The sequence below is a fragment of the Stenella coeruleoalba genome (assembly GCF_951394435.1).
Source record: "Stenella coeruleoalba genome assembly, chromosome: 10".
Taxonomy (NCBI): Eukaryota; Metazoa; Chordata; class Mammalia; order Artiodactyla; family Delphinidae; genus Stenella; species Stenella coeruleoalba.
Genome location: NC_137156.1, coordinates 28,372,485 through 28,660,842, shown reverse-complemented (window position 1 = coordinate 28,660,842; position 288,358 = coordinate 28,372,485). Strand labels below are relative to the sequence as shown.

At 38.6% G+C, this 288,358-nt stretch overlaps 1 protein-coding gene across 4 annotated transcripts; it reads right to left on the bottom strand.

Moving 5' to 3' along the window:
* Positions 1 to 45,276: 45,276 nt before the first annotated feature.
* LOC307192303 (uncharacterized protein) lies at positions 45,277 to 283,891 on the bottom strand. Of its 4 annotated transcripts, none has more exons than XR_013830029.1 (4): positions 283,448 to 283,758; positions 281,833 to 281,924; positions 48,258 to 48,459; positions 45,277 to 47,294 (listed from the first exon to the last, which is right to left on the bottom strand). XR_013830029.1 is itself a non-coding variant. In XM_079933085.1 (2 exons), exons 1-2 carry the CDS (start codon positions 283,800 to 283,802, stop codon positions 281,890 to 281,892), a joined length of 390 nt encoding a protein of 129 aa, XP_079789211.1. In that variant the 5' UTR covers positions 283,803 to 283,891; the 3' UTR covers positions 280,481 to 281,889. The 4 variants fall into 4 exon arrangements, 1 of the variants encoding a protein (XP_079789211.1); XR_013830030.1 differs by lacking the exons at positions 45,277 to 47,294; positions 48,258 to 48,459 and adding exons at positions 109,764 to 110,060; positions 278,634 to 278,699; XR_013830028.1 differs by lacking the exons at positions 45,277 to 47,294; positions 48,258 to 48,459 and adding an exon at positions 277,993 to 278,699 and having other exon boundaries at positions 283,448 to 283,891.
* Positions 283,892 to 288,358: the final 4,467 nt, after the last annotated feature.

Here is a 288,358-nt window from a genome sequence, read left to right as displayed (position 1 = left end):
AAAAGTACCTATTGAAGTCACTGATTTTAGAGGTTTTTCATACCCAATGGTATTCAATTCTCACAAAAGCCCTGGAAGGGAAACACTGTCGTGCACATTTTTTTAGGTGAGAAAACAAGCTCAAGGATATTATGCTCCTGCTACAAATCAGTAGCAAAGTAAACTGTCTGGCCTCAGTTTCCTTATCTGGGCAAATACGATGTCTGACTAGAGGATCTTGCAACCTCCAAAGCCTGGGATTCTATGAGGCCAAGTAAGCAAACATGAGAGTCTCCCTTGTTATCTCATTCCCATGTCATATAACTTGGGAAATCCATCTCGATTTCCTTGTGCCTCATCTAAATTTAGTAATAATTAAAATCCATCTCCTCTCAATCTGTCCTTTGCAGAGGTGTAAAACAGCTAGTTTGTCACAATCTTGCACAATAGTTTTATGTTATGATGACAGAAGCAAAAGCAAGTAGGGAGGAATGAAGGAAGCTCTTGAAGGAACACCTAGTAAGAAATTCTGCAGCTTCATCTCCTCCGAAATAACCTCAGCAAGTGATAGAAGAAAAATAATAATGTTTTATTTTTCTCACCTCTCAGGTATAGTAAGTGTGAATATCTCATCTCTCAGGTATAATAAGTGTGAATATCTAAAGCTAGAGAGATTTAAGTAATATATAAGTAATAAGCTTCTTGACGAATACTTTTAAAAGGCATGTGGAAAGAGACTGTGGATTTCCTTCCTTGGCTCTCTGTGTAAAATCAGAAGATGTTTTTGCCAACGTGGCAATAAGAATCTGGACCAGGGAGCCGCTGGGGGCTGGGAGTGGAGAGAGGCTTCCACCATAGGGAGCTCTGACTCTGTGATGTCTTGGTGGGTTCTGGTGGGCTTGCGGACTGCAGCTTCACCTCTGCTGTTGTCATCATTGCATCCATTTCTGATTCTGTCTCTTCTGCCTGGCAGTGGGTTCTGCAACTGCTCTGGCTGCAGTTTCTTTGTCAGAGATTTGCCCTCTTGACACATCCAAATGAAAAAGTTACAGCACTAAAAGGAGATTGGTGACAGACCCCACAATTTCATTCTCTGTAGTAGGTCCCGAAATCTTATCTACATGTCATCTGGCTAATCAGAGGTCCATGGTGAGATCTGTCAGAGATTTGTTTTAAAAAATAAATTCAGACACAGTAGACAAGAGAATTGGAATGCTTTCGCCTGTCTTGTGGCGGCTACCAGCACTGTCTATTATCATGTGAGTGCAATCTTGAGGCTGTGGAGAAAGAGGAAGCTCCGGGTGGCCTCCTAAGGACATGGTTCAGGTGAGAGGACTCCCCCTCCCCTCCCTCAACAACAGAAAACAAAAAGTTACCCACCACCAATAGCAAAAAGCAGATACCAGGTAAAAACATGACAGGTGAACATCAGTCTAAACTGGTTCTTCAGAGAATATAATGAAATTCAGGAATGACACACAATTAGTGATGCAGATGGTACCAAATGGGGTAACTACATCTTTAAAAAAGGTTGGAGAGTCATACATGTAACCAAGCCAATAAAATCTCCAAGCAGAACATCCATTTATTTTTTACTTATGGAATTTATAAAACTATGGAAATTAAAAGATTTACATCTATAATTCTTGGGTCTGAAAAAACAACTCAGTTCCTTGGAAGCTCTTGACTCTTTTCCTCTTAATAAAGTACAAAGTGCATTGGCCTTGTAGTCAAACCTTACCAGAGATGGGAACATAGACATTTATCAAACTCTTTACCAAATCAGTCCATGATACTAAGGAAATCATCTTTGGAAGTTGCACAAGAGGAAGTAAACTCAGTGGTTAAGGGCACAGTTGCAGACCTCAAGTGTCTGAATTCCAATCCTGGCTCTGCCACTCATAAGTTTTTTTCACCCTGGACAAGCTACTTAGCTTCTCTCTGTACCTACTGACTCATCTGTAACAATGGAATGATGGTAATAATCTGCAGACATCATGGTATTGTAGAGGATTAGAAGCATCGATACAAAGTGTCTGACATAAGAAACATTCCATAAATATTATTATTGTTGTTATTTTAATCTTATCACTTGGGATAGGCTCTATTAATCTATGTAATAACCATCCCCAATATCTGAAGCCTTAAAACAAGAAAAGTTTATTTCTCACTCATACTATACTTCCATTGGCAGAGAAGAGTTCCTCATCAGTTATTCACGGACCCTAACTAATGGAACAGCTACCATCCTGGATATCGATGGTTGATGTAGCAGAGGGAAGAGAACTTTGAAGGGTCTGGAGTCAACATTCAAATATCCCAACCCAGAAGAAACACACGTCACCTTTCTCAAAACTAATTGGCCACAAACAAGACACTTGGTCCCATTAAATAACAAGGGTAGTAGGAGATGCAAACTTTTTATGTGCCTAGAAGGAGAAACTCTGTAACTGGGGAAAAATATTAATACCTACCATTATTTTATTATAGTAGCAGTAGTAGTGGTGGTGGGGGTAGCATCATGCTAAATTAATTCTTCAAGATACTTATTATGATCTACTTACTAGAATGAGATATTCCTATGTGAAGGAAAGACTTGGACCAAAAAAGGCTACATTTATGTGCTTCATTCTCATCAATGCAACATTTAGTTGCAGACTAAATAACATCACTCGAACATTTGTTAGGTATCAGAAAATACCCTAGTTGGTTTCATATGACTTTACACATAAATCTAACAACCCTAAAAGGCAAGTACTTTTAACCCATTTTCACAGGTGAAGAAGCAACACTGGAGAAATTACATAATTTACCCAGTGACACAGCAAGTAAGTACGGAGCCAGATTTGGATTCAAATCTACCTGACTCAATGTGATAATATTTATTTATTTACATCTTTATTGGAGTGTAATTGCTTTACAATGGTGTGTTAGTTTCTGCTTTATAACAAAGTGAATCACCTATATGTATACATATATCCCCATATCCCCTCCCTCTTGCGTCTCCCTCCCACTCTCCCTATCCCACCCCTCTAGGTGATCACAAAGCACTGAGCTGATCTCCCTGTGCTATGGAGCTGCTTCTCAGTAGCTATCTATTTTACACTTGGTAGTGTATAAATGTCCATGCCAACCTCTCACTTTGTCCCAGCTTACCTTTCCTACTCCCTGTGTCCTCAAGTTCATTCTTTATGTCTGCATCTTTATTCCTGTCCTGCCCCTAGATTCATCAGAACCATTTTTTTTGGATTCCATATGTATGTGTTAGCATATGGTATTTGTTTTTCTTTTTCTGACTTACTTCACTCTGTATGACAGACTCTAGGTCCATCCACTTCATTACAAATAACTCAATTTCGTTTCTTTTCATGGCTGAGTAATATTCCATTGCATATATGTGCCACATCTTCTTTATCCATTCATCTGTCGATGGACACTTAGGTTGCTTCCATGTCTTGGCTATTGTAAATAGTACTATGATGAACATTGTGGTACATGGCTCGTTTTGAATTATGGTTTTCTCAGGGCATATGCCCAGTAGTGGGATTGCTGGGTCATAAGGTAGTTCTATTTTTAGTTTTTTAAGGAACCTCCACACTGTTCTCCACAGTGGCTGTATCAATTTACATTCCCACCAACAGTGCAAGAGGGCTCCCTTTACTCCGTACCCTCTCCAGCATTTATTGTTTGTAGATTTTTTGATGATGGCCACTCTGACTGGTGTGAAGTGATACCTCATTGTAGTTTTTTTGTTCGTTTTTTTTTTTGCGGTACGCGGGCCTCTCACTGTTGTGGCCTCTCCCATTGCGGAGCACAGGCTCCGGACGCGCAGGCTCAGTGGCCATGGCTCACCGGCCCAGCCTCTCCGGGGCATGTGGGATCTTTCCAGACCGGGCATGAACCCGTGTCCCCTGCATCAGCAGGTGGACTCTCAACCACTGCGCCACCAGGGAAGCCCCCTCATTGTAGTTTTGGTTTGCATTTCTCTAATGATTAGTGATGTTGAGCATCCTTTCATGTGTTTGTTGGCAATCTGTGTATCTTCTTTGGAGAAATGTCTATTTAGGTCTTCTGCCTGTTTTTGGATTGGGATTTTTTTTTTTTTTGATATTAAGCTGCATGAGCTCCTTGTATATTTTGGAGATTAATCCTTTGTCAGTTGCCTTGTTTGCAAATATTTTCTCCCATTCTGAGGGTTGTCTTTTCATCTTGTTTATGTTTTCCTTTGCTGTGCAAAAGCTTTTAAGTTTAATTAGGTCCCATTTGTTTATTGTTTTTATTTCCCTTTCTCTAGGAGGTGGGTCATAAAGGATCTTGCTGTGATTGATGTCATAGAGTGTTCTGCCTATGTTTTCCTCTAAGAGTTTTATAGTGTCTGGTCTTCCATTTAGGTCTTTAATCCATTTTGAGTTTATTTTTGTGTATGGTGTTAGGGAGTGTTCTAATTTCATTCTTTTATATGTAGCTGTCCAGTTTTCCCAGCACCACTTATTGAAGAAGGTGCCTTTTCTGCATTGTTTATTCTTTCCTCCTTTATCAAAGATAAGGTGACCATATGTTCATGGGTTTATCTCTGGGCTTTGTATCCTGTTCCATTGATCTATATTTCTGTTTTTGTGCCAGTACCATACTGTCTTGATTACTGTAGCTTTGTGGTATTGTCTGAAGTCAGGGAGCCTGATTCTTCCAGCTCCATTTTCTTTTCTCAAGATTGCTTTGGCTATTCAGGGTCTTTTGTGTTTCCATACAAATTGTGAAATTTTTTGCTCTACTTCTTTGAAAAATGGCATTGGTTGTTTGATACAGACTGCACTGAATCTGTAGATTGCTTTGGCTAGTACAGTCATTTTCACAATGTTGATTCGTCCAATCCAAGAACATGGTATATCTCTCCAATTGTTTATATCATCTTTAATTTCTTTCATCAGTGTCATAATTTTCTGCATACAGGTCTTTTTTCCCCTTAGGTAGGTTTATTCCTAGATATTTTATTCTTTTTGTTGCAATGGTAAATGGGAGTGTGTCCTTAATTTCTCTTTCAGATTTTTCATCATTAGTGTATAGGAATGCAAGAGATTTCTGTGCTTTAATTTTGTATCCTGCTACTTTACCAAATTCATTGATTAGCTCTAGTAGTTTTCTGGTGGCACCTTTAGGATTCTCTATGTATAGTATCATGTCATCTGCAAACAGTGACAGTTTTACTTCTTCTTTTCTGATTTGGATTCTTTTATTTCTTTTACTTCTCTGATTGCTGTGGCTAAAACTTCCAAAACTATGTTGAATAATAGTGGTGAGAGTGGGCAACCTTGTCTTGCTCCTGATTTTAGTGGAAATGGTTTCAGTTTTCACTATTGAGAATGATGTTGGCTGTGGGTTTGTCATATATGGCCTTTATTATGTTGAAGTAGCTTCCCTCTATGCCTACATTCTAGAGGGTTTTTATCATAAATGGGTTTTGAATTTTGTCGAAAGGTTTTTCTGTATCTATTGAGATGATCGTATGGTTTTTCTCCTTCAATTTGTTAATATGGTTTATCATATTGATTGATTTGTGTATGCTGAAGAATTCTTGCATTCCTCGGATAAACCCCACTTGATCATGGTGTCTGATCCTTTTAATGTGCTGTTGAATTCTGTTTGCTAGTATTCTGTTGAGGATTTTTGCATCTATGTTCACCAGTGATACTGGCCTGTAGTTTTCTTTCTTTGTGACATCTTTGTCTGGTTTTGGTATCAGGGTGATGGTGGCCTTGTAGAATGAGTTTGGGAGTGTTCTGCCCTCGGCCCTATTTTGGAAGAGTTTGAGAAGGATAGGTGTTAGCTCTTCTCTAAATGTTTGATAGAATTCGCCTGTGAAGCCATCTCGTCCTGGGCTTTTGTTTGTTGGAAGATGTTTAATCACAGTTTCAATTTCAGTGCTTGTGATTGGGTCTGTTTATATTTCCTATTTCTTCCTGGTTCAGTCTCGGAAGGTTGGGTTTTTCTAAGAATTTGTCCATATCTACCAGGTTGTCTATGTTATTGGCATATAGTTGCTTGTAGTAATCTCTCATGGTCCTTTGTATTTCTGCAGTGTCATTTGTTAGTTCTTTTTCATTTCTAATTCTGTTGATTTGAGTCTTCTCCCTTTTTCTCTTGATGAATCTGGCTAATGGTTTATCCGTTTTGTTTATCTTCTCAAAGAATCAGCTTTCAGTTTTACTGATCTTTCTTATTGTTTCCTTCATTTCTTTTTCATTTATTTCTGATCAGGTCTTTATGATTTCTTTCCTTCTGCTAACTTTCGGGTTTTCTTCTTCTTCTTTCTGGAATTGCTTTAGGTATAAGTTTAGGTTGTTTATTTGAGATTTTTTTTTGTTTCTTTAGGTAGGATTGTATTGTTATAAACTTCCCTCTTAGAACTGCTTTTGCTGCATCCCATAGGTTTTGGGTCATAGTGTTTTCATTGTCATTTATTTCTAGGTATTTTTTGATTTCCTATTTGATTTCTTCAGTGATCTCCTGCTTATTTAGTAGTGTATTGTTTAGCCTCCATGTGTTTGTATTTTTTACAGATTTTTTTCCTGTAACTCATATCTAGTCTTATAGCACTGTGGTTGGAAAAGATACTTGATGTAATTTCAATTGTCTTAAATTTACCAAGGCTTGATTTGTGACCCAAGATATGATCTATCCTAGAGAATGTTCCATGAACATTTGAGAAGAAAATGTATTCTGTTGTTTTTGGATGGAATGTCCTATACATATCAATTAAGTCCATCTTGTTTAATGTGTCATTTAAAGCTTGTGTTTCCTTATTTATTTTTATTTTGGATGATCTGTTGGTGAAAGTGGGGTGTTCAAGTCCCCTACTATTATTGTGTTACTGTCGATTTCCCCTTTTATGGCTGTTAGCATTTGCCTTATGTATTGAGGTGCTCCTCTGTTGGGTGCATAAATATTTACAATCGTTATATCTTCTTCTTGGATTGATTCCTTGATCACTATGTAGTGTCCTTCTTTGTCCCATGTAATAGTCTTTTTTTTAAAGTCTATTTTTTCTGATATAAGAATTGCTACTCCAGCTTTCTTTTGATTTCCATTTGCAGGGAATATCTTTTTCGATCCTGTCACTTTCAGTCTGTATGTCTCCCTAGGTCTGAAGTGGGTCTCTTGTAGACAGCATATGTATGGGTCTTGTTTTTGTTTCCATTCTGCCAGTCTATGTCTTTTAGTGGGAGCGTTTAATCCATTTACATTTTAGATAGTTATCGTTGTGTATCTTCCTATTACCATTTTCTTAATTGTTTTGGGTTTGTCTTTGTCGGTCTTTTGCTTCTCTTGTCTTTCCTGCCTAGAGAAGTTCCTTTAGCATTTGCTGTAAAGCTAGTTTGGTGGTGCTGAATTCTCTTAGCTTTTGTTTGTCTGTAAGGTTTCAATTTCTCTGTCAAACCTGAATGAGATCCTTGCTGGGAAGTGTAATCTTGGTTGTAGGTTTTTCCCTTTCATCACTTTGAAAATGTCCTGCCACTCCCTTCTGCCTTGCACAGTTTCTGCTGAATAATCAGCTGTTAACCTATGGGGAGTCCCTTGTATATTATTTGTTGCTTTTCCCTTGCTGCTTTTAATATTTTTTCTTTGTATTTAGTTTTTGATAGTTTGATTATTATGTGTCTTGATGTGTTTCTTCTTGGATTTATCCTGTATGGGACTCTGTGCTTCCTGGACTTAATTATTTCCTTTCCCATATTAGGTAAGTTTTCAACTATAATCTCTTCAAATATTTTCTCAATCCCTTTTTTTTCTCTTCTTCCAGGACCCCGATAATTCGAATGTTGGTGCGTTTAATGTTGTCCCAGAGGTCTCTGAGATGTCCTTGATCCTTTTCATTCATTTTTCTTTATTCTGCTGTGAGGTAGTTATTTCAAATATTTTATCTTCCAGGTCACTTATCTGTTCTTCTGCCTCAGTTATTCTGCTGCTGATTCCTTCCAGAGGATTTTTAATTTCATTTACTGTGTTGTTCATCATTGTTTGTTTGCTCTTTAGTTCTTCTACGTCCTTGTTAAATATTTATTTTATTTTCTCCATTCTATTTACGAGATTTTGGATCATCTTTACTATCATTACTCTGAATTGTTTTTCAGGTAGACTGCCTATTTCCACTTCATTTGTTTGGTCTGGTATATTTTTACCTTGTTCCTTCATCTGCTGTGTATTTCTCTGTCTTCCCATTTTGCTTAACTACAGTGTTTGGGGTCTCCTTTTTGCAGGCTGCAGGTTCGCAGTTCCCATTGTTTTTGGTATCTGCCCCCAGTGGCTAATGTTGGTAAAGTGGGTAGTGTAGGCTTCCTGGTGGAGGGGACTGGTGCCTGTGTTCTGGTGGATGAGGCTGGATCTTGTCTTTCTGATGGGCAGGACCACTTCCGGTGGTGTGTTTTGGGGTGTCTGTGAATTTATTATGATTTTAGGCAGCCTCTCTGGTAATGGGTGGGGTTGTGTTCCTGTCTTGCTAGTTGTTTGGCATAGGGTGTCCAGCACTGTAGCTTGCTGGTCGTTGATTGGAGCTGGGTCTTAGTGGTGAGATGGAGATCTCTGGGAGAGCTTTTGCTGTCTGATATTATATGGGGCTGGGAGGTCTCTGGTGGACCAATATCCTGAACTCAGCTCTCCCACCTCAGCAGCTCAGGCCTGACACCCAGCCAGAGCACCATGTCAGCCACACAGCTCAGAAGAAAAGGGAGGAAAAAAATTAAAAAATAAATAAAATAGAATAAAGTTATTAAAATAAAAAATAAATATTATGAAAAATAAAAAAATGAAAAAGTAATTAAAAAAGAAAGAAAGAAGATAGCAACCAAAGCAAAGAACAAATCTACCAATGATAACAAGCGCTAAAAGCTATACTAAAAAACATACAAAAATAACAGACGACACTCTAAGACAAATGGTAAAAGTAAAGCTATACAGAAAATCAGACAAAGAAGCATACGCATACACACTCACAAAAAGAGAAAAAATAAAATAATATATATATAGATTAAAAAAAAAGGAAGACAGCAACCAAATCAATAAACAAATCTACCAATGATAATAAGCTCTAAATACTAAACTAATATAAACATAAAACCAGAAACAAATTAGATGCAGAAAGCAAACCCCAAGTCTACAGTTGCTCCCAAAATCCACCTCCTCAATTTTGGGATGTTTTCTTGTCTATTCAGGTATTCCACAGATGCAGGGTACATCCAGTTGATTGTGGAGATTTAATCTGCTGCTCCTGAGGCTGCTGGGAGAAATTTCCCTTTCTCTTCTTTGTTCGCACAGCTCCTGGGGTTCAGCTTTGGCCCTGCCTTTGTGTGTAGGTCACCTGAGGGCAACTATTCTTTGCTCAGACAGGACGGGGTTAAAGTAGCAGCTGATTAGGGGGATCTGGCTCACTCAGGCGTTGGGGAGGGCGGGGTATGGAATGTGGGGCAAGCCTGCAGTGGCAGAGGCCAGCATGACGTTGCAACAGCCTGAGGCGCACTGTGTGTTCTCCCGGGGAAGTTGTCCCTGGATCACAGGACCCTGGCGGTGGCGGGCTGCACAGGCTCCCGGGAGGGGAGGTGTGGATAGTGACCTGTGCTCACACACAGGCTTCTTGGTGGCTGCAGCAGCAGCCTTAGCATTTCATGTTCGTCTCTGGTGTCCGTGCTGATAGCCAGGGCTCACGCCCATCTCTGGAGCTCATTTAGGTGGTTCTCTGAATCCCCTCTCCTTGCGTACCCTGAAACAATGGTCTCTTGACTTTTAGGTAGTTCCAGAGTTTTTCCCAGAATCCCTCCCATTTAGCTGTGGCGCACTAGCCCCCTTCACGCTGTGTTCACGCAGCCAACCCCAGTCTTCTCCCTGGGATCTGACCTCTGAAGGCTGAGTCTCAGCAGCGCCCACCCGCCCCAGTGGGTAAGTAGACGAGCCTCTCAGGCTGGTGCGTGCTGGTTGGCACTGATCCTCTGTGAGGGAATCTCTCCACTTTGCCCTCCGCACCCCTGTTGCTCTCCTCTCTGGCTCTGAAGCTTCCCCCTGCCCACCCGCCATCTCCACCAGTGAAGGGGCTTCCTAGAGTGTGGAAACTTTTCCTCCTTCACAGCTCCCTCCCAGAGGTGCAAGTCCCATCCCTATTCTTTTGTCTCTGTTTTTTCTTTTATCTTTTTCCCTACCAAGGTATGTGGGGGAGTTTCTTGCCTTTTGGGAAGTCTGAGGTCTTCTGCCAGTATTCAGTAGGTGTTCTGTAGGGGTTGTTTCACATGTAGATGTATTTCTGGGGAGGAAGGTGATTGCCATGTCTTACTCCTCCATCATCTTAAAGGTCCCTTGCACTGTAATCATCTTTATATTATGCCACAACATGGCTTCAAAAAGATAATCTATATAAACCATATATTAGACTCTTATGTCTCTGTAGGAAGTACACATAGACATGAAGTAGCCTGAGAGAAAAGTAAGCCTTTACCTAGAGATTTAAGAAAATCTTAAATTTCCTTCTTGATTTTATATGGTAAGAAGGTAAATGTTTTTTCTACTTTCATTATAGGAGTTTATGTTGTCTATTTTGGGTTGTGTTCAATTTTAAGTTCAATAAATTGCTTCATACATTATCCTGGTTTTCATTCCCAACGTGAAATTTGAACTTGGGTCCTCAACCATAAAAGGGGAGTGAGGCATATTGAAAATGTTAGCTTATTGTTGCTAGTTCTATTGGGTACCAGAATCCTCATCTGCCCCTCCAGAGGGACGCTCTGCTCTAGAAAAGCACATGGGCTGGAAGGAATCACGGATGGACTGTCAGGGCAGTGAATGCAGCAGTGCCATTTGAGAACAGTTTGATAAAGTTGTTCTAATGTTAGAGGGTTGGAGAGAATGCCTGTCATTTCGGATTGGGTTAAAAAGGAATAGGAAGAAACAGTGATACTTCCTCAAATGCAATGCTTCCCATGAATTACCCAGGATCTCAGCTCACTTTGGGAAGCCACGCTTGAGGCAAGAATTATTATGCCTTATGGAAACAGCAAAAGCATGGCCTGGACTCTGCATTCCTGGGTAGAAACCATTTTTAACTAGAAAGGCATTGCTTTGCACCCCAAATGATGTGTGTGGCCCTAGGAATGTAGAATAACAACAGAGATGTCAGTGAACCACAGCTGGCTCTAAATAGCAGTGTCTTTGTAGGAAATAAAGTCATGCAGCTCGCTAGGGGGGATAATTGCATGCTCTAGTCTGCAATATTATTTCATATGATCAATTTTATGAAGACTTTTTAAAAGAAAAAAAAGACAACACTAAATGAATAAACAAATGCAAACCTCTGGTTTTTCATTTATCTTTCTAGATTAGACTGACTCCTGCTTACCCTTTCAGCCTCATAGTACTCACTTCTCCACACCATACACAACTTTTTGCAGTAACCTGAATGCACCTAATTGATCACACACATCTACATAATACAAGCATGTGATTATATGGTGCTTAGGACTTTCTAGCATCGCTCTCTGTGCTTGACATAGAGCATTTTATGCTCACAATCATACTTTGCATTAGGTATTATTATTACCCCTCTTTGATGCATGAGAAAAATGGGGTCACAGAATGGTATGTAACTTGGGCAAAGTCACACAGTTGGTAAGTAACAGACCAAAATTCAAATACAGGTAATATAGTTTCAGAGACCATCCTTTTAACCTTAAGTTATGCTTTTTAATTTGATATTATCTTTATTTGGAAGGTCCTTTCAACCTTTAAAGCCTGTCTACCTCCTTCATCATTTAAAACTTAGATTGACCTCATCTACTTAGCAAAGTTGTCCTTTGATCCCTCTCTTACCCTCATCACCCTGCCATTCTTCACCAGATTAGGTGTCAATCCTCAGGCAGCCTGAGATTGCCCTGTTATTTGTTGGTCTCCTCTACTAGATGTGAAATCCTGTACATTGGGGTAGTATTTATTCCTTTTTACATCTATGTACGTATGTATGCATGCCGTCTATGTATGGCACATAGTAGGTGTTAAGTAAATATTTATTGAATGAAATACTATAATAAATAGGAGGATATGTCTGTGTAGAGATTAGAGTTGTCATTCATTCACTAGTTGGTAATGATCTTCGGAATTTAGTTAAAACTATTTTAGGTAGTTTTGAATGGGTGTAGCTCAGAACTTCAGCTACCACACACAAAAGCTGAAAGAAGAATTCTGTTGACATATAGGTGCTTCTCAGAGAAAAATGAACTCTCTTTTTAAACTATTTTACAGAGTTTCCAACCTTAATCCACAAAGTGTCAAATTTTCTGTCTCTTTCTCTAAAAGGGCAGCTACTCCTGAGATCTAAAGAATGCTTTCTTCAGGGGCTTCCCTGGTGATGCAGTGGTTGAGAGTCCGCCTGCCGATGCAGGGGACACGGGTTCGTGCCCCGGTCTGGGAAGATCCCACATGCCGCGGAGCGGCTGGGCCCGTGAGCCATGGCCGCTGAGCCTGCGCGTGCAGAGCCTGTGCTCCGCAACAGGAGAGGCCACAACAGTGAGAGGGCCACGTACTGCAAAAATAGCAACCAAACAAAAACAGATGTTTGCGACTATATTATAATTTGAGGAAAGGCTTGGGAGACCAGTTTCTTTTCCCAGATACTAAGTGATTCAAATCTCAAGAACCTTAAAGGAATCATAATTCAAAGCTTGAACTAAGAAATATCCTTTGTGTGGACTCTGTTGACAGAAGTCAATCTGACGGTTTTAGACAACATGACATTAAGTCAATAGCTTGTTTTGAAAACTGTGCTGATGTTAATGACTTTTTTAATAGTAAGCAGGGCATCCAGTGTGAGTTGCTATAAAACAGCCTTCTCTCAACGTGGCTGATACTTCAATGTCCTTTTCAGAAATGTCTTCCCTTTAGACCCCTACTGAAAGCAGGAAAGTCATAGCATCCAGTAATCCTAGGCTGTTGTAATTAGCATTCCCTGTGCATTATCTCAGGTGAGAAAGGGAGGGTAGCCAGTAGATTAAGGTATGCTGGTTCTATTCCATATTGGATGAATGTGGACTGCAATCCTATTCCCATAGAAAACAGCAAAATGGACCTGAGAGAAAACCAACATGTAAATGCACCAAGCAGGCTGTGAGGCTTTACCCCAAAGCTTCACACATCCGTAAGAAAAGATGAGGGAAAACCAAACTTACCCACAGTGACATTAAAAGAACATCTTTTCCTACCCTAGGTTAGTCTCAAGTGTTTTATGTTCATTGCAAGGGAGCACTTTTTCTTCTTTACTGGATTTAAAATATTTATACCCTGCCTAGGCATGGCTTCAACAACTAGAAAAACAGAATTGCCATTTGTTGAGGAGAAAACTGCCAGAGAAATGGTTGGGGATGGAGAGGAGAACCGTCATTCATTTCAAACCTGTTAAGCTGGAGCTGCTACTTAGACCCCGAGGAAGAGCTGTCGAGGAGACAGTTAAACCTATGAGACTCTTCTTCAGGGATGAGGTCTGGGTTGAAGTTATACATTTGCGAGTCACCAATATATAGGCAGTATTTAAAGCCATAAAGCTGGATGAAATAACCAACGGATTAGAACAGACAGAATTAAGAAGAGGGCCGGTGAGTAAGCCAAATGTAATTTGATACTTGAAAGGTGGGATGATGAAGAGGAACCAAGATGAGAAGAATGTTCCATGAAGATGGAGAAAAATCAGGAGGCTGAGGTGCTCTGGAAGCCCACTGAAAAGAGTATTTCAGGGATGAGGGGTGATCCCTTTTGTCAAATAACACTGAGGGGTCCAGTAAGATAAGCCTTAAGACTGGCCATTAGATTTAACTACACAGAGGTCTCTGGTGACTTTGATAAGAGCAATGCTAGTGGAATTTTGGGGAACAAAGTCTAGTGGGAGGGAGTTGAAGAGAAAAATTAGAGATAAATTTTGGCAGATGTTTTGTTGTAAAGGGGAGAAGAAAAATGGGGTGGTAGCCAGGTGAAGATATGAGATCAAAAGAGTCATGTGTTTGTTTAAGAAAGGAGAAATTACTGATGGGACTTATGAAGTAAAGAGAAAATTCACAATTTTCAGGAAAAAGAGAGGAAATGACTTGATCTGTATGATTGAGTAGGCAACAACAAGCTAGGTTGAGCCAGACCCCTAAATACGTGGGGATCAGGCCAGACCAGCCATATTTTTTTGGAGACCTGAGCAAACTTCAGAGATAGCAGAAGAACCTAGATCTCTCTTCCCTCCATTAGGAGTGCATAAACACACTCTCTACCCTGGAGCTTTGAAAGAAGTAGAGAAAGAGAGACCACGGAGAGCTGGAGAAAGAACTCTGAAATACTTACCCTAATGGTGCTGGGGTAAACTAAAATAATCATTCTATGTTTAAGTGTAATAGCTCTTAACTATTCAAAACCAGTTCATGCCCACCTGACTTAAGTCAGTTGCAGCTCCACTGGGGAGACTTCCTGTGAATCTGTCAGGTCCTGATGTCGCACCTGCCAGTTCTGTCTTAGGTGGGATTAATGCCATGGAAAGGGAACCGAACAGCCCTCCAAGAACTTCAGGGCTTAACTGTTTGTGTGGAGTAGAGGAGGGGATCCATTTCAAGTGAAGAAATTGTGAGTTTATGAAGCAGCATCATAGCTTAAAGGTGAGGCACTCTGGCTGCAGAAGTAGCCCATGGGCCTGAATCCTGGCTCTAACACTTCCTAGCTCTCTGGGTCTCAGTTCCCTCGTCTCTAAGATAAGGATAATATTTATGTGTAGTACATAAAATTGTGTGAGGGTTAAATATATGCAATGTGTTTAAAATGGTACCTGGTACATACGTAGGGCATTATTATTATTGTTATTATTTTCACTCTCTTGGTTGCCAGATTTTGCTGGGCACTACCATCCACTTCCCAGGAATTCTGACAGATCTCAGAACGGTTAACGGTCTTCTTCTTTACTCCTGTTGGGGCCAGAGTGTGTTTTCTGGTCAGGAGCGTCCTCAACTGAATCCAACTCTACATGTTGTGCCATGTCTCGGGAAAGACAACATCATAACAGCATTTTCATTTAGAAGAAGAAGAAATTGCTTTTCTAATTGTCTCACTTGTCCCACTTTCAATAACAATTGTTCTTCAGCTTTTACAGCAATTACATGCATACAGTGCTGGTGCTTTGTCAGATTTTCACATGCAGGCTTAATTGCTTGACTACTCCGGGATCCTTGTTCATCAGTCTCTTAATCATGGCATCGCATTTCTTCTGACTGCTGCCCAATTTGTCTACATTGTTTTTGAAATGAGATGTCTCTATGCAAACGGCATTCTGAAAGTGTAATTTCTCCATCATTAGAGGGGGAGCCAGCATCTTCCTGCTCCCCAGCCCGATGGCTCTATATCTGCATCTCCAAATAACATTGGCCTTTTCAGACTCAATATCACATGTCTAGCTGATTGCAGTGTCATCTCATAGACTGTCCACCTTCCTGTTACAAAGTTCTTTGACAATATCACTTTCTGCATTTTCTTCTTCTTGACTGTCTACACGCCAAATGTGCAAGTTAGCTCTTTCTCCAGATGGAATCTCATTGTGTCATGTTCAGCTCTTACTTAAAATGACATCTGATGGAGAAAGTAATAAGTTGCTCTCAACACTTTAGTAGGTTACCTGCTTGCATCAGGGTGAGCTTTCCAGAGCTTAGAAGAAATAGTTTTCAAGTATATATACTTTTTTATTTTTTTTCCTATGTGTGGGAAAAAATGGTGCCATGTTTTATAAAATGACCTGACTTTTTAAAATGCATGTAGCAAATCTGGTCAATTATAGAAGTAGGAGCCATTTACTCACCAGTTTGTTTTACCAGGTACACAGTTTGATAAGTATCCACAGAGTGACTGATTTATATTTTGTACGAGAGAAAGAACTTGCCTAGGATAACTCTGGACATCTTGTTATATCCCATTCCCAAATCTGTCAAACATTTAATGACAGCCAGAGCACAAAACAATATTTTGCTTGTTCATAAGCAACAAGGCTCATGAGTAGAAATAGCTATTTTTCTGAATGTTTATATGGTGAGGGACAAACTGTGGTATATAGCTCATGTTCTTGGGAAATCATAAAATGGTATGCTGTGTTAATTTTCAATATACCTAATCAGTAAGATTCCATATGCATGGTTGTTATACTGCTAGAATACGAAAAAAAAGAAAACTCACTGAAAGCCAAATCCTAATGGATTTGCCTCTCTTAAAATAATTAAATGTTTCAAGAGAATCTTTTCAATATGCGTCAAATTTAATTCCCTGTTCTGAAAGCCAATATCCTGTCAATTGAAGATTTTAAGGATTTCAGGACACCACAATTTAAAATTAGTGTTTTTTTGGGGAAAAAAAAATCTATAACTGAATCACTTTGCTGTACACCTGAAACTAACACAATATTGTCAATCAACTATTATATTTCAATAAATAAATGAATGAATGAATGACTAAATAAATAAATAAAATTAGTGTTTTGGCCAAGTTGCAACAAATGTTCTATTATTTCTTTCACTTGACTGGACAAAAAAAAAAAAAAAAAAAAATTATCAGACTGGAAACTTACCATGGGACAGAATTTTACTTATTGTCCTAAAATGTGATTCATCAAATGAGCACCATGGTTGTCCCACTCCAGGCAGACTGGTGGTATGGAATGGGCTCAGCCCATTCTGGCAGACATGTATGACTTTTCTTCCTCATCTCCCTGACCTCTTAACTATGGGCTTGGTTCTTGGCCCTTTTCTCTATCCTCACTTACTGCCTTGGTGATTTCTTGCAGCCTAAGGAACTTTAAATACTTCCTTTATATTCCACAATTTATATAAATACCTCTGAACTTTCCCTGCACTGTGACTCCTATTTATATCTGGTACTCACCGTCTTCACTTAGACTGATAACTTAATATGCCCAGACTTAGACTTAAGATGCTCTAAATGAGCTCCAGATTCCTTTCCTTAGCATTCTTTGCAAAGTCTCCCCCAGCTCTGTTAACGGCGTTGCCGACTCCATTCTCCCAGTTGCTCAGAACAAATACTTAGAATCATTTCTTTCACACCTACATCATCCAATCCATCAGTACATCCTCCTGGCTCTGTACTCTCAGCGTATCTAGAACCCTACCACACATCACCACCTCCACTCCTGTGACCCTGCTCCATGACCCCATCATCTCTCACTAGCAATAGTGCGGGAACCTCCTTATTGGTTCCCTGCTTCTTCCCTTGCCTCACTTCAGTCTATTCTCAAATCAGCAGCCAGCGTATCAGTTTTATCAAGTTTCTCCTTTGCCCCATGCTCTCCAATGCCCTACAAGATTCTGACATCAAATTTTGTATCTTCTTGGGTGTCTGTTTCCCCTAAAATCCAGAGGGCTCAAACCCTCATCTTCTCCAGGTATTTACTCAAATTCTCCTTAAAATTGCAATCCCCTACACACTCCCTACCCTCCTCATGATTTCTTTTTCTTCTTAGTGTTTATCACTATACAAAATACCACCTATTTAGTTATTTATTTCATTTATCATCTCTCTTACTCCAAAAAGATTAGGTCCTTTAGGGCAGTGTTTCTGTTTGTTATGTTTGTTTTTATGTGCAGTAGTTCTAACAATGACTGGTTCACAGAAGGCACTCAAAAATATCTATTGAAAGAATCATATGATCCTGCAATCCCACTCCTGGGCATATATCCTAAGAAAACCATTATGCGAAAAGATACATGCACCCCCATGTTCACTGCAGCACTATTTACAATAGCCAAGATATGGAAGCAACCTAAATGTCCATCAACAGATGAATGGATAAATATGTGGTATATTTATACAATGGAATATTACTCAGCCATAAAATGAATGAAATAATGCCATCTGCAGCAGCATGGGTGGACCTAGAGATTATCATGCTAAGTGAAGTAAGTCAGACAGAGAAAGACCAGTATGATATCGCTTATATGTGGAATCTAAAATAAATGACACAAATGAACTTATATACAAAACAGAAATATACCTTTGGACAAAGAAGATGAACTTATGATTACCAAATGGGAAAGGGGGAGAGGGATAAATTAGGAGTTAGGAATTAACATATACACACTACTATATATAAAATAGATAACCAACAAGGACCTACTCTATAGTACAGGGAACTATACTCAATATTTTGTAATACCTATAAGGGAAAAGAATATGAAAAAATAGATATATGTGTATGTATAACTGAATCACTTTGCTTTACATATGAAACTAACACATTGTAAATAAACTATACTTCAAAAACAAAGAATTGGGCTTCCCTGGTGGCGCAGTGGTTGAGAGTCCGCCTGCCGATGCAGGGGACATGGGTTCGTGCCCCGGTCCAGGAGGATCCCACGTGCCGCGGAGCGGCTGGGCCCGTGAGCCATGGCCGCTGAGCCTGCGCGTCCGGAGCCTGTGCTCCGCAACGGGAGAGGCCACAGCAGTGAGAGGCACACGTACCACAAAAAAAAAAAAAAAAAAAAAAAAACAAAGAATTAAAAAAACACATGCTGCAACCTCCTCTTGTTTTATAATCATTTAAAAGGCACGCTATAAAATGATGGCTATGGGAATCATCGTTGTATCACATTCATACTGTAAACATACTTATTTAAAAGAGAAGGCAGGAAAAGTAAACCCAATTAAAAAATGCTCCCTAATCTAATTATTTTCCATACTTCTAACTTTTGACATCACCTCTTCTCTTCAATATATGCTCTTAAAGATTTAAACCATCAAAGATTTATGTAAATGAGGGCATATTTATGGAAAAGGAAGGGAAAAGGATTATAAATGCTCCAACAACTTCAGCCCACTCTTCAGTCCCACCGCATATGATGCACTAACATTTATTTTTATATTCTCACTGTGGATGGTTGGATAGAGCGAGGGGTGTGGAGGCCTCCTATGGGGACTGAGAACTCACCTTGAAATGTCTTCACTATTTATTTCAACCAGAAAAGTATTTCATTAAGAAACTAAATGAGGCTGCTCATTATGGTCCAGTGTTTCTGTGCAGAAATCAAGCACAAAATGAATGAAATGGGAAGATAATTTGGCGTATGTACAACAAGAGGAGTTTCTTTCCTCTACATCTCCACACAAGGACCATTATTCTGCTGTCCAAGAAGAGGAAGTCAAGCTGACACAAATACGGAAAAATTCAGGCTCACTGATACCTGGTTTATGTTTAAGCTACTGTTAAAGAACTTAAGTGCACTTCTAGACCTCTAGAGCCAACTCCACATTCTCTTGTTTCCTCATATGTCTTCCTTGATCTCCTAAATCTAATTTTCTCTTTTCCAAAATCCTTTTCTCTCTCTTTTGTAACTATTGTTTATATCTTATGTATCCGGTATCCTACTCTGTTCCGTCAGTCCTCCTGGACAGAAAATAACCAGGCCTATCCCAGCACACACATGAACATACACATACGTTTTTAGGATGCAAGAAATTATAACATTTTTTTAAACAGACCTAGAGGAAAGTATAATTTAAAATACGAATCAGACTAAGACTGGATAAAAGAAAGATGTTGAAGTACACATGCAATGAAACTGGGAAAAGAAAATGAAAAGATAAGCAAAGGCTATTTGAGGGTTACATAAGTGAAATATTTTAAGATAAAATTGCATGTGGATAAGATACCTAAACTTTTATTTATAATCCAGTCCTTCTGTGTAAGTGGGTGATCAGATGGTAAAGATAAAGAGGAGTATAAACTCCTGGTACCTGCATGGTCTCTACAGTTCCTGGTACAGAATAATCACTTGATAAATATTTGTTGAAAGAATAAGAGAATGAATAAATACAGAAATTCAAATATGTAGCAGTTCAGACAAAAATCTCCAAATATCAAGATGTATTCCCGATGCTGCCAAGCCTGAATTGTATGTTCATCATTTAAGTGAAAGGCCAATCAAGCACTCACAGATGGACCTGGACACCACTGAGCCCCTCTGTAATCCATCATTTGCCACCACTTGATGCTTTGAGTCACCCATGTCCTAATGACCCGTGTTTGGTCATAGGCAGGAAGTGAGTTACAGCTTATGGAATCAGTCACGTGATTTTCTATATGCTTTCAAACTAGTATTGATTATATTTTCTGAAGGCTTTTTTATTAGGTGTAATTGACATATGACATTATGTTAGTTCCAGTTGTACAACACAATGATCAAATATTTGTGTATATTGCAAAATGATCACCACAGTAAGTCTAGTTAACATCCATCACCATACAGATTTACAATCGTTTCTGTTTGTGATGAGGACTTTTATCAGCAGTCCCCAACCTTTTTGGCACCAGGGATCGGTTTCATGGAAGACAATTTTTCCTCGGATGGGGGCGGGGATGGTTTCAGGATGATTCAAGCGCATTGCATTTATTGTGCACTTTATTTCTATTATTGTTACATTGTAATATATAATGAAATAATTATACAACTCACCATAATGCAGAATCAGTGGGAGCCCTGAGCTTGTTTTCCTGCAACTAGATGGTCCCATCTGGGGTGATGGGAGACAGTGACACCTGAAGTGTGTTGCTTATGTCGTGTCTACTTTGTAAGATGCAGCTTCATTGTCACTTGCCACTCACTGATAGGGTTTTGCTATGAGTCTGCAAGCAATTGATTTACTGTGGTCTCTGTGCAGTCAAACCTCTCTGCTAATGATAATCTGTATTTGCAGCCACTCCCCAGTGCTAGCATCTCCACCTCAGCTCCACGTCAGATCATCGGGCATTAGAGTCTCATAAGGAGCGCGCAACCTAGATCCCTCACACGCGCAGTTCACAGTAGGGTTCGCCCTCCTATGAGAATCTAGTGCCGCCGCTTATCTGACAGGAGGTCGAGCTCAGGCGGTAACGTGAGCGATGGGGAGCGGCTGGACATACAGATGAAGCTTCGCTCGCTCACTCGCCGCTTACCTCCCGCTGTACAGCCTGGTTCCTAATAGGCCATGGACCGGTACCTGTCTGTGGCCCGGAGGTTGGGGACCCTTGACTTTTAATACAGCATCAACTCTCTTAGCCACTTTCAGATATGCACTACAGTATTATTAACTATAGTCTCCATGCTGTACATTGCATCCCCATGATTTATTTTATAACTGGAAGTTTTTACCTTTTGACCCTCTTCACCCATTTTGCTCATCCCCCGCCCCTCCACCTTTGGCAACTGCAAATCTCTTCCCTTTATCCAAGAGTTTGGTTTTATTTTCTGAAGTCTCTAGTCCTGAAGAATTTCTTGTGTTTTGCCCCATGAGTTTACTTGTCTCTGCTCAATTTACCACCGGCAACTTTTTCTCTAACTACTCACTTCTTTCTATTGCTCATCACATCCCTAGATAAAAGGAGTCCAACCACCTGCCCACAGAACCAAGTAAGCACAAAATTGAGACAGAGTCTACGGCTTTTATGTGAACCTAGATCCTTAATGACCCCTTGACAACTGGTACAAACCATACCTTGTACGGTCAGCTTCTGCACTCTCTCTCATACCGTTCCTCTACCTGGAATGCCTCTTCTCTTTCTCTCTCTCCAGTTTCTACACAGTGACCAAAGTCTATAAGCATGGCTTCAATTTAAGTAACTCTTGTCTGTCCATCTATTTGACACATCACTGATGTTTTGCCACATTAGCCAATTCTTTTTTCGAATGATTTTTAGGTCTTTTGTGCAACGGCTATATCTTAGATCGTCACTCAAGTGTTTGTTGTTTAAAACTGACTAATTTTGGGTGATCTTGTGTCTTCCACGACACCAGTTCATTACAACATGGACGGTCACTGATTTCATTCCTGGCACTTATGCAGGGCACGGTGCCTAAAGGCTCAATTACTATAATCTGCATTTCTACTTCTAGACCATTTGGGATGGTTTTCAGCTCCAAATATTGGAAAACCCAGTGAATAATGATCTAAATAGTTTTTTTTTTCTTTCACCTAATAAGAAGTGTGGAATAAGTGGCTGCTGGATTTGATTCACTAACTCAGTGATACCAGGGCCAGTATTTTGAAAAGTGCCTTGGTCTTTCTGCAACAGATATAAGATGGTTGCTGAAACTACGGCATCACATTCCTGTTCAAGGGAAGAAGATAAAGAAAAAGGAAGGGTGAAGCCAGTAATTCAGTCCCTTTTTAAAGGAAGCCAGAGCTTTCCAGGAAGCACTCCTACACCTGGCACGTTTTTGCACACTTCTCATCAGCCCCTGGAGGAGTGGGGAAGAGAGGTCGCTGATACACTGGAGGGGTTAATTAATTAACAGAATCTGCCAGCATGAATATGCTCTGTGTACCTCAGTTTCTCTGGTCATAAACTAGGCATAAAACTAACAATAAATTATGTCAGAGGAGGCTGAGGTTGGGAAGTGTTTGAGCTCAAGATAAAATTACATCCTTTTTATCATGGGGAATGAAATCTCTGATAAATGAAATGGAAGGTTACACGCAGTGAAGCAGGGAATGGGGATGTAAGCAAACATTTGCTGAGCGGGACTGTGGGAAAAGAAAAGGAAAAGGAGCCTTGAGTGCATTACGACCCTCTTTGCTTCCCCTCTCAGGGAACTTTACCCTCAAGGAAGGAGGAAACCGCCAAAGAAGAGTAGACTAATAATCCCCTGCTCTTACTCATGGGCAGGTATAGCGCTGGCTCCATATATAATAGGAAAGGAGAACTGAGTTACTTTCGCAAATCATTAGAGGTGTTTAGGAACCAAAATGCTAAATCGTTTGAATGCGAACTTCAGATTCCTTCCAAGGTGAAGTAGAAGTAGCTACACTTTGGTCATATATAACAACTGTATTCACAGACTTTAAATGTTTGCTAGCTAAATATGTTTTATAAAAGTTTCTTTTAAAATTATTTTAGAAATCTCAGAAAAGCATAGGATAAATTCATGGGTTTACTGAAATCAAATAACAGAATCTATTTTGATTCTATTACTCTAGACTTTTGACGATTTGGATAAAGGCTAGACTAAGGTTTATACCTCTACTACTTTGACATATTAATAATAAGAAGAACATTGGTGAGTTTAAGCCACTTAAGGAAACAATGCTTAGTCACCTTAAATGCCTGGACCTACATCCAGAAGAGTTACTGTGAATAATTACCTGTCATTTTTGGATACTTATTAAGGTCTCTTCTGTGAAAATGGATCTCGATAACCATACATAAGAGTCTATATTTTTAAAATAAAATACAAAATTACAACTCATGTTTTACTAATTCACAGAGGTAGCATCCCCTTAAATTTCAATTAATAATGATATAATTTTACTATAATAAGTTAATTTGACCAGAATCTTATCTTTAATAGATAATAATCACAGGAGTGCAGTTTTGTGCTTCTATTTGGAATAAATAATCCAAATAGTTCTTTATTAGGCTAAGTGGAGAATTAATATTTTTCTATACTGAAATTATTAGAAGAATTAGAATTACATACTTCTGACTTTTTAAAAAAATGTAAATTATTCAGTTTAACTCACATTTAAACTGTCAAATTTTATCCTAAGTACAAATAGAGGTTTAGGATTCAGAGCCAAAGTTTACATTTGGTTTTTAGTTTATTTCAGAGTCCTCGATCAAACATTAGGTGGCACTGTTGTCACAATGAAAAACTGGCATTCACCCACTTTTCTTCACCATCTAGAATTTTCTTTTAAAATTCTTAAAATTAAATTTAAGGCCTCACTCTGGATTATTTTCACTTTTCTAGTGTGATTAAAATATATCTGTAATAAACATAAAAAAGATTAAAATTCATTGTCAACATCTGCTATTCACTAAGAGGTGTGAACCATGATAACTTTTTAAGGGAGTGTTCTTTGAATTCTAGAATTTAAAGGATATTTGCATAAAGATGAAATAGCTATTATAATTAAATGTTATATTTACTTTGTTCAAAAGTCCCTATTGCATTAATGTAGAAATACTGTATCAAAATGGTTTTAAAAAATTCCTTTCTGGAAAATATTGCCCAAAGTTCTATGGAATGCCTGAAAAAAATCACAGATCAACTTTTTAGGAATAGAAGAAAATATTCTAGGAAATATTGTTTAATATGCAATGAAAATAAAAAAAGAGTAACGAGTTGGATCTCAAAAACACCAGTTCATACTTTTGTGTTGTTTTGAGTGTACATGGGGAAATGGAGATAGATGGAAAAGGGGAAAAACAAACTATCAATGTAAGGAAAAATACTTGATTCTAAAAGGAATTCAAAAATTTCAGGTAAAGTTATAAGAAAGAGAATTGGAAATAGAACACAGTTCTTCTAGGACCAGAAGGACACTGCAGCAGGTTTACCAAATATCACAGTGAAGATGAGCTTCTCTTGGCTTACCCTGAGTTTAGATTACTTGGGTGAGTTTACTGACCTCTGGGGCCACTCATGGCTGTAGGAGACCATAGTTTTTAACACTTTGTGGAAGGAAGGCAGCAGTTTAGTTCCAGAGGTAAGAACACAGCAAATGTGCCTGTATTTGAATCCTGGCACACAGGCAGGATTTATTAAACCTCTAAACCTACTTTTTCTCATCTATAAATTGAGGGCAATGATATTCTTTGGAGTGGAATTGAGAATCAGATTGGAAAATCCATGCAATGCATAAAGCCAGCCACACTGTGAGGCCGTTAGCTGGAGGAGTGGTGCTGGGGTGGGAGTGTTATCTTGCTGTTATTCACACAGTCACGGAGCTGCCGAGGTGGTCCCCTTTCCCTGCAGACAGCAGCAGGCTGATGCACACTGGGGATGGAGGGGGCTGCACTGTGCCCCGCTCCCCTCCACCCAGAGGCCCTGGGGCTCGTTACTATGAGGCAGAGCCAGGGGTTCAAGAACTTTAGGTCTACAGTCTGATAGCCCCGGCCACCAACGGCAGGGCTGTGGGAAAATGACATAATCTCTCTAAACCTCAGTTACTCCACCTGCAAAGCAGAAATAAAATTAGGAAGCCTCACTTCACAGGGGTAATGCGAGGACACCCGTGTATATACTGATTGCTGTAATTAACGTAATAAGAGCTCAGTAAATGTTAGTTACAACAATGGTCACTACCACCACCACAGACGATCCCGCTTGTGATTTCTCAATCTGTGAAAGCTTTTCTACCTTTTCATTTCCTTCTACTTGGGAAAGCATTTAAAGATTCCAAACAATTTACTTCTATACTGACCTCTCCACTCATCCGGGGAGAAAACAATTTACCAATATCAAAGGAATTTAGAAAAAATTATAGCCATCTCAGCACGACCATAAAAACCAGAGATTTTCAATGTAGGCACATTGTGCATTGCAAATCCAAGACATAATATGTCACTGTAATTTGCTGACCTCACTTTACCAGCAGCAAAGGCTATATTTTGACCAAACTGAAGTCTCCTCTTTTACAAAACATGAATGCCAAAGAGAACCTAACCTGCATTTATTAAACAAATGCATCCATACTACCTTAAACATTCCTGATTATAAATCTCCCCTCCCCTCATTATATTATAAACTGCATAATGGGAAAATTAGTTTCTTGTTCCAGCACTGATTTCAACATCTTCATGTATTAGGCACTGAGTAATCTTTGTTAAGGATGAACAAATGCGTGAGTGAAAAACACACAAAAGCAACTATCTGTCAATCAAATCATAGGGACCAATTTTTAAAAATTTCTTTCCGGCTTTTGTGGTAGAAACTATTTCTCTTCAAGTCTTACCTGGCATCACTATGACTTGGGGACCTTCAACTGCTGACATCCAGAGAGTGTAAACGGGCCAAGGAGAAGCTGGCCAGATTCATATCTACTTGTGCTGCTTCCCCATTCCCCAGAAGTCCCCAAATTTCTTACTCTATGGAACTTCAGGACTTACTAAATAATACCAAATTGTCCCAAAAGAATTAAGAGAGGTAGCAGGGAGATGGAAACATTCTATTTTATATTTCAACCAGCTGTTAACTTCTGCTGTTCTGATTTGTATATTTAAACTGAATGTTGTAGACTGTATTTCAGTCTAGCAGGGATTTATTTTCGTACATTTTCAGTTTAAATAAATAGTAGTTATTATAAAATTTTATACTTTCCCCTCGAGAGGCAGGTTTGTAGTATTGTGTGCAATGTGAAATTTAGAGACAGTAATAGTTGCCTATGAGTAAGGCCTCCCATGCTTCAGGCACTATGCTGGACCTCCTGATACTTATGCAATGCTTAATAAATTCTGACAGCCAGTTATTACTACAAATGAGGAATCAGGTTCAGAGAAGTTAGTCAGATGGCTAAGTAATCTGGGAGCTGGAATTTAAATCAAGGTATTTCTGATGTCGAAATCTGCACTTTGCTCAACATTTCATTTACCACTACAAGTACCTGCTGAAAGTCACGATTTCTCCTTAGGAGATCCATTACTTAAGGTAACTAAGGTTATATATATTTGGCATACCAACTTTGGATGGTCTGGCTAATTTAGTAAATAAAGGACAACTTCTGGGAGAAATAAGATATTTAGCTGACCTGCTTAAGTGAGACAGTAACTCATGTTCACAAAGCTTGTAAATGAGGGGTTACTTAATGAGCAGCATTGGTTCGCTTAACGTATATTTATTAAACACTACCATGCACCAGGCATCATATGAGGGACTTGCAGGAAATAAAGCAAGTGAGACAGGCTCCGGAGAGGTGGAGATTGCAGATGGGCGAGAAACCACAGACTTGTGACCTTGTGAAAACGATGCTTACACGTGGTCTTTTCTCTGTAAGAATGAATATTTGGGTCTTGGTACTTCACATCAACAAGAATGGAAAACAACTAAACCTAGTGAAATAAAGTCTTGAACAATGCGATGAGAATAAAACAATGCCATCAGAGGAAAAAATTAATCAAAGTGAATGAGGTAGGTTAGATTATTTTGACTCCAACTCCCACAGCATGGGTCTAAGCTGCCTGGATGTTTCCCCCTCATATATTCTCTGTTCTACTTTTTTATCAGCTTCATCGGTCAGGAAAGTAAGTGGTTGTTGTAGCAATATATTTCGTATATTAAGGTCATCTGCCAGCTCAGCTAACTTGAATGCGTTCTCATAGTATGGGGTTTCTCGGAGGAGTAATTCTATTGTAACGCTGCAGAAATTATGTAAATGTCCTATGTGACTAAGAGGAAAGAAATGTTCGGAATGACAATCGCTTATAACGTAGAGAGATCCAAAGTGCACTGTTGTTTGATTGTTGTGGTTTTTTCCCAGACTTTTGAAACTGATTTTGATTTTGACATCTTATAACTAAATATGAAGTTTTTGTTTAATTTAATTTTGATGAGATAATAAAGTCACATTATTAAAATTTTAAAAGTACAACAATGCATGGAGCATTTAAAGGCAGTACTACTTAATGAGATTAATAGGGGTAGAACTCAGGAATAAATCTTCTGTTTCTGTCTCCATGGTCAATGTCACGTGTGACTTTTCCCTCCATAAACCTGTGTTTCCTCATCTTCAACAGGACAAGGATGAATCAGGGTATTAGTAGTTGGGGTGAAGGTATCAGGGGAAGCTTTATTCTGAATTATGGACCTATCTGATACTCTTCTGCTACACACACAAAAATTTTTTAAATTTTAAGTAGATTGTTAAAAACTGCAAATGTAATTGACAATAATTCTGTGACTTGACAGAAAATAAAGTGTAAGAAATTATAATTTTATAGCATAAAAGGGGATACTTTGTGGAAATTCACATGGAAAAGAATGACATAGAAAAGGATTACTCCTTTTGAAGGAAAGAAAATGTGTTCAAAATGCATAAGGGCTATTTAATTTAAATACACAGAATTATTGTGTGCATGAAGCCCTAGTAAATATTACTGTTGGAGGCTATGAAATTCTTTTATCTCAAAGACTATAATTCTTCTCGAAACAAATAAATACTGGATCAACTCAGGCATCTTTCAGAAAGCATATTCCTATTTTGTTCATATTCAAGAAAATAAAATCTCCACATTTAAATGTATTCAAGTGGTCTTATCTTTTTTTTTAAGTTTGGGTTTTAACAAAAGAAAAAAAATGAGTTTAATACGAATCTGGGTTCAGCAATTCTGTACTGTTCATTCTACATTTTGGCTTAGAATTCAGCATCTACCCTGGCTTTTAGGAAGAGGTTTCAGTGCAGTCCTGCAGGGAAGCAGGGATAAAGACAGGTGACCTCATGCTCTCTCCCATAGCTAAGAATCTATTAGTTCAAATTCATTAAGCTGTTGGTATGTTCAAAGCACTTGGTCTGATTAATCCCTTTTTCTCCTAGGACGATGTTCTCTCTGGGCAGAGGTGAAAATAATTCAATCGGAGTCGAGACCATATTATTCTTCTCCTGAATTCTCTTCCTGTTCTAGTTTACACCAGGCAGCAGAGAACATCTTGTACAAAGTCCAACTGAGCAAATTTTCTTTATTCCACGGATGAGAAACTTGTTGAAGAGAAAGGTCACAGTTCTGCTCTTTCTTACCCAAAGTGAATTTATTCAGTTAATATTTATTTGTCAAGGGCCACATCTGTGACAGCATAGGTTGACCAGCTGTTGGCTTTGCACTGGGAAAAGCTCAAAACATCACCGGTATAATCTGACAGCTGTGGAAGCAGGGTATCCTTTTAAGCCATTCTTAGAAGCTGCCTTCCCTGCCTTTGCTTTAAATGCAGGTCTGTGTTTTATTAGAGAATATAGTGCGCGACCAGGTTTTGGAGATGATTCCTGGAAGTACTTAAATGAGTTAAGGGACATGGATATTTCTTTATAAACTGGATAAAAATCTATAAATATAAGGAACTGCTATTGTTTTAATAGGTAGAAGTCTAAACCCACATGTCACTTGTGGGTATGGTTTTAAGTGCAGGAGATCCACTCTGTGCATGAGTACCTCGAAGTGGAAAGAATATTCCATGACACCTTAGAGGAGATTCCTTCTACCCAGAGCTAGTCTTGAATGCTTTTGATTTCAAGAGTCCCAGATTTCTTCACCAAGCCCCATGCTTTTGAAATCATTATTAGGGTGACTAATGGGTTAGTCCAAGAAAAGCTTGCCAACTTTCCTTAAGGAATAGCACGTAGAGAAAATAATACTGTTTGTAAAGCACCGTGGGCTTTATGAACAGAAGAGCTCAGAGCGCAACTGCTCTGGGAACTTTGGCCACTCCAGGTCCCCACAACTCCTCCAAAGATTCAGGCATGTATTTGCCCAACTTGAAACCCACTAGGAGGACAGGAGTGTTAGCTAACAAAGTAAATAATTGGAGAATATGGAAAACTAATTCTTTCTTTCCGTCATCAGAATTCTGTTGCCCCCCTTAGGCCCTGAGATTAAGAAGAATGATAGATGGATTTCATCTTAGTTGGCACTGGTACAGGATATATATGATGGTACTTGGATATATATGATGGCTAAAAAAGTCTGTATATAGTCTGTGTATGTGAGTTATCCTTTGGTGTGTATGGATGTATACATCTGCTACAATTTCCTGTGTGTGTGTGTGTGTGTGTGTGTGTGTGTGTGTGTTCATGTGCATTGGAGTTATGAAATGGGGGAGAAACATCTCAGTAAGTATAACCTTTGTCCCCTTGTGTCTTTAGTCATTTCTGTTTTTGTGTGTGTGTGTGTGTGTGTGTGTGTGGTACGCGGGCCTCTCACTGTTGTGGCCTCTCCCATTGCGGAGCACAGGCTCCGGACGCGCAGGCTCAGCGGCCATGGCTCACGGGCCCAGCTGCTCCGCGACATGTGGGATCTTCCCGGACCGGGGCACGAACCGTGTCCCCTGCATCGGCAGGTGGACTCTCAACCACTGCGCCACCAGGGAAGCCCCAGTCAGTCCTGTTTTTTGAACCTGCCTCTAGCATGACTACATCGAAGGTTCTCCAGCACTACAAGAAGACATGATAGTCATTCCTGAAGATGAACGTGAGCAAGTTTTGAAGAGGAGTGAAGCATAGACCATTTTATAGAAAGTTAAATAAAATGGAAGAAGCATGAAGTGGCAGAACTGGCTAGAGGTAGAAACTTATAAAGAAAGGCATTGAGAAAGCTGGGAGAAGGAAGGTGACAGCAGAGGGTAGGGAGCTTTCTCCCTTTGGTGCTGCTACCATTAACTGGACTTCCAGTAAGCAGCCTTGACACTGACCCACGGCAGATTCAGCCCAAGTATTAATTAGTGAGGGCACTGGGGTTACTGAAGACACCTTCATAAACCTACGCTACTATTGGGGTTCCCCCAGGAGATTAAATACTTATTTGAAAATCCTAAAGTAACCATAGGCCAAATGCAGGACTCTGAAGAAAATATACAGCATCTTCACATTTCAGGAGGCCTTTTGCAACAGTCGTTTTCAAGATCTTGGTGGAAGACAGATTTTTCTTTTCCCTAGGCCGGCTGTGCTGCAAATTTTCTCAGTCTATTGGAATTTACTGCTCTTTTCACCTAAAATCACTGTAAATGTTGTGACATGTCTAAAAATGTGTCTGCCTCTCCCGTTTCATCTCACCCCAAACTCTTTTTCTTTGTAATTTGACCATGTACTTTCGAAGAATGCATTATTTTCTTCCTTGCTAGGGCCTGTTCTTTATTTCTCATATGGAAAATAGCTTTTTATTTGATTTGAGTGAGATGCCATAGAGGGAGGTTAATTGATCTGTAGATCAATTCTTTTGTATACGGACTGAGCACAGGAAAATCATAACTAGCTAAGTAAGTAAATTGGCTTGCATCAAACAAATTGGGGTTAAAAAATTATGGGCAAAGAATTTGAAAAAGAATAGATACATGTATATGTATAACTGAATCACTTTGTTGTACACCTGACACTAACACAACATTATTAATCAACTATACCCCAATATAAAATAAAAAGTTTAAAAATAAATAAATAAACTTTTTGAGGGGAAAAAATTATGGGCACAGGAGAATTTGCTATTTAAATTGTAATGCTAGGGACTTCCCTGGTGGCGCAGTGGTTGAGAGTCCGCCTGCCGATGCAGGGGACACGGGTTCATGCCCCGGTCCGGGAGGATCCCACATGCTGCAGAGCGGCTGGGCCCGTGAGCCATGGCCGCTGAGCCTGCGCGTCCGGAGCCTGTGCTCCGCAACGGGAGAGGCCACAACAGTGAGAGGCCTGCATACCGCAAAAAAAAAAAAAAAAAAAAAAAAAAAAAAAAAAAAAAGTTTGAAAGTTCTTACCTCCCCAAAATGGAGTTACGCAACAGGGACATTAGAAGAGAGAAAATATAAATGACTTTTATTCTTAGGCCCAAGTTTTCCAATTAAGAGGGTTGCATGCATTTCCTGAGTTCTCTCCACTTTCATTAATGTGACAGGAAGTCTTAGTCTTGTTTGTATCTATCAGAAAAATAAGTTCTTCTTGGATTACATGCAGACCCAGCTTAAAGCAGTCATTCAGTCAAAAGGAAATGTTGCCTTTACGTTTTAGTGCTTTATAATGCTCTTTAAGAGGCCATAATGTACTTCTCTAGATGAAAGGGAGCAAAGGGAGACAGTGCGCGCGCGCGTGCGTGCGTGCGTGCGTGTGTGTGTGTGTGTGTGTGTGTGTGAACTAATGTGGGTGTGTCCCAAAGTAGCTTCCTTCTGCTTCCAGGTCAGCAGGAATGAAGGAGTTGATACAGGCTGCTTATGCAAAAGTTTCCCAATCATGCAAACCCGTTGAGTTTGATGAGGCCAGTTTACAGTCTAAAAAAGGGATGTCGTTTTCAAACAACCCATGTGAGAAAGTTATACAGAAAAATGAGGAAATAAAAGTACCAAAGATGATTCGATAAGGAAAAATCATCTTCTAATACTCTTTTTGTCTCCCAAACAGCTACCTGTAGATAGACCTAGTTTAAAGGACTGATTCTTTTATTTAAAGTCCAGATTTCTGACACAAAATTCAGTGGCCAATGTATAATATTATTACATCTTGGAGAGAAAACCCAGTTGGGCTTTGCAGAGGGTTGGCTAAATGAATCATTCTCCAACAGTAGTAAGTTCTTGCCCTAATAAATTATCTAAAGAGTTACCCAACAAGCCATTTTAAAATATAGCAATAGAAATATTTAATTATAAGACAGTGAAACAATCAATTTCTGATTATATATCAATGCAAAGGCAATATAAAATATAAACAATAATAACTCAAAATTTCTGTGAAATTGAATCATGTATACTTATTTAAGTATTCTCAATAAAAAAATATTAAAATAAATTGATAGAATGTGGAACTCTCTCATATTCTCAAGTCAGGTCCACAATGTATGACTGTCTTGTGAGGTATAAATATTATATGATTTTTGTATAAGTCAATGACGCTTTCTTTCAAATGTAAGAGGAAAAACACAAGTCTGGGTCACAAATGGGTTAAATAGGCTGCCAATGGGATCAAACACCTGGTTTGAATCCTGGTTCTGCTACTTTCTGACGGCATAACCTTGGAAAAGCTTTATACCTTCTTGGAGCCTTAGCTTTTCTCTATATAAGTTGTTTTCAACTTCTTCTAAAGATTAAATGGTAGTTATTAACAGAATTATTGACCTAGAAAAACATTTTGAGATCATCTAGTCCAACTCTTCCTTTTACTCGTGATAGGTCTAAGGTCCAGAGATTTAACTGATTTTACCAAGGTCATACATAGCATTATCAGCAGAGCTTGGGGTACAGCCTATGCTTCCCTAGTCACCATACATCCTGCTTTCTACTCCAGCATTCTGCCTTCTAATAATTTAGCAATTAGAACTCTCAGTACAATTTCTGAAACATTTATGTTAAAACCTACCCGATACTTAATTTTTCTATATGTTTTCCTCCAAAACATTTCCATAACATGGGCTGTTAGTCATCCTAAATTGAGGACCTCAAATATCAGTAAGACTTTAGCTAAACTTAGTTGTACCCCTTGAGAAAAGGGGTACCCCCTGAAAAAACTCTCTCAGAAATAATACCAGTGGTTTCAGTTTTCCTAAACTATAACTAGTACTTCTCTGAACTGGAGATTTTAGTAAGTACAATTACATAGTGTCTTCACACAAAAATTTATATAAATACAAATAAATTTAAAGTTATTATAATATAATATTCCATGAGTTATGTTTCTAATTTTTAAGATATTGGGCTTTTGTCAAAGATAGGATAAATTTCATTGAAATAAAAGACATGTGGTTGTTTTGGATTATCTACTCTTATTTTCTTTTTCATTGAAGTATAGTTGATTTACAATGTTGTGTTAATTCCTGCTGTACAGCTATCCACTCTTTTAAATGATGTTTTTCAAATTAGCTACTACCAAAGCTGTTATGAGGAAAAGATAATATAAACAAATTCATATAAAACTATAAATTACTGTCAGCTTAATCTATTATCCTTTCCAAAGATAGCTAAATTCTACTAGGCAAAAGCAAGCCTTTAACAAACAGAAGAGAACTATAATGATTGAGTTCTAGGAAGGAAGGTAATCAAGGCCAACAGATAAATCTTTCAACCCATGCTATGGGCCTCCTCAATTCGTAATCCAAGCCAACAGCTCTCCAGCGTCAGTGGGTATCAAGAATCACCTGGAGGGCTTATTAAAATACAGACGGCTATGTCCCACTCCAGGTTTCATATTCAATATTCTCATGTGATGCTAAAGCTGCTGGTCAGTCAGTGGGTCACACGGAGAAACTCGGGCTTAGACTGGCCACTATTCAAATGATTACGTGACCGTTTAGATGATATTAGCATTACTCATGGGCAACTGTGCACCACCGATAAAATATAAGAAAGTATGACCTTTCTGAGATTAGACCTTTAAGACTACAATAGTGGGAAGGTGGCTGGTGGACGTGGTACCTATAAAATTTCCCAATTCAAATGGATTGTAGGAGCAAAGCATCAAGTCAGAGAACAACAGGGATCAGAAGTAAAGATGTACGTAAGGTGTGGAAAATAGAACAGTTGTTCCAACACTGGGTAAAGCAAAAAAAATTGAGTAAACAGAAACACAAACGGTACACGACGCTATGACCTGAGCTATTAAACAACAGAACATGAAGAGGCAACATGCCCACACCCCAGTACCACAGAGTAAGTACAAGAGAAGCAACCTTACTCTACAGCCCCATATCTGGAGTTGCTACCTCCTTTCTTGTTTTTTTTTTTTTGACCTCCACCTTAGTATCAGGCTCCAAGTTTGCACTTCCCAGAACTCTACTACTTTATCTTATCATCACCCCCAATACCTTGATTATTAACCCTTTCAAACCTCACCACATTAAACTCTAAATCAGGCGCCGAAGGGAGGACACATTCTTGACTAGGCCACGTCCCCTGCTCTCTGCTTGAAAGGGAAGCTAAGAAGTGATTCTTGTCACAATCTCCAAGGTTGCAAGCAGGGAGTGATATTGAGGATGCTCACTCAGGAGACTGAATTATATGTGAGGACTGACCATCTCCTACACACATACACATACACACACACACACCCCTTCTCTCTATATCCAGGGCTCTAGAGATAGCCATTATGAACCTGTTGGGAAAGCAAAAAAAGACTGCAAAATAAAGTGTTGGTAATGGATTTGGGAGATGGAATTAAGAAAATTCCAGAGATACCCAAGACTAGCTAGCCTATGTGCTGTGAGGGACATGTTAAGTACTCTGAGCTTATTAGAATATTAGATGTTTTCTATCTTTACTTTCATGGTATTCTTTAAAGGTAATTTCTTTTATCACCATTTTACAGATGAAGAAACTAAGAATCAGAGGGGACTTGCTCTTGGTCAGCAAGTAATGGCAAAGCTGGAATTAAACCATATCAAATCTGGTTTCCTTAGAGAATTATTAGGAATATTTAAAATTGAAATCAAGAATGTAATTGAAATGTATAATTATTATTATTGTTCTTATGTTTCCAAGGTAGAAGAATGAGAATGCCCCAGAAACCTTATCTTCTCTTACTTTTCTCGATAGTATTAGGTTCTTCACAAGCATTAAATATTTGTACATGCCCTCACAAAAATCTTATGAAAGGTTGTGTTTTATGATTTTGAGAATGAGGAAACAGGCATCAAGCACTTAGGAAAGACATCCATCTAAGTAGTAGGTAAAGTATTCAAATCCAGATCTATATCATGACTTCAGGGACCAAGATTTTATCCACTCCACTCTTCAACTTCTCATATAGGATTTTTATCTATTGATATCCCTAGAGGTCAGGATCCAGCAAAAATAACTTACTCTTTGAGGACCAAAGAATGTATTTTATGCCAAGACTTACTCACTGTAGTGAGTATTCCCAAAACATAATTGTGATATGTTGACATACTAAAGGGTTCAATGTCTTTTTTCTACCAAGGAATTAAAATGAAGATATTTTTCATAGCTTATAAGGCCCTTCATAGTTTTTCACATGCCGGTCAGCCCAGGCCCCATTCTGAATCTGCCCACCCACAGGCCTCACTCCTTGCTAAGCCAATTGAATTAAGGGTGTTTTATCTGACCCAAGGGCAACCAATCCATAGGCTTTCTAGGGTCTCCTAGACATGCTGGGCCAATCACATTCATTTTTTTTTTTTTTTTTAATTTAAACTGAGGGACAGAGGGAAGATGCAAAATAGCAATGGGACAGAGACAGAATAACTTATGAAGTGGTAGCAAGGGCAGCACCTTAGAGACAAACTCTAGGGTAAAACCCTTGACAGGAAAGACATAAAAACTGGAGGTATGAAATATTGCACATTTTATGTTCTTCACTGCATTCTTTCACTCAGTGATATTCTCCCCAGATTGATTGATTGATTGATTGATTGATTTTGCGGTACGCGGGCCTCTCACTGTTGTGGCCTCTCCCGTTGCAGACCACAGGCTCCGGACTCGCAGGCTCAGCGGCCATGGTTCACGGGCCCAGCCGCTCTGTGGCATGTGGGATCTTCCCGGACCGGGGCACGAACCCGTGTCCCCTGCATCGGCAGGCGGACTCTCAACCACTGCGCCACCAGGGAAGCCCCGGATTTATTTTTAAAATGAGTTTTAAAGACCACATCAGAGTGGTTAAACAGCTTTGGCATGTTTTCTCAGCCAGAATCCTTTAAACGGAATCTGTGTTAAATTTTTAAAAAATTTAATGGTAACAAATCCAAGGAGTTAACAATATTTACACTTAAGTGATGGAAAATTCCTAAAAGGAAGAAAAGTAAGAGAAAGAAAAAGGATTCAAGGGCAAAACCCATTATACTCATTTCCTCTCCAATGTGGTACAGAGGGAAAACCCAAGGATTCTGGAGTCAGTCCTGGGTTCAAATCATCTGTTGATACTCATTAGGTATATGACTGCAGGTGAGAAACATTTACTCTGGGTAATATTTTGCTTCTCTGTAGAAGATAAGCTATATGAATTCATACTCAACCTCATTATCCTTGTGAGTTAAAGGAGTACTATGGCCAGTATAGTGTTCTTTTTTCCGTAGGCTCATGTTTTATCATACAAAATATTGCTCCAATATACATCACCTAAAGCTTAAAAGTCATTTTTACTCTACAGAGTGTGGCTTTAATAGTTTATGGAAAAGTAGGTCTGAGGTACACTTAGGTCATCAGTTATACCTCTTCCTCCCATATTCAGTGATCTATAAATCCAATGCATACTTAGAGTGGACATCATTTAATAAACTCTTAGTATTTTCCTAGGGTGACACAGCAAGGGCGTTCAGAAATCAGGTTTGTAAATTCAGTATGTCTCCAAAATCTGGCCCAAAACTAGCAAAGTTAAAATTTTCCACTTGGCATGCTGGTTCAGATCTCATAAAATCTGCTGTTTTCTGGCTTCCCCCAAACCCCTGATCTGACTTCCAGACCTGCATATACTTTCATAGCTTTCTCATGACTTCCTCCTTCTTATAAAAAGAACATGAGGTAAATGATACTTACACTCCACTTGAAAACTTCAAGCATGAGCGTCCAGTCTCATGTTCCCCAAATGCAGCCAGGGAAAGCTGCTTTCACAACACTGTTAATGCTTCATTACCAAACGAGATGTGGGTGACAGCAGCATTCTCTCTGACAGTTCAAATGGCACATTTCTGAGACAGTGTTTAATTCAGGACTACAAGTGGACAGAGCTATTCAGACCTCTTCACCACCCTTATTATGGGTTTCAAATTTGTTGCTGGTATTTTTCCCCCTTTTTAATAGGTGAGGCAGCTGACAACTGAATTAGTACACTCTCCTTAGTATGCCAGTGGCTCATGACAATAGCCTAAGGGGGAAGATATAGATAACTGAGAAGTTTTCTCACTGTTGTGATATATTTTTTCATATGGTTAATAAGGCAATTGAAATGACATTCTGTCACAGTGGTATAATACAGTGAGCTTGTGATTTCCCTTGTGCTACCACTAGGAGGAGATGCATTTTGTTTAATACTTTTTTTTTGAAAAGAAGAGGAAGAAGAAGAAAAGAATATGTTTAAAAATGTGACGGTCTGCAAACTTGAACATCCTTAGTGTAACGAGGTAAAAGCAGCACCTAATGCTAATGGGAGGGGGGCTGGGCTTTTTCTGGTGATTAAAAGGTTAAGCAGAATTAATAAAGAAGACTTGAAAACCTAAAGAAAATAGTTCTTTATCAAACAGCATTGTAAGGCAGAAAAGCTTTCCAAGGCATCAAGTTTTACACCGCCAGAAGGCGGGCCGAGGGTTAGGACCACTTTCTCATACTGGGATGTCTGTAGTTCCATTAGGGAGAGGACTAGAGATATCAGATATTGGTAACTTTAAGACAGGCTAAAGGAAGTAGAATGTGGGAACTGAACAAAGAGAAGAATGGAAGTGAAGGAGTATCCACTTATATGAGAACTGCTACAACCTCCAACAGAGTTCACTGTGCATTATTGAGAGGTTGGGAAATACCTCAGAGAGTCCCCACACCTGATTACCAGGCTGAGGAGATATTGACAATCCCACTGTGAACCACTCAGTTAAGAGGAACATAGACAGACAACTCCTCAAGCACAAGGTTCTTAAAGACAGTTTTCCATAAGTTTTCTCCCTCTTAGGACAGTGATGGACACCAGCTTGAGAACAATATATAGGGTCCTTTACTATACTTGAGTGTATTTATTTGTAGATTCTTCTGCCTGGGCAAAGCAGACATCAGGGCAGTCTTTTTGCCTGTCTCTCGCAAGTAATTTAGCTTTCGCCAAAGTAATGTGGACCTGAAATAGTAACTTGTCCCATGTCTGGGTGAACACATGTGTGGAGCTGAGAAACGAGAAGGCAGAACATGGTTTCCAAACATCTATTACTCAAGTGAAACAACCTTTTCAAGAGGAAGATTAGATTCGACATGCAAGTGTGATTGGAGCATTTTGGTTCACCACCACATTGCTTCAACTTATTTCTGTGACACAGTAATGCTCAGGAAGAGCTGGTGCTCTAGTAGTTAACACATGGTCTCTATTTTATATAAAGTGATTTAATAACGATCATTGCAATTACAACCAAGGGTGAAATAAATGCCAACTGGGGAAATTGATGTTTGAACAATAACAACAAAAAATGGTGTTTTTGTGCCTATCAAACACCATTAAAAGATCTACTAGGACATCTTTTTAACAAAATATTTTAATATATACTTAAAAATATACAAACATTTAACTAAAACACAGACCCTGAGCAGAAGAAGAATACCTAGGGAAATGCATAGGAGGATGTTATAAAAATATTAATGAACTGCTTAAACAAGCTCCAGAGACGGGTGTGAGCCACGGCTATCAGCGCAGACACCAGAGATGGGCATGAAACTCCAATGCTGCTGCTGCAGTGACCAAGAATCCTGTGTGAAAGCACAGGTCACTATCCACACCTCCCCTCCCGAGAGCCTGTGCAGCCCGCCACTGCCAGGGTCCCGTGATCCAGGGACAACTTCCCCAGAAACACATGGTGCGCCTCAGGCTGTTGCATCACGCTGGCCTCTGCCGCTGCAGGCTCGCCTCCCATTCCATTATAATTACCATACCCCTCCCTCCTCCTGGCCTGAGTGAGCCAGAGCTCCTGAATCAGCTGCTCCTTTAACTCCCTCCTGTCTGTCTGGGTGAAGAAAAGATGCCAGAGGGCAACCTACATGAAGAGGCAGGGCCAAATCCAAAGCTGAACCCCAGGAGCTGTTCAAACAAAGAAGAGAAAGGGAAATCTCTCCTGCAGACCCAGGAGCAGAGCACTGAATCTCCACATTCAACCTGACGTACCCTGCATCTGTGGAAGACCTGAACAGACAACGAATCATCCCAAAACTGAGGCGGTGGACTTTGGGAGCAACTGTAGACTTGGGGTTTGCTTTCGGCATCTAATTTGTTTCTACTTTCATGTTTATCTTAGCTTAGTATTTAGAGCTTATTATCATTGGTTTGTTTATTGATTTGGTTGCTCTCTTCCTTCGTGTGTATATATATATATTTTTTTCCTTTTTCTCTTTTTGTGAGTGTGTATGTGTATGCTTCTTTGTGTGATATTGTCTGGATAGGTTTCCTTTTACCATTTATCCTAGTATAGGTTTTAGCACTTGCAATCATTCGTGGATTTGTTTATTGGTTTGGCTGCTCTCTTCGAGAGCTCTTCCAGAGATCTCCAACTCAACACTATACCCATCTCCACTCAAAGACCAGCAAGCTAAACTGTGGGACACCCCATGCCAAACAACAGGAACACAACCCCACCCATTAGCAGAGAGGCTACCTAAAATCATAATAAGTTCACAGACACCCCAAAACACACCACCAGACGCTGTCCTGCCCACCAGAAAGACAAGATCTAGCCTCATCCACCAGAACAAAGGCACCAGTCCCTTCCACAAGGAAGCCTACACAACCCAATGAACTAACCTTACCCACCGGGGGAAGACAACAAAAACAACGGGAACTATGAACCTGCAGCCTGTGAAAAGGAGACCCCAAACACAGTAAGTTAAGAAAAATGAGAAGACAGAGAAATATACAGCAGATGAAGGAGCAAGGCAAAAACCCACCAGACCTAACAAATGAAGAGGAAATAGGCAGTCTACCTAAAAAAGAATTCAGAGTAATGATAGTAACGATGATCCAAAATCTTGGAAATAGAATGGAGAAAATATAAGAAACATTTAACAAGGACCTAGAAGAACTAATGAGCAAACAAACAATGATGAACAACACAATAAATGAAATTAAAAATTCTCTAGAAGGAATCAACAGCAGAATAACTGAGGTAGAAGAACGGATAAGTAACCTGGAAGATAAAATAGTGGAAATAACTACTGCAGAGCAGAATAAAGACAAAAGAATGAAAAGAATTGAGGACAGTCTCAGAGACCTCTGGGACAATATAAAACTCACCAACATTTGAATTATAGGGGTCCCAGAAGAAGAAGAGAAAAAAAAAGGGACTGAGAAAATATATGTAGAGATTATAGCTGAAAACTTCCCTTATATGGGAAAGGAAATAGTCAATCAAGTCCAGGAAGAACAGAGAGTCCCATACTTGATAAATCCAAGGAGAGACATGCCAAGACACACATTAATCAAACTATCACATATTAAATACAAGAAAACATATTAAAAGCAGCAGTGGGAAAGCAACAGATAACATACAAGGGAATCCCCAAAACGTTAACAGCTGAGCCTTCAGCAGAAACTCTGCAAGCCAGAAGGGTGTGGCAGGACATATTTAAAGTGATGAAATGGAAAAACATACAACCAAGATTACTATTCCCAGCAAGTATCTCATTCAGATTCAATGGAGAAGTTAAAACCAGAAGGGTGTGGCAGGACATATTTAAAGTGATGAAATGGAAAAACGTACAACCAAGATTACTATTCCCAGCAAGGATCTCATTCAGATTCAATGGAGAAATTAAAACATTTACAAACAAGCAAAAGCTAAGAGAATTCAGCACCACCAAACCAGCTTTACAACAAATGCTAAAAGAACTTCTCTAGGCAGGAAACACAAGGGAAGAAAAAGACCTACAAACACAAACACAAAACAACTAAGAAAATGGTAATAGGAACATACACATCGTAAACTACCTTAAATGTAAATGAATTAAATGCTCCAACCAAAAGACACAGACTGGCAAAATGGAAACAAAAACAAGACCCATATATATGCTGTCTACAAGAGACCCACTTCAGACCTAGGGACACATACAGACTGAAAGTGAGTGAATGGAAAAACGTATTCCATGCGAATAGAAACCAAAAGAAAGCTGGAGTAGCAATGCTCATATCAGACAAAATAGATTTTAAAATAAAGACTATTACAAGAGACAAAGAAGGACACTACATAATGATCAAAGGATCAATCCAAGAAGAAGATATAACAATTGTAAATATTTATGCACCCAACATAGGACCACCTCAATACATAAGGCAAATACTAACAGCCATAAAAGGGGAAATCGACAGTAACACAATCATAGTAGGGGACGTTAACACTCCACTTTCACCAATGGAAAGATCATCCAAAATGAAAATAAATAACAAAACACAAGCTTTAAAATACACATTAAACAAGATGGACTTAATTGATAGTTATGGGACATTCCATCCAAAAACAACAGAATACAGTTTCTTCTCAGGTGCTCATGGAGCATTCTCCAGGATAGAACATATCATGGGTCACAAATCAAGCCTTGGTAAATTTAAGAAAATTGAAATCATACCAAGTAACTTTTCTGACCACAACGCTATGAGACTGGATATCAATTACAGGAAAAAATCTGTAAAAAATACAAACACATGGAGGCTAAACAATACACTACTAAATAACCAAAAGATCACTGAAGAAATCAAAGAGGAAAGCAAAAAATATCTAGAAACAAATGACAAGGAAAACACAATGACCCAAAACCTATGGGATGCAGCAAAAGCAGTTCTAAGAGGGACGTTTATAGCAACACAATTCTACCTCAAGAAACAAGAAACATCTCAAATAAACAATCTAACCTTACACCTAAAGCAATTAGAGAAAGAAGAACAAAAAAACCCAAAGTTAGCAAAAGAAAGAAATCATAAATGTCAGATCAGAAATAAATGAAAAAGAAATGAAGGAAACAATAGGAAAGATCAACAAAACTAAAAGCTGATTCTTTGAGAAGATAAACAAAACTGATAAACCATTAGGCAGACTGATCAACAGAAAAAGGGAGAAGACTCAAATCAACAGAATTAGAAATGAAGAAGGACAAGTAACAACTGACAATGAAGAAATACAAAGGATCATGAGAGATTACTACGAGCAACCATATGCCAATAAAATAGACAACCTGGAAGAAATGGACAAATTCTTGGAAAAACCCAACCTTCTGATACTGAACCAGGAAGAAATAGAAAATATAAACAAACCAATCACAAGCACTAAAATCGAAACTGTGATTAAAAATCTTCTGAAAAACAACAGCCCAGGACCAGATGGTTTCATAAACGAATTCTAACAAACATTTAGAGAAGAGCTAATACCTATCCTTCTCAAACTCTTCCAAAATATAGCAGAGGGGGGAACACTCTCAAACTCATTCTACGAGGCCACCATCACCCTGATACCAAAACCAGACAAGGATGTCACAAAGAAAGAAAACTACAGGCCAATATCACTGATGAACATAGATGTAAAAATCCTCAACAAAATACTAGCAAACAGAATCCAATGGCACATTAAAAGGATCATACACCATGATCAAGTGGGGTTTATCCCAGGAATGCAAGGATTCTTCAATATACGCAAGTCAATCAATGTGATACACTGTATTAACAAATTGAAGGAGAAAAACCATATGATCATCTCAATAGATGCAGAGAAAGCTTTCGACAAAATTCAACATGCATTTATGACAAAAACCCTGCAGAAAGTAGGCATAGATGGAACTTTCCTCAACATAATAAAGGCCATATAGGACAAACCCACAGCCAACATCATCCTCAATGGTGAAAAACTGAAAGCATTTCCACTAAGATCAGGAACAAGACAAGGTTGCCCACTCTCACCAATATTATTCAACATAGTTTTGGAAGTTTTAGCCACAGCAATCAGAGAAGAAAAAGAAATAAAAGGAATCCAAATCGGAAAAGAAGAAGTAAAGCTGTCACTGTTTGCAGATGACATGATACTATACATAGAGAATCCTAAAGATTCTACCAGAAAACTACTAGAGCTAATCAATGAATTTGGTAAAGTAGCAGGATACAAAATTAATGCACAGAAATCTCTTGCATTCCTAGACACTAATGATGAAAAATCTGAAAGTGAAATCTAGAAAACACTCCCATTTACCACTGCAACAAAAAGAATAAAATATCTAGGAATAAACCTACCTAAGGAGACAAAAGACCTGTATGCAGAAAACTATAAGACACTGATGAAAGAAATTAAAGATGATACAAATAGATGGAGAGATATACCATGTTCTTGGATTGGAAGAATAACATTCTGAAAATGACTCTACTACCCAAAGCAATCTACAGATTCAATGCAATCCCTATCAAACTACCACTGGCTTTTTTCACAGAACTAGAACAAAAAATTTCACGATTTGTATGGAAACTCAAAAGACCTCGAATAGCCAAAGCAATCTTGAGAATGAAAAACGGAGCTGGAGGAATCAGGCTCCCTGACTTCAGACTATACTACAAGGCTACAGTAATCAAGACAGTATGGTACTGGCACAGAAACAGAAATATTGATCAATGGAACAGGATAGAAAGCCCAGAGAAAAATCCATGCACATATGGTCAACTTATCTTTGATAAAGGAGGAAAGAATATACAGTGGAGAAAAGGCAGCCTCTTCAATAAGTGGTGCTGGGAAAACTGGACAGCTACATGTAAAAGAATGAAATTAGAACACTCCCTAACACCATACACAAAAATAAATTCAAAATGGATTAAAGACCTAAATGTAAGTCCAGACACCATCAAACTCTTAGAAGAAAACATAGGCAGAACACCCTATGACATAAATCACAGCAAGATACTTTTTGACCCACCTCCTGGAGAAATGGAAATAAAAACAAAAATAAACAAATGGGACCTAATGAAATTTAAAAGCTTTTGCACAGCAAAGGAAACCATAAACAAGACAAAAAGACAACCCTCAGAATGGGAGAAAATATTTGTAAATGAAGCAACTGACAAAGGATTAATCTGCAAAACATACAAGCAACTCATGGAGCTCAATATCAAAAAAACAGACAACCCAATCCAAAAATGGGCAGAAGACCTAAATAGACTTTTCTCCAAAGAAGATATACACATTGCAAACAAACACATGAAAGGATGCTCAACATCACTAATCATTAGAGAAATGCAAATCAAAACTACAATGAGATATCATCTCACACCAGTCAGAATGGCCATCATCAAAAAATCTACAAACAGTAAATGCTGGAGGGGGTGTGGAGAAAAGGGAACCCTCTTGCACTGCTGGTGGGAATGTAAATTGATACAGCCACTATGGAGAACAGTATGGAGGTTCCTTAAAAAACTACAAATAGAACTACCATACGACCCAGCAATCCCACTACTGGGCATATACCCTGAGAAAACCATAATTCAAAGAGTCATGTACCAATATGTTCATTGCAGCTCTATTCCAGGACATGGAAGCAACCTAAGTGTCCATCGACAGATGAATGGATAAAGAAGATGGGGCACATGTATACAATGGAATATTACTCAGCCATAAAAAGGAACGAAACTGAGTTTTTTGTAGTGAGGTGGATGGACCTAGAGACTGTCATTCAGAGTGAAGTAAGTCAGAAAAAAAACCAAATACCGTATGCTAACACATATAAATGGAATCTGAAAAAAAAATGGTTCTGAAGAACCTAGGGGCAGGACAGGAATAAAGTCGCAGACGTAGAGAATGGACTTGAGGATACGGGGAGGGGGAATGGTAAGCTGGGATGAAGTGAGAGAGTGGCATGGACATTTATACACCACCAAATGTAAAACAGATAGCTGGGGGGAAGCAGCCGCATAGCACAGAGAGATCAGCTTGGTGCTCTTTGACCACCTAGAGGGGTGGGATAGGGAGAGTGGGAGGGAGACACAAGAGGGAGGGGATATGAGGATATATGTATACATATAGCTGATTCACTTTGTTATACAGCAGAAACTAACACACCATGTAAAGCAATTATACTCCAATAAAGATGTTAAAAAATATTAACGAAGTTTGTATGAATATTTAACTTTTCTATAATAAATATTATGAAATTGGTTTTGGTTTCTTCTTAGAGTCAGAGTGAATCTTCTTTCTCTCATCTTGTTATAAGTTGAGTAGAGATAAGGGAACCCTTATTTATTGCTTTTTAGGACATTCATAATGCTCACCCATTCTTCTCGAACATTTTTCCTAACCTCCAAACTCCCACCCTACTTTGGCTCTTATTTGCAAGACACCAATACTTAGTACTTGAGTAGAATAGCTGCTGTCAACACAGATTTGATTATACCCACCACTCCCCATTTCAAACACTCTACTGTTATTCTTCTGACCAGTTTGTGAGATCCAGAGTAGTGTCTTTACTCTATCTGTGCTACAGCTAAGCATGGTACAAGTCTGATACTGAAGCCGTGGATCGTTACCTAAAGGAAGGCAATACGGAAGGAGAAGGGAAGCTCTCTGGAAATCAGAAGCTAGAGGAAAGTTTGCTCTGGACCAGAGTACTTAGCAAGGGCCTTATCTCCCCTCCTCTCCAGAGCACATGTACAACAAAGAATTCTCTGAGTGTTGGCCATTTTCTGTTTTCTTGAGAAACTCTAAACTGAATGTCACAGGACTCTTAAGGTAACGGTCTTAAGGTCCCGCAGACCTGATTTCTGAAAATTGCCAATCCATTTTCTCCTTCTGAGAAGGATGCCTCAGGAAGTTATTTAAACTCTTAAATTTTTCTTGGGACAAAAAGAATTAACTTGCTGTTAAGAACAAAATCATTCAGTGTTCCACTCTCCTCTTTGCAGTACATAACCTAAGGACAGAACAAATTCTTGCCCTCAAGGATCTTACAGTCTCTCTCAAAACACAGTGTATTAGCATTTTAATAGTGCGATAATTCTGTGATGCTGTTGGAAATGTTTTATTTAAATGGGCACAACAGTTACATTTATTCTCATGAAGACTCACTGACAATACGGATTAACATTTGCCAGTGGGAAGTAGCTATTAACCTTGATATATGTGAATACATCCACATATGGTGGCCAAGTCTCTGTACAGAGTACATTTTCTAAGGTATAACAAGGGGGTGGAGGGAGGGAGGGAGTGAGGAGAGACCATGCTCTATTTACCATAGTCAGAATGTTTGAAAGCAGAGGAGAGTAGAGAGGTGGGTCCAGACCCCAGGCACAGGTGAAAGAACAAACATGTCTGATCAGCAACAACTCTTCTAAAACCTCTGCCTTTCAATACCAGAAAAAAAGAAAATAGTCCTGTTCTTTAACTTTCGACTTACTGAGACTTAGTTACTATCTGGTATTTTTACAAAATCATCCAGGTGTATAGCATAAAAGCATTACCCCCATGTTGTTTTTGGATAATGATAATAATGCTAGTACTACTAATAATGGTCAGGACCTACAGGGCTGTTAAAAATGCATTTGGCATCTTCTATAGGAGAGTCCATTTAATTCTCGCAACAGCTCTAAAGTTTAGAGTATTAATATTGCCCAGGATTTCACAATGTTTACCAGCGTGTCCAAAATTCTTGCTTAGCTTGTCAAACGCAACATTTCTCCTCCCTTCACGTTCCTCTGAGATTAACACCAGTCCTAACATCACTAGAATAGACAGTCTCTCATATACAGGAACAGAGCCACAAGTATATACATACCTATAAGAACCTCACAAATAAAAATGACAATAAAGTCTATGAAGCTCTCACTGCTACAACCTACCTAAAAAGCGTTTTATTACACAAACGCATTTACAAATCAAGATTACCAATACTGTACAGATATAGCAAGTCAGAAGTAACAGAAGATGCCCTTTTCAGAGATGCTGACTTTGAGGCGTCATACCTCTATGGTTTATCCCAGATTTAGAAACCCTGGCAGAGCTGTAGCAAAGCTCTTCCTTTTTGGAATTCTATATTGCTGGCTGAAACTTCCAATCCCCTTGACACTACCATTGGTTTCAATGATGGAGTTCTTTTTGTTTGTTGTTTCTTTGCTCGTCTTTCTTATTTTTACTTGCTTTGATGTCTCTAATCCTACTGATCCATGCAGGTGACCAAACTCTCATCCATAATCTGTAGCATTAAAATTAAAGGAATGGTTTATAGATTCTAGGATTTTCTGAGTACCTCAAATAAATCCTTCCTAGGCCCCTCATGAACACATAAAACCAGGAGCAGAGGATGAAGTTAAATTGATCCCAATCAATGTACCACAAAGCATCAAATTGCATTCATTGCCAGTCAACAAACAAATAAAGATCTGTTCCTCCCCATTTTTAAAATAAATCTTGCTTTCATTATGTTTCACTTTTTTTCCTAGTGCTGCTTGATCACAAGTTGTTTTTTTTCTAGTAAGTTTAGATTCATGGGCTAATCCATCCTTCATTATATGATAAACAGCTTTTAGATTTCCACAGAATTCAATTTCTTGTGGCTTCCTTGAACTAAACACTTCTGAAATGCTTACACTATATGCTACATTAAGAAAAAATATTACCTCTTTTTCATAGCAAAATTCTATATCTCTTTAAAGAAAACAGATAGGATGGAAATAAGTGCACTTTCTCCCAGTCACATTAAACAGAAAGGTTAAGCTCCTACTGACAGGCAAGATGTATTTGCAAGTGATTAGTTATATTTCTATCATAGTGCTTGTCTGTGTTCTTCCTTTGATGTTTAAACAAAGCTTTTTAACATGCTGGGTTGTATGCTCTGATGTTGATTTATAGGTAGAACTGAATTCCAAACACTAAGCCAGTAGGTAGGCTTTAATAAAAGGCACAGACTTTCCCCCTGCTGGTTAGTATGTGACTAAGTGATATTGTTCTAGGGCACCAATCTGTCAACACAGGTGTACAATGGGGGAGTCCTTCAGGCACAAAGACCTGGGCTACCCACAGAGGGCCACATTTTGCTCTACTGGATTGCTGGGTTGTAAACCCTTAGAAGAAAAATAAACTGTGTTTAAAAACAAAACAAAACTGGTTTTTGTTCAACAGTGATCTTGACACACCTTCATAAGGAAGTGAACTGTACCTGGGATGGAGAAGCTGAAGGCAATGAGGCAGTCAGATGGCAGATGAGATGCAGGCCAGGCAGTGCCAGTCCTAAAGTAAGCACATCAGAAGGAATGATAGAGCATCTTCCACAGGCTTATCCACGCCTAACTGGCTGACATCTCTCAGTGTGCTGGAGGGTGAGGATCGAGGCAGCATCATGGGCAGCTCAATGAAGCTATCTGGTGGAGCCACAAAAAGAGGAAAAGTTAATGTAATAGAGAGATTTGGTTAAATTAATAGAGGCATCCCCATCTGGCCAAGCCCAGGGAGGTGTGAGTTACTGTAGTCATAAAATGAGGGCACGTGAAACACCTCAGTCTGCAGACTTCATGATCTCAACACATATGAAACGCACAGGACCACACCATCATCTGAAGAAAGAGCAGCTCACTGTTCAGTGTTGCCAGAGATGCTTCATTTTCACCTGAATATTTTGCAATGCATTTCCCAAATAATGGACTGCAATTTCCACTTTATATCCAGTCTATTTGGGGACTCTCTAGGTGCAAGCAATGCAATGAAAGTAATCTCTTTAAGGACAGGAAACAGAGCCTAACAACAAGCAGACAATCTAATAACACTAACAGGTATTGCTCTTGTTAAAGAAATAAATACATATATCGTATAAAATATGTAAATAATAAAAAAATTTACAAACAACAAAGATACCACCAGCTAAAGTTAACCACTTTGCATTTCCTTCCACATATTTTATGTCGTTTACACAGGAATATTTCAACATATAGATACATAAATATATATATGCATACATACACTATGTATAAACATATATATTTACGAACACGGGGTATATGCTCTGTTTTGTAATTTTCTTTTCTCACTTACCTTCTATTGTGAATATATTTCATGTAAAAAAAATTAATTTACACCTTTATTTTAAGGCAAAAGATTCTCAATAATTGAAAGTTTACATTTTTCTCCAAACTTTATTATTGTAAAAATGTGCAAGAGATCTTAAATATAGTAGATATAATTACTTGCTTTCTGAACTAGTGAATGCATGTGTCTGGGTTGGGCCACCCCAAAATACACCTCAATTGAACCCTGATTGTTTTGAATTAAAGTTACTTAAGAAAATCCCGATGCAAGGGAGACACTTTGATGCTTCGCTCTGTCTCCCTGAAAGTAGGAAATAAGTCTCCCATGTGAACGTTGCCCTCCTTGCTTCTGGAGGTAGCAGGGCACCCTTATTACCAGAGACAGAAAATTTGGGGATGAGAAGCCAGTAGAAACAAAACTTGTTACTCCTTTAACTGACTACCTCAAGCCCAAACTCCATTTAGATTCTTCACTAACTAGGCATACAAAACCTAGGTTTCTTTGTTCTGTCAATTCCTCACAAATTTGTTGTTTCTTGTCTACACAGTAGAAAAACTTCCTGCTTTGGTCACTTCTTAGGTTCCATGACTATGAGACTTCTCCACGCATGAATTAAATTTGTTTTTTGGGACTTCCCTGATGGCACAGTGGTTAAGAATCTGCCTGCCAATACAAGGGACACGGGCTCGAGCCCTGGTCCAGGAAGATCCCACATGCTGTGGAGCAACTAAGCCCATGCACCCCAACTACTGAGCTTGCGCTCTAGAGCCCATGAGCCACGACTACTGAGCCCGCGTGCCACAACTACTGAAGCCCGCGCACCTAGAGCCCGTGCTCCGCAACAGGAGAAGCCACTGCAATAAGAAGCCCGCACACCGCAACGAAGAGTAGCCCCCGCTCGCTGCAACTAGAGAAAGCCTGTGGGCAGCAACGAAGACCCAGCACAGCCAAAAATAAATAAATAAATAAGTAAATAAATTTTTTAAAATTGTTTTTTGTTTTGCTCTTGCTAATCTTTCTTGTGTCAATTTTATTATTAGTCCAGGAACAAGTACTCAAGAGGAGTGGAGAGGAAAATTTTCCCCTCCTCACACATGAAAATGAGCATCCTTTACTACATATTTCTTTCCTCAGAGCCAATTTTCCCTTTAAACATAGTTAAAATATTTGTTTTCCTAGGTGATGTTCGACTAACAACTGGGAATTTTTAACTTCGACTTAAAGAGAAAATTTTTCCTTGTTCCAAATTTGCTCTAAGGAGTTTATACCAAATTGTACACTAACTCATATGTTTCTTGTAGATGAACCTTAATAGTGGGAAGAACTTGTGAATAGCCTTTTCTTCACTCAAAGAGGTTAAGGAAATACTACAAAATCTAAGGACGGTAGGACACCCTAATAAACTCTTCCTAAAAGTTGATGTTTGATATTCAGATATTTCTAACCAACGTATCTTTTCAGAATTTTTAGTTCAGTGTATATCTAAACCTCGTCCCTAATTACATAATTATAGAATAAAAACACTTGTTGCTTATGCCTATTGTTTCACATGTCAATATTTATGACCATTTGGCCAAAATTCCACACCCACTCACGTGTGCTTTGATTCTTTATTAATCTACTTTTCTCTTCTTAGTTATCTTTTTTTCCTTAAATTGTATCCTCTAATTCAAAACTCAATAAACTATGGCTAACAGGCCAAATTCAACCTATGTCCTGTTTTCCTTATGACCCTCAAGCTAAAAAAACTGTTTTTTACATGTTCAAAGAATTATAAAAGAAATAAAGAATATGCAACACAGACCATTTGTGGGCTACAAATCCAAAAATATTTACTATTTGGTCCTTTACAGAAAAAGTGTGCTGACCCCTGCTCTTCTCCCACAACAGTCTAGGCTAATGCTAGATTTTCCAAACAGATTCTTGGAGATATCATTTTACTGATAATTAATTGTGATGATGATGATAGTGTTGGAAAGAGAAGGAAATGGGTGTATCATTCTGTAGTCCAATGAGTTTAGAAAACCCTAAATTAAACAAAGTTATCCTATTTTCTTATTGTTGAGTGTCTTAGCATATTAATGTGCTAATATGCATTTTGAATCTCCAAAAGTGGCAAGACTAGGCAGCAAAGTGCATTATTTCTCAATCTTACTAATATGGATGTTTTGTAATATAGAGATGGTGTTCTATGAAAATTTGTGGAGACAGAGTCTTTGAAATGAGGAGAAAATAATACCAAAAGTAAAAGGAGGGTATGATAAATTTGTTTTTAGCACACTGATGCATTCTAAGTATATCCATCCTATTGTTTTTCAGGATTAACCTATTCTCAAGATACCAGCTATATCTACACATAAAAAATGAAATGTCTAATTCAGAATTTACTTAGATTTTCCAGGGTCATTTTCCTTTGAAACTCAACTCTCTACTATAGAGGACAGTAGGGATGGAAGAGCAGAAACGTATTTATGTTGAATTATGAAAGTAAGTACTTGCTCTTTTTATTGTGAGTCAGTGTTTATAGACTGTTAGATGCAACATTTACTCTGCCTAGTTCTATCTGCCACTAGTAGCTCCATAAGAGGAAGGACTACATTCAACAACATAGAAAATTTAACTACATATAGAAGACGTTGGCTGATGAAGTGTTACCTTTTCTAGTTCTCAGCTATGTCTGCTCTGCAGCTGCATTTTGAATGAATGTTGTCTATTTACCAGCTTTGTTTACAAATTATTGACCTTCAAAGACTAAACCTACAATTGCACTCTTGAGTAGAGGGATGCTCTGATCACCACATCTTAGTCTGGGTAGACATAAATATTGATGTGTGCATGTTCACATTTTTCCCCACCCTTGACATACACAACATCAGAACATTTTAGGTAAACTGTAAAAACTTGTGGATAAAGCGCATACAAAAACAACATGGTAGAATTTTCAATAATTTCCCTTACAGATTTTTAAAAACAGACTCTGTGCCCATTAACTATTGAATTGTTAATATTTAATATTCTTCAAGTCAGAGAGTTGGACCACATGATTTCTAGACTTTATCTTGGAATTATGATTATAGGATGCTCTTGGTACCTGATCTATATGTTACTGAACTCAGGTTCAGCTGCCTGTCGCTCAAGAAGCCAATACTGAGAGACAGGTGTTGGGTAAAAGGAAAGATAGCATCATTGAGGAAGCCGGCAATCCTGGGGAGAAGGTGGACTCATGTCCCAAAGAACCAACTCTCAACTCCCCAGGTTTTGCTCAGAGATTTTATAGGGAAAAGAGGAACAGGCTACATGCTGAGGAGGGGGTAATCTTCTATTTTCAGAGATGACTGTCACCATAATGTGGCTCCATGTAGCCATTAGCTTGTGGTTGGAACATTATATGAGCCATAAATCTCTGGTTAGCTATTCTTGGAGAATAAGGATCAAGGGTGAAGCCTATAGAAAAACTAATCGTCAGTCTTGAAATGCATCAACAGCTTTCTCCATCTGCAGCAAGCTAAGCTAACTTAATGGTGAACTAGGGTAGAAGTCAGGCATAGAAAGCACAACATCACAGCCATATCATAACTAAGAAATAGAGTTAGAATAATGCTGAGGAGCTGAGAGTCCCTAGTTACAGTCTCACTGCCTAGTTACACATAGAATCAAATACTTTTACATTCAACCTAGCCTTCCGTATATTTCTCTACTTTCACAAACCTTCACACACTCTTAAAAGCTCTCCAAATCCAAGTTTTTCTTTTTTTAAAAAAAAAAAACCAATTCCTATTTTATAGGGTAAGGAGATGGTACTTAACAACTTTTTTATTGCCCAACTATTTTAACTAGCACTTTCAATCTCACTATTTTGATGTGGACTCAGATATTTTCAATCACAGAGCACAAAAATTATTTTGTACAACAAAATAAGGGGACAAAATTTGCCACCTCAAAATAGCTCTTTGGTATGTGGAGCAATTTGAAAACAATCAAGGACCAAAAGATTCAGGAAGAAACTTTGACCTTCCTGCTATCTGCCTAAAACAATGTAGATAGAGAATTTGTTCCAGGAAGGGAGCTAGCACCACAGATAACTACAGTATGAACAAGGTGTGTAGATAGGGCTGAACCTAGCGAAGTCTGCTAATCGGTTTCCCATTGTCTCTGCCTGGCCCAGCAAACATTTATTTATTGAACATTGCTTTTCCATCCCCATGTGAAAGTCTTCCTCACTCCTGAAGTCCCAAACCACTGCCCCAAGCACCTTCTTTTGTCTTTAGCTTAAAGATGACATTAAAGGTGAGGGCTTCAGCCATTTTGGCAAGTTAATCAACTTTCCTGAGTGTCTCCCATTTACATTTATATTTATGTTTGTATTTATAGGTTATTAAACTTTTGTTTGATTTCCTCCTGTTCATCTGTCTCAAGCCAATTTAATTCTTAGACCAACCAGAAGAACCTAGAAGGGTAGAGGAAAATTTTTCCTCCTCAACATTTGGAAGAGAAAAATGAAAAGTGGAAAAGAAAATTGAATAATCAAAGTTATCCTTGAGTACATCCACCAATTTATCAATTGTGTCATTGAAAAATAAAGCTAAATTGTTTTAACATCCTCTGTAACACTCCACCTGATGCTACAAAATACCACTGGGTCAAAACTCTTACAATATTGTGATTTATAATAGATGTATATTTAGTCTTTTCCCCATTTCTGGTGCAGAGCTCCTAAAACCCTTGGAATTTCCTGGGCAATGAAAGCAATAAACGTGTCTTTTTTTATGTCAACGAGGTGACCTTTGGACCCTACCTAAGTATGGGGGTTGGTTGCCAGTGGAGCCAAGCATGTGATTAGAAGATTGAGGCTTTCAGTCCCACCTCCTGAACTCTGGGGAGGGAACAGGGGTTAGAGATTGAGTTCAATCGCCAGTGGCCAATGATTTAATCTATCGTGCTTATGTAATTAAGCCTCCATAAAACTCCCCCTAAAAATGGGGTTTGGAGAGCTTTTCTGTTGATGAACACGTGGAGGTGCTGGGAAATCGGAGAGACTGGTGAGGGCATACAAGCTTTGCAGCCCTTCCCACATGCATTGCCCTAAGCCTCTCTTCCATCTGGCTGTTCCTGAGTTATATCCTTTTATAACAAACCAGTAATCTAGTGATTAAGTGGGTTTTCTGAGCTCTGTGAGCCACTCTAGCAAATTAATTGAACCCAAGGAAAGTGTCCCTGGAACCTCTGATTTTTACTTGGTCAGAAGCACAGATAACAATGGGGGATTGCAATTGGCCTCTGAAGTGGAAAGTGGTCTTGTGGGACTGAGCCCTTTACCTGTGGAATTTGATGCCATCTCTGGTGTCAAAACTGAATTGAATAGTAGGATATCCAGTTGGTGTCCTGAGCATCGCTTGGTAGTGTAGAGAGAACCCTCCCTCCACCCCACCATGACACTGGGTGCTCAGAACCCAAATAGCTCTGGAAATGATTCATATATAGCATTATGTAAACTTCAGATTTAATGTTTTCCTTAAATAATAACAACATTGTGTTTTGGGGCTTTCATCAAAGACCTAGATAAATGATTTCTGGATTTCACATTTTCAACTTTTAAAAGTATTCGCAAATTAAAAGTGACTTTGTCACGGCAATAATTCAAATTCTTAATTCTTAACTAGAATAGCTTCAATGGCAAGAGGCTATAATTATGTCCCCACTGGAGAACTTTTCTTCTAAACTCGTATGTACAACTCAGTCACCTCAAATTTACCATCCCAACTCCCTGCTTACCAGCTGTTTGAACTCTATAAAGTATGACACTCTATATATAATATATATGTAAAAGATACTCTACAAAGTATCTCTTGAAATCTCAGTTTCCACATCTGTAAAGTAGAAGAAACAATTTTTCTTCTCCCATAGATTACTTGGAAGTATTAAATGTGAAAGTTCATGTAAAGCATCTAGAAGGCTGTGCCTGACATATTCTTACATTTAATACAGCTTTTTGTTGCTGTTGTTATTTTCACGAGTTTCTCCTTAAAACCTGTTCCTTCTTTTAAGGTCCTTATACTGGTTAATAACTACATGATATACCCAACCACTTGATCCAGAAACTTAGGAAACTATTGTTTTCTCTTTATCTTCTAAATCCAATCTGTCAGGAAGCCTGGCTCATCCTACAACCTACATATAACTAGACTGCTTTCTCTCCTTTCCATTTCTATTGCTACTGCAGCCCCTCATGATTTTTCCCCTGGATTTCACAATGGTACCCAGATTATTTCCCCAATCTTCTGTTTTAGCTCCTTCCAGGACAACCTGTTGCTTCAGGGATATGTTTAAAACTCTTAGCTGATTCCCAGCTCCAAACTTTTGCGGCTCCTTATTAAGTACAAAGTAAAAACACAAACTGCAGCCCATCAAATCAGGCTTTTTATGATCCAACTCTAGCTACAAGATTTCTTTGCTACCATGTTGCAACAATGCCACTTATAATCTCTGCAACATGCTATACTGTTCATTCATTTAAACATTGTAATTATTATTATTATTTTTTTGTCAAAGAATACCTCAACTTCCCCTGATCATTCTTTTTTTGTGTGTGTGGTACGCGGGCCTCTCACTGTTGTGGCCTCTCCCGTTGCGGAGCACAGGCTCCGGACGCGCAGGCTCAGCGGCCATGGCTCACGGGCCCCGCCGCTCCGCGGCATGTGGGATCTTCCCGGACCGGGGCACGAACCCGCGTCCCCTGCATCGGCAGGCGGACTCTCAACCACTGCGCCACCAGGGAAGCCCCCCGATCATTCTTTATATTTCATGTCCCAGCTTAATTTTCCCCTTCTTTACCAAGCCATCAATCACATCTTCAATTTCATTCTGTCTCTTATAATGCAGAGAAAGTTAAATAATCTGCCCCTTGTGAGAATACTGAACTTCATAAATACATTTATTATAGTGATTATCACATCATTTAAAAATGATATGTTTTATGTTTGCTTTTTCTTGGATCCTCTGTTAAAAGATATGTCCACAGAGTCTAGTTTAATACCCGACACATAGAAAGGAAACACAGTGCCATGTAGATGAAGTATGAAAAGAAAACTTGTTTGGTTTAAAACGTTTGGGTCTTAATAGTTCCCTCTATATGTACAGGGGATTTTTTCCCTCTAATTTCTTCTAACAAAAATGCATCCTGGTATTAGACTCCCTTAAAAGTCATTTTTATATGATAGTCATTCGGAATTTTACCCAGTTTTACTGAGATTTGAGGTAACCTTATACCTTTTCTTTCTAACCTCAAATCACATTCATTCTTTCCCTAAGCTGCCTAATCAATCAAAATGAAAGAATAAATTGGATTAGATAAGACCCATCAGGTCTATTTTTATAGGTGTATCAGCCAGGGTTCCAGCAGACAAACAGAACCAGTAATGTATATCTCTATATAGGGAATTTTTTGCAAGGAATTGGCCTATCCAATCGTGGAACAAATTAGGCAAATTCAAAATTCATAGGGCAGGCTGTCAGAAAGTGTGGGCTGGAAACTCTTGGGCCTAAGCTGACTCTATAGTTCACACACAGAATTTCTTCTTCCTCATTCTACTCCCAAAGCTTTTCAACTGATTGGATCAGGCCCACTTCAGATTGTCAAGAATAATCTTCTTTACATAAAGTCAACTGATTATAAATGTTAATCACATCTACAAAACACTTTTATTGCAACACCTAGATTAGTGTTTGACTGAATAATTGGATACTATAGCCTACTCAAGTTCATACCTAAAAATGCCAGAATTTCATTCTTTTTAACAAAAAGACAAATATAAATATAATAACTCATTATACATTAGTAATACTTACTTTAAAATCACATGATAATACTACTTATATACACTTTATAATTCCAGAGTTGATCACTAAATTTGCATTTTCATCAGAAGTACTTTTTTTTAGCTTTCTTAGAACAACCTTTATTAACTTTATTTATCATCAGATGATCTGTATAAGCTAGTGTGTGACTCCCTCCCTCTTCTGGTCCGAGGCATTGTAAGGCAAGCTTCTTGCACCATTAACACCCCAAAATGAACATGGGTAGAGAGGAAGAAGGAGGATAAGTGGCAAATTTTGCGTTTCTTAATTAAAGATACTATCTAATTAAATGATGAATGCTTGTATGCTCTCAACAATTCAGAGCAGTGAAAATATAGAAAGAGAACAAGACTGCCTGCCCAAAACAATAACATATATTTGGGGACAAAGAAGATGCTACAGTCTCTCTTTTTTTAAAAATTATATAGTTATGCTATTTTTATCAAGTAATTCAGCCTAGTATTATTGGCATTTGTACAACAAAACCTTCTTTTAATACAGAGAGAAAACTGTGTTTTAGGATTCTATGACGATTTCGTTTCTACTTTTCCTAAGTACCACCCTGGAGATGGCTCCACCCTAGCAATATTATTATCCAAAATTTTTCAGCTTCATAAAATGACACTGGCTTTTAAATTTTTATTAATTTACAGTGTAATTTTCACAACCTTCACTTGAACTCATAATAAAGCATACCCATCGGTCTATCATTATACCAAAAGCTTTCCATTTATTCCTAAATCCAAAATCAATCTTATTTCATGTTAATTTTAAAATCCAAACTTCTGAACTAGTATTTTCTGACTTCACTCTGACTACCAGGGCAGTATTCTCCCTTGTCAATTCTGAAATATGAAATGAGAAATCTGCTTTTATCAATCTAGCTAGAGGAATGAAATTCAGACTTCTAAAATGCAGCAAAGAAATTGAGTCAGGCAGGAAAAAAAATAATGAGAAAGTTAGGATGCCTTAGTGAGCAGACAGAGTCATTTTATGTAGAAGTTTCCCTCAAGCAACTAAATTGAGCCCAAACAAGCCTATTTTTCTGAAACTTGCTTTACCCGCCATTCCGTCACAAAATACACTGTAATAATATCATAAAACAGCTTGAGACGAAGAAGGATTCTGATTGACTGTTCAACATTCCAAAAGGGTAGATTAATATCTGCGAGTCTCACAGCTGAAGCATTTTAATGCAAACTTGCAGTTTGTGGGAATTGAATCTGTCCACAAAAATCATTTATTTATATATAGAAAATGGGGGGGGAATAGACATTTCATAATAGCAATGAGTCCAGGGGATGCTGTTATCATAAGCTAATCACATCCCATGGGCATGATAGCACTCAGCTGTGTCCCCTGTCTTGTATTGCTCCAGAGGAATGATTATCTCATGATAATAACACTTATCGTGGCTTAGTGGGTAATAAGAAAAAAAAATAACTTTCTTCTCAAGTTCTTGGGTATTTATTTATCAGCTAACTTTTTCCCTCTTGAGCTCTGGTCATATGTTACTTCCTGCTTAGGAAGCAAAAAGAAATTCTGTGTTCTGATATTTTCTGTTGGCAAAGTGCAAAAAAACACAAAATCGTGTGACTGTAGTGATCTGACCGTGAAAGAGCAGCATTGCAGACAAGCTCTGATCTCCTGAGACCAGTGTACAGAAGATTCATACTTGCACTGACATTTTATAGGGTGTCTAGACTGGCTAATCCACTTTGGAGAAATGAATGTATTTTGTGGCATGGAAACAATAAGAGAAACAGATGCTTATACAGTACTAGTTTTTGTGCTGTAACACACAACTGTCCAATATGTACACTTAATTGGAGCACATATATCATGCAACTTAAAACATGGTTGTCTCACTTAGACACAAACATCCTACCAGTGACCCTCACACTGCCAAACTGCCAGGTATGTCGACAGAGATTCAAGGTTATGTCAGTCACAACAGCAGGGATGCCAGTGCATTCTGTCAGTCTTTACAGCTTAGAATACAAAGGCAATGGGAATGCTAAGGCAAAGTCATGGAGAAACAGAAAATCAAAAAGGAATTAGTGCAAAAAACAACAGAAAAGAAGTAAAGTGGAAGAAAGAGATTTTACAGCATGTTCTAGTTCATTTGTTGCTTATCTGATAATCCCCAAATTCCCTAATCTGCCATATTTTCTAATAAGATACTCATCTATGCATTTTTTAATTTCAAAAAATGTATCCTTAACACAATGCTTTCTGTGAAAAGTACACTATCTATAAGATGCACTTCTTTTTATATACTAAGATGGATACACAGCAATATGTCATATGTAATGTTTATAAAACTTAAAGGTAGATCCAATGAAATATCTGCCCTGTTAAACACAGTACAAAAAATCCAAATAATTCAACTGAAAAAAAAGTGTGGTATATGCGTGTAGTAATATAAAACTATGTGAGAACAGTGTTAATAAGTGTTGGTGCATGGAATTTTCATCTGAAGAGACAAAACTTCACAGACCACATTACGCACCTCACATAGGGAAACAGAGATTGTGGTCTATAGTAGGGCTAAAATAAAGAGTGAGACTGCTCTTACTCTCTACCTGACTATCAATAGGGCAGGTGGACCTGAACTAGTCATTTTATTTTCCCATTCATCAGCTTCAGTTTTGTTTCTTTTTTAAATAACGGTTTAGATAATTTCTTGTGCTCTGTCCAACTCTGACTTTCTAAGAATTTATAATTATATATGGATTACACTTCAGTTTACCTCACAGTGCACTATAAACAACAGTGGAAACCAAAAGCACCAACATAAATCTAAGGTCAAGAGCAGAAAGAAGAAAGGAAAGGAACACAGAGACTATCTTTGGTTATGTTGCAATATAAGCAGGTTGCAGATCTGCCAATTTGGTCAGTTCAGTTAAATAACGAGTCTTCTGTGAAAAACTGTAAAATGCTATGTTCAAACTGTTCACTACACTTTAAAAAAAACTTCCAAATTGTTAGTGAAGTAAAATACCAGTATATTATTATTCATATTTTACTAAATGGCTGCAAATATTTTTACACAATACAAAAAACAAATTAGCTGCTTTCAACATAAGATGGCAAGATGGTGATTTGGGCTGTCACGTTCATTCTCTCTACCTTCTAAAAACACCCCATAAAATAGATTAGAAGGAAAAGAATATTAAATGAAAGAAACAAATAATTATGTTTATTTGGCTAGTCTAAAATGTGTTAGGTCAGTGAAGTCAGAAAAGGCATTGGGTGAAACCTACAAGATTAGAGAGTGTTTACATTGTGACTAAAAGAAAGAGGTGACTAGCTTAGTTGGAGTTCTAACAAACATAGGAAATCTACCTGAATCTCAACTGCACCAATACCTTCCTGATCATTCCTTTATTCAAATATTCCTTATGTTGATGATTTATAAAAAGGTAAGTAATGCACAAAAGCGTATTGAATAGTTAGGGATGAATGACACACAGTCCAACTAGCTCCACCCCAGAATATATCAGAGGAAGATTTTTAGGGGGTTGAAGTGGAAAGCGAGGGCTCTCTTCTAGAACAGAGCCCCACAATGAGGAGGAACTTCTGGAATTGGAATCAAAATTGTGCAAGAGAGAAGGAAAGGGAAAGTCAAAATCAAAATGGTGGAGGGGACCAAAGTCAGGAAGATGGAGTTCTGTGAAGTTGGAAGTTTTCCTAAACTATGCCTCATTTAAAAACAAACAAACAAACAAATTCCATAGAAAAATGAGAGACAGAAAATGATTAAGAGCAAATTCCATGTGAATTTTTTAAAAAATAAAATAAGAGGAAGAAGCAAAACAACACTCCCATAGACAATAAAAGTATACAAGGAAGATTTGCTTGCAAAAGAGAACTAAGACCATTTTAAAACAAAAGAGCTTAAGAAAATGATAATGAACATTAAAGAGTAACATAAATTGAAATTAGAAAAATTTTAAAATGAGAAGACAGAACTAAAGTAAGAAAAAAGAAACATAAAGTCATTTCAAAAATGTAAAACAAACTATAAAGAGCATTTGAACTAATAAATATAACAGATAACACATTAAAGGAAATAGAAGGTGGAAAAAATTAAGTTCAAAAACAAATGAAAAAACATAGATGACAAACAGAATTTAAGAGAAAGTGACAATATAGAGTATAGGCAAAAAAAAAGAACATATATGAAGAAGAAAAACAAAACAAAAAGTACAAAAACTATTATTCAAGGTATCTTCTCTGAAATAATAAAATATTTAAAACTACATATTGAAAGATTACAGTGCATACCTGATAATATTGACCCCTTGAAAAAAAAATACCTAGATATATTCTAGCAAACTAAAAAAAATTTTTTGCTCATTTTGATAAAAAGGCACGTGAAAACTAAATTATCCTCAGACTTTTCAAAAACAATGTTTTACCTCAGAAGAAAGTAGATTAACATATTAACATATACGTGTGGAAAAGGATTTTATATTCAGCAAAACAGATTTTTTTTTAAGTAAAATGGGGGCCTGATGAATATACTACAGGATGAAGTCACACATCCAAAATGATTAGAGAGACATCAGCATAGGACTGCTCATGAGGATTAAGTATGTAGTTACCTGCAGAAGGAGGAATACATAAGGGCTAAGAGAGTAAGAGTACAGTGTGCAGTGACTACATACTTGGAGAGTTCACATATAGAACAACTGAAAAATATGGGGCAGAATGAGGAGAACATACACTAAAAAAATAATGTTTTCAGTAACCATATTATGATAGTATATTTGTTATTCTGAGATATTTGCTTGTATAACATGAGGTAGAACAAGTGAGTAATTATGGAATATTCAAATCCTATCATCTCCTTACCTTTGAAAACCAAGATTTTTTAGTGTAGAAGACAGAAGATAAAAATTAGAAAAGGAGACAGAGAGAAAGATGTAGTAGGAAAGAGGTTGAGAATAAAGATCCATGGTCCTGAATTTGAATTGAAAGTATCAACATAAAATGAAAGGACTTAGAGAAAAATTTGATCTCTGGGAAAGAAATGTACAAGTTGAGCCTGAACCATTTTATTCTACCAGATAGTAAGGATATTTTCTAACTCTTAGAGAACTCAGGGGTTAACCTGAAAAGTCTCCCACTAACCAAATATGGGAAATTTTGAGCTTCAATAATAAAATTTTCAATGGATTGGACTCCATTAAAATGTTTAAATACATGCTCTAATTTTAAAAATTGGTCACTGTTGGAGAATCATAGGGAACCAGCTTATTCACTTGAAATCTAGAAAATAAAGAGAAATAATCATGTTTCAAATTTTGCCTTTCCTTTCTAAACAATAATATGGGATGACCAAATAGTAACTGAGAAGTCTTTGTAAAAGTATTCCCACTGATAAGGGAAAAATAAATGATATAACTAGAACATCACCATTTTAAATCCCTAATGAATACATATAGGTATTAGGCATCAGTAGTTCCTGACATCATAAAATGATAAAAAAACAGACCCTAGGTCACCCCTATATATTTGCCAAATGCCATTGATAGTTGTGCAAAAACAATAAACCTGAGGGTGATCCAGTTCCAGGATCCAACAGCCAATTTCGTAATAACGCAGAGACAAAGAAACCCATTAAACCGCACTATGAGTATATAATCAGCAAAATCCAGATTATGGGAAATGCTACAGGACAAACAGCATGCGTGTTTCAACAAGTAAAAGAAAGGGCTGGAGAGGAAACCTAAGATTAAACTAGAATTAAAAGACACTGAATTTAAAAAGAAATGCACAAGATTACAATGCCCAAGGAGGCACAGCTGGATGACAGGCTTCCTTTAAAAATGCAAAGTAGGGCTTCCCTGGTGGCACAGTGGTTGAGAGTCCGCCTGCCGATGCAGGGGACACGGGTCCGTGCCCCGGTCCGGGAAGATCCCACATGCCACGGAGCGGCTGGGCCCATGAGCCACGGCCGCTGAGCCTGCGCGTGCGGAGCCTGTGCTCCGCATCGGGAGAGGCCACAACAGTGAAAGGCCCGCATACCACAAACAAAACAAAACAAAACAAAACAATGCAAAGTAAACACTATAAAAGTAGGATAATGGTTACCTACAAGGGAAGATGGGGGCTGTGATTGGAATGGTGCAGAGGAATTGGTCTTCTGGGGTGGATTACAAAGTTCTATTACTTTATCTGGTGATGTTTACAGAATGTTTATCTTAGAACAATTTATTAGATTATATTTTTATTTGATGTGTTTTTCTAAATGGTTTATTTTGCAATTGAAAATATAGTAAACAAATAAGTAACTATAAACCTGTATTCACCAACTTAAACAAAATGAGACTATTTCTTAAAAGACACTAATAATAAAGATCAACGCAAGAGGAAGCCACATGGCATGCACTGGGCTGCATGAGAGCCCCTCCCACCCCTGCACCACAGCAGGCAGGTTCATGCAGCCCACAAGGGGGACACCTCTTGAGTGCCTGGCTCTGGTGGTTGGGGGACTGCACCTCTTGACCCCACATTACATGTCCTACACAAGGCCACTCCTTCAAGGTTGTGAGAGGTAGCTGATTTGCCTAACACAAACACCCAGAGTCAGGCAAAATGAGGAAACAGAGGAATATGTTCCAAACAAAAGAATAAGACAAAACTTCAGAAAAAGATCTTAAAGATATGGAGATAAGCAATCTACTTCATAAAGATTCAAAGTTATGGTCAATAAAAATGCTTATCAAACTCAGGAGAAGAATGAATGTACACAGTGAGAACATCAACAAAGACATAGAAAGTATTAAAAAGTACCAAACAGAGGTTATAGAGCTGAAGAATACAGTACCTAAACTGAAAAATAAACTAAAGGGGCTCATCAGCATATTAGATGAAGCAGAAGAACAAATCAGCAAGCTGGAAGATAAAGCAATGGAATTCACCCAAACAGGGCAGCAGGAAGGAAAAAAAAAGAATTTAAAAAAGTGAAGATTCCTTAAGGGACCTTTGAGGCAACATCATATAGAAAAGCATTCACATTATAGGGGTCCCAGAAGGAGAGGAGAGAGAAAGATCCAGACAACATACTTGAAGAAATACTGGCTGAAAACTTCCCTAATCTGGAGAAGGAAACAGACATCCAGGTCTAGGAAGTCCAGAGAGTTCCAAATAAGATAAACCAAAAGAGATCCATTAAGACACATTATAATTAAAATGGTAAAAGTTAAAGATGAAGAGAAAATCTTATAAGCAGCAAGAGAAAAACAACTTGTTACATATAAGGGAAGCCCCGGAAGGCTATCAGCAGATTTTTCAGTAGAAACTTTGCAGGCCACAAGGAAGTGGCATGACATATTTAAAGTGCTGAAAGGAAGAAACTTCCGACCAAGAATTCTCGGCCCAGGAAGGTTGTCCTTCAGTACTGAAGGGGAGATTAAGAGTCTTCCAGACCAAAAAAGCTAAAGGAGTTCATCACGACTAAATCAGCCTTACAAGAACTATTAAAGGGACTTCTTTAAACTGAAAAGAAATGATACTAGTTAATGGCAAAAAAATCAAAGTAAAAATCTCACTGGAAAAGGTAAATATATAGTAAAGGTAATGGATCAACCACTCATAAAACATGTATGAAGGTTAAAAGACAAAAACAGTAAGATTAACTGAAACTAAAGTAATTAGTTAAGAGATACATAAAATAAAAAGATATAAAAGGTGATATCAAAAATATAAAATGTGAGGGGGGAGAAAAAATGTAAAGTTCTGAAATTTAAGTTGCTATCAACTTAAAACAGACCATTATATACATAGGATGACATATGTGAACCTCATAGTACCCACAAAGCAAAAACTTATAGTAAATACATAAAAGAAAATGAGAAAGGAACCTAAACACAACATGAAAGAAAACCACCAAACCATAAGGGAAGAGAGAAAGAGAAGAAAAGAGCAGTGAGGAGCTATAAAAACAGCCAGAAAACACTTAACAAAATGGCAATACACACATACATATCAACAATAACTTTAAATGTAAATGGACTAAATTCTCCAATCAAAAAACACACTAGCTGAATGGGTTTAAAAAACAGGAAAAATGAATTAGTGGTGACAGAAAGCAGAACTCTGGTTATCTGGGGCCAGAAACTGGGGGACTAATGGTAATAAAAGTATGAGGAAACTTTGATGGTGATGGAAATATCCTATCATTGGTCTAAACTGATAAACATATACATTTTAAATGGTACATTTCATTTTTATATATGCCTACCTCAATAAATTTTAATTAAAAAGTCAGGAGGGCAATCAAGTAGCAAGAACAACAGCAACCATCACAATGCACTTGCACATCTGATCAACTCCTTTGATATACAGCTCTCAATGTGATCAAAGTCAGCACAAGTACATTAAGTGAAACTCTGCTGCCTCACCTCTTCTACCTGAAACTCATCTTCTCCCTGTCCTGTAGCTTCCTGAAACTACAGGACAGGGAGAAGGTCAACCCTATTCTTGTGGTGGCTTTTAGAATTATTTTGAGTTCCTAAATGTGTGGAAATATTCTGGCTTTATTTCTTGCCTTGGTCTGTTCTGCCATTCCAAGAACGTTCTACCCAAATTAACAGGGATCCAGAATAGAGAAAAAAACAGGTAAGCAATGGAGCAAACGGTCAAGAATCATCAGACATTCAGAAAAAATGTCACATGTCAAATAAAAACCAGGAATAAAAAACAGAAAAATTGAGTCTAAGCAAACAAAAATAATCCGAATTGCAATGTTAAAACAAACTCCAATTATTATCCCAGAAGATGATTAGGAACACATTTCATTAATAAATGTACAACAGTGTACCCTGTAAAATGCTGTTTCAGAACACAAGGAAAAGCCAATGGAAACTTAAGGAAGTCAGATTAAATATTCTAATTAACGGTTGGGATGTAGTTAAAGAAGTCTCCCAAATCTCATTCATTTATACATTTAACTATTCAATATTTACTGGGCACCTACTCTGTGCTGGTGTCGACTTAGTACTATAGATAATATAGTGAATCACACATACACATACACATTGGAGAGAACCAAGAGTTCGACAATCTGCCTACAATCCTGGGCACTCTCATGATACTACACAGTCATGTGACAAATGATGTTCACTTGGATGAAGTTCATTTGTAGGAAATAGAAGGTGGCCATATATGAAAAAAGGCTCCAGGTCATATACAGTTTCTAGTTTAGTGATTATAATTTTGCCATTTTCCATTAACAAAGACATATTCAGATGCACGGTAATGAAAGCAATGCGTTATAAGAACGACCTTAAATCCTCTTTAAGTGGGGGAATCATTCCCAAACTTTCTTATTTTTGACAATTTTTAGTAACAAACTTGTTATACGCTTATGTAGGAAAAAGAACTGTTGTGGCTTTATAGTGTCTGTGGCTCTTCACCTACATGGAAAGCCCAGAAGTTTATATTTCATCCCTTAGGATCAGTTATCTGTGTTTAGGTCTTTGGTTACACCTCTAGCAGCCATGTGTGGATTCACATGGTAAACCAGAGCCTACCTGTGTAAGCATCTTCTTGCAGTAGAGCAGGGTGATTATGAGTATACAGGGTCAAGAGTCACACTACCAGCCCTGCCACAAAACTTACAGATTTGTGATCTGGAGCAAAGAGCTTACATTCTCTGTACCTCTACTATTTCCTCATCTCCAAATTAGAAATAATAATAGCACCTATATATTATGAATTGTTTCCCAAGGAAACAGAGAAGGAGTGTACCATGAAGGAGATTTATTAAGCAGTGCCGTTGGAATCAACACCTGTAAAAGTGGGGAGGGAACAGAAATAGACAGAGAAAGAAGTCAGGTGATGCAGACCCAAAGGCAGATTTGGACAACCTCATGAGGAGCTCTGGAGCCAGTATGGTCTTTCAGAAGTGTCCAGAGTTGGGCTAAGATGACCAGTACTTTTTATGCAGGCATGAATCAGTCATTAGATGTGAGTGACCTTGGAAGGGGCATGACCATGGATGAGGCAGCTGTCTGCAACTGAGGCAACTCCTGTTAGAAGCTGATAGCTGAAGACTCTGCCTACTGCACGCCTTAAGCCTGGGCAACTAGTCCTTACTTGAAAGGGGATCTGGGTGGCACATTAGAGCATCTACCATGCTATCTCATAAGATTGTTGTGGGTTAGTTGAAAGAGAGAGAGAGATTATAAAGATTCTTGGCATTTAGGACGATGTAAAGTGTTGGCTATTATAACTGAGCAAATAGGCAACCTCATATTAAATGTAATGTTCATATGAAAGGAAAAAATGAGGCTAGAAAAAATTTGGTAGGAAGAAAGCGGTTACAGGGAAAATTTATTATTGTGACAACCTTCAGTAGCATGCCACTTCTTTTTAGGAACTGATACTCTCTTATTCCAACAGTGTGGTTTCCAGAGGGGCTGTGAACCATTATAAGTGACTTCCCTGAGGCCAGTAATGGAACTGCCTTTAACCACCAAGCCTGGTCTGGAGTGGGCATGTGCTACCAGCTGAACCATTCAAGGTTGCCACGGAATTTCCGCTGTGGAAATATAGGGAAGATTCCTTTCTCTCTAGCAGTTAAAAAGCTGATATTATGAACTCTGTAATCTCACAGTAGTTAAACTCATACTCTGGGTCCTTGAAAGACATAACTATAATCATTCAATCTGGCTGAGAAATTGTTTAAGAGGAGAATGTAGCTCGGGATGGTGAAGACCTACCGATTCCAGCCACTACCATTCAAGAGCCCGGGAAGCTCTGGGGGTTTTGAGCTGAATCTGACTTGATTTATTCTTTATGAAGACCAGGGTCAATATCTTCCACAAAAGATATTTCTCACAGGACCAAAAACCAGACTGGAAAGTCACCTGAGACGTAAGCCTTCCTAGAGTCAAGATATGAATCCATAAAGCCCCCAGTACTATCTTCCTGTACCTGCCCCCCTCCGCCCAAACCAGGGGTCCTGCTCGGCTGGTTTGCAGGTACACTTGCAGTTCAAGGTATTAACACTAGAGGTCTCTCCCTACTCATGAGCCTTTGTCCCTGCAGACAGGGCTTGGCCTCACACCCAGCCTGCTGTGCTTTTTACCCTAGTCTGCAGTATCTATACCAAATGTTAATTGTGCTAAGATTAGAAAATGTCCAAGATATAGAATCTTGAAACCTCAAATCCTTGATCTGCTTCCTAGAGCCATGCCACATTCCATGATAGAGATGCAAAAAGTACAACTGACAAAAAAAAACCCAAAAACAAAAAACTGAATTGATATAGTGCTTCTCTCTCCTAACACCACCCCCAACTGAAAAAGAGCTAGTGAGCCTGGCTGGATCCAGTGGGTAACAAAAGCCACTTTTACCTCGGGTCCATGTATCTAGAGTAACAACAGCACACTGAGTGAACACCTTAATGCCTTATGTCTTAGGTATTATAGCACCCCCTTGAGGAATGCCGTGAGCAGCCCACAGAGATGTGCATTCACTGGGCCCACCCAGATCACTGCCTTGTAGGCTTTATATTCTGACAGGGTGGAAGACAAACCCAAGGAAATTTTTACTTAAGGCCAGACTAGAGCATCAGGCCTAATCCATCTACTACAAGCCTATTTGACAGGGGTCTTCGTTGGGCACTAGAAAGAGAGACATGCATCAAGCCTAAAGAAATGCCAAGGTGTGTTAAAAAAGAGAGAGAGAGAGAGAAAGAATTCCTGAGTTAGAGAAGCCAAATAAGTAGCTCCCACGCAGAGTTAACATTAACTCCTTGCCCTTTAAATCCTCTTGGACTTGATGCATCCTTTCCGAGTTGAAGGCATGTTGGAAGGGCGGGATGGAAGAGAGGCCTCAAGCAGGGCTGGGCTGGAAAGCAGCCTACAATTTCACCCAGAAACCAACAGTCTCACCTAGAAACCAACAATCTCAACTAAACATCTGAACCTTTATTTTATGTCTGTTTATGGTTTGCCCAAAGATGGAATACAGAGCTTGACTAATAAGAAAATACTTAAATTTAACTTAAATTTTGCCTTCTCTCTTAAAACTTCTACCGCTATGACCACTTTTCCTAGCAAGTGATTTGAGACTTGTGTGTGGCTCCCCAATGTGAAAGGCCAGATTTGTGAAACTGAAGTATGAAAATGTTTAACTTAGCAAAGCATCAGAAAACCTGGTAAGCAAAATCTGCATGAAAATAACCAAAAAAGCACCACAGATTATTGACTGTGCGAAGGCTTCATCTCACTGTATGTGCTATTTAAATGTCAAGACTCGACATGCTTCAAATGTGATTCAATTTATAGCAACTTTAAATTCACACAACTTTTCATCCTCACGTCACTTGCACTTGGTGAAAAAAACCTACCCTTAATTAAAAAGCAGAAGAACTAGAAATGTTGTGAAGTTGATGCTTTCATCTCTGTGCATATTGCACAAATGGTCATTACTTAGGAGGAACATTGCTTTTATCAACTAAACGGTGTCCAATTGCATGACATTAAAGTCTTCTGTTCACTGTTCATTTTTAGTGCTCATCAACAAAATGCACTCACTCTTACTGGAAATGATCTGTAGTAAGAGGAATATTTGCTAGATGTGACAATGAACTTCCTGACAAAAGGGGTCTTGAAACCCAGGAGTGGTCTCTGGGACACTGCACTCTCTTTCCCGGAAGCTTCAAAAAGTTGAATAGACTCCCATCCACAAATACGCTCTAAGTGTGGCTCATTCTGACACCTTTTTTGCACGCACCATATGTGTGAAGCAGACAGGACACGTACGTGCACACGTACGGTTTTCCCTTTCACTGCAGGGTCAGTGGCATGCCTCGCCATGCTTTTCAACACACAGTCATGATGCTATTCATCAATGTTCTGTTGTGAGGAGGGCATCCTAGTCACAAAACAGTACTACTTGCAAGGGATGCGCCATCACCACTTTGGCCTAGGAGCCAGCCAGACAATGCACCTCTTAGATGCCCCATCCTCATTGTGATTCTGCCGGAGCTCTGCCTGTTCCCTTGCCTCTCTCCAAAGGTCAGCCGGGGGTCTGCACTCCACCGCTAATGGGTGCACGCAGCCTGCTCACTGCTCCTGCTGTGGGGAGGAACTCGGTCCCTTTACATCTCTCTCTTTCCCCAACTCTCTCCTTCCTCCCTCCTTTCCTCTCTCCCGTGCTACCTCTTTCTTTCTCTGCCTTGCAAATGACTCTGACGAGCTAGGCTGGTGGATGATTTATATTAAGAAAAAAAAAACACTCAATTTTTTTTTTTTTTTGAACTGGGCTCCCTGAGAGCACTCAGGGCTGCCTCGCCCTGCTCGACGCCTACCTGCTCAACTGCAGGGAAACAAGCTTCTGAAGGCTTTAATGGGATTTTGCCTGAGGCTGTTTTATTAAGATGTGGGCTTTTTCTGCTGCCTCTGCAGCTGACACCATTCACTGTCAGCTGTCCCCTCCCCTTCCCAGCCCCACTGCCACCACCACCCCCACCAACAATGCACCAAATTATTCGTTTCATTTAGTGCTCATGGCTCAGTGTGGGCAAATTGGGAGAAGGAGTCATACTGGGCCAGATGAAGCAGGCAGAGAGGTGAAAAGCCACTGTGCTACTTAACTGGGGGTTTAAAGGGAGCGGGGGAGGCAAAAAAGGAGGACTAAGCCAATGCCACTGGGGCATGCTTCCATTCTATTAGGAAGAGTCACATTCAGTATCAGCATACCCATTCTGGAAATGCATTTACATTACTCATTTACGTGAGAGCGTCATTTGGGAAAGTCTGTATACAAAGCTTTGTATAATCACCTACAATACACAATGTTCATTGTATACACATTGCAAGACAGTTTGGAAATTATGCTATTCGATTAACTACATATTTGTAACAAGAGAAAATCAGCACTTACTTATATAATTTAACGAATGCTCTGAATTGTATATGTATATATTTTTTCTACCTTCTGAAGAGGGAGAGTTGACCACAGAACGGAAATTAACAAGGTAGCCGCGGTGGTGATAAAGATGGCGGGTTTATGCATCTCTGTGTATGTGCACGTGTGCATGTAGGGAAGTGTGCATGTTTTAGGTATATTTGCAGGATGGGGAGAGTGTTTATAACAAAACAGCCCATTCTTAATTACCTGCTATTTTCACAGCAAGGATAAATTAAATGCAGCTCAGCAGTAGTAGTAGTAGGCTGTGGTGTCAATGGTGACATCTAATTAGTAGTGAAAAATTAATGTTTCTGTAGAACAGACCTACTAAGTGCTCAGGATATGTAAGGAATAATTTATGAGGGATAAGACAGGGAAAACTTGCCATGCCCCCATTTTGTGGGTGGGAAACCTAACAGCATAATAAGAAGAGGCAATTAACTCAAGATAACATAACAGTTTAGTATCAGATGCTGAGGAAACCATTGCATTCCATTTCCTTTGACTGACTTGCCCAATAACCTGGTGTAGCAGGAATGCTTCACTTAGAAGTCGTTCACTCACTCAAGAAATATTTTTTGAGTCCCCTATTTTGCACCTTCTATGTACTATCCCATGTGTTGGGCTCAAGGTAAAAAATGGAAAGCAAAAATTGCCATTATATCCGTTCTCATGGAACTCCCAGTTCAGCGGAGGAGACAGGCACTGGTGAAGCAATCAAAACTCTATCTGCTGAAAGGAAGTGGTACAATTTAATGAGACCCTATATCAGGAGGATATGAGGCATTTGGGAGAACTAAACTGGGCTTCCCTGAGGAAGTGGTGGCAGATCTGAGATCTAAAGGATTAGTAGAAGTTAACTAGGTGAAGCCATGTGTGTATGGATGGGGTGGGGATGTTAGAATATACATGCATGGAGGCCCTCTGGCAGGAGCTCAGTCATGCTTTTAAGGAAACAATGTGTGACAAAAGCACAAATATCAAGTAGGCAGGTATTTCAAAGTGCTCCTGCAGAGGTCAGGTTCAGAGCTCAAAGAGCCTAAGAGGTCTTTATCCCCAAAGCACTGAAAAGTGTTATGCCATTGAAAACTTTAAAACTGTGGGCTTTGGGGAGGGAGGGTGGTGTGGTATCACCCAATTTTCATTAGTAACGGGCCACTTTCTCAGTAGGGAGACTAAATTGAAAGGATGCAAGAGGAAAGACACAAAGCTATCCAAGGGACTTTTGCAGAAGTCCAGAGAGAGACAATGGTAGGCTGAACTTGGGTGATGACGAGGAATTTGGATGGAGAGATGTGGATAATGCTGAGGATGTGTGATAGATAAGCTGGCAGACGTTACCAATAGTGAGAGAGGGGGAGTGCAATGTCAAAGGTATTTCTAGGTTTCAGACTTGCAAAATGAATGAACGGTGGCCCCACAGACTAAGACAGAGAAGTGGAAGAAAGCCAATTCTGGAAGAAGCAGTTCTTGAATTTGGTTCTGGACATGCCTTTATGAGATGCCATTGAAATGTTAACTTGCCAGGTATCAAGTATGGAGGTGTTGAGTAACTGTTGATACAGTCCAGGGAGAAGGGATCTAGCCTGGAGATATGTGTGGATTTCTGTGCATTGGTGTAGTGGATGCCAAGCAAAATTGGTAACATTGATGTCAAGGAATAGAGGAAGAGCTAGGAATACCAGCATTTGTTAGGTGGCTAAAAGAAACCGAACCACAAAGGAAACTGAGGAGTAGCCAGAGAGGAAGAGAAACCCTCAGGAACGAGCAATGTCAAGAAAGAAAGTTTTTTCAAAACAGACAAAGTGCTCAGCAGTTTCGTAGAGATGTCAAGTGCAAAGACATCTTTGACAAAGACAAAGTGTTAGGTCAACAAACATCCATGGACTCAGGCAGCACAGAGCCCACTGCTTTGTGATCATGGCTGGATCAGTGGGAGCCTTAGATGGCAAACTGGAGTGGACCCAAAAGTCTAGCCTGGGAACAGTGACCACTCTGTCAGTTTGCTCAGAATTGGCCCAACTTATGCCTGTTATCCTAACACAGATATTAATATTACCTCTGTCACTCTCAAAAGTGTCCCTGTTTAGACAACAAAATTTTTGAGCACAGAAATTTTGAGCCTGAGGAATTTCACACATTTTTTACACTTTTCCCTCCTTGAATTGCCCTCTTCTGACCCAAAACCAATCTCTTATCAATTCAGCCTTATGGATCTAAAATGTGGTGACTCTCCTTCTTCTCTGTTGCCAATACCCAAGTCCAAATCATAATCATCTTCTGACTCTACTTTAATTGCCTTTCCTGGTTCCATTCCAATCTATTCCTCATGGGGCAGCCACAGTTAACATATTTAATCATAAGTCAGGTCATGTCACTCCCCTCCAAAAAAAAAAAAAATGAGTGAAAGAATGAATGATACCTTCAGAAACTTTCCACTGACCTTACAATAAAAACCAAACTCCTTAATCTTGCCTGCAAAGTTTGCCACGATACTGACTCTGTATATCAATCAAACTTCATATTGTCTCATTTACCTAGTCTCTCTCTCCCTAGACTATAGCAACATTAAACTCATATAAGACATTCAAAGTGATGGGAGGCTTCCTGATGCAGGTGTGGCACATGTAGTTTCCTTGCCTAGAAATATTTAGTTCGCTCTATACTTAATGAACTCTTATTCATTGTTTGGGTCTAAGTCTGAAGGCCAAGTCCTAAGCTTTGTCCTATCCTTCCGCAATTTAAATTAATTCTTCTTCTTATTCTCTCATACAGAAAGACATCCTATTCTTTTCTTTCATAGCAATTTTCACAATTGTGATTGGAATTTCGTGTGTTTACTTATTTTACATCGATCTTGTCAGTAGATTCTAATCTCGATGAAGACACAAATAATGCCTGCATGTTCAATATGGTATTTTCTGATCATAGCACAGTACTTATCACATTTCTGATAAGAAGAAATATGTTTCAACAAATACTGTGTGCCAAGTATTTGCTAAGCACTATGTTATGGTCCAGGTAAAGGTTTCCTGGGTTAATGACTAGTCTAGAGTTAAAGCCTATAAGGAAACACTGTTTTGCTATAAGTCATTCTTTGGTTAACAAAGAGTTAAAGCCTATGGATCTCAGATACAAAGGCAACTTGTGCAATTCTATTCATGATGCTGTAATTTGAATTTAGACATCAAGGTTTTGTTTGTAAGGGAATTGCAGCAAGAGGTTTGGAGTTTCTAGGTGAAAATTTGACATAATGTTATGTATGTCTCAGACAAAAGAAAACAATTTTAAAAATATAATTATTCTTAGAGATTCAGAGACACAATAATTCTAACCAGAATCTATAAACTTTTATTCTCAAGCTTGATGACCATCGCTGTGCTCTCCTGAGGGCTTACTATTCTTTTCTTCTTTCTCATCAAGCTCTTTCTACGCTACTTAAAATAACAACGTAGAAAACTTGATAACTATATCCATGCTAAATTTGGCTGTATTCAGAAATTTAGAGATTAGATATCTTTATGATTCATGGCCACCATACTTCTTCATGACTTCCTGATAATAATAATGATAAATATTATTAAAACAACAACAATGTTGCTAATTTTATTGGGCATGCCAGAATTAAAATACACTCTCAGTTATCTGATATTTAGGCAAAAATTTTTATTCTCATTTGACATTTTCTTCATGTACAGTATGATGATAAATACTGTCATTAGAAAGACCATAAATGATGCTATAGTGTATTTTCTATTAAAGTAAAATTAAATAATATTCAGTTGTAGGACAATTTTCTCCTTCATGGTGGATAGAAACCAACTGTTTGTAAAGAAAAAATACATGTTCTGGAGTCAGATACTCTTGGTTTGAAACTTAGTTTTATGAATTAAAGACTTTGTGACCCTGATCACTTATTTAAACTCTCTTACCCTTAGTTTTCAACAGCCGTAACTTGGGTTGTCCAGAAAACAGAGATCAGCGCAAAGCTGACTTGCTAAAGCTTTACTAGGTGGGGAAGGGAAGTGAGAGTGAAAGTGAGAGTGAAAAGAAAAGAAAAGAAAAGTGATTCAGTGAAAGAACAAAGGCAAGGACTAGACGGTACAGTATCGATTTGCCCACATCTTCAGAAAAAGAAAAAATATGTATATATAACAGGCAGTTGTTTGGTCATATGGGAGATCTTTCAGACAAGCTTTGTGGAAACATCATGTCTCAGAATAATCCATCAGAGAAAGGAAAAGAGAGGGATTTATCTTGTTGACCTTTCCCATCTCCTCCAGACCCATTGGTTGGAATTAAACCAGTGGGGCATTAATTCCTCCACTTATAGGTTGGCTTTCCTCCAGGTAGCCCCACAGCACCCTGATATGTATGAGCTCAGAAGAGGTAGGAAGGAACCATACCCTCTGTGGGTGGTCCACTCTGGATACACCTGGAGTCTGTGCAGCAAGAGATGCCTGAGTCCTGGCACATGGATAAGAGAGGAGAGGAAATAATGCTGACGCTCATAAATGATTGGCATGATAGCAGTGGCTATGGGCATTTTATCCATTCTTTCTTTCTTTCACTGTAACAAGAATTTATTATGCTAAAGTCAGGATTATACTAGTTGGGGGCTAAAATGATAAAGATTCAAAACCAGCTCTCCAAGAGCCTATAGGTATGTGTGGGTGCTTTTGTACGTATCTGTTGGTGTGCATGCATTCAGGTCATTAATACACATAGGAAAATTATTTGGAGTGAATGTGAACCTGAATTGTTTTATTTGTAGAAGTCAGAACTGCCTATGTTATTACATCATAGTTTCCAGTATTTCCCATTTCTTTGTGAAATGGGAAGTTTTCCTGGATTTACTTCTTTCAGAAAAGAATCATTAGGAGTAACTGCAGAGAACATTGTGTTTTCCATGTCTTTAGTGGGAGTATTTCCTTGGTGATTTCAGTTTCCTCTGCAGTGATGAGTTGCCACCAAGTTCAGGGTCAGGTGACTCAGAGCCTAAATAATTTTTTTTAAGGATTCTGGGAGTCATATCATTTGTGAGGTAGAGTTTCTTGATTCTGTTATAACCCCTAGTCTTGTAATCCTGAAAGTCTAGTGTTAGTCAGAGAAGTACTCACAGAGTCAAAGAAAGACTATCTCACCCTACGCACTAATTCTAGTCCACCTTTATCTTTCTCCATCATCCTTTGGGATGTGGACATCCTTGGACTTGAAGGAGAATTCAATAAGGATAGCTTCTATCTTTAGAGTTAAGGCCACCCTCTAGAATAGCTACCTCATATTCATATATTTCCAGGAATAGTTTGGGAACCTTAGTTAAACCATGTACCACCAAGAAAAATAATGCCTATGAGTCAACTCTTCTCTGAGAAAGTTTGAGTGAGTAGAGGGAGGGCAGTCAGCCTATCCCAGTGCAAGTCAAAATCTGCACCAATTTACTACCATATTCATAGAAAAACTCTATAGTCATAAGACAGCAATGATGGTGTCTCACTATTTGCTTTACTTATTTACTTTCTTGCCACTTTCTCTCATCTCCCTAACTGCTTGTCAAAGAAAAGGTAGCAAGTGTTTAAATAAGGACAAACCTACAATAGAATAACTTCTTGATTTTTAAATAATTTATGTGTTATATTTTAAAAAAAACATTACTGGGCTGAGACTTGAAGACAGACAGAATTGTATCATTCACAAACACTTCTAGTAACTTACAAATAAGAAGTAATGTAGGGCTTCCCTGGTGGCGCAGTGGTCGAGAGTCCACCTGCCAATGCAGGGGACACAGGTTCGTGCCCCGGTCCGGGAAGATCCCACATGCCGCGGAGCGGCTGGGACCGTGAGCCATGGCCGCTGAGCCTGTGCGTCCGGAGCCTGTGCTCCGCAAAGGGAGAGGCCACAACAGTGAGAAGCCCGCGTACGGAAAAAAAAAAGAAGAAGTAATGTAGATTCTGATAGAATTGTTAATTTTGTGCTCCAATTTTGAGAATTTTTAAATTGCAGTCTGTTATATCACGGAGTAACTACGTGTTCCCCTCCAAACACCGTCAAGGTAATTTTAGATGTGAAATTGGGGTACAGTAACGGAAGCTGGCACAATGGGCAGCGTTTTTCTGAGGCAGGGAGAAAGTTCGATAAACCCATGTGATGAAGAAAAAAAAGATTAAAAAGGAAAGCACATGATTCAATTTAGGCACATAAGCTCCAGTATATTTCTTTTTATGTGGAATAAGACTGTAAGTAAACAAGTTAGAATCCCCTGAGTGCCTGTCATTCCTTGGTTAGGAGATAATTGTTCATGTAGACATAGTCATCTGTTGGCCACGAAGGTACCGCAGAATGCCCTGTAACAGTTCTGCCTTAGGCTTTGAGATAAAAACTTCTTATAGTAGTAACTCATTAAAATGTTCTTCAGTTAACTGAAAGAGTTAAGATCCTTCCTCAGCCCCTGACACTCAGAGAGTGTGGGTCTAGGAATAATTGGGCCCTCTGAAAATTAGCAGTTCAATTCTACAGTGAATGTATTTTAAGCTATTTCAAGAAAAGGAGAACAAATTCGCCTACACAGAGGTTCATATGAAATTTAAAATATCCATAGATGCATCTTGCTCCTCATACATAACTTTATGACTGCAGATAAGTTAATAAGGTTAAGCAATATTACCATTAGCTTTAACAGCTTAAATCTGTATCGATGTGGGCACTGCTGGAATAATCCTATGGTAGGACTATTATTTTACCATTTTTTTTCTTTCCCCATGTCCCTGTCACTGATCATGGTTGCTATGCAAGGACGAATCCAACTGCAAATGTACTACCTCTATATATCTTTCATACCAGCTGTAGTAAAAAGAGAGAGAGAATACAACCTCGTATCTCAGGTAACGGTGCAATTTATAATATGAACTTACTTATAAAAAGTCATATTAAAATTATAATATGGCAGTTGTAAAACATATTACTAAATGCTAGTGATATATGGAGTTTAGACCCAACTTTTTGTCTGTATATGTTAATCCACTAAATCCATCAAACCATCACCATCACATATACTGTCAACTCACATGTGCAAAGCCCTGTTCTATAACGGTGTTTCTCAACCCTGGAGATGCAGGCAATGACTAGAGACATTTTGCCCATCACGGGGCAGGGGGTGCTACTGACTTCTATTGGGCGGAGGCCAGAGATGCTGCTAAATAAACATCCTACAATGCACAGGCAGCTCCCCACCAGAGCAAAGAATAATCCAGTTCAAAATGTCAATAGTTCCTCTGTTGGGAAACCCTATCCTATACTTAGGTGATACAAAGTAATATAGATTTTTCTTTTCCTCTCAAAGAGCTAAAACATTCTAGGTGGAAGCACAGTAACAAAGTAAACACAGGATTATGAAAGGTAACATCTAGAGAGAGTATCAGTTTAGTGAACTAAATGACTATGTTATAGAGGACAGAGCTGTGAAGGAGGAATGGGGACCCGGAGAAGCTTGCCCTGGTGGGGTCTTAATGAAAATGTAAGATTTTGACAAGGGAAAAGCAAGGTTTGGGGCCAACAAGACTGACATGCAGACATATCCTCAGGTATGATGGGGAACAAGCCACCAGGTGACTAGAATGGAAGGCTAAATGGGTGAAAGGTGAAATTAGAAACAAAAATTGGGGCCAAACACAGAGGAAATTCTGCGTCATCACAAGAAGTTTAGATTTCAGAGTATAAAATAATGGAAAATCATTTAAGGTTTTTAAACAGCAAGATGATATGATACCAACCACCTTTATATTGCACAATTTCCTTATTTCTGTATTTATATCATACTATTATCCTGAATTTGCATTTAGTTTACCTTCCTTTAAAACCATTTCTGATATTTTTTATTTTCTTGAAATGATCTACAGTTGTGTAACTACCAAGCCTTCTCAAGGCTTGGCCACTTCATTTCTTTCCTTCTACATTCAAGCAATGTATGTATGCTAATTGCACTCCCATGAAATCTTATTCATACCTACTTGCTAATTTTTTTTGGTCATATTCTACTTTATATCATAGGTAAAATTTTGATTTATTTTTTGCATTTACACTAAATCCTGAAGGCAGGGAGTGGGACTTATACATCCTGGTCATTTCATCCCTTCTCTTCTCTTTTTTTTTTTGCCACATGGCTTGTGGGATCTTAGTTCCCCAACCAGGGATGGAACCCAGGCCCCTGCAGTGGAAGCGCAGAGTCCTAACCACTGGGCCACCAGTGGAATTCCCCATCCTGGTCATTTCAGTGTTTTAAAAGCTCAGGGAAAATTTATTGACTGAATACCTGTGGAAATCCAGGAGAAAGTACACTCTGGCATTTGGGGAGATATGCAGCAGGAATTATTCAGTTATCATGTGAATATATATATATACATATATATAATTTTTGTTTTTTGAACTCCAGTACTTGTGATACTTAATCATCAATAGTCAAGTAGTATTAACTTGACTTTGAAGTTGATAGTAAGGAAAAAAAGAAAAGGAAGAGGGTAAAACTAGACCACAGTTCTACCAACAAAGACGCCAACAAAGGGCTGGAGCAGCTGTGTGTGAAAATGCAAAAATGATTTTCCATTAAAAAATATTAAGTCTTACATGGAAGCCTAAGTAATAGAATGGATAGAAATAGAGTTGGTCTAAGTGAGTCTTTCTTTCCTGCTTCCCCCCACTCTCCACCAAAACTCTCAGACTCTCCCCTTACCTGTCTATGGTTCAACTATGTAGAGTTAAAGATTAGCTGCAGAGTCTCCAACAGGAGAAGAACATTTCATTTTGGTCCCATGCCTGTCCCTAAAAAGATGTATGTTATGATATTTTGTTCCATATTGTTTCCCTACTTTGGCCATAGATGGAATCTGAGGTAAATTTTACATAAGAGTTTATTTTTTCCTCTTAGGTAAAGTGACAATGATGTTCATTCTTTCTTGGAAAAGTGAAAAGACCAAGTAGCTCTATTTCTCACTAAGAAGGTCAAATTAGTTATATCGAAATGACCAATTTATGTTGCCTAAGGAAATACCCAGCTTTCATGTGTATTACATGAGTATAAATGAGGGCTTCTTGTTTGTTTGTTTGTTTTTGGTAGGATTACAGAATTGTTGACTTCACTATTTCTAGTAAAGGAAATGTTCCTGCACCTTTGGGAAGTCTGAATCAGATCCTAGTAGTCGTGTGTTTCCTCAGATGCGTGCTGACTGCCCTCCTTGTGACAACAGGACCTTTTCCTACCCACAAGACAACGGGGCTGTAGGGTCTTCTAAGTGGTTTGTCTTCTATTTCTAACTCCATAAGCGCAGCATAGATAAAAATGACCTGGGATAAAACACACTACTTGGGTACGCAGATGAACTCCTCAGAAGCTAGCACTCATTGGTTTTATGCACTTTACATTTATAGTACTATGAAAAAATAGCGAATTTTATTTGGGACTGAGTAATGGGAATCTTAACTGATGTTTTGCAATGGGCATGGCTTGCTGTGTGCTTCTGGCATCTCTGGCAGTTACTATTGTTTGTGCTCTTGGGAAATTAAGGCTGGTGGTGGGATGAGAAGCAGCATGCCCCGCCCCATTCTTCTTGAACCCACCGGGAGCTACTTTCATGCAGCACTTAACAGAAGTGTTCGGGATGGAAATGAACTTCAGCTGTCTCTAGTATTCCCTCCCTCTGTCACTATTTAAAGGAGCTACTGGTTCTCTGCTTATATGTGAGACTGTGTGATTTCCTACCCCCAACCCCAAGAGACAGTGCAATGAAAATTGGGAAATAGAGGGATTAGGGCAAGTATCAGTGGGTTTAACTTGATGACTTTTAGGTACTCATTTTACATTTTCTAAAAAAGTTGATCACCCTATCTGTGATTCAGGCCATACAGCTTTTAGTTATTAAAGGTAAGATGGTGAGTGATCTTGTCCTTTCAGAAACACACACACACAAAATGCGTCTTCTTTGATTTCTTTAAAAATTGCATATGATTTTTCATCTGGTTCTACCTTTCTTTCTTTTCCTTTAGATTTCTTAGTAGTTTTATTTGTAATTTTGTGTGGAGGCCTAGAAGAAAAGGACCTGATATCAACCAAGGTTTAGCATCATGTAAAGCCCTAGTTTACTAACATCTTGTAGCAGTGTATATACATATTAAAATGCATTTTGTCTCTAATCTCTTTCAATTAAAAAGACAAGGTTGCCTTCAGCTTTATGAAATTTATGATATGCAACACCTTAGATATGCAATAACTGTTAAACTGAATTTTATTTAGTATTTTGATTATAAATTAGAGAAATGGTACATTAACTCCTTTCTGAGGCTAAGATTAAAAAGACTCCATTTACTTGCTGTTGTTGTAGTGTTTTACAACATATGTTATACTTATAATTGCCTTATTAAATCTTATACATTGTAAGTGATAATCATATTACCCAGAGCTATAAAATCATCAAAATATATAATGGCATTTTAAGTTGTTGTATCTACAAATGCGAATTTTTACTTTTAGCTTTTTAATAATGTTTTCCACTGAGTGTTGGAAACGCTCATCAGCTATTCAGAAGAGAAATATTATTTCCATTAAGTATTTGGTAAGTAATATTAAGAGGAAATCATAGTCAAGTCTCACACAGATAAGCATGGACTTTATACAACTATTTCACTGTAGAAAAGAACCAGGTGTAGACCATGGTTTGATGAAGATTGCACAGACAGATAAAATCAGGTTCAAAGGACTAGTTCAAGCAATATTCCCTCTGCTGGCAGCGTCTCTCCCGTTTTTCCTCCTAGTTATGGCCATGAACCAGAACTGTGATACCCTAATTGATGTCTCTTCTCCTTTCCCTCTTCCTCTTTCTCTGCTCCCTCCCCTTCTATTTTCTGAAGAAGATGTTCTCAAGCCTTGAAAGTCATCTCTCTTGGCAGTTTTCCCATCAATATAATTTTGTCCATAGTGTTATCTAAACGCAGAGATGAGTCCTAAATTAGTAATTGACTTCTAGCTCAGACAGCATTCCCAAGTTCCAGAGAAGTATCACCTTAGGAACTGAAAATTAGCACTGTAAAATTTAGGCTTCCTATGGCCTGTTTTCAGTAGAAGGTTTCCTCCTTTAAAAACATGAGATTGGGAATCCTCACTAGAAAGAGCCCCATTACTCCTTCTGAATGCTCTGTTTTGCTAGAACGTTCAGCCACGGAACGCAGAGGAAAGGTGTGGACACATCTGGGTAAACTGGACCCTGGGCAAGTAGGGCTTGGGAAACAGTAGATGAGGATAGGAAAAGAAGGCCTGACCTGGAAAGGTACTGCTCTTGCTTTTTATAAGCAGAAGATAAACAAAGTCTTCTGAATACTTAAGGAACTCAGCTGGGGGAAATGAGGTAGGTGGTAGGAGGAAAACGACACAACAAAACAACAAAACATAACACCTGGGCATAGTAGAGAAGCCTTGGGCTAGAAGTTGGCCATCCTGAGTTTTATTACTGGTTCTATTAGTAAGAAAATATGTCCCTGGGAGTAACATTTTTCTTGCTTGGGACTTCTGTGTCCTCATCTATGAAAAAAAAAATTAAAAATTCTGTGGAATTTGACCTCCAAGGACCTTCTAAAACCAGCCTCCTAAAATTCAATAATCTGATGGTTTTCTAAGCCAGGAATGCTTGGCATTCTGTCTTATCCACATCGGGCTCTTTTCTTCTAGCATGATTGTGCTGATTTTTTAGCAGATGTTAGGCCCTGGGAGTGGGGACATTGACTGAAGGAAGAAACATACATTCACAGAGCAGGCATCATACTCACTGTGAGGTTCAAGGATTAGAAAGAAAAGTCCTAGACTGGTTAAATAAACCACGGTGTATCCACATAATGAAGTTAAAAAAAAATATCGAAGAAGATCGCTATATATGGCTACAGCACACTGTCCAAGATATATTATGAAATCAAAAAAGCACGGTGCAAGAGAATGTGTAGTATGCTATCATTTTGTAAGGAGGAGGGTATCCATATACGTATTTGCTTATATTTTCAAAAGGTAATGACAGAAGTAACCAAAGGCTAACAAAAATTGAAGAGTTTTTTCGAATGAATCTTGATTTATAGTTTTCATTTTCAAATTATGCAAATATTTTACATACTTTTAAATACACTGAGTCAAGCTGAAAAAAGTGTCCAAGAATTAAAAACACGCTGAAACAACTGAACCTAATTATATTTCAAGTTGGAGGTAAATCTATACATAAAAATTATTTCAATCGATTTTAAAAGACAGTTTGTCTATCCTAAAGACAATACACGTGCATACCCACACATATATAGTAATCCTGAAATTCAGTCACTGAGTTATTGTATTGATCTTAGTTTTACGTTAATAAGACTGAGAGCTAGCTGGGAAGATGGCAGAAGAGTAAGATGCGGAGATCACCTTCCTCCCCACACATACACCAGAAATACATCTACACGTGGAACAACTCCTACAGAACACCTGCTGAACGCTGGCAGAAGACCTCAGACCTCCCAAAAGGCAAGAATACCCCCCCCCACCCCCGGCCCACGTACCTGGGTAGGGCAAAAGAAACAAGAATAAACAGAGACAAAAGGATAGGGACGGGACCTGCACCAGTGGGAGGGAGCTGTGAAGGAGAGAACGTTTCCACACACTAGGAAGCCCCTTTGCGGGCGGAGACTGTGGGTGGCGGAGGGGGAAAGCTTCGGAGCCGCGGAGGAGAGCACAGCAACAGGGGTGCGGAGAGAAAAGCAGAGAGATTCCCGCACAGAGGATCGGTGCCGACCAGCACTCACCAGCCCGAGAGGCTTGTCTGCTCCCCCACCGGGGCGGGCGGGGCTGGGAGCTGAGGCTCGGGCTTCGGTCGGAGCGCAGGGAGAGGGCTGGGGTTGGCGGCGTGAACACAGCCTGCAGGGGGTTAGTGCGCCACGGCTAGCCGGGAGGGAATCCGGGGAAAAGTCTGGACCTGCCGAAGAGGCAAGAGACTTTTTCTTACCTCCTTGTTTCCTGGTGCGCGAGGAGAGGGGATTAAGAGCGCTGCTTAAAGGAGCTCCAGAGACGGGCGCGAGCTGCGGCTAAAAGCGCGAACCCCAGAGACAGGCATGAGACGCTAAGGCTGCTGCTGCTGCCACCAAGAAGCCTGTGTGCGAGCACAGGTCACTATCCACACCCCCGTTCCGGGTAGCCTGTGCAGCCCGCCACTGCCAGGGTCCCGGGATCCAGGTACAACTTCCCCGGGAGGACGCACGACGCGCCTCAGGCTCGTGCAACGTTACATTGGCCTCTGCTGCCGCAGGCCCGCCCAGCACTCCGTGCCCCTCCCTCCCCCCCGCCCAGCACTCCGTGCCCCTCCCTCCCCCCCCCCCCCCCGCCCAGCACTCCGTGCCCCTCCCTCCCCCCCCCCCCCCCCCCCCGCCCAGCACTCCGTGCCCCTCCCTCCCCCCCGCCCCCCGGCCTGAGCCGGCGACCTACACGCAGAGGCGGGGCCAAATCCAAAGCTGAGCCCCGGGAGCTGTGAGAACAAAGAAGAGAAAGGGAAATCTCTCCCAGCTGCCTTAGAAGCAGCGGATTAAAGCTCCACAATCAACTTGATATACCCTGCATCTGTGGAATACCTGAACAGACAATGAACCATCCCAAATTAAGGAGGTGGACTTTGAGAGCAAGATTTATGATTTTTTCCCCTTTTCCTCTTTTTGTGACTGTGTATGTGTATGCTTCTGTGTGAGATTTTGTCTGTATAGCTTTGCTTCCACCATTTGTCCTAGGGTTCTATCCGTCCGTTTTTTTTAAAAATTTTTTTTCTTTTCCTCTTAATAATTATTTTTTATTTTAATAACTTTATTATATTTTATCTTATTTTATTTTACTTTATCTTCTTTCTTTTTTCCTTCCTACCCTCCTTCATTCCATCCTCCCTCCCTCCCTCCCTCCTTCCTTTCTTTCTTTCTTCTTCTACTAATTCTCTCTTTCTACTTTTTCTCCCTTTTATTCTGAGCCATGTGGATGAAAGGCTCTTGGTGCTGCAGCCAGGAGTCAGTGCTGTGCCTCTGAGGTGGGAGAGCCAACTTCAGGGCACTGGTCCACAAGAGACCTCCCATCTCCACATAATATCAAATGGTGAAAATCCCCCAGAGACCTCCATCTCAACACCAGCACCCAGCTTCACTCAACGACCAGCAAGCTACAGTGCTGGACAACCTATGCCAAACAACTAGCAAGACAGGAACACAACCCCACCCATTACCAGAGAGGCTGCCTAAAATCATAATAAGTCCACAGACACCCCAAAACACACCACCACACGTGAACCTTCCCACCAAAAAGACAAGATCCAGCCTCGTCCACCAGAACACAGGCACTAGTCCCCTCCATCAGGAAGCCTACACAACCCAATGAACCAACCTCAGCCACTGGGGACAGACATCAAAAACAACGGGAATTATGAACCTGCAGCCTGCAGAAAGGAGACCCCAAACACAGTAAAATAAGCAAAATGAGAAGACAGAAAAACACACAGCAGATGAAGGAGCAAGATAAAAACCCACCAGACCTAACAAATGAAGAGGAAATAGGCAGTCTACCGAAAAAGAATTCAGAATAATGATAGTAAAGATGATCCAAAATCTTGGAAATAGAATAGACAAAATGCAAGAAACATTTAACAAGGACCTAGAAGAACTAAAGATGAAACAAACAATGATGAACAACACAATAGATGAAATTAAAAATACCCTAGATGGGATCAATAGCAGAATAACTGAGGCAGAAGAACGGATAAGTGACCTGGAAGATAAAATAGTGGAAATAACTACTGCAGAGCAGAATAAAGAAAAAAGAATGAAAAGAACTGAGGACAGTCTCAGAGACATCTGGGACAACATTAAATGCACCAACATTCGAATTGTAGGGGTTGCAGAAGAAGAAGAGAAAAAGAAAGGGACTGAGAAAATATTTGAAGAGATTATAGTTGAAAACTTCCCTAATATGGGAAAGGAAATAGTTAATCAAGTCCAGGAAGCACAGAGAGTCCCATACAGGATAAATCCAAGGAGAAATATGCCAAGACACATATTAATCAAACTGTCAAAAATTAAATACAAAGAAAACATATTAAAAGCAGCAAGGGAAAAACAACAAATAACACACAAGGGAATCCCCATAAGGTTAACAGCTGATCTTTCAGCAGAAACTCTGCAAGCCAGAAGGGGCTGGCAGGACATATTGAAAGTGATGAAGGAGAAAAACCAGCAACCAAGATTACTCTACCCAGCAAGGATCTCTCTCATTCAGATTTGATGGAGAAATTAAAACCTTTACAGACAAGCAAAAGCTGAGAGAGTTCAGCACCACCAAACCAGCTTTACAACAACTGTTAAAGGAACTTCTCTAGGCAAGAAACACAAGAGAAGGAAAAGACCTACAAAAACGAACCCAAAACAATTAAGAAAATGGGAATAGGAACATAAACTATTTCCTGATCTTAGTGGAAATGCTTTCAGTTTTTCACCATTGAGGACGATGTTGGCTGTGGGTTTGTCATATATGGCCTTTATTATGTTGAGGAAAGTTCCCTCTATGCCTACTTTCTGCAGGGTTTTTATCATAAATGGGTGTTGAATTTTGTCAAAAGCTTTCTCTGCATCTATTGAGATGATCATATGGTTTTTCTCCTTCAATTTGTTAATATGGTATATCACGTTGATTGATTTGTGTATATTGAAGAATCCTTGCATTCCTGGAATAAACCCCACTTGATCATCGTGTATGATCCATTTAATGTGCTGTTGGATTCTGTTTGCTAGTATTTTGTTGAGGATTTTTGCATCTAGGTTCATTAGTGATATTGGCCTGTAGTTTTCTTTCTTTGTGACATCCTTGTCTGGTTTTGGTATCAGCGTGACGGTGGCCTCGTAGAATGAGTTGGGGAGTGTTCCTCCCTCTGCTATATTTTGGAAGAGTTTGAGAAGGATAGGTGTTAGCTCTTCTCTAAATGTTTGAAAGAATTCACCTGTGAAGCCATCTGGTCCTGGGCTTTCGCTTGTTGGAAGATTTTTAATCACAGTTTTAATTTCAGTGCTTGTGATTGGTCTGTTCATATTTTCTATTTCTTCCTGATTCAGTCTTGGCAGGTTGTGCCTTTATAAGAATTTGTCCATTTCTTCCCGGTTGTCCATTTTATTGGCATAGAGTTGCTCGTAGTAATCTCTCATGATCTTTTTTATTTCTGCAGTGTCAGTTGTTACTTCTCCTTTTTCATTTCTAATTCTATTGGTTTGAGTCTTCTCCCTTTTTTTCTTGATGAGTCTGGCTAATGGTTTATCAATTTTGTTTATCCTTTCAAAGAACCAGCTTTTAGTTTTATTGATCTTTGCTATCGTTTCCTTCATTTCTTTTTCATTTATTTCTGATCTGATTTTTATGATTTCTTTCCTTCTGCTAACTTTGGGGGTTTTTTGTTCTTCTTTCTCTAATTGCTTTAGGTGCAAGGTTAGGTTGTTTATTCGAGATGTTTCCTGTTCCTTAAGGTAGGATTGTGTTGCTATAAACTTCCCCCTTAGAACTGCTTTTGCTGCATCCCATAGATTTTGAGTCGTCGTGTCTCCATTGTCATTTGTTTCTAGGTATTTTTTGATTTCCTCTTTGATTTCTTCAGTGATCACTTCGTTATTAAGTAGTGTATTGTTTAGCCTCCATGTGTTTGTATTTTTTACAGATCTTTTCCTGTAATTGATATCTAGTCTCATAGCGTTGTGGTCGTAAAAGATACTTGATACAATTTCAATTTTCTTAAATTTACCAAGGCTTGATTTGTGACCCAAGATATGATCTATCCTGGAGAATGTTCCATGAGCACTTGAGAAAAATGTGTATCCTGTTGTTTTTGGATGGAATGTCCTATACATATCAATTAAGTCCATCTTGTTTAATGTATCATTTAAAGCTTGTGTTTCCTTATTTATTTTCATTTTGGATGATCTTTCCATTGGTGAAAGTGGGGTGTTAAAGTGCCCTACTATGAATGTGTTACTGTCGATTTCCCCTTTTATGGCTGTTAGTATTTGCCGTATGTATTGAGGTGCTCCTGTGTTGGGTGTATAATTATTTACAATTGTTATATCTTCTTCTTGGATCGATCCCTTGATCATTAGGTAGTGTCCTTCTTATCTCTTCTAACAGTCTTTATTTTAAAGTCTGTTTTGTCTGATATGAAAATTGCTACTCCAGCTTTCTTTTGGTTTCCATTTGCATGAAATATCTTTTTCCATCCCCTTACTTTCAGTCTGTATGTGTCTCTAGGTCTGAAATGGGTCTCTTGTAGACAGCAAATATATGGGTCTTTTTTTTGTATGCATTCAGCCAATCTGTGTCTTTTGGTGGGAGCATTTAATCCATTTACATTTAAGGTAATTATCGATATTTTCCTATTCCCATTTTCTTAATTGTTTTGGGTTCGTTTTTGTAGGTCTTTTCCTTCTCTTGTGTTTCTTGCCTAGAGAAGTTCCTTTAACAGTTGTTGTAAAGCTGGTTTGGTGGTGCTGAACTCTCTCAGCTTTTGCTTGTCTGTAAAGGTTTTAATTTCTCCATCAAATCTGAATGAGATCCTTGCTGGGTAGAGTAATCTTGGTTGCTGGTTTTTCTCCTTCAACACTTTCAATATGTCCTGCCAGTCCCTTCTGGCTTGCAGAGTTTCTGCTGAAAGATCAGCTGTTAACCTTATGGGGATTCCCTTGTGTGTTATTTGTTGTTTTTCCCTTGCTGCTTTTAATATGCTTTCTTTGTATTTAATTTTTGACAGTTTGATTAATATGTGTCTTGGTGTATTTATCCTGTATGGGATTTATCCTGTATGGGACTCTCTGTGCTTCCTGGACTTGATTAACTATTTCCTTTCCCATATTAGGGAAGTTTTCAACTATAATCTCTTCAAATATTTTCTCAGTCCCTTTCTTTTTCTCTTCTTCTTCTGGAACCCCTATAATTCGAATGTTGGTGCGTTTAATGTTGTCCCAGATGTCTCTGAGACTGTCCTCAGTTCTTTTCATTCTTTTTTCTTTATTCTGCTCTGCAGTAGTTATTTCCACTATTTTATCTTCCAGGTCACTTATCCGTTTTTCTGCCTCAGTTAGGAGAATGGGTATTTTAATATCTACACAGAGTTAACCTGGGATTCTGGATGGACTGACTTATTTGCTTTCTTTTGGACTAGGTAATATAGTGTTGTTTAGGAAAAGGCATTACAAGAATAACCTCAAGCATAACTTGTATCTATTTAATAGTTTCCTTCCACGAAGACCCAAAAGAAAAGTTTCTGTAGTGGATTTAGACATCTTTGTACTAGGACATGACCAAAGTATTAGGGAGATCTGGGTCCCAGTAAAATATATGCGTCTTAGTATGTCCAAATGGGGGGAAAAATAGCTAAAATATATAAAGAAAATTCACCTCCTTTGTTCAAAGAAATTTGGCCTTTACCAAAAGTGCACTCATTTCACACATCCATATCATCCACTTCTTGCAAACCCTGGGTCCTCTTGGAGGCAGAGTCCATTTTGGAGGAAGTTGCCTGTATTTGATCAACACTGAGATGCCTTATAGGCTAGTGACTTTCCTCTTCTCCTCACTCTCCCTCTCCTCTACCAACTCACTTCAGTGTATGTTTGGATACAGACATATCTAGGTCCTATTCTTCCTTCAAGGCTTGTTTTGATCCCCACCTCCTTTATGAGGTTACAACTGCTCCAGAATTGTGAATATTATTTATACTTACCTGTCATTTACTATATATGCTATCATGCACTAACTTTTTTTGAAATGCATGCTCTCTAAACCTATTTATCTATGTATCTATCTATCTATCATCTATCATCTCTCTATCCATCAATTATAGATAGGTTTCTTTGTACAAAAGTTGTATTCTTAGCTTCTTATTTTTTGTTCCATGTGAATAGGTATTTGATGTAGAACCTTTTTAGAGGAAAAAAGGAACCTTCCCTGATTGCACTGCAGTGTCATATATGTCATAAACTAAGTGAATTTGAATGGTTCTCTTACGGAACTGCTGAATTTCTTCCATTGTTAATTTGTCTCTTCTTATGTAAAATGATTTTGATTCATTGAGTAAGCAGGCATAAACGTGCATCAAAGGTGAGACTGGGAAGAAAATACCACTTGTCTTGGATTTGGTTCAGAGGAAATTTCTACTACCGATAGTGAGATAACACAGTCCAGTTCTCTCATTTATGAGCATAGAGTAAAGGAGAAACCCTTTAATTTCTTTCCCAATGTAAATGTCTCCTTCATACCTTATGTGACTATTTTGTGATTGAGCAATTTGGAGAAAAAAAAAGGTTTCCCTAGTTGTTTCTCAAACTGAGACGCCACAGTTCTCTGCCATGAATTGAAACTTCAGAATAAACTTAGTGGAAAATAACCGCAGACTGTAGTTTTTTTTTAGCAGGAAGAAAGGGGTATGGTTTTGGCCTCACCTCATTATTCCAAAAACTCTGAAAATATTAGAGGAATTTCCCTACACATCTTTATAACATGATTAAAGGAAAAGAAGGAAACGGAAAAGAAAACTAACATTTGTTGAGTCTCTCAACCTGCTAGTCATTACACTAAATATTTCACACATGTCAAGTTTTACAACAACCTTGACTAGTTGGTAATATTATATCTACTTTATATGTGAGAAAATAGAAGCACAAAGAAATTAAGAAGACTTCCAGTTCCAAGAAAAGATGGTCTAGAACCAGTTTTCTCTGCTACTTTCCTCTAAATACCCTGGAAATAATTCAACAAAAATCATAAAAAGACTCAAAGAGATGAAAAGGAGAAATAGACTGGATAGAGAACGCAAAATTTAAGGACTGACACCACAGCGAGGTTCCTGGGTTTTCTTCTTATCTTCCATATATCTACCAAAAAGCCAGTAGCCCAGAACTACACTGTCTAACCCAACAGGCATAGACATAACCAAAAAAAAAAAAAAGAAAGAAAGAAGAAAGAAGTTTAAGAAAAGCCTGCTTTCTTTAGCCAAAGCACAGGGAAAGGGACAAACAAGCAGGGACCTTGTGAGAAGCCTCCAACTCCAGCCCATCACCCAGTAGCATCTGCAAGCTTGTTATGCTAGCACCTGGTATCTGACAGCCTTTTGTCAGTGGCAGAAAGTTACTCAGACCCAGTCTTCCCTGAACTTCCCATCCACGGGCACCAGGCAGCTCAGGTGGTACCTGAAAAAGCTTAGTGGCAATCTCAGAGGCAACAGAAGAACAAAACAGATCAGTATGGCATTTCAAGGGATCTGAAAACTCAATTGTTATTGGAATTACAGCTTTAAAAAGTAGTCCAGTACCTACACACTACTCATAAGTAACATGACTGCCTTCTAAAACAGAATATTTAAATAGAATCAAGAGTCCATAACAGAATGAAAAATGACTAATCACAATCAGAACCAGTATATACACAACTTGAAGAAGAATAAACAATCAACTGACAATTATCGAAATGAAGATGTTGGAATTATCTGACAAGAATTTTAAAGCAAAAAAATTATTACTCAAATTAAAATACAGACTGGAAGAGTTGATTAAAAAAACTTACGATCCAACTATATGCTATCTAAAAGAAGTTCACAAATATAATGACACTTGTAAGTTGAATTTAAAAGGATGGGGAAAAGATAGATCACACAAACATTAATTTAATAAAAAGCAAGTGTGACTATATTTTTTTAAAAAGTGAATGAAGCCGGTTTTAAAAAAGTGGCTATATTAATATCATATGAAGTAGACTACAGAGCAAAGAAAACTACTTTGTGATATTACATAATAATGAAAATATTAAGTCATGAAGAAGATATAGCCATCCTGAATGTATATGCACCAAACAACAGGGTTTCAAAATGCATGGAGCAAAATCTGACAAGCTGAAACAAGTAGGCAAATCTGTTGTAGTAACGGGTTTTAATACCCCACTCTTAGCAAATGATAGAAGTAACAGAGAGTAAATAAACAATGATATAGAACTGAACAACAGTATCAACCAATAGAATCTAACTGAGTATGAGAAAGACTTGAAGTGATGATATATCTCTGTAACTTGACTGTGGTGATAGTCATGCAAATTACACATGCAGTAAAATTAATGCGATTTGCAGCAACATGGAGGGACCTAGAGATTATGATACTGAGTGAAGTAAGTCAGAGAAGGACAAATATCATATGATATCACTTATATGTGGATTCTAAAAAAATGATACAAGTGAACTTTACAAAACAGAAATATGTATAACTGAATCACTTTGCTGTACACCTGAAACTAACACATTGTAAATCAACTATGCTTCAATTAAAAAAAAAACTTTGAAAAATGCATAAAGCTACTCTCCCATATGCACAAACACAACAGTGAATGAATAACTGGCTATAAAAATCTAAAGAAGCCTTATGAATTGTACCAATGCCAATTTCTAGGCATTGATACTGAAAATTATACAAGATACTGATAATTGTGCAAGATATTAGCAGCAGTGGAATCTAGTGAAGCGTTCATGGAACTTACCTATACATTTCTTTGAAACTTCCTATAAACCTATAATTATTTTGAGATTAAAACAAAAATTTTAAAGACAGAAAGAAACGTTAGTTAAGGAATATGTGCAGAATGGTACCAGGATCCAAATTCAATTTGTTGTCTCTCCAGGTTACATTCACAATAATTTATTCACGGAAAGAAAATTGAGGGATGTGGAATTCTCCTTAGTCTTTGCCTCCCAAATCTCCCATTGTTGGAAAACTGAAGAATTATTCAAATATTCACATAACACAGAGATCAAAAAGCTCTAACAGTAAATTTTTATCGTTTATCCAAATATCTTTTAGAAAGATAGTTTCCACTTCTTTCTTCCAGTGAAGACATTCATGAAATACTGTTCTGTTGACAATTAAAAATGTCTAATGTAAATAATAATAATTAAAAATTATTATTAAGTCAAATAAGGTCACCTTACAGATACTATGTCATGGAAATCATCAAATCCAGCTGAGGTTCTGTATTTAGATAGAGTTGGCATCAGAGTACAACTTTCGGATCCCATGAAAGAAACAGAGCTTGTTTTAATTCTTGCAGGGTCACGTTTCGCTTCAGCCACAAGCTGAAAACATGTTCACAACGCTTATTTAAAAAAATAAAAAATAAATAAGATAGTATCATGACTTTCCATAGTCCTCATATCTCTCTAGTCATCTTTCATATATAAAATATGATATTTTTAAAGATTTTGCTGATAAATTTTATTCAGAATCTTTTTTTAAAACAGGGATTGGGTGACAACATATTCACCCTTTCTTATTTAGTATTTTTAATTTTATAAAATAAGTCACTTAGAAGGCAAGTCAGCTCAAAAAAAAAAAATTAGACAAAAGTAACTTGAGCCTCAAACACTCTGCAAGAATAAAAGCTGAACTAAAATCTTTGTAAATCCCTCTCTCCAATAATCCAGAAATCTACACAGCAAGGTGAATGTTGCTGTATGATCTATAGAACGTTTTTGATTTGCAGTTACAAAGTTTTCCTTTCTCTACAATCTGTATTCATTATTAAAAGTCGGGCTTAACAGAATTCCACAATTTCATAAATTATCAAGCCATTTAGGATGCATAATTAATTGGATTGTACTGTGCCATATTTATGAGGGTTATTCATGCACAGTATGAGATAATCATAAATTATTTTGTTAACAAAATCTCTTGAGAGACTTTTTAAAGAGCTTTCCCTTGAGTAACTTCCTTTGGTGTGACTGCTGTCTGATTTTTTTTTTCTATTGGTTAAATCAAGAATGAGTTATTTATTACTTTATAAATCTAATCTGAAAAATACTGAAGCAACCTGCAGAGGAGGTGCAAAGCAATATTGGAATTCAGAGTTTTCAAAAGCTTGAAACAATCTGATGAAGAAAATGAAATGGTAATTGTAGATTTGATGTCTATATTTACATTTAAGTTTATCCATGAGTTGCAGCTCTATCTTGGTCTGTATTTCTTGGCACAAAATTTGTAAAAGCCCTGAGGTTTTATAACTTTCTGGAGCAACTTTTAAAAAGCATTAAGTGTAAGCAGAGTTCATGACCATAAATATGAGAAGGGAAAGGAAAGATTTTGCCTAAAAAAATAGAAGGCCAAAACACATCAAATGATATTTAATTGGGACTGGAAATATTCCAAGTTTGACATTCAAAAACAAAAGCTTTGATTTACAATAGTTCATGTTGGTCTCTTGTTGAGCCTGCCAAAACTCCAAGCTAGATCAGAGCCTTTTTTGAAATAAACGCAAGCTTAATCTGATGTAGGTATTTCCAAACTCCCACTGCTTTAGTTATAACATCATCTGTTAACTGAATGATTTATAAATCACCCTCTATAGACAAATTTCTACAGGATGGAGGGTGAGATATTTTAACCTGAGGACATAAGGACACATCTAATTCATACATTAAAACCACATTTAGAACAACCCTTCTTGGAAACAAAGATATTTCCCATCCATGCTTTTTTTAGGACTGTGATTGTATCTGAAAATTTAACAGTACCTAAAATGTTCCTCCTTTGTTCCTCGGTTACCAGTCAATAAATGGTCATTGCTATTATTACCCACTGCCAATAGAGGACTTACTACTTACAGCCTGACACATGCCAGACACTCAACCATGTATTTTCACAGAGCAGTTAAGATTCTGGGTTCTTGAGTCAGACGCAGGGGCTTGAATCCCAGCTTCCCCATTTATCTGCTGTGGACTTTGGGCAAGTTACTTAACCTGTATGTACCTTACCGTCTTCTCTGTTAAAATGCCAGCCTCTTAGGACTGTTGTGAAGAAGAAATTAGTTAATACATATAAATCCCCTAGAGCAGTACCTGGCATAAAAGCATTTATTATTAAGTGTTAATCATTATTGTTATTTTTACTAATATTTTATCTACTTTGCAGAGGATGAACCTAAAGTTAATTAACTTTCTCAAGGTTATGTGATATTTGAATACTGGCTTATCGAACACCATGTATCTTGTGTTTAATCACAATTTTGCATAGCCTCTTAGCAATATCACTTGTTATTTCACACAAGGACAAACAATAACTTTAAAAATTACAACTTTTCACTGTAATAGTCTCTGGTATTCATCCTTTAGTTAGTTTTAAACTTCAACAGATCTAAAAAAGTTGTACTTATGAACACTAGCGGAAGATATAACCTACCCAATAGTTTGCAAATATTTTCAGGGAATTATTGAAAATAGACAATGGTTTACAAACTTCAATTTACAGGAGCAGATGCCTCCTGCTCTTGTGAAAATTCCTGTGTAATATTAGTACATCCAGATAAATGTGGTTGAATGGGTATTTAAAAGATAATGGCAACTCAAAGTAAAAAGTCCTCATAAGTATCTAATCTTTAATCTATGGCTTTTATCTTCACAAAGGAAAAGGTACGGATTTCATTTGTAGAAAGACCACTTTCACAACACAATAATACAGGTCTGAAACAGAGTCTCAGGCTTCAAAGTTCATTCCACCTGTATGATCCTGGATAAGTAACTAAGACTTTTATTGTACCTACTGGGTAGATTTTTGTAAATATTAACTAGGTGATGATTTATGAAGCACTTATCACAGAACCTGGGATATTTGTAAGTGCTCAATAAATATCAGTTGTTACTATCAGTGGTCGGGATGGTACTGTTATTATTTATAGCATGCCAACTAGGTTTTTTTTTTGTTTTTTTTTGCGGTACGCGGGCCTCTCACTGTTGTGGCCTCTCCCGTTGTGGAGCACAGGCTCCGGACGCGCAGGCTCAGCGGCCATGGCTCACGGGCCCAGCCGGTCCGCAGCATGTGGGATCTTCCCGGACCGGGAAACGAACCCGTGTCCCCTGCATTGGCAGGCGGACTCCCAACCACTGCGCCACCAGGGAAGCCCATGCCAACTAGTTTTAACTCAAATTGCTCCTCTTCCTAAGCCCATTGTGAACAGATCCATAAAAAATAGGGACCTCTATGCTTATTCAGAAGGAAAATTGAAAAATTATGTATACCAGTACATGGGTAAATTTACAAGTGAGATTCTTCACTGAAAACCAACCATCTAACTGGAACAACAGGAAATGACTATGCCGTAAAGCAAAGCTATTTTTTTTCCACTTCACAGCTCAGCCTAGAGAACTTAGGCAGCTGGGTCTATTGTGGTTTCAGATTCAGCCTGTAGAAACTGCTGAGAAACTGCTATAGAGAGAAAGGGTATCATCAGCAGTTTTGTAACCCTCCAGGGAGTTCGTGGTACCAGTGCAATTAGAGCCCCATAGAAACAGTCAAGGTAAATGTCCCAAGACAAAGTATAAAAAGTCCTTAAGAAAGGAATGCAGAACAATTAAGTTATTTGCTGTCTTGGTGGCAATTGCTCTGTGCAATAATGGACTCAAGTCTAATAATTATTTTAAGCAATTATATAGCACTTTATTTTTGCAAAGTGCTTTACAATAATATCTTATTAGATATTCATCACAATAAGCCTGTGAAGGAGGTCAGAATATCTCCAAGAAAGAAAAGCAGATGCTGCTTTTTTAAACATCTTACGATAAAATGCTCTCATTTTCCGAATGCTAAATATAAAAGTTTTATGTGGTGACTTGTTTTGTGCTCTAACACACGACCTGGTATATTAATGTGCAATTTGGAATCGCCCTGCCTCTGAACTGCCTGATGCAACAGCTGAGAAAGTCCTGATGCTTGAGGACAATATAAATAATCATAAAATTAAACATGTGAGGAAGAGATTGTAAGGACAGAGATTCCAAAAGAAATGGTTAATGGAATCTTGCAAATTGCTTAATCAGAAGCAATAAAAGCAAGGAATATTTGTATTGTTTTACAATTCTCCAAACAATTTTAGTCAATGTATTTATTAAACAATTTCTTACTTAATTATCACAATTACTCTCAAGAAGTAAGACTTTAAAAAAAATCATTTTATAGATATAAAAAATGGAGTTCAAAGAGGTGAATAACCAGCTCTAGGTAACATAACTAGTAGTTAGTAAAGTTGGTAATTAACAGTCTTCTTAATCTAGAGCAAGTTAGACCTATTTAACCTACTGGTTTATTTATTGTAAGTGATACAACCAATTTACCTACTAATGCTAACAGGCTATAGAGAAGAGCTGAATAGCCTCTTTTGCAAAATTGACAGTGTAAGCTAGCTTACACTGTATAAATCATCTTCCCCAAAAGTGTGTGTCACTCCAGTCTGTAGGAATTTGACTCATGCTGTCCTTGGTTATAGCTCCAAGGAGAATGAGAAATGATGGCCTTCTGGAGTCCTGACATTGCCACTGGTGGTCCAGGTGGCTGTCTTTGTGCCACGATTGCCTCTGCTTATTTACCTGGACAGTGGTCAAAATGATACAGAAATCCCTGGCGAAGAAGAGAATTGTCTTTTGGTGCCACCTAGCACGATCCTAAGGATGCTGAAATTATAATAAATTTAAGCGCAATCATCTGTTACCCTCTAACTAATCAGAGTCCACTGCTCTCCAGAACACATTTCCACATTTGGACTCTCCAGAACAGAGTCCACATTTTCTCCAGAGAAAACTGGGGTGCAAGCAAGTAGGGCAGCCTCGTGAAGAAAAGCTTTTTGTTCCAGTATCTTAGAGCAAACATGGAGGCTCCCCTCTGAGAATATGGAGTCCTGGCTGCATCAGGTAAGAATTCTTGGCCTTCTTTAATTGCCTTGTTTCACTTATGAAGCTCTGCACATCCATAAGATACACACATGGGAGACTTTTCTAGATAGTGCTGTGGACAGATGGACTCCAGACAGGGGGGAGCAGGTGTGAAGCCAACAGAGGCAAGAAGTGGGGAATCCTGTCAGTACCCACAGGGACTTCCCCTAGCAGGAGGGAGAAATTCTGTACCCAGCAGCCCAGTGCCGAATCGGCCCAAGGGGAGCGATGAAATGGAAGAAGTTAAAGATCTCGGGCTTAGAGGCAGCTCAGGGTGAAATGCTGGATCCCTGCTCTTCCTGTTTGCATGGTGTGCAGGGCTACTTGTTCACGTGCTTTTCACTCTCCTGCTGCCTTTCAATCCAATTGCACTTAACTGTCGTCCCAGCAAGTGCAGGGGATGATGAAAACATCCAGTGGAAGGAGTGTCTTAGATTCTAAGGAAATCTTCTGAAAGTGTAAAAATTAAAATGATGTAACTCTAGTAGACGCAGAAATCTCTAACACAACGTTTCCAACATGAGCTTCTTTGATGTCAAAAAACATGATTCAAACTTTCCCACAAAAGGTAGGTGGCAGGTGCTTGACCTTGACTTTCCTGTGGCCCGACCATGGATTTCAGAAAGCAGCAGTGCTAGTAAATATTTTGCCAGAGGTACTGCCCTTGCAACATCTTCTAGACTAATTTTTGAACAGGAATGTATTAAAAGGAGCAATCCAATAGTAGTTATTGTTGAATAAAGCAAGCTTGAATTCCTTCATGTCATACAGAAGTATTTATCTTTTTATGACTTTAATTCTATGAGCAACCCAGAAAACTGACACATTAGAATGTGCAGCCAGGTAATAAATGGGGAAATAAAGGTTTGTTCGCTTGTTTTCCTTTAAGAGATAAAGCAAACTACACATAATAAAAATTAAATTAGGGAACTTTAGTTATAAACTTTACATTTCCTATTGTTTTTTGAATGGTTATTAAAAGTACTTTATAGTTGTTTTGAAAAAAAAAGTTTTTCTATGTGACAATGTGCTAATACTAATGATAATTAAAGAGAAATAATCATATAAAATAATCACCATGACTATGTAAAGTAGCTTTGCCCAAGGGCAGATTCACGTTCCAAGAGGCCCTCTTTTCCCCAAAGACTGTCAGATTTTCCAGTTTCTTTATAAAAGAGCTTTATCCATCTTTGTGGGAGAGACTTGGCCCAGCCTGGGAAGCAAAGGGTGTACGGGATGATTCCCTTGTTTTTTATTTTCTTGGTCGGGGTGGGGGGGGCACCTTTGCTTGTGCATTCTCTTTGTGGGGATTGGCGATTAGACTCCTTTACTCCTTGGGGTCTTGGGCAGCTGTCAGAAGCACAGCCCACCACAGGCCTCAGAGCTGCATTTTGATTTTGCAGATGAAGGAAGTGGCCTCAGAGCCTCACAGGAGTAGGGGATAGTGGGGCAGGGCTGCATAATATGCAGATTTTGTCCCATAGACTTTATAATTTGGCACATCTAATCTCGACTTTGTGTACTTCAGGTCTGATATCCAAAATGAGGAAACTTCAACTGAATAGGGAAAATTCATCTGCCAGAATGTAGAATATGCAATCAATTATGTGAGGAGTTTAGTCAAATGAGTTACTTGATATTTTATAGATAATGCATTCAGATATATCAACTCTATATCTACATATGCATATGCAACTAAAAATAGATAGAGATAGACAATTTTTCTGTATATACATTCATACATACACACACATGCATAGTTTTTAGACCATGTTGTCTCTTTTCTGATTTATCCTGTAAGTACTTAAAATATGTCTGAAATGCCAGGAGAATTTATTTAGGCACATAGATGCATGCCTATGTTTGCTAAAAATAAATTCTTTTATCTATTATAATAATCAGAATGATTTCTGGCATTCTCAAACCATGTAAAAATTTGCCACACAATTTAGGACTCAGTATTAATACTGAGTATTGTCAGCTAGCCTTTTAACCCCTTGAAAACCTGGATTCTATATTAATTTCTTTGTAATTCCAGTCAAAGTATATTCACAAATATGCACATAAAATGCTTATTAAATTGGTTTTCTATAGAGATGAGCCTATGTGTATACAGGCAAAGATTGAATGAATGACGGTTCAATGAAACGCGATGCCTTGTTGCCAATCTTATGGATGAACCATTTTCTTAAAAACAGCGTGTCTCTAGACCGACAGAACAACCTGCCAAGTTCACAGCAGAACGGAACCAGCCTATTTCTTCTGTTTCTTATTTTTCTTACTTCTCTTAGCCATGTCTTTCACTGGGAGAAGCTGATAAAATAACTAGGTAGTGTTTTGACAAATTGAGGTTTATAAAACACATAGTTAGCTAAGGACTCTTAGAATACCACAGAAGCTGAAGTTCTGCCAAAGGACTTAATTCCATCAAATTACTCTTCTGGGGTACTTTTATAATGAGTATGTTTGGTTGAAGAAATAAACATTTAATTGAATCAGAACGCAAAAAGTGCTTAAACACACTTATTAAACAATTTCAGTGATTTTAGTTTGGGGAATTAAACATCAAGAAAAAATATATAGCACGTTCTAATTTGCATTCTTGCTCAGATATCTAAACCAGTGCCTGAGGATTCCTTTAACTGCCCCCAAGCTTTTAAAACACGGAGAACAAGAAGGAAAGAACCAGAGGACGAACTCAGAGGAGGGCGTTGCTGCAGCTGCCTCTCTTCTCACACCTTTCATTTTTAAATATTGTCAGAGAGAGGGGATCTCCTGACTTTCCTTACAGCCTCTGTCTTTACATTAATCTATTACCCAAAGCCTCAGAAGTTGTGTTGTCTAACCCAACTTTGTGTGCCCATTGCACAGTGAGGCCGCACAAACCAAAGCGTGGGAGTTTGGACCAGCAATATGTTCATTGATGGAGAGGTGCCAGCCTGGAAGATGGGAGACTTAGGTTTGTCTCAGATCCATCCTACTGGCTGGCCAGGGGTGCAAGGTTTTTTAAAGGCAAAAAGAGTAAATGGGAGGAGGTCTTTGTGATTTCAGCTGCCCAGAAAGATCTCAGTTGTAGACTTCCCGGCACTGTCTTATGACTCAAAGTGTTATTGGTGACTGTGACTGATTGAAATGTTCCTGCAAAGCAAACTAGTAAATCATGGTCTTGTGATCCCTTAAGTTTTTTCTAGGAGACAGCCAAAGCAATGGTTGAGCCATTTCATTATTTATTTAGAGCCTAGGTGGCCAGTTAAGAATTTCAATTCCCGGTTGGCCCTGGCTCTGTGTGTGTGTGTGTGTGTGTGTGTGTGTGTGTGTGTGTGTGTGTTTTGTTGTTGTTTTAAATTCCTCAAAGTAATTTACTTGGAAGTAACATAAGCCCATAATAAAATCACTTTGCTGTACACCTGAAACTAACACAATATTGTAAATCAACTATAGTTCAATTAAAAAAAAAAGAGAGAGAGAGAGGAAAAAGGTCATGGTTTAAAGAAAAAAATAAAGTAAAATAGACAAAAATGTTCATAGTCACTATGTTTTGTTTTGTTTTTGTAAAGACCATTTGGCCCTGCTGTTTCCTGTTTCTGCATTTCCTTACTTCCCTAATTAGTAACTGCTTAGGTCTGCTCTTTGGAACTCAGGGAAAGCCTAGGAGACCAAAGCTTTTCTCTTCAAACAAGAAACAGGGGACACAGAGGGGTTTTTGTACCCAGGAGGGCCCTGCAGGGTCCTGCTTAGTTTCAATTGGTCAACAAGTTAAATATAATTCTTCTTTAAACACTCCTTTTCATGAAAGAGACATTGTTAACTCATTTACCACTGTCCATTGTTTCAATAAGCTGCACTGTACTCTGTAGGAGAAATATACTAATTATAGTAATATTTGTTTATAACACACTTTGTTTCCAAAAAATTAAGGTGGCTGTAGAAATTTAAACTGACAATTAAGCAGTTACATTTTCACGTTAATTTTGTGCCCAAATATTTGCAGCTGCATCAAAGCTCTTGTTGACTGAAAAAAAAATGTGCAACCTAAAAGTTGAAAATTACGTTTTATTCAGCATACATACTGAGGACTTAAGCCCAGGACACAGCCTCTCAGATGGCTCTGAGGGACTGCTCCAAAGAGGTAAGGGAGGAGCCAGGATATAGAGGAGTTTTCTTTCTGGTTTTGTTTTTTTTTTTTTTTGCAAAAATACCCCCAGGTAGTTGGAACATCAAAAGACTACTGTCAATTAAAGAAAAAACAGACACCTCAAGTTAATGATTTTAGTGCTTTTCTATGATTTTTGTATGGGAAGATGCAAGAGTCTGGGCTCAGTGAAATCATTCCTTTGATAGGCACCTTAACTATCGAGGGCCAGGATCCTGTTTTCTCCATCCTGAATCCTCTGAGGGCACCCCGTGGGGTGGGGATGGGGGGGGCTGCAGTGGCTGATGGCTTGATGGCCCCAAGATCCTTTGTTTATTGATATGGCAGGTGACATTTTCTGTCCACACTCTCATTTGAGGTCTTTTGTCAAAAATATGCAGCACCCTCCCCTCCTGCTTACAACACTGATGGTAGCTGGGACAGACCTGACTCTGGCACTGAGGTTTTTCCCCTCCACAAGATCTGTCCAGTGCCACCTCAATCCTTTTAAGCGGGGATCTCCAGTGCCTTGAAATCCTTTATCCCAATTTAGACCATGTAGTTGAAACTCGAGGTTCTACCCAGAGATAAGTCTGAAGAAAATTGTAAAGAAGGCTGTGTGTCCCCAGAGCAATGTTCCTCTTATTCCATTTCCCTCTCTTCACCTTTGGTGATCAAATGATCCCAGGGAGCCTGCCACTCCATACACTGCCATACGCATTCTGGGACCTGGTCTGCCTTCCTGTCCCCAAGGCACTCTCACAATAAAAACTAGTTAATAATGGCAGCTGTGTGTCAATCCCTGTGCTAGGTGCATCTCATGGTATAGATTATTTCATCTCCACAACAAACTGAGGAGGCCAGTGTTACCGACCAGGCATCTCAAATGACGTGATAGAAATTTACAGAAGTTCAGTGGCTTCCCCACACCACAGATTTCAAAAGAGAATTTAAACTAATTTAAGTCAATGATTCCAGTGGTGATGGAGTGCTGAGGCACCATCCTAGAGACCTTGCAAAGGAGAACTAAAACCACTAAATGTGGGCGGTGTCGTGGCAAAGCAAGGGGCTCTTTTGCCATAGTTTATAAGGTCACCCATTAAAATTCTTCCTTGAACTATCTTAAATGTATAAAAGGTCCATAACAGAATCTGTACTTTTATTTTTCTTTGTTATTTTATGCCTGGAGAAGTGAGAGCACAAGTTTGTCTTGAATGCCAAGAAATTCTGCACAGCTGATGGGACAGTTGGAGGCTGGTTTGGGCAGTACAGAGTGGCTGAGCTTTGGAATTAGACTAACTTGGATCTGAACAACTTATTCACTCACTAGCTATGTGCCTCTCAGAAATTTATATAACCTCCTCTTCCCTCATCTGCAAAATTAGGATAACTCTCTGTTGAGTTCACTTGGTACCGATGGTCTATTTTGTAATCCTTGGTCGGGAACCCCAAGACTCCAATTAGTATTTTTTTTTTATTCTGGATTAAGCTATTTTGTAATCCTCTCTCATATCTGGCGTTTCCTTATCTGAAGAAGGGAATCATTTGTCGATGTTCTGAGTCCACTTGTTTTAGACTGTTTTGCTGTCAAGTTTCCCTGGTTGAGCTATGCAATTCCAGTATTCATCTAATCTTTCTAAAGCTGTTGATGTGGGGCATGGACCAAAGAGAAAGATGTTGAACTGAATGTTAAAGATGCCCATAGTTCACAAAATGAATAAATAAGAACATGTCCCTGTTCGAATGTATTCAAGTTAAACGTGAGGCTTCTGATGACAAGCTGGGAAAAAACGTTTTCCTCTTTCATATCTAAGGCTTATTTAAAATGTCTATTCAGAAACAAGGCTGGAGACAAGTATATCCTGTTTACGATTTGCCCACCTTAGAACCACAGACTCAGTAATATCTCCTAAAGTTCCGTAATTTAGTGGTACCATCGTCCTTCTATAATTGAGTCCCGGTTCCTACATCACTTCTTCCATGAGCAAAAAGACTCATTCTCCAAGGTTTGTGTAATGCTTTAAATGGAATAATACATATGAGGACAATTAGTACAGTTACTCACTATATGTTGCTGTTTTGCTTTCTTTCCTTCTCTTCCCCTTTTATCCTTCCCACTTGCTTCATTAAGGTGGATGAACCTGGGAGCATCCAGGTCAGAGATCTCTGAGGACACCCCATGTCTCGCATGGCACACCCCCATCATTTGTACTCTAACTACCATGCAGTCCTGAATTCCTAGGCAGTCGGAAACACTTACTCCGGGCTTGCTCCAGTTCTAAGTAAAGTCATGAACAGGTGAACTTAGAGGGCAGAGCCTGCTCGGTGGAAAATGATTGAAGTGGTTTTCAAGCCATGACTAATTTATTTAGGATTCAAAGATCAGCAAAGATTCTTCAGTCACATCATTCTTCTCCCAAATAAAAGGGAATCCAAATAAAGTAGAAACCTGTTTGATGCCTCAGGCGCGTTCAGTGTGTTGTTCAGGTCAGTTCATTTCAATACTTAATTTGTGGCACTTCATTTCATGGAATCATTTAACACCCGAAAAGTAATTATAAAAAGGAACAAATCTGTTTTCCTGGGGTGGGTATTTGACATCACAGTACACTGAAATCCCTACTGCTCTCTTAAGCTGTGTTTCTCATTCAGTAAGCAATTAAACGACATTAATTTGAATATGGGTTATGGATGAGCTCTTGCATACTTCAACCTTAAACATATTTATATTGTAATTGGACTTAGTAATGGATAAAGAAATGATTCCTACAACATCATCACTCACAATTAAATAAGGTGCCAGAATATTACTTTGAAGACTGCCAGCGCTCAAAGTAAAGTTACCAGATATTAAAGCTAGTCATCTCATCTAGTCCATTTTCACATGTAAAGAAATTGAGGCTCAGAGAAGCTAAAAGACTTGCATGTAGTCACACAGCTACTTAGCAGCAAAGCTCATGGTTCAAATCTCTTCTCTTCCAAATGAGTACTTTTTCTATTAACTCATATAATTACTGGTTGATATATCACATGAGGATGTATACTCATTTTTGAAATGAGTTAATAGGGAATTTTTTGACCAGTTATTCTGGGTCTTATCATATATTAAGTACAAAATATTTGCCCAAATCATACACTCTCAGCTCCTATATACAGGGCCATGAAGGTCGAAGTCAGGAAGAAAATGAATGGCTATGTGAACCTACATTTCTCTGTATCCTGTAGCTGTGGTTACAATCTTGGTTTAAATGTATAAACTTTTCTGGATGATAAACTCAGAGAGAAAGACTTGCAGAGGATGAATGGAGAATTAAAGAAAGATGAAAAATACTTGGAAAGGTAGCAAAACCTGTTAAGAGCAGTTTTGCAACCTAGAAAACTTTGCATACCATTGCAGTTTTGTCCTCATTTATACCCCAAAATCATCGATCAATAAATATAGATGGAAAGCCCATTCTACACAAGCGGTTATGGTATGAGCTTGAGAAATAAAAAGAACAAGTCGTGATTTCTGCCCAATGCATAATAAATCATGTTGGAGAGAACAGCATATGCAAATAATGAGACAAATAATAATTAGGACTGCATAGAAAAATTTCTAAATGTTTGAGCAGTTTGAAAAAATGTTTGAACCGTCTTGAGAAAATATATTACAAGAAGAGAAAACAATTAGATGTAGTAACCACCTAGGAAAACCACCTACAAAGAAGTAGCAGGAAATTCACATTGATTGTACACACAGCAGGTGCTTTATATAGACCTATTTTAGTCTAAAAATGCTAAAGACCTTATTACATAAGAAAGATGTAAAACATGACATAATACTTAAATACAGAGAGTTATAGAGAACTTAGCATTGTGCTTGGGATTCAGGAGAAACTTAATCAGTGTTGGTTTGGTGACTAAATAAATTAGATGAATATATAACAGGTAGAGAGAATGAGAACTCACTTAACCACTCATTTTCTCTCTACCACAGACTCTCTTTTCTTCTTTCTTTTTTCTGCATGTGCGCTTTACTTTTTTCTACCTAAAGATCAGCTTCCTCATTTCTGGAGTACATCTGATGTAAGATGAAAGTTCCTCAGCCCAAGTACGAATTAGCTCAAGCAAAGAGCTCATAATAATCCATCATCTCGGCCTCAAATCCACATTCCCAGGAGGAAGAATACAATCAACCCAGTTTGAGTCATGTGCATAGGTCTGGTTTAATCGATTGTGACCAGGGCTGAAGTAGACCCATTTAGTACAAATATGGCTGCCCAGAACCACCTCTTGACAGAGAACACCAATTGTCTGATAATAAGAATCCCCTAGGAGTCAGCTTTTCTCTGACAATTGCTCTTTGAACAGAGCATAAAACTCACAAATTATCTACTACACCACAGTGCTAGAGAGATTAAATGGCAGTGCAAGGACTCAAATCTGTCTCAATTCCAAAGACCCTACTGTTAACCACTATACATACTACCTCCCCCAGTAACAATCTGGTTAAATGTTTTCCTGTCATATTTTGTTTTTAAGAATTAAATTTTCTCCAATATCTATTGCCTATAGCTATAAATACCAATATAGTCCCCCTAAAAGAGGCTACAAGTTATCAAAGATGGGTAATTCATTCTTTGGGTTTACCTTGGGAACAGTTTAAGATTTGCTGTTGCAGAATCTTGGCTAATATATGAATGCTTAAATGAATATCTCCGAAGTCTTCATACTATGGGAATAGCTTAGCCATAGTAAGTAGCACCTCATAAACTTGAATCACACACAGAACACTTGTAATTTGAAAAGTAAGTTTTCAGAACTACCAGTGTTATTTAAACTACTTCTGTTTTACTATTTACTAAATCATAAAAAAAGTATGTAAAAGTAGGCATAAACTTTTCCCTACCACACATAACACAACCTTTCTTTTGAGTGTACCATTTCAATAACTCTGAAAGTCAGACAGCTTTCTTAGTATCCCAGCCCCACAACCCAGGTCCACCTGGATTCCTAGTAATAAATTCCCAATGGTTTCTCAGTCACCAACTATCTCACTCCCCACACAACCCATCCTCCACATCACAACCAGAAAAATATTCCTAAATTCACCCTGTCCCTGCTCCTGGACCTTTAATGAACCCATTGCTCATAGGGTAAAAAGCTAATACACCAGGCATAGAATTCTGCAGACTGGCATCTGTATACCTCTTTAGTCTCTTTTCTTGCTGTTTCCATCTCTTACTCTAATGCATCTTTCAGTTACATCACCTCACGTCTAAAACTTCACACCTGGCCCTCTGACTAGGACACTCTTCCCAGCCCCTGGTTCTCCATTTCTCCATCACTTGCATTTCCAAATTTTAACTCACACTAGAGTGACCTGGTACAGCATCAGGCTTTGGAGTGAATCAAGTCTTACTGGTCTCTAACTCCATGTCTTGGAGCATGTGTTCATCCTCTGTATACCTTCATTGATACAAATAATAATAGTATCTGCTCCGAGAGTTGTTTTATGGATTAACTGGGCTTGGTATGGAGCCAGATTCATACTGAGAAAGCAGTAATCTTTAGCTAAATGCCAATCAAGGCAACAAAAATTCAGGTATTTTCTACTCATCCGTTAGGTGTCACTTATTTTGTAAAGCCTTTCCTGGGGCATTCCCTTGATTCCAAGTGATTTTAAAAAATTAGTTACATTTTTAAAATCTGAGGTTTCCCCTCCTCCAGTAAGATTTCACATAAAAATCCAGATTTCTACTTTTCCTTGAAAAATGGAAAGATCTGGCAACATTTCCGCAGGTCACCACTTGGCCAGGCTGGGCTCCTGTCTAGGATGGGGTAATTACCTTCTAGTTTGCCACAGACCCCACCACTCCCTTTTATACTTGCCCTACTTTACTTGTTTAGGTCTCCTATCTGGCCCATTAGGCACTTGGGCTCGCCCTAGACTAGGTGTCAGCAAACATTTTTTGTAAAGGGCAAGATGGTAAATATTTTAGACTTTGAAGACCGGATGGTCTCTGTTGCAACTACTCTAGTCTGCAGTTGAAGGGTAAAAGCAACTAATGCATAAATGAACAGGTGTGGCTATGTTCCAATTAAACTTTATTTAAAAACAAGCAATGGCCAGATTCAGCCACAGGCTGTAGTTTGCTGACCTCCATCCTAGATCCTCATCTGTCCACGAGAACTTTATGGCCATTTGTGGTTTTGTTATCTATCCTATAAACTCTTTTAATGCCCTATAGTTTGCCTCTAATAACACTTATTATACTATAGTTTAATGACTAGTTTAATTGTATGTCTCTCCCAACAAATAGCACATTGTTCTGGTTCACTGGCTAAGAAGTGCATGGGATAGTCTTCCTTTAAAAAGTACTTTTTATGTGAATTAAGGTCAAGTGGCATTCACTCCAAATTTCATCTATGGCCTGAATATAACCTATTTAGCTTTGACTTGTTCCATTTCATAGAGCCTCAGACTCTTATAGTTGAGATTTCATTAAAAAAGTCAGTAACAGAAGGTTTAATAAACCCAGTTCTACTATTTAAAAAAATAACCCAAATACAAAGTACAGGTGATTTGGATTGTGTATCAACCTTATCATCTTCACTTGGAATAGCAATATTTTATTGAAAGTAAAAAAATTTTTTAACAGTTTATTTGCTTGTTTGTTTCTCTGGGAAAACTATTTATTTGCAGAGCATTTTCTATCCATATCACTCCTGGACTTCGGTAACTATGCTAACTATTGTGTTTTACATATATATATTAAAAAAACAGAGTCTAAATATCTCTCTTATGCACATTTCATGACACCTTTTGGAAACACTGGACAAAAATTGAAAGCAACACCCTTCTCACATTCGTTTTCTATTATTAATGTCAAAAGTCATCCATCCATTCCATCTGTATCCATCCATCTCGCCACCTATCATTATATATATATGTGTGTGTATATATATATATATATATATATATTTATATATATATGGCAATTCCTGGAGAGCAGGGACAGCATATCTTATTTTTCTTTGATTCTCCACAAACTTAGAACAATATGTGATTCATTATAGTAGATAACCAATAAGTAAGGAATAACTGGGTGCCTCTTTTCATTTTCCACAGTCTTCTTATATTTTCATTTTTATAAGATATGCTATTAATGAGATATCATCTCACACTGGTCAGACTGGCCATCATCAAAAAAATCTAGAAACAATAAATGCTGGAGAGGGTGTGGAGAAAATGGAACACTCTTGCATTGTTGGTGGGAATATAAATTGATACAGCCACTATGGAGAACAGTATGGAGATTCCTTAAAAAACTACAAATAGAACTACCATATGACCCCGCAATCCCACTACTGGGCATATACCCTGAGCAAACCATAATTCAAGAAGAGTCATGTACCAATATGTTCATTGCAGCTCTATTTACAATAGCCAGGACATGGAAGCAACCTAAGTGTCCATCAACAGATGAATGGATAAAGAAGATGGAGCACATATATACAATGGAATATTACTCAGCCATAAAAAGAAACGAAATTGAGTTATTTGTAGTGAGGTGGATGGACCTAGAGTCTGTCATACAGAGTGAAGTAAGTCCGAAAGAGAAAAACAAATACCGTATGCTAACACATATATATAGAATCTAAGGAAAAAAAAAAAAAGGTCATGAAGAACGTAGGGGTAAGACGGGAATAAAGACACAGACCTACTAGAGAATGGACTTGAGGACATGGGGAGGGGGAAGGGTAAGCTGAGACGAAGTGAGAGAGTGGCATGGACATATATACACTACCAAACGTAAAATAGATAGCTAGTGGGAAGCAGCCGCATAGCACAGGGAGATCAGCTCGGTGCTTTGTGACCGCTTGGAGGGGTGGGATAGGGAGGGTGGGAGGGAGGGAGACGCAAGAGGGAAGAGATATGGGAACATATGTATATGTATAACTGATTCACTTTGTTATACAGCAGAAACTAATGCACCATTGCAAAGCAATTATACTCCAATAAAGATGTTAAAAAAAAAAGATACGCTATTATTCCAACCTTGTGTCAGTTGAAACTGGTGTAGTCATGCTCCCTTTCCATTGGGTGGGCAAGAGTAATGGAGTCTGTGGATAAGAAAGGACCTGTTTCTGGGGTCCTTATGTCCTCTTCAGGGTTGGTGAATCCCCTATCTAAGCACACATTGGCATTTTAAGTCAGGGTTTCCCACAGGAAGCATTATGCCTTCAAGAGAGGAAAGAAAAAATCACTGTGGCATGCCAAGCAGGATGTCACTTACACTCCTTTGGCCACATCGTCAAGGTTCATTTCCATTAAGCCTTGTGTCAGTTCAGAAACTTTACACATGAGACTGTGTGTAGCAGTCTACCACTGCTGACTGCCCCGGGGCTAGCCCAGAGTCCCAATCTTGTCATTGGTTTTCTAGAATGCCTCTGTGAGAATTAGTTGCATATGCTGGCCAGCCTCACCATTTGAGACAGGACTGTGGTTTGGTTGTATTTTTATAAATCACTCTCTTATGAAACACTTACCATCTTTGACATATTTAGATAAGGAAGAGATAAGAACAAGAGGAGAGGGAAAATAGTCATAGATAATGATAGATAGGTGGTGAGAGGGATGGATATAGATGGAATGGATGGATGACTTTTGACATTAATAATAGAAAACAAATGTGAGAAGGGTATTGCTTTCAATTTCTGTCCAGTGCTTCCAAAATATGTCAAGAAATGTGCATAAGAGAGATATTCAGACTCTGCTTTTTAGTAGTGACTATATTCAACTACCTGCATCAACTTAAAACAATAGAGGAAAACAAAAAACTTAACCCAGATTAACACTAGACGAAGACAGGTAAATGAGGTTGTAGAGGAAGGATGAGGCAGTAGGGCGATGTCCTTTTATTTTTGGTTGGTGAAATCCAAGAGAGCTGTATTAATTAAGAGCATAAGAAAGCTAGTTGTTATTTATTATACTATTTTTATTTAAAAAGTTCAATGATCTCTTCCAAACTACTTTAATCTACTGCCGGGTGAAGTCTTCCAAGTCATTAAATAATATCGTATAAAACAGGATATTTTCACTTTACTATTTTATCTTCCACTCTTACTTTCTCATCTACATGTATCCATCCACTTTGCTATTTAAAGACCAGTTTTAAAGTAGTATGCCATTTACATGATGTTATATGGGAGTATTAGAAAGTTCCCCTCACAAAAACTATCTCATCCATACCAGCTTGCACAGTGACTAACTTTACACTATTCATGACTGGTTTGTTATCATGAAGACTGCCACCAAGTGTTTCACATTATTATGGATCATAAATTTTATAAAGGGCAATGCATTAACTCAATATGGATCAATAGCACCCTGTTGTCAATTTGTGACAGTTAAGAGGAGAAATAAGGCCATAACACATACAAGTTTTGATAGAGACTGAGAGAGGAAGAAGGTTATGCATATATATGCATATCTTAACTAGTTTCCATTTTATTTCTTCTTCTACCTTTTGCAGTTTTCTATCTTCTGCAACTTTACATAGGCTGTGCTGGTAGAGTTAACTGCAATTTTGTCCATAGTTTGCACAATACCAAGATATATTTACAACACCAAAGAAATAAATGAGATCCAAAGCTAAACGCAATAACTGTTGAGATTTTGTACACCTCATTTGGGGGAGATGATAAGTGCATTTATTGTGTGTATAAAAGATTACAGATTTGCATTATGATATGTAGGAGCACTTCTCTGTTATTATGTAAATTGGATGAAAAACCAAAGGAGTAGAATGAACTGGATGATAATCACCTGAGGTTGCTCAGGACACAAACAGCCTTCATCATGAAAAAGCCAATATAAGTGAGGTCCATGCCACACTTCCCATCACAAAAGCTCAAGGCGGGGCAGATATGCCTTCTCCAACTCCCAGACAACAAACATAGAGGTTGACTAGACCCAGCCAGTTGAAAGTTCCCATCAATTCTTTGAATCTTGGGGTGGTAATGGAAAGGTTTGTCAGAAAGTATTCATAGAGACTTTGGCAGAGCCAATAGTCCAGTAGGGTGGCAGAGTACAGGTGGCATAATCTCGCTTTTTCCTTCCTTTCCCTTAGATCCTGTCATCCTTTCCCTTTGACATGTCCTCCAGCTGCTGCATCAGTTCTGAGATCTATCTGATGTTGATTCAATAAATTACGTTTCTGTTTAAGTTAGTTAAACATGGTACTTTTCATTTGCAACTAGGTACTTAGATACATCGTTTTTAAAAATTTCTTCTCTTTTTTTTCCCTATTGTTCTGTTAACCGTTAAATTCAGGAAGAATATAATAAGTAGTGTTTATTTTCCAAGACATTTTTCAGGAAAATATCAGTGACTTCTCCTGCGTTGCACTTTTGATTATTCTTTTTTTCTTTTATTTTCCTATTGCTCATTCAGAACAAGGAGTGAGTTTTTCTGTAACTCCAGTAGGATGTCCTATCATAATTTACAAGAGCTAAAGGTCAGTTCTTAGGGTAGCAATTTATGTTGATTGCCTACTGGCATGATTTTAGTAGTGTCCCAGCTTGACATAAATGCCAGCATCTCACATCCGTTTCTTTGAATCAAGTTACCATGTTTTTAAAAGAACCTTCACAAATGTAAATCTTATAGGAAGAGCTACATCTGAGTGAGTACTAAAAGTTCATGTTATCCTAATTTAGTTAACTAGAAAAAAAAAGGAATCCTCTAAGAAATCAGTGGAAAAGAACTTAAGAAATAAAAACTAAAGTGAGATTTGGATCATGAGACTATTCAACAATGCAGTGGTATTTCACGAGTCAATGCATTTTCAAAGAAGGATAGAAGAGAGAGATTTATCTAAATTTTGCTGGATGATGAGAGAAGTCACTAGAGGAGTATTGGGCACCTAGTAGTAGTATGTGAAAGCACTTAAAAATGGTTAGGATAAAGGGTGATGCAAGGCACTGAGTACAATACCTTGTAAAGAATGCTTTGTTCTAGGCATGATAGAATAAGGTCCATATTACCAGACTTCCACACGCTGGCCAATTTTTTGAGGGAATCTTTTGTAAAAATATGTAATTCTTCCTGTAAGGGCTTTTTCTTTTTACTCCTTTCTTAAGCTGCAGGGCTTGGTAGTTAACATAACTTACATATTGTTGAGGTCATGGTTAGGAACTATTATGACATCCTGATGGTGTCTCATCTATTAAATAGATGTAGATGGAAGAAAAACCTTGCATTCCTTCTCATCGAAACATATCATCTTTTTCCTTCTTTAACATCATAGGCTGGTATATCTCAAACAATTGCATTCAATTATGTTATTGGTTGTGTATGTGTGCATGTATATGTATTTTAACACCTTACTGCACACAGGACCCATACTAAGTACTAATAATTTTGTAAAAGGAATCATATGCCTTGGAAAATCGACACCCAGTATATCACTTGCATCATCTTGCATTTATGATTTTTAAAATTTTTCCTTGATGGTAAATGATAGGCATGAAGATGATATGATTCCATTTACGAAATTATTAGTCTTTAGTATGGGTCCTGTGTGCAGTAAGATGCTGAAAATACACACGTGCATGTGTGTATGTGTGTGCGCGCGCGCACACACACACACACACACACACACACACACACACACACACTAACATAATCAGATGAGACTGTTTGAGATATACCAGCCTCTCTATTCTCTACACTTGCCCCAGGAAACTGAGAGGCTACTGCTGCTCTAGGTAGGAAGGGTAGTTTCCCACAGACATCATAAACTTGATGAAAATTTCAAGCCACAAGCTATTGTTTCAATTACGTGGACTAGTTAGTCCAAAACACAGTGTTTATGTTAGGATTTTGAAGTGTGATCATTTGAGTTTTGCTTAAAAAATGAAACTCAGAACACAAGGTATTATCATTATTTTCTTGTTTTCAATGAAAACAAATCACTCTAGCATAGGCTTCCCTGGGGGAGAAAAACCTATGTGTGATTATGTATAATTGAAAAAGCAAAAAAACAAAACAAATAAAACATGAGTTCAGTTCCAGCATATGTTGACATTAACAAAACTATTTTTGTTGTATTATTGAAATATTTAATAGTCTGATTTAAAAACTCTTTGTATTTTAATTGCAGGAACGTTTTTATGAAATATTTTCTCTGCCAAATTCTCTAACATCTTATTGCCTGGCTGAAATAGAGCTTACACAGTATTCTAGTTCCCTGAGCATATTACATGTTTGTGCTCCTCTGAATCTGAGGTTGAGGACAGTGTCCTCCATGAGTGGAAAACTTACTTTATCTCACCCATTTTCTATTGTCACCTTTGCAAACTACTTAGGTTGCCCTAACATTCTTTAAACTGTTTCTCATCACCTGGTCTATTACCTTCAAGGAACCTATCACAATCTATAATTCCGATGCCCGTTTTTTTCCTTACTTATTGTTTGTCATCCTCACAGGAACGTAAACTTCCTGAGAAAGAGTCTTCTCTGTTCTGTTTAGTGCCATAATATCAGTATTTGGCACATAGTAAGCACTCAGTAAATATGTGCAGGAATTAATACTGTCAGCACTGTCTTCCCCAGCCCTACGCAGGGTGAGGGACTGAGCTACTTTTTCCACAGGCTCAGACCCAACCAGTTTCTGAGTCAATCCAGGGTTTACACTGCTAATGCTTTTCCCAACACTGATTAGGCTGAAATTAATCTTCTTGCCATAATTTTTGATGCAAGAAATGGTGGTTAGTGAGTTTCCAGCGATCCACAGCTCCCCCAGTCTCCATAACCCTACCCCTCTCTGGTGCTCCGTATGCTTCCTGCTTTACAGCATTTCAAATGCCCTGTTGGAATTGAAGTCTAGCTCTGTGGCACAGCTCACTTTCTGGGGGTCTGAAAATATGGCTAGCCTTTGAAATCCCCTCTCTCTGGAGTCTGGTTCTTGTCCTCATTCAGCAAAAGATTTGAAAATCAAATGTCTCTGTCTTCCTAGAGTTCTGTCCACAAAAATAAATAAATAAATAAATAAATAAAGTTAGAGACTTTAGAACTTCACATAAGACATACTTTCTGGGCTGTAAGATGAATTAAATAGTGAAACAGATTATTAGTCAAAGGAAAAGAAACCATCCTTGGTGACTATTAAGTGTCAAATCTACTTTTTATTTTGGACAACTTTAGGGGTGCACTTCTCAGCTTATTAGGGAAAAATAAAATCAAGTTTTCCTATTAGCCTATCCATGGGTCTGCATATTGAGTCGCTAAGTGATCTAGATTCCAGAATAATGGTGAAAAATACTCATTCAGTTAATATTTTGGACGCTCGTGCTAGGCTCACAAGAGAAAATGTGGGTTTTCATTTTTTAAATTATAAAAGTTTTTCTAATCTTGGTGAGAAGGCTTTTCCTGTCACTTACACTTTCCAATGAAAAGTCCTATCTAACATGATTTTCTTTATAAGACATTTATTTATATTTCTTGGTAACAGAAAACAGAAGCCTTTTTTGTCCACTATCCTCTTTCTTATATCCCAAGATATATTTCTACCTATACTCAGAAGCCCTGCTCCTTGCTATGCAATTACATACTGGGTAGTTCTGAATGTTAATATCAGCACTGTGGATTCATACCATTCTCATCTACCTCTCCCTCTTGGCTAGGTGGCAAGAGTTAAGTGTCCAGGAAAGACAAAGGGTGGTTTACTAGTAGCCACTCCTCACTTCCACAATAAGGCTGGTCTCAATCATCACAGCCCTTTTCCCACTGAGCCTCAGAAATTTCCCAAGTTTAAATATCAAGGTAGGTGTTCCCAATCAACTGGAACTCTTCTGTGGGAGGAACACTACACATTCATTCCTGAAATATTCTAGATTTTGACTCACTGTGGGCTCTTTGCCATCTAGAACTCCTTACCAGAAAGAAGCTAATAGGAAAGAAAGGCATCATTTAATATATTTCTGTGCTTTACCTATATTATATCAAAGGACAAAAGAAAGGATTGGTTTAGTTGAAATTCTAATGTCTGTTTATCTACTAAACCCAATTTCTACATAAATCCCTCCCATGCCGTTTTCATTACAAGACAACTGCTGAGTCTATGAAGTGTTGCTTAGGTATCGTTTATTTTCCAGCAAGAATGGGCATAAACACATTAAGGAGCTAAAGGGGGCATTGAATCCACTGAAACAAGGATTATAAAGACTGACATGTATCTTTTAAAACTGATTCTTCCATGTAAATTGAAGTTCAGTTGCAAGAGTCAATTTACCAGAGTTGAGTGAACATAGAACAAAATGATACCAGTAAACACTCATTAAGAAACAGAATGATGTGATTATGTAAAATATATGTGACTATTGTATTCACCTAATATACATCTACTAACTCCTTACTATGTTGTAGATATCATGCTAGAAACCAGTAATAGTAACAAGTGACTAGGCATAGTATATTTTTTTAAAAAGCATATAAGACAATGGGAATCCAAATTTATGTGCGTATATATAGACACACTCAGATACACAAACAAAAGGCCCAGGATTTTATAGATAAAAGGGACTTACAGAGTCCTGTCTTCCTTACAAAACTAAAAATCTTGGAATGATCTGGTTTGTGGTCATACATCTCACTTCTGGCAGATCAGGGCAATCTCCCACACTGCCAGCTTTTTGTTCCTAAACTTCTGCAACAGAATTTCCTTAATTCATATTTATTTTCAAGAGTAGTTTTCAGGATCCACTATTTGCTTGGCACTACACTGACTGCTTTCAAATATTTACAACCTGGATATGTGTGTGTGTGTGTATATCTAATATATACAAACATATATGTATATATTATTTATATATAATAATATATATCGTTATTTCTAATTTACAGATGAAAAAATGCGAAATCTATTATTTGTTGAACTAAACGCAACAGTTCTCTGAATGCCTAAATATGTCAGACTCTGGTTTTAGGAAGACAAAGAAGAATAGAATCTTTTGCCTGCCAACAGAGAGCAAAGATGTCATAGGAGATACATAAAGATAAAACTAAAATTTGTGGTAAGTGCCATGGCACTGATACATACAAGACACAGAAATGGCAACTCAATTTAACCCGGAGGCTCAGGGAAGTCTTCAGGAAGACAACAATTCCTGAATTGAGTCTTATAAGATAATCTCAGAGTGGTTGAGATGGATGAATATCAAGAATGACTTGATGACTAGATGGTGGTAACATTAACTAATACATAAAACATGGGAGGAGGAGTAGGGATTAGGTAAGTAGGTGAAGTGAGGCTGGTGGGATGGTTTAAGATAATTATTGGGTTAGTTTGTGGATATGTTGGATTTAAGGTGCTTGTGAAACATCAAATTGGGTATATGCAGCAGATAGTTGGATAAACTAAGACTGATTTTAAAGAATGGATCTGAGTTGGAGATAGAATATGGGAAATCAGATCATGTGAAGGAATCTTCCCATAGCAGATATCTAGAAAGAGACAAAATTAAATTTAAATCCAAAGTATCTGGTTTGAAAGTTCAAGATCTTTCAAAAGAGGAGCTATATAATATTACCTGCTCTTCCATTCTAAGTAAGAATTTGAAATAACCAGAAATCCTATTTTAAAGTAGGCATGTGTGTATGGGTACGTGGAGTGTATGTGTGTGTATGTGTGTAAGTGTATTTCTAATTGTCTTTTTTCAAAGAAATTCCTTGCTCAATACTGTAGAAGATAGCATTGCATGAAAGCTTACCTGAGGGTGCTTAGAAGGAAGTATTGTTCCATTTTAGAGAGAAGAATGTATTGAGACATGAAGAAGTCCATATAAGAGAATTTCTGAATCAACAGGTTGAATCTTAACACAATCCTCATTTGTCAAATTTTCCCCATGACAAATTTTCAACAAGATTATTCCTGAATACCTTCCAGTAATAGGGGAAACATTCTTTCCATTTTATTTTTGGAGAGTTCTTACTAATATCTATTTGTTCTTTCATTGATTTACTTTTTTATTTATTTGACATACTTTTATTGAATATCTATTAAATATCAGGTTCTATGCTATGTGCTAGAAATAAAGTACTGCTTGGGTCAGATGTGGTTCCTGCCTTTATGACTTTCAGCTTTTTGAAGGTTACACTAAATAAATAAATAAACAAAGCAAACTTATAAAAGTAATTGTATTATTTATCAATGTATGCTAAATTATCCCCAAATACAGTGACTTAAAACAACATTAATATGTATTATCTCATTTTTATTTATGTATTAGTTTTATTTTTATCGTAGAATGAATAATTTTGAGTACCTGCATGTTGTTCCTGACTTATCATGGTTCAACTTACAATTTTTCAATACTACAATGGTGTGAAGCAATATGCATTCAGTAGAAACCACACTTTACACTTTGAATTTGTCTTTTCTCTGGCTAGCAATATGTGGTACGATATTCTCTTGTGATTCTGGGCAGTGTCAGGGACCCACAGCTCCCAGTCAGCCATGTGATTATAAGGGTAAACAACCGATACAATTACAGCCATTCTTACCCATACAAGCATCTCTTTTTCACTTTCAGTGCAGTATTTAGGTTAGGTTAAGCTATGCTGTTGGGTAGGTTAGGTGTATTAGATCCATTTTCTACTTAAGATATTTTCTGCTTATGATGGGTTTATCGTGACTAAGCCCATTGTAAGTCTAGGAAGATCTGTAAGTACTTAAATAAATACAATTAAGCCAATGATAAGCTGGCAGGTTCCCACTCCCTATAAGTGACTGTTAAAGTAATTCTGTTTCCCAGAAAAGGCAGAGCAGTATTCACGTGTAGAAAATACACTTTATTCCTGTATAGATTTGCTGGCAGCAAATGAAGAAACAGAAAAAAATATCTACTGGAATGGAAAACATTCTCAATAACACAGAGAGTACTGATTCTGTAAAACAAATCAAGCTAAAATAAGGAGCTAACAGGCTAAGATTAGGGAAGATTGTCAGGAATTTTTAAAAAATTTTCAACTTAAAAAATGACATTGATTTGGCTATTGGATTCGTCTGGAATTTGTGTTCTTGTGAAATGTATGGTATGAAGAGAGAGTGTAACTTGACTTTTGTGTTGCACATGGAGTTGCATTGTTCCCACTTCAAGAAAGGATGTGTTGCCACAGCTACTGGGGCAGGCACACTCCAGGTGTCAACTCTTTCAGGGTTTCCTCAGCGGCAGAGTGATGCTTTGTCCAAGGACACAGACTTCTTTTAATTGTGAAGGGGGTGGGGGGGGTGTAGAGTGTTGTATAGAGTCTGGTCATTTTGGACAACCAGAAGCCAGCTCTATCAGACCTCCATAGGGATGCTCCAAACCTTCCCATGGGGTTGGCCCAGGCTTTGTTGGGCTTGCATGACAATTTGACTTCTCCTTTTGCCCAATCTCATTTCCTACCCCACCTTTTGTTCCCACATTTGCTATTTTCTCCCACAGATACTATTATCTAATAATTATCCTGTACAAGAACTCCATCTAAGTATCTGTTTCCAGGGAACTACACTATAATATTTGGTACCAGGAATGTTCAGAAAAAGAAAGTGATATGATGTGGTTTCTGCAGCTAAATAACTCACCACCCATCTGTCAGTGAAGACACCATTACTGGTGACAGGTAAAACATAGAAAGCCCCTGGCTCAAGGTGGTGGTCCAGTTGTTAAAATGCTCACTGGTGGTAAGTTCGGATGATCTGCCAGTGGAAAGGAAAGCTCTGGCTGCTGCAACATCCCACATGTTTAAAAAGGATGCGGGATGGGGACACAATTGCTAAGTACCATGGATGCCCCAGAAAAAGACAGTGAAAACTTGTAGACAATCCACAGGTAATTGAAAAACAAATATTGAAGCCAATGGGCCTCTCTGGCAGCTTACAAAGGACTTTTATCTCTTGTAGCAGGAGGACAGAAAACAAAATTGAGGGCCAGGATCAGGACTTAATAGCCTGGCTTAGCTCTCTGAGGTTAAATTCCCACCAAGGCAGTTCCGTTATGCCAAATTCTTGGCCCTGGATGAAACATAAATGGTACTTTGACACTTAGGATAGTCACACATCTGGGTGTGTGCCCCTGAAACTTCTGTGTATTTGGAATCCTTTGAGCCCTGTCAACCTACAGAAACGATCCACACCCTCGATCTTAAGGGTTAACATCCCCTTCTTGATTAAAGAAAATGCAGCAGCCTCTCTGCTACAAAATAACATGCATGTGTCCCCCTTTCACGGTCTACTCCATCTCCCCACCTAATCCTTAGGCCTATGACATGACCTAGCCAAGCCATTCTGGGACTAGTAAGACAGGAAAGAATTAAAAGAGCAGCAAGACATGGTCAGCGCTGGCCAACAGGAACCAGAGGAGTAAGAAAGGACTAGATTTCAAGAGTGCTTGATCAGAAAGTCTAGTAGATAAAATTGAATAGATATGAGTGAAGGGTTTTGGAAACACATTCCAAAGATAAAAGATTTGGCACCTGTCAAAGACTCCAATACATGTTGCTAGTTCACTATTGGATGGCTCCTACAAGCATGGCAGAAACAACAGCTCATCCTATGCAAGGCTGAAAGGCCAAGGTATCAAAAACTCTACCAAGCAGTAGCCTCAATTGCAGCCTCTGTGCCCGATGTGGATTTTTTTTTTTTTTAACAGAGTAGACTAATATAGCCCTAGGTTCTTTGTATGCTATCAGGCTGTGGATTTGGTAAATGAGTACTTTTCTATTCCATTCAGGAGAATTCGAAATGTGTGTATTCACCTGGAAGGGGCAATAAGATACATTTACCATTTTCCCCAAGAGCTACGTTAACTATAGTCCTCTGACAAAATTAGTCTAAAGAGAGCTGGTCTGTCTTTGTACTTTTCATAAACAACATATTGACCCATCACTTTGATTATATGTTCATTAAGCTGGGTAAACAAGAAGTTGCTAGCATTGAGAGAGACACATGTGCTTCAGAGAATAAACTCTATGAAGTCTTAGGAGCTTGCCGTATCAGTAAAAGTTTTAGAGGTCCAGCAGTCACAGCCCTTCTAAAGTAAAAGACAAATGATTGAAAAAAACAAAACAAAACAAAACGAAAACAAATGATTGAATTTTTCACCTCCTACTATGATGAAGAAAGCACAGCACACATTAGACTGCCGGCTGACTGAGTGGGACCTAGAACAAAAATGGGTACTCTATCAGTTTCAGGTTTTAGGGCTAGTACTGCTACCACTTAGGCTATATGACCCAGTAGATCCTATATATTAAGATCCAGAAGATCCTATGGTATCAGTTATGTGAACATGTTCATAGAATCACAATGCAGCACCCTGGGATTCCAAAGAAAGGCTTTGTCATCTGCAGTGGGGATTAAGACGTATTTGAAAAACAGCATCTACCACGTTATTGGCCCTGGTTGAAATGGAGCATCTGATCATGAGACACCAATTGAACACCCATTTGAAATGTCCCTTCCTGAGCTGAGTTCTCTCAGCCCGGACCTGTCATAAAACTAGGCAGAGCTACCAGTGCTTAAATGAAGTGGTAACCCAGATCAAGGCTTTGCATGTGTTATATATGAATTCATATGCTGAAGTTGTAATCCCTAGTACCTCATGCGACTATGGAGATAAGGTCTTTAAAGAGGTAATTAAGGTAAAATGAAGTCTTATGCGTGGGTCCTAATCCAATATGACTGCTGTCCTTATAAGAAGAGGAAATTAAGACCCAGACATACACAGAGGGAAGACAATGTGAAGATACGCAGAAAAGGATGGCCATCTACGTGTCAAGCCAACGAGAGAGGCCCTCAGAAGAAACCAATCCTGCTGACACCTTGATTTTGGACTTCTAGCCTCTGTAACTATGGGGGAATAAAATTCTGTTGTTTAAGCCTCACAGTCTATGTTATTTTCTTATCTCAGCTCTAGCAAAGTAATACCGCATGAACAGAGGGTGTAGGTAAAGCTGAGAGCAGAGAGTCCAGAACCACGTGTTGTCCACTACTATTTAACAATGGCTTTCCTTTAACTCACACCCGTGTCCGTACAGAGGACCCTGTACAGCAGCTTATAGAGGGGAAAAAAGCTGGAGATTTTGTTTGTCAGAAAGAAGATTTTCACTCAGTCTTATTAGATATTCACTGTCACTCATGTATTTTGTGTTTCTTTGGCAGTCATGTGAAATGTCTGACTCACTTAGCTATAGGGAAGCTACAGGAATATGGGTAAGAAGCTACAAGAATATGGGTAAGAGTATGGTCTCTGCACTCAGACAGACCCAGGACCACGTTCATGTCTAGATCCTGTCACTTACCGCTCTGAAGTTCAGTTCCTTCATTTGTAGAATTGAGTTAATAAGAGTAATTACACTCTCAAGTGACTATACGGATGAAATGAAATGAGAGAGTACATATAAGTTGCTTCACAGAGCACTTGACACTTAATGATCATATTATCATTTTATAAATATATGTCATTTATATAAATTATAAAATGATCATATCACTATATATATGCACACACACATATAAACATATAAACAGACACACACACACACACACACACACACACACACACACACACACACCACGTTTCCCCTACTATAAATCCCAATAAAGAATTTTGCACTTTGTGACATAAATTTTATCTGGTGAAATGATGTTATTAGGCCTGTTACTTCAGCCTGTCAAGATCTTTTTGACTCCACATTCTGCCACCTAACAAGCTCACAATTTCTCCCAACTTCATGTCAAACCTAAATTTGATAAATTTGTCCTCTTGATTCCTGAGGGAATGAATGATTATTTAGTAAGCAGGTCTGTAGTCATTTCTTTTCCCATATACTGCATTTTCCAAATATAAATTGTTCAATTTTATTAGCAAAAAGATATTGTTAATAGGAATTAGAGTTTTTGATTCCATAAATACATTTTTGGATTCATGTTACTTCTTTTATTGTTTTTTACTTTTCCTGTTCTCAAAAATTGAGAGATTTCTCTATTCCTATAGACCAAGTTCCAATTTTTAGATGGAGGAACATTTCAGTGAACTGTAAACATTGTTTTGCCATGACATAGACCACTGTCTGTCATTTTCCTATCCAACCTTAGCTTTTAGTCTACCTTTTAAATGCCAGGTGGCAGAAAGAGTCTGTGAAAAGACAAGGTAGTAAAATCAACATTTTTTAATGCTTAAACTACCCAGGGGAATTTCCTAGTAACACATAGTTCTATGACCAAATCATTATAGAAAATAAATAGTGACATGGGTCAAAAGACTGTCAAGCAGCCTGAAAGCTACCTAAACAGCTTACATCTCAAGGATTTCTGTGCACTTGGTCCCAGGCCTGTCAATTTGCTGTGTTACTGATGCTTTAGTCTATGATGTCAGAGTTATGATTTTTCATACAGTAATGCCAAATAGCCCAGAAAAGTCTGTAGCATTTGCATCACAAAACGCGTCCAAAAACAGCTGATGATTCATGAATAGGGAATAAATGGAACCTGCGATGATTAATACTGAGATATTTTGAACCGCTGTCTGTAATATAGCAAAGCTTACTTTCAAGTCTGAAAAGTCTTAGGGGTCCAAGCAGGTGAACAATAGTCATATTAATAGTATCTGAAGCCTTAATGAACCTAAATCTCACATTGTTTCTGTCTTTTGTGAAGCATTTAGGTCACAGTTATATTTGTTAGAAACAGCAAAGGATTTTGTTAACTATAGCACAGGAACCAACAGAGAAGTTTTCTCTGTTTTGTGTGGATTTTATAGTACCATTATCAGATTTTCCTCCAGAGCTCATGTAAGTTCAAGGAGGTTATAATTTTGCTTTCTGATGCCTTGCATCAGGATTTTAACCAAATGTGGCCTACCGCTAAAAAACTTTCAGTAAAGATTTTAAACAATTACTCATTAATCAGGTTAAATGGAATCTGTCTATGTCAATATGGCTTATAAATTCATGTGTGTTACTTGATTATTGCCTGTTATTAGTCATATTTTTTAGACATAAGTTGGAGAAACCCAAATTAAATCAGCTTAGAAAAAAGGAAATGTCTTGGCAGGAAACTAGAATGGTTCAGAGAATCAAGGAATGATATCAGTAACTGACTGGTGAGGAAGGACATCCAGTTCCAGCCAAGATGATGTAATCCCATCTCAGTTGCTGAGAGATGGGAAACAAATGAGGTAAGCCCCATGGTTGTCCCAGATATCTACCTTGACAGGGTTTCTAGGCTGCAGTGCAGGCAGAGGGAGCTGAGGCAGGGACAGAAATCTCCCTAATGTAAGGAACTGAGAGCCTGGGAAGAATCAAGCTGTTAGGGTGTGCAGGACAGACCACTGGAGAGGAAGAAACTGCAAAGGGAGAGGAAACTGGAGGCTCGTGGATCATGTCTTCCATATTCAGCAGAGTACTGATGGGTACATGTCTGTAAGAAAACCATGCAAAGTTGGGCAAACATCATCCGAGATGATTAGACCAAACAGTTCCTGTCACTCACACGTGGCCAGGAACAGTGCCTGTTCCCATCAGCCAAAATGAATGAATCATGGGGCATTGAGAATACTCAGAAGAGTCTTGCCTCAATAACAAGGAATGTTTAGACCTACATTTAAATGCTGGTTTGGTGCACCTAACAAATCTTAAATGCAAGACCCCAAAGGATCAACCTATTTCCAAGTAACTTAATAAAGAACCAAAGTTCAAGAACACATAGAGAGATACAAAAATATCCAACCCCAATAAAGCAAAATTCACAACTTCTGGGATCTGATTAAAGATCATCAGGCTTGCAAAGAAGCAGGAAAATATGACCCATAATGAGGGCAAAAAATAATCAATCAAAAAAAAACTGACACAGTTTGTTTTGACACAGATATTAGAACTGACACAGATATTAGAATTAGCAGGCAAGACTATTAAAGTATTTACTATAATTGTATTCTATTTGTTCAAAAGTTAAATAGAAACATATAAGTCATATAAAAGACGCAAATCACTACAATGTCTGCGATGAAAAATACACTGTTAGGATTCATGGCAAATTAGACACTGGAAGAGAAGAGACTAGAGAAATTGAAGACACAGAAATATCCATTATACAAAATGAAACACAGAGAAAAAAGGAGTCTAAAAAAATGAAAAGAAATATCAGTAAGTTGTAGGGTAACATCAAACAACAAAGTAAATATGAAACTGGATCGCTTGAAGGAGCGGAAGAGGAAGAGAAAAAGCAGCTTTCAAAATTTTCTGATTTGATGAAAATTACAAACACAGAAATCCAAGATGTTCAATAAATTCCATACACAAGAAAATATGAAGAAGTTATTTCTACCTTTTGGCTATTGAAGAAATTGCTTCTATGAATATACATGTACATGTACTTGAGTACCAATTTTCATGTACACACATGTTCACAGCAACACTGTTACCAATACCTAGGTGGAAATAGCCCAAATGTCCATCAATGGATGAACAGATAAACAAATTTGGTATGTACATGCAAAGGAATATTAATCACATATACAAAGGAATGAAATACTGATACACAGATAAACTTCCAAAACATTATTCTAAGTGGAAGAAGCCAGACACAAAAGGACAAATACTGTATGATTCTACTCAAATAAAATATCTAGGATGGGCAAGTCCATAGAGACAGAAAGTACACTAGTGGTTGCCAGAACATAGGAAGAGTAGGGAATGGAGCATTACTACTTAATGCATAAGGAATTTTGCTTTGGAGTGATGGAAGTATTTTGGAACTACATAAAGGTGGTGGTTGCACACTGTGAATATATAAAATGCACTGAATTCTTTCTTTTAAAATAAAATAATAATTTTTTTAATTAATTCTACCTCAATACTTTTAAAAATAAAGGTAAAAATATATTTTAAAAAATGAAGATACATGAAAGCTGAAAGTATGTATCACTAGAAAAACGTCACTACAAAAAGTATTAAAGGAAGTCAATCAGGAAGAAAGAAAATGATACCAAATGAAAATATGGATCAACAAGAAGGAAGAAAAAGCCCCAGATATGGTAAGTATGACATGGGAAAATAAATAGAATATTTTTCTTATTATAAATGGTAGGAAGTACAGACCTAGGGCTGGGTCTCAGGGAGAATCCCAACCAGGCCCTCACATGTCTCTGTGCCTCCACTCTAATGCTCTCAGTAAAGTTAGCTTTACTTTTCATCATTGATATCACAATTATTCTCACGAACTAGCATCTATCATATTCTATGTTATGAGTGACACATAAAAATTAGCTAATAATATCTCATTTAATAGCATTAGGAAATTAGGTATTCTACATAAATGCATTTTCTAGATAACTGAAACTTAAGCATTCTTTATTTAAAATTTTTAATTGTTATACATGGAAATCTCTTAAAGATTTACTTTAATTTTTTTCTAAATTAGTATTCTGATATCAAAACAATATATACGATGAGTAGCCCAGGATGAGCATTATGAATACATTATTGAAGAACCTAAGAGCTATTAATGTTTAAAGAACAATTTGTCCCCACACTAAATGGCCCCAGACTGAGTTGTTTTAGTTCTTGGATCTGTCTTTATTTTATCTTTAGTTCTGAACCGTGATATAAGGCTCCCATAGTTTCCTACTTGCTCATCTCTACTGTGCACATTTAAGTCATATGCTCCTCTCATCCAGTTACATATTGGTTGTGGAGAAGACACTGCTGCAAAAGATTGCTTCTGATTTGCTTTGGACTATGAAATCATAGTAAAGCTTCAACCCTAGGTAAAAGAAAAGGCAGACACAGGGAACCTACATTAAAAACTACATGGGATTGACATATGTATAAAATGGATAACTAATAAGAACCTGCTGTATAAAAAAATAAATAAAATTCGAAAAAAAAAACTACATGAAAAACCTACCTTAAAAATTTCTTCCTGGGCTTCCCTGGTGGCGCAGTGGTTGAGAGTCCGCCTGACGATACAGGGGACACGGGTTCGTGTCCCGGTCTGGGAAGATCCCACATGCCGCGGAGCAGCTAGGCCCATGAGCCACGGCCGCTGAGCCTGCACGTCCAGAGCCTGTGCTCCACGCGGGAGAGGCCACAACAGTGAGAGGCCCACGTACTGCAAAAAAAAAAAAAAAAAAAAAAAAATTCTTCCTAACAGAAGAACATCAATCTATTTTGATTGATTTTTATGTCTAATAATTGGCTTATTATGGCATAATACGGTTGGCATTTGACTTTGACACAGTCATAGTCTATCATCAGAGTCACCTAAGTCTTCCCTGATTTTATTTCTTTTTTAATTGAGGTATAATTTACATATAACATTATATTAGTTTCAGGTGTACAACATAATGACTCAATATTTGTATATATTACAAAACTATGTATCTCTATGGTGACAGATATTAAGTCTAGTTAATATCCATCACCATACATAGTTACAATTTTTTTCTTGTGATGAGAAGTTCCAAGATCTACTCACTTAGCAACTTTCAAATATGCAATACAGTATCATTAACTATAGTCACTATGCTGTACATCCCATCCCCATGACTTATTTATATTATAACTGGAACTTTGTACTATTTGACCCCCTTTACCTGTTTTATCCACTTCCTACTCCCTGCCCCTGGGAACCACCAATCTCTCCTCTGTATGATGTTGCTTTTTGTTTTTTGTGGGTTTTTTTGTTTAATTTCACATATAAGTGAGATCATACGGTACTTGTCTTTGTCTGACGTACTTCACTTAGCATAATACCCTCAAGATCCATCTATATTGTCACAAATCACAAGGTTTTACTCTTTTCTTTTTTTTTTAAAATTTATTTATTTATTTTTGCTGTGTTGGGTCTTCTTTTATGCGCGTGGGCTTTCTCTAATTGCGGCAAGTGGGGGCCACTCCTCATCACGGTGCGCAGGCCTCTCACTATCGCGGCCTCTCTCGTTGCGGAGCACAGGCTCCAGACGCGCAGGCTCAGTAATTGTGGCTCACGGGGCCAGTTGCTCCGCAGCATGTGGGATCCTCCCAGACGAGGGCTCGAACCCGTGTCCCCCGCATTGGCAGGCAGACTCTCAACCACTGCGCCACCAGGGAAGCCCTACTCTTTTCTTAATGGCTGAATAAAATCCCATTGTATATGTTTTATATATGTGTGTATATTAATATATTTTATATATACACATATATACATATATATATACATATATATATATATATATATATATATATATCACATTTTCTTTATCCATTCATCCACTGTTGAACACTTAGGCTGTTTCCATATCTTGGCTATTATAAACAAGGCTGCAATGAACATGAGGATGCATATATCTTTTTTTGAGGTACTGCTTTCATTTTCTTTGAATATATACTCAGAAGTGGGATTGCTGGGTCATATGGTAGTTCTACTTCTAAATTTTTTAGGAACCTCCATACTGTTTTCCATAGTAGCTGCACCAATTTACATTCCCACCAATAGTGCACAAGGGTTCCCTTTCTCCAGATCTTCATCAACACTTGTTATTTCTTGTCTCTTTGATATATTTCTTTTTTTTTTCTCATCTTCTAACATATCTTTTCCCCTTCTTACATATAATGCTATTCAGAGGACTATAATCACCTAGTGTAAATATGAGTCTGAAGTAACCACTCTGGCGTATTTACTCATTCCTTTGCTGGGGAGGGGGGTAAAAACATATTCATCTGAAAAGCACAAATCATATTACCTACTATTTATGTAGGAAATGATAAAAGCCATATGTCTCTAAAATGTCCTGGAGGTGAAATATTAACATGTCTAGGAAGTGAAATTATATATATTATATATCTTCTTTGAAATATGTATGTTGGTAAAATATTTAAAGATCACAATCTACATGAAAGAGTCTCATGAGAGAAATGCCATATATCAGACAGGTTTAGTAAGGAGAGCAGGTTAACTATGAGTTTATGGAATAACTTATTGCTAATGGGAATTAGGCCTTACATAACTGTGGAAGGAGGTGGGAACTAAGGTCTGTAGGACCAGAGAAGGAGTAACTATAAAGGCAGAGCACATGGAGAAGTGCAAGGGTTTTTCCTCTGTGTATCTACCTCTTCTATGGTAGCAGCTAGTAGTAGACTTAGGGCCACAGGTGGTAGGCATAATCCAGAGTGGAGAGAAGACATAGATGTAGAGTGGAGGAGGGTGAGAACAAACTGGAACCCACAGGCCTCTTTTGCATATACCTATCATTGCACCTGACCTTGCAAAGACCTCCAAAGAATAAAAGGCACTACTCAGTTTAGAAGGCATGTTCCTCTTTTGGCCAGTGCTAACACAGGACCATACAGGAAAAGAGATTCTGAGAAACACAGTTCCCAGCTTAACCAAGTTGGCACAGCACAAACCAACACACATGGCTTATCTACAGTGCTGATACTTGCTTCCAGATGGTATTGTTGCATGAGGAAATGTTTTTACTGGTTCCATAAGCCAAGATGATCATTTGCAAACACTCTAGTGTTACAGCAAACAAGTCTCAATACTTCATTTGGTAGAGAATTTGGATTTTCGCTAGAACACCAAAAACAAAAACAAAACACCAACATGGAAATACTAGGTTCTACTCTTCTTTAATGTCCCAGAGAGCTGATCTGAATTGTTTATGACTTAAGAGACCAGAACAATCCCAAATCACTCTTCTATTTTTTGAGCAGATGTGTTCAAAGTGCTATATGAGCTGACAGAAAATATCAGACTCTAATTTCTATTATTAAAATGACACAAGCTCCCAGAAATGGAGATGAGAAAGGCCTCCCCTCATCTTTTAATCTAGTTGATGGAAGACCTAGTCATGCTCAAAGCTACACATCCCACAAGACACCAATCAACATCTATCAAGAGCCTCCTTTAAGCAACTTATATTTCTAATATATAGCACACTTGTACATTCCTTACGCTCCTTATGATAAGGGTAAAGCGGTCAGGATCTGCTTCCAAAGCAAGCCATAGTAAACAATAATGAAAACACTTTAAGAACCTGTAGTTCCAAAGCCTGGACTATTTGGACAACACAGAGACAGGGTTAGATAAAAGGAACTGAACATTTGAAGATGATGTTCATCATTGATTATGGTTCCTGTTGAGTTCTTACTTGGAATTAAATCCAATGTTAGGTGATTTAGAAAAAGTTGATCTACTCATGACATGGAATTTTGGTGAGGTTGGAGCTCAGATTCGGGTATGTATTGTTAAGCAAACCATCTCTTACACCTCTACCTTCCTACCTTCCAAAGAGTTGCCCTCTGAGCTCTGGGCTCTAAGTCTCTTTACTTAGGATTTTTGAAACTCCATATTCTTTCTTTCTTTCTTTTTCTTTTTTCTTTTTATTTTTTTTTACATCTTTATTGGAGTATAATTGCTTTACAATGGTGTGTTAGTTTCTGCTTTATAACAAAGTGAATCAGTTATATGTATACATATGTTCCCATATCTCTTCCCTCTTGTGTCTCCCTCTCTCCCTCCCACCCTCCCTATCCCACTCCTCTAGGTGGTCACAAAGAAACTCCATATTCTTAATCTACATGATGTGTAGGAGTTCTGTGGTAAATAACTGATGCCAACCTATTGTATTGCTATTGAGACAGATGTAGACAAGGCTGACACACTGGGTGAGTGGGGAGTGGGGAAATTGGAGGCTTAGAATCAAATATTAAGGAGATACAACACCCACTCCTAAATGAGTAAGGAGTCTTCTTGGCAGGGGTGGGCTGACGCAGGAAAAGGTCCTAAATGTCAGAGAGAGCCACGTTCCAGGTACACTATGAAGCTGTATTTGACAATCTCTTGCCTTAACATTATCCTTCCTGAGCCTCTGTACACCCAGGAAAGGAGAGGTTCGGTGGGAATGTCAAAACTATACTATGTAGGGCCTAAGCAACAGTGTTATAGAGAACTTTTGAAAATATTTTGGCAAGGAAAAAGAAAGATTACTTAGTACTGACCAGAAAGAGAGAGAAGTGAGCAGGGGCAAGGATGTCCAGGCAGTGGAGAGAGGAGATAACCCTTCGGAGGTCAGAGGTCAAGCACAGGTGAGCACCACTCATAGGAAATATGAATAAAGCATTAGCAGCCCCAGAACTGTAAGACATGATCAGTAATGGTGCAAAGTCTGTGTCATGGGCCATGCAAAGACCAGCCCTGAAAGGAGAACAGCTAATGATGCAGGGGCCCAGGATGAGCAGAGAACCTGGTGCCAACAGAATCGCCCATTAGTAAAAGCAGCAGGACTTACAGGGAAATGTTAAAGTAACAGACAAAGTACGCTACATATTTGTATTGCTAATTGTTTAGTTACTCTAGAGCTTGAGCAAGTTGACCTTGGAACAATAGCTGAGACACGGTAAAAAAAAAAAAGCTTTGCAGTGGATAAATACACGAAAAGATGCTCAACATCACCAATCATCAGGGAAGTGCAAATAAAAACCACAATGAGAGGTCACTTCCCACCTGTTAGAATGGTTGTCATCAAAAAGACAACAAATGGGGCTTCCCTGGTGGCGCAGTGGTTGAGAGTCCGCCTGCGGATGCAGGGGACACGGGTTCGTGCCCCGGTCCGGGAAGATCCCACATGCCGCGGAGCGGCTGGGCCCGTGAGCCATGGCCGCTGAGCCTGCGCGTCCGGAGCCTGTGCTCCGCAACAGGAGAGGCCACAGCAGTGAGAGGCCCGCGTACCGCAAAAAAAAAAAAAAAAAAAAGACAACAAATAACCAGTGTAGGCGAGGATGTGGAGAAAAGGGAAAGCTGGTGCACTGTTGGTGGGAATGTAAATTGCTGCAGCCACGTGGAAAATGGGATAGAGATTCTTGAAAAATTAAAAACAGTACTATTACATGATCCAGCAATCCTACTTCTCCTACTTCTGGGTATATTTTTGAAAAAGATAGAATCACTGTCTCAAAGAGATATCTGCTCTCTCATATTCATTGCAACAGTATTCGCAATAGTCAAGATATGGGAACAACTTAAGTATTCGTTAACCAGTGAATGGGTAAAGAAAATGTGATTCTATCCATCTCTCTCTCTCTCTCTCTATATATATATGATAGATAGATATTATTCAGCCATAAAAAGAAAGAAATTTTTCCATTTGCAACGATATGGGTGGACCTTGAGGACATTTTGCAAATACTGTACAGACAAATACTGACAAACACTGTATGATCTCACTTATACGTGGATTCTGAAAAAGCTGAAGTCACAGAAACAGAGGGTATGTTGCCAGAGACTGATGACTGGGGGAAATGAGATGTTGGTAAATGGGTAAAAATGTTCAGTTATAACATGAATAAGTCCTGGTGATCTAATGCAGAGCCTGGGGACTATAGTTAACAATACTCTATTGTATACTTGAAAACTGCTCTATTCTAAGCTCTAATGCTCTCACCATAACAACAACAAAATGGTAATTAAGTGAGGTAAAAGATGTGCTACGTATTCTTACTGTGGCAAACATTTCACGATATATTCACGTAACAAATCTTCACATTGTACACATTAAGCTTATACAATGTTATATGTCAATTATAAATATTTCAATAAAGCTTGAAGAAAAAAGAAACACAACCACCTTTGTACCACCAACAGATGTGAGTTCAGAGAAAGCACTGTTAGTGCTAGACTCAAGCGGTGAACTCAAGTGATACTGAAATTAATGTCCTCTGATAGGCTTTTTTAAAGTCCAATGGAGATAAAACCAGAAAATAAATGCAAACCTAGCTGAATGTGGTAATCAGTATCTCTTCATCAACATTATTATGTGAAAAGAGCCTCCTCTAGAAAAAGATACTTAATTCTTCTACCATGAACACAGGATTTCTAAAGCATTCACAAAAAGAAAGAGGTAGACTATGTCAGATTATGTCAGATGTAACAAAAGATTTAATACGAAAGTATCTCTCCAGCCCTAAGTATGAGGATGCTGTTGGGTTCTCTAGGAGCCCGTATGCTGGGCCAGGTAGTTCACATATGATCTGTTCGGGGAAGACTATACAACCCCAAATGACAACCATGTGGCCCTAAAAATAGAGAAATAATTTGTAGAAAGCTGTGTCAGCCCCACAGCTGGAGGAGACCTTGCACTCTAGCTAAATCATGCCAATGAGATGCTGAAAAGGTTAAATATATATGAAAGCGTTAATGGAAAGCCTGTGTGACTGTTCTAGAAGTCAGCCGTGAGCCCTGGGAAAACAGGGTCTCCTTCACTGTGGCAGATTTATGAGAATATTAAAACAGGAGTTAAAAAAAAAAACAACAATGATGAATTCAGAACCACAGAGGTTAAATTTCCTAAGACCTGTCATAAAAAAAAAAAAAAAATCCTGCCCAGAAAGCCCTAGAGAAAAGTGTCACAGCCAAAAAGGAGTCAGGCTAGGCTCACCCTCATTAAATACTTTCATTTATTTTTAGAAAGCAAAAAAAAAAAGGGTGGTTGACATTATTCCAGTGAGAGAACCTAATTCGAGAGGAGGCAGGGGAAAAGCTACTTTTGAAAATAAAAAAGAGAAACAAAACAGCAGTGAAAGGACTCCAGACATTGATGCAACAACTTCCTCTCAACCTCAGAGTTTACAGGGAACTGCAAGGAATATTAAGACTAGAGAGAGCACCTCCCGATTTGCGGGGAGCACATGTCTGCTGCAATCCTTCAAAAATCAGTGAATCCTACCACCTTGTTATGGTTGAACACATTTTTAGGTTTGAAAGTTTAAAAGCTTTGAAAGCTAAAAGTAGCCTGAAAACTTGCTTGGAAAACACATCAGATGATTAATCCCTACCTTCAGTAAACTCTTGTTTTCAGAACAGGTAGGACTCCGGAATTACTATATATGCTGATACAGCTGGTGGATGTGAGGGCAGAACCTAAGATGCGAGGATAGAGCAGTGGAAAGGGCAGTCTACCTCAATATGGAAAATTTCTACTTAGCCATCAGAAAATAGTGTAATAATTAAATGTCCCTGACCTCAGGTCCCAGTAAAGACCAAGGTAAAAGTTTCCCTAAAGCGGAGGTGTGGACCAGCTCTTCTAATCCTGATTTGGGACCCGAACCTGAGGACACAGATCCTAGCCCACTCATACGAACGAATTGTAACCATCTCAGGACTGCTTTTAAGTGAAAGGCATCTGCCTGCCCATGGGTCACATGAATCCCCGAAAAACTTGTTCCAGAACCGGGAGGAACTCTAACTGTGATAATAGCATTGAACAGATGAGTTGGTAAGATAGAAGCCACTTTGGAAGCTGAATTGGCACCATGAAAATAAAAGCATGCAAATATATGCTCTTTATACTGTTTCTGGCATGCTTTGATACTATTTAACCTGTGAAAATAAAATCTCCAGCCCTGCAAAATTACCAGGTATTCCAAATGAAAGGATGTATTTTCCTTTCCTTAGAACTACTTAAATGGCATAGAACTTTGGAAGGGACTGTAAAGTTTCCACATGAGAGGAACAGAAGAAAGTGTATTGGCTGGGCTGGAGCTAGGATTTAGAGATGCTAGCATATGGAGCAGGCAACACTCTCCACCCACAGAGTCGTGTGTGTATGTATATGTGTAAGTTCATATGCAAAATGAGCCAAGCATGCTTAAATGTTAGAGAAAGCTCTTAGAAAAATTGAAACACGCAAAGATACTTAAATGTTACAGAAAGTTCTAAGAGCGCCTAACTGTCCAGAATGCTTGCATATATTATACAGGTGTCCAACCATATTCTCTGATTTACATATGAGCCAAGAGGTCCAAGGGAAGAATTATTCCATTAATTCATTCCACAATTCAGTAAAGTCCCTGCTTTACTGCACTTACCGCGGGAGACGTGGGTCACTCTGTTTACTGAGTTTGGAAAATTCCCATGCTACTGCTTATGTTTTGGACTGAACTGAACTTGGACATGGTCTGAGTTAGAACCACTTTTTGGGGGGGACGTGTATATGGGAAACCTCTTTGAGGTATCTTGGCCTAGTTTTCCTTTTTAGTTGTGCACAGCCTGATTCTAAGGTTTTGGTATTTTGCAGAAAGGTTTCTAGAGCGAAAGTGTGATCCTCACTTTGTGACCTTTCCTGGACAGCTTTGATTTTTAAAGTGGAACCGAATCCCATTTGGCCAATGCAGCAGCCGAGCGCATCTCTGTAATTCAGCTGCTGGCCTGGCACCCACTGCCGCAGGCAGGGCCTAGGAGCCAGGCGTGGCCAGCATGGGGGCGTGGGGGGGCCTAGGGCATGGAAAGTGGGGTGTCCCACGGATCATGTTGTAGAAGCAAACCAGACGACCCTGACATCCCGAGCGGCGACGTCAAGGTAGCAGGCTGGCGGGGTCGGGGGTGCTGGAGTTGTAGGACAGGGCCCTGAACGGGAGCTGGGAGCTGTCACTTGGAGTGTGGCTTCCATAGGAATCGGGGTTGGGGGTGAATGCCCAGGACAAGCTCCTCTGCGGCGTCCCTCTCCCTCCTGCCCTGTCCCTGCCAGTCCCTGACCCAGGCCAGTCAGCGTTGGACTCTGGCCGAACACTGTTCGGTGTCTCATCCACTTGGAAATGAGGCAGTCTTTTTTTTTTTTTTTTTTTGCAAGGTCGGTTGACCGAGAGCATATTTCCTCTCAATTGTAAATAGTTCTGCGTTTTTGTTTTACTGGTGGGTGGAGGGAGGGTGGGGAATATAAATTTGTTGCATGAGCAAAGGGATCAGACCTTCAGTAGAAGCATGCGTCCCTCTGACAGGGCATCGTGGTGAGCATAAGCACCTTGGTAACTAAATCCCTTTAAGTAGGCGGAACGGTTTTAGTTCTGTATCGATTAAGTTACTGTAAGAGCTTAGGTTTATTTTTGTAGGAATTAATGGCTAAGAATTAGAACATACCAACGCGGCTGCTCTGTTGGAGCAAAGTAAACTTGTAATTATAAACAAACATGCAAACCTTAAAAAAAAAAAGATCATTCTCCCCAACCACCAAATTCATACGTTGAAGTTCTAACCCACGATAAGACTGTAGTTGGAGATAGGGCTTTTAGGAGGTAATTAAAGTTAAATGAAGTCATAAGAGTGGGGTCCTAATCTGATTGGATTGGTGGCCTTATAAGAAGAGAAAGAGAAAAGTTCTCCTCCCTCTTTCTCTCTCTCCTGCTCTCTCTCTATCCAACATGCACTGGAAAGACCATGTGAGTACACAGCAAGGGGTGGTTGTCTGAAAAACAGGAAGAGAGTCCTCACCAAAACCTGACCATGCTGGCCCCCTAATCTTGGTCTTCCAGCCTCTGGAACAGTATAACAATAAATTTCTGTTGTTTAAGTTACCTACTTTATTTTTTTTAGTAGCCTAAGGCTAAGACAGTCCTTCCTTTTCAACAAGCTCACATTCCAGAAACAAAGAGCAAGAAATAGTTCAGCAAATCACTAAATTCATGTATAATATGCCATAATGGCCATAAGTGCTCAAAGAAAATTGAAGCAGAAAAAAGGGTGAAAAACAATGAGGAATGGTATTTCCTAAAATATCAATGAATTCCTATTTTATAAGGTGAAAACTAAGTGGAGAGTGAAAGAAAGTGAGTGGAAGGGAGCATGAAACAAATCATGTCAATATCTGGGGAAGAACATTCCAGGAGGAAACCACATGAGCACGAAATATCTTTCCATTTATTTGTGTAATCTTCCATTTCTTTCATCAGTGTCTTGTAGTTTTTAGTGTACAGTTCTTTAATCTCCTTGGTTAAATTTATTCCTAGGTATTTTATTCTTTTTGATGCAATTGTAAACAGACACACAGAACAATGCACTGGAATACAGAGACCAGAAATAACCATATTGGCCAGCATATATGGTCAATTAATTTATGACAAAGAAGCCAAGAATACACAATGGGGAAAAGATAGTCTCTTCAATAGATGGTGATCGAAAAACTGGACAGTTATGCAAAAGAATGAAACTGGACCCCTATATTACATCATACATACAAATCAACTCAAAATGGATTAAAGACTTGAATATAAAGCCTGAAGCCATAAACAATGATTTTTTGGATTTGACACCAAAATTAAAGGCAACAAAATCAAAAATAAATAAGTAGGACTATATTAAACTAAAAGGCTTCTGTACAGCAAAAGAAACCATCAACAAAATGAAAAGGTAACCTATAGAACAGGAGAAAGTATTTGCAAATCATACAGCTAATAAAGAGTTAATATCCAAAGTATATACAGAATGCATACAACTCAACAGCTAGAAAACAAACAATTGAACCAGAAGTTGGGCAGAAAAGCTGAATAGACATTTTTCTAAAGAAAACATACAGATGGCCAGCAGGCACATGAGAAGCTATTCAACATCCGTAGTTATCAAGAAATGGCAAATCAAAACCATAATGAGATGTCACTATATACCTGTTAGAATGGCTATTATCAAAAAGACAAGAAATAACAAGTGCTGGGGAGGATGTGGAGAAATGGGAACCCTTGTGCACTGTTGGTGGGAATGTAAATTGTAGCAGAAACTATGGAAAACAGTATGGAGGTTCCTCAAAAAATTAAATATAGAACTACCATATGACCCAGCAATTCTACCTCTGGGTATATATCCAAAGGAAACAAAATCGCTATCTTGGAAAGATATTTGTACCCTCATGTTCATTACAGCATTATTTATAATAGCCAAGCTATGGAAACAATCTAAGTGTCCATAGACAGATGAATGGATACCCAAAAAGTGGTGTATATGTGTGTGTGTGTATATCTATCTATCTATATATATACAATTGAATATTATTGAATTGAATATTATTCAGCCATAAAAAAGAAGGAAATCCATCCATTTGCAACAATATGGATGGAACTTGAAGTACTAAGTACAATGTCAGGAAGAGAAAGACAAATATTGTATGAGCTCACTTATATGTGGAATCCAAAAAAAATAAACAAACAAACATAGACACAGAGAACAGCTGGTTGTTGCCTAAGGTGGGAGGAGGAGGGCAAAAATGGGTGAAGGTGTCAAAAGTTACAAAATTGCAGTTATGAAATAAATAAGTACTGGGGTTGTAATGTGCAGCATGGTGACTACAGTATGGTTAACAATACTGTATCGAACATTTGAAAGCTGCTAAGAGAGTAGATCTTAAAATTTTTTTCATCATAAGAAAAAAATTAGAACTATATGAGGTGATAGAGGTTAACTAAACTTATTGTGCTACTCATTTCACAATATATATGAGTATCAAATCCCTGTGTTGTAGACCTAAAATAAATACAATGTTATATGTCAATTACATCTCAATAAAACAGGATAAAAATTTAAAGCATGTCACATTTCTTTGCTATTTGAGGTTCTAACCTTAAAGACTTGCTCTTTTATCTGAGTTGCTAAATTCTAGATTTGACAGTATAGGAAAGGATTTTTCTCACTAAGTTTTTAAGATAAGGAGGGAAAAACATGTCTGCTTTCACTGGCATTTATATAAATCTTTTTCCCTGCCACTATCCTTAGATGCACCATATCTAAAACAAAGAATCTGAATAAATTAACTACTGTCATTCTCATTACACCTACTGTTAACTCGCTTTTATTTAGCAATTCTTTCAGTTTAGAATCTTAAGGTAGTAAACTCCTAAAAAATATTCTCTCTTTAAAATTTGGGTAGGGACTTCCCTGACTTAACTAACCCCAGTGGTTAAGACTTCGCCTTCCTATGTAGGGGGTGTGGGTTCGATCCCTGGTCGGGGACCTAAGATCCCACATGCCTCGCAGCCATAAAACCAAAACATAAAAACAGAAGCAATATTGTAACAAATTTAATAAAGCCTTTAAAAATGGTCCACATCAAAAAAAAAATCTTAAAAAAAAAATAAAATTTAGGTAGGATTAAACTTGGGGGGAAAAAGGAATAAAAGAGTGAAAATGACTTGCAAATATATTTTTCTCAGGAAGGGCATTTAAAAATGGAATCCACAGGTTAGTCATTAAAATAATTACTCTCAGCCTTCAGAGGGCATCTGCCATGGCTCTGACGGCAAGACAGCAAGAATCCAGACATCCGAGGCCGGCTCTCATTCAAGACTATGGCCTCATTAGCCCAGATTCCCTGAATGGGTCTTTGAGAACCCTTCTCAAAAAAATGAGATACTGTCTTCAAGTTGAGGCTAATGAGGAACAATGTACATTTACAGAATCTTGACTTTCTAACATAGCTCCTGTCAATGGTGGAGAATAAGAGCAAGAAGATATTCTCTTCCCCAGGTCTTAACAAACAGAAGTGGAGAATTAGAAACCTCTCCTGGATACTGGATGTATAATGCATTCGAGTGCTGACACCGTGTTGATAAGCAGAAGGCAAAAGACGTGGATATTCATTTTATGTGGGGGAAAAAAAGCCATAAATCATGTTTATATTTGCTGAGGCTTCGTTTCATGGGCTTCTTGGTGAGTTATACATGCTTTCACATGACAGTGGGCAGTAGGGATGCAAAAGCTAGTAATAATTTCATATTTTGAAACTGCATTATGAGTTCATTTTGGGTTCATTTCATGAGGTATTTAGTATTTTGAAATTTGTGAAACATTAACTTGTCTAAGGCCTCAGCCAACCGAAGGATTTAACACTAAAATAGTAATGGTTTTATCTTCTACTCAATGCTAGATTTCCAACTGGCAAATGGAAGTTTTGACCCCATGATGTCAGACATGTATTGTTTTGGTTTTTTATTCTAAAAATTTTCCTCAAAGTTATGTGACCAGGTACACTCAGTCTTAACATTAACTAGCTTCGTTGGCTTCTACTTATTAAATAATTGAAGATTCCAAGAGCACTTTTAAACTATTGAAGAAAAAATATCTACAGTTGCTATTATTTCATTTTGGGCCATGTAAGTAAATATCATGGATAATTCAGAAGACAATTTTTTTGCTAAGAATTACTGAAGTTATTCTGTGTGATGGTTAATTTTATATGTCACCTTGACTGGGCTAAGGGCTGCCCAGATAGCTGGTAAAATATTATTTCTGGATGTGTCTGTGAGGGTGTCTCCAGGAAAGATTAGCACTGAATCAGTGGACTGAGTAAAGTAGTCCCTCATTAATGCAGGGGAGCATCCTCTAATCCAATGAGGGCCTGAAGAGAACAAAAAGTAGAGAAAGGGTGAATCCACTCTCTGCTTGAGCTAAAGGATCTATCTTTTCCTGTCCTTGGGAAGCTGCTTCTGGTTCTAGGGCTTTCGGACTCAGAACAAGACTTACACCACTACACCCCTCGCCCCCAGCCCATCCCTTACTCCCAGTTCACAGGGCTTTGAACTTGGACTAAATTACATCCCAGCTTTTCTGGTTCTCCAACTTGCAGACGGAAGATTGTGTGACTTCTTGGCCTCCATAACCACGGGAGCCAATTCTTACATTAAATCTCCTTTTGTATGGAATCTGTCTATCCTATTGATTCTGTTTCTCTGGAGAACCCTGTGAAATACACTGTGCATTGTAGAACTAAAATAGAGTCAGATCTGGATGGAAGCTTGGACACATTCAGGAGATTCACTTCCCTGTCTTTAAAGAGGTACATGTCTAAAAACTCACTACAAAGAGTAGAAGAGAAGCATAAGCAGATAAGATAAACATACTTGGATCACATCAATGATCTATCCAATTAAGTGACATAATTGTCAGAATGTAATCATAAATAATAACTCTGATTCCTCTACTAGTGACTTAAGAAGAGAGAAGAAGAGAGGGATGTTTAATAATGTAACATAGGAATTTTCAAGGTGCAGTTCCAAGAGAAGTATTTTCAAGCCATATGCCAAACAGGATGTGACTTTAAAGGTAGTTTAAAATGCCTCTTCCTTTTATCAAAGCAGATATTTTGAATATCTGTTGGTTTTGGAGAGGAATAGAGAGCTAGTAATAAGAACATGAAAACAAGTCTGGTTAAAGTTAAAGTTAAAGAGAGACAAACAGCGACAATGTTAAACACCAAATATGATTATCAAGTGAAACATGCAACCACAACTCAGCAGAACACATTTTTAAAAAATTTAAGAGGGCTTCCCTGGTGGCGCAGGGATTGAGAGTCCGCCTGCCGATGCAGGGGACACGGGTTCATGCCCCAGTCCGGGAAGATCCCACATGCTGTGGAGCGGCTGGGCCCGTGAGCCATGGCCGCTGAGCCTGCGCGTCCGGAGCCTGTGCTCTGCAATGGGAGAGGCCACAACAGTGAGAGGCCCACGTACCGCAAAAAAAGAAAAAAATTATAGAGTGGAATGGATACTGGTTAAGTGACTTTTCACATGCAAAGTAAGTTCATGTGCAAAGATTGATAGCCGCAAATGCTACAAAATGATTACGTGACAACCAATACAAAGTCACGTGGGTCAAATTACATAAGAAGATTGGCAGAATCTCTGGGAAGAAGAACTCAGACGAAGGGATGTGTGCTCTTAGCCATAGTGGTCAGTGGTTATCACCAGCTTCTCACCTGGGAGTTAAGGCACTAGAGACAGTGGATAAGAATGGGGACCTTCGCCCCACCCCACCCCTAGCTCTCCACAGCACCTGGGCTTCTGTATCATCCTTCTTTAGCAGGAGGTCCTATCACTGACCTGCTAGTCAGAGGCTGCACAACCTGGGAATAGGCGTTGATGACATGGTTGCAATCCCTGTTGTGCACCAAAGTGTCTTCACTTCCTGAAGCTGATTGTTCAGAACTGCTCAATAAGATTTCACCTCAATACTCGCTTGCTCTGTGTCAATATAATATATGACACTGATATTTTAGAAACATGTGGAATAATTAAACTTTGTCAAGGAACTCTTTTTAAAACCACTTCCTCAAGCAGCTTAACCACCTTCAGGGGTCTGCTTAAACTCACACAAGATCCCTCTGAATGTAATTCTGTTATCTAAATTCACCACTTGGTGCTCCACAGCAGTTACTATAACTCAGTGGCTCATGCCAAGAATAATCTGATGCACCTGAACAGGCAAACATATAAAGACATTCATGTCATAAATATGACTCTGAGAGCCAATGAGCCACTTCAGAATACTTGGAATTTGGGGCCTGGTGAAATGGTCATGATTACATCGTTCGGAATACAACAATTTGTTCACATTCTGGTTTTTCTTCTGTTTCCTTTCTTATATTCTTTAAGGATGTGCAGGCCTTCAAGACTCAGGTAAAAATCCATTAGAGTCTGTTAACACAAACCCTAACGTGACCTCCAACACAAGTGTTCACATAAAATACACCATAAACGCTGCCAGACTTATGATCCATTTGATACGTCTTCCCCTTTTCATAGCTCTTGTCCTATTCATCAAGGGAGAACAAATTACACTTAGTTTGAAATTTCTTTTATGCTCCCCTTGTGTTCTTTATGTTCTGGAGAAAAGCTGAAGTTAATGCTAAGTGAAGATTAGTTTCCAGGGCCTTCCTGCAAAGATGAGTCATAATATTCCAGCTTGTTTCTAATGGGGCAAACACTGAAAAAGCAAGTATAGGAAACATCGTTAAAAACAGTACTGCTCTGTAGCCTGCAGGTATCAATAATCAATAGCAGCTTAACACATGTAAGATGTTGGAGTGGGTCACAAAGAGCATACCTATCCTAAACACACCTGGCTTCTGCCTCTTGTGATGGTTTCATGATCGATACTCTGCTGTCTGCACTGAAGCTGCAGAGACCTAACCTTTGTTAGACTACCCAGGGAATGACAGGAATTCACTGTCCATCCTGACCTGATTTGGGTCTTTCTACCAATGCTTATCCTTCTGTCTGTAGACCACTCATGTGGAGAAACATGTCTAGGGCATGAGACAGCAGGACCACTTGCCAACCCAGAATCTACCGAAACCTAAAGTGTTTATCTTGTATCTGATCCCTCTCTTTCTCTCTTTGTTCTCATCCTGCAAATCCTTCAACCCGTTTTTTTGTGTGCTTTGTTTTATTTTGTTTCTTGCCCTAAGTCCTGCTTTCTCTTTTGCCTAACTTCCAACACGAGTCATCACTCATCCTCTGTCCATTAGTTATGTCTCCTGGTTCTCTAGGGTGGGCAAAAGGAGGGAGGAAGGGCTCTTTTTGATCTAATCTCAGGGTGTAGTATAAAGAAACTAATCCACATGTTCATATTGTATTAGAAAGCTATCCTCTCTCCAGTGTCCCTTCTGTATGCTATTATACTAAGAGAGTGTCTATCTACTTTCTCATGTTAAAAACATGTATGGATGGAAGTCCATATTTAAATATATACCCACTGGATTGCAAAGCTGGCTTTGGCTTGTGGCAAATTCACAAAGTTAACGACCCAGTGAAGGAAGTTTCTTCACAGCCCAGGGACTTTTCCTGGTGACATTCTCAATTTGACATGTGTTGGGTGCTTTTATTATTATTTTTTTATTTATACGTATAGAAAATGGTAATGCACATATTAGGGTGGGTTACTGAACAGGACTGCTACATTATCAACTAATTGAGAGAAGTTGGGTAACAAGATGCTTAGTTGCATAAGGGATGAAGCAGAGAATGCTTGGGAGGCACGAGGTTCTGATAAAACACCCAGGTGAGAAGGAGTGTACTTGTGAGGGGACTTATAATTCTTATTGAAGAAACCAGTTGTCCTGGATAAGGGGTACAAAACATGAAATTAAAATGTAGAAAATGAGGTGGGACAGTTTCAAAAACAATTTCAGCTACTTCAAAATGGTGCCCAGAAGTAACCCTTACACTAACAAATAAATATTGAGCTATTTTTCCATATTTTCCATTCGCTCTTTCTCCTCTTTTATTTCCTTTTCCCTTTACCACACCTTCCCAATAGTAAATATTCTGTATTTTGCTTTTAATACTTGACTTTTAAGGCACATATGAGATTTCCAGCACTGTCTTACAAAATAAAGCCTCTCTTTGGGATTCCAGAAACACCTCAACTCAATTCTCTATGTCTAAAATAGAACAAATTCTCTTCTGGGATCATCCACCTCTACCAACGAACTTTTGGCTTTCCCTTTAGGATTTCTGTCAGTGGATTACTTTCCATCCAATAGTCCCAGGTAGAAAACTGGGGTTCATCCTTTTCTCTTCTCTCTCCTTCAAGCTGCCCATCAATATTTCTCAAGATCTGTTGATACTCCTTCCTAATTAACCCTGTATCTCCCTCTCTTTTGCAGTCCCACTATTCCTACCCTGGGACAAGCTTTCATCATGCCTTGTCTGGAGTATTTAAATCAGAAGTCAATTGAGTACATCAGCTGAAAGAGATTCACTTTAATGCAAGATGCAAAGAATACCCAGGATGCAAAGAATGAATATACATCAATATATAATTGACCTGTGGTTTCATTTATTCATTCATTTAACAAATGCATTTGAGTGCCTACTTTGTATAGACATGGTGCTGAGCAGTGGGAATTCACCAGTGACCAAAAGACAATTTCTTGCCCTCAGGAAGTCGTAATCCTATTTGAGAGAGATCCATGGTAAATGAATAAAATTATTACACATTGTGATAAGGGCTCATTAGGAAACAATCCAATGTAACAACTGAAAGTGGGGTGCAAAGTAAAGGTAAAGAGTAGTCTTCACAAGCAATTTTGGCAAGCAATTTGAATTAAGCATTCTCCTCTTCATTGTAGGTGTCTCTGGACCCCGCAGTTCTTATACATTATTTTCCCATCACATTTTGAGGGAGTTCAATGAGTTCATTCTGTCTTTCACATATCCAACTGCATGTACATCCTGGCAGCATCACACCACTGAAGTAGATACCCTTCCTCCACCACAGTCTACCTACCATGTGCTTTAGTTTCATTTTGTTTTGTTTAAAAATAAACCTAGATTAATTTAGCATGTAAGGGACTTTCACGCAAGCATCCCAATACTCAAACTTAGCTTCATAGTTATATTTTAAATTTCATGGTCAAAGGAACCCTTAGGTACATGTGAGAATAAAAATTAATTACTTCAAGGTACAGTGTTTATATCTGTCCTCAAATAATTATCTACTGACCAACCTCTGATCCAGTGTCACAGAATTGCATGTTTGGGCACTAGCTTTTTTGATTAATAAGCGATATCTTAAATGCTAAACTCATGGGTTTAGAATAAGTCCTTTAAAGATTTATTATTTTAGGAAGCAGAGATAAATTTTAATCATCTGTTGTCCACAGAAGTAAGGGGAAAAAAAAGACTAACATTATGAACTAAAGAGGTTAATAGTCTATTGTAACCTTTTAACTATCATCCACTGCTCAAGTTCAGGGAAGATTTGAATTAAAGGGAAGGGTTTTGGAGATTCAATCATATCAAAGATCAAAATGTTTTGCCAAAATATAATATACAAGAGGTTAAAAAAAAACACTCTAAGTACTTTTATTGTAACCCCTCCTTAATGTTAAAGGAAAAGGTAATATTTGACCAAGGAAGTTAAAGGGGCAAACTCATGTTAGAATGCCTGACTGATAGAAGTTAACACCACTCCCTATAATGTCTAAGTGGCCCTTCAACACTCAGAGATTTAAGTGCTAGATTTAGAAAAAGAAAGGAAAGAACTTTAAAAGGTGTTAACTTCATCTTGTGCCATGAGAGAGGAGATGTTTAATTAAGCCACTGGTAGTTCTTGGGTGGTTTTCAGCTTAGTTTTATACTTTTGAGATGAAAGGGTACATGCAAAATTATGTACAAAGTACCTTTTAGAAACTTTGGAAAGGTCAAGGAGAAAATAGCTGGATTTCAAAAGCTGAACTTTTCAAGGTTTTTCTCTGATTTTTCTAAAACAAGATAGCCTCCTCCTCCTCTTAATAGTTCTTCAAGGCCCTTTTGGTAGCCAAAATCTTTGTTCTTTTTTTTTTAAGCTGCTTTGTAACAGAAGAACTAAAAATTAATTATGGCTATGGAACTTTTTACACAGAAGAATTTAAAAAGCACAGACGTAAAGAAGGAAAAAGATGAGGGACCATTTATCTTATATTGACAGGACTAGCTTCAAACGATGACCTTGAATCATAATCATCCTAATGAGCTCAAAATATTTCACTTTAACAAGTGAAACCATAATCAAATCAGTTTCTGAAAGCTCTACTAATGAGCATTTCCTTTGATGAAAACATGGTTAACTGTCTTAGTCTGCAGGAGGTGCACTACAGTGAGAGGCCAGCTTCTGACAACTCATTAGCTGACCTGGGGAGAGAGTAATTTGAATGCTTTTGATAAAAATTTCAAGGCTTTTTTTTAACTTAAATTACAATTTATGCACTTTTATAAATAGTATAATTTTTCTAAGTTGGGGGAAACTAGCAAGAAGACTTCAAAGCTATGAAACAAAGTTTGTTTACCACATTTAGTCTGGCGTAGCCCCTGAACCAGGAAGGGGAAATATGTTTAATCAGTGACTGGTAACCTGGGGCCAATCCCTATACTGTATTTTTACAGGTTGTATTATCACAGGTCGGTATGATGTTAAATGCACCTGATGGAGCTCCATTTTATAAGACTTAGGATTGAAAATTGGAAGTCATTATTATTTACTATGAGGTTGATGAATAGCTTCTGAAACTACTTTCTCTACCAAAACAAATTACTTAATTTACCTCAAGCAGCAAAATAAACTGAAATGAGAACAGAATGCAGAAATGTGTTTACTTTTATTTTCACTACTTGTCAAGGATGCCCCCCATTAGAATTATTCATCATTTTAAGGGCTGCTCTGCTCTATTCAGCATCTAGAAATGATCTCTCTCTCTCCCCAACCCCCAACCCATCTCTCTCACTCTCTCTCTGCAGAGCAGACTTGCTGTCAAAGCAGAATATAAAACAGAACAGTTCAGCTGCTTTAAGTATCGCTGGAAGACAGATCTTCGTTGCTTCAATGAGCCAACTAACTCCTGGCCCCCTCCCTCCCTCCAAGCTTCCCTTTGCTGTTGAAGGGTGTTCTACTTTCTTTCTATTTGTCACATTTTCTCCCTGTGTTCTGCAAGGCAAACCACTGAGATGGTTTGTGTCACAGGCACATGAGACATTGTTCTCAACTGTCAAGCATCTAATCTCCCGTTCTTGTTCTCTTTCTTTTTTGCTCTCACTCCCTCTCCTCCTTGACCTGGGTTGAGAAACAAAAATATTCCCAATATTTTGGAAGAAAAGTTACCAGACAGAGGAGTAGGACATCAAAAAAGAGAAGAAACTATTTTACTTCTCAAAATTATCACTTGCTTTCTGCAAATAATTTTTTTTTTTGCGGTACGCGGGCCTCTCACTGTTGTGGCCTCTCCCGTTGTGGAGCACAGGCTCCGGAGGCGCAGGCTCAGCGGCCATGGCTCACGGGCCCCCGGACCGGGGCACGAACCCGTGTCCCCTGCATCGGCAGGCGGACTCTCAACCACTGCACCACCAGGGAAGCCCTCTCCAAATAATTTTTTTAAGATGTGCAGCCATAAAAAAGGAAAATATTTATTTTGATCTCATTGTGCATATGTGTGTATATAAAATATATACAGTCAATTCTTATTTTCCAGAGGAGTTAATATTCTATAAAGTCACTGTGAATACTGAATTGGAAACCACTGAGCCATTGCTCCTAGAAACAATACAGGATTCGGTTCCTATGGAACCTCTGGTCACAACATTTTCATCACCTAACCAATGTATAACCTTGTTTTATGTGTGTTTCTATTTGAAGACACCTTATTTAATAAATGTTATCAATTTATTAAGGTTGAACTCCTGGCCGTGTTAAAGAAAAAAATGATTCTGGTACTTACTAAAATGACATGGAAGACTTTATTCAAAACTATTGCAGTAGGGATACTATAATAGGGAAGAGATAGGGCTCAACACTGAATACAACATGAACAAATGGGGATTTATAGCCAACAAACAGAGTGAGGGGTCAGAGGATAGAAAGTTATTAAAAGGAGACTTCAAGAGTAGGGAGATTCTTACTGACCTAACAGGATTCTTCTTACTGGCAGGCCAAGGATTTACACATCAAGAGTGGAGGATGAGGAACTTGATTAGACCTCAAAGGTGATCAGATATCAGGGTGGAAGGATTTTTCCCTAAACTGACTTAAGAGAATACTTTGCTAAAACTTCACTGGGCAGGCCAAAGACAGGACAACAAAGGGCCAACGTCAAAGCCTAGTCGAAAAGAGGGCTCAAAGGAGCCTGACTAGAGTTTAGTCAAGGAGAGAGTCTTTGTCAGCCAACACACTATATAACTTATGCCTGAATAAAGCTTACATAGCACAGCAGTCCCCAACCTTTTTGGTACCAGGGACCGGTTTCGTGGAAAACAATTTTTCAACAGACTGGGGGTAAGGGGGTGGGGTGGGGATGGTTTCGGGATGATTCAAGCGCATTACATTTATTGTGCACTTTATTTCTATTATTATTACATTGTAATATATAATGAAATAATTATACAACTCACCATGATGCAGAATCAATGGGAGCCCAAGCTTGTTTTCCTGCAAAGAGATGCTCCTATCTAGGGGTGATGGGAGACAGAGACACCCCAAATCTGTGGCTTATGTCCAGTCTACTCCGTGATCTCGTTTTGGTTGCTGTCACTGCAGAAAACCCTGCTTCACAAAGATAGGATGCTGGAAATGGAAGCAGGCTTTCCATGCTTTGTGGCAATCTCAGGATATTCAGCCTTGACTTCGATCCAGACGTATGGCGATTTGAGGTTGTCTCAAACATATTTTAAGGTCACATGTCATTTGCGATCTCAAGCAGTTGATCCTGTTCTAGCACGGACAAAGCCGATTCAGCTGGCTTATTCACAAATGGGTCGCGGATCCATTCCTTCCCAGTCTGGGGGTCTTTTGTGGTTGGGAAGTAACGCTCAAACTCTTCTGAAAGCTGAGATAGGTGATCATGCACCAGCTGGGAGAAAGAAGGCCTTGGCTCAGTCTCTTTGAAAATCTCTGCTAATGTTTGAAAGATGTCAAAAATCCCAGTGTTCACTCGTCCCCATAAGGCCTGTTTGGCTTTAAAGGCAGCCAGTTTATCTGCCGACGTGAGCACAGTTGTTGTTCTCCCCTGAAGTGACAGATGGGTCGCAAGTTTTGTGACCCATTCTGTGTCACTGAAATAGGTTGCCAATGGTGACTGTTCTTCTAAAAGAAATCTCTGGAGTGGCTCTCATAACTCAAAAACTCTAGCCAGTGATCTACCTCTAGAAAGCCATCTCACTTCTGTGTACAGGAGAAGATGTATGCTCTGCGCCCATCTCCTCACAGAGCTGTGTGAGCAGACGTGAGTTGAGGGCATGTACTTTAATGTGGTTGATCATTTTAATCACATCCTGCAAAACGGTGTTAAGTTCAGGTGACATTTTTCGGCTAGCCAGCATTTCTCTATGGATGACACGGTGCATAGACTCACATTCAGAAGCGACCTCTTTGACCTGAGTAGTGAAACCAGAAAGCTGTCCAGTCATGGCAGCCGCTCCGTCCATGCACACACCAACACAAAATGACCAATCCAGTTTTCCTGGTATGTAATCATTCAAAGACTTGAATAGTTCTACAGCTGTGGTGTTGGTTGGCAAGGAAAGTGCACATAACGTATCCTCATGCACATCCTCCTGAAAAGCACATCACACATAAACAAGCACTGTGGCCTTGTTGTCAACATCAGTAAACTCGTCAACCTGGATTGCATACCACAGTGACTCATTAATCCTCTCTAACAATTGTGCCTCAGTACCTTCTGCCATGTCATCAATTTGTCTAGTTATGGTGCTAGCCAAAAGAGGAACATGTGCCACCTTTTGAACTGCAGCCTCGCCTAAAAATTCACAACAGATGTCCTTAGCAGCAGGCAGGATCAACTCTTCACCAATGGTAAAGGGCTTCTTAGCTTTAGCAATGTGGTTAGCCACTAAGAATGATGCTCTCAGTGCACACACATTTGATGAAGTGGTGGCCTTCAAATAATTGCTTCTGTCCTTCCTGTTCACATTTTTTTCTTTTGAAAAACTCCAAAGGCTTGTCTTTAATGCAGGGTGCTTGGTCTCCGTGTGGCAAAGCAGTTTTGAAGGTTTCATGGCTTCCTTGGATAGCCAGTCGCCACATATCATACAAAGCGGGCTTGGAGAACGTGAATCACCTGTTGCAATGAACCCACAATTTAAGTAGGACTCTTGGTATTTCCTTTTAAATGCAGCTTTCTTTTTGTTGGCAGTCTTAGAGTCTTCTGCTGTCTCATCATTGGGTCTTTCCCCCTTTTCAAACAAGCTCTCCGGCGACGTTTGTCTTTTACTCGTTTTGGCGAGGGTTAGCTGGTGGGCTTACCAAAACTGTGACTGAGACAAGTGCACAGTGCGGGGAAAGAGGCGCAGCTGGAAGTGGTAAATAAAATAATGGGCGGGCCATGTGCAGACTAAAATAAGTGTCGGATTCTGACTTAAAGTCTGCCAGCAGCTGCAGCTGTACAACTGAAGTACATCAGCTCACTTGCCACTATAAAGCCTGCCACCAGATGCAGCTTAATTGTCACTTGCTACTCACCAATAGGGTTTTGATATGAATCTGCAAGCAGTTGATTTATTATGGTCTCTGTGCAGTCAAACCTCTCTGCTAATGATAATCTCTATTTGCAGCCACTCCCCAGCACTAGTATCACCGCCTCAGCTCCACGTCAGATCATCAGGCATTAGATTCTCATAAGGAGTACGCAACCTAGATCCCTCACATGTGCAGTTCCCAGTAGGGTTCACCCTCCTATGAGAATCTAATGCCCCTGCTCGTCTGACAGGAGGCAGAGCTCAGGTGGTAATGCGAGTGATGGGGAGCGGCTGAACATACAGATGAAGCTTCATTCACTTGCCTGCTGCTCACCTCCTGCCATGCAGTCCGGTTCCTAACAGGCCGTGGACCACTACTGTCCATGGCCCAGGGGTTGGGGACCCCTGATTTATACAACCAAGAAATCCCCCAGATTAATTTGGAGAGTGATAAGTCTTCAAGGAAACATATACACAATAAAATTAAGGGAAGGAACCTCTGCAATGCAAGTGATTATTGAAGAGTGTGTAAAATTCAGACTTGAAAAATAAATGAATGCTGGTAAATATATGCTAAAAATATCTAAGTCCAAAAATATCTCAATAAAATGACTATTTACATGCGTCTAGAAAGCTTGTCATACAAATGAATTTTTCTAAAGTATGTTATTTTTCCTTCACAGTGACTTTCATTATAAAATTTAAATTGGCTGTAAAATTTAATTTAGTATACTAATTTAAACACCTTATGACACATGAGCTTTTAGTCATATAGGAGAAGCCATATTTATCTATAGTAAGATTAGTACTGTATCAATGATTTATTTAAATCCCCCTTGAAAAAATTATTCTATTAACAAGAGGATTTCCTGTTATAACTTTTTTCAAAAGATGAGAAAAAATTCATTAAAATTGTCTAGGGTAAGCACAAATTCTTTCTGTTAAATTTCTACAGAATACTAGCAGAATAGCCGTGTACTCCAGAAGAGGAACCACAGCTCACGATCTTCAAACCCTGGGTTTCCTCAGGGCTTTACAAATCACATGGACCACAAAAAGGAGTATGTTCACAGCCTCCCTAAACCCCTCTTGCCCCACACCCATGGAACTGAATCTCCTGCTCTGTCTGTGTTCGAGGACAGGTGGATCTGGACAAGCACAGAGGAGGTGACCATAGGCTGCACAAGAACACTGCCCCATCTTCCTCTTCCTTGTAGACAGAAATTATTTCCACTTACCTTTACTTAGTGAGTTTAGATAATATTTCCCTTGGGAGGGAAAATGTAAATTGCTCACACCAGGGCACATCCCTCCAGGAAAGAGATAGATGAGGAATTCGGTAGCTTTTCTATAGTTTCATAAAGTTGCTTAGCAGCCCAATAGGGGAGGAAACCTTTCTAACATGCTTGAGTGGATAAAGCTGAGCACTGAGTAACTTGGAAAATGCATGGGATGACAAAACTGCTCTGATTATGTGAATGAACCAGAAGCTTAAGATATAGGCTTTATCGGGCCAGCTGGGAACAGCTTCTATAACCAAGAGCCTCATTGTAATAACTTATTTATAGAAGAAAAAGAGACATATCTAGGGTGTAGACATATGGGCGCTGACTCTACCACTCCAGAAGGTGCCATCATGGATCTACTGAAAGGAGATAACTTCTGCCTGATTTGGATATCTTATTTTCCAAAAAAGGCCAGTTCTACTTCCTCCCTTCAGGAGAAAAGGCTCAGAGTAACACCCTCCACCCCATGACTAATAGGGAGAGGCTAAGCAAAGAAGCCCGACCCCTGAGACTAAAGAAAGAATGAGACAGTCCTGCTCAGCGATGACCCAGGAATGCAGGTGGGTAGAGATGTTCTTCCAAAATCTGGAGCATTAACTAATCTCAGCATCTCAGATGATCACAGTTAGCAACAGAAGCCACATTAGATAAAATCTTTAAACATAGAGTCTCACCTTTAAGGCATTTACAAATTTTTACTTTACTAAGTCTGTAGTATTGATTATAATTATGGAAACATTTGGAAAAATAATAATAGATTTTTCTGATTTAGAAAGTTAGATTTTTGTCAAATTAGTATATTCTTAAGTCAATTACGGAACTATTAGGCTAACATATTCCATTTTCCCTTCTTCACAATAGAACCTTTATTACTTAGTTAATTTATGTTGGGTTGAATTTTCTAGTATTTTCCAAAGTGGTGCTTCCTGCTCTTCTCCAATAAAAAAGAGTGATGCAGAATTCAAACCTTACTTTCTTTTTTAAAAAATTTGATATTATTTAATTAAAATGACTAATACACTTCATATATATATATATCATCTCTCTCTCTCTGTATATATGTGTGTGTGTGTGTGTATGTGCCTGTATGTGTGTGTATATAGTCAATCCTCATTACTTGCAGATTCTGTATTTCTGAATTATCCAACTAACTAAAATTTATCTGTTACCCCAAAATCCATACTTATGTGCTTTAATGGTCCTTTGTGCATATTTTGTGTAGGCAGAAAAATATTTGGGCTGCTGGAAGCACTCATTCCCAGCTGAGGTAGAGCAGGGCTATGGTCTGCCTTCTTGTTCCAGCTCTCCTACTGTAAACAAGTACCCTCTTGAAGGTCCACTTAGTGCCACATTTTTGTGCTTTTTGTTACTGATTTAGCTGTTTAAAATGGCACCCAAGTGTAGCGCTGAAGAGCTCTCTAACATTCTAAGTGCAAGAAGGCTGTGATGTGCTTTACTAAGAATATACAGTCACCCCCTCTTATCCTTGGAGGATATACTCCAAGATCCCCAGTGGGTGCCTGAAACCACAGATAGTAATGAACCCCATACATACCGTGTTTTTTCCTATATATATACACACCTATGATAAAGTTTAATTTTTAAGTTAGACGCAGTAAATGATTAATAATAAATCTATAATAATAAATGAATAGAACAATTTTAACCATATATTGTACTAAAAGTTATGTGAATGTGGTCTCTCTTTCTAAATATCTTATTGGACAAATTTACTGCCTTTTCCATCTTAACTAAGCACTTACGCACTGTGGCTATAGCTTTTGCAGTTTGAGGTGTGACAGCAAAACTAGTGTGAAATTCTTTTTCCTTCTTTTAAAATTTCACAGAAGATTTATTCTTAGAGTAGATCTTAGCAACCTCAGCATATGATTTTTTTCTTTCCTTATTAAGTCGAGAACTTTCACCTTTTCACTTAAAGGAAGCATTTTACAGTTTCTCTGGCATATCCGAATTGCCAGCATCACTACTCTTGAACTTTTGGGTCAAAAGTTTTGACCCTTTTATTTTATGAAATAAAATAAGGGTTACTTAAATACAAGCACTGGGATACCTCGACAGTCGACCTGATAATCAAGAAGGCTACTAAGTGACCCACAGTGGGATACATAGGGTGGAGGGATGATTCACATCCCTGGTGGGATGGAACAGGGTGGCATGAGATTTCATCAAGCTATTTAGAATGAGACACAATTTAAAATTTTAAATTGTTGATTTCTGGAATTTTCAATGTAATATTTTCAGACCATGGTTGACTGCAGGTAACAAACCTTGAAAAGCAAAAACATGGATGGGGGAACTACTGTATGTATGCTAGGTCAGGGGTCTCCACCTGCGACATAGACCAGTACCAGTCCGTGGCCTGTTAGGAACCGGACTGCATGGCAGGAGGTGAGCAGCAGGCAAGTGAATGAAGCTTCATCTGTATGTTCAGCCGCTCCCCATCACTCGCATTACCACCTGAGCTCTGCCTCCTGTCAGACGAGCAGGGGCATTAGATTCTCATAGGAGGGTGAACCCTACTGGGAACTGCACATGTGAGGGATCTAGGTTGCGCACTCCTTATGAGAATCTAATGCCTGATGATCTGACGTGGAGCTGAGGTGGTGATACTAGTGCTGGGGAGCGGCTGCAAACAGAGATTATCATTAGCAGAGAGGTTTGACTGCACAGAGACCATAATAAATCAACTGCTTGCAGATTCATATCAAAACCCTATTGGTGAGTAGCAAGTGACAATTAAGCTGCATCTGGTGGCAGGCTTTACAGTGGCAAGTGAGCTGATGTACTTCAGTTGTACAGCTGCAGCTGCTGGCAGACTTTAAGTCAGAATCCGACACTTATTTTAGTCTGCACATGGCCCGCCCATTATTTTATTTACCACTTCCATCCGCGCCTCTTTCCCCGCACTGTGCACTTGTCTCAGTCACAGTTTTGGTAAGCCCACCAGCTAACCCTCGCCAAAACGAGTAAAAGACAAACGTCGCCGGAGAGCTTGTTTGAAAAGGGGGAAAGACCCAATGACGAGACAGCAGAAGCCTCTAAGACTGCCAACAAAAAGAAAGCTGCATTTAAAAGGAAATACCAAGAGTCCTACTTAAATTGTGGGTTCATTGCAACAGGTGATTCACGTTCTCCAAGCCCGCTTTGTATGATATGTGGCGACTGGCTATCCAAGGAAGCCATGAAACCTTCAAAACTGCTTTGCCACACGGAGACCAAGCACCCTGCATTAAAGACAAGCCTTTGGAGTTTTTCAAAAGAAAAAAATGTGAACAGGAAGGACAGAAGCAATTATTTGAAGGCCACCACTTCATCAAATGTGTGTGCACTGAGAGCATCATTCTTAGTGGCTAACCACATTGCTAAAGCTAAGAAGCCCTTTACCATTGGTGAAGAGTTGATCCTGCCTGCTGCTAAGGACATCTGTTGTGAATTTTTAGGCGAGGCTGCAGTTCAAAAGGTGGCACATGTTCCTCTTTTGGCTAGCACCATAACTAGACAAATTGATGACATGGCAGAAGGTACTGAGGCACAATTGTTAGAGAGGATTAATGAGTCACTGTGGTATGCAATCCAGGTTGACGAGTTTACTGATGTTGACAACAAGGCCACAGTGCTTGTTTATGTGTGATGTGCTTTTCAGGAGGATGTGCATGAGGATACGTTATGTGCACTTTCCTTGCCAACCAACACCACAGCTGTAGAACTATTCAAGTCTTTGAATGATTACATACCAGGAAAACTGGATTGGTCATTTTGTGTTGGTGTGTGCATGGACGGAGCGGCTGCCATGACTGGACAGCTTTCTGGTTTCACTACTCAGGTCAAAGAGGTCGCTTCTGAATGTGAGTCTATGCACCGTGTCATCCATAGAGAAATGCTGGCTAGCCGAAAAATGTCACCTGAACTTAACACCGTTTTGCAGGATGTGATTAAAATGATCAACCACATTAAAGTACATGCCCTCAACTCACGTCTGCTCACACAGCTCTGTGAGGAGATGGGCGCAGAGCATACATCTTCTCCTGTACACAGAAGTGAGATGGCTTTCTAGAGGTAGATCACTGGCTAGAGTTTTTGAGTTATGAGAGCCACTCCAGAGATTTCTTTTAGAAGAACAGTCACCATTGGCAACCTATTTCAGTGACAATGGGTCACAAAACTTGCGACCCATCTGTCACTTCAGGGGAGAACAACAACTGTGCTCACGTCGGCAGATAAACTGGCTGCCTTTAAAGCCAAACAGGACTTATGGGGACGAGTGAACACTGGGATTTTTGACATCTTTCAAACATTAGCAGAGATTTTCAAAGAGACTGAGCCAAGGCCTTCTTTCTCCCAGCTGGTGCATGATCACCTATCTCAGCTTTCAGAAGAGTTTGAGCGTTACTTCCCAACCACAAAAGACCCCCAGACTGGGAAGGAATGGATCCGCGACCCATTTGTGAATAAGCCAGCTGAATCGGCTTTGTCCGTGCTAGAACAGGATCAACTGCTTGAGATCGCAAATGACATGTGACCTTAAAATATGTTTGAGACAACCTCAAATCTCCAAATCTGGATCAAAGTCAAGGCCGAATATCCTGAGATTGCCACAGAAGCACTGAAAAGCCTGCTTCCATTTCCAGCATCCTATCTTTGTGAAGCAGGGTTTTCTGCAGTGACAGCAACCAAAAGAAGATCACAGAGTAGACTGGACATAAGCCACACATTTGGGGTGTCTCTGTCTCCCATCACCCCCAGATGGAACCATCTAGTTGCAGGAAAACAAGCTCAGGGCTCCCATTGATTCTGCATCATGGTGAGTTGTATAATTATTTCATTATAAGTGCACAATAAATACAATGTGCTTGAATCATCCTGAAACCATCCCCCCTCGTCCGACCCGTGGAAAAATTGTTTTCCACGAAACTGGTCCCTGGTGTCAAAAAGGTTGGGGACCACTGGTATAAATTACGGCACAACATATAGAGACATTACTTACATCACATTTCCTACTTAGTGGTATACTGTTTTCATTTCAAGTGGTGGCAGTCCAAGAATCTCACGTACCCTAAAACTGTAACTCAATTTTACAAAATAACATTAGTCAATCAGGCGTCAAGTTTCCAGGTCTTTAGCTTTGAAGTGATTCAATTCCTGTATACAAAAAACACTTAAATTCCCAGCTTATGGTTTTTTGTATTATATTATTGTTTTGATTTTTAATTTTTAAATTGAATAACATGGACTCTATATCATTCTTGGTTTTAAAATTTTTAAATGAAATATCATGATAATGATTCCAGGTTAAAGTTTACATATACCACTATTATAACACTTTCAGACAATACAGAATATATAAAGAGGAAACCGAAAATCATCCATACAATAGTAACTATTATTAATTCTCTTAGTAACCATTATTTGAGATAACTAATCACTAGTAAGGAACACCGCAATCAATATTCTTACATATCTATCATCACACAATTATATAACTTATTTCTGTGAAATAAATTATTATTATCATTATTAATGATATTATTATTATATTATTATTATAATTAATAATAATATCATTATTAATGATATTATTATATCATTATTATTACTGCTGGTCCAAGAATATGCATATTTTAAATTTTGATAATTTTGACAGATGCCTTTCCAAAGCATTGTATCAACTTACAGTTCTACTAAAATTGTACAAGGTGTAGGTTCCCTATACCCTGGTCAGCATTGGGTGTCATCAGATATTTTAATAGTTGCTGAGCTGATAATGAAAGAACGTTGTTTTCTAGCTCTTTTAATTTTCACTTAATTATTGCAAGTGAAGGTAGAAAATAGTTGTTCACTGTCAGAAAAGTTAGGCAAGATAGCTTTGTGACTGGACCCGTAATAGGAGTCCAGTAAAAGTTTTTGAGAAAATGAGTGTTTGGTCATGTTTAGGTCATTTTAACTTCTATATAAATGCTTCAAAAGAAAAAAAAAGTTTGGTTTTATCTATATCTCTCCATAGAAAGAGATTTAACGTCCTCTTAATTACCAATCCCCAATCCAGGATCCAGTTTGGGCATTTGTCAGCCTTGTCTATGTAGTGTTTATAGTTTGGTAACTTGAGAGACATTTTGTTGTTGTTGTCCAAACTTTTTTTTACATTTATGTCCTTTTTAATGATAGGTACATGATTTTCATACTAACAATTCAATTACTAAAATATAAGCTGATAATGACATAGCCAATTAGAGAAAATTCAACTTCAATGAAATCTTGCTTATAAAAAGTCACAAGGAAATATTATACAGTGAGATGCTTGATTTCTTTCTTTATTACAGCATTAGTATGGAGAATGGAGAACAGATGCTCCCGTTGCCACTGTCTTTCCTTAGCAGTTTAATGAGATTCTTTTAGTTTATACATCATTCTTTGGCCACACTCCACCAGAAACTTCAGGTACAAAAATTAGCCATCACACACCAACTAGGCAGCACACAAAAGCTGACAGTTATACTTGGGCCTTGATGTTCTAACCAAAAACATATCAGTGGAGAGGCACATGATAAAACAGCCAAAATGAATTAAAATTCATACACTTAAAACACATACATATACATGCACATGCACACACACCATTAATGTAAAATTACTGGCATAACTTTTAAATTAAAAAATATCAACTCACACTTTTTGTTTATATGGTTAAAGCTATGATTTTAAAATAAATCTCAAGTTGACTTTTGATGAATGTGGAATGATAATTATTTTTAATTTTTAAAAACAACTTACAGAATTTCTTTTTGTAAAGTTCTCCTCAATATCTAGAACAGTTTCCAATGATTTTTTAAAATTTCCTTTTATTAAATTTATTTAAAAATTGGAATCACTAGTTTTTGTGAGATCTTAGATGTTATTATATTCATATATTCTGATATCCAGGGAAGAGTAGGTATTACTGAAAATCCAAGGAGGACTATGGCTTTCTTAATGGAGTATTATTTTTGGCTTTTCTTCCTTTTTTGTTGGTAATCAAAACTATCATATAATAGAGAATGGAGGTCACTAATATGACAAATAAATTAAAGGGCAAATGTTAGATAAGAAAAACTATTTTCACCATTTATAAGTGTTAGAATTCTAAATATTTAAATAATTCTATTCAATATTTTGAAAATAGAGCAATCCATTAGAAAAATGGCCAAAGGACATGAACAGGAATTCACAAAGGAATATATGTAAATGAGTAATAAACACACTAAATAACATTTTAACTTCACTATTAATAGAAATCAAAACAAAATGCCCTATTTCATCCATAAGATTGGAAACTATAAAAATAATGAGAAAACTTAGTGTTGGTCAGGTGGAGATATATGGAATTATCTACACCTTGCTGGTAGAAGTTTAATTTTACAATCTTTTTTGAGATTAATTTCATAAAATATCTCAAAAGTCTTAAAACATTCATACCTAACAGCTCTGCTTCTAACCATTAGGACTAAAGAAATGAATGATCTATGTACAAGGTTGGCTATTATCGTCAAATTTATAATCACTGTGATGTACGATAAAAACACCTAAATATTTATGGGTATTTAGGAAAGAAATTCTAAGCAGCTTAAAAGATTAAGCTAGGTCTCATTTCACTGATATGAAAGGATATATCCAAAATATACGCTCAAGAAAACCATGTATAGTACGATCCCGTTAGTGTTATAAAAGGACTTGTATATTTATACATGTATAATCATTTTTGTCTATATGCCTGTGTGATGTTTTCTATGCATAGATATTTTCTAAAAAATGAGCAAGAAAGTGTTACTGATGATTATGACAGCCATATGGTGGTCAGTGTGATACTGACGGGGAAAAGAATTTTAATTTTTAGTTGATACCCTCCAAATCGTTTGACAGTTTTGGGTTGAGCAACTTACATTTATAATAAAAATCTCCTCTTTTAAAAAACAGTTTTTATTATAACAAAAAGGAGAAATGATATTTACTTTGCTCCACCCCACGTTATTTTCAAGGTGCCTTATTCTACCTTTTCTTAGCCATAACTGTAACGATGTACCTAATCCTTTACTTTCTAATCTATTGTATCTACTTCTCTGTAGAATTACACCAAATTATCATCTCCCTTAAAGAAAAATAAACCATTTTACAATGTGCACTTTCATAATGCCTTATCAGTTTCTTCTCCAGGTTAGATGAGCTCAATTTCTTAAACACTATGGTTTCCAGCCTCTTCAACATTCTAGTCACCCTCTAGGTGTAATCCACCTTTTCAGCAACTCTTAAAACGCAGCCTACAGAACTGAATATAATATTCAAGACACTGTCTGAGCAGTTCAGATTATAGTGAAACTATTATCACCCTGAACTTGACTCTCTACCTTTATTAATGCAGTTTAAGAATGCATTAACTTTTTAAAGCATCTGTTAACACCATACTGGCTCATATTGAGCAGGTAGGCAAATAAAACCACAGGAATTTTGACATAAATTTCCTTCTCCTGTAAATGTGCAATACACAAGACTTTATAATCACTCAGTAAAGTTTCATTTTATTAGTTTTAGCCCATAGTTCCAACCTGGAGAGACCGTTTTTCAGGCATGTGGCTATCATCTAAACCAACAGCCACCCTTTCTAGCTTTGCATTACCTGCAAAAGTGGTAAGCATTTCTTCTTTCATCATTCTAACTATTGAACAAACTGCTGAACAAAAGAGAGCCAAGTGGAGAATCCCCATTCTAGAGATCTCCATAGAGCCTGGCATCAATCCATTGCTAGATAACTCTTCGGATAGTTGTTCAATTAGTTATGGATTAGAGGATTGCTCGTATTTTCCCATTTCGTCCTTAAGAATATTAAGAGAATCATCATGGAACGCGTTGTATACGTATAGATGTGCGTCTCTCAGCAGCCATTTTACGAGGCACACGTGATATCCTGTTGACACAAAGGAACAGAACGTGGCACCACTTGGTCTGACTTCTAGGGATATAAATCCTTGACTCCGTGGATCTGAACTTCCCATCTGTTTATTTACCCGGTTTCAATGAGAACTGTATTGTCTTCTTAATTCTATTTAAATGGATCCATTTTAGTTGTATGTCTCTCACGTTCAAAGTTTATGAGAAACAATTATTTATGTGATGGACAGTGGCATGTAGTAGTTAAAAGCAAAGACACTAGAACCAAAGCTGCCCAGGTTCAAAATCCACCCCACCACTTACTGTTATGTAACCTTGAGCGAATTACACAAACATGCTGGGCCTTGATTGCCTTATCTATAAAATAGTGATAATAGTATCTCTCTCAGAGGGATTAGATGAGTTAATATATGTAAAACATTAAGAAAAACCCCAGGTACCTAGTAAGCTCTAAGTTAAGTGTAACTATGAATATCATTATGACATTTCAAAGGAAAAATATGGTGTTATATTAACTATAAAGCAATAATTCTGACATGCTATGTTTCTTAAATTATTTAGTTCTGTGCCTTACAAAGAATGCATTTATATATACTTCTATAGTCCAATATGTCTATCCACTCACTAAAGTAGACTATAAGAGTTTGCTATTATTATTATGTTGAAATAATTGTGTGAGTGCTTTTGTAAACTCATAAGAAAATTATAAGGCCATTGGCTGGTTGGTGAGAGGATCTGTCTGGGACTCTGACCATTCAGGGGTCAGGTAGAAACCTATACCCTCACCCACATACTTGCCACAGCTCCTACCATGCTGACCTCCTATCACTGGTGACACTACAGTTCAGGACTACAAAATAAGGTATGGGTCAGATCCCTCCAGCATAGCTGATGGCTTCCTCGTTATATGGTTTCCCCAGGGGACTATCTCTGAACACTATTCTCTAACATACCTTCTTACCTGGCCCAGTCTCCATTAACTCTGGTCTTTGCTTTCAGTCACCCCACTCGAGACACTTGGCAACCTAACAGTTCTTTCATTTCCAATATTATCTTGTCTGGAACATACGACTTCCTGTTTGCTTTTGTTCCTTTCTCAAAATCCTGACAGTCCCTCCACCTCACATCAAAACCAACACTAGCTCAATTTTGACCATTTCACTCTTTCGGAAGGCTAGCTGGATTAAGACCAGAGTGGGAAAAAGAAAAGAGGAAAAAGCCTCTTTCTGACCCTTAGCAAGTAAGAATAGATGTTACTCTGACAGTGTTAAGCATTACTACATTGATTCATCACATAATGATTGAGCCATAAACACCACGATAGTTGGTACAAACACTAACTAAATAGAATTTAATGTCAATTCTCAAGGAAATTAAATTCAGCAAAAGAGACACCAGCAATTAAAGATATTACAGTGTGATAAGTGCCATAAAAGCAAAGAGGATGAATTCATAATAACTAAAATATGAGTATGTCCTTTCAAAATGATCTCCATTTACAAAGGCAAATGTCTTGATTTTGTGATGGACAGAAAAATCAATTCAACGGAATCAGATCTATTCTCTGATCTAATGCCCTGATCCTTGAAGTATGTTCCCTGGGCCAAGAGTTTATTAGAACTACAAAATCTCAGGCCCCACCCAGACCTACCAAATCAGAATCGGAGTGTTAACTAAATCCCCCAGGTGATTCACGAACACATTACAATTTGACAAGCACTGTTCTAAAGCAAAGCTTGGCTCACAGAAGCAGTGGCTCAGACCTGGCTCCTATCTACACAGGCTGCAGGAGAGTGAGTTGGGAACTCCTTGTGGGGAGGGAAGAAGCTCATTCATCTAATGCTTAACATGCAGTAGGTACTCAATAAATGTGTGTTGACTGAAAACATAAGTGGATAACTAAAGGAATGAATAAAAGCATTAATGAGTAACATTCTTAATATTTTTTGAGCATGAAAGTGGAGACGGAGGAGAGAGTAAAGCAATAACAAAAGAAAGGTAATCCTGCATGTTAAGTCAGTCATTTTTAAATAATACTTTGGCTATAGTCAATCAAATTTAAAAAAAAAAAAAACAACGTACAAACTGAGGGCATTCCAGTGCAAAAGAAATTTGAATTTGAATTTTAGCTTAATTATATTTCTTAGTACAGGGAAGTTTTTGGTAACATTTTTAGGTTTTATCCCCTTTACACTTAACTAATTAAAAATAATAAATTTATGCTAGAGTAAGGCTTTATTATTGGTAATTTCCTAGTCACTTAAGTCAGAGGAATGGGATTCAAGGTGTCAAAATCATAACGAACACTCAATTTGTTCTAACATTACATACCAACAAGTATTACATGCACTAAAAGACATAAAATCCCAAAGAGCCACACTGAATTGATATGCGCTAAAGGGAGGGGCAACTAATTCCAGGATGAACTAAAGTACAAATTTTTATATTTCATATGCTAAAAAAATAGTATGGGAAGAAATCTGAGGCTTTTGGTAATGAAAGGAAATGCTTCCGGAAAAATATAGGGAAACATTTAGAATTAATTGCTTGATTCTAATTAAAAGAATATGACCTTTTAGAGGCGCAGTAGTTACTGAAACTCTGATTTTATTTGCATACATTAGTATGAACATAACAACTGAATCTCTAGATAAAGGTTATTCTCTGTCCCTAAAAGGGACAATCTTTTCCTGAAACACAATTGTTTAACTTCCTGTAACCACAAATCAGTTAAACCATGTCCCTAGTTTTAGAGCAACATGAAAATTGCCAGGACACTTGATATTATCAACTTCAAAAACATCTCAGAGCAGAAATGTGGAATAGCCTATAGTAGCAGCAGATATAAGTGTATTTATAGCTTGTCAGTTAATATACTACAAATGACCCCCAGTGGCACCTGCATACTTGAACCTTAGGTACAATGAAGAGGAATGTCCTATCTTTTCAGACACTGGTGGACTGCAGCTAGGAACTAGGCTTGTTCTATGTACCTTTAGCCAATAGGAAATGTACAAAAATTATAGAAAGGCAAAAGTTCAGCTCACCATACAAAGAACTTAAAACAATCAAAGCCATCTAAAAGTGAAAGGTTGTCTGATTTAGTTCGTTTGCTTATAGAGGCAGAATTTTTTACCCAGAAATCATTGTGATACTCTGAAATGTATCCATCTATTGACTTTGGACAAAATAAATGTTGAGTTTAATTCCTATTCTTGAAGTATGATCGCATCTAGAACACAAAACTGAACATTTTGCCCACCTATTCTAGATCAAAAAAGCCATAGTTTGTCCTCACCTCCTGTGCCACATGGAAGAAATATTCTTATTAATTAAAAATGCATTACTTCTCTATCCTCAGTCTTCATGATTCTTTTTTTTTTTTTTTTTCCGGTACGCGGGCCTCTCACTGTTGTGGTCTCTCCCGTTGCGGAGCACAGGCTCCGGACGCGCAGGCTCAGCGGCCATGGCTCAAGGGCCCAGCCGCTCCGCGGCGTGTGGGATCTTCCCGGACCGGGGCACGAACCCGTGTCCCCTGCATCGGCAGGCGGACTCTCAACCACTGCGCCACCAGGGAAGCCCCCATGATTTCTTTTGATTACAGGGCTTGATAAAATGATAAATAATGGGCCACTACCTCACTGTGCTTTCCTTCTCTCTCCTTGTCCCAATCGTGATTTAAGGTCAGTATCTCACAATAAGTGCAAATATCATTATCTAGAAGATGATTTAGAAAGCTCAGGAAAGACATGTGTTCATTTTTTGGGTTGGGGGGCTGGACTCTGAAACATTCTCTAGATGAGTAATGGGAAAGAAAGGTCCCCTTTAGTCACAAGACTTAAAGACTGAGTAAAGAACTTCTAGAACAAAGACTTTCAAGATGATTGATTCCTAGTCTTATATAATTCTGCAATTCCTGGATGAGTTGTGTACCTTTATAAATTCTAGAGGCTAAACATGTTCCCTTGTTCCTCCCCCTGCCCGTCCTCTTACTTTCTTCCTCCTTTTTGAAAGGTGATTGCTGGAAAAATAAGAGAAAGGAGGAAGAGGGAAACTGAGTTTTCTCTCTCTCTCTCTCTCTCTCTCTCACACACACACACACACAAACACACACACACACACACTTTAAAAAAATATATTTCCAGATAATAAATGTCACTCTTTATCATGAAGTTAATGAGGCAATAGAAAAGAGAGATTTGCAATTCCATAGAGCCTAATTTGGCCTTTGAGAGTCTCAGTATCCACGTGAAATTCATATCAAGATTCCAGTACATCTATCTACTAATAATACATTTAACATATAAACGGTATTGACAGCAAACTCTTCCAACATCACATTACTGATATTACAATTTTTGTAGCTAACTTATATACTATATCTACACTTGCTTTTATCTACACATGGTACTTTTTCCTCTCATAGTGATTATTCAAATACTTGAATCACAAAGGATGGTTATCTAGCTGCACTTTCAACAGAAGAAATCAGACAGTGAAGCATTCTCACTTATAGATATATAATAGTGATTCATCTGACAGAGGCACAAGTAGGTCAGGAACCAATTACCTAAGTTTCTTTTTTTTTCTTTTGGTGCAGGTGACAGCAAACTCACGCTGCAACTGGAGGAATCGTTAGAAAACCATTGTTGATTTCCTATGTCAATACCCAAAAAAGCACTTTGAGAAAAGTTCTGTTTCAATTTTAATGTGCCTTGGAGACTAAGACAACAACTGCAATTTGACTTACAAAAACTTGGAAGCTTATAAACCTAGGTACACAGGCTAAGTTTTAGAACATACAGATGGCATCTATGGTGATGGGCCCCAAAGGAATCCAACTTTAAATTCAAATTTGTCAGAGAGATAAGAATCTACAGGCAAAATCAATCCATTAATGAGGGTATTGTTTTCAACCCCCAATACCTTTTTCATAGCAGTAAATAACACTAATTCCTTTTTTTTTTTTAGTGTCCTGTAGGGGTTGTTAACAAGAGTCAAAAAGTAGGTAAACAAAAGACAGGAAGTGGAAAAGAAAATTAGTGAACATTAACACAAATGCTTCCAAAACAATGTATCCACGTGAGAAAGATGCCCAACTCTAAGACAAATGAAGGATATGGGTAGAGTGTGGAGGTTTTCAGCAGAGAAAGTATTCACACTGGTCTTATAAAGCAGATTATCTTACATATTTATAAAATGTACTAGTTTGCATTTTCCTCATGCTACGGTTTGAGAAACATACATATTTTTATAAATTTTAAGATAGCCTCGTATAATGGAAGAAATTCATGGACACTCTTCGTGTAACTGGAATCAGATACATCTTGTCTCCTCACTGTGTTGCCTTAAGAAAATTGTTTAGCCTCTCTGAGTTTCATTTCACCCGCTCGCAAAATGAACTAGGAAAACTTAACTCATAGTTCTGCTGAAAATTAACTCAAGAAGTATGCATAAATCTTCCGACACAGTGTCTGTCATGTTGTAGATGCTTGAGAAATATCGAGAGCCTCTACTCCCTTCACTTCTCTTTATTTCAATCCTTTACTGTCTACTAAGAAATTCTCCTTGTCTGCATTAGGCTTCGAGCCTAGGAGGATTCCTCACTGTGGTGTTACTCATTTGCTCAAGGAGTTTCTGAGAATACACGTAAAGGAACTATGTTTTGCATCAGTCAAGCTGCCATTAGGGGAGGAGAGATGCAGGGGAAAAAATTAACTATGAAGTGTCTCCCTTAGGGAGACACAAATTCACCTTTTACCTGTTACAACTGGTCATGTTCAATAGCCAGAGTTGATCTTTAACCTGTTGATAGAGGGAATCAGCCAAAATACCTGTTAGAAAATACTCTATTCTAGACCATTCCTGGTCTCAGTAGCTACTATGTTTATGCAAGAACACAATTTATGTAAGTATTAATCCTTGCCCTGTGTTTCCCCTATTGATGGCTGAACAGTTTAAAGAGAGAGAGGTGTGATTCAAATATTTTTTCCTAATTAAAATATAGTGTTTAAAAAAATCCATCAACAATCACAGTAGTTTAATTGACATTAATTACTAGTTGACAATCCTCTTAATGTTGACGGTGGTTGATTTTCAGTCCAATGATTTCACCACCAAATGGGGCTCTTTGATCACACAGAGTCACACATATGGTCCACAGAGCCTTATCCACAGTGTGTAGCTTCCAAGGAGTCACTTATGAACAGAAGAAAGAAAGTGTAAAAAATTTAATATAAATGTAAAATAACTAACCTCTCTGAGTAAGCCCCAAAGAATAAGCTTCATATTAGATTTTATTGTTTTTTGCCAAATTTGGAATTATGCATTTATTAGCTAGTGTATGTAGAACATGCATGAGATGATGCAGATTCAGCTTTTCCAAAGCCTAGGACAGAGAAATTATAAATTTTATTATCTCTTCAATAGGCTTTTTAAGATAATAGATGACCTATCATTTTTTTCCCCCAGTAATCTTGAACTAAAATTCATTCTTCACTCAATGCCCAAGTTTTTGAAGAATATTCTCTGATTTCTGTAAGGACATTTAGTTTATTCATAACAAGCTTGATGTGACATAATTAATGGCCTCTGCTAGAAAATGTCTAAATGTCTGAAATTTAGGCAGCTAACTTTCTATCAGGCTGCTGTGCTCTAGAGATATAATATTTATAATCCAACTTGCTGATCAAGAAAGCCAGAATAAGATTTTAATTGAAACGTCGATGATCCATCATGAACTATAATCATAAATAAAACTAACATCTTTTATGTAAGATCTTTGGTTACAACTAGATGAGGCTTTCGGCTTTGACAAACACAGTTCCTTTACTATATTAAAACATATATATCAGGGTCTGTAATTGGTCTCTTCCTATTAAAAAAATGTTATATTCGCAAACCGCCATATACTACTGAGAAAAGGCACAATTTAATAAAAAAGAAAATAGAAGTGGCAAGCTATGTCACTATCATCATCACATTTGGTTTTCTGCAATATTTTGTGCAATCATTAAAGGCAAGGTAACAGTAATATTTTAGCCATCTCAATACCTAGAATATTTCTATTACTTTGGCCAGGAACGTTTTCCTAGGATGATTGGTTGACAATATCCAAAGGATAATTTCAGGTCCTGAAGAATTAAACACAGGTCTATTTTTATGAGGTGGGACAGATTGGAAACCATTCTTTTTGCTGTTCCAGTGAAATTGGAAATGAAAAGAATGTGTGTCAGATGAGGGACGAGTGTCATGAACCCCATCTGAATTATATTTCATGCCCCTCTTTATAGCGTAATGTTCAACTATATCCATTTTCCTGGCAGTATTGCACCCATCAAAAAAAGTTATTGACACTTATATCTCATATATAAATCAAGTCATGCAGACAAAGCAAAGAAGGTGGTTTCAGAGAGATTGGATGATGGAGTCGAATAATGTATTTGTTTTTCACCTCTAGGATATCACTTTAATACTATCCTGAAACAATGGCACAAAATCATTCCAATTACATGATCTTAAAATAAGATATAAAGCAAATTCCGGTGATCTCATTCTGTCTGGTGTGTCAAGAGTTGACAGCACAAAATTGAGCAGAAATAGTTTAAATTTAGCAGTCTTCACATATGTGTACAAGGGCTGAGAGCAGAAATTGGATTTGCTTCCGTGGAGTCAATTAAGAAAGATTCAACGAGAGCAAGGGTTGAAGAGCACTGACAGGGCACTGGGAATTCTGTGAATATTGACTGGCACTGGGTCGGGTAAAAATTAAGCAAAGCATTCTGGTTTCTGACATTAATTTTCTCCAACCAAGAAATTATGCTAATAGATAAATGATGATTATATTACAAAACAATAATAACGATGATGATGAAAGACAAATGTAATAAAGAGACACGTTCACCAGTGAAGAGCTACCAAATGGCTATGTCAGTTTCACTCTTATTTTTAAGATCTCTGGTCATAGAGTTTATTTCACACAGTGCTTCTGCTGGGAATCTAGCCATCACACCTCATTCCATTTCATGGTGTTGTTCACATAATATTTGCTCTGCTCTTAAGGATTCAGAGGCAGCTAAGAGTAAAGCAAAGTTGTTTTTCTTTATCGTACTTATGGCAAATTATTTAGCCTACTCTGGCTTACTCAGCATGTCATTCACCTTCCTTCCCTTGCCCATCAGTTCTGAGATTTCAAATGTTAGACAGGAGTCATCTGTGTCATTAGCAAAGGTTTCCATGAAATGAAAAGCAGTGAGAAGTTGTAGTGGGGAGAATACGTTAATTAAACAAATCAACACCTAAGTCTGCTGTTTGATGCTTATTTTATTAAAAGCTGCTAGATTAGGAAAGATCTCCCAAGAAGAAAATTTAAAATAAATTTGCATTTTAAAGGATTATGGGAATCTCAAATATCTTCAAATTCTACAGCGTTTGGAAGGAAACGATTAAAAGTAAAGCTAAAAGTGAAGCAACTTTTATACTCTCTCCCTGTGGCCTAGTTTTCTTTTCTTTTGTCCCATAGAGAACATAGTTAAAATGAACATATTGGTAAGAATCTTGAAATACATTATTTCAGGAAAATATTAAAAGCAAAAATATGAGTAAGTTCATCTTGCAGTAACTGGTATCTCATTTCTGAATGCAAAGTAACATTTTCCAGATTTTGTTTTGCTTTTTTTTAACACAATTGAAATGCACGCCATAACCTTATAAAGAAAATGAATATTCCTGCCATTCACTTAGCAAGAAAAAATAGAAAGTATGGGCTAATGAAAAAATGAAGAGGAAGCTACACAGCTTGTGCACTTAAGAATCTATTAAAAGTGTTAGAATTTGAAGTGCTGTTGTAAGTACCCAATCTAACAAACTTCCAGTACCCAGAAAGAATTCTTATCTGTGAAAGAATATATTTAATATTTAAATTTTAGGCTTTTGTTTATACAATGTAGAAAATCATTATTCTGCATTCATGACTTTGTCCTAAATTTTTACTCTCCAAACTCAACACTTTACTCAAACAATTAGAAGCAAACTCTCCTTTGACGGCTCTGAAATGCTGTATCCCTGATGATTCTGAAACCTTATATTTTCCATTGTAACTGGATGAACTGCAACTGGGAACCAGAAGCCAAAAACAAAGGCTTTCTTCTCCATCTCTAGGGAACACAATCTTTTCTGCCAACTTCATTCTGCTTCCCAATGTCAGAACAGAACAATGGCTGCTCTGGTTGTACAATAGCCAGTAGCAATCCAACTGACAAGAGCAGGGGTGGCAATCTCAAACGGCTACAGGTATCAGGCAGGTGACAAAGTAGGTGGGGCAGAGGAAGAGAACATGGCTTCAAATCAGCACCAGCTGCTTTTCATCTTATGGCAATATAGGACTCTGTCCCGTCAGAACTTTTATTCTTCAAGGGAAGCCAGAATTCTAATTTTTTGTATGTTTCAAGTCACCCGATTTTACAATGTTGGCAATTTTGAAAGAACACAGTTCAGACTAAACTACACAAGTCCAATGAGCCAAGAGACATAAGTTAGGAATTGGAAATGTGGAGGAGGAGGCCATGAGGCAAAACCAGTAGTCATGGAAGAATACAGCAATGCCCAGAGACAAAGCACCAAAGTGGGGACCAGTGGGGAAGAAATACTGGGCTTTCCTCTCTTCCATCATCTTATCTCCTGCTGGAAGTTTTCATTGGCTAAGTCTAAGAAGATTATCCAGTGACAGAACCCAGGTGATATAAACAATGGATGTGGAAGAGCAAACAGAATAACCAGCACACTTTAGTAGACAGTATACCATTACTTCCAGGGCAGTACATCCTTTTATGGATGGATGAATAGATGAATGGATGGAAGGAATAAAGGATGGATGAAATAATGGTGGTGTGAATTAAGAACTTGGACATTGCATGTAGTCTTTCCAGACTTACACTGTAGCTACCCCTCTTTGTAATGTGTTTTGGATTGGTTCCTCAATCTGCAAAAAGAGAATAATGAGAGCATTTACATCATAGGATTGTTTTAAAGATTAAATTCGTTAATACGCGTAAAGTTCTTGGAGCCATGCTTGACAGATCATAAGTCTCTGCTAATCATTAGTTATTTTAATTACTTGCTCTGTTTCACTTTGTCAAATGCTTCTGATGGGCTGGCCTATTGGCCCAGCATAGAGTCAGATTTAAAACGGAATCAGAGGTATTGACCAGATGAGTCTGCTGGGTGTGAGTTCCAAAAGGGTAGCTATAAAAGATACTTTTATTGTGATACCCATCTTCACTGTTGCCAGCAAAGCTGTGACACTTTGGGGATGTATTATATTTGGTCATCTTCTCATAATTCAAGTTCTAAATTTTAAGGCCTTCATCTCGTATATTTAGTTATATAGAAATATACTTGAAAGGGCTGAACAAGCTTTCAATGCATGAACAGCTTCAATCTGAATACCATAAGCTTTTGCATATTTTACTTTTGCTACACCATTATGAGAGAAGACAGAATCTAAAAAAATAAAGCCAAGAGAAAGATAAGAGATTGAGAAGAAAAATGAGCTTATTGTTTCTCAGAGAACATCTAACTATACTCCAAAAAATTACTTCTTCCTCTTCAAGCTTATGTTGTCAAGATTAAGATCCACCTCATATGCACGAGGGGAGTCAAGACTAGAAGAACTATTAAAACCTGAGCTAAGGCTACACTAGTTACTGAAGGTACAGTCACTTGAACCAAGAAGGCCAGTGCAGCCAGGAACAAATATTGCTATTAAAGCCAAGATCCTTGTGGCTATGATTGACTAAAATCAACTAAGGTGTTGTGAGGCATGAGGTCTATGTTTATGGACACTGGAGGCTCAAGAGGAAGTGCAGAAAATGGTGCCCAGGTTAGTACAGCATCTTGACACTGAACCATCTGCAGGTGAACAATGTATATATTTAGGACAGGGTGCAAAAGAGGTAAGAGCTTCCCACTCAGTGGTGTTATCCAAAGCATGAGTGTGCAAATATAACGACACAAAAGTAAACTGCAGACAAAAGAATAACAGCAGCAGAACCAACGGAGGGCAGGGGCAAGAATCTGATGACCGTATTTCTACTATTTAAATAATGAATCCATGATTTTCTCATGGTGCTGATCTGGGTCCTTTCAGTTCCATTTTGTATGAAATCCATCGTGAAAGAATTCTACCCAGGTGTGTTATCATACGGAAAGCGGCCACAAGCAGACCCACTGATTTAGCTGGCTGGAAGGAAGAGTCTTTCCTAAGAATCTCAGACCTCTCAGCCTTACACTGATACAAACCATAGAACTTGAGTCTGAAGAGGTTGTTTTTACAAATAGCTATTGACAGATAAAATGAGTCATATTTTATTCCTTTCAGAGCATCTAATTTAGTGATTGTCAGTGCTGACTGGACATTAACTCTGCCTGGGGAGCTCAAAAAAACAAAGTAATGATGCCAGAGTTTCCCTGCAGATCAATTAAATCAAAATCTCTAGTGGTAGAATTCAGAAATCAGTATTTTTTTAAATGTCCTCATATGATTACAGTGTATAGCCAAGCTGAATGCCCTTCCAAACTCCTGAGTCACACACACATTTCTTTGAGGCATCTAGTTCTGGACCCACAGTATGTTTAAGGCATAAGAGAGCAGCCTTCGGTGTATCTTTGCTTCTACGCATATAACTGGGTGCAGATGATTTTTACAGGGGTTAATAGAGCAAATTTAATGGAAGGTAAGTACTTTAGAAATAAGGAGAACTCTATTAGATATGAACTGCTTCTTTGAACCATAGAATTTAAGAGCGAGAACTGAAAAAGAATGTCTAGTTAAAAAAAAGAAATGTCTAGAATTACCAGAGTATCATGGATAGAAGTTATTTTAAAGTTCTTTGGTTCACTACACCCCTACCTAACACTAGCTATTATAAAAATGTGAAAACTGAGGCCCAGTGAAGGAAAGTGAGGAGACTAAACTCGTGAAGTTAGTTAAGAAGCAGACTCACATATATAGAGAACAAGCTAGTGGTTACCAGTGGGGAGAGGGAAGGGGGGAGGGGCAAGGTAGGGGCAAGTAGGGGATTAGGAGATGTGTAGGGCTTCCCATGGGTCTCGCTCTGGTTGCCAGCCCTGACTTGTCAACACTGGCCAGTGTTCCAGGAGTTCTTGTTAGTGACAATTTTTTAGATCTTTCAACATTATTCATGGACCCTCATGTCTCTAGTGCCTTCCACAAAAGTGTAGCACCCTATAATAAATCTCTTATTTTATTCTACTCCTATTGGTTTTGCTTTTGTGATTGAACCCTGACTGATATGACAGGAAGTAGCAATAAAGTAGAAAGAGGTCATAAAGTAGGGGAAGTAATAAAGTAGGACTTTGGGGGTTAGAAACCCAAGGTGATGGTAATAATATTCATTCTCAAAATGCTCAGAATTACAAAGTGACTCTTTAGCGTTTCTAATTAATTCCTGTTTTATAAAGAAAAAAAGGCATGTTCGATTCCGAAATAAAGCAGCCTCAATTCAGAGAAACGAAGGCAACTCTACCGAGTCACTGCTGCCTACGGCTCCTACCCCAGGCTCCTCTGACTCCCCTACAGTCCTCAGATGAATGCTGACACTGTTGTGAAATTCTGCTAATTATACAAGTCACTTTTGAAATATTCATTTGGATTACTTTACAGAGATGGATATTAATGGCTTGCTAGCTTTGAAAAAAAAGAAAAGATTTTCTTTGATCTTAGAGAGTTGGGTCCCATGCTTTGGTAAAGAAAAATAGACTGGAGAGAAAGAAGTCTGAGCATTTCCTGTTCATCCAAGTAATTACGGTAAAGTGAGTTTTCTTTGATTTTGGTGGTTAGATTTAAAGATACAGAGCAAGTAGTTGTAATCATCCTTTCAGGAGTCATTCTGAAAACCACATTAAACTACAAATGCCTAAATATGACCAACTCATAGAATTTCATTCTCAAAAGTGAGCTTGAGAAATGCAGAACCATCAAAACAAACAAAATTTAAGAAGTCCTTAGGCACCGTAATAGCATTGAGAAGAAACTAAAGCCATTCACAGGTTAAAAGATCAGGGATATTTAGCAGTGAATTAGTGAAAAATGAAAGTCTACAGTTATTCAGAGCTTAAAAAACACGAATAATAGCCTGGTTCTCCAATGCCAATACGCAAAGGTCTCGTCACCTTGTGATGGATGCTTGCTAACAGTAAAGCTTCCTGGGCCCTTCTGTCTGGATATTGATTCAGTAGATACATGATGTATTAGTATTAGTTATCTACTGCTGCATAACAAACCACCTCCAAACCTAGCAGTATAAAGCAACAAACATGTATCATCTCCCAGAGTTTCTGAGGTCAGAAATCTAGAAGTGACTCGGCAGGGTGTTTCTGGCTTAAGGTCACTTCTGAAGTTACGGTAAAGCTATCAGCTGGGGTTTTATCACTGGAAGAATTGAGTGGAGCTGGAAGTGCTGTTTCCAAGGTATCTTACTCATGTGGCTGTTGTCAGATGGCCTCCATTCTCTTTCGTCTTTTCCAGAAAGCTTCAGTTCCTCGCCATGTGGGCTTTTCCATGGGGCTCTTCCACTTGGCAGCCGGCTTTTCCCAAAGTGAGTCATCCAAGAGAGAGGCTAAGTGACCAAGCTGGAAGTCACAGTGTCTTTTTCAGTGTCTTTTTTTTGGTGAATTTATTTTACCGAAGTATAGTTGATTTACAATGTTGTATTAATTGCTGCTGTACAGCAAAGTGATTCAGATATGTGTGTGTGTGTGTGTGTGTGTGTGTGTGTGTGTGTGTGTGTGTGTGTGTATATATATTCTTTTCCATTATGGTTTATCACAGGATATTGAATATAGTTCTCTGTGCTATACAGTAGGGCCTTGTTGTTTATCCATTCTCTATATACCAGTTTGCATCTGCTAACCCCAAACTCCCAATCCATCCCTCCTCTATCCCCACTCCCCCTTGACAACCACAAATCTGTCTTCTATGTTCTCAGAAGTGATTTATCATCACTTCTGCTACATGCTACTGAACTCGATCAGTCCTGATAGAATATGGGAGAGAACTACATAAGAGTGTAAATACCAGGAGGCAGAGATCATTGAGGGCCATCTTTGGGGCTGCCTTCCATGGGGCACTAGAATATACTTTATTAAGCAACTATGAGGATTCATTTGCATGTGGTCTGTAGACCATAGTTAAAAGAATTTCTATAAAGCATGCTAGCTCTTAAAAAGTACACAATTTATTCATCCATCCATCCATCCATCCATCCATTCACTCAACAAATATATGTCATTTTCTGAGATTTATCATAGGGAATGCTGTTTATCCCTGAAAAAAAATAGTCTTTAAAATCTGGCTGAGATTCTGTCAAAGGCATGAATAGAGAGGGGGAAAGACACTGAGGTTGATATAAACTCCCACTGGTAACTCTGAAGCATTTTTCTCAAGGTAAGTAATGATTTGGTAACTGCCTGAAATATTGAAGACTTTCCAGCAAGTATTTATGAATATTGCAGATGATAGGGCTGCTGGTCATCAGAAAGTGCAGCCACTGACACAGAAGGCCTTCGAGAAAAGCAATGGAAAAGGGGACTAAAGAACTCTGCTGAAGCTATTACTGTCAGATAAGTCACAACTCCCCAACCTATTCCAATTAGTGAAACCCGTATCAGTGAGGAAAAGGAAGCGGCTTTCAAATTTGGCAAGGAACAGAGATTCAGAGCAATTGGAAAAACAGCCACTAAGACTTTTGAAACTAGGAGATTTGGGAGCTTAACCCATCAGGTAAAAACTGGCTTGTCAGGTAAAGGAATCTGGCAACCTCCAACAAGTCTTTAAAGAGTAGAATTTAAGTTCAAGATTTTGGTACTTCACTTGGTTCAGGTTTGTGTGCTCCCATTTGGTGGTTCTTCAAATCCTTCACATTAAACATTCATAACAGGGATTAGAAGCTCTAGTCTAACAGAAAGATGTAGGGAAGAAATCTTAAGCTTTTGCTCAAAGCTGTCTGCTCAGAAGTTTACCACTTCTCAATGTAAATAGGCCAATCAGACAGACATTCCAGACTGACAAAAATTCCCTCAACTACAGGCGCATCAGCACCAAATTGGGGGCAACAAGCAACCAATGATTAGTGGTTGCATAACTTTTATCTTAACTTTCAGGCTGACTACACATCCAAGATAAGCCCGCACCAAGGAGGCTGATGACCTTTTCCAATACCCTCAAACACAGGAACTGAAACACATCCTGATCAAGCATTCAGAGACATTTAGAACGTCCAGCATTTAGGACACAGGGCTTTAATAACAAAAACTAGTGGCAGTCCTCAGAAGACCATGCCTGCAGTGGTTTTAGACAAATCTTCACATCACCGCACGGTAGTTGTTGAGAACCTGGGCAGAGCACAATGGGCAGACACCAAGGTTAAGGGATTAGCAAATTAAAAAATCTTAACACCTCTAGTTGTGGTTTTCCAAAGCCTCTTCCTCAGGAAACCAAAAATTGAATTTAAGATTAACCTAAGCAAAAGAGAATTTATATGATATTGAAAGGTAACAGAAAAAAACTATCCTTGCTCCGTGAGTACCAAGGTTTCATTCTGAGAAACCCAGCTGGTGACAGTGTCTATTTAGGGAAGGAGAGAAGCCAAGGATGTGTATGGATGTAAAGTAGAGCAACAGTAACAGAAAATGTAAGTTTATTTGAAATATGTAATGGATGATGAAAAGTCAAATATTTCCCCAGATCAAGTATTGCTCAAACTACAAGCATACACTGGGCATTTTTAAAATAACCGTCATAATGAGGAACCAGGAAATGATCAATAAACATGCATTGCTCTTCAGAGATCTGAATGTGTGTGTTGAAATGACTCAGTCTTAGCCCACGGTTTGTGTGGATAAAAATGACTCCTTTTATAATAACACCCAACGTTATAACTGTCACTGGCTGAATGAAGATAATAGTTAACACATCATGTTGTAAAATTCCACTCATGGTAATGCTTCCCTTGCTGTTACCGTCCCCAGAAACCAAGCTCTTCCCTTTGGTATTCTCAGGTAGTTGACTTTTGGTCACATTCTTAGCCCCTTGAATTTTTTTTTTTTTTTTTTAGCCCCCTTGATATTTCACGCTGATGTTTTTAACATATTTTGAAATTAAGGGGACAAATTAACTTTGAAAGTTTTCAAGATTGTCCTCTACCCTTAGACTTCAGAAAATATTCTTTTTTTTCCCATTTATTTCTAAAAACAGAAACTCAAAAATATAACAACTTAAAACTGAAAGAATGCTTGATGGCATAAAGTACAGCCAGGCTTCTCATCCTCAAAGCCCATTCTTCTCACATCTGGTCATCTATTTGCCATCTGACCAGCAATCATTTTAGAGAACCCAGTTTCCCAATGAAGATAACTTCATCTTTAGAAAATTCGTAGGCTGAGGTAAAAATTTGTTTTCCTGAAACTATTCAACGCTGGTTTTTATCTTTGAAACTATATGTAAGATGAACTTTCACATATTTAATGTTAGCAGTCACATTTTCATTGCATCTTCATTCATCCAAGCTAGACATTTGTAATTCCTTCAGTTAATATATATATTTTAAGTCCTGTCTGGATCTAGTCAATCTACTTCTCATGGGCTGTATGTTTCTGTTTTATTCTTAATGTTTAGCACTTAGAACCAAAAGGCAGATTTTCTATATGTGGACTGGCCACCATTAATTGGAGAGAAATTCTTACTTTCTTAATTGAATTAACTTGCCTCAATTTAGCCTGAGTTTGTAAACTTTGGTGACACCATATCAATTGCAGAAACAAAGATAACTGTCTTACAAAACACCTAAGCCTGCCTTTAAAATGTGTTCTTCCTCACCGGTTTAACGCTTATGTGTTGTATTTTTTTTTTAGTTGCACATGTAGATGTAGATGTTACCAGTAAATTTTCTATTGTTATATAGCCGATACTCAAATCTTTCAAAATATTTTTTTACTCACAATCTGTCTTCCATCCTGTCAACTATTCTTCCTAGTTTTATATACTCATAAGTGTGATGGATATCCCTTCTCTATCTGGGCATTACTGAAATGTTGAGTAGGAATTTACATGGCCTTTCAACATTGGTCTCTAATCTTAATACATTTTTCTGATAAACTAGGGCACTAATATTTTTGTTCAACTATTTGTGTGAGATAAACATTATTATTTCAACTTTACAAAAGAGAAAAGAGTCAGAACAGTGATATATCTGTTCAAGGCAGTAATATGATAAAGTCAATTCCTCTCAGGTCATGAGAGCCAACTGTCCACAATCTTCATCTCTACATTCAGGACACTGGCCATGGTAGGACTATATACACCAAGGAAATCAGACACTTCAAACTTTTTTTCCCTGAAAATCTGTTGTTAGACATTTAAAAGGACACCACTGGCCCAAGGACACACAGTCAATAAGAAGCAAAACCATGTCTTGAACTAATGCCTTACTTCATATCCCAGTTTTCAGAGTCTTTCTAATAGTCTATATTTCTGAAATCAGATTTTAATAGTGAGTAAAAGGCATAGACAATGAATTTTATGGGAAGATGGATTTGCTGTGGCACTACTAAAAGGGGAAACTTTGAAGTTATAGAGATACTGGGAACTGCTGGATAGAAACCTTACCTATTTCATATTTTGCTTTTTTTTTCTATTAAAACTACCATGTTGATAGTCATTTTTAATTCATTATCAGCTATTCATGTTGAAATATGTTTCTATCTATTTCTTTGTGCCCAGAACTTTTATAAACTGTATTTTATTGGCATGCCCTTAAACATATTAGCAGGCACTTGTACCCACTGAATTTCAATTTATTTTGTAGAACCAATCCCAAATCCATACAGTTCTCTGTTTCTTTTTGGATATTTCAGAATTAAATTACATCTGTCATCCTCCAAAAAGTAGCAAAGATTTTCCCAGTGGAAAAGAAAGTAGAAAGTTCCTAGAATCAATTGGCCTGGTAGGAAAAGCATTGATACTGACTCTTTTGGACAAGTTGTTCTCCACGGTATGTCTTACAGAAGTGAAATAGTGGCATGAGACACTACAAAGCGGTGTTTTACATGCTGAGAAGAAATTCTGACAAATAAAACTTTTTTAAGGTAACCATAGCTCTAATTTTCCAACTTGAAAACAAAGCATCTAGGTTTTGTAAAGCCTGGGGAGAGAGGGACCAAAAAATAAAACGCTTTCTTCTTCTTGTCTTAAAAAAATTATCTTCCAGGGAAAAAAGAATAGTTCTCACCTTTGAATGCCTATTTTCTCCTGCTTCTCCTGTGCTATGGAGCTCTTCTCTCCTGTGCTATGGAGCTATTCTCCATTAGACAGACATCAGACAGATGACAATACTGTTTTTTTATAGCAATATACGATCTTTGTTTCCAGTGGAAAGGCCCAGTAGGCACGATTCTGGACTTGTTATTAAAGGCAAACTAATGTCCCCAAAGATTTTCAAAACACTTCACGCCAGAATGTGGTATTTAAAGCGTTCCCATTTCCCATAATTGAATGCATGCAGCATAGCAAGGGAAGAACATTTCAGCAAATACAAGAATTAATCAGAATTAATACAGTTTATTCTAGAGAGTCTCATAGGATGTTTATGGATTTTATGCATAATTCTATAAAAGATAAGGTTGTACAACCCAATCACAACACAGCTTAAAGACCACTGACCCAGGAAAGAGAGTAAAACAGGGAAGGCATTTGAAAGGGAACAAAGCATCCTATTAATATTCATCTTGTATTTAAATTGAGTACAGTTTTCATCATTGGGAATATGTGCCCTATTGTTAGAGTTTCTTGGGATGCTTCATCAGGTCATTAGTAAAACTCTGTCAGATTTCTGCATAAAGTAGAAATAACCCTCTTTTCAAAATAAGTTCTCAAATACTGAATGCACATTGCAAATATACTATCAATGGTGCAAGAGGTCTGTAAATGATTATAATAATGGTAATCTCATAAAAATATCAGGAGATGGGACCCGATTATATTATCATGTTACTTATATAGAAAGTCACCCCTGTAATCATTTAAGTTTGAATCTAATTTATCACAAAGCAATATTTTAGAGTTTTTTAAACTGAAAGGCAGCAAACGTCCAATCCTGACATCAACATTAATATACAGATTCACATGACTCATCTATTTAAAATAGGACTTGTATTTAAAAGGAGCTTTCGTTAAAAGGGTCATTCTCAATCCTCTGAATCAAAAGTGCTAGTTGCTGCTCATGTGTCCTCAAATGCAGACATCAGTACTAGTCTTTATAGGAAAGTTTCGGGTTAATGTTTGTTCACATGCCAACCACATGCCACAAAGCTAAGAATCAGAAGACAATCATACTAACACATATATATGGAATTTAAGGGAAAAAAAGGTCATGAAGAACCTAGGGGTAAGACAGGAATAAAGACACAGACCTACTAGAGAACGGACTTGAGGATATGGGGAGGAGGAAGGGTAAGCTGTGACAGAGTGAGAGAGTGGCATGGACATATATACACTACCAAACCTAAAGTAGATAGCTAGTGGGAAGCAGCCACATAGCACAGGGAGATCAGCTCGGTGCTTTGTGACCACCTAGAGGGGTGGGACAAGGGAGGGTGGGAGGGAGGGAGACGCAAGAGGGAGGAGATATGGGAACATATGTATATGTATAACTGATTCACTTTGTTATAAAGCAGAAACTAACACACTATTGTAAAGCAATTATATTCCAATAAAGATGTAAAAAAAAAAAGACAATCATAGCATTTTAGAGCTGACAAAAATTTTGATATGATTTGTGCAATTTTACATCAAAATAATGTTTCATATGCTTTTTATCTCATTTCATCTTTTCATATGAACCTGCAACCTACTATGGTTATGAGAACTCCTTTAGGACTGAGGCTAGGGGGACTGTGAACCAAATTGTCCACCTTAGAGCTCTGCTAAAAAGAAATAGCGTGAACCACCTGTTTCTGGGAGTGGTGGGATGAATGGAGACGTAGGTAAGAATGTTGCTAACAATTCCTTTTCTACCCCTTACACCAACTAGCCTTACCACTCTTTGGCAGCAAAAGGAACAAGGGAAACCGTTTATATCAGTAGGTTGCTAAAGTCACTACCAGCCCAATTCAACTTACAATGGTTGTTCTTTGTGAGCAATACTTAAAAGTAAAAAAGACAAAGAGACTTGAATTGGTTAACAATGCTTATTTTTTAAAAACTAAAACAATACAAAAACACTGAAGGAAAATTAAGAAACCTACAGGATCCCACAAGTTGTCAAATACACAAGTTTATTTTTTAACTTTTTAACTTTTTTTTTTGAGAATCACAACTTTAGTATTTTAGAAAATTTCTAATATATTACCCATTACAATCACCCTTCTTAACCAAGACCAATTTTTTTTATCAAGATGAAGATTTAGGGAAAATTAGAAATGGAAATTTTCCACTCTGGAGGCTGTTATTCTGATATCTTAAATATTATTGCAATTCAAGATATTCCTATTTTCAGTTGAAAAGGAGGTCTCAAGGAAGAGAAAAAAAGCTTAAAATTCTTTGCTCCTGAGCCTTTGAAACGGACAATTCGTCCCTCTCCCTTTTACCCTCACATGTAGATTATTAGTTCCACAATTACTCTCCTTGGCCTCTATTTGGAGAAATGTCTAACAGTGGCTTTAACTCTTGAACATTTCATTGCCTTTGGAAAATCCAATTCTACTCACAAATCCCTTATTTTGTTTATTTGTGGTGCACAAATACACAAGTCTAAATTCACATATTTTTAAAAAACAAAATTCTGTCCTTTCATTTTATTGCAGCTGTCTGTGCCCCCCCACCAGCCCTGCTGCTCCCTGTCATTTACCAAATATGTAATCTTGTTCAAGTTATTAACGTTTTCTCAGTCCCAATTTCTTCATTTGTAAAGTGGAAATAATAATATCCATGCCATAAATTTGTTTTGATGATGAAATAAGATAATGCATATAAATACTTAATCACAGTATCTGGCACATAGCAAGTACCCAATAAGTGTGGTAGCCATGAAAATGTCCCACCCAGATTTTCTCCTACAGGATGTACAACTGGCCGACAACCCCAGCTGCTAATTTCCGGATCTACTGAGTTTGCACCAACGTCAGGCATCCAGAAACCTGCTCCAGTGACTAAACACAACAAGGATACCAAAGAAAGCCATTCCCACAAAACATGGGGCATCTTTATTGGATAAATTGGGTTTGAGTACTCTCCAACAGTCTAGTTGAAAATTTCCTGGAACTGTACTGCAGTCTGAGACTGCTCCTGTCTAATCCTTCTTCCTGCCCTTTCTCCTTCACAGGTCTGACCTGCATTGTGATCTGAAGACTCTCCTCTCTACTCCTTCCTCTTTACCCAGGTATTTCTCCCAGTAAATATCTTGCACATTTCATCCTATCTTAACCGCTGCTTCTCCCAGAACCTAACCTGGCACTATTAGCTATTGTACTACTGTTCGTTTTCATCATATTTTGATTCTGTGTAGTTTCATTTTAGAAAAGATGTCTTCTCTAAATCAGAAAGTTTGAATTTTTTCTTCTTCCCCATATGAGTGAACATCAGGAAACCTTGGTTCCAGTGTCAGTTTTCCCATTAACTTGTTTGATCTTGAGAAAACCACTTATTCACTACAGGCTTCAGTTTCCTCAATTGCCAAAGAAGGGGATTATATGATTTCTAAAGTCTTTGCAGCTCTGAAATTCATTTTTTAAATTATGTTCTAGTTGCTGAGACTATGTAAAGAAATGTCAAATGCTGTTTGTAGGTCCCAGAAGCTCACCATCTACAAGGGAGATGTGTCCAATATATCAATACATAAACAAATAGAACATCTTTTTATTGTGGATCTTTAAATGTGAGTAGTCACCTGGAGCCATGGCTAGCTCTACGTTTATTCTGTTGCTTATTTTTTGCCCTTTTGGAAAGCACGGAGAAGGTCTGTGGAAAATGGCAAATGTACTACTTCTCTAAAGGATGAATATATAAACATTTTTTATCACAATGGTTATTCATTGATCATTTTGTTGGAAAATGATAAGGCGGGTTGTCTGGGAGTGGATTAGAAACAAGAGACAAGTTCCTTGCAACATTTTAGAGAAAAGGACCCTACAGTAACATAGAAAAACTCGGAATGTGCAGTCATTTTCCTAAGGTATTCAATCTTCTGGGTAAGTTAATGACTCTCAGCTCCCGCCTGCATAAATATAAGCGTCACGGGAAAATTTGTCTCATGGGCAAACCACATACATTTATTTCATTGAATTTTAGATTTTAGATTTTTCAGATCAGCCTCTTTACTTCTATTAAATAGCATCATGATTAAAAAGTACAATAGACTAAGATGCAATCTGGAAGACGAACATATAAAAAGGAAAACAGAGATCACCATACCGTAACCATTCGGTAACTGCTCAACGGTTTAGTGTATTTTGTCCCAATATATGTATTCTACATATATATCTTCTGAAGTTGACACTATTCAGTATAGTTTCAAACACTTTTTCACTTTAAATGTTATGATATACATGTTCCCTGAATCACAATGTTATCAAAACATGTGTAATAGTTGCATAATATTATAATTTATGTGTATAGTATAATACATGGGCTAATACTCCTATTTTTGAATAACTATGTTGGTTCCCATTTGGGCTTTTACTGCATTTGGGGTAAGAATAGGTTCTCTTCCAAGTACCAGACACACTCACAACCCATTCTATAGAAACAAAACTGTATGATCCTCTCTGGAAACGTGACTTATTTGGAATAGTACCGGGTACCAGACAAAAGACAACCAACCTATGGGCTGGACAATAGTTAGTGAGGTTTCCGGAAGAATCTTTTTTTTAAGAAGATATATCAAAGGTATTTAAGAGTTCAGAGTCTCCTTGTGAAGGCAGAAACCACAATATCAAGAGAAAGCAACAAGCAGTATCTAGGAGCAGCAGTTGTGAGGTAGTGAGAAAATAAAGATCCAGGCAAGAGACATAATCAGCAGTAAACAAAGACAGCACAGCTTAACCAAAGTGGTAGGTTGTGAGAGGAGAGGGCAATGGGCCCACTGCTAAGGACAGGACAAGAGGATGCTCTTGGAGGAACGCCAACATATCATGAAGGACTCCCTTACCCTCTTCGCTCCAAATCGCATGCAGGCCACTCTCACTTAGCCTAGCTGGGCAAATCTTTCTGTCTTCCTTCCTTACCCTTCCTTGTAGCTCTTGCAACAAACCCATAACATCTGGGGGGTAAACCTGCATCTCTTCCTAATAAAGTAAGGGAGCCTAAGTTCTATACACCACAAAAATAAAACTTGGGTATGTACCCTTGCCACACCTGTGATTATATCCTTAGGATGATTCTGGAAATAGAACCTGTTAGTCAAAGTACAAGAATATGCTTAGGGCTTTCGCCTAATGCCAAATTGTTCTCCAGAAATAATTTACTGATGTGTACTGAAGAAAGGGTTTCCGCCTCCCTGCATCATCATGATATATCATTTTTAAAACATTTGGCAATTTAAAAGTCTAAAATAGCGTCTCATAATACAAATATAAATTCCTTTGATCATCAGAGAGGCTAAACCTTTTTTATGTTTATTGGCTATTTGCATTCTTTGGCTGTGAAATATTATTTGCTATGGGTCCAGACTCAATTATTACTTATTCTTAACTACTGATAAGATTCTTTCCCTGTGACAGAATCACCCACATCATATTTGAAATTTAAAGTGTTTGTTCTTGAGGATTGTCATATATGTGATAGATTTGTTTTCCCCCTTTGCTTTCATCTGTATAGTTTTGGGGATAGAGAGAAGCATGAATAAGTCTGTTATCATGGATTTGATCCCCAAGTGAACTAATTAGTGTCTTTACATTCTGTGGCCACTTAATGCACTTATTTTCAGGTCAGTTCATTATAACGGTACCAGGGGAGGGAGTGAGGATGGTTTAATGCAAATCCTCCCTCACAGATAAAAGAGAAGAGGCAAAGCATCCCTAGTTGGTGTAAAGGTGAGAGTGCTGGACCTCTTCCTGCTTGGTCTCCCCTTCTCTTCCTTCAATATTTCACTCTATGGTGCCTCTGTAAAATCCTAAGTTTTCATGGAGCACAATAAGAAAACCAGGATGGAATTACAATATTTATAAAGAATACAGTTGTTTCATATATAGGGATATTTGAGGCTCATAAATATAAAGTTAGGTTGTAAAAACCTCTTAATTCCCACTGTATCGTTGCTGCTTTGACTAGATAGAATAATACATAAGAAAGGTGTTTTTTTTTGCAAACTGAAGGGGAGAACCACATATACAAAGGACACTCAGATTGGAAAAAGTAATATTCATAGTGATCCCCTCACTCTGGTGTAGTCTGGGTAAGAAGGAGAAAGAAATGATAATCAACTACCATCATCTAAACAGCCTAATATAAATATGAAAAACAGCCACTTTCAGATTTGACTATGTTCACTCATTCTGTGCTCTTTTACATCATAAGAAAGAAGATCAAGCACTCTCAAAAGAATACCAATTTTCTGTCACTAAAATGCAACTTTATTGACTAAGTAATTTATTTGGACTGACAGAATAGCTACCTATCTGTGCCCAATAAGCAAAATGACTTCCAACCTTCAGAGATCATAGATTTTTGAATAGGATGTGATAAATGTCTCTTTTTAGTAAGCGGGCCAGCCCTAAGCAAAATGACCAAGTGTTGTCTATTCAACAACTCCCTATTCCCTTTTGTTTCTCTCTGTCCTCTTCTCAAGCCCCTCCCCACTTTCTTCCTCTTGAGTTTTTGAGCCCCTGCTCTGGTACACAAACAGGCTCACCGTCAAGGGCCAAGGCTTCAAGATACAGACTTTTCCTAACCTCCCATATATGTCTAAAATATATTTTTTTCTGTGACTCCTTCTCTTGGGAATATAGGAAATAAATGTAAAATCTATTTCTAATAAAGACCTTGATAAAAATCATTGTGTCATCTCATCAAGATATTATCCTTTTATTCATTCATTCAATAAACATTTATTGATTGCCTTTTATGTTCTGGATGCTACTGAAGTGATGATTACCAAGACAATATAGTCTCTGCCCTCCCAGAGCATGGAGTTGAACAAAGAATGTAGACAAGTAAGCAGGTGGTTTTAATATGGAAGGACAAGTTTAATTTGGGGAAACTTCAGGTGTTATGGAAACATATTTAATCAAAACAAAATAACAACAGAATTTGAGTGTCAGCAAAATCATTCCAGAATAACTGATAACTAGAGAGAAGGTACAGCATGATAATTAGGCTGTAGCATCAAAGGCTGAAGCCACACCACCTGAGCTCAAATCCAACCTGCCACCTATTAGTTATGGGACCTCCAACAAGTGACTCAGTGTCTTTGAGCTTCATTCCCTCGTTGTAAAATGAAGATAATAATAGCAGCACTAAAATAATAAAATTGTTGTGAAGGTTAAATGAAACAATGCACACACTGCTTAGAAGAATAACTGGCATATTGGTAGTTCTCAACAAATGTAAGCTATTATTATTAAATTAAGGCCATTAAAATGAGTGGGAGTTAGGTCAGCCAAGGAAAATGAGGTGAGAGAGAGGAACAAAGAACAGTATGTCTCAATCTCAGAAACAGGAAGCAAGGTTTGCTGTTACATTAAAGTAGGTCAGGGTGGTGACTTCTGCTTCTAGCCATGATGAAATAAGGACTTACCTCCCACGCTAAACAATTAAATACTAGAAAAAGATACAAAATAACTATTTTTAGTTTTTAGACGATAAACAGCACTGGACAGTGACCCCAAGAGAAGGGAAACAAATGAGGTGGTGTCAGCCCTACAAGTGACCCAACTTGTCACTGCCTGGAGAGACTTTCCACACCACACACCTGGTAGGGCAAGCCAAACTGATCATGGCAGTGTCCCTGAGTTGGGGAGGCAAAGTATGGACTTCTGGCATATGTGACTAGAAATTGCAAAACAGAGTACGGTAGAGCAGAAAGCTGCACAGACAAACAGAACTCTGGAGACCTTCTTTGGGTCCCCTGAGTACTTAGCTGCACATATGTTTGAGCAAACTACTGAGATGAGAGAAAGAATCACCAGACAGAAGGAAGTGAAACCAGCAGTCACTGGAGTTCACACAGAGGAGGGAATCCATGAATCCACCAGCAGAGAGGTGAGACTTCCTCACACGGGGCATGATGTTCAGTTCTCAGAAGGGGACTGCCTCAGCAGCAGGCCTAAAGAAACTCTAGGCTACAGGCATTCTTGTCCTTCCTAGCAAGGCCAACCAAAAGGATCACACTTAGCTGTATCCCAGAACAAAGTCCTATACATTAAAAGCATTAAAAGGAAGATCCCCCACCCAACAATGTAAAACTCACAATGTCCTCTCAACCAATCAGAAATCAATAAGCATGGCGGAAAGCAGAACAATATGACCCATAAACAGAGACAACCAGGTTAATAGAGATACAAGAAAAATAACACAGATTATAAAAGTAAACAAAGACCTTGAAAGCGCTCTGATAAATAGCTAGAAGGTAGCTATTCTAGAAGGTACAGGACAGTCTAAGCAGGATGAGGGGAGAAATGAAAGATGTTTGTTTTCTAAATGAACTCCTAGAGATGAGAAATACGCTACTTAGATTAAAAAATACAATGGATGAGAATAACTGCCAATGAGGCACTACAGAAAAAAAAAAGTGAACTTGAAGACCTAGTAATAGAAAATATCCAAAATGAAACACACAGAGAAAAAATAGTAGAAAGTAGTTTAGTGTAACTATAGCAGAGGCAGAAGTAGCGATAGAGGACAGCTGGGGAAAGAGTAGAAACCAGCTCATACAGGAACAAGTAAGCCCCATTAACGAGCTTGCAGTTAATGTGCTGAGCTGAAGGACGTATTTCAATAAGGAATGCCAGTCAGTATAGAGAGTTATGAGAAAAGGCATATTTGAGCAGCAGGGCTCCTTTACAGCCCTTCAAAAATGACCATTTCAAATTCCTAAATGTCCATCAAGAGTTGCAAGAATAAGTAAATTGTGGCATATGCACATTATGGAATACAGCAATAAAAATGAAAAAATAAATTTATGGCTACAGGCAGCGAAATGGATGAACATACCAATGCAATGTTGAATAAAAGAAGCCAGGTACAAAAGAGCACAGAATGTGTAATTCTATATTAAACAAAAAAAAGGCAGGATTAATCAGTGGTGTTAAAATTGAGGATGGGGTACCCTTGGTGGTAGTGAAATGAAGGGGGCACAAGGGAGACCTATGGGTCCTGGTAATGTGTTGCTTGACCTGAATGACGGTTATAAGGGGAGAGTTCAGTTTATGGAAATCCATTGACCTACACTTTTATGATATTTGACTCTTCTGTGTCTATATTACTCTGCAGTAACCTGGTTTGAAGTATACCACTAAGAAGGTTGACTATGAGTTGGGTCCAATTAAGAGCCTCTAGAAGAGGGAGAGGAACACAGTCAAAGATTACAAAGTGTTTAGACAGACATGGCAGTGTTGGTAGGGGTGGCTGTTTGTTTTGTTTTGTTCCCAACCAGAATCTGTAGATTCCAGAAGCATGAGCTGTAGAAATTGCACCAGGGTCTCCGCAATCAGTCCCTAATACCCCAGGTCAGGCAGCTCCCCAAGGCATATTCTCTGGTGGGCTCTGTTTTCACTCACCCCATTGATAAAATATTCAGAGCCCAGGACACAAAGAAGCTTCAAGTGAATGACAACTTCAGCAAATGCTTCATCTCTTACTCCCTCTTTTCCCGTGTTGCATACAGTTCGGCATATCCTAAAGGTATGTGAACTCTCTTTTACAGAGCATTTACTGTGTGTCATAGACCACGGTCCCTTGATATGGCAAAAGAATAACTTATTTATTAGCATTTGAAGGAAGTTTTTGACAGTTATTTGAAATTTGATTATAAATGCCATTGAATTATGATTATTTTTCCTTCTCTTTTTAGCATCAAGCTTCATTCTACCAATATGTATTTCTTTTAGTCAAGTAGTAGCAATGTAACAATTGAAATGTCCCCTCTAATGACAAGGATACACTATTTTTTTCTTTACATTCTGTCTCCTTGGTGTACTATCCTCCTAGGATGCACTGATAATTTTTATAGTCACCCAGTATGACTAGTAGCCAAAAGCATAACCATGTACATAAGTATTAGACATAGGTAAGAAGCTGATGGTTAAGTAGTTAATAGATGATATACATAGGTAGATGATGATGACAGATAGCCTTGATTTATTTACCAAACAAATGGGCACAGGCAGCAACTCTTTGGCCTGGAAAAGAATGGTAAACCTATTTTATTTTTCTTTAGAAGAAATATTCTAAAAGTCATTTGAAATAAATACTGTAACCAAATGCTTATTTTTTTTAAGTGTAGGCTTTACCCAAACTTGTGCAAATATTTCCAGTATAAGTCTAATTTTGCTCATGTGTGCTGATGTCAAACTCCACAACAGAACAAAGTTGTCAGAACTCTGTCACTGACTATATCCTTATGTAGTTTGGAAGGTTCAAACATTCAAATAACTTGTTGGTCGTAAATATATATGTATAATGCTTGAATTTATGTCCATTAAAAATAATTATAAAGGGCACAGTGTCACTTTGCTCTACATTTGACTTGGAAAGTATATGCCCGTAGGGGGTCACACAAGACCACATCCCTCACCAGGTGCCAGTGGGCATAGGCTGTGTGAGCCATCAAAGCTTTGTCCAAAAGCTGTGCTCTAGTCTCAGTTCCTTGGATTGTGCATGGGAGGTAGCTTGGAGATGCACAGCCCCATCTTCTCCTATTTATATGTTATACCCCTCCTTCAAGGGCCAGCTTCAGTTTCCCTTTTCCTCTTGCTCTAAGAAGCATTCCTTAGCTCACAGATCTAAGCCCACAAATATTGTTCACTCTTCTGAATCCACAGTCCATTCACATTTTAGAGCTGGGAGAAACCAAGATAATTAGAACTTAACAAAATGCCTGTCATAGAGCAGCATTCAATAAGTAATTATTGATGAGGGACCTTCAAGATGGCAGAGGAGTAAGACAAGGAGATCACCTTCCTCCCAAAAATACATCAGAAATACGGGGAACAACATCCATCAAGACGTGGAACAACCCCTACGCTGGCTGAAGACCCCAGACTTCCCCAAAGGCAAGAAACTCCCCACGTACCTGGGTAGGGCAAAAGAAAACAGAGAAAACAGAGACAAAAGAATAGGAACAGGACCTGCACCTCTGGGAGGGAGCTGTGAAGAGGAAGTTTCCACACACTAGGAAGCCCCTTCACTGGCAGAAACGGGGGGTGGGTGGGGGGAAGCTTCGGAGCCACGGAGGAGAGCGCAGCAACAAGGATGCGGAGGGCAAAGCGGAGAAATTCCCTCACAGAGGATCGGTGCGGACCAGCACTCACCAGCCCGAAAGGCTCATCTGCTCACCCGGCTGGGAGCTGAGGCTCGGACTTCGGAGGTCAGACCCCAGGGAGAGGACTGGGGTTGGCTGCATGAAGCAGCCTGAAGGGGGCTAGTGTGCCACAGCTAGCCGAGAGGGAGTCATGGAAAAAGTCTGCACCTGGCTAAGAGTCAAGAGACCATTGTTTCTGGGTGAGCGAGGAGAGGGGATTCAGAGCACTGCCTAAACGAGCTCCAGAGATGGGCGCGAGCCGCGGCTATCAGCGCAGATACCAGAGATAGGCATGAAAAGCTAAGGGTGCTGCTGCAGCCACCAAGAAGCCTGTGTGCAAGCACAGGTCACTATCCACACCTCCCCTCCCGGGAGCCTGTGCAGCCCGCCACGTCCAGGGTCCCAGGATCCAGGGACAGCTTCCCAGGGAGAACACACGGCGTGCCTCAGGCTGGTGCAACGTCACGCCGGCCTCTGCCGCCGCAGGCTCGCCCCGCATCCGTACCCCTCCCTCCCCCCAGCCTGAGTGAGCCAGAACCCCCGAATCAGCTGCTACATTAACATTAACCCTGTCCTGTCTGGGCGGGAACAGATGCCTGAGGGTGACCTACACGCAGAGGCGGGGCCAAATCCAAAGCTGAACCCCAGGAGCTGTGGGAACAAAGAAGAGAAAGGGAAATCTCTCCCAGCAACCTCAGGAGCAGCAGATTACATTTGCACAATCAACTTGATGTACCCTGCATCTCTGGAAGACCTGAATAGACAACGAATCATCCCAAAATTGAGATGGTGGACTTTGGGAGCAACTGTAGACTTGGGGTTTGCTTTCTACATCTAATTTGTTTCTGGTTTTATGTTTATCTTAATTTAGTATTTAGAGCTTATTATCATTGGTAGATTTGTTAATTGATTTGGTTGCTCTCTTCCTTTTTTTATATATATATATATACAGTTTTTTTCGTTTTTCACTTTTTGTGACTGTGTATGTGTATGTTTCTTTCTGTGATTTTGTCCATATAGACTTGCTTTTACCATTTGTCCTATGGTTCTACCTGTCCGTACTTTTTGTTTGTTTGTTTCTTTGCTTCTGGTATAGTTTTTGTGGCTTCTTATCATTGGTGGACTTGGTTTTTTGGTTTGGTTGCTCTCTTCTTTCTTTCCTTCATTTTTTTTAAATTACTTTTTTATTTTTATATTTTTAATAATATTTTTTATTTTAATAACTTTTGTTCTTTCTTTCTTTCTTTCTTTCTTTTTTCTCCCTCTTCTTCTGAGCCATGTGGCTGACAGGGTCTTGGTGCTCCAGCTGGCTGTCAGGCCTGAGCCTCTGAGGTGGGAGAATCGAGATCAGGACATTGGTTTACTGAAGACCTCCCGGCTCCACATAATATCAAACAGTGAAAGGTCTACGAGAGATCTCCACCTCAAGGCTAAGACCCAGCTCCACTCAATGACCAGCAAGCTGCAGTGCTGGACACCCTACACCAAACAAATGGCAAGAAAGGAACACAACCCCACCCATTAGCAGAGAGGCTGCCTAAAACCATAATAAAATCACAGACACCCCAAAACACACCACTGGACACGGTCCTGCCCACCAGAAAGACAAGATCCAGCCTCATCCACCAGAACACAGGCACCAGTCCCCTCCACCAGGAAGCCTACACTACCCACTGAGCCAACAATACCTACTGGGGGAAGACACCAAAAACAATGGGAACTATGAACCTGCAGCCTGTGAAAAGGAGACCCCAAACACAGTAAGTTAAGAAAAATGAGAAGACAGAAAAATACACAGCACATGAAGGAGCAAGGTAAAAACCCACCAGACCAAACAAATGAAGAGGAAATAGGCAGTCAACCTGAAAAAGAATTCAGAGTAATGATAGTAAAGATGATCCAAAATCTTGGAAATAGAATGGAGAAAATAACAAGAAACGTTTAACAAGGACCTAGAAGAACTAAAGAGCAAACAAATAATGATGAACAACAGAATAAATGAAAATAAAAATTTGCTACAAGGAATCAACAGCAGAATAACTGAGGCAGAAGAATGGAAAAGTGACCTGTTAGATAAAATAGGGGAAATAACTACCACAGAGCAGAATAAAGAAAAAAGAATAAAAAGAATTGAGGACAGTCTCAGAGACCTCTGGAACAACACTAAACACATCAACATTCAAATTATAGGGGTTCCATAAGAAGAAGAGAAAAAAAAAAGGGACTGAGAAAATATTTGAAGAGATTATAGTTGAAAACTTCCCTAATATGGGAAAGGTAAAGTCAATCAAGTCCAGGAAGCACAAAAAGTCCCATACACGATAAATCCAAGGAGATACACGCCAAGACACATATTAATCAGAGTATCAAAAATTAAATACAAAGAAAAATATTAAAAGCAGCAAGGGAAAAGCAACAAATAACATACAAGGGAATCCCCACAAGGTTAACAGCTGATCATTCAGCAGAAACTCTGTAAGCCAGAAGGAAGTGGCAGGACATATTTAAAGTGATGAAAGGGAAAAATGTACAACCAAGATTACTCTACCCAGCAAGGATCTCATTCAGATTCAACAGAGAAATTAAAACCTTTACAGACAAGCAAAAGCTAAGAGAATACAGCACCTCCAAACCAGCTTTACAACAAATGCTACAGGAACTTCTCTAGGCCAGAAACACAAGAGAAGGAAAAGACCTACAATAACAAACTCAAAACAATTAAGAAAATGGTAATAGGAACACACACATTGATAACAATCTAAAATGGAAATGGATTAAATGCTCCAACCAAAGACATAGACTGGCTGAATGGACACAAAAACTAGGCCTGTATATATGCTGTCTACAAGAGACCCACTTCAGACCTAGGGACACATACAGACTGAAAGTGCGGGGATGGAAAAAGATATTCCATGCAAATGGAAATCAAAAGATATCTGGCGTAGCAATTCTCATATCAGAAAAAAATAGACTTAAAAAAAAAACTATTACAAGAGACAAAGGACACTACATAATGATCAAGGGATCAATCCAAGGAGAAGATACAACAATTGTAAATTTTTTTTTCTTTTTTTGCGGTACGTGGGTGTCTCACTGTTGTGGCCTCTCCCGTTGCGGAGCACAGGCTCTGGACACGCAGGCCCAGTGGCCATGGCTCACGGGCTCAGCCGCTCTGCAGCATGTGGGATCCTCCCAGACTGGGGCACGAACTTGCATCCCCTGCATTGGCAGGTGGATTCTCAACCACTGCACCACCAGGGAAGCCCAACAATTGTAAATATTTATGCAGCCAACACAGGAGATACATAAGGCAAATGCTAACAGCCATAAAAGGGGACATCGAAAGTAACACAATAATAGTAGGGGACTTGAACACCCCATTTTCACCAATGGACAGATCATCCAAGATGAAAACAAATAAGGAAACACAAGTTTTAAATGACACATTAAACAAGATATACTTAATTGAAATTTATAGGACATTCTATCCAAAAACAACAGAATACACTTTCTTCTCAAGTGCGCATGGAACATTCTCCAGGACAGACCATATCTTGGGTCACAAATCAAGCCTTGGTAATTTTAAGAAAATTGAAATCATATCAAGTATCTTTTCCGACCAAAATGCTATAAGAGTAGATATCAATAACAGGAAAAAATCTGTAAAAAATACAAACACATGGAGGCTAAACAATACACTATTAAATAACCAAGATATCACTGAAGAAATCAAACAGGAAATCAAAAAATCCCTAGAAACAAATGACAATGTAAACACAATAACCCAAAACCTATGGGATGCAGCAAAAGCAGTTCTAAGAGGGAAGTTTATAGCAGTACAGTCCTACCTCAAGAAACATCTCAAATAAACAACCTAAGTTTACACCTAAAGCAATTAGAAAAATAAGAACAAAAAACCCCCAAAGTTAGCAGAAGGAAAGAAATCATAAAGATCAGATCAGACATAAATGAAAAAGAAATGAAGGAAATGATAGCAAAAATCAATAAAACTAAAAGCTGCTTCTTTGAGAAGATAAACAAAATTCATAAACCATTAGCCAGACTTATCAAGAAAAAAGGGGGAAGACTCAAATCAATAGAATTAGAAATGAAAAAGGAGAAGTAACAACTGACACTGCAGAAATACAAAAGATCATGAGAGATTACTACAAGCAACTCTATGCCAATAAAATGGACAACCTGGAAGAAATGGACAAATTCTTAGAAAAGCACAACCTTCCAAGACTGAACCAGGAAGAAAAAGAAAATATGAACAGACCAATCACAAGTAATGAAATTGAAACTGTGATTAAAAATCTTCCAACAAACAAAAGCCCAGGACCAGATGGCTTCACAGGTGAATTCTATCAAACATTTAGAGAAGAGCTAACACTTATCTTTCTCAAACTCTTCCAAAATGTAGCAGAGGGAGTAACATTCCCAAACTCATTCTAAGAGGCCACCATCACCCAGATACTAAAACCAGACAAAGATGGCACAAAAAAACAAACTACAGGCCAGTATCACTGATGAACATAGATGCAAAAATCCTCAACAAAATACTAGCAAACAGGATCTAACAGCACATTAAAAGTATCGTACACCATGATCAAGTGGGGTTTATTCCAGGAATGCAAGGATTCTTCAAAATATGCAAATCAATCAATGTGATACACCATATTAACAAACTGAAGGAGAAAAACCATATGATAATCTCAATAGATGCAGAAAAACCTTTTGACAATATTCAACACCTATTTATGATAAAAACCCTCCAGAAAGAAGACATAGAGGGAAATTACATTAACATAATAAAGGTCATATATGACAAACCCACAGCCAACATTGTTCTCAATGGTGAAAAATTGAAAGCATTTCCACTAAGATCAGGAACAAGACAAGGTTGCCCACTCTCACCAGTATTATTCAACATAATCTTGGAAGTTTTAGCCACAGCAATCAGAGAAGAAAAAAAATAAAAGGAATCCAAATCGGAAAAGAAGAAGTAAAGCTGCCACTGTTTGCAGATGACATGATACTATACACAGAGAATCCTAAAGATGCTACCAGAAAACTACTAGAGCTAATCAATGATTTTGGTAAAGTAGCAGGTACAAAATTAATGCACAGAAATCTCTTGCATTCCTGTACACTAATGATGAAAAATATGAAAGAGAAATCAAGAAAACACTCCCATTTACCATTGCAACAAAAAGAATAAAATATCTAGGAATAAACCTATCTAAGGAGACAAAAGATCTGTATGCAGAAAATTATAAGACACTGATGAAAGAAATTAAAGATGATACAAATAGATGGAGAGATATACCATGTTCTTGGATTGGAAGAATCAACATTGTGAAAATGACTCTACTATCCAAAGCAATCTACAGATTCAATGCAATCCCTATCAAACTACCACTGGCATTTTTCACAGAACTAGAACAAAAAATTTCACAATTTGTATGGAAATACAAAAGACCCCAAATAGCCAAAGCAATCTTGAGAACGAAAAACAGAGCTGGAGGAATCAGGCTCCCTGACTTCAGACTATACTACAAGGCTACAGTAATCAAAACAGTATGGTACTGGCACAAAAACAGAAATGTTGATCAATGGAACAGGATAGAAAGCCCAGAGATAAACCCATGCATCTATGGTCACCTTAGTTTTGATAAAGGAGGCAAGAATGTACAATGGAGAAAAGACAGTCTCTTCAATAAGTGGTGTTGGGAAAACTGGACAGCTACATGTAAAAGAATGAAATTAGAACACTTCCTAACACCATACACAAAAATAAATTCAAATTGGATTAAAGACCTAAATGTAAGACCAGACACTATAAAACTCTTAGAGGAAAACATACACAGAACACTCTATGACATAAATCACAGCGAGATCCTTTTTGACCCACCTCCTAGAGAAATGGAAATGAAAACAAATATAAAGAAATGGAACCTAATGAAACTTAAAAGCTTTTGCACAGCAAAGGAAACCATAAACAAGACCAAAAGACAACCCTCAGAATGGGAGAAAATATTTGCAAACAAAACAACTGACAGGATTAATCTCCAAAATATACAGGCAGCTCAACAACTCAATATCAAAAAAACAAACAACCCAATCCAAAAATGGGCAAAAGATCTAAATAGACATTTCTCCAAAGAAGATATACAGATTGCCAACAAACACATGAAAGGATGCTCAACATCACTAATCATTAGAGAAATGCAAATCAAAACTACAGTGAGGTATCACCTCACTCCAGTCAGAATGGCCATCATCAAAAAGTCTACAAACAATAAATGCTGGAGAGGGTGTGAAGAATAAGGAACCCTCTTGCACTGTTGGTGGGAATGTAAATTGATACAGCCACTATGGAAAACAGTATGGAGGTCCCTTAAAAAACTAACAATGGGGCTTCCCTGGTGGCGCAGTGGTTGAGAGTCCGCCTGCCAATGCAGGGGACATGGGTTCATGCCCCGGTCCGGGAAGATGCCACGGAGCGGCTGGGCCCATGAGCCATGGCCGCTGAGCCTATGAGCCATGGCCGCTGAGCCTGCGCGTCCAGAGCCTGTGCTCCGCAACGGAAGAGGCCACAACAGTGAGAGGCCCGCATACCACAAAAACAAACAAACAAACAAAAAACACTAAAAATGAAGTACCATACGACCCAGCAATCCCACTACTGGGCATATACCCTGAGAAAACCATAATTCAAAATGAGTCTTGTACCACAATGTTCATTTTAGCACTTTTTACAATAGCCAGGACATGGAAGCAACCTAAGTGTCCATCGACAGATGAATGGGTAAAGAAGATGTGGCACATATATACAATGGAATATTACTCAGCCATAAAAAGAAACGTAATTGAACTATTTGTAGCAAGGTGGATGGACCTAGAGTCTGTCATACAGAGTGAAGTAAGTCAGAAAGAGAAAAACAAATTCCATATGCTAACACATATATATGGAATTTTAAAAAAATGGTTCTGATGAACCTAGGGGCAGGATAGGAATAAAGACGCAGACATAGAGAATGGACTTGAGGACTCGGGGAGGGGGAAGGGTAAGCTGGGATGAAGTGAGAGAGTGGTATTAATATATATACACTACCAAATGTAAAATAGATAGCTAGTGGGAAGCAGCTGCATAGCACAGGGAGATCAGCTTTGTGCTTTGTGTCCACCTAGAGGGGTGGGATAGGGAGGGTGGGAGGGAGACACAAGAGGGAGGTGATATGGGGATATATGTACACGTATAGCTGATGCACTTTGTTGTAAAGCAGAAACTAACACACCACTGTAAAGCAATTATACTCCAATAAAGTTGTTAAAAAAAATAAAGATGATATGAGGTTCAAAAAAAAAAGTGATTATTGGATGACTATCAATTAAAAGATCTCACCCAGTCTCCTCACTTCACACCTGAGGACCAGGTAGTTTAACTGACTTGCTGAAACTCAGTTAGGTAAAGATGGATCTTGAAAATCAGATCTCCTGATTCTTAAACTTCAGTTGGACATGAGTCATTTCTACCCCTTAACAGGTTTTACTTTCCGCATTACTTTGGTCACTTATCATATGTCTTAAATGAATGTTGTCAGATTTTGTAATCTCATTTACTACCCCTGATAGGGTAGAATCTCCCAAAGGGTAAAATTCTATCTATATGTGTCTGTGTTACAATCTGAACATGCATGGTTATCGTGTGTGTGTGTTTGTGTGTGTGTGTGTATACACAGGTATAGTCACCATAGGCAAAACTGAACTCATAGTAGGGAGCATTTGAACTCCTCTCCCAAACAGAGATCTTTGTTTGATATAAGCCCACAAAAATCCTCCTCAGAAACCAGGACGTTTAATGATTCTTATCCCTTCTCAAGAGGACTAGCAAGAGGCAGAGAAGTACCAAAGCTGATATATAGTATGAACATGGGGAAAATGTATTTATAAAGTTAGCATAACCCTAAATTGCACTTACCTAATGTGAACAAGGCTATATAATTAGTAAGGAAAAATGGAAAAGGGTATATTTAACTTGTCACAAAAAATATATAAAATTTTATAGTAAGTTCACATTACCTCATTTTTTGGACTGGGAAATACCTAATTGGACATTTGGGCCCCTCCTTAGTGTTCCCTATACTTTATCACATAATGCCTCTTTTTTAATAGCAAAGTTGCTATGAGAAGCCTCTCTACCACAACAGCTAAATATTTATTTGCTTGGCCCAGAAACTGTCCTGCAAAGAAAGATAGCCTATAGCTCCGGAATCCTCAATTCTCTGGATGACCAGTATACGATTTGCACTAAAAGAAAGAGAATAACAAGGATACCATGAGCTACGTCCCCTCACTTACAGTTTAGACTTTCCAGACAAGGGTATACGGGAGACAGTAACATACACATACACACACTACAAACGTAGATACATGCATACGCAAGCACCCTTGCTTTACTCACAAAAGTATTTTTGTGACAATAATTTTTTCAAAGTGCCTATCTGGTCACAGTGAGGCAGAATGATACTTTGGTCACCATTTTGATAACTTCAAAATGTGTTTTTAAAACAAACAAAAAAGATCTACATATTTCTTTTTTACTGTGTGGTCATGAGTAAACAATGTCTCTAACATAAAAGCAAAGAAAATGTAAAAATACCTGTTCAGGAAAGAAATGCAAGACACAAATATTAGTTGTTGGTCATCATCTTTGGAAGGCAGAACTACAGATAACTTTGCTTCATGTATTCTAATGTGTTAAATGCTCCAATCATGAAACAATGCCCATTTTAAACTATTTTAATCGTTGTGTGACATCAATCAATATCTCAACAGCTTGATCATCTGGTGGATTTCCTATCTAGATGCACTCACTATTTTCACTTCTCTTATCCTGATTTGTTTTCTAGGAAACAAATGCAATTTGAGTTTTCAGACAGAAGCCTTATAAAAAGAGCTGCATTTGCTACTGTGCACCTATACGCCCACACTGGTGGTTTACAGCCTGTGTTCATCTGGTTAGTTCAATATTTTTAATGTTACTACTTTTCAGCAGTTTGAGCCTTTGTTCCCCTCATGTCCTTGATTGGTAAAAAGCACACATGTGATTGTCAGGCACTTTCACCAAACCACTATTAAGATCTGATGTTAGGTTCTGCTAGTGAAATATCTTCTTTATTCATTGTGACTATAAATGATCAATAGTAACTATCATAATTTTTGTTATCATCTTCCTAACATAACATTAAGTATAATAAACACTGAGAGTAGGGAAAGTGTCTCCAGGGAGAGAAAGAGATCAGAAAGTGCTGACTACTTTGGTCAATGGCCTTTGTCCTTTCTCCTATACCAATTTGCACCCATTTATCCCGTTAAACTTGCTCTTAGCAGAAGATCCAATAGAATTACACATATCAAGATATGCATCACTGCTATGACCTAAATTTTTCTTTTCCTCAAACAAGTTTACAAATTTTCCCACAATACAAAATAGATTTTCTGGAAACTTTGAAATTTGTTTGCATATTGCTTCTATTGACTTTTATTGCATCCTATTTTTCAGAAGTCTGACACAAAAAGTTACAATTAAATGAAGGTGTTTAGGCATTATTTGGACTTTTGAGATGTTTTTTCAGCTTCAGTGCCTTTTTTCCTCCATGTTTCCCTGATTCCTCTTCATGATGAGGTCCAGGTATAGGAAAAACGAAGCTCATGGCATTGGGGGAAAAAAGGTGGTTACTTCACGTGCACAAGCTGGTGACCTTTGAGGGTGACTGGTCCCATTTCTGGTCATCTTCCAGTGTGGGTGGCCATTGTTAGCAGATAATAAAATTCATAGGCTGGCCTCTCTCTGGGCTTTGGCATTTGCCAGTGCTAAAGATTTCAGCCTTGTGTTCTATCTTGACTTCTGTCCTAAAAGAGCCTACTCCAGCCTCTGCTTAGGCATCATCTCACCTTCACTACAACTTTCCTCACAGAAAACATACTCATTACCCCCACAAGAATTGGTAGCGATCTTGGAATTTCAAACTTGAACACTCTACTTTTGTCAATGCAATTCCACACTCTTAAACGAGTGAGACTGTCCACTGTTGGTGCTGGACGACTGTGCAGTTATATTCCTTCAGAGTCTCAATGTGAGAGAAGACTAGAGTCCTTCACACCATTGTATCATAACACATTTTCTCATTCCAGGTGAGAATCGACCACGTGTTTGACCACTTAATGTCTTCTTCTGCCCTTTCTCTTGATCCCTCAATCCTCTGTTTGAGAGGGTTGAAGTTCTTTCAATTACTTCCTCTCTGTCTTTTTTTTCCTAAATTCTACTCATGGACCATGAGAGAAAACCTCTTGTACAGAATCCAAGCTGGCTCTTGATGTGCTGAAGGAGATTTTATACCAAGTCCTACACTAAATGTCAGAAAATTAAGATGAAATCTTTGTGCTTCCATTCCTGCTCTGACATATGGAACCTTACTCCTGAGACAGGGGGTTGTCTTGACCTGACTATAAATGTGTTATGTGCAAACTTGCAAAAGAGAAAAACACATTAATATTTGGTCAAAATATTAGCTTCCCCAACACTTTTATGTCCTTTTCTGATGACTAGATAGGATAAGGGTGGAGAACGTTCCTATTTGAAGGGGAAGGTGAGAATCATTTCCTGTATCTCCAAAGTCATCTTCCAAAAGTGAACAGCATTTCCAAGGTGCAGAAATATGACAATCATGTTATATTGAGTAATCCTACATCATGTTCCTGTTTCTACATGTTTAATGGATTCTCATGAGGACTGAAATATGCCAAGATTAGGAATAAATATTCTCCTCCTCTTACCCATCTATAGGTGTAAAACCTTCAAATGGACATTTCCTGAAACTTTCCAACAAACCAAAGTTAAATATATTGAAAAAGAGATAATAATTGTTTTGTATTATTTGATTGTCTGTTCCTAGAATATAAGGATATGAATTATGCAATTGACTGGTCAGTAAATAAATAGGCAGTTTACTTGACTCTTTGGTGAAAATACTGATATATGTTTATACGGGGAAAGGTTAGTGGGGTTAACCGTCTTTTTGCAGTTTTGACTGTCTATATTCCTGTGGCTTCTCTTTCCTCATTCTGCCTGGTTCTTCGAGTATTTGTTCCCACGTTCTTTCTCCTGGGAGTTTTTCTCTCAGCTTTACAGCGACCCAATAAACTTGTGAAAATAAGAGAAAACTGTAACAAGCTTTAGCAATGCCTGAGGACTATACCGAGTGTGCAAGCAAAGACCTCTAAAATTGCATGATGTGACACTAGGTATAATGAAGTCCCAGAAGCAAACAGAATGTTTGGTTATATATAAACATAGCTATGGCTATGTGGCCTCTCCTCTTACATGTGAGTGATGTTTGGTGTTGAAGAACTCTAGGGTGAACTGATGTGGAACACAGGGGGTTAGCCTTGAAGACATTAATGAATTCTCAAGTGGTATAGAACACCTTCAAGCTGGTGTGCACTGAACTGCAGGGCAAAGATGATAGCATTTGTCCATCAATGGCTTTCTAAGGTGGCCGCTCAAAGTGCTGCTGAGGTATCCACTACCCCTGAGCCTTCAAGGCAGACAATGACGGTTCCTGAGAATCCCAGTCCTAACAAGCTCTGGTAAGGTACTTTAAACAAAATTCACACAAAAAAACCTAGCCTTAGAAGTGATTTCCTAGGAAAACACACAGAGCATCAGTAGGGGAGGTGTGAAAGTTGAAATGGGATGGATGTATAGTTTTATAATAGGACTTATTTCTACAGTACACGGGTCTGACACCTACAAGTTTATGTCCCTTGAAACAGAGCCAAATACACAGCCAAGTCAATCAAAACCTGATACTGAATTGGTAGCAAGTATATAAATTCTGCCTCGTTCCCCTCATTTGTCTCATTCACGTGTGTGTTTCTAAACAATACATTAAAATTCACCCATGGTCTAACAAAAAAAGGATCAAAAAGGTAATCACTTTAGCTCTTCAAACAGTCCCTGTCTTATGTCCCTGGTTTAGAGATGATCCAATAAACTGTGCTGGAGTAGATCAGGCAGATCTGAGTTTACAACTTTACTCATCAATTTACTAGATGAAGACCTCCAGCTTCAGTTTTCTTATCTTGAAAATGAGAAATACATTATCTACTTTAAAAGGCCATTGTGAGTCTGAAAGCAAATACATACAAAGTTTCTGGTACATCATTGGCCCTCAGTAAGAGAGATGTTACCATCTTAATTTATTTTCTCCTATAAGAGTAAAAAGATAAGCCATAAAATTTATTCTTTAGATTTAAAATTAATTAATATTGTCTCACTCTTGATCCTGAGGGATCTCAACATAAGACAAAGAAATTGTTCAAAATATATAAAATAAATGTAATAAAATTGATCATATTGCACATAGGACCGATTTCTGCTCTACGTTTCAACAGACCCCCGCCATTCAAATTTAAATCAAACTTAAGGCCATATCTATTCAGTGATGCTCTGCGGATATTTAGACTACATGGTTTTGCAGCCAAAAGGCTTTTGAACTGAATTCTAAGCCATATTCTACACAGTTAATCCCAGTGGGAAATGGAACTGCAAACTTTGCTCAGCTCAACTTAGAGTTAAAATGAGATCCGCATGAGAGGCAGTGTAGCTTGGAACATTCACATACAATACAGGATGCATCTTTAATGCAAAAAAAAGGGCTCACTGGGAGCATAAGGCATGAAAGCTTGAAATACCAGAACTGATGTTGGGAGCAAAGCTTCCCAGTGAAAGTAGAGCTGATTTACTTTTGCAGAAAGATACCAAAGGAAGAGGACATCCCAATTTGCCCTTGAATTGGAAAGCACGTTGATTGCTTGTACAGCACGGCTAGCTCTTAAATTCGTTACCAGTTAGATTTTGGATTACCTTTGAAAGAATCTTTGACAGATTGTAGCAACTGGATCAATCATTGTTTCATTAAACCAATATTAATTAAACGTTTTCACCTTTTAGTGGGACTTGTTAGATCCTGATTAGCCATGACAGATCATTATTTTCAGCAGAACATGGTCAAGATCCTGCAGTGAACACTGAGATGTAATCAGGCACCAGTGTGTGCGGGAATTAATAATTATACTAAATTGGCTGTAATGAATAATTTATAGTGTAAATTCTTATGCAATTTGCTATGGTAACACACAAGAAGATATCTGCTGTATTTTAACAAAGCACAAGTTTCCAGGAGTAAAATAATGGATAAAATAATAAGGAACCCACTTGAGAAGGAAAAGGCTTAGAGACTCATAAAGAGCAATAAGGTAAAAGCATGGAATGCTATTGTCATTGCCATCATTAATTAATATTCATTATTCATCCAAAGGTGCAAAGCCCTCAAACAAAGCATTTACAGATTGTAGAGAATTAATGGCTTGCTCTTAAACGTTGACAGAAAAAATAGGCAGGCAAAGACTGTTCCTCATCGCTTGGGTACTGCCAAGTGTGTTGCTTGCTTTGATTGGTTGGTTGTTTTCTGGGCAAGTGAAAACATACTCAAACTTTTATTTACTCTGGCCTCTTAACAATAAAGATAAAATTAAAGAGGTCCTTTAAATGGGGAAAGTGTTGCTAAGCAGATTGTTGCCAAGAATGGGAAATTTGAAAAGGCTGTCCTCTGCACATAGTAAGTGCCCACTTCCGATCATGACACCCACCAGGTGTTGAGTGTTTCTCTGTATGTAGCACTTTATGAATATGTTCTTGTTAATCCTAAAATCAATCTTATAAAAGTGGTAGATGAGGAAACTTAGGCTCTAAGCAGTCAGACATGTTCCCTCAGCTACAAAATTAGTAAAACCATGATTCCAAAATACTATAAAGACTCCCAAGTCTGCAGAATGTTCTATTGCCTTAATATATTGGAAGAGTGTGTGGAGTTTAATCAAAATAGCTATTCCTCATATATGACTATATGGTATGTATAATAATCAAATTATTAAAATCCAACAATTTATTTTTTTTGTTTCTTGAATTTTGACTTGATGAGGTTTGATGTGACGTTATTTAATAAGAATCAAATTACTGCACACTTGTGATAACTGCTGTTTTAAGTGCACACTAGACTAGCTTATTTATAGATGATCTCTCATATTAATTTCTGTATACATTTATATTTCATGCTTCCTTTTGTGTTTGTTGTCCAATATCCAAGACTAAACCAGAAGAAAAAGAAATAAATATTTTATCTTAGTGGGAAGAACTCAAATCAATGGAGTCTGCAGATTCAGTTAGTGGAATCATTCGTTACTGTCTTTACACACAGGCATGCTATCATCTGTCTCACATAAATAACAACAAGCAATTGCTGAGTGCCAGCACTGTGGTTAGCATTATGTTATCTAATCTGCACTACAGCCCTGAAAATGTATGCACTACTTTTATCTCTACTTTAACAGAAACTGGCTTTTAAAAAGATTGAGAAATTCACCCAGTGTTAACACAGCAAGTAAGTGATGAGGCTAAAGTTAAATTCAGGTCAACCAATCTTCAGAGTTCACAATGTTAATAATTATGCTAACCTTTCCAAACTATAGTCAGAAGGCCCCACCTTATCTTTGCTGACTTTCTTCCCACAGATCAAGCCTTCTTCCATGGGGTGACTAATGTTCTCAATTTAGAACTACAGTTGACCCTTGAACAACACAGATTTGAACTGCTCGGGTCCACTTTTACAATAAATATGTACTACAGTACTACGCAATCCAAGGTTGGTTGAAACCACAGATGAGAAACCGTGTATATGGAGCACCAACTGTAAGTTATACTCAAATTTTTGACTGCTTGGGGTTCAGTCCCCCTAACCCCCTCTTTATGCAAGGCTCAACTGTATAGTGTTTGACAGACACTTTATATCTGATTGAGAGCAATTACCTCTTGGAGCTGTTATCACTAACTTTTACCTTAGTGCGAATGGGGAGGTGAAGGCATTTGGTACAGTGAAGGAGTTGAGCACAAAGAAAAAGAAAAAGAAAAAAAATTTTTGGTGTCCTGGGATAGAGGATGTGATATAGGCCTGAAACAAGAGTAAAGCTTCCTATTCATCTTTGCCCATGACCCAATCATCACCTTGGGGTCAACCTGGAAGATAGCTGAGTGTGCAAACCCTATGCACCTTTGCCTGGAAGACCCTCACCTTCCTCCCAACTGTCCTTCACAGTATCTGAGTTTCAATGCAATGGTTCAGCCCACTGCTTTTTGGGATACAATCAATGTCAAGCTCTCCTAGTTTTACTAATACTCTGTGGAAAGACAGAAAAAGAAGGTAGAAGTTGGGTAGGAACTCTCTTCCAAGAACTTCTCTTGAAGGGAAGAGTCAGATTGTGTTTGTGTTTAGGGTCTCTGTTTTCCAATTTTCCTCTTTTTTCTTAAACGCTCTGCACATAATGACTGTTCAGTAAGGCTAATTGATGATGACAGCAAGCACGATGATGGTGATGATGATGCAATCCTTAGGATACTACTGTCCTAAAGAAATGAAAGTAGCAGGGCAGATCTCATAGGAATAATAGAATACTAAAGATGCTGCTCCTTATTTTTTATTCAACTACATAAATATGTACTCTCTTTCCAAATAAAATGTTTTCTCAAGCAGTCATAGCACATTTCATGGAAACAAACAACAGAAAATGAAACTGTTTTTCCCCTCTTCAAACATGTTTGACTTAGCAGCACTTCGACTTCCACAGATTAGTATTACCAATAAATCACTGTACTCACAGATGCAGAGCGAGACAGACCACAGGGCTGCCGAGGCATATATGATGACAATAGATGCCTTAGCAACAGTTTTAACTGTTCTGCAACAGATTGTGCCCTAAAGCAGTAAATATCCTGCACGCAGGAGGTTATTTAGCATTTGCTTTTTCTAAGTGAATAAGTAGGGAGACAGACAGACAGACACACAGAGCTTTATCATCTTATACTGTTTTTAGGTTTGTGAAAAACAGAGTTTGAAAAGAATAGGTAACAGGAAGCTCCTAAGATTGATACAAATCCAAAAGCTGTCATGTTCCCCTAGCCATTTAGAGAGAATTTACCAAACAAAAGGCATTCTTACCAAAGCTCAAGGTGGGGCTGTGAACCCCATCACCATCAGCACTGGCTCACTCTGCAGAGACCTGGGAATCGGGATGTGTTTTTTTTTTTTCTTTTCTTGAACTTAATCTTCAATCTGTCTCATGTTCTGACATTAGATGAATTTTATCCAGCAGACATGCTTCTAGCAATTCTATCCAAAATTGTAAGTGAATTGAAACACTACACAGCCCCAGGTGGGAACCATTTCAAACTGAAATAAAAAGCCCCAGAAACCATCGAGTTCCCTTAGTGGGTGGGGGACCACTCCTTTTTAACATCCTAAGAATATGTTCTTCCTGCATGGTTTTCGCTGCATCCCTGAATGCAGAGGGGGAGAAGCCCACTCTGCTTCCTCCTTCCTAGTCCTCCAGGGGTGACCTGTCTGAGCTAGGGCAACTCCTTCGATAGCTTTTCCTTGGCACTCCAGGAACACCACTATGCTCCTCACTGATTACCCAAAGATGGCATGGACATTATACATCCGCCAAACTCACCTGAGACAAGCTTGTGAGGTTCTGAGTCTGACTTTGGTGGGGTTCCTGGTTCCTTGACTACTACCTGCATGCCCCAATGTAAGAAGAATCTCTCTCTCTCTCTCTCTCTCTCTCTCTCATTGTAAGACAAGTTAAAAGCCATGTGCCTCAACTTTTCAGTGGGAACGATAATGGTAGCTATATTATAGTTTTGTTGTGAGAATTAAGTGATATAACCTTGAAACAGAGAGAGAGAGAGACAGAGTGTTTGTGTCACCTCTCATTCTCTCTCTCAGGATACTTTTCCTGAGAAAAGATGGTATACTTATCCTTCTGAAATGTCAAGAAATCCCAGCACAGGCAACAAGAGGCAACTCCCTTGCATTGATTCTCATGTTCTTGCCTTTGCTTCTCCTGGGCTAGCCCTTTACACCATCACTGAAGTCTTTTCTGAAATTGGAACATGAGCATAAGTAAAAATAAGATATTTCATCCTTTGTCTGCTGTGCTTCAGACCGTAGGCCTGTTTCTGATCCAGGTACAAGGAATGTTCCACAGGAACAGACTGGCTCACCAAAGGACTGCTTCAAGATTCCAGTCCAACCATTCAGTTTGCTAGCCATTTCTTCTCTGTGTAGTTCCCTCAGGAACCTCAACCAGTGACAGCTGACCTAGAGGAAAAGCCCATGTTCAGTTGACCCTGCATCCTAGCCATTGGTCGACAAGTCAATCTTTCCATGCTTAATATCTGTCATTATTTTGGCAGGCTGAAAATGTATGCAGGGGGGCTGGCTGTGGGGCAGGGCATCAGGGAATAAAGTTCCACATGAAGAAATAAGAGCTCTGAGGTTGGGAGAGGTTGAGAAAGAGCCTCAATGTTCAGAGTTCAGACCCATGGTATCAACGGGAGTAAGATTCATTAAGAAGGGTAGACAGGCTTGCGTGGGAGAGCCGACTAATATTAACCAGGCTTTGTCCTCAGGGAGAGGACATATCTGTCTCAAATAAATCAGAATATGACAGAGGGCCTGTGGGATTTATTAGATATAAGAAAGAACAAGAATGTGAGAATAAAAAAGGAAGGTAGGTGGGGCTGGTAAGGCGATGGTAGGGTCTGTACCACATATTAGGGAATTCCAGCATGTTTCAGAGCCAGGATCTTCCACTCTGGGGTTCTCAAAGAATGCTGGGGATTTGGGACAGCCTAGGAACAGGTAACATTTTAGTTCAACCTAGATTGGGGTCAAGTGGTCCCAAGGGTCCTTGGTCTTCCCCCTTGGGGTCAGAGACTCTGACCACACTCCTTAAATCTCAGGACTTGCTGCTTCCAACTCAATTTGACACACAAATGAGCATAGTACAGCCTAAAGGTTATTTACTATTAACATAGGGGATTAGAGACCTTTAAGAAAAATAAAAGCTAAAGTCCAACTCTACCCAATGGCTGGATAATATCCCAAGTTTAGTTTATTAAAACTGGAAAACCAGCAAGTTTGAGGAAGAACTTACAAAATATTCATCATAAAAATCACTGCCTTGAGTTGCAGTGAATTTTAATAATTGAGACTCATTATGTTTGACCCATAAAGAATAACCTTGATGGTTATTTGTTATGTATTCAGTTTTGTTTGCCTTAACTTAAGCTTAAATATTAATGGAAAAAAGAAAACCTACAAAATCCCTCAAGCTTCGCTATAGAAGTCCAATACTTTTTAGCTGGTGGCAATGAATATAATCATATTTTCTGTGCTAATTTTTGAAGACAGCATCAAACACTGAAGAAAATAATTTAAAGAATGTTGGCTAGAATACTGGACAATTTGCATTTGCAAAACACACAGCTTATATTCTGGGAGTCTCCTTTCCCGGATAAACATATTTAAGAATGTGGGAGATGATAATCTATAAAATATGGGGAGAGATTTCCTGGTTGTGTTAGGGGAGGAAAAAGTGTGCTGTTAATGGTAACTGGCTACAAAGCTGTTCAGAGTGCTCCTTATTTGGGTTACTACAGACTGGTTTGCCTTAGTGATAATGTAACACAGTAGTTAAGAAGAGTACAGTCTTCATCAACAGATTTTCTACGTTTAGATCTTAGCTCCATCAATTACTAACTGTGTGTGTGACTTTCAGCAAGTTAAACTCTGTGTGCTTCCACTACTATTCAATGGGAATAAACATGGTAGCCACACTGAAGGTTTGTTGAGAGGATTAAATGAAAATATAAACCCTGACCAAGTACTTGGAAGATACTAAATGCTCAGTCTCTGTTAGCTAATGTTATTTGGTCATAACAGGGATGGCTAAAGGACATCTCGTTAGACATTATTTTCACTGCAAATAATGGTCTATACTTCTGAAAAAAATAATTTTAAAATAGTAAGCAGATATCAGTTGATTTGTGGACATGTTTTGCTTAACATTCTTTTCTTCTTGACCCTGCAGCTAAGGTTCTTCAAGCAGGTCATAACTTAGTAAATGAGTAAACTGACACAGAATTGCAATATGATATGATTAATGCAATAATAGTGTTCTGAAGAAGGCACAGTGGTGATACAAAGTGAGCAGTAGCAATTTATTTCATTTTATTGGATTAGGTAAGGCATTAGCAGAAAAGTAGAATTTTTGACAAACCCAAGAAATAACTGGATTGATCAAGAAGAACCACAGACAAAGATCTAAGGTAAAAACATCACGATGTAATGGTATGCCCGGACTACAGAATACGTGGAAGCAGCTGGGGGAGAGCAGAGGGATGCCCAAAATAAAGAGGCTGGAGGATCTTTTAAACTCAGTGTAGACCACAGAGAGTCTGCTGGGGTTATGGAGCAGCAGATAATCTCAAAACTGAATCTTGGAAAGATTACAAAGAGAACAAGATACACCAATTCAAATTCCAGAAACAACATTGGGTTAATTTACATAATTTCAAAAATGAAAATGTGTCTAAAATGACCTGTTGAAGGTCACAGGCAACAAAAGGGGCAGGGAGTTCAGCTATTGACAGAACCAGAACCTGATCAGCAAAGTAGAAAAGAGTGATGAAAGCAAGAAATAACTTCATGCAGGAACTCTGACTTACTACTTACTACTGAAAGAATCATTGTATTTCCCACCCTTTACTTCTCTTCTTCTTGTTACCTGACCTCTTTTGTGCCAGTTTTCTAATTTGGCTTTATATTTTGCTTACACAGAAGAGGTTAGTTACAACAGTGAAACACCCTATGTACAGGCCGTGTATTATGTGCAACCATGTAGTTTCTGCACATCTCATTTACTGCCCATAACAAACCATATGGTACCTTTGTTATCTTGATTTTAGATAGGAGGTCACTGAAGTTTATAAAGGGCGGAGCGATTTGTTTAAGCCACATAGTTAATGGGTGACATAATTTGGAATGAGAACGCAAGTGTTTCTGATTCCAGAACAGCTTGTGAACTATATGTTGTACACTCTCATTGAAAGATGCTCTTAGGTTAAGACTTCTGATCTTGGAAAGTCCATAAAGCCTTTGTAGAAAGTGAGCCTTAGGGGTAGGTGAAAACCTCTCTAATCAAATCGGATGAAGCAAAAATCTGAATGAACAAAGGACAAAATTGTACCTCTCATTAGGTATCCATGTGTCTCATAACCTCCAAGTCATGCCAACTGACCCATGATTCCTTAGGCCCAGAGATGCCTGAATAAGGGCTGGAAAGAGTAGAAACAGGATATTCGTGATGGGAAATTAGTCAGAGGCAATGGAAGAAGATGCTGAAAATATGGTAGCACCATGGTCTAAACATTTTGCAGGGTTGTTTGGTTTGGTTTGGTTTTCCTCACGCTTAGTACCTCTTTTAGCAAGCCAAATGACAAAGATTTAATCATTCTTTTATGAACACAGGGCTTCTAAAACTTCAAATAAGGCCCTGCATGGATTTTACCAACTTCAGAAACATTATAAATAAATATAATTTCAAAAATAGATATGTCTCTAATTTTTTTTTAAATATTTCTCCTGCTTTAACCTATCTTGGGGGAAAAGATACTCCAGATCTGAGAGCAGAGTGGAATGTCAGCTAATCAAATACACATAGAGGACTTCCCTGGCGGTCCAGTGGTTAAGATTCCAGCTCCTACAGGGGGTGCAGGTTAGATCCCTGGTCGGGGAACTAAGATCTCACATGCCACATGGCACGGCCAAAAAATTTTAAAGTAACAACAACAAAAAAACCAAACACACATAGAGAAGCACTTTCAATTTTTCCTCTAGAAGGAAAAAGTCCTCTTTCTTTCTTCCAGATGTATTGAGCACTTTGACTTCTATTTTTTACCTAGTACGGTTATATAGACAAAACAAAATAGACAAATATTGAATTAAATTAACATATTTTGGCAGATAATGACTCAATTTAGGCATTCAGGACTAATTAGTTCAAATTGCTTCAAATTCTGGTTCTATTCTACACATGGCAGGTAACCTCTGTCTGAATGTTCTATGATGGTTTCATATTCACATCATAGTCAAAACTAAAGTCATTAAGTACCCCTTCACAAATTATTTATTCTCCTGACTTGGCACTTGGCTACTTCTATAAATGGTACCACCATTCTCGCAGTCACCCAAGCTCATAAACTTCAGAATCTTTTTGGACACGTTTTTTTTTTTCCTCTGTGCAGCTGTCACATTTCCTTTATAGACTTTGTTTATTATCCATCTCTATTTCAAACAAAAGACACGGAGCAACCATAAATCTATTTTGGGGGAAGGGAGGCTAGAAGGAATAAGAAAAAATACATAATGTCTAGTTTACAGCACTCAAAATATTTTTGAAAAAGTTAATTGATTAATCAAAATTTTCTCCATTTACTTTCATGTAAATATATTTAGGAAAGTAATATTTACATGAAAATATTTCCTTTGCCTTTTCATTCCACCCAAGGGTTTCAAGTGCCTTGTGGATAGTTCTGTATGAATGCATATATTTGCTGGTAATATCTGGAAACACCTGAAATATCTTAATGATAGATACAAAGGCATTTTTGTCCTTGAATTACATGAACAATTGCCTCTTTTAGCCCTCTTGATTTATGTAGTGTAAATCTGAACCCTAGATTCTTCCTTTTCTGTAGGCACAGGATCAAATTTTGCATTCATTCCATACTCTCAATATCCAGTTTCCTCTCATTAACCCTGGTTGGTCATAGGGCCAGCTCTGTCTTTATCCTTGAACTCATATTCAAAAAGACTGGGTCTGAAAACAGATTATTTAGTTGATTTTTTTAAAATTTATAATCCTCCTGTCACAGAAAAAAGTAGAGTTATTAAAGAATTTATTGAAATTTTCAGACAATTTAATGATCATGTTATATATTTGGGCGATCTAATTTGGGTGACTTTTCACACATAAACCAAGAAAAGAAATATAAAAATGTCTAACTAAAAAAAGGAAACTAATAGCAGACTGTACCTACAGGAAGCTTTGTAAAGATTGGGGAAAAAAATCTTCTTTTAACAGGTTGACAAAGCTGACGTTTCATATAAGAAAGAAAATGGAATGTGAAGCTTATTGTATTTTATGATGACTGCACAAAGCTTCAATGACTCCCAGAAACAACCCTGTACCTGTGAAGAGCTCTTATTTCAGGGGAATTCTACCTAGGGCTTCACTACTGCTTCTCTGGGGGATCTTGCTTAAGTCCCTCAGTTTCTCCACATGTTAATTTTGTTACCCAAATAGAAAAACTGATAAAGCTCTTCCTTAGTTACCTCAGAGGAAGCATTTAAGTCTGAAGTAGATAATTTCTTGCTGCTAGAGAAAATCTCCCACAAAGAAGAGGACTTGAAGTGTTGAGTATAAATACGATGTATCACATCTCCTGCAGCATTTGAAACCACCCTATCAATAATTTTAAAAAAGCAATGCCATCTACATAATGGGTCAATAGCATTTGAGAAACAGACAAAAAAAAAAAGAGAGAGAGATGCTTTTTAATCCAGTTATGTTGAAAAGTTGACTCATTTCTTCCTGTCTGTCACAGGACAAAAATGTGAGAGGCTGAGAATTACATGCAAAACTGAGAAGAATTGAATCTGAGATGTCTGATTTTGATTTGGCTAGCCCATGCTGCTGTACAAAAATAGCCCTGGGCATTAATCTGTCAGGTCCATTATTATGCCTATTTCTGAAATTTATACATTGGTTTATGGTAGCAATAGACATTTATTGAGTGCTGATCACCTGCCAAGCTCCGTGCTGCACACCTTAGTAGTGATGGTCCCAACCCAGTGGGTTTCCAATCTAATAAGACAGGCAAAGCAATTAAGACACAGACTCAGAGGAAGAAGAATGACTAATGCATGCTGAGGAGATGGAAGAGCTTTCCTTTCCTTTGCTACATCTTGTGTAGCCCACTGTGGTGTCTTTGTTCAAGGAAGCTAAAGAAGGATTTTATAGACCAAGAGGGTGTGAGGATGGCTGTCAGCAGCATGCTCAAATCACCTGTTCACTTCATATTTTTTGACATTGATGTGAGGAGTAGATTTTCAGATGTTTTACTGGTCCAATTCAATTCCTTGTGTGAGCTATTTTCTTATCCTTTTTGTCTCCTCATATCTCATTTTCCCCCTGCATATATAGCAATATTACCACTTTTCCCCACCATAATTACTCAATGTCTCCCTTTAAAATTCCCTAATAGTCCCCTTCCCTCATTTTGGGTGATGCAGCATCTTCTTTTTCATCCAAAGCATGTATCAAGGCTCTCCATGCACTTGATAATGAACTTGGTGAGCTGAGCAGGTATGGTCCTTGATCCCAACTCATATAAAATTTAATGCAAAAGGTACTGAACCATTTTTACAATGTTTGTATAGCCTTAACAATTGTCATTGAACAAATGCCTTCATTAAATGTAAAATGCTAATAAAGACTTAAGTAAATTCAAAAAAGCTGAAAGTAGGGATATGAAAATTACATATTTTTATAGGGTGGAAGTGATGGTAATTAGATCCGATTCTCCTTAGCTATGAGGACATGCCATATTATTCTGCTTCATTGGTACATGAGCATACAAATTCAGGCTGCTTAGTATTAAAGTTCAGTCTGAAGACTTTCGTCACTAGCTGAAGACTATTACTAATATTTTCAAACCAGGTAGACATCATTTTTAGTTCCATAACAAAGATAACCTTTTTATAAATGCATTTCAGTAGTTGTTTTTTTAAAATGATTATAATCATTGGGCTATAGATACAAAGAAGACACTGATATCTCAAAACATATCAATCAGTAGGCAGTGTAGGAAAACACAGACTCTGATAAGAGAAATTGTACAGTCCATAAAGGTCCAGATTAATGGATGAATTTCCAAGGATTACCAGACACTCACATTCTCTGCAATATTCCAAATCTAAAGCACTGCACTGGACGCTACTATAGAACTGTAAAGAAAAAGTTCCTGCCTTCAAGGAATTTACAGTCCAATTGGGAAAAAAAACCCTAAATAAGTGAAAAAATAACCTGAAACCTAAATAGAGACCAACATATGAGACCAACCTATAAGTACAATAATAGTGTATGAAACGTTGTGGTTCTGGTGCTCTCCAAAGAAATCCAAACTTTAGTCTTTCCTGTTTTAAAGTTAATTTTTGACCTCAAATGCACAGACTAGGATTGGTCTTGAAAAACACTCACTATTGGTCCGTGTAGCCTGCTTCTATTTAATGGATTGAGAAATTAATATTTGATGGAAAAAAAAATGAGGGTCTTTTGCAAACCAGTCAAAGAGGGATTTAGGGGCAAGAGTGATCCAGGACTGAATAAAACATACTTTACTGCATTTACCCTTAAACTATCTTTGCTCCTGCTGGCTACTATTAGACCATATTACTCCCAAATGTCCATGGCAATTTCCACAAAGAGCCAAGATGAAGAAACATGAGAGAGGTAGAGACAGACAGACAGACAGACAGACAGACAGACACACACACACACACACTCACACAGAATAAATTCTGGGTAACAGGGTGTAGCTAATGACAGCCCTACACTTATATCTGATGCCAGATTTCTCTTATGGTGCCCTTGTCCTTTGATTTTATTCTTCCGATAAAAGTTGTCCTTCTTCAACTTAATACTCAGACAGAAAGTGGTGTGGTTTTTAACCTGTAATCATTCACTCAAGGAGAACGCATTCTATTGTGAGAGGTTAGCAACTCAGGGGCTAATGTAAGATGCACGTTTTGCTGATACTAGTTCAAGGCTGTGATGGCCTCAGGAGGCCTGTCCCACGTGGTGATAATTAACTTTTAATGTAAGCCTGGAGGGCAAAACACTTAAGAGTTATTTAGTTATCTCCAACAGAATGAATAGGTAAATGCTAACATATGTTTATCAATAGCTGATATACTTGGCTATTATTATAAGAAAAGTCTTGCTTTTCCAGCATGTTTGTTCTATTTCTCTCAATCCAGTATGATGGGGAATTGGTTGCCAATCTTTATTAATGAGGGCATATAGTCTTAGAGATTAGATGAAGAACAGCAGGTGTAAGTCATGCCTGCTGCCACTCCCATTTCTATGTTCAGTTTTGGCTGGTATTGCTAATTTACCACAGAATTTTTTTTCCTGACTCTGGACTCTATTTTAGAAGCCTTCTTAATATGGCATTTGGAGTAGAAACGTGCACTTGATGCAACATATTTATGCCAGTATTAGACCATAAATTCACTGAGTACCATAAATTCACCATGGACCTCCCTGACTCATCATGGACCTCTACACTCATCCTATTGAAGGTGCTCAGTAACACTTGTTGAACAAATAAGATACAACAGATCTGAAAAATCATTTTGCCTAATCTAGATAGACAGATAGATAGATACAGATGCATATATATTACAATTCAGGAAACTAACCTTCATATATTAAACAATATCCCCAACAAGTCAGAGGTAATTTAGGAATTCAATCCTCTACTCCACTGAAAAGACTTCTTTCTAGGACACCCCTTATCTCAAAGTAAATGTAAGTATAAATTTCATAAAATTAAATAAGAACATTTCTACTTCATTTATTGGTGAAACTCAGAATTATCTGAAAACTGACTACTCTATTTTTATTTTCTACATAATACATCATTAATATGATTTAATTATATATGTGTGTGTGTGTGTGTGTGTGTGTGTGTGTGTGTGTGTGTGTAGGAAACACACATATATTACCTAGTGATTAAAATCTCTGAACTTTCCAACATCCATGACCAAACAACCTATTAGTAAGTTCTGGGCATCTAACATATGGCCTACCTGAGATATTTAGCCAAATATTATTTCACATAAATTGCTAGCATGCATGAAACAATCAATTAAATTTGAGCCCACTTTTTTTTTTCTTTTTCGGTACGTGGGCCTCTCACTGTTGTGGCCTCTCCCGTTGCGGAGCACAGGCTCCGGACGTGCAGACTCAGCGGCCATGGCTCACGGGCCCAGCCGCTCCGTGGCGTGTGGGATCTTCCCAGACCAGGGCACGATCCCGTGTCCCCTGCATCGGCAGGCGGACTCTCAACCACTGCACCACCAAGGAAGCCCTGAACCCACTTTTAATGGGACCTAAAGAAACTTAAAAGCTTTTGTACAGAAAAAGAAACCATAAACAAGATGAAAAGACAACCTTCAGAATGGGAGAAAATATTTGCAAATGAAGCAACTGACAAAGGATTAATTTCCAAAATATATAAGCAGCTCATGCAACTCAATATCAAAAAAACAAACAACCCAATTCAAAAATGGACAGAAGATCTAAATAGACATTTCTCCAAAGAAGATATACAGATTGCCAACAAACACATGAAAGGATGCTCAACATCACTAATCATTAGAGAAATGCACATCAAAACTACAATGAGGTAACACCTCACACCAGTCAGAATGGCCATCATCAAAAAATCCACACACAATAAATGCTGGAGAGAGTGTGGAGAAAAGGGAACCCTCTTGCACTGTTGGTGGGAATGTAAATTGATACAGCCACTATGGACAACAGTATGGAGGTTCCTTAAAAAACTAAAAATAGAACTACCATACGACCTAGCAATCTCAGGCATATACCCTGAGAAAACCATAATTCAAAAAGAGTCATGTACCACAATGCTCATTGCAGCACTATTTACAATAGCCAGGACATAGAAGCAACCTAAGTGTCCATTGACAGATGAACGGATAAAGAAGATGTGGCACATATATATATAGTGGAATATTACTCAGCCATAAAAAGAAATGAAATTGAACTATTTGTAGTGAGGTGGATGGACCTAGAGTCTGTCATACAGAGTGAAGTAAGTCAGAAAGAGAAAAACAAATACTGTATGCTAATACATATATATCGAATCTAAAAAAAAAAAAAGGTTCTGATGAACCTAGGGGCAGGACAGGAATAAAGATGTAGACGTAGAGCATGGACTTGAGGATACAGGGAGGGGGAAGGGTAAGCTGGGACTAAGTGAGAGAGTAGCATGGACATATATACACTACCAAATGTAAAATAGATAGCTAGTGGGAAGCAGCCGCATAGCACAGGGAGATCAGCTTGGTGCTTTGTGACCACCTAGAGGGGTGGGATAGGGAGGGTGGGAGCGAAAGGCAAGAGGAAGGAGATATGGGGATATATGTATACATATAGCTGATTCACTTTGTTATACAGCAGAAACTAACACAATTTTGTAAAGCAATTATACTCCAATAAAGATGTTAAAAAAGAACAATTGAGCCCACTTTTAAACAATTTCCTCTGGATAGTGCCTAGGGGACATTGAAAAAGAAAAAAAAGAAAAAATGAGTGGCTGAAATTCCTGTCCAATTCAACTCTGAATATGTACCAAGCCAGTGCCCCATGAATGGGAAGTCTAGATACGTAAGTAACAACGCAAGGACACTGCAACTCTGCTAGGACATTTCAGAGTGACCAACTGCAATAGCGTTGGTCACACTCAGTGTCACTTAGGGTCTATGTTTACTCCAAAAGGGATATATATCTCCCCTTTGCCGGAAGCCAGTTACTTTACTCATGGTCAAGAACTTTTGTTGAAAGGGCACAGACATGAGTTTATTCCTCTGACCCTAGAAGAGAGAAGAAATTCTAAAGAATAATCAAATTTCCAGCAAAAATGTTAAAATCTGTACAGGAAAAACTATTATGCATGAGTTGTTACATAGTAATTGGATAGATGGTTTCCAAGAAATACTGATCTTTTTTTTCCTTTGAATATGGTTAGATCAGGAAATACTAGCCAAGTGGTAACTGATGCAATAATTTACAATCACATGTCTCAATCCCAAATGTTCACCTTTCCTTTGAGAGATGTGAAGTCCAGTAGATATACTGGGGGGGAAAATGATTGGTTACAAGTAAAACTGACAGCAAAATACAATAGTGAAAATTATATTTTATAAGTAAGTACACCTAAAAATCATAGGCATAATAATTTGCACCAAAAACAAAAGTAAAAACAAAGTGAAAAACAGGCCAGTTGAAATCTCACTGGTGTCTCTAAGATATAATGAAAAGTAATAACATCAGATTCTTATAGCAATTGTGATCTCAGAAGCTAATACAGTTTCCACAGCCTTGGGGAAAAAAAGACTAGCATTAATGCTATGACCAAGAAAGTATTATTAGCTATTAAACAGGATAGTCAAAGTCACCAAAACATTCCCTATATTACCTTGATTACAGCAGCAAAAGGTGAGAGACATAATAGCTGAATTCTGACATCAAATAGTCTCTGCTGTAGGCTACTCAAAGCGGGAGGAAACAAAAAAAGAGCACATTCAGATTTTGTTCAACTAGATTCAAGCACATTTGTCTAGGAATTTCTGTGCAACCAGATCTACTTAGCTCAGGGATTCTCCCTTCTAATTAGTTAACCTTGCTGCCTAAAGAGACAGTGGCCTGGGTAGGCAGCGTCTCACTCTCCTGATTGTCTATTTGAGTTTGCTTTCAATTGGTACAATCTGAGATTCTTTCTCTTCGATTGTTTTCCAAACCCTTAGGAATACCCAAGAGACTGGGACCCATCTAGAGTATTTCATGTAATATTTATGAGTTTCCCTACCTTAGATCTTCACACCCCAAAGGAGAATTCTTCTCCAAATATCGTTACATAAATGGGTATCTTCCTGATAATATCTCCATTCATTTAACTATTTATTCTTGCAACATGAATGTTTTCAGTATGCTCCATAAAGTAGGCACTCCATTAGATGAGGGTAGGGGGTGGGGTAGTTCAAAGTCATTGCCATGATGCAGTGAAATAATAATCATAGCTTTGACTTACTAAGTATTGATACTTACTATAGGCAGATGCTAAATGCTTTGTAATCACTATATAGGTAAGATGATCTGCAGTAACACTTTAGAGAAGCTACTAGCATCCCAATTTTACAGATAAGGAAACTGAGCCATGGAGAGGTGAATTAATTTGCACATTGTTACATAACTACTAAATGACAGGTCCTTTATTTAATCGCTGGCTGTTTTCATGTTCACACACTATAGGGCTACATTTTGCTGCTTTGCCTAAGACAGAAACCCTGTAAAGCAACTATCACAGATGACTCTTCTAAATTACGGGACTTATCATCATTATTCAAGAGGCCTGATGTTCAGCAGGAGATGTAAAATATGAACAAGTCATAATAATGATAGATATTGATAATAATGATAATAATAATGATAATAATAATAGATATATGAACAAGTCATAATATACCACTATACAAAAAAATAAGTACTACAAAATGTAATGAGAAATGAGAGGATGGACTCTAATGATAAAATTTATTGGGTTTATTATGTGCCAGATACATGTGCATAACACCTTTCCTGCAATTTGGAAATCCAAAAAGCTCTAAGAGTCATACCTTTTGCATAATTAATTCAGCAACGAAAACTGCCCTGAAATGATATAAGGCTATTTATACTCTTTATTTCTCCCACTTATTCCACTACAGAAATATGACTGTGTCTGAATTGGAGATGTCATCCTAGATCCCACTGTAGAGCTGTTAAATATTACACAGCATATGCACCATACTTTCTTTCTAAAAGGAAAACTAATCTAAATTCCAAAACACATCTGGCTTCAAGTTTTTCAGGTGATAAACTTTGGACCTGCAGCATTTCTGACTCAGAGAAGCACATGGATCTGTCAGGGTTCAAATAGGGAAGCAGAGTCACTATCAATGCAAAGGAATAAGGGAATGATTAATATAATTTGACCTTATGTCATTGCGGGTGTTGCTGGGAAAAAAAGGTGGAGTTAGAATTTCAGAAAAAGAGGCACAAGCCTGCCCTTCTAAGACTCTGTGCCCCTTTTGAGAGAGGAGTCACTGAGTGTTTGGTCTATGGGAAGTGCTTGCTTCTGAGTAGCTCTTCCCTGTTGGTCTGAAGTTGAGTGTCTGATATTGGACCGGGCCTGCCAATGGGAAGAAGAGCTGTTTGCAGAGTGAGGAGAGACAAGCTGCAAGCCACCAGGTACCTCTTCATCTGTCCAACTGAGAGCAAAGACGTTCTGGGAATAACGACATCTGTCCAACTGAGAGCAAAGACGTTCTGGGAATAACGACCTATGCTTTACTTCTGTCTCCCACATCTTGAGCAAGTCCCTCCTTTGGTCAACTCTAACCTAAAATCCTACAGGGAAGGGGATTTAGGAAGCATAATTCCCAGCTTAGCCAAGTTGGCAATGGAACAACCCAACACAACTTGGCCTGAGACAGGAAACGACGGGGTTGAGGCTAGGGTGATATAAATGAGGTAAGTTATACAGGTGCAGGGTCATATCCTGTCTTTATTTAAATTTTTTATTTTTTTCCTCATGAACTTTGTGCACTAATTTTGATTTTTTAAAACATTGGATTAAAATACAGTTTACCTGGATTCCTGAATTTTTTGTTGCTCCCTTAAATTTCATGCCTCAGGCGGGTGCCTCACTTATTTCACCCTGTTCTGACCATGCCAGAAGGTCATAGTTCGTTGACAAGTGGAATGATCCCAACGTTCATTCCTGTGCCATTAGCACTCCAGCCTGTATTATGATATTATATTTATGCATTACTTTTTGTCACAGAACATGGAAGTATTAAGAAGTGCCCTAGGGAAACATCTGCAATTCTGCCCCATTGTGTACTAGCAACCTGATTTCCCCTTGACAGGTCAACAAATTACCCCATTCAGTAAAGTAACCCCTTTCTTTGAATACTGAGCCACTACCATGAGGTCAGGTAGTAGTCTTAGCTTCTAATTTAATAAAACTATAGCTATGTCATCTCTTAGAATTTAAGACCCCTAAACAATGAGAGCCCAAGGTTATAGGGACAGGAGGTAAAAACTATACTAGTGGGTAATTAGATATAACAGTGAAGGGGTCATTCCCATTTCTACTCTTACGTCTTGGAGCCATGATTCCTACCTATGGGAGAAAGAGTACCGCATATTGGTGGCTGATTCAGAGTCCATACTACATTCTGAAAGACATTTCCCCTCATGTCCAAGATGTTGCCATCCAGCTGGTGCCGTAACCAAGCCTTAATAAGAGCTATTCCATTGTTTTATAAATCCAGCTCCTTCATAGTGTTGGGGAACATGTTACCATGGCCAGCAGATTCCATGAGCATGAGTCCACTGCTGTACTTCACTGACTGTAAAATCAGTTCTTGGTCAGAAGCAATGTTGTGTGGAATTCTATGACAGTGAATGAGTAAATTCTGTCCGTGCATGGATAGCGCTTTTGGCAGAAGCCTTGTGGTCAGGGATGACAAATACAAATCCAGAGAAAGATCTGTTCCAGTAAGATCAAAGCACCAACCCTCCCTCATGGAAGTAGTTCAAAGTAATCAACCTGCCATCAGGTGGCTGGCTATCCTCTCCCTCTCCCCCCACCCCTGAAAATTCTGCATCTATTATTTTTTCTGATGGCAAAGACCTTCAAAGGGTGATGGCTGCTGCTTCACTTCCAACTCTCAAAACTTACTAATTCCTTTGGCCAAATTTCACCTGGAGCTCCACAGGGAAGGGGATCATAGAAAACGTACACCCAGCTTGACCAACACAACAAGCTAGCACATCAGAGAAGGTTCTTTGGACAACCTTAATTTAGAAGAACAGTCAGGACTTACAAAGTAAGGATGAAAAGACATCATTTCATGAAAGAATTCTCATATTGGCAAAGATACAGAAACTGCAAAACAGGCAGTTTGGGAAATGGCAAGTGTTCCGGTTTATTTAAAACTTAAGATGTCTGTTGGTAGTAGGACCAATAGCTAAAACAGTTGCTTGGTCACAATCATAGAGAATCCTGAATTCTAGGCTTAGTTGATTGGATTTTATTTAGCAGCTAAAAGGGTGGTAGAAAAATTTTTGAGCAGAATGATAAAATAATAAAAGTGTTTTAAGAAAAATTCCAAAGTGGTATTTTTGGGTGTACAGCATGAATCGAAGAAAATCAAGTCTGTAGGGGGAGACACACTAAGAAAATTATTATAATTGTTTAGGTTAAAGGAATAAGTGTCTGAAATAGAGGGTACTCTGTTTTTTTCCTCCTCCATTCATGGGCAAAATTGTAAAACTGAAACTTCAATCTTTTTCTTCCTTAACACATTTTTCCCTGTCATTTTCCAAATGAAGTAGAATTCTAATACTCTCTTCTCATCAAAAGTTATTGTCCAGGGCTTCCCTGGTGGCGCAGTGGTTGAGAGTCCACCTGCCGATGCAGAGGACACAGGTTCGTGCCCCGGTCCGGGAAGATCCCACATGCCGCAGACCGGCTGGGCCCGTGAGCCATGGCTGCTGAGCCTGTGCGTCCGGAGCCTGTGCTCCGCAACGGGAGGGGTCACGATGGTGAGAGACCCGTGTATCACCAAAAAAAAAAAAAAAAAAAAAGTTATTGTCCAAACAATAAATGCTGGAGAGGGTGTGGAGAAAAGGGAACCCTCTTGCACTGCTGATGGGAATGTAAATTGGTACAGCCACTATGGAGAACAGTATGGAGGTTCCTTAAAAAATTAAAAATAGAACTACCATATGACCCAGCAATCCCAGTACTGGGCATATACCCTGAGAAAACCATAATTCAGAAAGAGTCATGTACCACAATGTTCACTGCAGCTCTATTTACAATAGCCAGGACTTGGAAGCAACCTAAGTGTCCATCAACAGATGAATGGATAAAGAAGATGTGGCACATATATACAATGGAATATTACTCAGCCATAAAAAGAAACAAAATTGAGTTATTTGTAGTGAGGTGGATGGACCCAGAGTCTGTCATACAGAATGAAGTAAGTCAGAAAGAGAAAAACAAATACTGTATGCTAACACATATATATGGAATCTAAAATAAATTGGTTCTGATGAACCTAGGGGCAGGACAGGAATAAAGACACAGACGTAGAGAATGGACTTGAGGACACGGGGACAGGGAAGGGTAAGCCAGGACAAAGTAAGAGAGTAGCACTGGCATATATACGCTACCGAATGTAAAACAGATAGCTAGTGGGAAGCAGCTGTATGGCACAGGGAGATCAGCTCAGTGCTTTGCAACCACCTAGAGGTGTGGGATAAGGAGAGGGGATATACGTATGCATATAGCTGATTCACTTTGTTATAAAGCAGAAACTAACACAACACTGTAAAGCATTTATACTCCAATAAAGATGTTAAAAAAAAGTTATTGTCCAGAAATTATCTTAAATTAATTCCTACTAATATGTAGATGGATAACATCTTAACAACTTAGGTAGAAGCATTGCTTCTGCTTCTTAAAAGTTTCTTGAACCATGAATACCTTTGGGAATTTAATGAAAGCTAAAGGTTTTGTCTTTAGAGAAATGACTGCTTACACTGAAATATAAAGTATTGCAAGTAATTTTAATGAATTCCCACCTGTACTGAATCCTATACATGAATCTTTAAATACTGTGATCTTGAGGTCAAATACACTTATCCAAAAAAAGAAAGCCATTCTTTGGCATTTAAGCATCCTTGTGTAAACGGGGACATTTTTTAAGAGAAGAGCTTTCAAGTGCCCCTGGAATTATAACTACTTAGACACCAATATCCATTTTGCCTATGAGAAATTCCACAGAATGCAGATGTAACCGGGTGTGAGGAAAATAAGAACTCCCTGAACCTAGGGGCAGGACAGGAATAAAGACGCAGACGTAGAGAATGGACTTGAGGACATGGGGAATTGGGACGGGTAAGCTGGGACGAAGTGAGAGAGTGGCATGGACACATATACACTACCAAATGTAAAATAGATAGCTAGTGGGAAGCAGCCGCATAGCACAGGGAGATCAGCTCGGTGCTTTGTGACCACCTAGAGGGGTGGGATAGGGAGGGTGGGAGGGAGGCTCAAGAGGGAGGGGATATGGGGATATATGGATACGTATAGCTGATTCATTTTGTTATAAAGCAGAAACTAACACACCATTGTAAAGCAATTATACTCCAATAAAGATGTTTAAAAAAATAAATAAGTGCTTCCTGCTCCCTCCCTTCTTTGTCTGCAGATTGAAAACTAGTGATTTTTTAAGAAGTCTATTGCCACTACCATTAAAAAGAATGTACGCATAGGAATTAAAATGAAGATAAATTTGCTCTTCATTCCCACTCAAGAATTAATTCTAGCCAAGCCACATGGCAGGGTAGGAGGGAGGCATGAGGAAGAGTAGGGAAATGCTTCTTCTTTGGGAGGGGCCCAATAAGACCACCTGTTGTGCTTTCCCACGTATGATCATAATGCCAGGGACCCAGCACTAAGCACCAGCAAAACACACACTGTGAGCTGTTCTCAGGGGTTGGGGGAGCAAGTGATGATCCCAGCACCTCCTTTGACCTCAAGTCCACATCTGAGCTCTGACTGACCAAAGTTTTAGTTCACGTTATCATGAAGCAGAGGGATTGTTAAAAACTATAATATAATAAAAAGTTGTTACATAATAAATAAGTTATTGATATGTAATAGATATGACTCCATCGGCCAATCTGTGTTTACTAGGACAGAACACTAACTAGTTATAGATATTCAGGACACAGCTACACACACCTTTCTTGGCTTACTCCTTTACACTATGAGGACCACTCAGTAACATTTAATTGAAAGGTTGAAGAGCCACTTACCTGATAAGGGCTCAGAAAAAAGAGTGGTTATGGACGAAATGTTTGTTCTTCCCTAAATTCGTATGTTGAAATCTAATCCCCATAGGATGGAAGTGGGGCCATTAGGGGATAATTAGGTCATGAGGGTGGAGCCCTCCTGAATGAGATTAGTGCTTTTATGAGAAGAGGCCAGAGAGCTAGCTCTCATTTTTATCCATCATGTGAGAATACAATTAGAAGTTGGCAATCTGCAACCTAGAAATGGACCTTCCGCAGAATCGGACCTTGCTGAAACGCTTATCTGGGACTTCCAGCCTCCACAACTGTGAGAAACACATTTCTGTTGTTTAAAGGCCACCCTGTCTCTACTATTTTATTATGGCAGCCTAAACTAAGACAGCAAGACAGGAATAATTGAATAGTCTTTATTAAATGCCAACTGCATTATACAGGGTAGTGTTGCTCCAGGCGCGGTCCGTACGTAGACCAGCAACATCAGCATCACTTAAGAACTTGTTAGAAATGCATAACCTTGGGCCCCATCCCAGACATACTGAACTGCAACCTACATATTAACAAGATCTCCAGGTGATGCCGAATTATGGTACAGCCTAAATTGTTGCAACAAGATTTTAAAATATAGTGGCTTAAACAACACAGGAATTCATGCTTCTCTCACTGAACAGTCCAATGAAGGGGCAGTCATCTCAGCTTCTAGGGCTAAAATATCTGCAGCTGTTTTGTCATCTTCTAGCTGCGGGAGGAGAAAGGGCAAGAGGAATGCGGGCTCATTCCTTTCTTTCAGTGCTATGGCCACAAGTGGCACAATTTATGTCCGGAACTCATCAACATGGTTATATCTACCACAAGAGAGACCACGTAAGATAGTCTTATGCCAGGTGACCCTGTGCTCCTCTAACCTCAGGAATCCCACTGTTAAAAAAAAAAAAAAAAAAAAAGTAAGGAAAATCAATATCAGCAGGTAGCCAGCAGCTGCAACTTCACAAGCCAGGCCTTTTGCTATCTGACCTTGACAACCCTATGAAGAACATGATACTAATCTCAGTTTTCACATATACTAAGTGCTACCCAAACCAAGACAAAACTTCCAATAGTTCTGGCTTTGTATGGTCCTGGAGTGAGGTAAGAGGAAACAAAGACTAGTCTGGTTTATATATCTGAAGAGATTTAACTGATATTATGAAACCTCTTATCTCTGAGTTTTAGGATGAGGTTATCTCCTTCTTGGCTTAAAAGTGTACTTTTATAAGTATGACATATATATGAGAACGTCTGTGTTCCCTGCAATTTCAACCCCTCCAATCCCAGTAGCCACCACGTTTGCCAGGAAGCTGTATGACTGCCGATGGGGATGTTGCCCTTTGTGTTTATCGAGGACTATTTCTTGATGTCACCTCGTGAGCCATTGGTTCTTAAAGCACTCATTTTAAATTCATCATACCAAGGCTCCTGTTCGAATCTTCCCTTATGTCCAGCAGCAATCAATTGATCAGATGAACACCAAAATCACTCTCCCCAAACTATTGTGTGCTTGGTATCTAGTAGGTGCTTGAAATACTGAATGAATGAATGAAAGCCCGGAACCACAGTTTTTCTATAACAGTGGTTCTCAGTCATTAGCTTGTAGCAGATTCACTTGGAAGGCAAATTAAAGACAGTTTCGGATTCAGTAGGTCCAGGGTGGGGCCTGAAACTCTGCATTTCTAACAAGTTCCCAATTGATGCTGATGTTGCTGGTCCAAGGATCATGCGTTGAGCATCATTACTGCAGGATTAAGTAGAATCTATCTTATCATCAGAAGAGTCTGTTAACGGATGAAACACAGAGGTTAACAAAGGATAGAAATGTTGCCTTATCTTAGAAACCAAAGTCTATACTCTTACATAGGAGACCCATATTCATATATCACCTGAGTGTTTTGCCATATGCCTTGGATATCTCGTCATTAAAATGGGGAAAATAATATCTTCCTCTTAAGCTTCCTCTAAGGATCAAATATAAGTAAGTTTCCTGGCACCCAGGATACACAGGGTTCTCACTAAATTGTAGCTTTCATTATTATAATAACCGTTTATACAGAACAATTAGCAGGTGTAGATCATCTGAATTGTACAGAGTCAGCAGAAAACCTTATTTTAAGGTGTAATTTACTTACTACCCCCTCTCACTAAAAGTTTCATAAGTAAATACATTTTCTTCCAGAATTATGTTCTACTGGCAATAATAATTTGTTTTATCCCGCTATAGAGATATGAGTCACTATGAAGCATGGCTCTATTATTTTAAATGCTATAAAATATCTGATCATTTAGACTACAGGATATAGAGTTGTAAGACCTTTATTACTGAACTACTTTCATAGCCACCAACACAGGCAACTGAAAAGGTGGAAACATAGGTCTAAAACTCAGCCCACAGCCTGTCTTAGTTGCAATAATCAATTTTCAAACTTAAGTTTAAACTTTAGAATTTAAAGAGCTCTACCTACTGAAATGAATGTTCAAGTAAAATTCATAACCTATGCTAGAACAGTTTTACATCCAATACCACTTGCAAGGTGCTTTATAATCACTTTTTATCAGTGCCTCTTAACAAAAGTTCTATAAAATAGGTCAGTAATACGTTCATAATTTTGCAAATGCAGAGGATAAGGGACCTGCCTGAGGTTAGACTGAACTCTGGTAGCAACTTATAGATCTGAGTTTTCAGACCCTGACATTCTATTCTCCCACACCAGCCCACACTGCCTCACTCTGCTGTAAATTATTGATTTGAAACCACACTGCTACCTTAATGAGCAGGCAGAGTGTTGTAAAACTTTATGGATTTACTGATTCTGACCTAGTTTATATTAATAATGCCTTACATTTTTATAGCACTTTATCATGTTCAAAGACATTTTATGTAATTTGCTCGTTTGAGCCTGACACCCACAAAAGAGAGGGACCAGGTGCCCTGATGAGAAGTTCTGCCCAAGATACCAGCTGCAGAGATAAGACAAGAGTCCATTTGCATGATTCAGTCTTGCCACCTCACCATTGCTGCCTCTGGTTTATTCCAAGAACGCAGTACCTTGAGTTACATATATATAAAAATGATCCAATGCCAAGTCAAAGGGAAAATAGTGCTAATATTTCAAATGTATTACATCACTTACCAATTGGGTGAGTTCCTTAAACTCTCTGAAACTTAGTGTGCTTTTTACTAAAATAGAGTATAATAATGCCCATCTCATAAGGTTGCTGGGCGAATGGCTTAGAAGAGTGCTCAGCACATAGTAAATGCTCAGTAAATTGAAGCAATTATCACAAAAGATAAGAGCTTGATTTGATAGGGAAGAAGTATCAAATTCTACTACGTTTAGAAAAACTCTATAACACGGTGCATTCATATTTGTGTTGAGTTCGATTCCCAAACCTGACCCTACTATCCTATAGCTTGGACAAGTTATTTAACACAACTGTGTATTCAGTTTCCTCATCTGTGAGATGAGAATAAATATATCTTATGGTTTACATAAGACTAAACATTGAATTAGAGATAATATATATAAAGCAATTACACCATGCATGCTGTATAGTATTTGCTTATTAAATATATTGCTTTTCTTGTTCTTGTGAATTATGGGGAAAGACACTCTGACAGGGGTCTTGAGTGAACCAGAAACCAGAGAAGCAGCTGCCTCTGGAAAGTTCTTAAGGATATGTACAGGAGAGGAGAAGGCTAGCTGTCTTCGTCACAATTTTTCTGAAATTAAGTCTTACTTAAGGCATTGGTTACCAGCAAATTCATGGCCATCGTCATCCCACACTTTTTAAAAATAGTTTATTGAGTTGTCAGGTACCATACAATTCACCCATTTAAGTGTACAATTCAATTATTTTTATTTATTCACAGAGTTGTGCAACCATCAGCACAACCTAAGTTTAGAATATTTTCATCACCCCTAAAGAAAACCTTCTACTGATTAGCATTCCCCATTCTCCTCCCCACACCTCCTTTCCAAGTTCTAGGTAACCAACAATCTACTTTTTGCCTCTAAATAATTGCTTATTATGTAAATGTATATAATATAAATACACCCACATACAATAAGTGTTATTTCATGTCTGGCTTCTTTCACTTAACATAATGTTTCCAAGTTCATCTATCTCAGCATTCTATCTCTAGTAACATTTTTTGTTTTAAAATCAATTTTATTTGATACTATTCATTACAGATGGAACGTTTGTGTTCCCCGAAAATCTTATAAATTGAAACATAATCCCCAATATGATGGTATTTGGAGGAGGGACCTTTGGGAGATGATTAGGTCATGAGGGAGGACCTCTCACGAATGAGATTAGTGACCTTATAAAAGAGACCATGGAGAACTCTCTCATTTCCTTCCAGCATGTGAAGACACAGAGAGAAGACAGCTATCTGTGAGTCAGAAAGTGGGCTCTCAGCACACTGAATCTGCCAGCAACTTTATCTTTGACTTCCAAGCCTCCAGAATGGTAAGAAATAAATTTCTGTTGTGTATAAGCCACCTAGCCTATGGTATTTTGTTATAGCAGCCCAGACTATTGGGAGGTTCTGTTCATAAATCCATCTATGTTTATAATTATAATGTTTTCCAGATGAATCAATCCTTTTATTCTTTTAAAATATCTCTCTTTATCTCTAGTAACATTTTTTTTATAATTAATTTTGTCTAATACTCTTATAAGCACCCTAACTCTTCTATGGCTGCTTGCATGGTGTATTTTTTTCCATCCTTTTATTCTCATCCTATCTGTGTGTTTGAATCTAAATTTTGTCTCTTGTAGACAGCATTATAGTTGGATTCTGATTTTTTTAATCAGCCTTACAATGTCTTTTAATCGGATTGTTTAATCCACTTACAGTTAATATTATTTATATCATTGGATTTACCACTGCCATTTTGCTTTTATTCTTATATATCCGATGTATAAAAAGACATCAAAATGTTCCTCTTTTATGGCTTTCTTTTGCACTATGTGAATATTTGCTGATATAAAATTATATTTACTTACATGATTTTTTAACTATATTTATTCTTTGAGTTACTTTCTAGGGGTTGCTCTAGGGCTTAAAATGTTCATCTACTTATCAGACTACTTCATAGTTATACTAATTTAATTCCACAGAGATTTAGAAATTTTACTCCTATATAGCAAAGCTTCTCCTCCCTTTTTAATGCTATTGTTATTATACACATTGCATCTATATCGGTTTAGAACTCAAACGTAAACTTTTATTATTACTTTACATAACTGTGTATCTTTTAAAACAGCAGATAGAAGAAAGCAGAGCAATAATATACTTATAAAGTTTATTACACTAATTGCCTGTTTACCCTTTCTAGTTCTCTGCATTTCTTCTTGTGGATACTTTTTAGTATCATTTCTTTATAATAGACTCTTAGAGCTTTGTTGCTACATGCTTCCCTTATAGTGTTATTTTTAAATATAATACATTTCTATATATTCTAGATCCCACAATTTCATTATATTGTTTTAAGGAACTGTTTTTTTAAATCAATGAAAAGAAGAAAGGAGAAGTAATCAAATTAATGTCTTATATAATTATTACATAATAATTTTTCCAGTGCTCCTCATTTTTTCATGTGGATTCAAAGTGCTGTCTTGTGTCACTTGCTTTCAGCCTGAAGAACTGCACCACAGCTAGCCAGGGAGTCCGGGAAAAAGTCTGGAGCTGCCTAAGAGGCAAGAGACCATTGTTTCGGGATGCACGAGGAAAGGGGATTCAGAGCACTGCCTAAATGAGCTCCAGTGACGGGTGCGAGCCACGGCTATCAGCGCGGACCCCAGAGTCGGGCATGAGATGATGCTAAGGCTGCTGCTGCAACCACCAAGAAGCCTGTGTGCGAGCACAGGTCACCATCCACACCTCGCCTCCCGGTAGCCTGTGCAGCCCGCCACTGCCAGGGTCCCAGGATCCAGGGACAACTTCCCCGGGAGAACGCACGGCATGCCTCAGGCTGGTACAACGTCATGCTGGCCTCTGCCGCCGCAGGCTTGCCCCGCACGCCGTGCCCCTCCCTCCCCCCGGCCTGAGTGAGCCAGAGCCCACTCATCAGCTGCTCCTTTAACCCCCTCCTGTCTGGGTGAAGAACAGATGCCCTCAGGCGACCTACACGCAGAGGCGGGGCCAAATCCAAAGCTGAACCCCAGGAGCTGTGCGAACGAAGAAGAGAAAGGGAAATCTCTCCCAGCAGCCTCAGGAGCAGCAGATTAAATCTCCACAATCAACTTGATGTACCCTGCATCTCTGGAATACCTGAATGGACAATGAATCATCCCAAAATTGAGGTGGTGGACTTTGGGAACAACTGTAGACTTGGACTATATATATTTTTTCCTTTTGCTCTTTTTGTGAGTGTGTATGTGTATGCTTCTTTGTGTGATTTTGTCTGTATAGCTTTGCTTTTACCATTTGTCCTAGAGTTCTGTCTGTCCATTTTTTTTTTTTAGTATAGTTTTTAGCGCTTGTTATCAAGGGTGGATTTGTTTTTCAGTTTGGATGCTCTTTTCTTTCTTTTTTTAAAATGTTTTTCTTATTAATTTTTAATTTTTTAATTTTTAATAATTTTTGATTTTAATACCTTTATTTTATTTATTTTCTTTCTTTCTTTTTTCTCCCTTTTCTTCTGAGCCAAGGGGCTGACAGAGTCTTGGTGCTCTAACCGGGTGTCAGGTCTATGCCTCTAAGGTGGGAGAGCTGAGTTCAGGACATTGGTCCACCAGAGACCTCCCAGCTCCACATAATATCAATCGGTGAATGCTCTCCCAGAGATCTCCATCTCAACTCTAAGACCCAGCTCCACTCAGTGACGAGGAAGCTAGAGTGCTGGACACTCTATGCCAAACAACTAGCAAGACAGGAACACAACACCACCCATTAGCAGAGGGGCTGCCTAAAATCATACTAAGGTCACAGACACCCCAAAACACACAACCAGACCAAGTCCTGCCCACTAGAAAGACAAAATCCAGTCTCATCCACCAGAACACAGGCACCAGGTCCCTCCACCAGGAAGCCTACACACCACACTGAACCAACCTTAGCCACTGCGGGCAGACACCAAAAACAATGGGAACTACGAACCTGCAGCTAGTGAAAAGGAGACCCCAAACACAGTAAGTTAAGAAAAATGAGAAGACAGAGAAATACACAGCAGATGAAGGAGCGAGATGAAAACTCACCAGACTAAAAAATGAAGAGGAAATAGGCAGTCTACCTGAAAAAGAATTCAGAGTAATGATATTAAAAATGATCCAAAATCGTGGAAATAGAATGGAGAAGATACAAGAAATGTTTAACAAGGACCTAGAAGAAATAAAGAGCAAACAAACAATGATGAACAACACAATAAATGAAATTTAAAATTCTCTAGAAAGAATCAATAGCAGAATAACTGAGGCAGAAGAACGGGTAAGTGACCTGGAAGATAAAATAGTGGAAATAACTACCACAGAGCAGAATAAAGAAAAAAGAATGAAAAGAATTGGGGACAGTCTCAGAGACTTCTAGGACAAATTCAAATGCACCAACTTACAAATTATAGGGGTCTCAGAGGAAGAAGAGAAAAAGAAAGGGACTGAAAAAATATTTGAAGAAATTATAGTTGAAAACTTCCCTAGCATGGGAAAGGAAATAATCAATCAAGTCCAGTAAGTGCAGAGAGTCCCATACATGATAAATCCAGTAGAAACATGCCAAGAGACATATTAAACAAACAATCAAAAATTAAATACAAAGAAAAAATATTAAAAGCAGCAAGGGAAGAACAACAAATAATATACAAGGGAATCCCCATAAAGTTAACAGCTGATCTTTCAACAGAAACTCTGCAAGCCAGAAGGGAGTGGCAGGACATATTTAAAGTGATGAAAGGGAAAAACCTACAACCAAGATTACTCTACCCAGCAAGGATCACATTCAGATTTGATGGAGAAATTAAAACCTTTACAGACAAGCAAAAGCTAAGAGAATTCGGCACCACCAAACCAGCTTTACAAACAAATGCTAAAAGAACTTCTCTAGGCAGGAAACACAAAGAAGGAAAAGACCTACAATAACAAACCCAAAATAATTAAGAAAATGGTAATAGGAACATACATATTGATAAGTACGTTAAATATAAATGGATTAAACACTCCAACCAAAAGATACAAACTGGCTGAATGGATACAAAAATAAGACTCATATAAATGGTGTCTACAAGAGACCCACTTCAGACCTAGGGACATATATAGACTGAAAGTGAGGGGATGGAAAAAGATAATCCATGCAAATGGAAATCAAAAGAAAGCTGGAGCAGCAATTCTCATATCAGACAAAATAGACTTTAAAATAAAGACTATTACAAGTGACAAAGAAGCACACTACATAATGATAAAGGCATCAATCCAAGAAGAAGATATAACAATTGTAAATATTTATGCACCCAACAGAGGAACGCCTCAATACATAAGGCAAATGCTAACAGCCATAAAAGGGGAAATCAAAAGTAACACAATCATAGTAGGGGACTTTAACACCCCACTTTCACCAATGGAAAGATCATCCAAAATGAAAATAAATAAGGAAACACAAGTTTTAAATGACACATTAAAAAAGATGGACTTAATTGATATTTATAGGACATTCCATCCAAAAACAACAGAATACACTTCCTTCTCAAGTGCTCATGGAACATTCTTGAGGATCGATCATATCTTGGGTCACAAATCAAGCCTTGGTAAATTTAAGAAAATTGAAATCATATCAAGTATCTTTTCTGACCGCAATGCTATAAGCGTAGATATCAATTACAGGAAAAAATCTGTAAAAAATACAAACAGATGGAGGCTAAACAATACACTAAAATAACCAAGAGATCACTGAAGAATTCAAAGAGGAAACCAAAAAATCCCTAGAAACAAATGACAATGAAAACACAACGACCCAAAACCTATAGGATGCAGCAAAAGCAGTTCCAAGAGGGATGTTTATAGCAACACTATCCTACCTCAAGAAACAAGAAACATCTCAAATAAACAACCTAAACTTACACCTAAAGCAATTAGAGAAAGAAGAACAAAATCGCCCAAAGTTAGCAGAAGGAAAGAAATCATAAAGATCAGATCAGAAATAAATGAGAAAGAAATGAAGGAAACGATAGTGAAGATCAATAAAACTAAAAGCTGGTTCTTTGAGAAGATAAACAAAATTTATAAACCATTAGCCAGACTCATCAAGAAAAAAAGGGAAGAGACTCAAATCAATAGACTTAGAAATGAAAAAGGAGAAGTAACAACTGAAACTGCAGAAATACAAAGGATCATGAGAGATTACAACAAGCAACTGTATGCCAATAAAATGGACAACCTGGAAGAAATGGATAAATTCTTAGAAAAGCACAACCTTCTGAGACTGAACCAGGCAGAAATAGAATATATAAACAGACCAATCACAAGCACTGAAATTGAGACTGTGATTAAACATCTTCCAACAAGCGAAAGCCCAGGACCAGATGGCTTCACAGGTGAATTCTATCAAACATTTAGAAAGGAGCTAACACCTATCCTTCTCAAACTCTTCCAAAATATAGCAGAGGGGGAACACTCTCAAACTCATTCTACAAGGCCACCATCACCTTGATACCAAAACCAGACAAAGATGTCACAAAAAAAGAAAACTACAGGCCAATATCACTGATGAACATAGATGCAAAAATCCTCAACAAAATACTAGCAAACAGAATCCAACAGCACATCAAAAGGATCATACACCATGATCAAGTGAGGTTTATCCCAGGAATGCAAGGATTCTTCAATATATGCAATTAATCAATGTGATAAGCCATATTAACAAATTGAAGGAGAAAAACCATATGATCATCTCAATAGATGCAGAAAAAGCTTTCAACAAAATTCAACACCCATTTATGATAAAAACCTTCCAGAAAGTAGGCATAGAGGGAACTTACCTCAACATAATAAAGGTCATATATGACAAACCCACAGCCAACATCATTCTCAATGGTGAAAAACTGAAGCCACTTGCTCTAAGATCAGGAACAAGACAAGGTTGTCAACTCTCCCCACTATTATTCAACATAGGTTTTGGACTTTTAGCTACAGCAATCAGAGAAGAAAAAGAAAAAAAAGGAATCCAAATCAGAAAAGAAGAAGTAAAGCTGTCATTGTTTGCAGATAACATGATACTATACATAGAGAATCCTAAAGATCCTACCAGAAAAGTACTAGAGCTAATCAACGAATTTGGTAAAGTAGCAGGATACAAAATTAATGCACAGAAATCTCTTGCATTCCTATACACTAAGGATGAAAAATCTGAAAGAGAAATTAAGGAAACACTCCCATTTACCATTGCAACAAAAAGAATAAAATACCTAGGAATAAACCTACCTAAGGGGACAAAAACCTGTATGCAGAAAACTATAAAACACTGATGAAAGAAATTAAAGATTATACAAACATATAGAGAGATATACCATGCTCTTGGATTGGAAGAATCAACATTGTGAAAATGACTATACTAACCAAAGCAATCTACAGATTCAATGCAATCTCTATCAAACTACCAATGGCATTTTTCATAGAACTAGATCAAAAAATTTCACAATTTGTATGGAAACACAAAAGACCCCGAATAGCCAAAGCAGTCCTGAGAAAGAAAAACAGAGCTGGAGGAATCAGGCTCCTGGACTTTAGACTATACTACAAAGCTACAGTAATCAAGACAATATGGTACTGGCACAACAACAGAAATATAGATCAATGGAACAGCATAGAAAGCCCAGAGATAAACCCACACACATATGGTCACCTTATTTTTGATAAAGGAGGCAAGAATATTCAATGGAGAAAAGACAGCCTCTTCAATAAGTGGTGCTAGAAAAACTGGACAGCTATATGTATAAGAATGAAATTAGAACACACTCTAACACCATATACAAAAATAAACTCCAAATGGATTAAAGACCTAAATGTAAGGCCAGACACTATAAAAATCTTAGAGGAAAACATAGGCAGAACACTCTATGACATAAATCACAGCAAGATCCTTTTTGACCCACCTCCTAGAGAAATGGAAATAAAAACAAAAATAAACAAATGGGACCTAATGAAACTTAAAGGCTTTTGCACAGCAAAGGAAACCATAAACAAGATGAAAAGGCAACCCTTAGAATGGGAGACAATGTTTGCAAATGAAGCAACTGACAAAGGATTAATCTCCAAAATTTACAAGTAGCTCATGCAGCTCAATAACAAAAAAACAAACAACCCAATCCAAAAATGGGCAGAAGACCTAAATCGACATTTCTCCAAAGAAGATATACAGATTGCCAACAAACACATGAAAGGATGCTCAACATCACTAATCATTAGAGAAATGCAAATCAAAACTACAACGAGGTATCACTTCACACTGGTCAGAATCGCCATCATCAAAAAATCTACAAACAATATTTGCTGGAGAGGGTGTGGAGAAAAGGGAACTCTCTTGCACTGTTGGTGGGAATGTAGATAGATACAGCCACTATGGAGAACAGTATGGAGGTTCCTTAAAAAACTAAAAATAGTACTACCATATGACCCAGCAATCCCAGTACTGGGCATATATCCTGAGAAAACCATAATTCAAAAAGAGTCTGTACCACAATGTTCACTACAGCTCTATTTACAATAGCCAGGACATGGAAGCAACCTAAGTGTCCACTGACAGATGAATGGATAAAGAAATTTGGCACATGTATACAATGGAATATTACTCAGCCATAAAAAGAAACGAAACTGAGTTATTTGTAGTGAGGTGGATAGACCTAGAGTCTGTCATACAAAGTAAGTCAGAAAGAGAAAAACAAACACCGTATGCTAACACATATGTATAGAATACCAAAAAAGAAAAAAAAAAGGTTCTGAAGAACATAGGGGCAGGACTGGAATAAAGATGCAGACATAAGAGAATGGACTTGAGGATATGGGGAGGGGGAAGGGTAATCTGGGACAAAGTGAGAGAGTAGCATGGACATATATACACTACCAACTGTAAAGTAGATAGCTAGCGGGAAGCAGCCACATAGCACAGGGAGATCAGCTCGTTGCTTTGTGACCACCTATAAGGGTGGGATAGGGAGGCTGAGGGGGGAGACGCAAGAGGGAGGAGATATGGGGATTATATGTATATGTATAGCTGATTCATTTTGTTATAAAGCAGGAACTAACACACCATTGTAAACAGTTATACTCCAATAAATATATTTTAAAAAACCTCCTTAACCCAATCCTCTTCCTTGTGTTCCAGGTCCCTGCATTACCCTGTTTCTCTCTCTATCTCACTGATCACTCCTTGATTGCCTCTTTGATGGTTCCCTGTTTCTTTCCATCTCATTAAAGCCTTCCTATATGTTTTTCCTTATTTTTCCTTGGACCCTTGTACTTTTCTCTACATATGCTCTATTGATGTTCTCTACTCCTATGGCTCCAGGCTTGAAGTATCAGTTATCCTTGACTCATCCTTCTGTTAAGCCTCTGTACCATCAGTTGACAAGTCCCTTTGAGTCTGCCTCTACAACATCTGTCCTATATAATTCTTCATCATCTTCTCTTAAACCTGCAAATAATGTCCTGAACTATCTCCTGTTTTTGTTTTCCATCACCATCCTCCACATCCTCCACCACATCCTCCATGACACTCCCTGCACCCTCTGCCCCAAAACCTATGGAAAGAAAGAGAGAAAGAGAGAGAGAGAATATGGAGGGAAGAAGGAAGGGATAATGTCCAAACTCTGGACTTCAAGCTATCTTCACCTTTTGGTCCAAAACAGCCTTTTCTCTATCAACACTCCATCATATATCAAATGATGTGTTCCACTTGTATGTCTTTATTTACACTGTTCAAGAACATTCTCAAACTGATAGAACTGCTCCTCATTCTATTAACTGAAACTGATTTCTCTCCCTGAACCCCTATAACTCCCTTATTTGTATCATTTGCATGCCATGGTTAAATAATATAAGGACATTGGTACACATTTCAATTCTTCTGAATTATTAGCACCTTGACGTGGAGACTATCTTACTCATATCATGATGCCTAACCAAATAAACACATTTAACATTCATATATATATATATATATGACTTTATTTAAGAGGATGTCAGCTAATGAAGATGGTAATGACACTACTTCTAAGAATTTATAAATCCAATGAACTTTTACCTCTTCACACAAGTCAGGTTGGAAAGCTCTACATTTAATCTAGCAATGTTCCACTATTCTAACATTTGTGAATAATCTGCACTCAAGAATTTTTTTTATTCCTCTGGACACCTATGATATATAATGCAGTTCCTGGCATATAGTAGGTCTGCCAATAACTGTCAAATTACCAAGTGAACAAAGGAACATTTTTGGCTTATCTTTCTTGAGTTGTGGCTCTAACAAACATGTTTAATAATGACAAGTGTTCATTTTCTGATGGCAGCTTTCGCTTTTTGAAAATAGCCAACAATTGTGAGCCAAATTTGGTACATAATAATAGTAATCAAACTGATTAAAGCAATTTTTGACCATAAGAATAAGAAATAATAGAGTAAAAAGATTGATATTTCTGCCAATTCTAAAATCTTTTTTTAACTATCATGCCAGGTACAGTATTTCTTTAGTCCTAATTTATATTAATGCTACTAAAAACATATTTAGAAATAGTCTGTTTCTGTTGCCTATTTTGTTGATTTGCTATTTCAACTACACTGTACAAAGACTTACTCCTTTGTCTGCCTTTTAAAGTTGTCTGTCAATATATGAATCAAATTAAGTAATAAGGTAAATCCAGTTGAATCCCAGTACATTTGAAGGTGGAATTGGACACCATGGTTATTCAGGCTCTGAATGCATGGGGTCTGCACTGTGTGTATATGGTTCAATTGAAATTGAAATAAACTCCTTTCTTCATGAAGCTTTATGTTCAATTAAGAATCCCATTACGACAAACTAAAGCATTCACCTAGTTCATCTTAGTTAATTCTGAACACATGTCTTTCTTTCCTACTCTTTACCAAACAAAATATTGGCCAAATTTTTAGAGATTTACCTGTAAGAGAAGCTGAATTCTAGATTAACTAGAGAAAAGAGCAAGTCCAATGAGTTTCAGAAACAACAAACATTTGGGATGATTTATAGATAGCCCTGTCTACAAGGAGGGTGACAGAATAAGTGTCCTCTCCAATTTATTAGAATAAGATTTTTCCCTTTCAATTACTTTATGGCTATGTTATCCTAAAAATAATAACAAAAAGCAGCAAATCCTGAGTATAACCTGGAGGATATTAGTTTTACTCCAAAACTACTCAATATTTTGTAATATCATCAAATCATTAGCTCCACATAGCATAAAGCATACCTTGTTATCTTCTTTGGTTCCATGCCACAATATTTGATATAATTCCTTACATGTAGTTGGTACCTAATTCATATTTGCTGAAATGAACATATTAACTTAAAATATTGGGGTGAGAGGTGTATTTTATTTTTTTAATAGATATTTATTGGAGTATAATTGCTTCACAATACCATGTTATTTTCTGTTGCACAACAAAGCAAGCCATATGCATACACATGTCCCCATATCCACTCCCTCTTGAGCCTCCCTCCCACCCTCCCTATCCCACCCCTCTAGGTCATCTCCGAGCTGATCTCCCTGTGCTATGCTGCTGCTTCCCACCAGCCAACTATTTTACATTCAGTAGTGTACACATGGAGAGGTATATTTTAATTTGGCAACACTAATATAATAGATGATGGAGTTTCAATACTGCTTCTTTTGGAGTTCAGCGTTCCTAAAGAGTGGTCCATAGAACACTTTAAACCTCTTCCTCAGAAAAAAATCTCCACCTTCAAATAAACTATGAAATTTATGTATCTTTCTTAGCTATTTATAGCTTTGGCCCAAAATATGACTGAAATGTCCTAAAATTTAATAATCACTTTAAATCCAAGCCTTTCCAAAAAATTATTTTGATGACAGAAACCCTCTGCAAGAATTCCTATGGACATTTCACATACATTCTGTAGCACCTCATTTGAGAAAGGCCATCTTCACCACCCATTTCTGAAACACAGGCCTGTGCTATTTAATCCAGCCCTGTGCCATTTAGAAGAATCTAGAAGGGTACGAAGATTTTTCTGGCTCATGATTTGCAAAGCATGAGCTGCTGCTGTCAGAGCTGGAGTATTCTTGGTTTGGCTGCCGGATGGTAGAAATCACACCGCAGATCGCTGTGCTGCATTAAGGCAATTCTGTCTCTCTTCCTCGCCTATAGCTAAGAAGACTTGTTGGCTTTTTTTCCACATTCTGCTCCCATTCACAGATGAGCATGAGAGAGAATTTGGAAATGGAAGGCCTTTATGTCTGCCGTGAACAGGGTCAATTCAGGGTGGCAGCTGTGAGCTGGTGACATAAACTTATATTGACACAACCCACTTTTTTGCTGCAGAATCACAAAGTGAAAGCACCCGGGGCTCTTCTGCCGTTTTCAATAAGATACGAATTTTTCTCTTCCTTGTATTAAGCAGAGATCTGTCATCTTGACTTGTACACTAAATGGTCCATTCTGACTGCCTTGTTTGTGTCCAATCTCAGCCAGAATCCAGAAACATGTGTTAACATTCGGCATGTTTGGGGGCTAGTTGGAAGGCCCTGAGGCAAGACTCCCTGATACCTGCTGGAGGCTAGTCAATAATCATTAGCCCTTCAAGTGGTAGATGCCCAACATAAACTGTATTTATTTATTTAAAAAAATCTTTAAGCCACAGGGAAAGGCATTTTAGAGAACGCAGTTTCCCAGAGGTTACTAGATTGTAATAAACAGTTATGGGGGTGGGGGGGGGGGGTGGGAGGCTGACAGAGGGGGCGCTGTTCTCAACGGAAAGAATGGGAAGTTATCGAAGTAAATTAATTAGGCTGCATACAGCAATACCACTTAGAATCTTTGCAGTTATTTTTCCATAGCCAACTGTCAAAAGTTCACCATGCAGGGCTTCCCTGGTGGCGCAGTGGTTGGGAGTCCGCCTGCCGATGCAGGGGACGCGGGTTCGTGCCCCGGTCCGGGAAGATCCCACATGCCGGGGAGCGGCTGGGCCTGTGAGCCATGGCCGCTGAGCCTGCGCGTCTGGAGCCTGTGCTCCGCGGTGGGAGAGGCCACAACGGTGAGAGGCCCGCGTACCACAAAAAAAAAAAAAAAAGTTCACCATGCAGACCAAATAAAGATCTCTTTGCAAAGGAGAAACACCAGTATGCAAAATAATGCATCAACCTCTTCTATGTACAAGGCACTGAGTTGGTTAAATTAATAAATTAAATATAACCACTGACTTCTTATGCTTTCACTCTGAAGAGACAAACTGAGAACATTGCAATTAATAAAAGTATACATAAAAACAGACAGAATATTGACTATACCTAAGCTAACTAAGGTATCTTTTATATAGCACAAGTTTTTCTTTATTTCAGGAGTGGAAAGTGAAGAATGCTTATTGCAAACAGAGTTTATTCGACAAGAAATGACATATTTGATTTTTTTTTACTCCTTTTAAAATATCTAATTTTAATGCTCAAATCTACACTACACCATCTATAAAACAGGGAAGCCCATCAAATGAGTTCTGGAGCACCTGTGCATTAATTCACCGTTTAATTAAACAAAAACTTTGTGATTCTCTACCTTGAACCCAGCTCTGTGCCAGGAACATATTTCTTAATATAGAGACCACTACTTCCAGCCAAAAAGACAATTAGCAATGGAGCTATGGGAGTAATTTTCTCAAAGAGTAGATAAATATTAGGAATCTTAAATCAAAGCCCATTAATTTATGGGCTTTTGTTTATATAATTTATGCATAATATCCCATCACTTTTAAACCCAAGAATGTAAATTAGTATGCATTTCTTCTGGTCTGTTTTTTAGGTCCTTACTCAGATGACATTTCCACTTGACGTTTTGCCTAAAAAAGCATTCCCTGTAGAACTGAGTTTCTACGTAAACCTGAGTTGAAAGGATACCAACGAGAGGGAAATAAGGCAAAGGAGGTGAAATTAAAAGATCCGAGGAGGGGGCTTCCCTGGTGGCACAGTGGTTGAGAGTCCGCCTGCCGATGCAGGGAACACGGGTTCGTGCCCTGGTCCAGGAGGATCCCACATGCCGCGGAGTGGCTGGGCCCGTGAGCCATGGCCGCTGAGCCTGTGCGTCCGGAGCCTGTGCTCCGCATCGGGAGAGGCCACAACAGTGAGAAGCCCGCGTACCGCAAAAAAAAAAAAAAAAAAAAAGATCGGAGGAGGTAGGCTACAAGTACTGAGGTTGTGGGCAAAGCATGTCAGGATGGCCATCGGGCTGAAGCCAGGGTAGAGCCAAGCACCATCCAAAATAATGAGCCTTGAGAAGAGCCATAATCCATCCAACCAGAGTCCACCCAAAAGCACCAACCCAAAAGGCAGAAAGCTGGAAGATAGCTACAAAATGAAACCAAAGCAAGGGTTACCTGAACAAGGGAATGGGACCTGAAGGGAAGGGTGCGGGCAGGCCTCATATGGACTCCCTGAGACTTTGGTGTGAAGCTCTCACTTCCTTCTGGTGGTGGCACTAGATTATTAAGAATGCTGAACTGGTAAAAATAAAGAAGGCTGAGTCAGAAATAGAGGTAAATTCTAGGCAAAGGAGGCACAAAACTTGGATTTGAATATCACTTCCGATTTCACTAATTATTATTTATGCTACTTTAGGCAAATTGCCTAACTTCTCTTAGAGTCTTAGGTTTCCTTATCTGGAAAATTATGATAATGCACCTTATCTCACTGCCTGTGTAAGATTAAATCAAACAATGTATGTAACTTGCAAAACACAGGGATTAGGATATGTAAGTATGCAGTAAACGGTTAGCTGGTGTTAATATTAATTTGATACAAATAATAATACAGAAGAGCTTTTATTTCCTACAGACAATTGTAGCAAAGTAAGAAGAAAATAATTATTCTAAAGTCCATGGTCAAGTCAGAGCTAAGCACAGCCATGGATTTCACTCCCTTGCATTTTCTTTTCTCTCCCAGAGTTGTGAAAATATGTAATGATAGGGCCAGTTCAGTACGGAGACACACATGTGTGGAAAACCACAGTAGGAGTTGCCAGAAAGCACACTGTGCATTGTATCAGGAAGAGATGGAGACTTCCCTAAGGTCAAGATAATAAAATACCAAACTATCCAGAGTCTACAAGCCCACCATATTGTGTGTATGGGGGGAGGGGGGATGGTCATTTCCATGCAACTTCCACTGTATTTAAATGACTGATGTTGGACTCATACCTAAACCTAGCACATGAAGGAAAAAGGATTGAAAAACAGACTAAAACCCTCTGTGCTCTATTTGATTCACTTCAGCAATACTTCATCTCTGGGCAGAAATTCCACTTTTCTTCATGGGCGTTACAGATTTGACGTGCCAGGTTTTCTCATTTTCTTTACCCATGTGTGTTTCAAAAGGTATGATAATCAGTCATGAATTAGAGTTATTAGACTTCCTTCTTCTAGCAAAGAGGTTTGCATAGATGAAGTGCTCAATTTTGATTGAATGAATAAATAAAATGAATAAATGAATGGGAGAGTTTGTAGATAGCAGGATCCATCTCTTATTCTTTTTTATATCATCCTTTGTATGGAGTCTGACATAAAAAAATGTGAAAATACTAATCTGAATTGCATGATGATTGAATTCCATTGGTTTTACATTCTGGCACTTTAGCTTTTATTTGATTTCAAGATTCCTATAATGAGGTTTCATATTTTCACCACTAGGTTTGAGTTCCTCCCCCAAACATATTTGGACCTATTATGGTCCTTCCTATTTTGGTGACAGACTCCAAGTATATCAGGGCAGTATAATTAGAAACTCCTCATTTTATAAACCATTACATAATTTTTAAACCAATCAGTGTTTCTAAATTTGAATGAACAGCTCTTCTGCAATCCTAAAAAGTGACATTTTTCCTTTAACTCTTTAAAACACACCACACACACACACACACACACACACACACACACCATACTAGCTGAACTATGGAGCAAGGAGTCATAACCTTAAATCAACATAGAGCCATTAGATGCTGATGATATAGATATGTTTTGCTGATATACTCTCTCATGGAGTATTTAAAAAAAAATAAATCGCAGCACATTTATAATTCAGCATTATTTTCTCAGATTAGAATTGCTTGCCCCATATGTCAGAATGGGATTACTAACCGAAAAGATTAAAGCAATCAAACCTTCTCTCATGGACAACATACAGAAGTCCCATTCGGAACAAACCCAATTGAAAGATACAGCATTAGTCCGGGGGCGGGGGGAGGGGAACCCTTCCCAAACTGTTTCGAGAAGTCAGTATGTGGAAAGAGAGAAAACTAACAAAGAAGAAGAGTATTTTGCAATCATGTCTAAACATACGGCCATGGTTCTATATAGAGAAATGAGGGGCTCTCATATTTTGTAGTCAAAATTCCAAAACCATTATGCTAAATAAAGTAAAGTTTATTGGGGAAAAATAAAAGTAGAGGCACAAAGGCAGGGTTAATGTTTAAATAGCACCCAGATGCCCTTAAGAGTGAGTGTAAGGAGAGAGGTTGAGGGAAAGAGGCAGTGACTACCTTCAAAGTAACACCACAGATGTGTGGACAAGGACTGGCAGCTGGTGTGTAGAATTTTTGTTCAAACTCTGAAGGTCTAGGAGGCTTCTTCAGGGCTTTCAATATCCACAGGTGGAACAGAACAAATCTCCAACCTTCCATAGCTTCAAGCTAGCTTCACATTTTCTGACCTTTCCCCTGGGAATTCTCATTCTACTGTCTTTGCTTGTTCCTGACTTGGATTCTTTTCTTGCTCTGCCATTTCTCCTTGCCTCTTCAGTGCTGCACCCAAGTGGTTTTTCTCCCTATGATCCAGACATTCTGTACCAGGTGGACCTCCTGCTGGAAACTGCCCCCCACCCAGCTCACCTCTCTACTCCTTTCTTTCCTATGAAGAACTGGATTGCTGGGTTAAAAGAATTAAATAATGGAGCAGAAAAGAACTTCTCATTGGAATGTTCACCATCCCACTGCTGAGACCCAATCTTTACTTTTTAGTTTTTTCATCTTATAGTCACTTGTGGAAACCTCCTGTGTATAGACAGTTTCCTACTTTCCTCTGATGTGGGTCAGAACCCCAAATTAAACAGCCAACTATTCCAAATACTCCCTCTTCCAACCATGTCTACAGAACCAAAATCAGGTAACTGTGCAAATTACAATGAACAAAAGTAAAGACGTTAATGATTTATCCTTATTGGAAGTTATCCAGTCAATACATAATCCTTTATTTCGCCTTAGTTTTGCTGTCCTGGTTTCTTCATCGCAGCAACACGAAAGGACTTTTCTTCCTGACCCTCGGCAGGAAGCCAGAATATCAACACTGCAGCTCACATTTGTAAACTAGACTTAATCAGCCAGATGGACCCACCTTGGACTTTGAATCTGGAGCCTAGTGACACATTAGGGGAAGCACTGGAGAATCACACTTGAGGCCATAGCAGCTATACCTAGGGTGCAAGGTGGTAGCCTCACCAGTCAGGTCCTCTCTTATGATTTTACTTGTGATTGTGTCTGCTAATTAGTTTCTCCTTTTTTTGTCGTTTATTATCTGAGCTTGGTTTTGCAGCCTTCTCGGCTAGTTTAGAAGTTACAGTATAGTCTTCAAATATATTCCTTTTTCTGTTTAAATCACCCAGACCAAGTCTTAGGTGCTTGCAACTAAGGATGTTGACTGATACAGCATTTTTCTTCCATCTCACCAAGAGATGTAGTAGCTCTTAAAACTTTCTCAATGTGGTAGACACATTGAGAAATACAGCTCATTACTAGACTCCTAGAGTAACTGATTGCTTTTCTTTATTAATTGTTACCCATTTAAATTCTTAGGAGTGTACTTATTTATTGTCTTTATCCAATAAATTTTTACCATATTCTTTAATATCAGATTTTTATTTTTTTCTTACCTATTTTCAGGATATTATTTATAAGTGGATAATACTATGGTTATTGCCTTAATTCTGCAATTTATTTTTAATGCATTGTATGAAGAGGTACTCCACATTGCTTTTAAATTATGAAATAAAAATTATCTCAACAACGTTCTTAGATTTATTTTTTCTTTCTCCATGTCTTTGTAAGGCTAGGCAAGTTTTAGGTCTCAAAATATTTATCTATGAGAATATTTATTGATTACACAATTCTAACATTCTGTATTTATCTCAACTCAGTGTGATCTTATACACAATGCATAAATGTTGGGAAAATAAGAAAAAATGAGAGACTTGATAATATTTTATAGTAGTAAAAGACTGCATTTTGGAACTGAATACATCTTATTTATTATTTCAGCTGATAAAACACAAAGTCCTGATGATAAAAAGTTGACTACACTAGAACTTGGTCAATGAAAGGATCTGGAAACACAAGGGAAACAAGAGCCTAAAAATGTACACTAAGTGCATAGAAGGATGAAAGTCTTACAAACCTGAGTTCCTTGTCTGGAAGCTGGAGAGACTTATCCAAAGCGTCTCATATGAAATAAGAGGGCAAATTTCACTCTACTGATATGTGAGGTTTTAAGTTATTACCCAACAATGAAATTATCAAAGATTAAGAAAACATGAAGTCCAATATTAATATACACAAGCCACTGGTTATGAGATTATGGGGCCCAATATGAATAACATAAAAGAATGTTGGTCTAGTTAAAATTCTGGAAACATCCAACTTGGGTGTGGACTGCTCCCCAGAGTAAGTGCAGACATAGGTGATAGGTATGCCAGTAGACTACAACAGACACTGCCAGGAAGTTGGAAGTAGTTCAGGTAACTTTTCACACTGTTGATAAATTTTATCTTATGAGTCACTATGACTTCATCACATTGGGTCTTCAGAATCCTTCTATTCGGAAAGGTCTCGTATGTGAAGAAGCAGCTCAGTAAACTTCTACCCAACTACCTGTGGCCAATCACTGTAACTCTTCGGTTTGCAAATGTAATCTTCAATGTCAGTGATTTATTTTCCTATCTCTTTTTTTTTTTTTTTTTTTGCGGTACGCGGGCCTCTCACTGTTGTGGCCTCTCCCGTTGCGGAGCACAGGCTCCGGACGCGCAGGCTCAGCGGCCATGGCTCACGGGCCCAGCCGCTCCGCAGCACGTGGGATCCTCCTGGACTGGGGCATGAACCCGTGTCCCCTGCATCGGCAGGCGGACTCTCAACCACTGCGCCACCAGGGAAGCCCTATTTTCCTATCTCTTGAAATGTAAACAAAGGGCACCAAAAAGTGAACTCTAACCAACACAGAAAATTTGTAGCATATAACTGGGGATGATGTTTCACAGCTTAAGAATATGCTACATGGGAAAGTATTTCCCCTCTAGTTGTATTTCATGATATGCTGGGATAGGAGTTTAAAAAAATTTTTTGTTTTTTTTTACAAATGAAGAAACTGAGCATGATTTAGTATGACAGATTGTATTCAAAAACTAAGATGACTCTGATGGTGATAACAGTGACCTAAGCAGAAGGACACACTAAAGCAAAGAATTACCCCTGAAATAATGTAAAGATAAACTATTTTCTTAATTTGGTGGGTAAAAGATAAAGAATATACATTGAATTATAATTCTAAGTTGTTGATGGAAATAATTGTTTTTACATAAAAATTCAATACTAAGAAGTAAGCTAAACCACGTGATGAATGATGACTGTCTCAAGAAACAAATAGTATTTCCAAAAGCAATTCAAGAATCTGCCTAAATAATAAAATTACGAATATACTCAAGAGAAAAATAATAAACAAGCAAAAAAACTTTTCACAACTTTTAATCAGAGCAGGATGAAAGTTGACAGCTTCATCTGGGATACCTCAGAAGAGGAGGTCAGTGCCCTAGGTGAACTCAGTCCCTGACTGACAGCTCAGAGAGTATTTTTACTTAATTAAACCCATGGATGGAAGTCCTGTATGGGGTTATGTGAGGGATATGCAGAAGAGAAACAGAAGTACACGAATGCCTTTCCTCACTGTGCTTGTGTGAAAGGCTGCTGCAGACTCATTGCGTGCATGGCATCCCCACTTCCACACCCCCAGGCACATACTCCTACTGGGGGCCAGATCTGGAGAGAATCTGGCAGAAGGCATTGCTTGAGTCTGTTTCTGTTACCCTGATAATTTGCTTTTTTTGCAATACTTGTAAAGCGTCAGTTTTCGTTTTGGAAGCACACAGCCCACCCACTGAGGCAAAGTGTTCTTTTCCTGGCTCAGCATATGCCTGATTCTTGGAGAGGATGTGAGAAGAGGTGAAAAAGGCTCCGCGTGTGGGAAAATAATTATTTAATGCCGAAAGACAAACTGTAGGTTTCTCAATACTAAAAGTTAAAACCTATGTCTACATGACACCCAAAGATGGATGCTACATATGGCTATTTCACTTTTCCATTCATTCTGTCCATTCGGTTATTTACACATGCATACAATTAATTTTACCGTCTATGTACTAAACTCCAAGCATGCATTGATCTTTGGCGTTTAAGTGGTAAAGAGAGACGAAGCTCTTGCTCTCATGCATCTTATATTTGTGGAAGGCCCACGACTGAAAAATTGTGTTTTGTGTAAGTCTTAGGTTAGAATACCTTAGGTCCTGTGTATAGACATTCAAACTTTGGAACCCCATCATTTCGATACATCTGATGTGAGAGTTAGAGAGTCAGTTTTTGATTAAGTTGTTGATGATGAGGCCCGCCCTGGGTTGTCAGAATAAAAAGACAATCCTCCTCTGACCTGTGAAACTTACCCTACAGGCTGCAGGAGGGGTAAAAAAGGCACTGAGTAGCCATGCCCGTGTTACCATCTGATTTATCCTTTGCCCTATATTGTTAGGTTGAATCCACTACCCATGATTCCTAAACACACAGGGTTGCTAAGGCTGTCGTTCCAAACCTCACATTCCTGCTGAGTCACTTGTACTGGAGTGCTTGGATGCTGACAGTTTCTAATGGAGAAGATGTCTGGAGAACAAGCAGACAAATAAAATGGGAAGATGAACACAGACCCTTAACAGTGTTAAAGAACCACAAATAGGTTAATGGTAGGGAGAGCAAAGATAGGGAATTAGTTTAGGTGGAGTAAACAGAATGGTCTCTCAGCAAAGGTGACATTGAAACTACCAAGTATGACAGTAAACCTGACTTGAGGACAGCTAGTGAGAAGATTATTCCATTTAGAGGAAAGAGCTACTGAAAAGTACCTAAAGCAGTGAAGAGTTCATTGGTCCTAGGAATCGAGAGTAGGCTAGTATAGTAGGGAGTAGAAAACTAAAAGAAGGTAGTGTAAGAAGATGCTGAAACATTAGACAAGGACGAGATCAGGCAAAGCCTTATAATAACACAAATCTATGATCCTGTAAGTTAATCCGCCAGGTTCTTGTTTATAGCTATTCAGATGGAGAACCATTACTGAAGTTCTAGAGGATAAAATGAAGAAAGCCAAACAATGCAAATTAGACTTAGCAAAGATTAAGATGTGTACTAAATATGTAAATGGCAGCCAGGCCTCTGCTAATTACTCTCCTGAGAATTGCCCTCATTATGACACAGATGTGAGAAAGGTTAGTGAATCCTATGAGGCTTTTTATTAAGAAAAAAACAAAACAAAACAGTTTCACATTAAAGATTCAACAGTTCAACTATAAATGAGTATAATTAATGTTGGTTTCCTATCAAATTTATTAATTTTTTATGGAACATGATAGAAACTTAGATAAAATTAAAGCAATTGTGCTTCCAACATGAGTGGTTGTGTATAACAGTATACTATATTTGGCTTCTGGACATTTTTCACTCTTCATGGAATCATCCTTAAAATGCAGTCCATAGATACAAGATGGTATTCCCTCTGAAAACCAGCTATCAAACCTGAACATTTTTCTGATTGATAGACTATTACAACAAAAAGAAGACTGGAGTGAAATACAGGAGTCAGCATTTGTCAGAACATAAACAATTAAAATGTGCCTATCAGCGAAAGGTTGTCACGGAAAAGCTTGTGAGACCGTGGAGGTTGTTTAAGAGCAAAATTGTGGTGCCAACACTCGGGGCCTGAATTAAAGTGAAGAGGAAGAGTCTCAGCTAGTAAGAACGAGGATATGGTTTACTTTGGGTTCTTCATTGGAAAATAGGCAGATAAGCATACTTTAAGTACATCTGTGAATCTTTCTATGATTCTGTGAGAAGAGCCCCGGTTTTATAGGCTCTCAGATAACACTTATATGGTTGATTCATTAAATTCTTATTTGTGGATTAACCACCTTCTAGATGATCTGTAACCAATCCTTCAGCAGCCACATGCTCTTCTAGCTCACTCTCCTTGCAATCCTTCGGCTGAGGGTCAGGGAATGAAGATTAATTTGAATATCTGCCTTAAGCAAACAATTCAGAAGGCATATCTCCTATTAAAATACTAAGTATCCCTAAACCAGTTATGAAATACGATTTCTGGATTATCTCAGGCCAAAACTTGTTACAGATTTTGACTTACTATAGGATCTTCTCATCTAAAAGTAACTTCTCAAAAGGAGTTTTGTGGGGTTTTTTTCATTTTATTGGATCACCGTATCTTTGAGATGTAACCGAAGCATTTATGATTAAAACATGTGTAGTTTTATTTGCATCTCCTCATCAGTACTCAATAATACATTTTTACTAATTTTTTTCTAGCTCTATTTAAGTTCCAAATTATTTTGTTTTGCTTTGTTTTTTCAGGGCTTATATGCACTAAGGCAGACAAAACTGACTGAAGATTTGTTGGGTACTATCGCCCATAGACTGAAGTATCAGTAGTTGGACCCAGAAAAAAAGAAATCCCATTGGTTACAAGTAGATCATATTAAGGGCAAAAATCAAAAGATTAAAAGTCTCTCAAAATTCCAAATAAAATTATATTTTCCAAACTGAAAGTCTATTAGATTCAGGTCAACTTATAAAGTTATCTCTCAGCCACATAAGAACTATCTAATATTATATTTGCTTTTATGATCCCAAAGTGAGATTCTCCTCTTCTGAGCCACTCTAATTATTTTGAAAGAAAAGTTTTCAAATAGTTTCAGTGTGAAAACGTAAAGCAAATGCCTGCTGACAATGCTTTATTGAGTAACTTGGCATTTTAAAAAGAAATAACCTAGTTGTCTTTCACTTTAAATATTCAGTTTTTGTTTAGATTTTGGCTTAAATTTAACATTCACTGAAGGCAGTGTAATTGTCCCAGGAAAACAAAATCTTTAAGACTATTTAGTCGCTCGGTTTAAACTATAATAGTTTCATTTAATGAAAGAAATGGCTTGTTCTTAGGGAGGCCGTTGGCAAAGGATCAACATTACTAAAGAGGTATAGACACTCATTGGGCATGTAGACTACTCACATAACATGTTTTCTTTTTAAAAAAGAATGTTCTTTAAAATGTGAACTGAAAGAGGAGAATTGTAAAGCAAATAACAGCCTCAAATGTAGAACCCTCAAGTTTCTTTCTTAGTGAAGAACGCAATCTTATGTAATATAAGAAGGGGAGAATGGTGGAGGCGGGCAAGAGATCTTATAAAGATTAAGAGGGGGCTTCCCTGGTGGTGCAGTGGTTAAGAGTGCGCCTGCCGATGCAGGGGACACGGGTTCATGCCCCGGTCCGGGAAGATCCCACATGCCGCGGAGCGGCTGGGCCCGTGAGCCATGGCTGCTGAGCCTGTGCGTCCGGAGCCTGTGCTCCGCCACGGGAGAGGCCACAACGGTGAGAGGCCTGCGTACCGCAAAAAAAAAAAAAAAAAAAAAAAATAGTGCAGTAGTGGTTAACAGTTCAAGCTCTAAAATCTGAGAAGAATGTATGAGTCATTTCTGACTTAATTATTGACTAGCTTTATAAAACTGCATAAGATGCTTGACCTTACAAAGCCAGTTCTCTCCTTAGAAAATGTAAAAAATAATAGACGCTACCTTACACAAAGATGGTGAAGCTCCAACTAGGGAAGGCACATTCCTTTAGCAATATATCCCACTCATATAAGTGCTCAACGAATAGTCATCCTTCAAAACAAACAAATGAACAAACAAGTATTAGTCAACAAGAAAACCATGTCTAACCTGTGCTTTCTGGGTTGCTCGTGTGAGTCTAAAATTTTCACATCCAAAGAGAGTTATCTTTTTTAAGTCTCAAGTAACACATAAAAGGTTAATGTTCATACACATGTGGCAATTAGTAATTGGTACACAATTGATATATAATGATAGTTGGATGTCTTCTACAAAACCAAATGCCTTATTTATTAATGTTTGAGGGAAGATAATGTTACCAAAAATCAAAGAATAAAGTCAATCCACTTGATTAATTATGGCTTTATTTTCATGCTAACTTATGATGTGATGTATTGCCTAGGCACACTTGTACAAGACCTTCTAAATTGTTTTACAAAACTTTCAAGTTTCTCACGCATAGCCATTGAGTGAAACGCATCACCTACATATCACACGGCCAAGCGTAAAGTTACGGAGGCAGGGACCTCTATAATTCCCATACATGTCACATGATAATGGGCATGGATCTATCATTATTTTTTTTATCAAAGGAAAGAGTAATGGAACAGTATCTAAATATGGTTCATAGAAATTGAGATTCAAAGTTTCACCATCTATAGACATAATCTGAGTGAAATATAAATCAAGTGCATATTTGCTTAAGAAGGCAGGGAAATTTTTTGAAAACGTTTTTTGAGTAAAGGTAAATAGCAAGAACTTAATCTCTCTGTCTGTGCTACTTGAAAGTGTATTTGATGGAAGTATAAACCTGTAAATCTCCATGAAGCAAATGAAGAGGCTATGAACACACACGAGGATGAAGCCACAGGGCATGACCAATTCATTTGGTCTTTCTGATAAGATCTTTCCTTTATAAATAAAGGGAAATGGTTTTAAAAAAGAAGATGAAAACCAATCAAACATAAAGCCATATTCAAACCCAGTCAAAGAGGCTAATCTCCCAAGAAGGACAGTGGATTGATACGTTGGGAAGATGAATCAGACAATATCCAAAGCTGAGAACCAACTCTGAGATTTGACAATCAGTGAATCAGCCTGTCTCCTTGGAACATCATGATCTAAAGGCAAATCGAGAGCAGCCAATCACACTATGATCTTGCTAAAATGTGAATAATGCGTGAAGACCAGCCAATTGAAAACTTCTGCAATATTGCTTTGGGCAATAAACCGTAGGGAGTCCAAGAAAGCAATCATGAGATTGGAAATGCAGGAAATATGGCCAGTCTCTGCCAGCTAGCATGTCTAATGTAGAAGAGGTATCTGACCTAAAGGACTGTGTTACAACCTACAGGCCACTTTGGTGACTGGGAGACATGTAAGAGATAACCAAAAAGGAGCAAATTCCAGATTTTCTTGTATAGGGGAAACTTCTTATAATCTTTCCTTGGAAAGTCTCACCAGCCTAACAACAGGAAGGTCAAACTAGAGATGACCGAGGGTCTCGAGCCCCTAATTTCCAGCAACTAGTGATGAGGGAAAGCAGTCATCATTCCATTTCATGACTGCTGATAAAAAAACAGGGGAACATGGAAGCTTCATCAGGCAGCACTTTTCCTTTTTTAAGTCAGGTAGGTCAGTAGGTATAGAGATAGATGGATGATAGTTGGATAAATTAGATAGATAGATAGATAGATAGATAATGGATGGATGAAGATAGATGGATTGATATAGATAGATAAATAGATAGACAGATGATAGAGAGAGCTCTGCACATCCTTTACTTTTTCATTCTAACTCAATAATTTTCAACCAGGAACAATTTTGCCCCCCACCCCATCCCACCCCAGGAAATGTTTGGCAATACCTGGAGACATTTTGATTCTTACAGCTGAAGAGATGTCACTAGTAGCTGGTGGGTAGAAGCCAAGGATGCTGCTAAACATCTCACAGTGAACAATATAGTCCCCCACAACAAACAATCAGTGGACTCGAAATGTAAATAGGCCTGAGAACCGGAAAGAAAATGTAATGTCTACTCTGTGTGCGTTAACCTGGCAAAAAAGAAGTGAATGTGAAGAGATTCAAAGTAAAATACTACTTAATTTGGGGGGATACAGAAGGGAGAAAGCACAGAGTGAAACAGTATTGTGACAGCTCTTTCAGAGTGAAAATGATATTCATTCATTCTCTCTCTCTCTCTCTCTCTCCCCCCACCCCCCGGCTCCTCCAGTCACCACCACTTCCAATTTAGCCCAACACGAAGAACTAGGAAAAAAAGGAACACAGTATTATTTCTACATAGCATATGCCTTTACAGTAAATCACGGCCAACAAATAAAATCTTCTAAGTAGGTTTTAGTAATTTATATTTATTTTTTCTGATATTAAACTGTGACAATCGGGAAAAAAAACTTCATTCAGATTCCACAGAATATAGAAAATTTTGTTTAATCAGAATGACTCCAATACGCTAACACTTGTTTCTATAACTCCTAGTACTTTGTGGGATTTTTCAAACAGAAGTAAGCAAGGTCAGTAATTTTTGCTAAAAATTGCAGAAGCAAAGATAATTTGTTTCAAGTCAATAGACATAGTTAATTAAATGATAAGCATTGCTCTGAACAGCCTGTTTTTAAAAAGTCAAGGGACAACTGACTGTTAATTGTCTATAAATTAACATTCTCTTTTTTTTTCTGCCTTTTCCTCAATTTATTCTACTCAGCCCCCTGACCCCAGCCGCAACATAATCTAAGCCTATCTAAATTTCTATCATGTTCCACTTTGATTACATAACATCAAACACATCTAAGAGGTTAAGAGGTATGCATTATGTCCCTACGCAACAGAAAGAGATATTTATGAGTTTCAGTTTCAAGGAATTACTCAAATCTAATTCAAACTAGATGTTTGCCACAATATAAATAATAATATTTACCATTTATTAATTACTCATTTACTTCCCACCAAGGCCTTTAATTCATTAATGCTAATCTTTACAAAACCCCCACAAGGTGGCTGCTGTGACTCCTACTTTGTAAAAGAGGCTAATTTGTTCGGGCATGGAAAAGCACATATTAGGCACCAAGACATTTAATTTGTCACATGTAATTTAAAATTACATTTTTAACTTTTCAATTTTCATTTGTCTATTTGCTATATATTTAGACTGAAGTTTTTTGGTCTACAGAAAAGGTTATATTTTCATGAAGAGTTGTATTTTTAGAAATAATTTTTTAAAAGATGACCTCAAGAAAAAGTGAAATGGTTTTCTATTGATAAATGAAGCATCCGGGGCTTCCCTGGTGGCACAGTGGTTGAGAGTCCGCCTGCCGATGCAGGGGACGCGGGTTCGTGGCCCAGTCCGGGAAGATCCCACATGCCGCGGAGCGGCTGGGCCCGTGAGCCACGGCCGCTGGGCCTGCGCGTCCGCAGCCTCTGCTCCGCAGCGGGAGAGGCCACAGCAGTGAGAGGCCCACGTACCGCAAAATAAATAAATAAATAAATAAATTAATTAATTAAATAAAATGAAGCATCCGTGGAATCCACTTACAAACTTTTTTTTTTTTTTTTTTTTTTTTTGCCGTACGCGGGCCTCACTGTTGCGGCTTCTCACAGGCTCCGGACGCGCAGGCCCAGTGGCCATGGCTCACGGACCCAGCCGCTCCGCGGCATGCGGGATCTTCCCGGTCCGGCGCACGAACCCGTGTCCCCTGCATCGGCAGGCGGGACTCTCAACCACTGCGCCACCAGGGAAGCCCACAAACTTTTTTTTATCTTTTGCCTTTATTTCCTTTCCCTGCTCCCAACCACACTCCTAGGTAATTTAGACTTGCTTGGCAGGGATAAACATTTGTGTGTCCTAATGTGTCCCCTTCCTTCTGGTGTCCCTAGTCTTCCCCACAAATCTACTGCATTGAACTCTGAGCTCTTTTAAGAAAGGAACTATGTCTAACTCATGTTTATTTCCCCAATGTCTAATGACATGCCAGGCACTTAGCAGATGATCACTAAGGGTTTGTTCACTCAACGGAGATAATTCATCATTTTAATCCTTCTCCCTGTCAGAGGTAGTGTCTCTGAGGGAGTTTCAACAACTAACTCCCCTCTTTCCTACCCAAGGGCTGAACAACATGAAAGATAATGTCACCATTATTACCAATAAGAACTAGGATGGAGGGTGAACTTCAGTGTGAGAGCCCAATGGGCCTCATGACTGAATCCCAGAATTAGGCAGAATTAACCCCAAGGCAGAGGCAAGACTGAGCCCAAGCTGACCTCACACTCCCTCTCCCCCTCTAGGGAACAGAAATACTAGAGGGACAGTGGACAGAAGAGAAAAAAAAAAGGTGGGGCTAAGCCACACCTGCCCAGTTATTACTCCCATATTGGTAGTCAAGTAATTCTTTTCATCCCTCCAGGGATGAAATAAATAATGAGTTGGAGAGAGACTTGGAGTTACACTATCAAAGCTCCCTTTACAGAAAAGAAACACATCAGGAATGAAGTGTTCACAAATAATAACATACAGCTTTCATCAGTACCTCAAAATTGAGTGTTAGGTTGTAAGTTACATGAGGAATTGCAGGATCTACTTTATTTACTAATGTCAGTGGGAGAGCTCCCCGGAAGAAGAGAAAGTTGAGCACAGCAAAATTTAATAGGAAGGGCCCTGTAAGAGCAGGAAAGCCATTTCCCAATTTGCATTTAAGGACACACACACACACACACACACACACACACACACAAACCTGGAACCAAAATTGGTTGTGTGTGGGAGGTGGAGAAAATTCAAAATGATGAAGCCCTTATCACCACCTCCCTAGGGGTGACTGTAGCAGTTCCCTGGAGAAATTGACAAAACAACTGAGTGCCTCTCAGCCGGTTTATGTCAAAAGCAGTTTGGCAGAATTTTGAGAGCTGATCCCAGCAAGGCCTAAAATCAGGACACCATATTCTGAGTGAACAGAAAAACTTGGGAGCTGACATTACCTTTGCACAGATATTTGGGGTGCGTCATTAGGCAAAGACATATTTTAAAGATAACAGACAGTTATTCTTGTATTTTCAATGAGCATCTCAGTACAATACTTTGAAATTTGTATAAGTTATTTATTTCAGTAGCTGCTTCATAGCATTAAGGATCATTAAAGGCTTCGCCAGAAGCTTCTCTACAGTAACAACTAGTATTTATGTATTGTGACTCTTGACCCAATGTTGAATCTTTAAGGTACTTTTCCAAGGATCTGAACAAACTTTAAAAACAAACACACAAAAAGAGTCAGCATGACATAAAAAAGAGAAAAGACAAACACTGGAATGAGAATCAGAAATTCTGGTACTGGTTACTTCATCAGCCTCCTGTGTAACATTGGCTGATTCCCATTTCTCTAGATACCATTGTAAAGAATTAAAGTAAAAAGGTCTCTTAGAGGTAAACTATTCACATATTCTCATTTTACAGAAGATGTCCCTGAGACTTTAGGGGAAAGTGTTTTCCCAAAGACACACAGGGAGTGGATGGCATAGCTAGGATTAGAATCCAGATTCTCACTCCTAGTTTGGTTCTTTTCCTCTGAATAATCTCTGTGGTTCCTCTGAGTTCTAAAATCCTGTGACTATAGTCACTTTCTTTTTGGCACTTTTCATCCCTAAAATATGGTTGGAGCCTGCATTCTTACTCCCCCCACCATCACTCCACTTCATCCACGTGGAGGCAGAAGCTCTGAGTGTAGGAATCATCTGCTCTGGATTGAGAAGTGCAGCTTGGCCTTTCTGAGAGCAAAGATATACAGTTAGTTCACAACTCTCTGCTTTGCATATGCCCCCAAGAGAGGTATAATGCCTCTCAGAATAAATTACAGACAGAGCTAACCTTGAACTGAAGTCTATGTTCCTGTATCTACCCTCCTTCCTGTATGCTCCTTGTCAACACAGATCAAAAAGAGAATCAGGTGACCTCTGATTCTCCTTTCTCCTCCAAGGAGAAAATTTTGTAAATGTTTGGATTCCCAGTGTCTGACCTAGTGCCTTATAAATAAATACTACTGAATGTATAGAGTAGCCTTCAACATACTTCCAGAGAGTCCTTGAATTTATTGTCTCTAATTTATAATCTCTTTTCAAAGCTTGGACAACTTCAGTGTAGGTTTATCCATATTATAAAGAAGTGCCAAATTGTACTGCTACCTTCCTGCTTAGGAACTGGTCGTTAACCGCCAGCCCTCCACCTCCAGCAGTGTTTATGACAACTGGCCATTCTCTACCCTGGAGGAGAGCAGATTTGTCCCTGAACAAAACAGGGGTCCTTTTAACACCCTTATTAGTTCATCAGTTCCAATGAAAGTACCGATACACTCTTAAGTACAAGTGTCTTTTTCAATAACAATGGCTAACTTCTGGGAAGATCATTTTATTCTTACTCGTGAGTGGTACCACCTGAGATATGGGTCAACAAGAGCCCAGGCATCAACATGTGCTATTTCACAATTCCATTATCCTTGGGTTGTTCTCTGATGCACAGTAAGAAGCAGCAGATGCTAGGAATGCCCCATCTACTCCTCACCTGTGCAAGACTGCCCTGCCTCTTCTCATCTCTGACACCAGCTGCAAAGTGTATCCCCTGGCACATGCCTTCTTCAGACAGGAGGCTGAGTATCTAGTGTGCCTTCCTGCATCCCCTGTGGGGTCAGGGTTCCCCTTTCCCCTTTCAGTTCAGCTCTCCTTGTTATCTTTGTAACACTTAGCAAAAGATAACAGATTAAGCCAAGTGCAAAGATAATGAAATATAAATTAGTAGGTTTTCTAGCCTTTATCCACAGCCCTGTCAGAATGTATTATCTGATAGATAGAGTTCAGAGCAAGTCAGTTAAATTTTCCCTTTTCAGAAACTGAGTGTGAAGTGTGGTAATGTTGCTAAGTGCAGAACAAAAATCTCTCTCTTTTGCATCCCATGACTGCTCCAGGCAACATTCTTGGAAACCTCTGACTAGGAAGGCAGAGAAGACCCTGAGATATATACAGTGTGACAAGCCAGGAGGCTATGCTTCTCGGGTAACCGTCCTATGAACGGCAGTCGCCTGTGGCTGTGACATTACCACACTTTGCTCAGCTTCAGAAAGGGAAATTTAACTGACTACTGCTATGAACTGAAGCCACAGCCTAAACTAGATAATACACTCTGACAATACTGTCAAGCAAAAAAGGCTGTGTTCCCACTGATTTCATCGCATTAGAGACACATTACCCTGAGCGGTGTGTGTTCCAGGGTATATTGTGCATGCTGTGGGAATACCAAAAGGCATGCACATGGTTTAGGCAGAAGCAGGCCTCCGAGTGGAGATGCTCCGAGTGTCCTGCCAGAAACACGTGGCGTTGGGCAGGGTGGAGAAGGCAATGCTATGGATGGTAATTATAACGTGATTCTCCATCTGTATCAACTGTTACCTGCTGGGTTTATTTGAGAGAGGAAACCAGTTCAAATAAAGCAAGAGTGACCCTGAGCCTCCCCTTCTGTTTTATTACAGAAAGGTAGCAGATAGACGATAAAACATGGCTGGAACAGGGAGTGCAGAAACTAAATATTCAAATCATCCCATCGTTGACTAAAATGCTGTACTTTGTGCAATTTGGGGATATAAAGCTCTCTAGAAGTTTCTTATTGTTCTCCCTCTCACATATCCACGTCTTTTACAAAACTACGTGGGCACATGCCCATTCAAGTAAATCAAACATTCCTATCTCAGTGGACTAATTTGGCCAAATCTAAAAACTTCACAGTCATTCAAAGACAAAAAAAAACTGGAGAGAAACATTTTCTAATTTATATTTTTAAAAGTTATAGAGATACCTTATAGTTTTAAAAAGTGAAGTGTTTTTAATATTGTTTCTGTGTGCCCTAAATCAATTAGAAGGGCAAATAAAGAAGAAATGTAGCATAAATACGTCTTTACTTCTCATAAACTTGAAAACTACATTCTAATACTTTCTTGGGACTCACGCTGGAAAAATTATTTCATTAACACTTTCATTAAGAAAGTGTTACATAATCTCTAATTCAGGCTTCCTAGCCGTTCTTTAATTGTATAGTTTAACTTTAAAAATCTTCCAAAGTTGTTGTCAGGATCATTTCTCTCTCAACACTCTGAGCATAAAACTTTCCACTTCTAAAATCTTTCATTTATTTGTATACAGTTAGAGCTCTGTACTTCTGTGGCTCATTTTTTTTAAAAAAAATATATCCTACTGATATATGGGTGGTAAAGCAACAGCAAAGGCCTGGTCATCCTCATCCTTATTTGGGTTTAGAACTATCCAACAACGGATAGTTGACGATTCACTCTCCTCTATGGTTACATGTGTATATCTAGAAACAAACACCGAAAGAGCTGTCCATGCCGTTCTAAAGGAAGGATTAAATCATAAACCGAGAGGGTAGGTTATTATTCAAAAGCTTCCATTTTGATGGCATCAATATTTCTTTAATTAGAGTAACAGGCTAGTAGTGTGAGAAAGGAGAGCACAATGGTGAAAAAAAAGATTCAAATGTGTTTGTCAATTCGTAACTTGTTCCTCCACCATTTAAGAATGAGTGATACTGGACAACAAGCTGACCACCCTTCCCCCTGACCCATGGAACAGGGAGCAAGGCGCTTGGGAAGGTTTGGGTTCAGATGGCTCCTGCTCCTCTGGAGCCCCACTCTGGAGCCCTCCAGACACAGTCTGCCATCCATGACGACTTATACCAAGCTCCTTACTCTTTTGGTATGAAAAATATATAAGGAAGCAAATAAAGCCTACTAATGTTATTAAGTAACGTGATTACTATACAGATTGTTAATGAAATAATTACTATAAAGATTACCATGTTAATATAAAGACTCAATCTTTAATATAAAGAATCAAGATTCATATCACGGTAAATTATATCTTTTAAAAATAATATACCCTTCACCTAGTAAGATTTTAGTTTTTTGTATTAATTTCCATGTTCAATATTAAAGGTGCTACATATGCTTTGTTTTCTGACCATTGCCAGGTACTTTCCTTTATGCCCCTTTATTTCTAAATTTTATATTTTTTTTTAGTTTGGTGTATCTCTTGTTAACACTGTAGAGCTGGATCTTTTTTGAACACATTCTCTGCGTCTTCTCTTTTAAATATTTTAATTACTACTATATTTGATCTTATCTTGACACCTTTCACCCCATTATGCTTTCCCCCACTCTTTCTCCCTTTGTTACACTGAGAGATTTTTCTTTTTCCTGAGGTGATATAGAAATTTTCCTTCTATACATTATGACGGTTATGACTAAATTTTGAGCAAACTTATTAAAACAGTACCAACATCGAGGTAATATCCATAACTTCTCTCTCCCCTTATCCCCAAGTATGCCCATAGCTGCCACTGTCTGGTTCAAACACCTTCCAGGTATAGAACCCAGATTCTGTTTTCCAGGTTTACTAGTGATTTTTGCATGACTGTGTTGGCATAGAGGAAAGGCATACGGTGTATACGTGTGTGTACATAGTTACCTTGGACTAGTAAAGTATATCCTCCAGTAATCTTTGTTGGAAAAGTGTACAAATGATAAACCTTCTGAATTTATCAATATCCCCAGATGTATTCTTTTATGCTCAAAGTTAAATGCAATTTTGGCTGAGTATGAGATTCTAGGCTTAAAATATTTTTCCTGCAAAACTCCTGAAATATTGCATAATTTACTTTTAGTATTTCTTGTGTCCATTAATAAATCTTGCTAATTTCACTCTTGGTCCTTTGCAGATTACATCTTTCTTCTCCTAGGTAGCCTTTGTGATTCTTCCCTCCAAATTTTTAGAATTGAGTGAAAGAGTTTCTTGTTATAAATTCTGCTTAAAGCACTGAGTCAAATGCTAAGTAGAGTTTCGGAAATCATTTATAGATTTGCCCAGCACTACAGGATACGACATTGAACAAAATAAACATAGCTCCACCCTGGTTAGGCTCACAGTTTCCTGGGAGTGATCAACGTTATACTAGTAAATTTGCAAGTCTGTATATAACTACACCTTTGACAAGGGCTACAAAGGAAAGCACAATATGCAATGTAAAATGGTATCAGCAGGACATGGTGGGGATCAGAGGACAAGTCAGATAAAACTTCCCCCAAAAAAATAATATATAATGCCACACTGGAAACATGAAAAGTCAGGTAGGTAGTTAGGTAAGAAGAGGAGGAAGTGAGGAGAAGTACAGCATTTAACCTTGTCCAATAATAGTGAAAATGACATAAGTAAATAAGAAACTAGGTAAAATCTTGATTCTTAAATAAAAATCACCACTTATTCACGCTATGATTTATACTACCCTTTATATGCCAGTATTTCACAAATGGTTTTATACTAACACCCTGTCTATAGGATGACATCAACAAGGTTGAAAAATAGATGATTTGGTGTTTTAAACCAACATAACTGCTAAATCATAACACGGTACAGTGGATTCCATGGTTTGTGCTCTATAAAACAATTTCTCAATTTCAAAGGATCTTTCGCTGACCGCCTTATGTAAGAGCATGGGGGACACAGGATTGGTGTTCATTCCCCACTTGTAAGACTGGCAAATTTAAGACTATGACTCATTTCTCAATAGAAAACACTTTTTAAAAAAGACTAATGAAGAACGAGCAGAGAGCAAGAATCTTAGTTACTCTTCAGCCTACAGGTGGGGAATTAAACCAGATAATTTTGCTAGAATTTCTTTGATTCTACAATGCAAATACTTGGGGCTGGGGAGTTAGAGCCCAATCTAATATGAAGTTTACCTGTGTTCTTTCTTTCCTGTACCGTGAAAGCACATTCCTAGAAGTGTAATCACAACGTTTTAGAACTAGGACAATGCAAAATATAATGAGGCGACTCTCTGGGAGTACAATCCCAGAATTTCCCAAGCATATCTGTTTTCAAATCAAATTTCACAGTTTAAATGTGATGCAGTGGCAACATAGTACACAGTAGGAGGTCAGAGAGTCAATTATTTCCTTTACTCCATCTCTATTTCTTTCTCTTCTGTGGTAGGATCAAACAGGTCACAAATAGGGAAATTTAGGTGAATCTGGCCTTCTGCTCCCTCACTGGATATAACCAGAGGAGTCACAGGGCAAAAATCAATGGCAAAGTGATGAAAATCCCTGTAATTGTGACATAATCTATTTGTTGTTTTCAGCCTTTATCAGCAACTTTTAGAGTTTTAGCATGTCACATAATTTTCAAATATTAAATAACCCTAATGATGTGTACCCCACTGAAAAACAATTTTCCCTTTTCATTTTAATCAGGACAAAAGTGTTAGGAGCAAACCCCTCAATTTGTTCCATCTGTTATATTCACGTGACTGTGTTTCTTTTTTCTTTTTTCCCTTTTTCCAAAGATCAACAAGATAAATCTAACTGCCTAGCTGCAAAAAAGGATAAAAGAGGCTCCACTGTGAACTGAAGTTTCAGTTGAGATGCCTTATACTGGCTGATGTTCTGAAATTAGCATGAAACAGCACCAGAGGAAACAGAGGGATTTTTCCGTGTTGTACAAAGGACCCTGTGAACTTTCCAAATGCCTAAGATCTCATTACTGACAACACTTTTTGCCCTCCAAGTTTTCACGTGGTGACCTTATGGCTTCCACTGGAGCATGGATGCAGATTTCCTCTCCAGTGAAATGGCATGAGTGGAGTACAAAACACAGTCTTTAAGAAGGCAAGCTGTGCACCACTGACATAATTAGGAAAGCTGCTTGGGAGGAGAGCAGTGGACATCTAATGAGGTAGCAAGGATAAGGTGGAAAATGAGAACATGGTTATTTGGAGAAGCACTGTTTGAGTTTTCCTTTAGGTAGGTTAAAAAAACAAAATATTAAGTCTGCTGAAGCCCTTCCAGAGTTTGAGGATTAAAAGCTCTAAGGAAGCTTATGTCACTGTAGAAAGGGAAGAGAGAGAAGAAAGTGTTCTGCCTTCAGTAGCTGTTTCTGATTATTACTCTTTTGACCCAAATTCACTTGGAAAGGTAGCCTCAATGTCAGCACGAAAGAGTCACAGAAAATATTTTTAATGATTTCAATATAAAACGCAGGATTTGGGGCAAGCCATGTGACATATTATGACTACAATTCAAGAAAGTGTTTAAAAACAAGTATCTGATTTTAAGAGGAACTAATACAAGATCAAGGACTCCATTAGCCTTTGTATTTTAGAGCCCCTATAAAAATGCAAGAACCCTAGAGCAGCTGTGTGGGGTTAGACAAGTTGCCAAACTTCTTCAACCTTCCAGTTCCTCAACTGTGTAGAGACAATCACAGTACTCTTTATTTCAAAGGAATCTTCTATGAGAATTAACTAAGATGATTTATGGAAACACTTAAAAGAGTGCTGGCCACAAAAATGAACATTAGCTATTTTTGTTATCAGACGTAATGAGGATCTAAACTAAGGCAGCAGTAGTAGGAATGGGAGGAAACATGATGACATTTGAGGAATATTTAGGTAGTAGAATTAGGAAACTCTGGAGATTCATTGGATGTGCGTCTAATAAAGAAAGAAGAATCAGGGATAATTCCCAGAATTTAATACAGACATCTGAGTGGGTGAAAGGTCATCAATTGAAATGGAGACTGCCAAGGAGAATGAAGTGCATGGGGAAGATGATGCAGACCTTTAGCTGGGAAATCTTGAGGTTCCTACTGATTATTCCAGGACAGGACAACAACATGCTTGATCTTAGAAGATAAAGAGCCCTTAAAGGAGACAAAATTGGTACCTGAAGCATGTGGAAAATCTAGTGAGTTTAGTAAAATGGAAACAAAGGAGTAGAGAGAATCAAAGAATGAATGATTTAATGGTGTCAATACAACAAAAAGAGGGAAGAAAAATAATCTGGAGAGGGGATCAACAGGTATAAAAGCCTGGAGGGCAGAATAGGGTTTAGTGGTGAAAACCAGGGTAAGGGAGAGGAATATAAAATTGGGACTAAAGATGAAAGCAGAAAGCACATAATGAAGGCCTGTAACAATCTGGGCTTCCCTTGAGGGCAGTTGGGGCCATTGAATACCTTCAGGCAGAGATGTAGTATAACCACATTTGGTCATTTGGAGGACGATTTTTAAAAGCTGCGTATAATGGATTAAAGAGGAACAAGCCTGGAGTCAGAATGATCATTTAGGAGGCAATTATAGGAATCCAGAGGGGGAAAGATGTCAGCCAGGACAAGGTTATGGCACTAGGGTAGTTAGGTGGAAAGACCCAAGACATTTAGAAAATTAGGGATATAGCGGAAATAAGGATGAAAACCCAATTTGGGATCAGCATCTGAGTAGATGGTAATGAACACATGAGGAGGCAACAGTTTGTTGGGGAAGATTAATGGTTCCATTTTACATGTGTTGAGATTTTTAATTCCCTCTAGGTATCTGATTGGAGGTGTTGGCAGATGTACATAAAGATTTTTGTCTCAGGAGAAAATTGTCTTAGAAATATAGATTGGAAGCCATTAGCTCACGCATTATATTTGGAGTCACAGGAGAAGGTGAGGAACTATATAGACTGGGAAAAGAAAGTGGCCCAGAAAAGAACTGAAGAACGATGTATATATGATGCATTTTGTCACTTCAACTAAACTGTGAGCTCCGTAAAGGAAGAAAATGTAATGAATGCTTGTTGGGTTTTAATTACCCAGCTTCCAATCATTTTCTTCTGATAGAAATACCTGAAATTTCCTTTAAGGAATCATTCTATCCCGTTTTTCCCACACATTCTCACTGCTGCACTAGATGACACAGGTTGTATCGGTCAGCACACCACATCGCTTGGAAGCACTGATTGTCTTAGGGAGACACCAAGTGTCCAATCAGAGTGAATCCTTGAACTTGTGGGAGGAACTTCCGTAGAGAAAGGCTCTTTTCTACTGTACTTATATCTTTAAGGACGTGAGCTTGAAGCTCTCAAATGAGTTACAAAAGAACAAAAGACAGAAAAGGCTAATCTGAGAGAAGCAAGAAATGATAAGAAAAATGATTTTTAACAACGGAAGAGAAAGGAGGGGGAAAGATAATAAGGAATAGAAAAAAGAGAAAGGAAAATAGGAATGAAAAAGGAAAGAAAATTATTTTGAGCATCTACAAGAACTCCTGTCACTAAGCTAGTAGCTTTCATATAGGTTATCCCATTTAATATTTATAAAACTCTCGTGAGACAGCAAGCAAGTGGAATGACTAAGGCTCAGTCTCAGATCTGACTCCAAATGTTTGTCTTCTTCACAACTTTATGCAGTTTCTTACAAGGTATGAATACTAGTATCATGTTTTAAGCATTTTTTAAATTCGAGATAATTTGATTGATGTTGATGATGAACATGTGCTGATATAAGATATACTTGCAAACACGGTGTTGTGAAATTTTATTCTGAAAATAAAATACCTAATTTAATACATTGGAAATACAATAATGAAAGTTTAGAGCTCTAAGGAAACACTAAAATTTTTAAAACAGTATCTTTAATTCCTAATGATTGTCACCACATTCCATTGTCATTTAGGTTATCCCTTAAAACCTAGGGAATAGATTTTTTTTTATACCAGACAAATAGTAATAAATTCTAATCATCTTTATTTCACCAGTTGTTTAGCTTTAGGGAAGTAAAAATAGAAGACTATGAGTAAAGCAGTATAGGATAAAGGAATCAACAGAAAATACATAATTTTTAAATTACTCACATCTCTGTAGATTGATACTATAAAAGTTGTTTTATAGAGGTTAAGTCCAACAAATTCATGTTCCCATTTACTATTGCATTTCTATTACCAGGAAGCTAGTCAAGGTGTACATTATATTACTTTCCAATCTACTCAAATTTATACTAAACCTTTATATTTCACAAGGTTTTATCTTTCTATCATTCAGAAAATATTTAAAGATGGCCCATTAAAATATACCTGTTCTCTTTCTGAGAACCCTGTATCTCAAAAGCATGTTTAATGCAGATTCTCTGGGAATATGTATCAGGGTCAGGTCTTAGAATCTTCCTGGATGTGTAGTTGCACTGGCAAATATAGGAGTGAATGTGGCAGATATAAAAGCATCTGAGGGCTTCCCTGGTGACGCAGTGGTTGAGAGCCCGCCTGCCGATGCAAGGGACACGGGTTCATGCCCTGGTCCGGGAAGATCCCACATGCCGCGGAGCGACTGGGCCCGTGAGCCATGGCTGCTGAGCCTGCGCTCTGCAACGGGAGAGGCCACAACAGTGAGAGGCCCGCATACCCCATACAGACACACACAAAATTATATCCATAAATGCAAAATAAGATACTTCACACCCACTAAGATGGCTGCAATAAAAAGACAAAACCATGTATTGGCAAAGATGTAGATAAGTTGGATCTCTCCTACACAGCTGGTGGGAATGTAAAATGGTATGGCCACTCTGGAAAAGAGTTGGGCAGTTTCTTCAAAAGTAAAACAAAAACTTACCATGGAGGGGGCAGGGATAAATTCGGAGACTGAGATTGACATATACACACTACTATACGTAAAATAGATAACTAATAAGGACCTACTGTATAGCACTGGGAACTCTTCTCAATACTCTGTAACGACGTATATGGGAAAAGAATCTAAAAAAGAGTGGATATATGTATATGTATAACTAATCCACTTTGCTGCACAGCAGAAACTAACACAACATTGTAAATCAACTTTACTCCAATAAAAATTTAAATAAATAAATAAATAAATAAAATCAAGGCAACACTTGTTAAAAAAAAGATAAACAAGCACTGGGGCTGTCATACAACATGATGACTAACACCACGATATGGTATATTTGAAAGCTGTTAAGAGAGTAGATCCTAAGAGTTTTCATCAAAAGGAAAAAAAAAAACCATTTTTTTCCTTTTTTTGCCTCTATGAGATGATGGATGTTAACTAAACTTACTGTGGTAATTATTTCAAGATACATGTAAGTCACATCATTATTCTGTGCACCTTAAACTTACACAGTGCTGTTATGTCAATTATTTTTTTAGATGAAATAAAATGCTTGCTTTCCTGAGATAAAAATGGTAATAGGTAGGTCAATTATACCTCGATAAAACTGAGAAAAAATGTGAACAATTCAGCTGTTAAAAAAAAAAAAGAAAACTTACCATATGATCTGGCAATTCCACACTTAGAAAGCTACCCCCCCAAAAATGAAAACATATGTCCGTTCAAAGACTTAAATGTTCATAGCACCATTATTCACAATAACCCAAACTGTAGAAATCCAAATGTCCACCCTCTGGTGAATGGATAAACATAATGTGGGATACCTGTATAATGAAATACTATTCAACAAGAAAAAGGAACTATCCACACGTGGATGGACCTCAGAAAACATTATGCTAAGTGAATGAAACCAGACACAAAAGACTGCATATTGCCTACCTCTATTTATATGAAATGCCCAAAAAAGGTAAATTTATAGAAACAGAAAGCAGGTCAGTTGATGCCTTGAGTTGTGGGTGGGAGCAGTTAATTAACTACAAATGGGCACGCGAAAACATTTCGGGGCTTTCCTTGAAGAATGTGTGGTACGTGTCTCAAATATTAAATGAATAAGGCACAGAAATATTTTGAATTTAGGGTAAGAATATCCAACATTGGCTAAACTATTGGTTTTTTGTTGCCAGTCACCAGAGGTTCTCTAAAGCACTGAGGAAATCAACCCTCCATCTCTGTTACGTGAGTCTTTGCAGAAACCCTACAGGTCACCTGTTCTGTGGATCAGATGCTCTTTGGGTCAAATTCCCTATGGTGGGATAAAGGTTTCAGAGAATGTGCCAGAGGAAGCCTTTTTGTGCATCTCCATATAGCCGAAAATGTCCTCTTGCATGTGTTAACTCTAGAATCTTAACTGAGAAATGCGAACCATAGCTGGAGGTTAATCTGATGAGAAGGCCCACTGCCTTGATGCTTTTTCTCTCCTTTCCATTTATCTCTGGCTCTCTTTAGCTTGAGTGCAGTCTAAACCCCACTATTCCATTGCATTAATGTTTATGCATCAACTTCTATGGTTTTTAGTGCACCTGTTTGCTTCCTTTCCTCTTTCCTCAAAAGCAAACTAAATTTAAAAATCAAATCAGAATTAATAAGAATTAGGAGACATCAATGTTATCAAATCCAGAAGGAAAGAGAGGGGAAGTAGATGAAATTTGACAATATTTATAAATAGGAAGGAGTGGGAAAATAGCAGAGAAATGAGAAAGACAGATAAATTATGTCTGTCTCATCACATCCATTCCTCTTCCATATGTTGTACACCACCTCTAGCAATTTACCACACTCCAGCGCCAAGATAGCAAGAAGCACAGGATTTCCTTAGAGACCACGGCTCTCACCTCTCCTTCGCAGGCCCACATTTAGAAAAACAAAAACACTCAACAGCAACCAAAAATTCACATTGGGCTGCTTGTTCCTCCTCCAGGCCTGATCTCTAGGCAGATTTTTTTCTAGCCTATGGAAATGTTTTAGCATTAATTCATCATGGTTTCTTTCACACTTCCTTACTAAGGTATTAAAAAAGGGAATTCGCAGAAATTCATCAAGTGCCATGAGCGACATTCTCACAAGTGTTGAAGAAATGAATGTGAAGATGGATTTCAGAAATAGTTCTTCAACTTATTTGGTTCATTCGCTGTTACAGAAGATCAGTCAGAGTCCAAGTGTGTATGGTGAATAAAGAGTTCAAGTTCTTAACATGTAGGTCCCAAACTCAAACCATTAGATTGACCCTGCACCCATGAAAACTCTCCATTGTTTCCACGTGCAACTTTATCCTCAACCCCTATCCCCCAATCCTGTTTGACTGTGACTCGAGAGGCGTCTATATTCTATTTCATGGCTAAGAAAACAAATTTTTTGTCAACTATAAATAGTATAAATGTACTTACCAGGACATATTAGACCTGCACATTAAGGTCAAGTTATTTGGTCTGACTTGTGCCCCTTTAAAAATCTGTACTCTCATCTCCAGAGAGTAAGTCTGAGGGCGAGCTTGCTACATAATTAGTGACTTGAGTTCTCCTAGGGGCTCAATTTCAGAAGGACATTATGAGCCATGAACAACTAAGAATATATCAAAAATAAAATGAACAGATTAAATGTAATCAGAGGCTTTCAAAACAAAAAAAATTTTTTTAAGATCAAAGAATCTTATTTGTGCAGGTTAATTGTATGAGCTCAGGGTACCATGAAAACATAGCAAAGACTAGGTGGCTTAAACAACAGAAATTTTGTTTGAGTCCTGGAGGGTGGAAGTCCAAGATCAGGGTGCCGGCATCACCAGGTTCTGCTTAGGATTCTCTTCCTGGCTGGCAGATGACCTTCGCCATGTGTCCATACAAAGCAGGGAAAGAGAGAGAGCAAGCTCTCCAGTATCTCTTCTTGTAAGGGCACAATCCTATAATGAGAGCTCTACCCTCATGACCTCATCTCCAAACACTATCACACTGAGGGTTAGGACTTCACCATAAGAATGAGGGGGGAAGGGGAGACATAGTTCAATCCTTGGCAATAAACTAGAATTAACTGGGTTTGGGAGCTGCGTTACACTGCTAACTAATCTTGAACTCAGTGGATCCTGAAAACCATGCCTTTTCACAATTTGCTGCTGGTAAGCCCCTCACTTCCACCCTTTATTTGGGCAGTTGGCCTACAGTCAATAGTATAGACCACTATAATAATAAATATTCAATTTTTTATCTTTTTTTGTATTTGATTTATTAGTCCAGGAGATTCATACCTTTCGGGTGGAGGGATCCTCCCAGCTTTGTATTATCTTCACATTTATTTAATAAGCTTGCTTTTTATGTGTCCCTTTGAGTCAATAACTAAAATGATAAAATATAAAAGGGAAGAGGGGAGAAGCATAGAACTTTCCCTATATAGACCCATCATCAGTATCCTCTGGGTTCTGTCATTTAATAAGTTTACCAAGCTGTAATCATATACATTTTATAGTTTATCTTATCCATAAGAAAATTGTCAGATATCTTGTAAAATGCCTTCAAAATTCCAAGTACTGTATGTCTACATCATTTTTTGGACCTCTCATTTCAGTAACAATGACAAAACTTTGAAATGAGATGGCCCAACACATTTTGCTCTTGGTAAATTCATTCTGACTCCTTGTTAGGTGTTCTTTCTAACTCTATGAATCTTTTCTAATCTAACTCTAGTCTGCATTGGCATTTAGATCACCTTGATTTTCTATAACATTTAGGCTTCCGTGAAGTGTTCTATGATGGAATGTTGCTCAGATTTTCTTTTTCAATATTTCAATTTAATTCAGTTTTTTCCATAACATGATTTTACAAGTACCATCTGCATTGCTTGAAACTGATCACACGAGAAGCTCTTCAAAAGTGCTTATTAAGGGACTTCCCTGGTGGTCCAGTGGTTAGGACTCAGGTACTTTCATCGCAGGGGGCCCGGGTTTGATCCCTGGTCGGGGAACTAAGATCCCACAAGCTGCGCGGCAAGGCCAAAACCAAAGATAAGTGCTTATTAAAAGAATGAGCGAGTAGCATTCCCTTTTAGAGCAGCTATGGGGGGTTAGTTTGTGGTTATAGGAGAAGCAATGCTGAAGGAATTTTGAATGAGTTATAGGCTTTCAGGAGGCAGAGCAGAGAGAGAATGGGGGACAGAGCACAAAAGTACCACAACTTCTTTATCCATTTTTCTCTTTCCTGGGATATTTAAGGTGTACCGAAGTCGAGGTTCCTGTAAACAGAGCAGCCCTAAACTTTGGGGTGCCTGTGTCTTGTTCATTTTTAGTTCAGGGGCTGTGATGCACCCTGGATTGACCACATCTACACCCACAGCTGGATGAGACATAAGGCTGGACACTTGGGGCTGAGAGGATTGGTGAGGTTGGGTGAGCAAAAGTAATGCCAGAGGACAAAATGCAGGATTTTTAAATTTAAAAACAATTATTCTCAAAGCACATATACTATATAGAAGAAAATGCAAATCCAAGTGGATCTATTTTTCATTTGTCCAGGCTTCATCAGGTGTTACTATTGTGAATGCAGTACCACTCATGAATTACATAAACCATTTTAAAGGGTCTGTTTACATGTGAGATAGTAAGTTTCCATAGAGTTACCTGAAATTGAAAGTTCTCCCACCTCCTGGGCTTAACCAGTCATTTAAATGTTCAATAAAAAGGCTTTAACCTGGTTCATTAATTTCTCAGGGCATTCTTATGTTTCTTATGCTTTTTCTAGTTAGCACTGACTCCTTTTTCCTGAGTCAGTCAAAAGTTTAGTTTCACTTTATCCTGTTCCTCTTCTACATTACTTCAAATCACATGCAACATTCCTCTGATTTCTCTCATTTCTCTAAAATGCCTAACTCAAGGCTGTGTTATCTACAGAGAGCCTATTTTTACTGAAGGTTTTGGGCAACAAAGGGTGTCAAGTTTACTATACAATTTTTTTTTTAATATGTATTTATTTACTTCGTTGTGCTGGGTCTTAGTTGCGGCTTGCAGGCTCCTTAGTTGCGGCTCGCCAGCTCCTTAGTTGCAGCACGTGGGCTCCTTAGTTCTGGCTCTCAGGATCCTTACTTGTGGCATGCGAACTCTTAGTTGCAGCACACATATGGGATCTAGTTCCCTGACCACGGATCGAACCCGGGCCCCCAGCATTGGGAGCGCAGAGTCTTATCCACTGTGCCACCAGGGAAGTCCCAACTATATAATTGTTTTTAAAATTGATTATTAGATACCATTCCCCTACATTCAACTGGGCATTTCCTACCTTGAGGAATTTCTCATCAGTCATGGCCTACTTTGGACCCAACTTTCTGTGTTCTTCTCCTGTCTCTACCAGATAGTCTCCAACTCACTACTCCAGTAATTTTTTTTTAACCATCTTTATTGAAGTATAATTGTTTACAATGCTGTGTTAGTTTCTGCTTTATAACAAAGTGAATCAGCTATACATATACATATATCCCCATATCTCCTCCCTCTTGCGTCTCCCTCCCACCCTCCCTATCCCACACCTCTAGGTGGTCACACCCGAGCTGATCTCCCTGTGCTATGCTGCTGCTTCCCACTAGCTACCTATTTTACATTTGGTAGCGTATATATTTCCATGCCACTCTCTCACTTCATCCCAGCTTCCCCCTCCCCTTCCCTGTGTCCTCAAGTCCATTCTCTACATCTGTGTCTTTATTCCTGTCCTGCCCCTAGGTTCTTCAGAACCTTTTTTTTTTTTTAGATTCCATATATGTGTGTTAGCATATGGTATTTGTTTTTCTCTTTCTGACTTACTTCACTCTGTATGACAGTCTCTAGGTCCATCCACCTCACTACAAGTAACTCAATTTCGTTTCTTTTTATGGCTGAGTAATATTCCATTGTATAGATGTGCCACATCTTCTGTATCCATTCGTCTGTCGATGGATACTTAGGTCGCTTCCATGTGTTGGCTATTGTAAATAGAGCTGCAATGAACATTGTGGTACATGACTCTTTTTGAATTATGGTTTTCTCTGGGTATATGCCCAGTAGTGGGATTGCTAAGTTGTATGGTAGTTGTTTTTAGTTTTTTAAGGAACCTGCATACTGTTCTCCATAGTGGCTGTATCAATTTACATTCCCACCAACAGTGCAAGAGGGTTCCCTTTTCTCCACACCCTCTCCAGCATTTATTGTTTCTAGATTTTTTGATGATGGCCACTCTGACTGGTATGAGGTGATATCTCATTGTAGTTTTGATGTGCATTTCTCTAATGATTAGTGATGTTGAGCATTCTTTCATGCGTTCGTTGGCAATGTGTCTATCTTCTTTGGAGGAATGTCTATTTAGGTCTTCTGCCCATTTTTGGATTGGGTTGGTTGTTTTTTGATATTGAGCTCATGAGCTGCTTGTAAATTTTGGAGATTAATCCTTTGTCAGTTGCTTCATTTGCAAATATTTTCTCCCATTGTGAGGGTTGTCTTTTCGTCTTGTTTACGTTTTCCTTTGCTGTGCAAAAGCTTTTAAGTTTCATTAGGTCCCATTTGTTTATTTTTGTTTTTATTTCCATTTCTCTAGGAGGTGGGTCAAAAAGGATCTTGCTGTGATTTATGTCATAAAGTGTTCTACCTATGTTTTCCTCTAAGAGTTTTATAGTGTCTGGCCTTATCCAGTAATTTCTTATGCAGTGCAGTTCAGCTCTCCACCCACTAGCCAAATAATGTCCAGGTTCATGTTTGCACACTCAGAAATTCATGAAGATGATTTGCTAAACAAAGGATTGTTGACTTTAAATTCCCAACATTTAACAGCAAAACAACTGAGGGCTCTTTGAAATTGGTTTACAAATTCTTAGGAAGGTTGCCTCCAGCTGTCTACAGCAAGATCCTACATGTCCTGAGTCTTATTTTTATCTTTCTGAAACATCAGTTGATAACAACTATAGGCACAGACAAAAAATTCTGGTATCCTAGAGTTGTTCCCCAACCATCAAAAACCCATTTTGTTGACAAAATCTATTCATTACTTAGCTGTATTATCAATTGGATGCGAATACATAAAGCACAGATTTCAAATGTAACTCTTCTATCACCTTATATAAATAACTTTTAATCACCTTCCTAAAGATAGGGGCTTGTAGTACCCAGAGTTTGAAAAGAAGCAGAAGGAAAGTAAAAGAGTCTTTCCTCCTCTTAGGGGGAAACTAGCTTAAACTATAGTTACCAAAGAAATACGATTCTCTCCTCTCTCCGTGGACCTATGTTGCCACTTGGATTTATGGTGACAGTGTTTCCTGGCTCTCTGGATTTATGCCTGACACTGAAGTTGCACAGACGGCCATTTACATTTCTTTAGAAGACTTTTTAACTCTGTAGCTCTAACAACTGCTTTTGAGCAAAGACAAATTAGGTAACTTTGAAGGTCAAAGTCTTGCATTTTGTGTTTCTTCCTTACCATTGCTATATTATGTGTAGCTGACACAGCCTGAAGATACGGCATGATACACCATATGTGTTTAAGGGTGGGGGACAAAATCAAGCCAAAGGAACCGACAGTCACCTTCACTATGCCAGTTTGTGTACAACAATTGATTTACGTTCCTCTTTTCTTCAAGAGCCAGAAGGTGGCATCTGACTACTTATTTTAATATTTGTGTTTATTTCATTAAATATATTATACTTAGATTGACAACATAAACTTATCTTCTATTTTTAAATATAGAATTAAGTACAGCAAGTTAACTTGCTGGAGAAAAAACAAATGATACGAAGCAAAAAATATAGAAAGGCAATAAGGCCATCTATCCTCAGATCCACAGAAGAGATCAGAATTGTCTTCAAATGATTATGACCTAAATATTTTTAGAAAGACTTCCACAGTGATTTGGAACTGTTCAACCAATAGTAAGACCATTAAAATGAAAAGGTAAGAAAGAGATACACTATCTTTCAAATTACCCTGACTTAGGCTTAAACTTCAGAGATCTAATTAGATCTCAGATCTAGAGAAATGCAAGGAAATGACCTCTCAGCTTAAAAGGCCGTCTCCTTTCTTTTCCCCTTAGACAGCCTATGTTCACTGTGAATTATCTATCACAATATTAGTAAAATTGAGGAAAACATAGATGAAATGTCTTAAAGATGTTCCTCTTTTTATAATTTCATTGCCCTTCAATATATCCACTGAAAAAAACACAGTTTGTTATTCTGTACACTCTTGGTGCTAAGCATGTTGGAGGTAAAGGAGAACAAGCTATGATTCCTGTCCTCAAGTCACCCACAACCAAGCCTGGAAGGTTGTCACAAAGAGGTCATCAAAATGCAACGCAGTGAAGGCAATGACAGATGAGCAAAACTGTGAGAAAAGCTCAGAGCAAAGTATTTCCTGAGGAACACAGTGAGAGCAAGTAGGAGAGTCCGGAAGGCTTCCTGGAGAAGGCGACCTGAACTGAATTTCATAACATTAGCAGGAATTCCACATAGACTAGTAGGCTAAGAAAGTAGAAATGGCATTCTAGGCAAGTGACTACCAGAAAAGGGTGTGAGGGTGGCATTGGCGGGTGCTAAATGATAGAGTTCCTTATATGCTATATATTGATACCAGCATATATATTAAAGGGTTTGATATTTAGCCTGTAAAAGTTAGGACTCTTCTGAAGGGTTACACACCAATCTGTGACATGGTCAAATGTGAGTTTTAAGAAGATCACTCTGGTGGCAGGATGAAGAATTAGTCATAATGGGATAAGACCGGAGGCAGGCAGTTGAGTTTGGAATCTACTGCGTGAGATGATAAGGGTTAAACCAAAACCTTGTTATAGGACAAAGAGAAAAGAATCTATCGCAGAGCTATTGAGGTGGAAAGTTGGCAAGATTTTATGGTGTGTATGGTAGGGTGTGCAAGAAAGGTGGGGTCTGCAGCGATTTCTTGTGTGGTTGCTGGATGGAAAGTAATATCAGCAGATAAGATAGAAAATACAGGGTGAGGGAAAATTTTTAAGAGGAAACAAAAGTGTTCATATTCAGAAGTATTGAGAGAGACGCCTGTAAGGCATCCTGTGGAGAGGTCTAGTTAGCAAAGGGCTGTGTAACTATACTGTAGAGGCCCAGATTAGAGACATCAATTTGGAAGTCTTTAGTAAAGGTTAGAGATAATGAGAACAGCCGGGATCACTCAGACAGAATATGAGCACGAAATAAGGGGCTCTAGAAAAACCCTTGGTGAATTCCAACCTTTAAGAGGTGGGCAGAAGTTCCCAGAAAAGAAACTGAGAAGTTAATGTCCATTTTTCAAAATTATCAACATGACTGAAAGAGAGTGTGTGTTGACAGCCCTAATACCCTGCACTTTCCTTTAAAAAATGACAACGAGGCTTGCAGGTATTTAAGTACTTAGGGTGTAAACCTCACAAATTGGAACTTTTCATTTTCCTTAGATGTCTCTCTGCCTGAGTTTTTACTTCTAAACATAAAGTCTAATGAACGGTCATTAATATTCTTCTTACAAATAAAGACTTCCTCTTCAAACATTCACAGAATTTTCTTGTGTGAAACGTTTACTAAAAAGAATGTCTTGAAGAGTGGTAGTGAAGAATTGGAAGCACTGGATGGAGGAGAACTTTGAGAGTTTGGCTGTAATGGAGCAAAATACAACAACAGGTGTATTACCAGATGAAGAAAAATAATAAACACGTTGCTCCCCGCTTTAGTAGTCAAGGGTTAGTTGTATATAAAAGACCCTATTGCAAAATTCTACACCCAAAGACAAGTTGAACAGTTTTCTTTTGGAAAATCAGTTATACATTTCTAGGACTTATTATTTTTCCACGGTTAAATCTCTGTTCCTGTCCTTGTCATTTTACATTTGGTATTCCAAAACCCATTCCTCACCACCTGTCTTAGCCCTCTCTTCAATCTGTCCAAAATCTTACAGCTAAAATCATCTTTCAAATCTCTTGTTTCACCACAGTACTTTCTTCCTTAAGATTACTTTTCAATGTTTTAAATCAACATTTTCTGGGAACCCTCAGGGACCTACTAGTAACATCTTCTTAGCCTCAAAAGAAATATATATGTATATATATAATTTAATTTTAACAAATGATAATTTATTGAGCTGTGAACAATTAAAACAGAAACAAAAATAGTAACACCTTTTATGTGTGTAGTTACTGAAATTTTTCCAAGGCTTTTCATCTTATTAACTTTAATAACTTCTATCCTTTGACTGATGTTATTCTCATTTTAGACGGAAGAAACTGAGACCCAGAATGTTTAGGGGCTTTATCCAAACTCATGCAAGGTCAAAATGAATTTCAGAACTCAGTTTTCTCAACTATCTACCTAGTGCTTTCTCTATTTACGTAAAATGGTATACCTAACACTGCCTGGAATTAATGCCAATAAAAAAGGGAGCAGGGCTTCCCTGGTGGCGCAGTGGTTGAGAGTCCGCCTGCCGATGCAGGGGACGCGGGTTCGTGCCCCGGTCCGGGAAGATCCCACATGCCGCGGAGCGGCTGGGCCCATGAGCCATGGCCGCTGAGCCTGCGCGTCCAGAGCCTGTGCTCCGCAACGGGAGAGGCCACAACACTGAGAGGCCCGCGTACCGCAAAAAAAAGAAAAAAAAAAAAAAGGGGGAGCAAACCTTACTGTGTGCCTATAGTACATTTGGCATTGAGCTAAATAAATTATACAATAATTTCCATTAATCTTCTCAATCCCCCATCATTTCTTTTTTCTACCTGAAGACTAGGAGTGTAAGAGCCAGTAATATTGCTCGTTACATAAGTAATAAAGAAAGTACTATAATTTATTTCATAATTAATAAAGGAATAATTTGAAACTATGTTTCTGATCCCAAAGTCTGAGTTCTTTCCACCTAAGTGCACTGTCTCACATAGTAAAAAGCTTCAAGCCCATTTGCATCTGTTATATCTACACAATACAGTTTTATTAAGTGGCAATTATATTACAAATATATTGCAGACAAGATGATAATGAAAGAAAAATGCCATCAGCCCTGACCTTGAGAAGCACCCAGTCTCGGAGGGAACACCAACAAGTAAACACAGCAAAAAGTACAGATTTTTCCTTTAATAACAATGGGGGAGGGGTAAAGATGAAAGGAGTTTTGTTAAAAAGAATGTAAAAAAAAATAAAAATATTTTTAAATGTTAAAAAATACGTAAAATGATTGTTCAGTAACAAAGCTCTCAAAACAGTGATTCTCAAACCTTATTTTGTTATACATTCAGACATTTTATTATAACCATGGACTACCTGTATGTCTGAAAGAAACGAAGGACAAATTTTAATCCACATAACAAGCTATAGGTATATGAGGGAGATGAATCATGACATTCAATAAATAATGATACCTCACCTACAGCACAGTCAGGAAGCATGGTCCTTCAAGGGATGAAATACAGTATGCTTGGTACAAACTATGAATGTATACCTGATAAGGTAACTTGCACGTATGCCTATTTAGTAAATACTTATTGACTCTGGCAGTGAGAAGGAGGTGGTGTGCACTTGGAAATGAACACTGAAATGTTAAATAACCAGAAAGCAGAATTGTGCTCTGTTTAAAACATCTACTAGCCATCATGTAATCAGCGTAATAAATTTTACAGCTCACATATCATTTTCTACTGCTGTCGACCCTCCTGCTGCTAAATTATTTCCATCTTTCTAAGCTACAAGAATTCTACATAAACAGAATCCCAGAAAAGTCATCCTATTATTTTTAACGAATTCAATTATCAATAACGTTTATTAAGGACCAACTATGAGCCAGGCACTTAATAGAAGTTTCCTTGACAAATGGACAAAATTTTGGAAAGACTGACCTCACTGAATACAGATACTATGTCCTAGTTATTCTGCATTCCTTTAATACACACACATTAATGTCACATTTGTAACAGGTTTAGATGGGTATTTATCAAGTGTGGATTTAAGGAGTCTTATTCTTGGTAAATTCAAAATCCATTTGAAACATATGGGTTCATTCTTTCAATCCAAATTCATCTTTTTCAAGTTTAAATGAATTGGTTTTGAAACATGAATTTAGAAAGGCAGAAAGATTAATCAAAGAAGCTCCTAAGACTTCTCACCCCTGGAGAAACATATGGATGTTATTTAAAATCAATTCAGAAAAAAAGACAGGTTGAAATTTCTTATTTAAATCAAAGCTTGTCTTTGCAGTATTACATACGGCATGATTATTAGAAGATGTGTACCAGACGAGGTTCACTTTAGCAATCGACGCAAACTGACTCTGGCTGATGTAAGCAAATAAAAAGGAGTTTTTAAAAGACGTTATAAGGGGAGGACCCAGATTTGAATCACTAAGGAGCCTAGAGAAGAGAAGGAATCACGTAGCAACAACACAGCCGGAACCACAGCCAAACTCCAACCAGAGAGCTACTGCCAAGCGGAACCCTGTTGCTGCCACCACGAATCTCTTAATCCCACATCGCACCCTCCCACATTATTGGCACTGGACGCTGGGTGACACCACTTTCGAGAAGTTTCTACTGCTCTCCCTTCCTGGTATCATTTGCTTTTGATTTAAGATCCAGGGTAAGTGGTCTGATTGGCTCAGCCTAGATGACTGTATAGTACACTCACAAAACGGAAGGAGATTCAGATGCTATAAAGAAAGTTGTAAAGGTAAATAGTAACAACAAGATGATATTAATGTTTGCCACTGTGAAAACTGTCCTACATTCTTCACCTCTTATCTCTGATTTTGCTCAATTCTTCCATTTCTGTCTTCTTTCCTAAGTTTATAATGTGCATCCCCCTACAGAATTTAAAGTCACATCCCTATTCCTTAGGTATTGGATATGATTGAGTTCATCTGCATTGAACAAAAAACCTCCAAAACAGCACTGGTTTAAACAAGTTAGAAGTTTTCCTATCTATCACAAAAGGATTTTGAAAACCAGCTGCCCAGAATTGTCACAGTGGCTCCAAAATTATAATGAGATCATGACCCACTCTCTCCATTGTACCATCAAGGGCACCTCATCGTCCAAAATGGCTGCCAGAATTCCAACCATCACATCTGCAGGCCAGCAAAGTGAAAAAGTGGAAGGGACAAAATGCTGTTTGCCTCTTCCCTTGTAAGGAATTCTTGTGGAAGCCACACACGAAACTTCTGCTTACATTTCATTGGCCTTACTTAGTCACCTGTTTGTACCTAGCTGCTAAGACAATTAGGAAATAAATCTTTAACTTGGGCAGCAATATGCCAGGCTAAAAATCGAGATTCTGACTCTACTGAAGAAGGGGTGAGTGGCTAATGGGGAAAGAGGGTGTGTAAATAGCATTGTCTCAAACAATTTGTTTTTATTGTTCTCTCAGTATTCCCTCTGTGGTATTTTGGTCTCAAACAGAATTGGCTGAGGTAAACAAGTATCATCTCCTGGAATGCACACAATTATTTAAAAGCAGGCTTCTCTAATACATACTCATTGTTTGCCTCCACTGGTAGTATTGCCTGCTCTCCACAAAAAATACCTCAATTGCTTTAGGGAATTTTTCTTCCTTCAGTCTCAGCCATACGGTTTACTAGGCTCTACCCTCAGTTCCAGGGTTCAGTGTAGTCCATCACCCAGGTCCTAAAATTTGAGGCAGTAACTGGTATCTTATTTCATTCAATTAAAAAAAAAAAACAGGAAATTTGGGGGTAGATGTTTCTGGGGATAAAAATCAGCCAGGTGACAAATAATTTTTGTATATGTACAATGTATCAACAATAGTTCTAGACACTTAGAATATAGGGGGGCACTGATTCAGGTGCAGACGACAGAAACTATTCTAGATAGTTTAAGCCGAAAGGCATTTAGTACAGGGTCCTTAGCTTACAAAATCATTGGAGGAGCTGAAGGAGCCAGACCAAGCCTCAGTCCTCAGAAATGATTCCCAGAACACCATAAAGGAATTGGCCTAATAAGGCAGCTGTCTTCCCTGTTACCAGAAAGCTGGGTAATCAGGAAGCTTCTGGTTCAATTGCTGACTCAAGTATCACACTGTTTCCTTCAAGATCCCAGCATGAGGAAGCCAGCTGTTCGCCCTAAGATCACATCACCTTGACTACAATTCAAGCCCTATGCCCTGCCTCCTGGCACAAGATTGGACACTGGAAACTCTAATAACATTGATGAAGAAAAAGCAAACAAAGGAAGACCAAAATCTCCACAGCTGTGCTTACCTTCAGAACTCGTTGAAGCAATACAGTAGAGACTGGCTTCCTTCCACCTTGCAAATCTTACATGGATGGCTTTGTTGGCATAAATACATCATCTGAAAAGAAGTTTAGAAACTGTTTTAAATGTCCCTGTCTCAGAAATGAAGGATATTACAGAGGAATAAGAATGGAGTTTTTGCATCCAGTCTGCAGTATCTGTCACAAGCAGTCAGCAGGGTAGATGAAATCTCTGTCTTCTGTGACATTGAATCTCTGTCCTCTTAAGGAGACTCCTCTCCTCCTAATGAGTGACAAACTAATTAAACGAGGAGGCCATTAGATGGAGGCGACTCTATTACCACGGCAGCCTTCATAAGCAAACCAAAATCTAAGCCTGTAAATGCCTCAAGGTTACGATATCAAAATGCCAAGGACCACCAATCACAAATAGCCAACTAGGCTTAGAGCTGCAGCCAATCAATAATTTCCTTACTTTGCTTCTGCCCTTTCTCTAGAAAAGTCTCTCCCTGTCCATAGAGCACTAACCACTTCCGTTTTGGTGCTGCCCAAGTCAAATCCGTTTTTGCTCAAATGAACTCCTAAATACTGTAATATGCCTCAGTTTATCCTTGTAACAGGAGCAACTGGAACGGATTTACTCTCTGAATAGTGTGGTAAGTACAGGTGAGTCTTTAACTTCTCTCAGCCATTTCACCGTCTTGAAGGGAGACAGCCTGAAAATGACACTGATCAATGAAGAAGAGCAGAGCCAGGGACTTCATAGAGAAATATATAACTAGAGCTCCAATGACATCGCGCACCTCTAGATCAAGCCATGCCTGAATCCCGTCTTCCTTGAACTGCTATGTTAACTCAGCCAATATACCTTCTTTTGGGTTAAGCCACCTTGATTGGGATTTTCCATCTCTGTCAACTAAATGATTCTTATTCACATAGCGCTTAGAACCAGAAATGGGGTATTGAAAAAGATTTAACTTATGCAGAATTGTCTACATTGAAGTAGGGAAAAAGGTCATGAGGACTCTGTCATCTGGAGCTGAGAAAACTGGCAACCTTTGTTACGCGGTATGAAAACTCCTTGTTAACACAATAGCAGTTGGTCCACCGCCCAGGCCTGGGCCCTGGAGGTGAGCCGCGGCGCTAGGACCTGGAGGGCGGAGGCTGCGGCGGAGCCTGGGCGGCCCGAGCGGCGCGGCGCGAACTCTAGCTCTTGGCTCCCCGCGCCTTGTGAGGGGGCTTGGGGGCTACAAGGGGCCAGGCGCTCCCCGGGGCAGATGAGGAAACGGAGGCTCAGAGACGTCACATGACTTCCGGAGGCCCCTCAGCCAGTGTAGCCCCACACCCCTGCCCCTGGGCTGCCAGCAGGACTCTGTCCCCTGCCCCTCAGTAGCAACAAACTCCCAACAGTGCCAGTGGGGTCTTTCATTAACGCTCCCGGGCCGCATCCGTCAGCCTGTAGAAGTGGAGCATCACCGATGGCTCCAGCCCCACTCTTGGCAACAAAACGAGGCTTTCCCGGTGCCACCAGTATGTGACTGTCACCAGCTTCAGCCACCTGCTAGGCACCAAGCTGGGCCCGAGATCCAGCGAGCACAACCCGCGCAAACGAGGCACCCACCTGGGGCTCCTCGGCCGCCGCGGGCAACGAAACCCCCTTCCGCGTGACGGCCCGTTCCAGTGTATATACTGTGTGCTGCGGAGGCCCCCGGAGTTCGCCTGCCGGACCCCGAAACTCTGTTCATCTTCTGGGGTCCCCCAAACAGGATCCAGGAACCCCAGGGAAGCCTGGCGCGCGTCACCCAGTGCGCAGGCCTGGTGTGCCCAGCACCGAGTCCCGCGCGCTCCCTCTCGGACGAATGCGCCAATTTGTGGACCTCTTCCGGGTTGCGCCAATTTGTGGACCTCTTCCGGGTTGAGAGAGGCAAGGTCAGGGAAAAGTCCCATTCGCGGTCGAGCACGGGTTGGTTCGCCATGGCGATTGCACGTCTATAGCATGGTCTCCCTGCAACCCCTCCCCAACTATTGCAGCCAGCAGCCCCGCCTGCAGTGCATGCCCTACGGCTACTACGGCTACTACGAGCCCAAGGGGCAGGACGAGCATCACCTACATCTGGAATGGCCCTAGCAGCAAGGGCACCACGGAGAAGAGTGTCTTCTCATCCTGGGCCCAGCTGTACAGAATCACCTTCTCCCACACCCCTCCTGGACCTAGGTCACCCTGCCTGTGGGACCGTCACAAGGGACACAGGAGAAGTGGCTCTCCACCCAACCTCTCGACCAAGGGCCATGTCTGGCTAATCAAGGCTGGTCTGAGTGTTTTTTGGTCAATCTGGGCCTTGAAGTGGGTGAATCCTCCAGCCATTCAGGGCCTGGGGGTATCTCTTGGCCAAATCAGGGATTTGGGCTTCTATGTGGTTAATCGGGTGTTGTGGGTATTTCTTGTCCAGTCAGGGTCTGAGCATAGACAGGTTATTTCTGAGTAATCTGAGGCTAAGGACATGTCCTTTCCCATGATTTCTTTTTCCAGAGCCCCAGGATGGACCCCAAATTACTTCCCGTTGGCTGGGACAGTGGGGTCCTGTTCCAAGAAGCTGGGAACTTTGTGTTGCCCCCTCCCTTCCCAGAGCCAGAAAGAGGTTTTGTGGAGGTGGAAGCTATCTGGAGGCCAGGTTGGGACATTTGAGGGGTTGGAGGGCCCAGGGGTGGGAGGCTGGTGTTTGGGGCTTGGCTCTTCCCTGAGTGGCCTTGGACAAACCCCTTGCCCCCTCTCCGAGCATCCTTCTGCCTGTGTCAGGTTCTAATGTCTAAGAACCCTCCCACCTCTCCCACCAACCACCTTGGGTCTGTCCTCCTGGGTCTGTCCTCCATAAGACTGGCCCCTCCAGCCACACCACTCCTTGCTGGGGGGCTCAGCTCCCTGAGGGTCTGAGGCAACCTTCCCAACCTCCTCCTAGAAACTTGAGGCTATTTTTTTTCATAGACTGCCCCAGGGTTTGGTTTGGGGGACTCTGATAAGAAGGGACAAACCTTCAGCTCTTTCCTTAGCCCCTCCCCTCAGCTGCCATTAGCTGGGATTTTAAAGAGCCAGGCCCCTTTTTGGCCATCCAGCAATGAGGTTTTCCACCGGCTGGAGGAAATTTGGGGGCTGAGAAAGTGGGGGATCCCAGCTAGTCTGGGATTTTCTGCAGCACCTTTGTCTGCAGCTGCAGGAGTTGTCCAAGAGTCTCCCCCAAACTGGGCCTGGGAAGGTTCTAGGGGGCCAGCCAGGATCTGTGTGGCCCGGGTTCTATCCCCTCACTCTACATCAGGCACTTTATTGCTGGCCCTCAGTGGGGTGTGTTTGCACCCTGCTCTTCTGGAGCCTGGAGGTGAAGATTGGAGGCCTTCCTGGAGAAGGCCGCTAGCAGTGAGCCATTGCACACTGGGGTGGAGGTGGGGCATGCAACTACCCCAGACCTGATTTTGTAATGATTGTACAAGAATAAATGCACCTAAGATCCAGAAAAACAAAACAAAAACAAACAAAAAATAGCACTTGTAGCTTTAGGCTCAGACCGTGTATTGAATCTGAAGCATTAAAAGATTTAGTAGGAAATTTTTAAGATATTTGTGTGTTAGCTGCCTCTTACAGCCTTTTTTTGCCATCATATATTAACTATTTACTATGCACCAGGCATTATACTGACAATTTACTTGTATTAGCTCATTTAATACCTGATGGCACAGGTACAATTATGATCTCCATTTTACTGATGAGGAAACTGAAGTAGTCTTCTATAGAAGAAAATAGGAGAAACCAGACCTATAGAAAATAGGAAAATCTGGGCCAAAGAAAGAACATCCACTTTTCTCAGAGTGATTCTTTCGATGTGTTCCAAGTATTTAAAGTTGACTAGAAGATGTCTTTGCACAGGTAGAAAAAAAAACTGAATTATCCAGCCCCATGCTAAAATCAGTTGTAATAAAAATCATAGAGAAGAAAAATTATCAAGTGATAAAATTAGAGCCTGAGACAAGTTTTATTGCCTGGGCACCTCCCAAATAATGTCTTGTGTATTCAGTACAGGAAAAGGGGGCCATCACCTCACATTGCAAAGATGCAGATGAGTGACTCCCCCAAACCCCACTCTATCAGCCTATTGTTCTGAATTGCTCCCTAGAAGAGAACAAGGCAGAGGCCATTAAGTGAACACCTATTTCTGAGAAACAAATTTCTCTGGGCATGTTATAAACTCAAAGACTATGATCTAATAACATCCCTGGCTTTGTTTACTATCCCTTGAAGTTCAATAAAAGTAGTTTAAAGTCTGCTTAAAATTCAATTAAAGTATTAAGGAAATAGTTTGAGGGCAAAACCTTCAACCAGTTAATGAGGAATTAAGGTTGTTGATGACTCTATTCCCAAGGCAATTCTCAGGCCCCAGACCAAGAGAACAAGTACTGCCTGAAGCCCCAAAGGTAAATACCACCCAAATTCCTATCTAAGCTGTGATCCCAGTGCCGGTAGATAAGAGAGAACTTCCAAGCAGATGTAGAAGCATCAGGTCCGCTAGGAACTTACTTTGCTCCCAGCTCAAGGAGCCTGTGTTACTCTGGTCCAGCAGGAAATATATGTCTTACAGACCATTGATTAATATATATTTTTATTTGTTACCCTCCACTGTATATTGATTTTACTGTAAGAAGTTAACACTTCCCAGTTAAATTCGGTCAGATCATCACACCACAGGAAGCTACATTTGGATAAAACCAAGAATCTGGCTCACTACCTAGAACAAGAGCCAACAAACTACAGTGTGGACCAAACCTGTCCCTTCCCCGACTTGCATTTGTGACTAAAATTGTATTGAAACTCAGCCACACCCATTTGTTTATGAGTTGTCTAAGTGGCTGCTTTCACACTGCATTACCGTAGCTAGCAGGCTTAACTAATTGCCACAGAGGCATTATGACTCACAAAGCATAAAGTGTTTTAAGATCTGGCCCTTAAAAAAAAATAGTTGTCTACCCCTAACCTAGAGAATCCTAGTTCTGGCTCTGGGTGCAGCAGTGTGATTGTTTCAGGGGTAGCACAACCACACGCACTTTCGATGATTCCCTAGGACTTGCGAAACTCAGAAACAGCTATACTCAGGCTAATATTTATTACAGCGAAAAGGATACAAAGCAGGATCAGCAAGGGGAAAAGATGCACCTAGTGAAGTCTGTTGGGAAATAGACACAGGTTTCTAAAGCCCTCCTTCATGGAAGTCACACAGGATGCGCCGTTCCTCCAACAATGATCTGTAGCACATGCAAAGTGTTTCCACCCAAGGAAGCACACCTGCATCTCAGAATGCAGGACTCTTACTGAGGGCTGGTTACAGTCGGCACATTCACCTGCGTGGCCAGCCATGATTTCCTCATCTCCAGAACCCCAGAAGGAAACCAGTGTCCACCAGAAATCACAGTGTCGGCATAAACTATCTGGACAAGTTGGTCTAGCACGGTTGGGTGTCTCAGGCATATAAAACAACCTTATTAATTAGTAACAGAGGGAACATTCCAAGGGCCAGGTCTCCAGGAGTTGGCCAAGGCTCAGTCACAAGGCAGGCCCTCCTGATGATATGCTAATGTTGAACGACCAGGCCTGGTGTGTTAACTCTTTCCCACTCAGGGAAGCGAGTTTGGAGGGTCTCCTCGGAAAGGAGATGGGGCTGGTACATAAGCCTCAGCATATCTTGATGGGAAGAAGAATGCATATGGATGTAGGGTAGTCAAGCAGAAGGTAGCAGATATTTGCCTCCCCAGCATCTTTTTTCTCCTAAACAAAACCTAGATTTTTGGGGGAGACCCGTGTCAGCCAGAATTTATTTGCAGATATACTGACCCTCTATTTCAGGGTTGGACCCTAATAGTTTATCCCACTCTTGTGGCTGCAGTGATTGTTTCAGAGACTGTCATATGATCAAATTTATGGCAAGAAGAGCTTTTTACGGGAGATTTCTAGGTAAGAAAGTTTTCAGCTTTTCTACAGAAACTATTTTCTAAAATGTGCTCTTTTCTCCCTGCTTCATTTAGGATGTAATTGTGTGGCCTAGATGTTTTCCAGTCACTTTTGCTACCATTAATACATCTTGTATGATGTCCAAGCTCAAAAGTACGTAACAGCAAAACTGTGAGAGATGCAGAGAAAGAGCTGGAAGCTTAAAGACACATGACCCTAAATCAAACAGTTCCCCTGATGCTGTATGTCTCTGGGTTTTCTATTAGGTGCCCCCCATCCCCTTGCCAAAATTCTCTTTTCATTTAAGTCAGTCTGAACTGGGATCTCTGTCACTCACAATAAACATTCCTGATTGATAAAGTATCATCATTCCTATTTTATAAATGAGAAGGCCTAAGCATAGACAAGTTAAATAATTAGCCTACAGTCACAACTAGAATAAATGGCAGAGCCAGGGTTCAAGAGCATTTCTCTTTGTGTCCAAAACTGATATGTTTTTCTCCAAATTCACGCAGCCACTAGATTAGAATTTTTTGTTGAACT

Excerpts from the sequence above, each read along its gene's own strand:
- LOC307192303 (XM_079933085.1), bottom strand. The coding sequence starts at position 283,802 with ATGGCGAACCAACCCGTGCTCGACCGCGAATGGGACTTTTCCCTGACC. Across the intron at positions 281,925-283,447 it reads CGGCGGCCGAGGAGCCCCAG|ATGATGTATTTATGCCAACA; the intron begins GTGGGTGCCTCG and ends ACTTCTTTTCAG.